The 266,562-nt window shown below is 44.8% G+C and overlaps 1 protein-coding gene across 2 annotated transcripts; it reads right to left on the minus strand.

The window, feature by feature from the left end:
- Positions 1 to 110,178: 110,178 nt before the first annotated feature.
- On the minus strand, positions 110,179 to 239,407 carry PARL (presenilin associated rhomboid like). 2 transcript variants are annotated; one of them, XM_078666444.1, is made up of 10 exons: positions 238,294 to 238,313; positions 188,536 to 188,722; positions 163,638 to 163,778; positions 149,313 to 149,361; positions 145,738 to 145,833; positions 144,263 to 144,412; positions 138,573 to 138,643; positions 131,297 to 131,398; positions 128,783 to 128,880; positions 110,179 to 110,440 (listed from the first exon to the last, which is right to left on the minus strand). In XM_078666444.1, coding segments are annotated over exons 1-10 (993 nt in total). In that variant the 5' UTR covers positions 238,296 to 238,313; the 3' UTR covers positions 110,179 to 110,343. The 2 variants fall into 2 exon arrangements, with proteins under 2 accessions (XP_078522570.1, XP_078522569.1); XM_078666443.1 differs by lacking the exon at positions 238,294 to 238,313 and adding an exon at positions 239,167 to 239,407 and having other exon boundaries at positions 110,211 to 110,440.
- Between the last annotated feature and the right edge of the window lie 27,155 nt (positions 239,408 to 266,562).

Raw genomic sequence — 266,562 nt, forward strand, 5'->3', positions numbered from 1 at the left:
GAGGCTTTGGGAGTGGTGAAGCTGATCAATGGGCCTTTGAAATCAAGGCTTGCAAAATTGTGTGCTTCTATGTCTTTGAAATGGCCTGTTGCTTTGCTGCCTCTGTTGATGAGTATCCGCAGCATACCTGATCGAAGGACAGGATTGTCCTCCATGAGATCATCATGGGCAGAGCAACAAGGTTGCCAGCCATGCCTGCAAGTGCACTTGTGACCATTACTGATGATCTCATACTTGATTACTGCAAAGGACTGGCTGATGTGGTGTATTATGTGTCCCATCAGGTTGAAGCTGACACAGCCCTGCCTCACCAGGAGCAGTGCCATGACATCAGCCCTGTTTACTGGATCCTGGTGAAAAAGCATGTACAATAGAGTTGTCTGCAGCCTCGTTGGCATGAGCTGTACCAGGTGATCCTAATGACCATGACTGCTGTGAAGTACGGAGGTCTCCCCACTGGATGAATGCTGCTCATACTCAGAGTTCAGTGTCCCCTGGATGATGTAACAGTACCTCCTTCAGAAGCACATGTGGTGGTTAAGCGACAACGGGACCAGGTTATTAACATCACTTGTTCAACCTGAGGGGGGTCCTGGAGAGTTTATTGTCAAAGCTGACAATGAAGGGGCTAGTCCTGTGGTTGTGACTGAGCCAGGCTCAAATCCCCAACGAAGGTCCTAGTGCTTTAGAACCACGAATGGCAGCAAGAGAATGTTGGCCAAAAAAGGAGAGGGGGAGACTGGTGCTGCATGGAGAAGGTCAACTTCCAGTCATTCCTGAGGATACTAAGTAGTCTGATCTGAGTGACGGAGAAGGAGAGGGGAACACATTCAGAAGGTAAAAGTGAGATGAAGTGCCTTGTCGAAGGTACTCTTGCCCTGAATGGACTTACTTCCTTTCAAGAGACACAGGGAATGAGTTATGGGAATTCTGGAATTATTGTGAAAATTCAACCGAAATTTCGGCAACTTGATCTCCAGTAATCTTAGTTTTGAACTTCCTCTGTAAGTGAAATTGAGTGCCTTGAAACATCTTATCCTGGATGTGGCCGAGTTTCCTTTCTTGGATGCAAATGAGTTCCCAGTGCTAGTTGATGAACTGAAACATTTTATTCTGGAAATGATTATTAGTGTATTTGAACCCTTTATTATTAGAGACATTATTTAGACTGTTGGGAAATAAAGAAGATTCACAAAGACTTTGTACATAATTTTGTTGCACATCATATGAACTTTGGTTTTGCAGCTTGCACAGGCAGAAATCGACAGAAAAGACTCTGTAGCTGCTACGTTCCACCCAACGGTTTGGATTCTAACAAAGAAATGGAAGCCAATTCTAATACTAGCAGGTCTAGATTAATTACAGCAGGCACACTAGTAGCTATAGTTTTTGCATTTTTCATCATTCTTGTAGGGTTATATCCAGCTACACACAAGTCAGTAGAAGTTAAGCCTAATATTGCTCATATTACACCATATCCTGCTGACAATAGTAAGCATGGGCGTAAAATCCGTTCCACTCGCGGATTTTGCAGATTTTCGGCAAATTCGCAATCCGCAAACTCTCGCGAATTTGCCGAAAATTCGCAAAATCTGCGCGAAGCGGATTTTTTGCTTGGTCGCACTTGCCAAATAGAATACTATACAATTTTGCTGCGCGCAACGTTCACTTACCGTCATTCAGCGTTTGAAGAGTTGTTTTTCTCCATGTTTGCGTGTGCTGCGCCATTTTGGATCTTGCTGCGGGATCCCGCGGGAGTTTGTTGACCGCTATTACGTCATCGCGGCTTGCCACCTTGCACAGCGAGAGTTTGGCAACGCGAGTACGTCCTAAAGGCCCGTGATCACGCATCGCGGGAGTAAACACTTGCAAACACGTAGATGCGGCGGGCAGCGACAATCTCGCAATTGCGAGATTGCAAAATTTGCAATTTCGCACAAGAAATCCACCAGCAGGCAGCATAAACCTTGAAAATTATGATTTTTATCAGAATAAATCCTCAGGTTGACATTTGCCTGCACTTTTTTTTTGCAAGGAGTCCATTTTGGGGGTGGGGAGGTGGGAGGAAGGAAGTGCCCCACAGTCTCCAACTTCCTGTTCCCGTCCAGCAGGCTCCTCCCAGTGCTTTCTTCATGTGCTGGTCACTTTGATTTGGATCTTGACCTGGAAGGATTACTTTTTGTGGATGCTGCTGGATATTTGGATTTGATGTCTTTTTTACTTTCTTTGGATCACTTTTGGATTAGAAATTTCACAAGTAAGTTTGTTTGGGGTTTTACAGTTGCTGCAACTACAATTTTGGACCTTTTACAGAACATTAAATAAAATATATTGTGGGTAGCCACAGTATCCAGTACGACCAGGGCTAGTTATGGGTGCATGATGCAACTGTTTTGTTGAATTTCAACATCATTTATGACATGGATGGCATTGGATTGTGGTGATTTTGGTGTGTTTTTCGATTTTTTGGGGTGTTGTTGGGGCCTTTTGCCCAGGGGTACTCACTCAGTGGTGCATGGGCCTAGTCTTTCTGTGTGGTGTCTTTAATGTAAACATCATGGAGGGCATGGATGGCATTGGATTGTGGTGATTTTTGTGTGTTTTTCGACTTTTTTGGCTGTTGTTGGGGCCTTTTGCCCAGGGGTACTCACTCAGTGGTGCATGGGCCTAGTCTTTATGTGGGGTGTCTTGAATGTAAAGATCATGGAGGGCATGGATGGCATTGGATTGTGGTGATTTTTGTGTGTTTTTCGATTTTTGGGGGTGTTGATGGGGCATGGCCATGTGGGTGGGGGCCATTTTGAGGCCGGGTCCAGGGCCATGTGGTGGGGGTGAAAGGGCCATTTTGAATCCAGGCAGTGTGCTTTGCGCCATAGGCCTGCATCCAGTGTGCTTTGCTTTCATCCGTTATGCCCAGGGGTACCCAGTGGTGCATGGGCCTAGTCTTTCTGTGGGGTGTCTTGAATGTAAAGATCATGGAGGGCATGGATGGCATTGGATTGTGGTGATTTTTGTGTGTTTTTCGATTTTTTGGGGTGTTGATGGGGCATGGCCATGTGGGTGGGGGCCATTTTGAGGCTTGGTCCAGGGCCATGTGGTGGGGGTGAAGGGGCCATTTTGAAACCAGGCAGTGTGCTTTGTGCCATAGGCCTGCATCCAATGTGCTTTGCTTTCATCCAGTATGCCCAGGGGTACCCAGTGGTGCATGGGCCTAGTCTTTCTGTGGGGTGTCTTGAATGTAAAGATCATGGAGGGCATGGATGGCATTGGATTGTGGTGATTTTTGTGTGTTTTTTCGATTTTGTGGGGTGTTGAGGGGGCATGGCCATGTGGGTGGGGGCCATTTTGAGGCCTGGTCGAGGGCCATGTGGTGGGGGTGAAGGGGCCATTTTGAATCCAGGCAGTGTGCTTTGTGCCATAGGCCTGCATCCAATGTGCCTTGCTTTCACCCATTATGCCCAGGGGTACCCAGTGGTGCATGGGCATGGTCTTTCTGTGGGGTCTCTTAAATGTAAACATCATGGAGGGCATGGATGGCATTGGATTGAGGTGATTTTTGTGTGTTTTTCGATTTTTGGGCTGTTGTTGGGGCCTTTTGCCTAGGGGTACTCAGTGGTGCATGGGCCTAGTCTTTCTGTGGGGTGTCTTGAATGTAAAGATCATGGAGGGCATGGATGGCATTGGATTGTGGTGATTTTTGTGTGTTTTTCGATTTTTTGGGGTGTTGATGGGGCATGGCCATGTGGGTGGGGGCAATTTTGAGGCCTGGTCCAGGGCCATGTGGTGGGGGTGAAGGGGCCATTTTGAATCCAGGCAGTGTGCTTTGTGCCATAGGCCTGCATCCAATGTGCTTTGCTTTCATCCAGTATGCCCAGGGGTACCCAGTGGTGCATGGGCCTAGTCTTTCTGTGGGGTGTCTTGAATGTAAAGATCATGGAGGGCATGGATGGCATTGGATTGTGGTGATTTTTGTGTGTTTTTCGATTTTTTGGGGTGTTGATGGGGCATGGCCATGTGGGTGGGGGCCATTTTGAGGCCTGGTCCAGGGCCATGTGGTGGGGGTGAAGGGGCCATTTTGAATCCAGGCAGTGTGCTTTGTTGTGTCATAGGCCTGCACCCAGTCTGCCATGCTTTCATCCATTATGCCCAGGGGTACTCTGTCAGTGGTGCATTTTATTCGTTTTTCCATTTGGGGGGGGGGGTATAATAAAAATGCTTACTTGCAAACTATTAATTGAAGCGCTACATATGCAACATTTATTTAACTGATGTTCCTCTGGCTTCGTTTGCTTTTAGGTGCAGAAAGACGAATCATCAGCCTCATCGTTCCTCATCAGTGCCAGGAAGAAGTCCTGCTGCGGTGTGTGCAGCACAACGTCACGTGTGGCCACAGACAACTCTGCAACTTGTGCAACTGCGGCCTGCTGTTCTGACATCTGAAGAAGATGGCCCCAAAAAAAGTTGCCCGTAGCTCCTCTATCAAGAAAGTTGCCAGTAAGGAGCAGAAGAAGCAAGTGGCGCCACTTACCAAGGAGACTGGTGTGCCGACCGCCGCATTTTTTGGGAAAAAAAAAGTACGCCTGCAGCAGCAGCGGGGTCTGCTGAGGACCAAGCTGGGAGCAGCACCTCCGCTCCATTGGGCTCAGTGCCACCACCACCACGCCAACTTAGGTCCAAGCCCTTGAGTGCTGCAGAGGCAGCCAGTATAGTTGTTCAATGACCATCGACCAGTGATGTTGGCTCATCGCAAGAAAGTAGCAGCATCCCTCAATCAACACAGGTTGTTGTAACTCATCTGACAAGTGTTCAACAACCACAGCCGCAACAACAACCACATGTGCAAGTACAAGCCCAAGTATATGTGGAAGAAGAGGCGGCGCAAGGAGAGGAGCAAGCAGAGGTGCATGGAGCGGCACAAATGCCCACAATAGTTGTTCCTCCCGAAGTAGGGGCACATCAGGAAATCGACATTCAAGCCGAGGTATCACATGAGGAAGCCACTCCTCCTGATTATTCATTGTCTTCCAGATCCCCAGCAAGGAAAAGATCAAGGATGGTGTCTACTTCTTCTTCAAGCCCCCTTCTTTCTGATGATATGGATGAAACTTGGGAACCACCACGGCCGTCTGAGAGTGAGGCACACCATGATCTGACAAAGGTAGCTAAGCGTAAAAGGAAGGTCCCCGAAAGTCTCAGAGTTATGGAGTGTGATGATGACGCTGAACAAGAAGTGGCGAATACTCCTGCTGATGAAGACTCTCACGACGACGACGCAGTCATCATACACGTCACTCCAGCCTCAGCAGGCAAGCAGCAAATAGACATTTTAACCCTAGCCCGAAATGCTGCTGAGGGTGATGATGATGATGGCGACGTGGGAATGGGACCACCACAAATGCAGTTAACTAGTACACCACCACCTACAGCTTCCATATTTTCTCGCCAGAAGGGACCTCCATCCACCTCGACCTCCATTTCCTCAATTAGTGGTACTGTAAGTGCACAACGTACTAAATTTCGGCAACACACATCCTCCAGTTCATCTGGCATTAGCAGCATTCCCAGTATCGCCTCCTCCGCCCCCCACAGACATTTGAAGTCCGCAGTTTGGGACTTCTTTAGTGTTAGCCCAACAAGGGAAAACATAGCCATTTGTACCATTTGTAAGGTTTGAGTTATTCGTGGTAAGCTTGGTACCAACTATGGTACCGGAGGCCAGAGAGGTCATCTTGAGAGACAGCACACTGTCAAATGGCATGAGCACCTAAGGGAGATCAAGGATGCCTGAATTGCAAGTCAACAAATTGTATCCGTTGAGGTTCCATCTGCTGATGACGAGGAGGAAGAAGCGTCAAACATTTCTTCAGTTACACCCAGTACCCCTGTCAGCAGCACACCCCCTGCAAGATATATGAGCCACACTAAGAGTGTGGGAGAGAGTGAGACACCAATGCAAAAAAGTTCATCATCACTGAGCGTAACTGGGTCGCAGAAGTCATCATCATCCCGTAAAATGGTCCAGCCCACCATTAGAAGCATGCTGTTTTCAGAAGCGCCATATGAACGCAACCACCCAATGGCGCGTCTGTATAACACTAAGCTGGCTAAAATGCTAGCGCTGGACCTTCTCCCTTTTTCTTTTGTGGAAGGGGTGGGTTTTCTTGAAATGGTGGCAACGCTCTGCCCTAAATGGAAGGTTCCTAGCCGGTTCTATTTTGCCAGAGTTGCGGTTCCAGGACTACATGAAGATGTGCTGGAGGTGATTGGGGCAGCTTTGCAGAAGAGTGCTGTTCACACTATACATCTGACAACAGACATGTGGACCAGTTGGGCAGCCACTGATTACATGAGCATCACTGCACACTGGGTCTCTTTATCAGGGGTTAAAGCAAAGATAAACACAGGTGTTGACTCGGACAAAGTTTATAAAGCTGCTCGGAAACATGCAACAATAGCCATGTTTGGCATGGAGAAAAGTCATACAGGAGAAAACATTTTGCATGAGTTTAACACAAAGGTGTTTGAATGGCTGTCCCCAAGAAAACGCATGATTGGTTATGTTTCCACGGATAATGGCGCCAATGTAGTTAAGGCCATGGATATGGGTAACTATTTCAGAGTGCCGTGTCTGGCGCACTGTATAAACCTGGTTGTTAAAAAATTCTTGAGTGAAGAAAGTCCAGTCTCCGAGTTACTGACCACCTGCCGAAGAATGTGCACACATTTCAACCATTCTTTTAAGGCCCGGAAGCAGCTGAGGTGCCTGCAACATGAACGTAAATTGCCAGTGAAAGCACTCAATCAGGAGGTGGCAACACGTTGGAACTCAACCTTCTACATGCTTGAGCGTCTGTATGAGCAGTATACGGTAGTCGATCAGTATTTCTCTAAACTGGGTACACCTATGATAGACATGAGGATACAGGTGGAGCAATGGGACCTAGTTAAAAGCCTGACAGACATGCTTTGTCCTTTTGAGGTCTTCATGCGTGCAGTCAGCAGGGAGGACTGTAATTTGGGAAAAGCTATCCCATTGTTGAGCATGCTAGAGCACCGACTGAAGGCGGTGTGTTCTAAGTTTGAAAAAGATGAAAAGGAAGAAGCATGTGAGTTGGCGGAGAAGTTATTACACCGCCTACTTGGCGATGATCGTCTTGAAATGATCAACACAGAACAGCATTACATTTGTGCTACTATTCTGGATCCACGGTACAAAAAGGCAGTGGCAGGCAGAGTATTCTTTCCTTTTGTTGACGCAGATGTTACAAAGTACAAACATTGGCTAGCTGTGGCAGCCACTTGGTTTGAAAGAGAACGGCAGGAAATTGAAGGAAAAGGCAGTACATCAGCATCAGCGGGCCAGCGCAGTAAAACAAATCCACTTCTGCATTTGTGGCTGTGGCAGAAGTGAGTGATTTTCCCTCTCAGCCGTTAACGACACCATTAACCGTATCATCTGCACCAGACACAACAGTAATATTGTATGAAGAAGAGGATTGGCTAACTCAGCTTGGGTTTGCTTCTGAAATGGTCCCAGAAAAAAGTAATCAAAGTGGAGGAACCCTGGAGAACCTTGAGTCGATGGTGCAGGCCAATCTGAATGACTCAACAGAGGTCCATCTTTCTCATGACCCATTGGCGTATTGGCATGGGAAAACAGATGTGTGGCCAGAGATCACCAAACTGGCTATAAATTACTTGTCTTGCCCACTCGCAAGTGTGTCTTCTGAACGTGTTTTTAGTGCTGCTGGTGGCATTGTAACTTCCAAAAGGACCCGCCTCTCGCCCAAAAATGTGGAGAGGTTAACAATGATCAAGATGAATCAGCACTTCATACCACCAGATTACAAAATACGAGAATGCACGCAGGATGAAGACAAGGAGGACACCAACTTAGATGAGGGAAGTTCTTCCCTGTTAACTGACCTACTCCCGTCTGAATTAGCAGAGTTTGAGGACGAGCTCTTCTTCCCTGACACCGAGCCCTGAAAATGAGTCAATGAATCACTAACTTTCTTTTTCGTCCTTATTCACTTTTATTCCTGTGTGTCTGTCTTTCTTTGTTTTGCAAAATCTATATAAAAAAAACTTTAATTACCTAATCGCAAAAACAAGCCCATCAGCAGAACTGTCTTCACTTATTTGCTTATTGATTTGAAGGTGCCGCAGTCTGCATTCCTCAGGTTCACAAGTTCACAAGAACATGCTCCTCTATCCTTCTCCTCCTCCTCCAGACTCCTATTTCCCTCAAAGCAGATGGCTGGATTACGCCCAATGAAGAAAGACTCTGCAATTGTGGGGGTGTTCTACTTCTTTGCGGGTGAGTTGATGGGTCTGGGGCATTGCTGTGAAAGTCTAATACCGGATAAAAGTGGTTTGGAGAAAATCGGACCAGAAAAAGATTTTGCGCTTTTGATCACTTGCCTGTCTTTGGGGTGCTGTTTAGCGGGTTTTTAGGTTGTTGTGGATGGGTTTTGGGGTCTGGGAGCACTGCTGGCACAGTCTAATGTTGATTGCATTTGTTTTTCAGGAAATCCATGGTGGAAAAGGGGAGTTAGGGCCTAGCTGCACAGCGTATTTGGACAGAATTGAAGGTAGTAGGCCCATTTTTGCTTTTTGCCTGTTTGGGGGTGTTCTGCTTTTTTGCGGGTGGCTGCAGGGGTCTGGGGCCATTGCTGGGAATGTCTAATACCGGATAAAAGTGGTTTGGACAAAATCGGAGGTGATAATTATTTTGCGTTTTTTCTGACTTGCTTGTCTTTGAGGTGCTGTTTGGGGGGGTTCCGGGTGTTTGTGGGTGGGTTTGGGGGTCTGGGAGCACTGCTGAGTATGAATAGTTTTGATTGCAAGAGGTTTGAAGCAAATCCATGGTGGCAAAGGGGAGTTAGGGCCTAGCTGCAGAGCGCATTTGGACTGAATTCCAGGTAGGCCCAAAGTTTATTAAGTGTGTTTTTTCCCGGGTTTTTCCTTTTGGCTTGTTGGGGGTGGGGGGGGGGTTTAAACTTGTTTTCGCCCAGGTTGACAGTTCTGGGGCCATTGCTGGAAAGGTCTAATACCCGAAAGAAAGTGTTTTGGAGACAATCCCTGGGGAAAAGGTTTTGCTTTTTCTGAGATTTCGCTCACTACCGTTTTCGGTGGGCTGTTTGTGGGGGTTCCTGGTGTTTGTGGGGGGGTTTGCGAGTCTTGGAGCAATGCTGGGTATGGATACTTTTGCTTGCTTGCAAGTGGTTTGAATACAATCCATGGTGGGTAAGGGGGGATTTGGGCCTACTTTACTTTCAAAGTACGTTTTGTCACCATTTTCTACTAGGCCTCGTTTTTGGAGATCTGATTGGGGGTCTTCTACATTTTTGTGACTGGGTTTAGTAAGGGTCGGGGAGCACTGCTGGGAAGGTCTAATTTTGTTCTAAAACACAGTTTACAGTACACCTAGCTTGAGGGGAAAGATACGCTAAATTAATTCGCCTGATGAAGCAAGATTTCGCACATTACGCGACTTGCTGAAATCAAGAACCTCGATTCATTTATAACTCTGTAATCCAAATTGTATGTCTTACTAATTTCCTTTACTATTGATATACATGTATCTTAGTGATGCTTGCCTATGTGTTTTACTAATACGAATAATCCTTGTCTTACAATGGCCGTCACTTGGGAATTTACTACTGCGCATGCGTTAGTCACACCCACGTGACGTGACGTAGCTGTAGTTCTGGTGGGAAAATGTGCGCATGCGTAGTTGCCTCTAATATGGCTGTCTGAATACTCACATGGTGAAGCTTGCGCAGATGCTTTCGTGTTATTGTCTGTTGCACTAATTCATAATGGCCTAGTATATTTTTATAGTAAGAAGTATAAAGTAACTACTCATGGTATATTGCGAAATCATTTATTTCTATGTTTTAATTTGTTTTCGCTTACTTTTCATGTACCGCGATAATTGGGGGGGTCTGGATGAGACGAGAACCATCTTGAAGGTCCCTTCTGCGCATGTCGCGCAGCCTGGGAGAAGGTAGCCTTGAGCAGTGGAACCCAGCCAGTTGGCAGCCACAAGTCAAGATGCTCCTGCGAAAGCCACCTCTGACCCAGCGAGAGGGATTCAAATGTACTGAAATTGTTACAATGAAATTTTTCCTATTGTATTCTGTTTATTCTCTCATGGGAACCCCAAATTCACTAGGCGGTTCCTTAAAATGCAAAACCAAGCTTGAAGAAGTCTGTTCTGATTTGTGTGTTAACCTATCCTATGTGGGGACCAATCGAAATTGGGGATTCTGACACTTTGCAACATTGGGGGGTGGTACACTGACCCGAAAACAGTATATCTAGACTAGGTTCAGCTAGAGAAATTGTCCGACTTGTCTGAATAGCTGACCTGTCACTGACCCAACGCACTCAATAGGTGACTGAATACAGAGCGCTGCGGAGCACTCTGTCCGAATTTGACCTTAGACTTTAAAGGTTTTACTAAACCTTAAGTGCTGGCGGAGTACTTTGCTGGGGAGTTCGCTAACCCAATCGGGGTTCTGACTGATAACTGCAGAGAGGGTGGAGCGCAGGCGTTGCTTCCAAACTGCGGGTGCTGGTCATGCCTTGGTGGTCCTGTCCTGATCCTAATCTGGTTTTCCTGTCCTGTCCTGGGGTGTCCAATCTGCTCCTGCTGTCCCATAGATGACTGTCCTTCCTCTGGGGTATTTCCTGTCCTTGACTGATCCGTGGCCAGGGTTGGTCTGCACACCTTTCTAGGTAAATATAGTGCGAAAACTCTTCACTGCACCTTCTATTTTTCTGTCTTTGCTTAAATAAAGACATTTCTTTGCATATGTTAATTTCCATGCTTTCCGCAACCTATTATAAAAGTCATTTAGTATATTTTCCTTAGCATGTTCCTATGTTCCCCTACCTTTTTAGAGCACATTCTCTCCATACTGTTTATGAAACATAACTGTGGTATATAAATTTCTCCTGAAATCTGATTTTGCGTAAAGATACTAGAACTATAGCGTGTTCCATTTTTCCCCTCCTATAGATGTATAGGATTTCCAGTCCATACCTTGCAGTATTGTTCCCAACAGTAAAGTCTAGTTCGTAATCCACGTTTCTAAAATCTACTAGTAGATCGCATTGTTATAACTTTCTTATAGACTCATAAATGGTTGCCCTGACACTGTCCCTCTATGGTTATATTCTTTTTGTTATCTTGATTATTGATTGCCTTCTAACTGTAAACTTGATTATTTCCGAATCTGATTTCTAGATAAACTTTTAAAACTTCCCTGTTGTCTGTGATCATTTAATGCGAAATAGAAATAAGTTGGGTTTTGTATTTTGCCTGCCTTTCTTTTACAGCTAGCTCCCAGATCCATTGTGGATCTTAGGTACCTGTAACGGTGGATTGGTAAGTCAGGTACACTAGAAATAAATAGGAAGGAACCAGGGTTACTGGTAGTAAAATTGGTAGGTCACCCGATTAATGTAGGTGATGAATTGGAAGAATATGGGCCTGGTACGTGTATGGTGAAAAATTATTGGCCGGGTGACCTGCGATCTCTATCAGTAGTTTTCTGGTAGCAGAGGTATGGTTAGGGACTAGTTAAAGTTAGGTAGGACTATTAAAGCTAGATAAGTTGGATACTGTTAGAAATTATTGCTGCTAGTCGAGAACATCATTGCTGCTAAAAAAGATAGACTTTTTCCGTGAACTGATCACTCACGTGAAATGTTTTGCTTTGAAAAATTATGAAATGTTTTAAATTGTTTTTCTTATTATTATACTGATATATGTATTAACCCACTCGTTAGTAAAGTGTTTATATGTTTGTTGGAAATCCCCGGGGAATTGAATCGCGAGTGGTGAAAAGAATCCACTTCGTGTTGAGGTCACTGGCCTAAGGAAGGTTAGTGCAGGTTAGGCAGAACTGGAAGCACTAACTAGGGTTTTCTGAATGTATGTTTGAATAAATGATAGCGACGAGATCACTGGCAAAACTTCTATTGTGAGAAAACCTAGTGAGGATCACACCGGAAGGAGTAGCAGGGGTATCGGAGCTTGAGTGATAGCAAAAGGGTTCGCTGGTGAAACTTTGGGCTTAGAATATATCCCGAAAAGAAGTGGATGAGTCAAAGAAGTAGTAGGTTCCCTAATGCTTGCGTGAAGGGTAGGCGGAAGAGATCTATCCGTAGTGAGTGAAAAGTAAATGGAAGTAGTTTACTTGCAGTAAAACAAATCTTTGCTGTCTAGACACTTGGGTACAGTGGCGAATGTGTATTCGTTGTTAAATAACCAAGCACAAGCACTTTAGAGAGAAATTAAGTTTCCGTTACCTTCTGAGGGAGGGAGTCAGTTGCGAAGCTGCTCTGACGTCACTCCGTGCCGCGCTGGGATTGGTAGACGCAGCGGTTGTGTAGCGGAGCTGGAATTGTAAAGGAGGGGTGAGTGCCGAAGCGTGAGAACCTGTCTCGCGAAAGGCCGCGCACCCATTGGTCGAGAATATTTGAACCAGTGCATTTCATTGGTCGCACGAAAAATAAAAGACACACTTGGATTGGAAGTGAATTTGTAAATAGAGTCACTAGCAGAAATTGTATGTGGCACTCGTATAGACCGCATACTAGACCTGATCCACGATATTTAGGGTTTGAGAACGATCAGTGGAAAGGGCATAAACCCGACATTATGTACGGAAATAAGAGAAAAATATCCCTTGTAAATAAGGTGAAGAATTATTTTAAAAAAGACAAGCCGATTAAAACCAGAGAAGGTGTTGTCATTCCGCCACCTAACACTCCCGCATCTTTCATGATGTTTGATAAAGGGTACCACTCGTGTGTATGGTTAGAAAACTGGGCGGAGTACACCAAGGATGACGGAATTTTGGCTTTTCCGTTAGAGGGTACATTTAATGGCAGAATTCTATTTAATTTGCGAACCCGAATGAATGACTTACATCCCAGACCTAGATTAACGCAGTACGAAGTTTTAGAGGAATGGGAGATCGACGCTTTTGAGAGAGACAAACCCCGAATGGATAAAGGGTTGACAAAATGTTATCCAAAGTTGAAACAAGAGACCCGTGATAAAAAAATGAAACAGTGGAGACAGAATATGATTGTAGAAGGGTTGTTTCCAATGATGTCTATGGGTTGTCCTCCCGCAGGAGAGAAGAGAACAGAAAAATGCAAACATTGGGTGCCCATGGGGGAGTCGGATGATGAATTATTAGATTACATGTTTTTGAGAAGTCCGCCTCCTTATAATGAAGGGCAACGACCCTCTAGTGAAGGGGATAATTCACGGAGACCTCCTCCCCAGGAAGAGGCCAGATCAGTAAGTGTAGGAGAGAGTCGTCAAATACCTCCATATAATGAGGGTTTGGGACCTCTAGGTGTTAGAGATAGCTGTCAAAGAGCACCATTTTGTGGGGAGTCAAGATATTCGAGAGAAAGAGACTTCTGCTCTAGACTTCCCTACGAGGGTGAGGCAAGGCCTTCCACATCAGGACTTCCGTTCTCAAGACCCCCGTCTGAGGAGGAACCAAGATCCCTAGGTACAGGAAGTCTGTTCCCAAAACCTAATTACGGTGAAGGACCAAGTGAGACACATCCCACTGCCCCGAGTTATGCCCCAACTTTGACCCCGCAGGTATTACATGACAATTCATTAGACAGGATACTGGAAGACAGGGAACGAGAGGCATTAGCTAAGCAGAGAGCCGAGATAATTCAGAAGATTTCCCAGTTAAACACAAGTCCTGAAGCATTGACAATCCCGGTAACTATTGGACCAGTGGTTCCGCTGTATGGGGATAGACAGGGAAGTCCGAAGACTCCAGTTATTACTCCAGTTTTAGCACAGCCAAGGCAGGAGCCCTTAATTGTGGATGACCAGACCAGTGAATGCGAGTCTGAGGTCTCGCTGATGGATCTGCCCATTAGGGGTGCAGGGAAAAGGTTACAGAAAAGACGCAATCCTTTTAACACGAGGGAGATTCAAATGGAATCGACTTCGGGTACCAAGAGTGTCACCCTGGTGACTCCTAAAGAAATTGAAAGGTGGAGTCGAGAATTGGAAAAACAAACTCCTCAGTCGAAACCTTTAGATATTTTCAAACTCAGAATAGAAATGGAAGAGCTAATGGCAGGGAATGTAGGTTTAGACAGATTAAATACCTATTCTGAAGAAGAGTTGCTGTTTATTGGCAAAAGTTTTACCCGAAACACCAGAGTGCTCCATGAAAAATTAACAGACACGGCAGCTAGTATGGGAATCGACATTTCAAAATCAAAGCCACTGCAGAAACCCTATAGAGCTGATTTTTCAGACAAAGATCTGGAAAATATGAATGTGTCAGGGAAAAAGGCACAGGTTAAAGAATTATTGACTGTGTTGCAAAAATGGGGAGACGTAGAAAATTGGAAAGCCAGGTGGGCAAAGAAGAAAGATGAGGCCAGATCTAAACAGACGTCTTCCGAGTTCGTTCTAAAAGAAGCTGACAAACCTGAGCAGTTATACCCTATGCGTGAAGTGCCAGGTGGAAAATATGTGCACGTTCCATGGTCCCGACAGGATATTGTGTCCTTTACAAATGATTTTCCAAAATTACGAGAAAAGCCTGTTGATTGGTACAGGCAGGTGGGAAGGTTTGTAAAGGTGCAAAAGTGCTTGTGGAAGGACCTGGATGGGTTTTTCGACATTGTGGTTCCTGTGGATTTATGGACCGAATGCAAGGTTGCCATTGATTGGCCCAACAAGGAGTATGATAGGGACCCTGTAACAGGTGCTCCCCTCTGATGAGGTGATGAGAAAATATGACCAGGTCATGTTACATCTGAAATTATAGGTGCCTGCGAAGGAAACTGATTGGACTAAAATAGATAGAACTACGCAGGAAAGGGATGAGTCTGTGCACTCCTTTTATGAAAGACTGTTACAGGTGTTCAAAACTTACAGTGGAATAGATAACATCGAGATGAAGGACATGACCCACTTCATTTACAGGTTTGTAAACGGTTTAAGACCCGAAATTTGCCAGTAGATCAAAGACAATAAGATTTGTTGGCAGTCTAAGAAAATGGATGAGGTCCTACGGTATGCAAAGTACTGTGGGGACGAGATGGCAGATAAGAAAAAGGCACTCAAGGAGAAGGTCATGTGGGCACAGGTGAAGTTAGCAGAACAACAGGAAAAGCAGTGGAATAAGATGAATAAGAATACCCAAAATCAAGGTTCTGGGGGTGGAGGGAAGCCCTAGGTAAAAATGAGCAGAGAAGAAGCTAAAAAGAAATTTCCCTGCCACCAGTGCGGAGAAATCGGGCACTGGAGAGACGAGTGTCCATATTTACAGCATGATAATACCCAAACCCCTGATTTAACTCCACAGACGCAGAATGAAAAACCAAGAAAGACTCAGCATCAGGTAAAGGCAAGTCAATTGCCCCAAGCGCCAAAACCAAATTATAAGGGAAAATCACCACAGGGTGATGACATAGAGATCTGGGGAGGCGATGAAAATAGAAATGCAGCAACTTCGCAGTTCTTGTTGAATGATACCTTTTTCTGTGATGACCAATACTGACGAGGCCTGAGAGGGGAGGACAAGGAGTGTGTTCTTGGCGCCTCCTTGCCGGTAGACCAGTCAGGGCCATACATTGAAGGAAAGGTTGATGGAAATGATGTCACCTTTCTATTGGACACTGGTGCTACCCGTTCTACTGTGAGAACAGCGGACGTTCCAAACCTACCCCTCTCGGGAGAAGCAATCCAAGTAGTGGGTGTATCTAATCAATTAATTAGTACCCCAGTTACCGAGCCCATGGAGATCACAATAGGGAATTTCAAAGAAATGCATAGATTTGTAGTGTGTGATACCAGTCCAGTAAACTTACTGGGACGTGATTTGTTGTGCAAAATGAACTGCACTATCTTTTGCACACCAAAAGGCGTCGAAATCCAAACCCCAGACGAGGATGGCATATATAAATTAATGTTAATCAGACCTGACTCAGAGATTAAACGAATGACTATACAAGACTTACCCGAAGAACTCCAAAAGACAGTGAAATCAGAAGTATGGGACTTTACTGGAAAAGATGTAGGACTAATGGCCAATGTAGACCCAATACAAATAGCCATGAAAGAAAATGCAGTTTACCCCAATACCAAGCCATACAAAATGAGTGCCGAAGTGAGAGCAGGAGTTGCGATTGAAATACAAAAGTTGCTAGAAGCAAACATCATACAAGAAGTGATGAGTAGTCCGTGTAACTCACCCATAATTGGAATCAAGAAACCTAGTGGCAAATACAGAGTAGTGCAGGACCTGAGAAAGGTAAACAAAATAGTGTTTCCTTGTTGTCCTATTGTTCCAAACCCAGCAGTGATCCTATATCAGATTCCCTGGGATGCTGAGTGGTTTACCGTGATAGACCTATGTCATGCATTCTTTTCGATCCCATTGCATCCAGATAGCAAATTTATTTTCTCATTTGCTTTCGACAGTCACGTGTATGTTTGGAATCGGGTCCCCCAGGGGTACACAGAAAGCCCCTCTATCTTTAATCAGATCCTGAAAAAGTGCCTTGAATCCTTAGTCTTACCTGGAAAGTCCGTTTTGGTGCAATATATAGACGACCTCTTGGTGGCGTCTAAAAGTCGTAGAGATTGTGTGATTGACACCATTGCCTTGCTGAATCACCTAGGTGAAAAGGGACATAAAGTGGCCCCTGAAAAATTGCAGTTCTGTTCAAAGTCAGTGAAATATCTGGGGCACCAGATAGAAAAAGGCATCAGAAAAGTCACTTCAGAGAGAGTCAGAATAATTCAAAAGATGCAGTTACCCCGTACTCCGAAAGAGATCAGAATGTTCCTTGGGGTTGTAGGTTACTGCAGGCAATGGATTGTGGGATTTGCAGTCCTGGCAAAGCCTTTGATAAAAATGACAAAGAAAGGAGCAAAGGACCCAGTTGAATGGGATTATGAAGGCTTAACAGCATTCACTAAATTACGAGACTGCCTGTGTACAGCCCCTGCTTTAGGGATGCCTGACTATTCTAAGGAGTTTGCACTGTTCTGTGACACACGTGACAATTGTGCATTGTCAGTCTTAACACAGGAACATGGTCTGACTAGACGTCCAGTGGCCTATTTTTCTGCCACTTTGGATCCAGTAGCTGCTGGATTACCCGGATGTCTGAAAGCAGTAGCTGCAACTTGCACAAGTTTAGAGCAGAGTGAATCCATTGTAATGGGACATCCTGTCACTGTGTATGTTCTTCATGCAGTTGTAATTTTACTAACCCGAACTAAGACCCAGCTACACTGACAGTGACACTTCCACTAACTACCCTCCCCTTGATTACTAAGGAGAGGCTGTCTATTCTCACAGGGCGGGTTAAGTCGGGTTCTAGTCTGGATCCGTGTCCACCTGAAGTGCTTAAACTAGCACTTCCTGGCATAGAGGAGGATGTGCTGAATCTCCTAAATCTGTCACTACAGGTAGGACAAGTACCCGCTCCCTTTAAGGAGGCTCGACTTATCCCCTTGTTAAAAAAGGCGGGGGCGGACGTGAAATGTCTGAAAAATGTCAGACCAATTTCTCAGCTTCCGTTCTTCGCGAAGGTTTTAGAGCAACATGTTCTGACCACTCTATCGGAACACCTGGAGTCCAATTCATGGCTAGAACCGAATCAGGCGGGCTTTCGTGCGAATCACAGCACGGAGCTGGTGATGCTGTCAATTGTGGATGAGTTAAGGAACAGAGCAGACAAGAAAACTCCAGGTGCCCTGGTGCTGTTGGACCTCTCCGCGGCATTCGATACCGTCTGTCATGAACAACTATTGTCGCGGATGAGGGAGTCCGGCATTCAGGGCACAGCACTTGCCTGGTTCGCATCCTTTCTTGAAGGGAGGAAGCAGAGAGTGCAATTAGGTGACCTGCTTTCCACCGCAACATCGATCACCTGCGGAGTACCGCAAGGGTCTGCTCTGTCACCTCTCATGTTCAATATATATCTACAGCCCCTGATTCGGATGCTCAACCAATTGGACTGCCAGGTGTACAACTACGCCGATGACACCCAACTCATCATCCAACTGGATGATAGCCAGGATGCCGCTGCAAGATTGCGTAACATCTTGAGAAGCACGGCTAATTGGATGTCCGAGAATTCCCTGAAAGTCAACCCGGACAAAACCGAGGTGTTGCCAATCACTTTAGTTGGCAACCCATGGAGTGATCAATTCTGGCCCAGGGAGTTGGGTACTCCCCCGGAACCGGCGACAGTGGTCAAAAGCCTGGGCATCCGGGTGGACGATAAACTGTCCATGAAAAAACAGGTCACAGCTGTGATCGGCACCTGCGTTGGCCTCCTCCGACAACTGAGGAAGGTTTCATCTGTGTTGTCCTTTTCTTCTCTGAGGAGTGCGGTCTCCGCTATGATTTTAGCCAGGCTGGACTATGGCAACTCGCTGTATATAGGACTACCACAAAAACTATTAAAAAGAATGCAGATTGTTATGAACGATGCTGCAAGACTCATATTCAAAAAACCAAGGCATACACACGCCTCCCCCCTTTTGCGTGAATTACATTGGCTACCGGTCAAGCAGAGGCTAATGTTCAAGGGGCTTTGCATCGTTCATAAGGCTCTGTATGGAAGGGCACCCAATTACGTGAAGGCACGTTTGTTTTCCTACAGACCAGCTAGGGAGCTTAGATCGGCTGAAGCAGCCCTCCTTGTCCAACCGCGTTGTAGGTTGGTTACGGTGGGAGGTCGTGCATTCTCACACACCCTACCAACGCTATGGAATAAACTGCCTCTGGATCTGCGAAAGGACACTAAGTTAATGTCCTTCAGAAAGAAATTCAGCAAGCATGGGGTTGTTCCTAAATGATTAAATCTGCTGTAGCCCCTGAGTTGCCTGTGGACCCTGTCAAAGCGCTTAGAGACCTCTGGGTTATAGTGCGCTATATAAATCAAATAAATAAATAAATAAATAAATAAATCTCACCCCTAGTCGGCTGACTAAATACGAGAGGATTCTCGTGGGTGCTGCAAATGTGGTTATTACTCGGTGTAATATCCTGAATCCAGCTACCCTACTCCCTGACTCAATGATTATGGAAGCAAAGGGAGAGGATGAACATGACTGCATAGATTTGACAGAATTTAGTACTAAACCACGCCCAGACATTAAAGAAGTACCTTTGCCTGTTAATGATGAGGAGCTGTTTGTGGATGGTTCATATATGAGACACGAGCTAGTAGGCCTAAGTGCTGCTTATGCTGTAGTCGCTTTAGACAGCATTAAAGAGGCATCCTGTTTATATGGAGTGAAGTCTGCACAAGTAGCCAAATTGATTGCATTGGTAAAAGCTTGCAAAATTGGGAAAAACAAAAGAATAACAGTATATACTGACAGTCAGTACTGTTATGGGGTTGTGCATGACTTTGGCCAATTGTGGCTACAGAGGGAGTTTCTGACTTCTCCAGGTACTCCCATCAGAAATGGGAAGGTTGTACAAGATTTACTGGAGGCAATCCAATTATCAAAAGAATTGGCAGTGGTCAAATGTGCTGCTCATAAAAAGGGCCTTGACCCTGTATCTTTGGGAAATAATGTTGCTGATGAGGTGGCCAGACATTGTGCCAAAAATCGCATGTCTGTAAATATTAAACTGGGGGGACTTGGAAACAGCTGCCAACTAATGGTGTTTGAAGAGGTGCCTACTTGGGAAGAGGTGAAAGATTGGTAGCATGCTGTACCATCGGAAGAGAAAGAAAAGTGGAGGAAACTTGGTTGTCGACCAAGAAGTGAGGATGGTGTCATTGTGGGCCCAAATGGTATGCCTGTGTTGCCTAGACATCTGCTTGCTTCTATGGCCAGACTGATACATGGAGATTCACACACTGGTAGGGATGCCATGGTTCTGGTTTTCCAACAAACATGGTACAATCCGAAGTTCAGGAAGGTAGCAGAGTCACTCTGCCAGGGGTGCTTGACATGTCAGCAGTTCAACGCTGGCAAAAGAACAGTAGTTGAACTGGGGAAAATTGGGAAATCAGGGGGTCCCTTTGTGAGAATACAGATTGACTTCATCACCATGCCTCGTTGTGAGGGAAAAAGATATGTCCTTGTCGTTGTCTGCCTGTTTTCAAAATGGGTGGAAGCCTACCCTACTAAACAGAGTGACGCCATAACAGTAGCCAAATTGTTACTACAAGAATTGATACCTAGGTTCGGGGTTCCAGTCACAATTGAATCAGATAGAGGCAAACATTTTCAGAATGAGATAATCGATCAGCTCTGTAAAGCATTCCAGATCACCCAAAAGCTGCACTGTGCATATCGTCCAGAGGCTTCTGGAGTAGTAGAGCAAATAAATGGCACTATAAAATCAAGATTAGCAAAAATGTGTGATTCTACTGGCATGAACTGGATTAATGCATTGCTTCTTGTTCTGATGGGACTCAGAAGTATTCCAGACCGAAAGACAGGCCTAAGCCCTCATGAAATCCTGATGGGAAGAGTGATGAGACAAGCATGGGTACCAGGATACAAATTGTTAAACATTTCTGATGATTTGGTACTTGAGTACTGCAAGCAACTAGGTGACCAAGTGCGTTCTATCTCTCGCCAGATTGGGGAAGACGCCGTCGCCAATCCAACAACCCCAGTCCACAAATTGGTTCCTGGCGACTGGGTTAGAATCAAGAAACATACTTGTTCGAGTTGCCTTGCACCGAGGTGGGGAGAAAAACGCCAAATAATACTGGTGACCACGACAGCGGTGAAGTGTGCCGGCGTTCCAAAGTGGATCCATGCCAGCCATACACAGAAGGTGATTCCAGACGAGAAAAAAGGCGCTGAAGGTTATCCAGCTGAGGGGTCTGCAGACGTTGGTCCTGAAGTAGCTGATGACGAACAACCGAGCACCAGTCAAGAGGATTGGATACCCATAATCGACCTAACCGAAGACCCAATCAGAACAAGGGAGCAAACCTACGAAGATAGAGAGTGGAATAGAGAGGAAGAGATAGGCACAGGCGAAGAGCCTCAGATTATTGAGATTCACGTCAAATCTGAGGAAGAAGAGGAAGGTCAGACAGGGACAGAGCAAGTGATCGATACACCTCCACAAACGCCTGAAATTGAAAAGGAACAGACAAGAAATAGTGAAAAAGTTCAAGCAGACGAAAATCAAGGGATCGAAGTGCTTGAACAGGATCAGATAGACATAGAAGAACGTGATCAGGACATAGAAACAGAGACACTCGAAAGTAAAACCCAGAATACACCTGAACAAGGCCAGCTTAGTACCCAGGCAGAAGAAATAGAGACAAGACCTGGAACTAGTCAGACAGGAAGGGAAGAATCAGAAGTGCCACACACAAACGAAAATAAAAGAACATTAGAAGAAAGCCAAAACACAGTGCCAACTAAAAGACTCAAGAAAAAGAAACATATCGAACCAAGATATATTAAGAGACTGAGACTGAGAATAAAAACAGTAGAGGAGAAACTTGCAGAAAGAAGGAAAAGTCCTCGTATTACAGAGCAAGTTGGAGAAAGTTCACAAAGGAGGAGTGAACGAATAAAAAGACTGAACGAAAAATACCAAGATCCGGAATGGACATATTTAGTGTTAGAAGAATTCGAAGATCTTGAAATTACTGACGAAAGTGACGAAGAACAGACAGCTGATTATTCTGCCGAGGAAGACGAACCAACCTGAAGTTGTGCAGGGTAAGCTACCTGTGCAGAGTTACAAAGAGGGGTTGAGAAATCTTCTTCTGAACGAAAATGTCTGATTCAAATGTGAATGGAAGGCCTAGACGCAGTTGTTGCAAAACATGCTGCAGAGTATGTATATGTAGCATAGCTATAGTATTGATAATTTGGATAGGACTAACAATTTTCATTCCTTATATGGTGAGCAAAAATACTAATATTGACCCTACTCAGACTGTGACCACTGACACTGAAGAACTGACAACACGAAGTGTAGAAAGACGTGAAAAAGCACTCAGACAAACAAAACGAGACTTAGAAGCATCAGATGAGGAAGGACTACTTTATCATGGAGTTAAAAACCAGACACAGTTAAATGTTTTCGCTAATCTTTTAGTGCACTATGTAGAAACAATGGAAATAGAAGATTGCTATGTCTGCATGAAGCTACCTACTTCTGTAGCTGAAGGCGTGACTTACCATCACCTACCTCTGACCTATGGAATTTCCTGTAGCATTTTAGCTAGTTTATTTTACAAAAGAGGACCGTTACAGTACTATTATTCTAACTCAGACGTGATATTTTCTGAACTTCCCATACGTGGAAATTTGAATCCTGTACATACAAAAAGTGACGTTACACGTTATATGGGAGAGTACTTTCTGACTATAGGTACTATAGATTTGAATGAAGCACACAGAGATAACTTGACCTGTTCATTACATGAACCAGAAAAAATGTTTTTAAACATGGCAGAGAAAAGAAGGGAGAGTTTCCAAAGAAAAGCAAATGATAAAAGACAGAAAACTCCTAAATGGGCTGAAAACATGGAAAGCACCTCCAATGGTGGGAGTGGTCCTGCTTTGTTGCTGGATTTCGAAAGGAAAGGGAAACTCTGTCTTCATCGCGAGAGGACTAGTTATTATAATAACATCTTCATTGGTTCCAGTCAATGTGAGCACAATTACAAGGTAATTGGAGGTTGGGGTTTCAAAAATGGGTCAGAACCTGTGTTTCCCGGAATTTATTATATATGTGGAAACAAGGCTTATTTCAAATTGCCGGATCACTGGTATGGAAGCTGCTACTTTGGCATTGTCTTCCCGAAAATATACCATGTGAAGGAAATTGCTGGAAGCAATGAAAACACTAATGGCTTAGTGCGTAGTAAAAGAGAAAGCGTAGGTGAAATAATGGGTAGTATTTTTAGAGCACTGATACCTGGAGTGGGAGTGGTTCTGAACACACACAGAATTTGCAAATTATCCACAATAGTGGATGTGCTGTCTACTGACACAGCTCATGGATTCTTGCTGGTCAATACCGAAATGATTGCGATCAGATCAATGGTTTTGCAGAACAGACTTGCGCTTGACACCTTATTAGCAAAAGAGGGCGGAGTCTGCCGGATGCTGAAGGCGCAACATTGTTGCACTTACATACCGGATAAAAGTGTACAGATCAAAAGATATGTGAAAAACATTACTAATTTGGAAAAGGAACTCAAACCACTGGAGGTTGACAGTGCCTGGAAAAGACTTGTCAATGGTCTCTCCAATATAGGTCATTGGTTTGTTAATCTAAGTAAAAGTTTATTGTTTAAGGTACTGATGCCAATTGGAATGATAGGTTTCATCATTTTCCTCATATTTGTCTGCTGCAAATGTCGCAAACACACAAAGAAATACGCTGTGAATAAGAGAGGTGTGAAACGGAGTGTGGATGAACTTGAATTGGAAGACTTGAATAATCAAATTTACAAAAGGGTGAAAAATTCTCACCCTAATAAAGATGTGAAAGAGAAATTGAATAGGATGTTGGAAGAAATAGAACTGCACAAAGTGTGAGAAAAAGTTGGCATCTGGTTCCATTAAGTTGTGATGATAGTAAATATCATCAAAGAGGGGATTGGGGAAGCAAGATTTCGCACATTACGCGACTTGCTGAAATCAAGAACCTCGATTCATTTATAACTCTGTAATCCAAATTGTATGTCTTACTAATTTCCTTTACTTTTGATATACATGTATCTTAGTGATGCTTGCCTATGTGTTTTACTAATAAGAATAATCCTTGTCTTAAAATGGCCGTCACTTGGGAATTTACTACTGCGCATGCGTTAGTCACACCCACGTGACGTGACGTAGCTGTAGTTCTGGTGGGAAAATGTGCGCATGCGTAGTTGCCTCTAATATGGCTGTCTGAATACTCACATGGTGAAGCTTGAGCAGATGCTTTCGTGTTATTGTCTGTTGCACTAATTCATAATGGCCTAGTATATTGTTATAGTAAGAAGTATAAAGTAACTACTCATGGTGTATTGCGAAATCATTTATTTCTATGTTTTAATTTGTTTTCGCTTACTTTTCATGTACCGCGATAATTGGGGGGGTCTGGATGAGACGAGAACCATCTTGAAGGTCCCTTCTGCGCATGTCGCGCAGCCTGGGAGAAGGTAGCCTTGAGCAGTGGAACCCAGCCAGTTGGCAGCCACAAGTCAAGATGCTCCTGCGAAAGCCACCTCTGACCCAGCGAGAGGGATTCGAATGTACTGAAATTGTTACAATGAAATTTTTCCTATTGTATTCTGTGTATTCTCTCATGGGAACCCCAAATTCACTAGGCGGTTCCTTAAAATGCAAAACCAAGCTTGAAGAAGTCTGTTCTGATTGGTGTGTTAACCTATCCTATGTGGGGACCAATCGAAATTGGGGATTCTGACACTTTGCAACATTGGGGGGTGGTACACTGACCCGAAAACAGTACATCTAGCCTAGGTTCAGCTAGAGAAATTGTCCGACTTGTCTGAATAGCTGACCTGTCACTGACCCAACGCACTCAATAGGTGACTGAATACAGAGCGCTGCGGAGCACTCTGTCCGAATTTGACCTTAGACTTTAAAGGTTTTACTAAACCTTAAGTGCTGGCGGAGTACTTTGCTGGGGAGTTCGCTAACCCAATCGGGGTTCTGACTGATAACTGCAGAGAGGGTGGAGCGCAGGCGTTGCTTCCAAACTGCGGGTGCTGGTCGTGCCTTGGTGGTCCTGTCCTGATCCTAATCTGGTTTTCCTGTGTTGTCCTGGGGTGTCCAATCTGCACCTGCTGTCCCATAGATGACTGTCCTTCCTCTGGGGTATTTCCTGTCCTTGACTGATCCGTGGCCAGGGTTGGTCTGCACACCTTTCTAGGTAAATATAGTGCGAAAACTCTTCACTGCACCTTCTATATTTCTGTCTTTGCTTAAATAAAGACATTTCTTTGCATATGTTAATTTCCATGCTTTCCGCAACCTATTATAAAAGTCATTTAGTATATTTTCCTTAGCATGTTCCTATGTTCCCCTACCTTTTTAGAACACATTCTCTCCATACTGTTTATGAAACATAACTGTGGTACATAAATTTCTCCTGAAATCTGATTTTGCGTAAAGATACTAGAACTATAGCGTGTTCCATTTTTCCCCTCCTATGGATGAATAGGATTTCCAGTCCATACCTTGCAGTATTGTTCCCAACAGTAAAGTCTAGTTCGTAATCCACGTTTCTAAAATCTACTAGTAGATCGCATTGTTATAACTTTCTTATAGACTCATGAATGGTTGCCCTGACACTGTTCCTCTATGGTTATATTTTTTTTGTTATCTTGATTATTGATTGCCTTCTAACTGTAAACTTGATTATTTCCGAATCTGATTTCTAGATAAACTTTTAAAACTTCCCTGTTGTTTGTGATCATTTAATGCGAAATAGAAATAAGTTGGGTTTTGTATTTTGCCTGCCTTTCTTTTACAGCTAGCTCCCTGATCCATTGTGGACCTTAGGTAACTGTAACAGTGGATTGGTAAGTCAGGTACACTAGAAATGAATAGGAAGGAACCAGGGTTACTGGTAGTAAAATTGGTAGGTCACCCGATTAATGTAGGTGATGAATTGGAAGAATATGGGCCTGGTACGTGTATGGTGAAAAACTATTGGCCGGGTGACCTGCGATCTCTATCACGCCCATACTTATTTATCCTTCAAAAGGAGACTCAGACAGAGTAGGCACTTTCATAAATATTGTACTTTGTACTGTCTATTAGGAAATCAAAGTGTGACTTTTTGCACTACACAGCGTACATACCTTATATTTATTTGTCAGTGGTGTTCTAATATCACTTCCTGTTTTTCCATCAATAATTACAGGCCGGGTTTCAGCCCGTGCAATGGGAATAAAAGGATGAAGTCAGGCTTCACATTAGCGAGCCGCAATTCAGCATCCGCCAGGCAGGCAGTGGGCAGGGTGTCTTCTGGTCACCAACATTGATGGACGGAGCATCAGATGGAATGGAGGAGTCCCGCTAATAAGAGGAATGGTTGGATGCATGCAACTTACCAAATTCAACAGGACAACTACAAAAACATACAGATACAGTATCTGTTCTTTTCTAATTATCTTTTAAGTAATGTTATTGCTGCGAACTTCTATGACTGTGACTCTGCATTTCTTTGTTCTCTGCTTCTAACTTCATCCCTACAGCCATTCTATAGGTTTTACTTCTGCTATTTTTTAAACCTAATTTAATGTAAGAAGTGTTTCTCTGAGTGCAGAGATAGGCAAGTGAAAACGCATAATTATTACTGCAGCCCTGTACTGTTGCATTCTTTCATTCACGGTTGTCGAAAGTACTACTTACTTTTCAGTAACCATGCATGCAGTAGTGCATGCACTTCCTTTAGGTCACTTACACGATTTATGGATAGCTTTGTACCCAAAGATTTGTTTATCTTCAATTATTGTTTGTCCATGCTGTGCTTTTTTTTTCTTCTCTCAACAAAACTTTCCCAAAAAACCCCATTCCCATCCATTTTCCAAACCCTAACCCTCTTCCCCCGGGCTGTGTGGTTTTGATTGATGTGTGACTAAATGACAGCAATAATTCCACACACTTGCTGGGGAGGATAAGGTCATAGCAACAGGCTGGTGAAGGAATCCGAGGATATATTCTTACTCAGCTTGACACTGAGTCACTACTGGCAAATGAAAGCAGATTTTCATGTGCGCCATCAGCTTGATTGGTCATCAAGAACATCCTCCTAGACGTGGAAAATTATTATGCTGCTGTGTCCTTCACCTTCAGTACTATTTCTTGTAGTAGTAGCCAATGTCAAAGAAATTCAACGCAAGTACTTTCAATACTTTACCATTTGTTCGGCTACATTGTGGCACTGTTCTAGTGTACTGTCGCCTGCTATATTCTCTATCGTACCGTTCTAATGCTACGGTAAGGACAAACAAGGTTTCATTTTCTTTTTTTTCAGATGCTGCAACTGCCTCTGTGTAACACCACAAGTACCACAGCAATGATGACATTTCATCCGCCCAGGATTGCCAACCTTAATCGCCATTTCCTGTGCAGCCAGCCCTGTGCCTAGCCCTATTTCCAAACACAAATTACAGGTAAGATAAGCGTTTGGGGGGAGGTAGTATAATGGAGTATTAGGAGAGAAGAGAGACTGACGGTCCTAGGACTATTGAATTCACTTACGCTGTGACAGGCACTTAGTTTTGAAAACATTTGGGAAATTACTAGTACTTACACAACTTGAATCAAGATGCCACCTAAGTTTCAGGAAAACAAACTTACTGTTAAACCCCCACCCACCAGCCTCAAAAGCAGTAAAAAACACGTATGCTAAGATAAAGTTTAAAATATATTTATATATCCCTAACATAAATAATCTCCCGCAAGACCCAACCCACCCCCTCTCCCAAACCCCAACGAATGTCCGTGAAAACTAAGTCCAAAAAAGTAGAAAACCCAACTCCCAATTCCCACGACCCAGAAGTCTTTAAAAAAGGGGCAAGGGACAGTCTCCTCCTACTGCTGGCTGCTGTTGACTTTTCAGGCCAGGTCGGCATGCTCCTTGCGGAGGGTCTCGAGCAGGGTTTTGGTGTTGAGGAGCTCCTGCTCGAGGTAGGACACCCTCAGTGAAAGGTGGTGCACGCGTGCCTTGTACCTGCTGTGGGGGGCAGCTGATTTCTTTGCTGCTCGGCGGTGGCGGGTGGCTGCGGTACCCCGGCTCCGTACCACTGGAGACCTGCTGCGCTGACTGGCTGACCCAGGGAGCGCGGAGGAGGATGCAAGTGTCGCCGTGGATGTTGTCAACGTACTCTGCGTGTCCTCCTCCTCCTGGACCACCAGCCGCCGATATTCGGCGACAGTGGCCTCCAGCCTCCGTTGCTGGGCCCTTTTAGCCAGCTCTTTCCGTGTTGGTTTGGAAGGAGCATCTATATGAAGAAAGAAAGACATAGTCTGTAACCAATGCTCTTTAAGATTAACACAAAATGATTCAGCAGAAAGTTGTGTCACAGTAGAACTAGCAACTTGCAAGCGCAGTACATAACTATTGTGGCCAGTATCTATCTAACCTCCCACTTCTTCATCCTTGCTCTAACATTAGTGGGAGTTTAAGGAATCAATTCTACGAGCACTAAGGACTCACTCCATTAGAGTTGACTATGACAGTACACCAGTCTTATTCTTCTTCTTCTCTCTTGTTTAGCAAAATTGGTACGTTAACTTCTGCAAGCCGGCATAATGCCATCGCAGTCAACTTGCACCCGAGAAAAACGCCCGCCATGATGAGTAAGACAGACTTGCGTTACTGTACCAGTCCAGTACATGCAGGTGGTGATGCTCTTACTTTTCTATTACGGGTGGCACTGAGAATACTCTGTTACAAGGGCTACTGCTTAATTAATGTAACTTTCCCCCTACAGTGCCAATGAATGCTAGAAAAGGAAAATGAAGAAGATAAATAATCTGATTATCTATCACTGCACATGGTATGTATTTGCTTACATATGGGATGACTTTAGGTGCTTTGCTTTTTATTGAGTGAACAGTGATACATCCACACATGAATGACCGAGTTCTACTAAACTTATTAACAGAGGTAGTGAGTGGCCATCGTAATAGCCGGATATATGCTATGCTTGCAATACAAACTACTGCTACTATTCATGGTAGTATTCGGACAAAATTACAACTTCTTTTCCTTGCCTTTCCTACACTGGGACGGACGTGCGGGTGCGGTGTTACATGCTCTTCAAAGTAACACTTAGTTCATCCAGTGACCGTCTACTCTCTCTAGATACACATATCCTATCTAAGAGTCAGATAGTACCATGATCCAGGCATCCATCCATTCAAACTATATGTCAATCATTCTTCTTCATGTCTCTCATCTGGACAAACCTTACGTTTTCTCACGGGAAAACAACCTTTTCATTTTATTTGGGAAACCGCAAGCCATACATCCGTGCTTGACTTGCATTTGAATTTCAACCAAAGCACATATTGCGCACACATACAGTTTCTGTTTCACCCACCCAGGCTGTTCTCCTTCCACCCATCCTTGCTTTATCCTTCACCCAGCAATGCATCATATTCCTTTACAGCCACCTCGGGCACCAATCAAACATGTATCATTCTTCTTTGTCAGTCATCATTACTTTTAAAAAATTGCTCGTCCTTCCACACTTACTTACATCCTTCTTTCGCTTTTCGTTCATCCCATCCATCAAGTTCATCTCAGATCAGATTTGGATTCTCGAAAAAAAAAATCACCGCTGAGTTGAAGTAAATTTAGAGGAGGCTACTACCTGGTTGATAAAAAACTTTGTTCTAAATTTGAAAGTCTGCTTAACAGTATAGTAACTTAACTGTAGAACATATATACTACACCCGTGCAGAGAGCACACTATGCAGTCTGCAATCTCAATAAGTAAGGAATATAAGAGCTTACCACTGCCCGCCACTACCGTGGCAACCCGCACAGCAGTTTCGTCCGGCACTTGCACTGCCTCCTCCCCAGAACTGTCCTCCTCCACCTCCACGCTGGGCCCAGCACCAGATGTTCCACCTACAAAGTACATTTAAGAATGTTAGATGTCATAGACATACACCACTCACTAGTATTTTGTCTAGGAATAAAGAAATGTGAATACAGAAACCAATCTAATAATAATAATAATAATAATAATAATAATAATACAGCGTTTTATAGAGCGCGAACAGCTACCTCACGAGGAGGTGTCCCGGCGCTATAGCAACAGTGTTGTGACCGTTTAGGTAGAGAGCTGAAGTCTATCGTGGTGTCTAGCGTGGTTGGGCGAACAGCCAGGTTTTCAGTAAACGCTTGAAACACGCTTCGGATGGGGCCTGTTGGAGAGCAGGGGGTAGCGAGTTCCATAATGACGCTACATTGGCCGAGAAGGTGCGTCCACCTAGCCTGGCTCTTTTTGCTCTAGGGGCTGCAATACGTACACTGTTGTTGGATCTAAGGGACCGGGCTTGGGTGTATCTTGGTAGTCTGGCTTTCAGGTAATTTGGGCAGTTGCCGAACAGAGATCTATAAGCCAAGGTGAGTGCTTTAAATTTTATTCTGCTTGCCACTGGTAACCAATGAAGGGAAAGGAGATGCGGAGAGATAGAGTGCTTGTAAGGAATCCTCATTAAAAGTCTCGCAGCCGCATTTTGGACCAATTGGAGTTGTTGTATAAGATACTTCGGTAAGCCCAGATACAAGCCGTTGGCGTAATCCAGCCTTGATGTAACTGTGGCATGGATTACAGTTTTCCGGCAGCTAGCTGGTAAAAGTCGAAGAATCTTACGAAGATTTCTCAGTTTGCTCATGCAGCAACCTGCCACTTGCTGGATATGTGAGACAAAGGACAGCTTGTCGTCCCACCGGACTCCAAGATTTCTTGCTGACTGGCTGGGCGAGGGGGCGTGACTGTCTACTCTAAAGTAAAAATGTCCCTTTATCCAGGGAAGGGTGTTGTCTTGCTACACCTTTTGGCACAACTGATGAATGCTTGCTTTTTAACACGCACCATTTTTCTCATATCAGACAGAAGCTTCACTTCTAAGTACAAATCATCATCACTAGGACGGAGTGACCAACGATTCAGCACCAAAAAGAAAAATTAAAGTTCAAACCAGGTGAGGGCTCGGCTCGCCCACAATAAATGTGTGAAATAAATCACTAAGCACTTTCCCATTTTTAATCAACCGTTTGTTTTATGAGAAGCTTGATTTTAATAAATATTTTTACTTTTAATAAAGCTTTAAAACTTAAATAGACTCTGTGGTTTTTGGTCAAGAGTGAATGAGCAAAAGGTTTTGCAATTTGCAAGCATGAGTCCGTGCCTCTGACACTTCTGGACTCTGACTCCGTACTCTTGTCCTGCGTTGGATAATCATCATTGGGGATCAATCATCGATGAATTCGGGAGCTAAATGACTCTGCCACACTATCTAGTCAGTAAGGAGATTGGGGGATCTTCAAAGTCTGATATCACAGAGGTATGTGGAAAGTCTACCTGCGCCTATTATAATTGATAAACAATGCACTATATAGTGTCCATAGTTCTGTTTGTGCAGATTTGTCCCTGCAACAATAGTAGTATGGATTGTCCTCCTATCCAAACCAAAAGTAAAGTAGTATCTTATTCTTTCTTGGTGGTCATTCACCTTTTTATTGTTGGTAATTGTCAAAGCATAAACATTTAGAAGACTTGAAAAGACATTATGGACAATCACAGAGGACTGCACTCAGTGCATAGAGCTATTGCTGACTAGAATGGGAGTTTCGCTTAACACCTTTTGCCAAATGTGCAATCTTAGTTAGCTACACAGACAGACTAATAAGAATAATCTAGTAATACCACAGGGAGTCATAGTAGAGGCAGGATAAGAATTTAGATACAGTCTACAAGAAGATCAAAGACGATTTAGAAAAAATCGAATGAGGAACGCTCGGAAAAAATAGGTACTCTATATCAAAATTAAAACTTACCGGGGCCAGCAAAGGAGCCCTCGCCTGACCGATCATGGCCTTGAACAGCAACAGCAGCCGATAACCCCTCCTCCTCTGTCCTCTTGCCCCTGGGGGGAGCTGATGTACAACATGAAAGAAAGAAAGACCCGAAAACATGGATGATTGTTGTCAACCAAATCAAACATTTCAAAAGAACAATAACAAAATATTTTGGCGAAATAGCAAATAGACAACTATTCCACGGGATATATTGACCTATCTCATGTGGTCTACTATGATATTAGTATTGCTTGATTTGCGGACCGTCGACTTGGAAAGTTATGTAACTCACTAAACAAAATAATAAAAAGGTTCGCCTAGGACTGGCAGGCAGCAGTCCGCAGCACGTGAAGTGACATACAAACTCCATCGTGATTGCAGATCAGCGACAACACCTTAAAGTTTCCTACTACATTAACCTGTCATTTAAATACTCAAACTATCAATCCACCACCACTATTTCTTCTTATTGCCAGGTGTACAAAGTAAGGACTGGACTTGAGGCTGTAGGGGCAGGGCTCCATTATTGCGTGACTTTTGTGACGCAGCGGCAGAACAAAAGAGGCGCCATGGTGCGGCGTATATTAACAACGTGACGCATATGGGAGATGCATCATGTTGTAAAGCCCTGCGCCATCAGGGGGCGTTCCGGCACAAGGGAGGGCGTTCCTGCGCAGGAACGCATCCTAAAAGTGGCTGAGGGAAATCTACAAGATTTCAATCAGTCACTTTTAGGACAATGATGCGTGACTCAAACCCTGCGCCTGCTTGAAGCAGACGTACGGCTTCACGCAACATTGGGGAGATAGGGCACCCCAGAGCATTGCTGGAGCTGTGCCATCATTGCGACGCAACTCCAGCAATGCGCCACCTTTACGGCACAGATGCGTAACGCTTCGGTGACGTTTTGGGCTCATGGTGCGCCGCATTGTAAATACGGTGCACCATGGGTGGTGGTGGCGTGGCGCACAATTACTGGCGCATCCCTGCTACTTTGCCGGGATGCGCCGGTAATTGAAAATCTGACCCTTAGTGTCTAGCATTACGCAGTTCTTTTTCTACACTCATACATAATTTCTCAGGCCAATGAAATGAACACAAAATCGAAAACAAATAAGCATAGTAGCAACGCTACTGAGAAGGAGAGCAGTGCACCTGAAATGCACAGAAGATTTTGAAATATAATTTACCTACAATGTAATCGGCAGCATTATTGCTCTTGGTAAAAAACAAAAAATTGCAATATAATAACACACAGAGCAGGAGAAAACAGAGTAGTGATGAAATATCTAGAAATAGCTACTACTACTCACCAAGCCCGGGGATCTCGATGCCGAGCACGTCCAGCAAGTCGCGTTCCCGGTCCAGGAGATCCGTCCAATGGTGGGTGGCCTGGTTGTAGGTGCGCCGGACCCGAGAGTGTTGAAACATGGCCCGGCAAACCTTCTCCCACCGCTTACGGAGCCTGTAGCCACTAGCGATCTTGCCGCCTGCCATGATGGTCCTGGGGAGGCGGCGCTGGACATAAAACACTAGTGCGGCCACCTCCTCCGCGCTAAAAATCTCCCGGGCTATGACTTGCTCCCCCCTCAAACGCCCGCACGGAAGCCGGGCACGGGGTGCGGGGCCCTTCCCCTTCTCAGGCTGCTTCCCGGCTCCCTTTACCATGGTCTGGGCAGAAAGGAAGGTAAATAATAAAGAAGAAATAGAATAGGGAAGAAGAAAAGAAAAGAGTTTAAAAAAGTAGTTTAAAATTAACCAAAAGTAGCAGAAAACACAAAAATATAGAGCTAGAAAAATAGAGGGATAGATAATAAGTAAAATAGATCAAAAAAAACTTCAAACAAGCAAAGGATGGCAGAGATTGACAGAGGATACAGAAAGCATGCCCAGAACCATAGCAATGAATGAAAAACAAGATGGCCGAGCCCGTTCAGGACCGTGTGGGTAAGTTCGCGCGAGATTTCCCCCGCGATCACACGCGAACATGTACTAGCGAGCCGCACACTTTGCGAGATTACACATAGCGCCCGGAAACGGAAATACGTCACGCAAACAAGATGGCCGCGCCTATGTACGACTGCTAGGGTAACTTCACAAACGTTGCGCTAATAGCGGCTTGCGAAAACGCAAAAAATCACGCGACAGAAGAGTTACCTTTGTGGGGACACACCAGTTGACAGACCAGGGATCGCAAAGGAGCCTCAAGCGGGAATGCAAGAAGCAGGCAAACGGAACACTCGTAGAGTGTAGGCCCACAATCTTTGGTGCATATGGTGCAAGGGGCTTGGACTACAAGTAGTCCAATGCACAACTTCAGGAAAGCTCGGGAAGTTGATGCACTTGCAAATGTGCACGGTGTCCAGGAGTTCCGGCTCCACGTCTCTTGTGAGGGCCGCGGGTCTCAGCTTTGCTGAGATCTCGTATCAGCCTCTGAGAAGTCTTGAAGTCCATGTCCTGAGTCACAAATCCTTCGGAATCTGGTGGGAGCCTTAGAAATACAGACTGGCAAGATGCTTCTTTTGTGCCTGTTTGAACAGGGGAGTCACTCCTTGACCCCAAGGGAGATTCTTCCATCCTCTAGTCGAAATAGAATGTCGAAGTTCCAGGATATATGTTGCAGAGTTTCATCCAGGTGTAATCTGAAGTCCTAGGGACAGGGTTCCTACACTTATACTAAGTTTAGAGGTTGGACTTACTCTGGAGACCCACCTATGGGGGGTCAGGGAAGAGGGGTGGTTAAACCCATTCTCTTTGTCCAGTTTCCTACCAGAGCAGGGGCTGAGTGTCCCTGCAACCAGTTTGAACTGGGATATGCACAGGGACAACAAGTGCGCCCCAGGCACTGTCTGAGAAGCATTTTATGAATGCACCCACCCAGCCCCAATACACTAAAGCCTGTCTGGGAGGTTGTTACACCTCCCTGTAACAGGAAACCTATTGTCTAGGCCTCCCCTGCCGGAGTTTCACCCAGCAGCAGGAGGACAGACTCATGTCTGTGGCTGCAGCATCCATTTTGAGATGCTGGGGCTATTAGCAGTTCGGTTAGTGTGTACATGTCTTCTCCCTATAGAAGGGTGGAATTGTACTCCCGCTGCCAGAACTGGCGGGGGGGTAGGATTCCAAAGTGTTTGACACCAAACACAACATGTTTCCATGCAGCCATTCCAAAGTTAGCATTTAGATCGAGGTTATAATGCACTTAAGAGTATATGCTCCGGCTGCATCCCAGAACAGCATCAGAGAATAGATTCCGAAAGCTGCAGAGGGCATGGGCACCGTCTCACACAAAACCAAGCACTCTGCCTTCAGGATTGATAAGGCCTGCCATAGGAGTGACTTATAGGTGTATATGTGTCAGTGATTAAAGGTAGATATAGGTAACCTATATCTTAGTAAGGGGTGCATGCACCACCTTACCCAGGCTGTAGTAGCGGACCTGTGGTGCCATTTTGGACGGCTTCCCAGGGGTGGCATAATACATGCTTCAGCTCCTGGTAGGCCTCTGGGGTACCTATGCCCTTAGTACCTAAGGTACCATATACTAGGGACTCACAGGGGTAACTCAGTAACCAATCTGGAGTGTACCTAAAGTACATGCAATCAATTTAGAGAGGAAACAGCTAGGCTGGGGTCCTGAATAGCATGGCCCCAGCTAGACTAAAGTCGAAAAACAGTGAAACACCAGCAAAAAGTTGGGGTAACCATAGTAAACAGATCCTACTCTCCTACAACAGTGAGTTGCATTTTTCGCATATATTTATACTTGTGTGGTTTGCATACCATTATATTTCTTATATGCTCATGTATTTCTTTTGAAAATACTCTCCATTGCTCTCCATATTTGATTGTGATATCAAAAACCTTGTAAGGTGATGTCACAAGGCCCTGGGTATGTGCAGAAGGGAGGCATACACTGCAGCAGAGAGAAAAGAGACTACTGTTCAGGAAGTATGTCGGGTGGCAATGGTTCTTCTTTTCAGGGTCATGGCTAGAACATATTAGTGACATACTAGCAGGATCTTGTTAAAAAATTAGGGGCATATTTACAAGGGGCTTCATTTTTTTTAATGAGGAAGCAGCGCTGTAATTGCTCCATATTTACAAGGTGACACATCTAGGCTGCTGCGTGACTTTTTGTCAGCCTGAGTCGTTTTTTTCCTTTGTTGGAATCGGCGGTGGCATGTTGGTTTTAATATATGCAAGGTAGGTGAGTCTGATAGAGATCGCAGGTCACCCGACCAATATTTTCACCACTTAGGTTTCGGGCCCATGTATTTCATTTCACCATATACATTGATCAGATGACCATACAATCTACTACCAATAATTGTGAGTCCCTTCCTGCTATTTCTAGTGTACCCGACTTACCATCCACCGATACGGGTACCTATGACCACGATGGGTCAAGGAGCTAGATGTAAAAGGAAAGGCAGCAAAATACAAAACCCAACATAAAAATGATTTCAATGTTTCATCAAATGACCACGGACAACTGGGAAGTTTTAAGATTCTTTATCTAAAATTCAGTTTTGGAAAATCATAACATTTACAGGGAAAACCCCAGTCAATAATCGGAATTTTTATCTATGGAAACAATTTTCATGAATATGAATGGGAAATTAGGAATCCTAACAGCTATAGTAAGGGTGTAATGTGAAACATGATATAACTCTAGTAAAGTACTTCAGTTAAATGTTAAGAGAAAATTATAGAACACATCAGGAAATTTCAACCTGCAATGTAGAAAATGATTTCTAAAAGGTAGGGTACATAGGAACACGCTATGAAAATAATTGCAAATAACTTTATGATATACAATGGTTGCGGAAAAGCATGGAAAATTATCATATGCAAAGGTATGTCTTTATTGAAGCAAAGACGGAAAAATAGAAAGGTGCAGTTTAGAGTTTTCGGCAAGATATTTACCTAGACTGGGGTGAAAACCAACCCTGGCCACGGGTCAGCTAAGGACAGGAAATACCCCAAGGAATAGCAGTCATCAATGGGACAGCAGGTGCAGTATGGACACCTCAGGACAGGACAGGAAACCCAGATTAGGATCAGGACAGGACCACCAGGATACGACCAGCACCCACAGTTCGGAAGCAACGCCTGCGCTCCACCCTCTCTGCAGCTATCAGTCAGAACCCCGATTGGGTTAGCGAACTCCCCAGCAAAGTGCTCCGCCAGCACTTAAGGTTTAGTAAAACCTTAGTCTATGGTCAAATTCGGACAGAGTGCTCCGCAGCGCTCTGTATATTCAGTCACCTATTGAGTGCGTTGGGTCAAGGACAGGTCAGCTATTCGGACAAGTCGGACAATTTCTCTAGCTAAACCTAGGCTAGATATACTCTTTTGGGTCAGTGTACCACCCCCCAATGTTGCAAAGTGTCAGAATCCCCAATTTCGATTGGTCCTAAGGTAGGATGGGTTAACACACCAATCAGAACAGACTATTGTAAGACTTATTTTGCATGTTAAGGTACCGCCTAGCAAGATTGGGGTTCCCATGAGAAGTTGCACGGAATACAATAGGAAAAATGTCATTGTATCAGTTTGAGGACAGTTACCTCCATCTTGCTGGGTCAGAGGTGGCGTTCACATGAGCATCTTGACTGTGGCGGCCAGCTGGCTGAGTTCCACCGTTCAAGGCTACGGCTGCCTGGGCTGCGCGGTCATGCGCAGAAAGGACCCTCAAGATGGCTCTCGACCCAGTTGGAGCCCCCGTTTACCATGATACATGAAAAGTAAACGAAAACAAATTAAAACATAGAAATAAATGAATAAACTACATAACATGAGTGTGTACTTGTGAATTATCATTATAAAATATACTATGCAATTATTTATTAGTGCAAAAGACAGAATCACAAAAGCAACGGTGCAAGCTTCACCTCGCTATTAGAAAGCGCGGCCATTTTATTGGCTGTTACGCATGCGCACCCTTTCCCTCCAAATGTGACTGCGTCGTGTCACGTGATTATGCCTAACGCATGCGCAGAATAAAATTTCGAGCAGCTTCCATGTTTTAAAGACAAGGGTTATTCGTATTAGTAAAACACATAGGCAAGCATCACTATGATACACACGCACATTCAAAATACATAAATTTAGTAAAACAAACAATTGAAATTACGGGATTATAACAAATTTTCGAGGTTCTTGACTCGAGCAAGTCGCGATGCGAAATCTTGCTCTATCAATCCCCTCTTTGATGATATTTACTATCATCACAAAATAATGGAACCAGATGCCAACTTTCTTTCACACCTTGTACATTTCTATCTCTTCCAACAGGCGATTCAGTTTCTCTTTCTCATTTTTGGTAGGGTGAGAATTTTTCACCTTTTTATAAATCTGATTATTCATTTCTTCTAATTCAAGCTCATCCGCACTCCGTTTCACTCCTCTCGCATTCACTTGGTATTTCTTTGTGTGTTTGCGACATTTGCAACAGACGAATATGAGAAATAGGATAAGACCTATCACTCCAATTGGCATCAGTACCTTAAACAATAAGCTTTTACCTAAGCTAGCAAACCAATGACCTACATTGGAAAGACCATCAACCAGTCTCTTCCAGGCACTGTCAACCTCGAGTGGTTTGAGTTCCTTTTCCAAATTAGTAATGTTTTTCACATACCTTTTGAGCTGTACACTTTTGTCCGGAATGTAAGTGCAACAATGTTGCGCCTTCAACATCCGGCAGACTCCGCCCTCTTTTGCTAATAAGGTGTCAAGAGCAAGTCTGTTCTGCAAAACCATTGATCTGATCGCAACCATTTCAGTATTGACCAGCAGAAATCCATGAGCCGTGTCAGTAGACAACACATCCACTATTGTGGATAATTTGCAAATTCTGTGAGTGTTTAGAACCACTCCCACTCCAGGTATCAGTGCACTAAAAATACTACCCATTATTTCACCTACACTTTCTCTTTTACTACGCGCTAAGCCATTAGTGTTTTCGTTGCTTCCAGCAATTTCATTCACGTGGTATATTTTCGGGAAAACAATGTCAAAATAGCAGCTTCCATACCAGTGATCCGGCAATTTGAAATAAGCCTTGTTTCCACATACATAATAAATTCCGGAAAACACAGGTTCTGACCCATTTTTGAAACCCTAACCTCCAATTACCTTGTAATTGTGTTCACATTGACTGGAACCAATGAAAATATTATTATAATAACTAGTCTTCTCGCGATGAAGACAGAGTTTCCCTCTCTTTTCGAAATCCAGCAACAAAGCAGGCCCTGCCCCGCCATTTGAGGTGCTTTCCATGTCCTCAGCTCATTTTGGAGTTTTCTGTCTTTTGTCATTTGCCTTTCTTTGGAAACTCTCCCTTCTCTTCTCTGCCATGTTCAAAAATATTTTTTCTTGTTCATGTAATGAAAAGGTCAAGTTGTCTCTGTGTGCTTCATTTAAATCTATGGTACCTATAGTCAGAAAGTATTCTCCCATATAACGTTTAACGTCACTTTTGGTATGTACAGGATTCAGATTTCCACGTATAGGAAGTTCTGAAAATATCACGTCTGAATTAGAATAGTAATACTGTAACGGTCCTCTTTTATAAAATAAGCTTGCTAAAATGCTACAGGAAATTCCATAGGTCAGAGGTAGGTGATGATATGTCACGCCTTCAGCTACAGAAGTAGGTAGCTTCATGCAGACATAGCAGTCTTCTATTTCCATAGTTTCTACATAGTGCACTAACAAGTTTGCGAAAACATTTAAGTGTGTCTGGTTTCTAACTCCGTGGTAATGTAGTCCTTCCTCATCTGATGCTTCTAAATCTCGTTTTGTCTGTCTGAGTGCTTTTTCACGTCTTTCTACACTTCGTGTTGTCAGTTCTTCAGGGTCGATAGTCTGAGTAGGGTCAATATTAGTATTTTTGCTTACCATAAAAGGAATGAAAACTGTTAGTCCTATCCAAACTAATATTACTATAACTATACTACATATAAATAACTTGCAGCATGTTTTGCAACAACTGCGGATAGGTCTACCACTCACGCTTGAATCAGACATTTTGGCTCAGAAGAAGTTTTCAACCCCTCTTTGTGTCCTTGCCCAGGTACCTTTATGCTGAGCAATTTCACGGCGGTTCGTCCTCTTCCTCTGCAGAGTAATCAGTAATCGGTTCCCCGTCGCTTTCGTCAGTAATATCAAGATCCTCTAAATTTTCCAGAATCAGATATGTCCATTCAGGATCCTGGTATTTCTCATTCAGTCTTTTTATTCGATCACTCCTTCTTTTGGAGCTTTCTCCAGCTTGCTCTGCTATTCGTATGCTTTTTCTTCTGTCAGCAAGTTTCTCTTCTACTGTTTTTATTCTCAATCTTAGTCTCTTAATGTATCTTGGTTCGATATTTTTCTTTTTCTTGAGTCTTTTAGTTGGCACTGTATTTCGGCTTTCTTCTAATGCTCTTTTATTTTCATTTGTTTGTGGCACTTCTGTCTCTGTCTCTTCCCTCCCTATCTGACTAATCCTAGGTCTTGTATCTATTTCTTCCGCCTGGTTACTAAGCTGGCCTTGTTCAGGTGAGTTTTGAATTTTGCTTTCGAATGTCTTTGTTTCTGTGTCCTGAACACGTTCTTCTAGCTCTGTCTGATCCTGTTCAAGCACTTCGATCTCTTGATTTTCTTCCGCTCGAACTTTTGAACTAGTTCTAGTCTGTCCCTTTTCAATATCAGGAGTCAGTGGAGGAGTATCGATCACTTGTTCTGTCCCTGTCTGACCTCCCTCTTCGTCCTCGGATTTGATGTGAATCTCAATGATCTGAGGGTCTTCGCCTGTGCCTGTCTCGACCTCTCTATTCCACTCTCTATCTTCGTAGATTCGCTCTCTTGTTCTGATTGGGTCTTCAATGAAATCGATTATAGGTATCCAATCATCTTGGCTGGTGCTCGGTTGCTCGTCATCAGCTACTCCCGGACCAACGTCTGCAGGACCCTCAGCTGGACTGGCGCTCGGCTGTTCGTCATCAGCTACTTCAGGACCGACATCCGCAGACCCCTCAGCTGGACAACCTTCAGCTCCAGGCTCCTTGTCTGGAATTACCTTTTGAGTATGGCTGGCATGGATCCACCTGGGAATGCCTGCACACTTCACTGCTGTCGTGGTCACCAGTATTACTTGGCGTTTTTCTCCCCACCTCGGTGCAAGGCAACTCAAACGAGTGTGCTTCTTTATTCTAACCCAGTCACCTGGAACCAATTTGTGAACTGGAGTTGTCGGGTTGGCGACGGCGTCTTCCCCAATCTGGCGAGAGATAGAACGCACTTGGTCACCCAGTTTCCTGCAGTACTCAAGTACCAAATCATCAGAAATGCTTAACAGTTTGTTTCCTGATACCCATGCTTGTCTCATCACTCTTCCCATCAAAATTTCATGGGGGCTCAGGCCTGTTCTCCGATCTGGAATACTTCGGAGTCCCATCAGAACAAGAGGCAAGGCAGTAATCCAATTCATTCCAGTTGAGTCACACATTTTGGCTAACCTCGATTTAATAGTGCCATTTATCTGCTCTACCACTCCAGAAGCTTCTGGACGATGTGCACAGTGCAACTTTTGTGTGATTCCAAACGCTTTACAGAGTTGGTCCATCACCTCATTCTGAAAATGTCCGCCTCTATCTGATTCAATAGTGACTGGCACCCCGAACCTAGGTATCAATTCTCGTAGTAACAATTTGGCTACTGTTAAGGCATTACTCTGTGGGACAGGGTAAGCTTCCACCCATTTTGAAAATAGGCAGACTACTACAAGGACATATCTTTTTCCCTCGCAGCGTGGCATGGTGATGAAGTCAATTTGTATTCTTACAAAGGGACCCCCTGACTTTCCAATTTTCCCCAGTTCAACTACTGTTCTCTTGCCAGCGTTGAACTGTTGACAAGTCATGCACCTCTGGCACAAGGATTCTGCTACCTTCCTGAATTTCGGGTTATACCAGGTCTGTTGAAATACCAGAACCATGGCATCCCTACCAATGTGTGATCCTTCATGTATCAGTCTGGCCATAGGGGCAAGCAGGTTCCTAGGTAACACAGGCATACCATCTGGGCCCACAATGACACCATCCTCACGTCTTGGTCGACAACCAAGTCCCTTCCACTTCTCTTTCTCTTCCCAGGGCACAGCATGCTGCCATTCTCTCACTTCATCCCAGTTAGGCACTTCTTCAAACACCATAAGTTGGCAGCTGTTTCCAGTCCCACCCAGTCTGATATTCATTGACATGCGATCCATAGCACATTGTTTTGCTACCCGATCAGCAAAATCATTACCCAATGACACGGGGTCAAGGCCCTTTTTATGAGCAACACATTTGACCACTGCCAATTCTTTTGGTAATTGGATTGCCTCTAGAAGGTCTTGGATAACTTTTCCATTTCGAATGGGAGTACCTGATGAAGTCAGGAATTCTCTTTGTAGCCATAATTGGCCAAAGTCATGCACAACCCCATAACAGTACTGGCTGTCAGTATATACTGTTATCCTTTTGTCTTTTCCCAATTTGCAGGCTCTTATCAAGGCAATTAGTTCGGCTACTTGTGCAGACTTTACTCCAAATAAACAGGATGCTTCTTTAACTTTGTCTAACGCAACCACAGCGTAGGCAGCACTTAGGCCTACAAGTTCGTGTCTCATGCATGAACCATCCACGAACCATCCACAAACCATTCTTCATCATGTACAGGCAAGGGTGTTTCTTTAATGTCTGGGCGGGGTTTAGTACTGAATTCTGTCAGGTCAATGCAGTCATGCTCGTTCTCTCCCTGGTCTTCTAAAACCATTGAGTCAGGGAGTAGTGTGGCGGGGTTCAGTATATTACACCGAGTGATGGCCACATTTGCAGCACCCACGAGAATCCTCTCGTATTTAGTCAGCCGACTAGGGGTGAGATACTGAGTCTTGGTTCTGGTTAGTAAAATCACAACTGCGTGTGGAACAAACACAGTTACAGGATGTCCCATGACAATAGATTCACTCTGTTCTAAACTTGTGCATGTTGCAGCCACTGCTTTCAAACATCCATGTAATCCAGCAGCCACTGGATCCAACGTGGCAGAGAACTATGCCACGGGGCGTCTAGTCAAGCCATGTTCCTGAGTTAGGACCGACAATGCACAATTGTCTCGTGTGTCACAGAATAAAGCAAACTCCTTGGAATAATCTGGCATTCCCAAAGCAGGGGCTGTACACAGACAATCCCGTAATTTAGTAAATGCTGTTAAGCTTTCATCATCCAATTTCTCCTTTCTTTGTCATTTTTATTAAAGGCTTGGCATGGACTGCGAATCCCACAATCCATTGCCTGCAGTAACCTACAACTCCAAGGAACATTCTGACTTATTTTTGCGTATGGGGTAACTGCATCTTCTGAATTATTCAGACTCTCTCTGAGGTCACTTTTCTGATTCCCTTTTCTATCTGGTGCCCCAGATATTTCACTGATTTTGAACAGAACTGCAATTTCTCAGGGGCCACTTTATGTCCCTTTCCACTTAGGTGATTCAGTAGGGCAATGGTGTCAATCACGCAATCCCTATGACTTTTGGATGCCACCAATAGGTCGTCAATGTATTGCACCAAAACAGATTTTCTAGGTAAGACTAAAGTTTCCAGACATTTTTTCAAGATCTGATTAAAGATAGAGGGGCTCTCTGTGTACCCCTGGGGGACCCTGTTCCAAACGTACACATGACTGTTGAAAGCAAATGAGAAAAGAAATTTGCTATCTGGGTGCAATGGGATCGAAAAGAATGCATGACATAGGTCAATCACAGTGAACCATTCAGCATCCCAGGTAATCTGATACAGAATCACAGCTGGGTTTGGGACAATAGGACAGCAAGGAACCACAATTTTGTTTACCTTTCTCAGGTCCTGCACTACTCTGTACTTGCCACTAGGTTTCTTGATTCCAATTATTGGGGAATTACACGGGCTACTCATCACTTCTTGTATGATGTTTGCTTCTAGCAATTTCTGTATCTCAATGGCAACTCCTGCTCTCACTTCGGCACTCATTCTGTAAGGCTTAGTATTGGGGTAGGCTGCATCTTCTTTTATGGCTATTTGTATTGGGTCTACATTGGCCATTAATCCTACATCCTTTCCTGTAAAGTCCCATACTTCTGGCTTTACTGTCTGTTGGAGGTCTTCAGGTAAGTCTTGTATAGTCATTCGCTTAATTTTTGAGTCAGGTCTGACTAGCATTAGCTTGTAAATACCATCTTCATCTGGGGTTTGAATCTCAACGCCCTTTGGTGTGCAAAAGATAGTGCAGTTCATTTTGCACAGCAAATCACGTCCCAGTAAGTTCACTGGACTGGTATCACAGACGACAAATCTGTGCATTTCTTTGAAGTTCCCTATTGATATCTCCATGGGCTCGGTAACGGGGGTACTAATCAATTGATTAGATACACCCACTACTTGGATTGCTTCTCCCGAGAGGGGTAGGTTTGGAACGTCTGCTGTTCTTACAGTAGAACGGGTAGCACCAGTGTCCAATAGAAAGGTGACATCATTTCCATCAACCTTTCCTTCAATGTATGGCCCGAACTGGTCTACCGGCAAGGAGGCGCCAAGTACACACTCCTTGTCCTCCCCTCTCAGGCCCCGTCAGTACTCGTCGTCACAGAAAAAAGTGTCATTCAATAAATATTGCGAAGTTGCTGCATTTCTGTTCTCAGTGCCCCCCCAGATCTCTATATCATCTCCCTGCGGTAATTTTCCCTTAAAAGTTGGCTTTGGCGCTCGGGGTATTTGAATCGTTTTTACCTGCCGCTGGGTCTTTCTTGGCTTTTCATTCTGCGTCTGTGGAGTTAAATCAGGGGTTTGGGTATTATCGAACTGTAAATACGGACACTCGTCTCTCCAATGTCCAATTTCCCCGCACTGGTGGCAGGGAAATTTCTTTTTGGCTTCCTCTCTGCTCATTTTTGCTCTGGGCTTTCCTCCTCCCCCACCCCCAGGGCCTTGGTTCTGTGTATTTTTGTTTAACTTATTCAATTGTTTTTCCTGCTGTTCTGCAAGCTTTACTTGAGCCCACATCACTTTCTCCTTCAGGGCCTTTTTCTTTTCTGCCATTTCGTCCTCACAGTACTTTGCGTACCGTAGGACCTCGTCCATTTTCTTGGACTGCCAACAGATTTTGTTATCTTTTATCCACTGACAAATTTCTGGTCTTAAACCGTTTACAAACCTGTAAATGAAATGCGTCATGTCCTTCATTTTGATGTTATCTATACCACTGTACGTTTTGAACACCTGCAACAGCCTTTCATAAAAGGAATGCACAGTCTCGTCCCTTTCCTGCGTGGTTCTATCTATCTTGGTCCAATCAGTTTCCTTTGCGGGCACTTTTAGCTTCAGATGCTGAATTACCTGATCATATTTTTTCATCACTTCCTTAGAGGGTTCTCCTGTTGCTGAGTCCCTCGGGTATTCCTCACTAGGCCAACCTATGGCGATTTTACACTCAGTCCACAGATCTACAGGGACCACTATGTCGAAGAACCCATCCAGGTCCTTCCACAAGCATTTTTGCACTTTTACAAATCTTTCTACCTGCCGGTACCAATCGACGGGCTTTTCTCGTAATTTCGGGAAGTCATTGGTAAAGGACACAATATCCTTTCTGGACCATGGAACATGTACATATTTTCCTCCTGGTACTTCGCGCATAGGGCATAACTGTTCTGGTTTGTCAACTTCCTTTAGAACGAATTCGGGAGTTACCTGCTTAGACCTGGCCTCATCTTTTTTCCTAGCCCATCTGGCTTTCCATCTTTCTACGTCTCCCCATTTCTGTAACACTGTCAATAGTTCCTTGACCTGTGCCTTTTTCCCTGATATATTCAGGTTTTCCAAATCTTTGTCTGAAAATTCTGCTCTGTATGGTTTCTGCAAGGGTTTCGATTTTGAACTATCTATTCCCATGCTAGCAGCAGTATCTGTCAATTTTTCATGAAGTACTCGGGCATTTCGGGTAAGACTTTTGCAAATAAACAACAGCTCTTCTTTAGAGTAGGTATTTAATCGGTCTAATCCTACATTTCCTGCCATAAGTTCTTCTATTTCTACTCTCAGTTTGTAGAGATCTAGAGGTTTCGACTGAAGAGTTTGTTTTTATAATTCTTGGCTCCATCTTTCGATTTCCTCAGGTGTAACTAAGGTGACACTTCTAGTACCCGAAGTCGATTCCATTTGAATCTCCCTCGCATTGAAAGGATTATGCCTTTTCTGCATTCTTTTCCCTGTATTTCTTTTGGGCAGATCCATTAGTGAGACTTCAGACTCGCCCTCGCTTGTCTGTTCATCTACTATTAAGGGTTCTGGTCTTGGCTGGGCTATGACTGGGGAAATGACTGGAGGTTTCGGACTTTCATGTCGGTCCCCATACAATGGAACCACTGGTCCGATAGTTACTGGGATTGTCAATGCTTCAGGACTGGTATTTAACTGGGAAATTTTCTGAATTATCTCAGCTCTCTGTTATGCTAGAATTTCTCGCTCCTTTTCTTCCAATAATCTCTCTACAGATTTGTCATGTAACACCTGTGGGGTCAGAGTGGGAGCATAACTCGGGGCAGTGGGATGAGTCTCACTAGGTCCTTCACCATAATTAGGTCTTGGGAACAAACTTCCTGTACCGAGGGACCTTGGTTCTCTTTCATACAAAGGCTGGAAAAACGGCATTCCTGAACCTGATGGTCTCGCCTCACCCTCGTAGGGAGGTCTCGGGGAAAAATCGCTTTCACAGGAGTATCTGGCATCCCCACCAGCTGGTATTCTTGGATAGATATCTCTTGTATCTACAGGACCTAAGCTCTCGGTATAAGGAGGTATGGGGCAACCCCCTCCTGCACTGGCTGATCGAGCCTCATCCTGGAGATGAAATCTTCGGGAATTATCCCCCTCACTGGAAGGTCTATTTCTTTCATTATAAGGAGGCGGACTTCTCGTAAACAGGTCATCTAATAATTCATCATCCGACTCTCCAATGGGTACCCAATGTTTGCACTTTTCTGTTTTCTTCTCCCCCCCAGGAGGACCACATGCCGGCATCATGGGAAACAATCCTTCTACAATCATATTCTGTCTCCACTGTTTCATCTTTTTGGCTCGGGCTTCCTGCTTCAATTTTGGATAAAATTTAGTTAACCCTTTATCCATTCGGGGCTTATCTCTCTCAAAAGCCTCAATCTCCCATTCCTCTAGTGCTTCATACTGTGTTAACCTAGGTCTGGGATGTAAGTCATTCATTCGGGTTCTCAGATTGAATAGAATCCTACTGTTAAAGGTACCCTCTAACGGAAAAGCCAATACTCCGTCATCTTTCGTGTATTCCACCCAGTTCTCCAACCATACACATGTGTTGTACCCTTTATCGAACATCATGAAAGACACGGGAGTGTTGGGTGGCGGTATGACAACACCTTCTCTAGTTTTAATCGGCTTGTCCTTTTTGAAGTAATTCTTCACCTTGTTTACAAGAGACAATTTTCTCTTATTTCCGTACATAATGTCGTTTTTAACACCTTTCCACTGATCGTTCTCAAATCCCATATGCCGTGGATCAGGTCTGGTATGCGGTCTATATGAATGCCACATACGATTTTTACGAGTGACTTTGTTTACAAAACCACTTCCAATCCAAGTGCGTCTATTAATTCCGTGCGGCCAATGAAATGCACGATTTCAAATAATTTCAACCAATGGGTGCGCGGCCTTTTCGTGAGACAGTTCTCACGCTCCGGCACTCGCCCCTCCTTTACAATTCCAGCTCTGCTACAAACCCGCTGTGACTACCAATCCCAGCGCGGCACAGAGTGACGTCAGAGCAGCTTCGCGCCTGACTCCCTCCTTCACAAGGTAACGGAAACTTTCTTTCTTTCTAAAGTGCTAGTGTTCGGTTATTTAACAACGAATACACATTCGCCACTGTGCTCAAGTGTCTAGACAGGAAAGTGTTTTGCTTCACTGCAAGTAAACTACTTCCATTTACTTTTCACACACTACGGGTAGATCTCTTCTGCCTACCCTTCACACTAGCATTGGAGCACCTGCTACTTCCCTAGACTCTTCCACCTTTCTGGGATATATCTAAGCCTAAAGTTTCACCAGCGAGCCCCTTTGCTTTCACCCAAGCTCCGATGAACCTGCTACTCTTCCGGTGTGACCCTCACTAGGTTATGCCACAATAGGAATTTTGCCAATGAACCTCGTTACTAACATTTATTCAATCATGCATTCAGAAAACCCTAGTTAGTGCTTCCAGTTCTGCCTAACCCGCACCAACTTTCCTTGAAAGCCAGTGACCTCAAAGCAAGTGGATTCTATTCACCACTCGCTATTCAATTCCCCGGGGATTTCCGACAACACATAAAACGTTTTACAAATGAATGGATTAATACATATAACAGTATAATAACAAGAATAACGATTTTATACATTTCATAATTTTTAAAGCAAACACTTCAAGTGAGTGATCAAATCACTCGAATTGTCTACTCTCATTAGCAGCATCCAACTTAGTTAATCTTAACTAGTCCTACCTAACCTTTAGCTATTCCCTAACCATCCTCGATGCTACCAGAAAATTACTGATAGAGATCGCAGGTCACCCGACCAATATTTTCACCACTTAGGTTTCGGGCCCATATATTTCATTTCACCATATACATTGATCAGATGACCATACAATCTACTACCAATAATTGTGAGTCCCTTCCTGCTATTTCTAGTGTACCCGACTTACCATCCACCGATACGGGTACCTATGACCACGATGGGTCAGGGAGCTAGCTGTAAAAGGAAAGGCAGCAAAATACAAAACCCAACATAAAAATGATTTCAATGTTTCATCAAATGACCACGGACAACTGGGAAGTTTTAAGATTCTTTATCTAAAATTCAGTTTTGGAAAATCATAACATTTACAGGGAAAACCCCAGTCAATAATCGGAATTTTTATCTATGGAAACAATTTTCATGAATATGAATGGGAAATTAGGAATCCTAACAGCTATAGTAAGGGTGTAATGTGAAACATGATATAACTCTAGTAAAGTACTTCAGTTAAATGTTAAGAGAAAATTATAGAACACATCAGGAAATTTCAACCTGCAATGTAGAAAATGATTTCTAAAAGGTAGGGTAACATAGGAACACGCTATGAAAATAATTGCGAATAACTTTATGATATGCAATGGTTGCGGAAAAGCATGGAAAATTATCATATGCAAAGGTATGTCTTTATTGAAGCAAAGACGGAAAAATAGAAAGGTGCAGTTTAGAGTTTTCGGCAAGATATTTACCTAGACTGGGGTGAAAACCAACCCTGGCCACGGGTCAGTTAAGGACAGGAAATACCCCAAGGAATAGCAGTCATCAATGGGACAGCAGGTGCAGTATGGACACCTCAGGACAGGACAGGAAACCCAGATTAGGATCAGGACAGGACCACCAGGATACGACCAGCACCCGCAGTTCGGAAGCAACGCCTGCGCTCCACCCTCTCTGCAGCTATCAGTCAGAACCCCCAGCAAAGTGCTCCGCCAGCACTTAAGGTTTAGTAAAACCTTAGTCTATGGTCAAATTCGGACAGAGTGCTCCTCAGCGCTCTGTATATTCAGTCACCTATTGAGTGCGTTGGGTCAGTGACAGGTCAGCTATTCGGACAAGTCGGACAATTTCTCTAGCTAACCCTAGGCTAGATATACTCTTTTGGGTCAGTGTACCACCCCCCAATGTTGCAAAGTGTCAGAATCCCCAATTTCGATTGGTCCTAAGGTAGGATGGGTTAACACACCAATCAGAACAGACTATTGTAAGACTTATTTTGCATGTTAAGGTACCGCCTAGCAAGATTGGGGTTCCCATGAGAAGTTGCACGGAATACAATAGGAAAAATGTCATTGTATCAGTTTGAGGACAGTTAACTCCATCTTGCTGGGTCAGAGGTGGCGTTCACATGAGCATCTTGACCGTGGCGGCCAGCTGGCTGAGTTCCACCGTTCAAGGCTACGGCTGCCTGGGCTGCGCGGTCATGCACAGAAAGGACCCTCAAGATGGCTCTCGACCCAGTTGGACCCCCCGTTTACCATGGTACATGAAAAGTAAACGAAAATAAATTAAAACATAGAAATAAATGAATAAACTACATAACATGAGTGTGTACTTGTGAATTATCCTTATAAAATATACTATGCAATTATTTATTAGTGCAACAGCCAGAATCACAAAAGCAACGGTGCAAGCTTCACCTCGCTATTAGAAAGCGCGGCCATTTTATTGGCTGTTACGCATGCGCACCCTTTCCCTCCAAATGTGACTGCGTCGTGTCACGTGATTATGCCTAACGCATGCGCAGAATAAAATTTCGAGCAGCTTCCATGTTTTAAAGACAAGGGTTATTCATATTAGTAAAACACATAGGCAAGCATCACTATGATACACACGCACATTCAAAATACATAAATTTAGTAAAACAAACAATTGAAATTACGGGATTATAACAAATTTTCGAGGTTCTTGACTCGAGCAAGTCGCGATGCGAAATCTTGCTCTATCAAGTCCACCTAAAATCCCCTGTAAAACTGACACAGTGGTATTTATGAGTTTTTCCCAAAGTGACGCTTCTTCTGGAGGTAGGCCACTGAGCCTGAGATGCATCGAAATTCTTATGCCTCTAAAACCCATGTGAAGAGATAATGCATTGGCTGTTTCAGAGGAATTTGACCAGATGAAGTGACTTGAAACAGTGTAATCTGCAATCAGGTCACATTCCCTCAACAGGTAAGTGAACACATAAGGTAGGTAACACAGTAACTCAGGCGTTACACACCATTAATGACTTATGTCACACATACATAGGCATAGAGGCACATATAAGTACACTATGCCCACTTGAATGCATGACATCCAGGACCTATGTAATAGAGTGCAATGTGAGTTTTTCATCTTTTGACACTCTAGTACATTGGCCCCATACAGTAGGCTACTTGCGTCAGTCAAAACTGACACATCGCCTCAGTTTTTAGACGCATTGCTGTTGTTGAGCCAGTTTTATGACCAACTATAGCAATGCGCCACTTTTGGGCCAGATATCTTGTTGCATCCTTCCCACAGATATGTCAGAATTTCTGACGCATCCTTGGGACCTTGCGCCATAGAGCCCTGAATTGTAAATACCATGCATCCATGGTGTCATGAGGATTTTTCACGCAGGCGCAAGAAATGTTGTTGCATCGCTGCCATTCGCTCCCCAAATCCTATTTATGCTTGCCCTACTCCTCTATTAACTTGATCCGCTGGCAGCACTTATTAGATTTTTTGGGTTTTCACTGGTTTCATATGGAGATAATACTCAGATAATAGTTTCTCTTTCCAATTCCAATCAAGGTATTGATAATTGTTTTTGCAACTGTATTTCTGCAGTTAGCGACTGGATGGGAAAAAAAATTGTCTTAAATTAAACTCATCTAAGACTGAGGCGAAGCTGTTCGGGCATAACACATCCTTTTGGACCCCATCATGCTGGCCTAAAGATATGTGGACCCTTTCCATCCCCAAGAATAAAGTCAGGAACCTCTTGGACAATAAATTAACATATAAAAACCAGGTTAATGCAGTCATCTCGTCTTCTTTTTTCGTTTTACAAACCAAGATGAAAATTAAAAATCTGATAACTCTTGATCTTTTGAAAACAGTGGTCATTGCTTTAGTACACTGATACTCCTAGTACGGCCCGCGAGCCGCCAGCGGCCCGACACACCTTCCCTGGCGGCCCGCGGACCTTGCCTTGCAGTTTCCAGGGCCGGCAATAAACACAGAACATGACCACCGGAGCATACGTAGTGAATACGTATTAAATAGGTATTCACTATGTATGCTCCTGCAGCCATCCTCTGTCTTTACTGCCAGCCTCTGTGAAATCAGGGCCCTTCAGAAAGCTTCCCAAAAGGCCCTTTAAAACTCAGCTGTAAGCCGTTTCCCAGCTGACTTTAAAGGGCGTTTTGCGGAGCTTCCTGTTTGGACAGAGAGGCAGATAGAGGCAGAGAGACTGATAGAGACAGAAAGACAGATAAAGACACAGAGACAGATAGAGACAGAGACAGACAGAGACAGATAGAGACAGGGACAGACAGGGACAGACAGAGACAGGGACAGACAGAGACAGGGACAGACAGAGACAGGGACAGACAGAGACAGGGACAGCTAGAGACAGAGCCAGATAGAGACAGGGACAGACAGAGACAGATGGAGGCAGAGACAGATAGAGGCAGACACAGATAGAGGCAGAGGCAGATAGAGGCAGAGGCAGATAAAGACAGAGAGAGATAGATAGAGGCAGATAGAGGCAGATACCGGGATAGAGACAGATAGAGACAGATAGAGATAGATAGAGACAGGGAGAGACAGATAGAGACAGGTAGAGGCAGAGACAGATAGAGGCAGAGACAGATAGAGGCAGAGACAGATAGAGGCAGGGACAGACAGAGATAGATAGAGGCAGAGACAGCTAGAGACAGAGATAGGTAGAGGCAGAGACAGATAGAGGCAGAGATTGATAGAGGCAAAGACAGGCAGAGACAGACAGAGATGGAGACAGAGACAGATAGACACGGACAAACAGAAAGAGACAGGGACAGACAGACAGAGACAGGGACAGAGATACAGGTAGAAGCAGGGGCAGAGACCGACTGAGACAGACAGAGATAGAGGCAGAGACAGATAGAGTCAGGGACAGATAGAGGCAGAGACAGATAGAGGCAGAGCCAGCCAGACAGCCACACAGACAGAGACAGATACAGACAGAGACAGGTAGTGTCAGGGACAGAGATAGAGACAGATAGAGGCATAGACAGCGACAAACAGACGGAGAGACAGACGAGAGGTAGAAAGATAGACAGACAAAGAGGGAGACAGAGAGGCAGACAGAGAAACAGACAGAGAGAGGGAGGGGGGGAGGGAGAGAGACAGAGGGAGGGAGACCGAGGGAGAAAGACAGAGGGAGGAGAAAGACAGAGGGAGGAGGGAGACAAAGGGAGGAGGGAGACAGAGGGAGGAGGGAGAGAGACAGAGAGAGACGGACGCAGGGAGACAGAGGGAGACGGACGCAGACAGACAGAGGGAGGGAGACAGACAGAGGGAGAGAGGGAGGGAGGGAGACAGAGAGGGAGGGAGACAGAGTGAGAGTGAGACAGACGGAGGGAGGGAGACATATGGAGGGAGACATATGGAGAGAGAGGGATATAGAGAGATGTGTGTATGCCAGGTCTGGTGGCTCAGTGGACGAAAGCATCCGCTGCAGGGGCCTGTGTTCAACCTAATAGCCACAATTTTATTTTGCTCTAGCCCCGCCCCCGCCCCCACCGGTGCAGCCCTCGGCCACAAACTAAACTGTAAATTTGGCCCCTGAGAGAAAGTTAGTGAGTACCCATGCTTTAGTGCTTTCACGTATTGACTATTGCAATTGCCTATACCTCAGCCGTCAAGTGAATATTATGTGGAAATTGGAAACTGTACAAAAGCCTGCAGCTAGAATGCTTAAAAAGTTACCTAAATTTCACTCCGTTACCCCGGCTCTGAATGATCTCCACTGTCTTCCAGTGAAAAAGCAAACCGTTTTAAAATCTCTATGAATTGCTTAAGGGCATTGAATGACATGGGTCCTGAACACCTGAAAAAGGAATTCTGCTGGTATATCCCCAATAGACCCCTTTGTTCTAGCCTGGCAAAACAATTGTCATGCCACGTCACAGAGTGGCTATCTGAGGTGGCAGAAGCTTTTTGAAAAACATCATGCTCTTCTAGAATGAACTTCCTCTTGACCCAAAAAAGGTTTCCCACCCTTCTTATTAGTAGGAAAAAGTTAAAAACCTGGCGCTACTGTAAATAATAGATCTTCACACTGCTGTTATTCTGCTGTTATTCTGGCATTCTTTCCTGTGCCAAGACACCTTAGGGCATATGAGCGCTCTATAAAACCCAAAAATCAAATAAAAAAATGACATGTCTCCATTGTGGCGTGCCCTCGGTATAAAAGGTGGGTAACCTGGGAGTTGCAACATTTGACATGAAGACACCAGATGGGGAGGGCCCCTGCTGTTGACTGCATGGACTCAGCAGGCTGATGATAGGAAGGGGGCAGGGGTGGTATCAAGGCAACCAAGGTGAGTGGACAAACCAAATGAAAACAGACTTGAAACCGACTTGAAATCCCCATTTACTTTAATCCTTAATTACTTTACCACACATTCTTCCACTCCCATTCTTTCAATCCACATCTCCTCCTAATGAACCCTTTACTCTTCCTACGTTATCCTTCACTTTTCTTTGAGACTCTTACCTTCCTTTGTCTCCCGTCCATTCTCATTTTCACACAACACCTTATAAAATCCTCCAGCTATCCTACCTCACCTTTTTCACTTCCCCTCTTACATTTGTTTCATTCCCCTTTCTGTTTTCTCTTACCTTTGCATGCACTCACCTCATTTGCAATCTTATCATTTGAAAGTCTTCATTTTACCCCCTCACATCCCCAGCCTTTCTCTCCCACTTTCTTTTTTCTTATTCTGTCCGCTTTTCCATCACAACCCCTTCCTCTTCTTCCCTGGCTCCCCATCTTTTCTCTACCACTTCCCTTCAATGTATTCTACTCCCATTCCTTCATCTCCCCTAATGCCTTCCCTACTCTGTTTTCTTTCCTGTTTCTTCTAAGCTGAACCCCGGTCATTTCCTTCATCTTTACACCCCCATTCCTTTGTTCCTTTACCTTCCGTTCCACTCTGAGTCCCTAATTTACCTACCCTCTGCAGGCACTGTTCTCTTTCACCTTCCCCATCATTTCCAGTCCCCTTACTACACTTCTCTACCCTTGCAGGGCCATTCTTTTATGCCATATACTTCCTTTCGCCCTTTCCATACCATACCCTTTGCTTACACCTCCTATTTCTTTCCTTCCATAAACACACCTTCTCTTCTCAACACCTCTCTTCACACCCTCTTCCCTTTCCTCTCTTCCATCTTTCACGTATATAGCATCTGCTTCACTTATTTCTCTCCTCTTTTATCTTCATTTCCTTTCCTGTCTCTTCCTTAACACAGTCATTCCATTTGACCCCTCCCCTTTCTGTCTTCCACACATTCAATTTTCATCCCTTTAATCCCATTCTCTTTCCTTCTCAAATTCCCTTCCCTTCCCTTCCCTTTTTTGCCCTTACCCCTTTAAATCCATTAACTTTTCTTCTCCAGTTCACGTCTCATAGCCTTCCCTCTTTTTGCCTTCCCTTCCCTCCCCCTTTCCTATTTTCTTTTTCTTTCCCCTTTCCCTTCCCTTCTCCAATTCTCTTCCTTTTTCCCCAATTCTCTTCCCCTTCTACCATTTTTCTTTCCCTTCCCCAATTCTCTTATTTCCACACCCCTTCACCTTCCCACTCCTTCCCTTTCAACTCCTTCCTTCCCTTACTTTCCCTATTTCTCTTTGCCTTACACAGTTCTCATCCTCTTCCTTTCCCTTCTCCTATTCTTTTTCCTTTCTTCAAGTTTCTTTCCCTTCCCTTTCCCAATTATGTTCCCTTTCCAACTTTCCCTTCCCATTCTTTCCCTCCCTTTCCTATTCCCTGCCCTTCCCTTCCATCCCCTACCACATCCCTTCACCTGCCCCCTTGCCTTCCCTCTTTCTTTTGCTTTCTCCACTTTACTCCTCTTTCCCTTGCTTTTTCCCATTCCATTTTCCTATCCCTTCCCCAATTATCTTCCCTTCCCCAATTCTCTTCCCTTCCTCAATTCTCTTCCTCCAATTGTCTTACCTCTCTCCTTAACTTTACCCTTACCTTTCTTCTTCCCTATATCTATCGGCCCCTTCCCTCCCCTCTCCTTCCCTATATCTTTCCTTCCCAGCCCCTTCCATTACCAACAAAGTCCCCCCTCTTCACTGCTCCTTTTCTCTTTTCTTCTCCTCTCTCTCCTCTCTCACCCTACCCGACCTACCCCTTCTTCCCTTCCCTTAAATTCCTTTCCCTTTGCTAGCCTAACATTCTGTACTATTCCTGTCCCCTGCCCAATCGTTTCTTTCCTTTCATGTCCCCTTCCCCACCCTTCCCATCTCCCATTATAATCCCCTTCATTGCAACTAATCCTTTCCCCTGGTCCCTTTGCTTTGCCCATCCTATGTGTATGCCTTCCCTTTCTTAATTGTACTCACCAGTTTATTTCCTGTCCTCTTGCTCACTTTCCATCTCATCTGTTCCCTTCCCAACCTCCTCCCTTCATTATATTTCTCTTTCTTTCCTATCCCTTCTGCAGTCTCTTCTCCTCTCCTCTCCTAGTCCTCCCCACCCCTTCTATCCTTTTCCCTCTGCCTCCTTTAACTTCTTGCCCATTTCTATCCCTTTCCTTCCCTTCCATTTGCTTCTCCACACCTGTGTCTTTATGGCACTTAATTTCACTTCTTCTCTCCTTCCCTCTTCTTCCCCACCCTACGTTACCCTACTTTAACCCTCCCTTTTCTTCCTACCCAACCCTTCCATTGAATTATTTTCACTTTCCCCAGTCTACCCTTTCCATCTCTTCCATGCCAGTTCCTAATTATCTTCTTTTTGTTTCTATTCATGTCCCTTCTCTTCCCTGTACTTCCCTACCTTTCCTTCATGTGTCTTCGATTCCCATCTGTTTCCCTTCTATTCCACCCACTCCTGTCTACATCCCTTCCCTTCTCCATCCACCTCTCTTCCCTTTCTCAATTTTATTCTAGTGTACTTTGGTTTCCTACCTCCCTTTCCCCTTTCCCTCTCCAGCCCCTTCCCTTGTATTTCATTCCCAACCCCTTTCCCCATCTTCCCCTCCTTTCTGTCTCCTTACCATTTTATCCATTCCTGTCCCTTCCCTTCCTCACTCTACTTGCCTGTTTTCAGTTTCTGTCTTCTTTCCATTCCATTTCCATCCAATCCATACTCAAACATCTTCTGTTCATTATACTTCACTTACCTTGTTTTTTCCATCCTTTACTTTCTGCAGTCTTGTCTCATTTCTTCTAGTTTCTCCTCTCATTCTCTTTCTGTTTCCTTCACTATCCCGTTCCCATGTCCACTATCCCTGTTGCTTTTTTTCCTGTCCCTTCCACAAACCTCCTCTCTTCTTTTAATTTCATCTCATGTCCCCTTCCTCTCCTTTTACCAGGTCTTAAATTCTCAACCCCCTTCCCTTCCACTCTGCTTCCCTGCATTTACTTCTTCTCTAGTCCTGTTCTTTTCTGTTCCCAGTTCTACACTCCTTGGTCTTTGTCCACTACCCTTCCCATTCCCCTGCATTTCCTTCCCAGCCCACATGCCATTTCCTTCCCCTCTCCAATTCTCTTTTCATTCCCTCTCTTATCCCTTTCCTTGTCTTTCATTCCAAATCCCCTTCCATCCCATCCTGTCTGTGTTCCTCCCCTTTTTGTTCATTTCTGTCTACTTTCCCCAGTCTACATTTTTCAGTTCCTCTTCATTACACTCAATTTTCCTTTCTTTCTTTTCATTTACCTACACCAGCCTTTTCTATAAGTCATTTCCCTTCCCTCTCCTCTTTCATTTCTTTTTCTTCCATTGAATTCCCTTCTCTTCCCTTTCCTTATCCCGTCTACCTTTCTCATCCCATCCCTTCCCATCTCTTCCCCAATTCTCTTCTCCTCTTTTAATTTCCTTCCATGTCTCCTTCCCTTCCTGTGTCTTCCCCTCCCAATCCATTTCCTTTCCATTCCTTTGCCTCTGCTTACCCCTTTTCATTCAACTCCATTCCGGTCTATTCACTTCCCAAGTTCTAGTCTCCTTGCTTTTCATTTGCTGTTCTTTCCTTCCCTTCCTATCACAACACCCACCTTTCATTACACTACATCTCCTCTCCTCTTCTCTTCACCAGTCTTTCCTTCCCAACCCACAACCCTTAATTACACTTCCACTTCACCGCCCCTCCACCGCCCCTCCCCTCTACCATCTTTTCTTCCCAACTCCCTTCTATTCCCTTCCATCCCCATATCTCTACCATTCACTTAGATTCACTTGCCTTCCATTTGCAACGCCCTTCCCTTCCCGCCCACACCCTTTTTTAGTTTTTTATCCTCTCCATCCTTTCCAAGCCCATTCCCTTCTCAACAGTCCACTTCCCTTGCTTTCCTTTTCCTCCTTTTTTTCTCTGTCTTCTGTATCTTCTCTTTTTTCTCTCTTCTCGTTGCTCTCCAATCTCCACCCTTCCACTGTCTTTCCTTCCCAAACCCCTTTCCTTGAAATCCATCCCCATGTCTACCATTCCTTTCCATTTCTCTATCTTTCCTTCCCAAACCCCTTTCTCTTCCAGGCCCTTCATCCTTGTTCATTACCGTCCCTTCTCTTCCCCAATTCTATTATCCTATTTTTGTTTCCTCTCTTCTCCTTCTCTTCCTTGTATAACCCACTTCCCTTCATTACATTTCACGTCTTCCTCCTCCTCCTTCTCTTCCTCCTCCCCTCCCTATCCCTCCCATTCCTCTTCCCCTCCATGTGTCGTCTATTTCCAACCCCCTTCCCCTCCAACCCTTCCTCTCTGCTTCCCTTCATCTTCATTCCTGTTTCTTTCCTTCCCTCGTTCTACATTCTTTGCTCTTGGTCTCGTGTTCTTCTATCCCCACCCCCACCCCTGCCCCTTCCACCCCCAACATTTCCCCTTCCCTTTATTACACTTCAATTCCCCTTTCTCTTTCCCTCCCCTCTTCCTTTTCCATTCCCTTCCCTCTTCCTTTTCCATTCCCTTCCATCCCCATATCTCTACCATTCACTTAGATTCATTTGCCTTCCATTTGCAACGCCCTTCCCTTCCCGCCCACACCCATTTTTAGTTTTCTATCCTCTCGATCCCTTCCAAGCCCATTCCCTTCTCAACAGTCCACTTACCTTGCTTTCCTTTTCCTCTTCCTTTTTTTTCTCTGTCTTCTGTATGTTCTCTTTTTTCTCTCTTCTCGTTGCTCTCCAATCTCCACCCTTCCACTGTCTTTCCTTCCCAAACCCCATTCCTTGAAATCCATCCCCATGTCTACCATTCCTTTCCATTTCTCTATCTTTCCTTCTCAATCCCCTTCTCTTCCAGGCCCTTCATCCTTGTTCATTACCGTACCTTCTCTTCCCCAATTCTACTATCCTCTTTTTGTTTACTCTCTTCTCCTTCAGTTCCTTGTATAACCCACTTCCCTTCATTACATTTCACATCTTCCTCCTCCTTCTCTTCCTCCTCCCCTCCCTATCCCTCCCATTCCTCTTCCCCTCCATGTGTCTTCTATCCCCAACCCCCTTCCCCTCCAGCCCTACCTCTCTGCTTCTCTTCATCTTCATTCCCGTTTCTTTCCTTCTCTCGTTCTACATTCTTTGCTCTTTCTCTCGTGTTCTTCTATCCCCACCCCTGCCCCTTCCACTCCCCAAAATTTCCCCTTCCCTTCATTACACTTCAATTCTCCCTTCTCTTTTCCTTTTCCATTCCCTTCCCTCTTCCTTTACCATTCCCTTCCCTCTTTTTTCCATTCCCTTCCAGTTTCCTAATTTCAATCTTCTCTTATCCTATCCTTTCCCCTGCCTTCCATTCCAAATCCCCTTCCCTTCCATCCCCTCCAGTTAAAATCCCTCCCCTTTGTGTCCATGTCTGCCTCTTTTTCCCCTACTCTACTCTCCTCTTTTTCCAGTTGCTGTCCTCTTCTTCCCTTCATTACACTTCAGTTTCCTTTCCTGGCTTTCCTTTCTTTCCTATACCTTCTCCGGCCTCTTCTCTTCCCTTCTCTCCTAACCTTCCTTTCACTACCCTAGCCATCCCTTCTTTCCTTCCCAACACCCCACATTCCTTTACCTTCAACTGAATTCCCTTCCTGTGTCTGCCCTACTCATCCCTTCTCTTCCTGGCTCTTCCCCAATTCTCCTCTCTACTTTTTATTTCCTCTGATCTCCCCTTCCTGTGTCCTCCATCCCCAACCAACTTCTCTTCCATTTCTTCCCATCTGCTTCCCTCCTTTTCCTTCAACTCCATTCTTGTCTCTTCATTTCCTGAGTTCTACTCTCTTCGCTTTTAATTTCCTGTCCTTTGCTTCCCTCCCATTTGTAATCCGACCACCTGCCTTTCATTATAGTACATCTCCGCTCCTCTTTCCTTCTATCTTTCCTTCCCAAACCACATCCCTTCATTACGCTTCACTTCCCTTTCTTTCTTCTCCTTTACTCCAGTCCCATATCCCAGCAAAGCCTATTTCCTCATCTTCCCAATACATTTCCATACCATTCAATTGCTCTGCCTTCCCTTGCCTTCATTCCCCTCCATTGCCCTTCCCTTTGCCTATTCAATCTCCTTTCCTTTCCTATCCTCTATCATTAAAGCACTTTAACCTTCTTGCTTTCTCTATCTTGTCCTTTGCAACTCTTACCATCCCCAAATCAACTCTCTTTCCATTCCTTTCTCTTCCTTAATTCTATCCTCTCCTTTCCCTTTCCTCTCATTTTCTTCCCTTCTTGTCTCTCGCCACCCATTACCTTCCCAAACCCCTTCCATTTCCTCAACAGGCAACTTCTCTTTAACTCACTCTCATCCTATTTCCTAATATAGTCTATAATATCCCCTTCCCTGAACCCTTTCCATCGCGATCTCCTTCCCTTCTATTCACTTGCCATCCATCAAAGCTTCTCTTTTCTTTTCCTGTCCAAATCCCTTTTAGGTAGTGAGAGGAGTAGGAATAGAAAGGGGGTTAGGTTGTACAGGAGGAGAAGAAGGGTTAGAGTATGGACGAAGAAGGTTAGGTTATGACGAGGAGGAAGAGGAGGATTAGGGTGCGGGGAAAGAAGAGAGGACGAGAAGGAGGGTTAGGGTATTGAGGAGGAGGAGGCTAAGGGACTGGAGGAGGAAGACGGTTTGGGTTTGCAGGTGTAGAAAAAAGAAGAGGGGAGTTAATGTATGGATGAGGAGGGGAGTTAGGGTGTGAGGAAGAGGGGAGGTTAAGGTGTGAAAGAAGGAGGGTTAAGGTGAGGAGGAAGAGTATATGGAGGAGGAGACAGAGTGTTAGAGGGGGAAGGCAGGATGTAGAGGAGGAGGTGAAGGGGAGGTAAAGGGGAGCAGAGGAGAAGGAGGGTAAGAGGAGGAGAAAGGTATGGAGGAGGAAGAGGAGGAGAAGAAGGGTTAGGGGAGGATAAGGATTAGGGGAAGGAAGAGGAACAAGCGGAATGGGAGGAAAAGAAGGGTATTAGGATATGCAGGAGTACAATATGGGTTGGGGAGGGGGAGGAAGAGGAGGTGGATGAGGATGAGGAAAATGAGAAGGTGGGTTAAGTATGGAAGAGAAGAATGAGAGGGTTAGGGTATGGAGGAGGGTTAAGGGATGAGGTGATGAGTAGAAGGAAGGCTAGGGTCTGTAGAAGAAGAACAGGAGGAAGAGGAGAAAGAGAAAGAAGAGGAAGAGGCGAACAAGAAGGAAGAGGAAGAAGAGAAAGAGAAGGAGGATGAAGAGGTGGTTTATGATATGGCAGTGAAAAAGAAGGAGAGAGGAAGAGTGTTGGACTTGGCCTTTTTTGCAGGGTCATCCCTGAGCTTTTTGCCTTCCTCCTGTATTTTTGTCTGACCTGTTTTTATGACTCTGGGCAATTTACCACTGCTGATCAGTGCTAAAGTGCATATGCTCTCCCTATTGTAAATTGATGTATGGATTAGTGATTCCATGATTGGCTCGTTTGGTTTACTTGTCAGACCCTAGTACAGTGCACTGGGTGTACCCAGGGCTTGTAAACCAAATGCTGCTAGTGGGCTTGCAGCACTGGTTGTGCCACCCACAGAAGCATCCTGTAAAAGTGTATCTAAGGCCTGCCATTGCAGAGCCTGTGTGCAATCTGGTACTGCCATGCTGACTGGGCAAGTGCACCCACTTGCCAGTCCCTAAACCTTCCATTTTCTTCATGTTAGACACCCATATGGTAGGGCCAAGGGCAGGGTGCATTGTAAGTATAAGGTAGGACATGCCCTGGTGTGTGTGGCATGTCCTAATAGTGAATTACAGCCATTTTCGTTTTTCACTATTGCAAGGCTAACTGTTCTCCATAGGCTAGGATGGGCAGTAAGATTATTACATTTTATAATTCAAACTGACTCAGGGAACATGGTAGAAATTAGAGTTTAGTGTGCCTGAACTCAGAATGATAAAATACATCTTTTAGTGACGTTGGTTTTAGCATTCTGTGTTTGAAAATACCACTCTTAGGAAGTAGGTATTTTCTTTTCTAACTATCCAAGCCTGCCTCTGCTGGGTCGTGTATTCCTTGTCTGGAGTTTGAGTGACAGGGCTGGGGGATTCCAGGAGACAGTTTGAGTCAGCCCAGTGGTGAACAGAGATATCTGCATCAAGATGGGTGGGAGGAGTTGCACCTGGGACATGAATAGGGCTGCGCCTGTCTTCCACAATGCCGGCTCCACCCCTTGTGGTGTGTCTGATGTCTCTGCCCTGCACTGTGAAAGGAGAAAAGGAATCATGTCAACAAAGTGCTCCAGGGCTGTGCCTTCCCTCCGCAATGCTGGCTATACCTCCTGTGGTGCATCTGATGTCTCTGCCCTGCACTGTAAAAGGAGAGAAGGAGCCATGCCAACAGAGTGCTTCAGGTCTGTGCCTTTCCTCCACAATGCTGGCTCCACCTCCTGTGGGGCTTCTAATGTTTCTGCCCTGCACTGTGAAAGGAAAGAAGGTGTCATGTAAACAGAGTGTTCCAGAACTGGTTTGGACTAGGCAAAGGCCCCTCTGCCCTCAGAGGACAAAGGATTTTGGGGTATAAGTATTGGGACCCCGATCCCAAGAATTTCGATCACTTTTGGACTACAAGAAGAAACCTTTGCAGAGGACAGGAACCTGAAGAAACTGAGGAGAGACTATCCTTAAGCTGAAGTGCCTCTTGGGGGAGTGGCCTGCAGTGGTTGCCTGACTGCCCAAGAAAGGAGAAAGGACTTTGTTTGCACTTTATTCAACTTGTGAAGGATCTCCAAGGGCTTGAGAAAAGAGCTTGCCTCCTGCTGAAGTCTCAGGGACATCAGACTTCAACCCCCAGCTCCCTAAGAGTTCTTTGGAAGAGCCTACTGCTGTTTTGGGCCTTCTGAGGGACTGCGTGTCGCAAGGAGCTGGAAGTGCGACTCAAGAGGAAGAAGCGTGTCGCCATTGCAGCCGCTGCCGTCGCATCTCTGAACAAGGGTGTCGCCGCTGTAGCCGACGCATTGCTCCGCATTGAGAGAAGCGCCTCGCACCGAAGAAGCATGTCGCCGTCACAGCCGCTGCCGTCGCATCTCTGAACAAGGGTGTCGCCGCTGTAGCTGACGCATTGCACCGAATCAGAGAAGCGTCTCGCACTGAAAAAAAAGCGTGTGGCCATCGCAGCTGCTGCCGTCGCATCTCTGAACAAGTATGTTGCCGCTGTGGCTGACGCATTGCACTGCATCGAGAATAGCGCCTCGCATCCACAGAGCAGCATGTCACCGTCGGAGCTACTGCTGTCGCATCTCTGAACAAGGGTGTCGCCGCACCAGCTATCGCATCGAGCGGAAGCATCTTCCTTCGAGGGAGAAGAGTGTCGCCGCCAAAGCCGCTGTTGTCGCATCTCTGAACAAGGGTGTCGCCGCTGCAGCTGACACATCTAGCCAAGACTTCTCGCAACATCGGAGAAGCGTGCCACATCAGGAAGAACTTGACATCTTTATTTCTTTGCACCGGATATTGCCGCATTTTCATCGTTGCAACACTTTCGTTGCCCTGCGTGTCGCATCTTAAGGTACATTGATTAAAAGTGTTGCATTTTAAGAACTAAAGAGAACTAAGCTAAACCTACCATTTTAAGTACAGTATTGTGGATTTTTGTCGTTTGTGGTCTTGTGTTAAGTCTATATAAAGAATACTTATTTTTAATATACAATTTGCGTGGTGTCCATCTGTAGTGTTGTCACTTGATTACTGTATGTGTTCACAAATGCTTTACACACTGCCTCTGAGATAAGCATGTCTGCTCATGCCAAGCTACCAAGGGGGTGAGCAGGGGTTATTTTAGGAGCATACCCCCTTACCCTGACTAGAGGCAAGGGACCCTATTTAGTCACAAGTACCTACCTGTGCCAACTAGAGACCCCCAATCTAACAAAGAGGTTGAGTGTTACAGAATGGCAGAAGAAGGAGGAGGGGAGATAGGGTTGGGGGTGGGTTAGTGTGTAGAGCAAGAAAAGGAAGGTTAGAGTATGGAGGAAGAGGAGGAGGAGGAAAATAAAGTTTAGGTTATGTAGTAAACATGAGAAGTATTGTTAAGGGGAGGAGGAGGTTTAAGGTGTGGAGGAGAAGGAGGTTTAGGGTTTGAAGGAGTAGGAGGAAAAGTAGGTTCAGGTTATGGGGAAGAGGTTTGGGGCATGAAGGCGGAGGGTTACGATATGAAGAGGAGAATGAGGCTTGGGTATGGAAGAGGAGGCTTAGAGTATGGAAGAGAGGGATGCTTAGGGGATTGAAGAAGAAGAGGAGGAGGACAAGGAGAAGTAGCGTTAGGGGAGGAATAGGGTTAGAATATGGAGGAGGAAAAGGAAGATTGGGGTAAGGAGGACAAGAGTTAGGGTTTGGAGGAGGAGAAAGAGCGATAGGGTACAGAGGTGGAAAAGGAGAAGGAAGGTTAGGGAGAAGGAAGGTTAGAATATTGAGGAGAAAGAGTGTTGGGGTTTGGAGAGGCGTCACAAGTAGGGTTATAGGGAGGAGGAGCAAGATTACGGTATGAAGGAGGAAGAAGAGCAGAAGGGTTGGAGTATGCAGGAGGACGAGAAGGAGTGTTAAGGTGAGGAGGAGGTTTAGGGTGAGAAGGAGGAAGAAGAAGAGGGCAAGAAGGGATGCGGAAGAGTAGAAGAAAGGTTAGAGTGAGGAAGAGAAGGAAGGTTAGGGTGTGGAGGAGGAGGTGGATTAAGGTGTGAAAAAGGAGAAGAAGAGTTAGGAAGAGGAGGAAGGTTATATAAAGATGAGGGGGAGGGTTTGTGTTTGGAAGAGGAACAGGGTTATGGTGAGATGGAGAAGCCGCGGGTAGTTTTGGGTGTGGAGGAGGAGGAGATGGCGGGTTAGGGGAGGAGGAAGTGGGTTTGGGTATCAAGGAAGAAGAGGAGCAGAATATGTAGAAGGAGTTTAAGGGTATGGAGGAGGAAACAGTGGTTAAGGAGAGGAGGAGGGTTAGGGGAGGAGGAAGAGTAGAAGAAGAAGGAACGGGATGGAAGGAGGAGAAAAGTATGCAGGAAGAGGAAAAGGAGGATTAGGAGAAGGTGAGGCTTTGCGTGTGGAAGAGGAGAAGGAGGGTTAGGGTATAAAGGATGGTTAGGTTATGGAGGATTAGAAGGAGGATTGGAGTGTGGAGGAGAAGGAGAAGGATGGCTGGGGAAGAGAAGGGCTAGGGTGTGGAGGAGAAGATGGGTTCGGTATGGAGAAGGACGTGGAGGTGAAAGAGGGTTAGTGTATAAAAGAAGAGGATGAGGAGTTGAAGGAGGGTTAGGAAGAGGATGACAAGGGTGGTAAAGGGAAGGAGGAAGGTTAGGGTTAGGGTGAAGATGAGGGTTAGGGTGTGGAAAAGGAGGAGGTTTAAGAGAAGAGTTAGGGGGTGAAAGAAGAGGGTTTGACCATGCAGGAGGAAGAAGAGGAAGATGAAAAGGGTTGTGGTAAGGAGAAGAGTAGGAAAAGGAACGTTAAGGGGAGGAGGAGGATTAAGGTGTGGAGAAGGAGGATTAGAATGAGGAGGGTTAGGTGGAGGGTTAGGGTGTGAAGACAGACAAATCGGAGGAGGAAGAGGGTTAAGATAAGGAAAAAGAAGAGGATTGGGCAGTGTAGAAGAAGAAATGTTAGGGTATGGAGGAAGATGAGAAGGAGGCTTAAGGGGAGGAGTGGGGTTAATGTGTGAAGGAAGAGAAAAAGTCGGTGATGTGGGGTAGGAGGGAGAAGAGAGAAGACGTTTTGGGTGGGGAGGAGGAGTGGGAGATGGAGGATTAGGGGGAGGAGGAAGGTTAGAGGATTGAGGAGAAGGGTTACGGTATGGAGGAGGATGAGAAGAAGGAAGGAGGAATAGGGTATGGAATTATAAGGATTATGGTATAGGGAAGAGGAGGAGTGCTAGTGTATAGAGGAGAACGAAATTTGGAGAAGGAGGAGATGGGTTAGGGGAGGAGCAGAAGGGAATGGAGGAGGAGGAAGTAAAGGAGGGTTGGGGAGGATGAGAGTTAGGGTGTGGATGAGGAGGATGAAGAGCAGGATGAGGGAAAGTGGGGGAAGATGAATAGGAGGAGGAGGCATTGGGTATTGGGAGAAGAACCATTAGGGTGAGGATGAGGAGCAGAAGGAGTGTTAGGTTAGGAGGAGGGGGTTAGGATATGGAGAAGGAAAAAGGATGATAGGGGGAACAAGAGGAAGAAAGGGGAAACAGGAGGAAGAGGAGGAGGAAGAGGAAGGTTAGGGGGAGGAGGGGCTAGGGTGTAGATGAGGAGGTAGAAAATCAGGAGGAGAGGGCAGTGGGGGAGAAGAGGAGGAGGAGGAAATTTAGGGAATGGGGAGGAGAAGGACAGTTAGGGGAGGAGTGTTTGGGTCTGGAGCAGGGTCAGGGAGAGGAGAAATAGGATTTGGAGTAGGAAGAGGGGTGGAGGAGGAGGGTTAGGGTGTGGAGGAGGGGAAGGGTTAGGGTGAGCAAGAGGAATAGAATGAGTGTTAGGTATGGAGGAGGAGGGTTAGGGTATGGAGAAGAAGAAGGACGGCTTGGAGGAGAAGGAGAGTTAGGGGAGAATGAGAGTTAGGGGAGGAGAAGGCTAAGGAGAAAGGGGACGTGAAGGGTTGGAGAGGATGAGGGTTAGGATGGAGATGAGGAGAAAGAACAGCAGGAGGAGGGAAAGTGGGGGACGATGGATAGGAGGAGGCAGCTTAGGATATGGGGAGGAGGAGGGTTAGAGTGAGGAGACGTAGAAGAAGAAGTGTTAGAGTATGGAGGAGGGTTAGGATATGGAGGAGGAGAAGGGAGGTTATAAGGAAAAGGAGGAGGACAAGGAAAGTTGGGGAGGAGGAGGCGTACGGGGAGGAGGAAGAACAGCAGGAAGAGAGGGAAGTCAGAGAATAGGAGGAAAAGGAGGGTTAGAGAGAGGATGACGGTTAGGGTGTGGAGGATAAGGAAGAAGAGAATGATATATGGTATAGAGGCGCAGTTAGGGGAGGAGGAGTGTTAGGGTGTGGAGATAAAGCAGGGTCAGGGAAAGGAGGAGGAGGAAGAGGGAAGGAGGAATGTTAGGGTGAGGAAGAGGAAGAGTGGAAGGAATATTATGGTATGGAAGAGGAGAGTTAGGGTATGGAAGAGGAGAAGGAAGGTTCAGAGAAGGAGGAGGTGACGGATAATTAGGGGAGGAGGAGCAGGCTATGGAGGAGGTGGAGGAGGAGGGTTGGGGAGGAGGAGGGTTAGGGTGTAGATGAGGAGGAAGAGAAGCAGGATGAGTGGGAAGTGGGGGGAAGAAGATCCAACCACAGCCCCAAGAACGCCATGATTGCAGCAATTGATGACATTAGACAGCTCCTCGACCAAGTTGAGACCACAGCCCTGATCGTCCTCGACCTCTCGGCAGCCTTTGACAACCATCTCCCACTACACTCTCATCACCAGACTCCACCCTATTGACATTGGGGCATTGCCCTTAAGTGGATCTCCTGTTCCTCACTGGACAAACACAAAGGATCTGACCAAAACCGTTCACCTCCTAACCCAAAAGCATCATCCTAGGCATGCCCTAGAGCTAATCCCTCAGCCCCAGCATTTTCAACACCTACATGATGCTGCTAGCCGACATCATCTGAACCCACAGACACAACATCATCTCATACACCGATGACACTCAGCTCATCTCCCTCACGGAAGACCCTGTCACCACAAGGTCCAACTTCTGGAACACCATGTCCAATGTCTCCAATCGCATGAGGTCAAACTGCTTGAGGCTTAACACGGACAAAACTGAGGTGCTCATCTTTGGAAACAACACCTCACCCTGGGATGACACCTGGTGGCCCGCACGCTCGGCCTGACAGCTACCCCCTCTCACACACATGCAACCTTGTCATCGTCCTGGAAAGCCAACGGACCATGAAGAAACAGGTCAATAACATATCCTCTTCCTACTTCCACATGCTCCACAAGATTTTGCAATGGATCCCCCTCTCCACCAGAAAAACTGTCACCCAAGCCCTTGTCTCCAGTCTTCTTGACTATGGCAACACACTCTAAGCCAGAACCACCAAACAGCTCCTCAAACACATCTTTACCATTCAGAACACTGCTGTCAGACTCATCCTCAGCCTCCCTAGAAGAAGCAGCAACACCACACACCTCATAACCCTCCACTGGCTTCTCGCCCACTAGAGATGCTGCTTCAAGCTTCTGACTCATGCCTACAAAGCCCTCCACAACATTGGACCCACCTACATCAACCACTGCTTGAAGTTTCAACTGACTCACCAGGGAGTTTCGCTCCACCACTCTCACCCTGGTACACATTCCCCGCATCCAGCAGAGATCATTCCTTTTCCTACCTCGCTGCCAAGTCCTGGAATGACTGCCACCTGTGAACCTCACCTTTGCTCTATAACTTCAAGGAGGGGCACAAGACATGACTCTTCGACTAAGGCATTCAGAACCCCAGCGCCTATAGACCTCCGGGGTGACAAGCTGCGTTTTTACAAATACCCCCTGATTGAATAGGAGGAGGAGAATGAGGAGAATGGTTAGGATATGGAGGAAGACAGTGAGGAGTAGAAGGGCTAGAGAGAGGGTGAGAGGTAGAGTGTGGAAGAGGAGGAGAGTTAGGGTATGGAAGAGGAGGATGGCAGTTAGGAAGAGGAGTGTTAAGAGTGTGGAGGAGACGCAGGGTTAGGGGAGGAGGAGAAGGAGAAGGAGGAGGGGAGGAGGAAGAGGAAGAGAAGAAGGGTTAAAGTAGAGAGGAGAGTTAGCAGGAGGAGGAGGGCTAAGGTGTGGAGGAGGGTTAGGATAAGGAGGAGGAAGAGAAAGAGGAGGTTTAGGAAATTGAGGAGGAAGCATGGGAAAGAGGAAGAGAAGGAGGTTAGTTTATGGAGGAGCAAAAGGAGGAGGAAGGTATGGAGGATTAGAAATACTGTTAGGATGCAGAGGAAGAAAAGGATGGTTAGGGTATGGAGGAGGAGGGGATGGAAGGTATGTAGGAAGAGGATGAGAAGGATTATTAAGGGGAAGAGGAGGTTTAGGTTGTGGAGGAAAAGAGGAGAAGGAGTAGAAGGAGTGTTAGGGCATGGAGAAGGATGAACAGGAAGGTTCGGAGGAGGACAAGGAGGGTTAGAGGGAGGAAGAGGAGTAGAGTATGGCAGAGGAGGAAAAGAACGAGGATTCGTGAGGAGGAGGGTGTGGATGAGAAGGAAGAATAGCAGGAGGAGGTGGAAGAAGTATGTGAGGGGAGGAGGGGAAGGAGGGTTAGATTATGGAGGAGAAAGAAGTGGGTTAGGGCATTGAGGAAGAGGAGGGAGAGGTGAAGGAGAGTAAGTGTTAGGGTGTGGAGGAGAAGTAGGGTTAGGGGTAGGAGGAGTAGGTGGAGGAAGAGAAGAAGTTGTGTTAGGGTATAGAGGAGAAGGAAATGGAGGGTTGAGAAGAGGAAGGTTAGGATGTGAAGGAAGAGGGTTAAGGTGAAGAGGAGAAGGAGGAGGTTAAAGAGATAGATAAGAGGAGGCGTAGGGCTAGGAAGAGAAGGAGAGTTGGGGTATGGAGGAACAGAAGGAGGAAGAGGGTTAGGGACAAGAGGATTAGGGTTTAGAGGAGGCAAAGGAGGATTAGGGTTTGGAGGAGGAAGAGGGGGAGGGTTAGAGTTATGGTATGGAGAAGGAAGATGAGAAGAGGAGGAGGAGGAGAAGGATTTGGGTACGGAGGAAGAAGGAGGAGATGATGAGGTGGAGGAGGAAAGGAAGCACTAAAGTATGGAAAAGGGGGAGAAAGCAGGTTAGGATAAGGAGGGGGAATGGGATTGAGGTATGAAGGAGGAGTATTAGAAGGAGGTTTAGTGGAAGATAAAGGTTGGGATGTGGAGGAGAGAAGGGTTAGGGTATGGAATAAGAGGAGTAGGAGAGTTAGAGTGAATACAAGGGTTAGGATATGGAAGCGGGTTTGTGTATGGAAGATGAGAAGAACATTTATGGTATGGAGGAGGGGAGGAGGATTTAGGGTATGGAAGGGGAGGAGGATTAGGGTATGGAGGGTGAGTAGGAGGGATAGGGGATGAGGAGGGTTCAGTGTGGAGAAGGAGGGCTAGTGTATATAGAGGAGGGGGAGGAAGAAGAGCAGAAGGTTTGGGAGAGGAGGAGGATATGGAGGAGGATTGTTAGATTTAGTTGGAGGAAGAGGGGAGGTGAGTGGGAGGAGGAAGATTAGGGGGAGGAGGGTTAGGTGGGTTTTGGGGGTCAGGCTATGAAGGAAAAGGAGGGTTAGGTGTTGGGGAGAAAGAGGAGGAGGGGTGTGGAAGAGGAGGAAGAGCAGGAGGTGGAGGGTTAGGTTATAGAAAGGAAGGAGCAGGAGGGTTAGGGGAGTGTTAGAGTGTGGAGGAGAAGCATTGTTAGTGCAAAGAGGAGGAAGGGAGGTGAGGCGAAGGAGAAAGAGAAAAAGGAAGAGGAGGAGAAGAAGGAGGGTCAGGGTATGGTGTAGGAAGAGGAGACTGAGAGTTAAGTGGAGTAAGAGGGTTAGGGTATGGAGGAGGAGAAAGAGGAGGGTTAGGAGGGTATGACAGAACAGGAGGAGGAGGATTAGGGTGGGAGAGGAGAGGAGAGGAGAGGTTATGGAGGAGGGGGAGGTTGAGGGCATGAAGGAAGATGGGGAGAAGGAGGAGGTTAGAGCATGGAGAAGAGAGAGGAGAAAGGTTTGGGAAGAAGAGGAGGGTTAGGGGAGGAGAGTTAGGTTACGGAGGGGGGTTAGGGTATGAAGGAGGATAGGGAGGAGGAGGAATATGCATTCAAGATGGCCGCAAGGAGGGAGTGAATTGGACGAGCTCCGGATCAAGGGATCACTTTCTGTGCATTCCCCGACCGGAGCGACCCCACTGCAACCCTCCCTTCCTTCACACTGAAGACGGCTCCCCCGGGATCCTGAATAACCATGGGAAGGACAGCGTGACCGACCAGACGGACCCCATCTCACTCGAGTCTGATCCACGCCTGGTCCCTGCGCCTGAGCTCAGCCCCGCACCCCCTGCAGATGGGACGCCCTCGCAAACAGTGAGTGCCCCTCACCTACCGGGTCTGAGGTAGCGGAGAGCCATCCAATGGCGGCTCCACCGGTCCTATGATCCAGGGTCAGCAGGAGTGATTTCCACCGAAGTCCGGAGGTGCCAGCTGGCAAGGGCTCCAAAGGGACGCTTCCTCCTCTCCCAATCCCTGCAGAACGGCATCATCGAGAGGCGGAAGGTAACAGACCTCTCACCGGTACCGACGCTCCTCACCGGCAGGGTCGCCTGCCCCCAAGATGGCCGACCGCCCACAACTACTGCTTCAATAAAGCTCCAGGTGAGCCCAAACTGGAAAGTAAGGGCCCCCGCACCTCCAGTCCACCACCACAACCAGTGAGCTCTAGCTTCTTTCCCAGGGCCCCCCCTCGCAAATGCCTGCTCACTTTCTCTAGCTCTCGAGGGTGCCTGACCCAACATGGCCGCCACCCGGGACACTCTACTAGCAAAATAATCGGACTTGTTTCAGGTGAGCACAATTTTGGACACTAAGGGCCCCGCACCTCCAGTCCGCCGCCACAGCCAGTGAACCCTAGCTTCTTTCCCAGGGCCCCCCCACGCAAATGCCTGCTCACTTTCTCTAGCTCTCGAGGGTGCCTGACCTAACATGGCCGTCACCCGGGACACTCTACCAGCAAAAATAATCGGACCTGTTTCAGGTGAGCACAATTTTGGACACTAAGGGCCCCGCACCTCCAGTCCGCCGCCACAGCCAGTGAACCCTAGCTTCTTTCACAGGGGCCCCTCCACGCAAGTGCCTGCTTACTTTCTGTCTCCCGAGGGTTGCCTGACCTAACATGGCCGCCACCCGGGACATTCTACAAGCAAAGTAATCGAACTCTTTCCAGGTGAGCACAATTTGGAAACTAAAGGCCCCGCACCTCCAGACAGCCACCTCAACCAGTGAACCCTGCCATCATCCCCAGGGGCCCCTCCACGCAAGTGCCTCCTCACTTTCTCTCTCCCTCGAGGGCTGCCTGACCTAACATGGCCGCCACCCGGGACACTCTACAAGCAAAGTAATCAGACTTTTTTCCGGGTGAGCACAAATTGGAAACTAAGGGCCCCCGCACCTCCAGACCGCCACCACAGCCAGTGAACCCTACCATCATTCCCAGGAGCCCCTCCACGCAAGTGCCTGCTCACCTGCTCTCTCTTGGGTCGCCTGACCCTAACTTGGCCGCCACCCGGGACATCCTCCAAACGAAATACTCAGACTTGTTTTCCCCGTTTTTAGCCTACTACTGACTCGTCCTAAATACTCGAACAGGTCACTGCCCGTCTTGGACTCCAAGTCACACTCCTGATCTATTTTTCCTTTGAATTCTAAACTGCTCCCTTCCTTTAGCCTGGAGCTCCACCTTGTGGCTTAATCCTGAACTTCGTCCCCCTTTACCTATTTTATCCTACATGTCCTGTTAATTTTTCTATCTGCCCCTCATATGCTTTTATGGTTTTACTTTTGATGCTTTTAACAAGCGCCAGTCACAATATGTCTTATATGTTTTGTGGTTTTTCCTCCCCCCTATAGTTATCTTACACTACCAATCTTGTAGTGATTTTTGTGTCAACCTCGATACAACCTCCTATTCAATTGCCTTCCTAGCCCCCTTTTTTTTCTAATCTATGGCCCATGACCTCCCTTTGTGTATTTGTGCTAGGATTATTTGACTCGCTGGACTGTTTTTAACAATGCACCCAACTTGAGAATATGTACAGTTTGAGGACCCGATAATTTTGTTCCTGAGCCCAGCGATCCTCACCCTGTGTAGCTTTGCGGGGATTCATTGTTTGCTTTGCTGGGGATATTTCAACATTGCTTTAATTTTGCTCCCCCCTTATGTAGCGATGATGTGATTTGTTTGTTTTGATGCACTTTATTCTTTTGTTTACCTCTAAGGCGGAAAGCCGGAGGACTGTATTTTGCTCTGTGTTTTAAAACGTACTTGTCACTTGCACTGCTTTTAAAAACCTACTCACCTGTTTCAGACGCGCTTGCCTAACGCGCCGAGCAGCCCTCCTGACACCCCCTGACACAGCGGAACGTAGCGCTGATACAGGGAAACCCCTCAAACCGCCATCGCGGCTCGAAGGCGTAGACACGCCCACAACGAGGCCACACCCACATCCCACGCCTCAAATGTGTCGGCCATACCAGCGCAGCGGACGTGCGCAGCGGGAGCGCCGTTTGCGCGCCGAAGGCGCGCCTAGGGCAAGCCCGTCTGCGCCCGCCCGCGCACGGCAGGGCTCAGGGCCAGAACCCATGCCGGACCTAGCTTCCCCTAGGGTAAGCTTCTCGCGTCGGGACCTCCTCAGTCTCAGACCCAGCAATGATAGCTCATGTAACTATGTCCATGATCTTGACGGACCATTTACCAGCTGCACACTCTGCTGCCCAGTTCAGCTACAACTCCACAGTCGACCCGCCATTCCTTCGGCTCTTAAACTGGCCACTCTGAACTGTCGCTCACTCCCTATGCACGCGCTGTTCATTAATCACCTAATAGAAGACAACGAGATCGACATTTTGTTCCTCTCTGAAACATGGCTTACCGACCACTCGGACTCAGACGTTGTTCGAGCCCTCCCTCCGGGCTTCCTTATCCAATCCCAACCTCGTCCTTCAGGCAGAGGAGGAGGACTGGCCATCATCTACCGGGACTACCTCTCTTGCAGAACCAACGACGCTCATATCCTGGACTCCGAAAGCCTCTATTTTTCCATCCAGTTAGCGCCGACTAGCTCACTGTCCGGCCTCCTAGTTTATCGTCCCCCTGGCCACTCTGGTCCTTTTGCCAGCGCTCTCTTAGAAGCCATAGCGTCTCAGGCCCACTCCACATCTAACTTCGCGATACTAGGAGACCTCAACATCCACTTCGATGACCCCCTAGATACAGGGGCAGTCGACTTGATTGCAGAACTGGCTGCCTACGGTCTCCACCTCATCAACTCTGGAGCCACACACACTAAAGGTCATTTACTCGATCCAGTGTTTACCAACATCCCCACCCTCCAAGCCAAAGAGTCCCTACCCCTCCCGTGGACGGACCACTTCATGGTCTCTCTCCGCCTACCAGGAGCCTTCAAGAAACTCCACAAACCCACCACCTATACCAGGAACAGGGCATGGGCCAGACTCTCCGCACAGGAATGGGCCAGAACCCTGAACTCTACCACCCCTACCCCTTCGGAAGATCCGGTCACCGCAGATAGCAAATTCAGGGAGTGGATCTCCATGTCACTCGACTCCATCCTCCCCTTAAAAACCCGTGAGGATAAAAACGGGAAATTAGGATCTGCCCCATGGTACACCCCGGAACTCCGGACTCTCCGCAAAGACTGCAAAAAAGCAGAGCGACTATGCAGGAAAGACTGGCTGCACGCCAGCAAGGAAGCCTATCAGAGGTCGGTGAGAATCTACAAATCAACCCTGAAGCTCACTAAAGCCTCACACTACGACACTAGAATAAAAAACTCCACCAACTCGGCAAGAGAATCCTTTCTCATCGCCAAAGAGCTATTGAAAATACCAGCTCCCCCCTCATCCATCACTCCCCCGGCGGACAGAAGTGACAAATTGGCTACCTACTTCAACTCCAAAATCGCACGTATTCTAGTCTCCCTCCCCCATCCCTGCCTGCTGAACCACATGGACAATGATGCATCTTCCAACCTCTCAGGAAACATCATGCATCCTCAGCTGACCGCTTTCAGAGCAGTAACACTGGACGAAGTAAGCACAACCATGGCCAAAATGAAAAGCGGCTCCCCCCTAGATCCTGCCCCCATTAGATTCCTGAAAACAGTAGCCCCTGTCATCGTGCCTACGATCACGGAGATGATAAACATCTCGCTATCTCAAGGCTCTGTCCCCCCAAGCTGGAAGAGTGCAGTAGTCAAGGCACTCCTAAAAAAACCTCATTTGGACCCCGCCGACATGGCGAACTACCGGCCAATCTCACTCCTCCCATGAGTCAGCAAAATGACCGAGAAACTGGTCAATGGGCAACTGTCACAGTTCCTTGAATCAAACAACCTTCTGCGGCAGTCACAAACTGGATTCCGCCCGGGCCACGGCACAGATACCGCCCTTCTCGCTGTCATCGAGGAGGCAAGGTGCATCCTGGATTCAGGAGGGTCAGTGGCAGTGATCCTCCTGGACCTCAGCGCAGCCTTCGACACGGTGAACCACCGTGTCCTACTCCATCGGCTGGCCGTGGCAGGGCTCGCAGGTTCGGCGCTCACATGGATAGAATCCTTCCTTTCAGGGCGCTCGTTCCAGGTATGGGATGGCAACTCCCACTCTGCCTCCCTCCCCCTTGCGAGCGGAGTCCCCCAGGGGTCATCCCTAAGCCCCACTTTATTCAACGCCTACATGGCCCCCCTCGAGGATGTCGTCGCCCCCTTCGGGATTAAGATAGTGAGCTATGCGGACGACACGCAATTGGTCGTCTCACTCTCACATCTGGACAATCACCCAGACAATCTGCCGAACTGCCTCCAACAAATTCACCACTGGATGTGCGAGTCATCGCTCAAGCTAAACGGATCAAAGACAGAAGTCATGCTTTTGGGCAAGCAATGGACCACCATCCCCTCTTCGGTCTGGCCAGACGTCTTCGGGGAAGTACCCACCCCGAAACAAGTAATTAAGACCCTAGGAGTCTGGCTGGAACCCGAGCTCTCTCTGAAAACCCAAGCAACCAAAACAGCAGGCACCTGTTTTGGTCTCATGCGCTCCATCCGCAGGATCCTCCCACTACTTCCGCCCCTATCTAGGAAACTCTTAGTCCAAGGCCTGATCCTTGCGCGGCTAGACTACAGTAACACGGTCTATCTAGGATCTCCTGAAGCCACTATGGCTAGACTTCAGCGTACGCAAAACGCAGCTGCCCGGCTCCTTATGAATCTCCCTTCCAGAGTCTCAGCCAGACCAGCGATCAAGGCCCTCCACTGGCTTCCAATACGACAAAGGGTAGAATTCAAGGCCCTGTGCACCGCACACAAACTTATCAACGGTCTCGGCCCTGCTATCCTGAGAGACCTGGTTACCCCCTACAAGGCCCCCAGATCCCTACGCTCGAACAATGAGCGTCTGGCCAACGTCCCCAGATACAGGAAGGCACGCACCGGCGGTAGACGCTTTTCTGTAAAAGCATCCTCAGGATGGAACTCACTTCCTTGCCCCCTGAGGCAGGAACCCAGCCATCTCCTTTTCCGGAAAAAATTGAAAACGCTGCTGTTCCCAAAATAAAGTCCCCTCTCCCCTCTGGCCTCCACAAATGCTACAGCGCGGGGATGCCTCCGGGTCACCAGGCGCTCTATAAATCGCTAAATAATAATAATAATAATAAGTTAGGGCATGGAGGAGGGAGAGGAGAAAGAGGTAGAGGAGGAAGAAGAGAAGGAGCCTTGGGGAGGAGAGTTAGGGTGTGGAGAGGAGGAGCAGGGTTAGGATTTAGAGGAGGAGAAGGAGGGTTAGGTTTTGGAAGAGACGTAGGGTATAGATTATAGAGCAGGGGTGGGAGGGTAGGGTTAGGAGGAAGGTTAGGGTGGGGTGGGGAGGAGGAGAAGGGTTAGGCTGTGGAGGAAAAGGAGAAGATAGATTAGGTAGACTAGGAGGGGGAGGAAGAGAAGGAGGTATGGATGGGCAAAAGGCGGGTTAGGGGAGGAGCGGAGGAGGGTAAGAGGAGGGTTAGGGTTTGGAGTAGGAGAAGGAAGGTAGGGGTGGAGGAGTAGGAGAATGAGGGTGTGGATGTGGATGTGGAGGAGAAGAAAGGTTAGGTGGAGGAGTGATGGGGTGTGGAGTTGGAGAAGGAAGGTTGGGGAAGTTGGACGAGTAGAAAGAGAAGGATGAAAGAGGTGTTTAAGAAAAGGAATTGATAGGGGTTAGCAGAAGGGAACAGAAAAGTGTTTGGAAAGGAAGGGAAGTGGAACACTGTGAAGGAAAGAAAATTATGGGATAGAAATGGTGTTGTTATGGGAAGGGAATGTGTGAGGGTTGGGAAGGGAAGGTAAAAGAGGGAAACAAAGGTGTTCGGAAAATACGGAGGGGAGGGAAGAAGAGAGGTGAGGAGAGGTGGGGTGGTGGGTTAGGGTATAGAATGGAAGGAACATCGAGGAAATTTAATGAGAAGGGAAGGAATTGAAAATGGGAAGGGTTTTCGGAATGAAAGGCAGTGAAGGGAAGAGAACCAAAAGGGAAGAAAAGGAAAAGAAAGGAAGGGGGAGTGGCGTTGATTAAAGAGTAGGTTAATGGGAAAGGAGAGATGAGTGGTGAGAGAGAGAGGGGAGTTGGGGACATCAGAGAAGTGCAATGTGATGGAATGGGGAAGGAAGGGAAAGGGAAGAGATGGATAGAATAGGTTGAGAGGAGAGGATGGGTTGGGTTGGGATGGGGAGAAGAGGAGGGAGAGGAAGGAGGAGAGGACAGGAAAGGACATTGATGAGCGGAGGTGGCGGTGGTTTAAGATGTAGACGAGAACAGACACCGAGGTGATATAAAGTGAAAAGGGAACATAAGAGAATAGAAGGACTCTGGCAAGGAGACTGAAGGGTGTTGGAAGGGATGATAAGGGAACGGAAGGGAAGGTGAGGGTTAAGATAAGGGAAGTGAAGTGGAGTAAAAATGAATGGAGAACGGTATGCAAGAGAATGGACTGTTGTGGAAGGCACTGGTCAGAACGGAGCTTGGAAGGGGTGGAGAGAAAAATGTAAAGGTAGTGTTTATAGTAGAAAGAGTGAAGGAGATGGCAGAAGGAGTAGAGAGAACAGAAGATGGAATGGGAAATGGAGTAAAGTAGGAAGGAAAGACAAGAAAGGGTAGAGGAGTGAAGGAATAGGAAAGGGAAGGTAAAAGGCATGGAAGTAAATTAGTAGATTCGGTAATAGATGCGTTGGGAATGCAAGTGAAGTAAAAGAGATTGAAACAGACGGCTTGGTTATCAATTGGTTAGATTAGGAAATGGGAGTACTGTAGACGGAAAGGGTAGGGGGTAGTGGTAAGGGAATCGAATCAAATGAGAGGAGGGAAGTTGTAGGAAGGGAACTGGATATTTGTGAGGAGGAAGATGTATTGAACCAAGGGAACGGGGAGATAAAGAATTAGTGTAGGGGACTGAAGACAAGAAAGGGGAAAAGAATATGGATTGGAGAAGCAATGGACAACGTTGGAGGGGCTTGAAGTTGGAGGAATGGATGGAAGAAGGGGTTGCGAAGAAATTAAGGGTTAAGTTAAAGGGGGATATCAAGTCAGTTTTCAGTTTGATTTCGAGTTCATTTGGTTTGATTGCTCACCTTGTCTCCTTGCGCCCACCCCTGCCCACCTTCCGTTCTGTTGCCTGCTCGGTCCCTGCAGTTTAGGCCTCTCCATCCCCCCGGCCGGTGTCCTAGTGTCCAATGCTGGCGCTCCCTAGTTACCAGCCTTTTATACCGAGAACACGTCACAATAGAGACCTTTTCAACATGTCATCATACATCACGACTTTATGGGTGATACCATTTGGTCCAAGTTCTAAGGGGAGCAGGCGAAATATGGGTACGATCCCATTTATTAACGAGTTCCACTTATTAAGGCACTAATATTATCAACCTACAGCCCTTTGAAGAAGTCTCCCATCCTACCCGGCTCCCGACATACTCCCCCAACAGTCGTCTTTCCTTTTCTCTCTGCTGCAGTGGAGGCCTCCCCTTTCCAGTTACCTGGGACCTCGTGATATCACATTGCAGGGTATGTGACGTCATTAGGGTTTCCATTTAGTGTTCTGCTGGCGCCGCTGTGATAGAATGTTTGTATTTTTTTATATGGGTTTAAGTTTCTAAATCGTTATTAAATAAATTATATTTTCAACAAACTGTTTATCTTTACAACCAACCTGCACAGATCATTCGATTTATATATTAAAGGATTCTCACTAGGCCACGGCCAGATATGTGTATCTCCCTTGTAGTAATGTCCATTATCCTACCTCACTGCATCTCCTTTGGCACCAGCGTGCACGCCCCAGCAGCTGTTTTATATCCGGGATCCATAGTGCGAATGTCCAGGGTAGGGGTGGACCCAGTGGGAGGGAGTGATGAAGCACGGTTCGCAGCAGCCTGGCCCTGATCTTTTCTGCCCCTGAAATATTACGAGCAGGGCCTTAACTTTCATTAGTGCAGTGTCACCGATGTCCAGATCTGCAACGGGCCAACATTGCACCCCAGTAATTTCTGGTGTGTGACATATTAAAATTGACAACAATCATTAGCGGTTTCTTCAGGAAAGGAACGGAGAATCTATGTGCGCACGCTAAGTGACAGAATGTCCAGTTTTAACCGCACGAGACACAATCGTCATTTGTTAACTTTCATTCACAAACTCTCTTCTTTGTTTACCGCGATACGGTAGCTCTAACTCAGAATGTGGTCTGACTCGCAGATTGTTGTCAAAGGGTTTTTCCACTAGATGGCAATCTAACTTCATAAATGTTCTTTGGTTCATAGATTCACAACCCAGTATCCTGTTACTCGAGTGCTATTAAATACAGGTTCAAAATAAAACATGTCAAACACTTTACATTTTTAAGACTAAAATGAAACAGGTGGCTGGCTGCGAGACAGCGAGTGCATAGAATCTAGCTTTCTGCACCATAGAAGAAATAATTTCACGATACCATAGAAGAAATAATTTCACGATATTTTGTTTCAGATTCTTTAACAATTCTTTCCAATTTTTCGTGATAATTGTAACATTATAAAACCGAGCCCTGTAGGTAGGATAGTTTTTAAATGCAGGTGTCGCAGTACAGTAGGTAAATCAAGACTAGCACATAATACTTGTTACATAATCAGGTCTCGCATGCGCTACATAGGCAAAAAGACCTTTAGCCATCGCTAGGCTTTTGCAGGCAAAAACGTGCACGCACGCGTTCCATTGCTTCCAATGGCAACAAATGCACATTTGGCGATTCCCTCGCGGGAGCTTGCAGTGGCGTCATATGGTAGCAATTATGCGCTTTTCTGCTCGCTCCCGTGAAGGAATCGCGCAGGCTCCCTCCCCTCCCCCTGCTCCCACGTGCGCGCTTGTTTTTATCTGGCGCTCAGAGCCTCGGGTGTGCACCAGCATTGCTTCCCTCATCTCTGTGTCATACCGCAGGCAAGCCAATGATACGAAAGAGACCCGGGGTCTGCTGAACATATTTGGCAATGGAAGTGTGAATTGATATTTTTATACTAGCTAGTGCCAGTAGTGTTGTTGGTGGGCGCACACTTCAAGGTTCCTTTGGCCTTGCTGCTTAGAGCAACCAATTGAATCGCGTAAGGGAGATGAAGGGTGGGGTAGTACATCTGTGCATGGTAATTTCACCCCTATTTAATATATCATAAATGCATGTATTAATGTAGGTCATACTGCGTTATATGCCGGGCGTGACGTGGGTGCCCGCACCTTAAGTTCCAAGTTTCCTGGATAGGCCAGAGGCCTGCTCTTATATTTGGGCATGTTGCTCTCACAATCCTTGTCCCTTTAATGGTTCATTTATCTGTGTGGCTTTCTTTAATATATAGCGCTCTAAGAAACAATCCTCGAGACAGGGCACTCGCCAGTCAAGCTTCATAAGGCAGTCTATGCAATCGTATGAGTGAGACTCAGGCTGCTCATATATATGGGCGCTACATGCATTGGGTGCTATATCCATCGGGCGCTCATGCAACCAAGCTGCTTGTCCATCGGTCTATTAGGTGGAATAAGAAAGACACCTGGCCTCCTACTCCTGGGCACGTTAAACCTGCTGTTTGATTGTTGAGGTTTTAGTTGCATGGTGCTGTGCACAAGTTTCTGGGCGCTAGGCAGACGCCCCTCATTCCATTAAGGTTCCCTTGAGCCTGTTGGTCTCGCCATGGCACACACTACCTCTGTCACGTTTGATGCGCCAGGGGTCGTCTCCCTGCACCCCCACCAGCATCTCTCAGCCGAGCCGCATTCACCACGGCTCCTCCGTGGAAATCGACTAATATTTACCTTTCCCGGTGTTTTTTCCGGTTCCATCGGCCGCTGATTTATGAACTCCTAAATTGAAGTGTATATTTAGCTTCTTTCTGTGGTTGTATTAAAACAGTAGGATTGGGGGCCCTGAGGACACCGTTCCCATCACCAGCCTCTTGGAGTGTTTGCAAAGGGCACACACTCTGGAGTGGGGGCTGCAGGGCTCTGCTGGATAGTGTGTGCGGTGTGACCTCCTCCCCTTAAAAAGAGGTGCAGGCTCCCTCGCTCGTCCCCTCAAAGAACGGGGAGATGCAACCGGTCTACTCTGATGTAATAAAAAACCAAGCATTGGAATAGCCAATAGGTCTCGCTTTTGGGACGTTCTAAGTATTTAGTTATGCAGCACAATATCCTTGGTGCAACAAAATCACTGTTGCATGGCTAAACACTTATAAGGTCGCAAAGGCAAGACCTATTGGCTATGCCAATGCTTGTTATTTTCTGTTCTTGGGGGAAACTGGGCTAGTGCCAGGAGGGTCAAGGGTGAGTGACAGGGATGTGAGGAGTGAATGCCAGGAGGGACAAGGGTGACTGTCAGGCTATGGGGGGTGAAGGGTGAGTGCCAGAGAGGTGAGGAGTGAGTGCCAGGGAGTTGAGACGTAAGAGTCAGGAGGGTCAAGGGTGAGTGCCAGGGAGGGGAAGGGTGAGTGTCGAGAAGGGGAAGTATGAGTGCCAGGGGTGAGGGGTAGCTGCCAGGCCAGGGGGGTGAAGGGCTAGTGCCACGGAGGTGAAGGTTGAGTGCCAGGTCAGGGGGATGAAGGGTGAGTGCCAGGAAGATGAAGGTTGAGTACCATGGAGGTGCGACGTAGGAGTCAGGAGGGTCAAGGGTGAGTGCCAGGGAGGGGAGTGCAAGGGGTGAAGGGTAGCTGCCAGGCCAGGGGGATGAAGGGCTAGTGCCATGGAGGTGAAGGGTGAGTGCCAAGGGGGCGAGTAGTGAATGCCAGGAAGGACATGCGTGAGTGTCAGGGAGGTGAAGGATATGTGCCAGGGATGGAAGTGTGAGTACCAGGAGGGTTGAGGGCGAGTGTCAGGGAGGTGACAGTTGAGTGTCACAGAGAGTCCATGCTGATTGCCAGAAAGGGAGAAGGGTGGGTGCCAGGTGCGAGCAGTGACTGCCAGGCTTGAGGTGTGAAGGGTGAGTGCCAGGGAGGTGAGGGGTGAGTGACAGACTGCAAACAGTAGTGAGCTGGGGACTAGAAGGAGGTATGGAGATCATCACCCGGTGTGTGCCAGGCCAGACTGGGTGGATGCAAGAATCTCTGAAAGGCGGGTGCCAGGTCACTCGTAACCTTAGTACAGGAGTGGGTTGCGCAGGAGAGAGTAACATGTTCAAATAAGAAACTATTCAAAATCCTGAAAACTTCACTTTATGGTCTTGCAACCTTATGTGAAAAACAATAAGCAAATGAATGGGCTTCCATAATGGACTTGCAGCCTGTTACAGCAACTTATTGAGATAAAGTTTCCATTGCAAATAAGCCAAAGCTAACACAATTTGAATTAGTAACGGTAAGATTCGCAATGAACTAGAGACAAGTTAAAAAAGCACCCCAGTATTGAACCGAGGATACAGAATAATAAAAATGGGGGCAACATAGGTCTCCTTTTCACAGCTGACAACCAAAAAACAGGGTGTGTGGAGGACTCTGATTCTGGTGGAATCAGAATTTTTAAAAGAGTCAATTTTTCATAAAACTGTATTTTTTAAACAACTCTTTTGGACACACTAGCGTATAGTGCCATGCGAGTGCCACTGCCCATCTCCTAAGACACAACCTCTGTGAAACAAACCAATTAGAATAACTGTTTGCTGTTTAAAACTAAGCACAAATGCAGTTTAGCAATCTGGTTATTGCTTGAAGGAAGGATAAGAAACCTGGTTACCTTTGTTTGTACCACTGATATCTATGTGTATCAGAGAAAATGCATGGAGTGGTATGGTTGACAGGAGACGTGCAGGCTGTCTAAATATTGTAGAGATTGGATTGTCAAGCACTAGGAAACAAGAGTGAATGCTGAATAAAACTAGAAACACCAACACTTTCACAGCGAACGCGGCCATAATAGTGAAACTGATTGTGTGTGTGTGTGTGATTGTGTGTGTGGTTTTGTGTGTGTGGTTGTGTGTGGGAGTGTGTGTGTGGGAGTGGTTGTGCTTGTGGTTGTGTGGGTGGGGTTGTGTGTGTGGTTGGTTCTGTGTGGTGTGGGTGTGGTTGTAGTTGTGGTTGTGTGTGTGGTTGTGGGTGTGTGTGTGGTTGAGTGTGTGGTTGTGTTTTTTGGTGTGTGTGTGGTTGTTTGGTTGTGTGTGTGTGGTTGTGTGGGCGTGTTGTGGTTGTGTGAGTGTGGTTGTGTGTGTGGTTGTGGCTGTTAGTGTGGTTCGGTGTGGTTGTGTGTGGTTCGATGGGTGTGTGTGGTTGCATGTGTGTGTGGTTGCATGTGTGTGTGTGGTTGCATGTGTGTGGTTGTGTGGGTGTTTGGTTGTGCATGTGGTTGTGCATGGGTGTGTGGTTGTGTGTGTGGTTGTGTGTGTGTGTGTGTGATTGTGTGTGTGTGTGTGATTGTGTGTGTGTGTGTGGTAGTGTGTGCGTGGTAGTGTGTGCGTGGTAGTGTGGGTGTGGTTGTGGGTGTGCGTGACTGGTTGTGTGTGTAATTGCGGTTGTGAGTGGTTGTGTGTGGGTGTGTGGTTGTGCATGTGTGTGTGGTTGTGTGTGTGTGGTTTGTGGGTGTGTGGTTGGTTCTGTGTGGTTGTGGGTGTGTGGTTGTGTGTGGGTGTGGTTGTGGTTCTGTGTGTGTGTGGTTGTGTGTGTGGTTGTGTGGATGTGGCTGTTGGTGTGGTTCGGTGTGGTTGCATGTGTGTGTGGTTGTGTGTGGTTGCATGTGTGTGTGTGGTTGCATGTGTGTGTGGTTGCATGTGTGTGTGTGGTTGTGCATGTGTGTGTGGTTGTGGGTGTATGGTTGGTTGTGTGTGTGTGGTAGTGTGTGTGTGTGGTTGTGTGGTAGTGTGGGTGTGTGTGAGTGGTTGTGTGTGTGTGGGTGTGTGGGTGTATGGTTGGTTGTGTGTGTGTGGTAGTGTGTGTGTGTGGCTGTGTGTGTGTGGATGTGTGTGTGGTTGTGTGTGCGCGGTTGTGTGTGCGTGGTTGAGCATGAGTGGTTGTGCTTGTGTGTGTGGTTGTGGTTGTGGTTGTGTGGGTGTGGTTGTGTGGGTGTGGTTCAGTGTGGTTGTGTGGTTCAGTGTGGTTGTGCGTGTGGGTGGGTGGTTGTGCGTGTGTGTGGTTGTGTGTGTGTGGTTGTGTGTGTGTGGTTGTGTCAGTGTGTGTCTGGGGGTGTGGTTGTGTGTGTAATTGTGGTTGTGTGTGTGGTTGTGTGTGTGTGTGTGGTTGTGTGTGTGTGTGGTTGTGTGCGGTGGTGTATGGTGGTGTGTTGTGTGTGTGGGTGTGTGTGTGGTTGTGGGTGGGTGGTTGTGTGTGTGTTTGTGTGTGTGGTTGTGGGTGTGTGGTTGTGTGTGTGTTTGTGTGTGTGGGTGTGTGTGGTGGTATGTGTGGTGGTGTGTGTGTGGTGGTGTGTGTGTGTGGTGGTGTGTGTGGTGGTGTGTGTGGGTGTGTGTGTGTGTGGGTGTGTGTGTGTGTGGTTGTGTCGGTGTGTGTCTGGGGGTGTGGTTGTGTGTTTGGTGTTGTGTGTGTGGTTGTGTGTGTGGGTGTGTGTGTGGTTGTGTGCGTCTGGTTGTGTGTGTGGATGTGGTTGTATGTGTGTGGTTGTGTGTGTTTTTGTGTGTGGTTGTGTGTGTTTTTGTGTGTGTTTTTGTGTGTGTGGTGTGTGTATGCGTGGTGGTTGTGTGTGTGTTTGTGTGTGTGTGGTTGTGTGTGTGGTTATGGTTGTGTGAGTGTGTGGTTGTGTGGGTGTGTGTGTTTGGGTGTGGTTGTGGGTGTGTGGTTATGTGTATGGCTGTGGTTGTGGGTGTGGTTGTGTGTGGGTGTTTGTGTGTGTGTTGAGGTGTGGTTGTGTGTGGGGATTGTGTGGTTGTGTGTGTGTGGTTGTGTGTGTGTGGTTGTGTATGTGGTTGCATGTGTAGTGTGGTTGTGTGTGTGGTTGGTTCTGTGTGGGTGTCGTTGTGGTTGTAGGTGTGTGTGTATGGTGTGTGTGGTTGTGTGTAGTTGTGTGTGTGGTTGTGTGTGTGGTTGTGGTTCTGTGTGTGTGGTAGAGTGCATGTGGTTGTGTTTGTGTGGTTGTGTGGGTGGTGTGTGTAGTTGTGTGTGCGTGTTGTGTGTGTGTGGTTGGGTGTGTGGTTGCATGTGTGTGTGGTTGTGTGCGTGTGTGTGTGGTTGTGTGTGTGTGGGCGTGGTTGTGGTTGTGTGTGTGGTTGTGTATGTGTGATTGTGTATGTGTGTTGTGTGTGTGGTTGTGTGTGGTTGTGCGTCTGGTTGTGTGTCTGGTTGCATGTGTGTGGTTGTGTGTGTGTGTGGTTGTGTGTGTAGTTGTGGGTGTTGTATGTTTATGCGTTGGTCGTGAGGAAAGGCTAGGCAAGGAAGGGGTTGCTACAGAGGAGGGCTGCGTGGGAGGGGGTAGTGGCTACATAATAACAGTGCATACAGTGTGTAGACTGTAAACATACGGCGATATCTGCAGGGTGTTGCGAAGCAGGCGCAGACATGCTGAAGGGCCTCACAACATTGGAATGCAGCCACGGGGAAACCCATACAGAGAGGTGACAGCCTGGCCATGCTTTAAGGGCTTCAAGGGCTGGATGTTTACACCGCGCGGCTCACTGAGAACATCTAAGGGGTACAGCGAAATAGATCGCGGCTGCATAATGAGCATTACGAGGTTTGCCATATGGCGCCTCTGCTCCTAAGCGCGCGCCCGCGCACATGCACTGTAGCTCTAGGCTGGCCATGGTAGCATTTTTTGAGCCCCCACTAAAAGTCTCCCCAAATCAGCGCATGCGCTGGGTCAGGCGAGACCTAATAAAACAGTGTCGCCCCCTTGTGTCAAGACAAGGCCTGGAAACAGGCAGACTTATCCGTGCAGCTCAGTGTTATGTAACAGCAATAAGATAGCTGAGTGGGTTAACACACACCTTCTCTAGAGATCAGTGCACCGTCCACATAGCACAGCTGTGGTTTTCACTATAACATGTTGCATAATTCACCTGCAATGCTTTGTGGTAGATGTAGTTTAATTTGTTCTTAACCTAATTGTTTACCCATGCTTCATTTTCTCCAGTAGTTCAGTAATCAGCCAGTCAGCACTGATGGTCTCCTGGCAGGTGCTGTTTATTCCTTCCCTACGGGGTGCCTCCATGCAATCACGGTTGGGTTTGGTGTGCTGTAAGAATGGCTTCGCTTGGCTGTGCGCCTGCTCTCATTCTGACCCACAGCTAGAGCCTAGGAGTAGGCCAAATCCCACGACACAGCCTAAGCTCTCTCGTGGAGGCCATTCAAAGAGTCGAGGCAGTGGAAGCAAGCCAGCCTCAAACAGTGCTTAATTTGTGAAAGTGGTGCAGGTGCTAGGCACTGGCGTTCATTTGTGAGCACCAGGACTTTTTCTTTAAAATCTTAGTGGGGATAAGTGACACTAAGGCAGAACAGGGGGACAATAGGGTGAAGAGAAATATGGGAAAACAATGATAAAGGGAGAAAGCAGGAGTGAAAAAGAACTCCCACAAGTGAAATAAAGAGTCGAAAAGTGTAGGGCAGTGGAAGAAAGAGGAGTGAGGTGAAATGAAGTCTAGGCAGCCTCGGTATCTGACAGACAACCTCAGGGTTCAGTAGTGTCAGTGGCGGGCTCCTAAACCCTCTGAGACTCAGTGAGTTGTAAGCAGGCCTCACCTGATGAGACTGCTTCTACAGTAAAGGCTGCCCCATTTCACCAGGGACGGACGGTGGTTTGGGAGGAGCAGCAAGGTAGGCCCAACTGTCCTGGTTAAGTTGGAATTAAATTTAAGGCCCCTTCTCTCCTAATTGATGGCAGATACGGTTGCTGCCTTTCCCAGAACCGGTCATCTGTTCACATTTTAAGATTCTGCAAAGGCCAAGACCTGATTCTTGAGTAGAACTTTGTATGAAGTCTTGGGTACAGTGTTAGCAGTTGAGGTGTGATTTTTTCTGGTTCAAGGTTCTTGCCTTTCAGTCCTGGTCCTTGCTGGTTGCAGCGAGCATCAGGGTAAAAAAAAAGGTAGGAAGAGGAAAGGGAGGCCCTATGGTGGTCATATTTACAGATACCTCCCAATAATTATGGGGTTAATTGGTCATATCTGGTCCTGTATTCAAGTTGCCTCACTGTGGCAGAGGGGACACAGCGGTGAGTCTGCCACTTATGTTGATGGAGGAGGCAGTGGAAAGGGTAATGGAGCCTTTGGGTGTAACAGAGAGTGAAGAGCTAGTTATTATTTTCAATGGGGGGGATGTTGAGCCCCTTATTAAAGAGGCTGTGGATTTGGCATTAGCTGAGCCTCAAGATAAACAACAAAAGCTGAACCCTGATGAGGACACAGATGATGGCCCTAAAGGGACATATATTCAAGGGCGTCAGTTGCTGGAGGTAGTACCACATATAAGGGATATTTTGAAACTTCAAGAGAAACCTCAACAGGATGAGGGGGTTTCTTTATTCAATATCATCCTCCACAGTCAGATAATCTTCCTTTTCATGAGGTGGTGAAGTCTATAGTTCTAAATGAATCAAAGGACTTTGAGCAGTCTTCATTTCCCAGATTTCTTACAAAGAGATATCCTTTGGAGAATTTTGAGGTTGATTTCCCTTAGGTGCCAAAGGTTAATACAATTTGGCAAGTATGGCTTCCAAATCATTTTTGGGCGCAAGAGGAGTCTTCTCTTCCAGAGTCTGTGTGTTGTAGAATTGAGAGTTCATCACACTTTACCTTAAGAGCTAACAGCCAGTGCTTAATTTGTAGAATAATAAGTGCCAGGGCCCTGGCCAGGAGGCCTCTGCAACTTGCACTCTCCATTGGCACTGTCATCGCAGCCAATGACGATACCAAAACAACTCTCTTGCCTGTTCAGATTATTTGAGGTTCCCGTTGCTAAATGAATGGCTGGTGAGGTAGGTACTGTGGTATGAGGGGAGGCCATGGTGACATCATGCCCATCGATTTCATGACAGTCGTCACTGTTAAAGAAGAGTCTGATCTGCAATTGCTTCCTCTCTTGGGGGCTTTTTATGCCTGCACAGTTCTTGAATCTAGGGTGGCTCACAGGAGCCCTTTCACCTATTCCAGTTGTGCGGAAGAAATCTGTGGGTTATGGGTAACCTGATTCTTTGTAATATTGCAATTACTGTTATGTGTTGGCAGCATTTCTGTTTCAACCTTTCTTTAACTAGCCAGTCGGCTAAGTATAGACATGGATGCCTTGTTTTCTCAGGTGCGCTGCCACTGCTGTTAGATATTTTGTAAATACTCTTGGTGCAGATTTTATGCCGGATGGTAGCACTCTGAATTGGTAGTGTACCCTGTACAGGAAGAATCTGGGATACTTCTTGTGTCTCTGGTTTATTGGTACATGCAAGTAGGTGTCCTTTTGGATCAAAGGATGCTATGTAATCCTTTTTCCTTAAGAGTGATATTACCTCTTGTAGCGCTCTTATTTTGGAGTGTTGAATTTGAATGAACTGGTGTAGATACTTGAGGTCCTGGACTTGTCTCAGTGTTCAGTCTTGCTTTGGTACTAAGAAATACAGTGAGTAGATGCCATTGCCTGCCTCCCTTGGGAGAACCTTCTATATGGCTCGTTTTTTATGAGCTCTATGACTTCTCTTCACAGTTGTGCGAGTTCCTGTACCCCTGAGGTATTTACTCTTGAATTACATGTGGCAGTGGTTTGGTGAGTTCTATGCAGTATCCATGTTTTATTATGTTTAAAATACAGTTGTCTGATGTGATTAACATCGATTCTTGAAAGAACCCTCCTATTTTGCCCCCATTGGTGCTTTGTGGGGGGGTTGTGTGGCGAATGATTCACTTGTTTGTAGATTCTCCCCCTTTTGGAAGTTGGCCTCTTCCTCTTGGCCTTCCGTGAAAGAGTTTCTTGTTGGGTGTTGCCACTGATGGTGTGTTAGTTGTGTTAGTAAAATACTTGGGTTATCTTCTAGGAAATGGTTGCATTGAGCCACAGTCAGAGAAAGTAAAAGCTATAGTAGAAGACCCCTTTCCATCCACAAAAAAAGAAGTGAGGGCGTTCTTGGGGCTTCTTGGCTACTATAGACGCTTCATACCCCAATATTCTGATTTGGCTACACCTCTAACAGACTTACTACAGAAACATGTGACAAATAAGGATCTCCAACAACCTAACCCCAGGGCAAGACAAGCTTTTGCAGATCTCAAAAGAGCAATAACCTCAGCACCAGTTCTCCGCTTCCTGACTTTTCCAAGCCCTTTTTGTTACATACAGACGCATCAGAAAACGGGTTGGGCGCTGTTCTGTCTCAATCTTCCCCAGAGGGCATAGAACATCCTGTGATCTTTATAAGTCGCAAACTGTTTCCTCGGGAACAACGCTACCCTATCATAGAGAAAGAGTGTCTTGCAATCAAGTGGGCAGTGAAGAAACTGAAATACTACTTGGAAGGTGCTCATTTCAGACTGTTCACTGATCATGCACCCCTTCTCTGGATGAGTCGCAACAAGGGGAACAATCCCAGAGTCCTTAGGTGGTTCCTTTCCCTTCAGCCTTATTCATTCACAGTCCATCATCGGAAGGGTGAGGACAATGGGAATGCCGATTTTCTGTCTCGCCTTCCTTTGTTCCCCGATCGTGAACAATCTGGTGTGGGGGTTTGTGAGGAAGTACATTCAATGGACGATGTTTCGGGACAGTTCCCACCCTTTCTATCCCCGTCTCCCCTTCTGTATTCACAGACCGGGCATGGAGAGGACTGGCCCTTTAAGGAGTTCACATCGGCATACCAGGTGACAGAGTCACTTGGTACGTAGAGCAGCTACTTCACGGAAGAGGCGAGGAGTTTCCGGCGATCTTTGGGACCACACCACAACGCGAGCGAGGAGGAGACACCGGTGAAAACCTTCCTGATACCGCCGTGGGAGAGCACCAAGACGGACTTCGAGGAACTGAAGGGCTCGACGCCGACGGAGGAAGCCGAAGACGCTGGAGGACCGTGTGGTAAATAAAATATTACCCTGGCAGAATTTCTAGGCATTAACCAAATATCATGCATCAAATGAGAGACAGGATCCGTGGTGTCCAAGTTAAAATGGGCTTTATTCCAATAACTCGAGTCAAAGGGAGAATATGTTCCATCACCACTGAGGTTCAGGAAGAGTAATCTAACATTCAATAACAATGAACAGCATATATACAATTTTCTCCTTGTACATAGGGAGGAGCGCTCCAGGCCGAGCAAGAAAGAAAGAGATAAGAGCATGTGGGCGTACACTTGATGAGTCATAGGTAGATGATAGGTAGATGTCATAGGTGGGTGGGTACTTAGGGGAGGAGTTTGCATGACCAGCTGGAACTCTGCCCTAATTGTGCAACTTTGAGCATGGCGTGCAACTGACGTGTAACTGGGAAGAGAGCTGACTTTCGGCCTAGCAGAGTCATCTCTTGTGTCAGGGCGAAAAGCACATCTTGTACAATCTGATATGATAGGGGATGTATTGTCTGAAGCAAAAGGTTGTTCACCACTAAGAATCAGAAAAGCATATATTTCTCCGTTCATTGCATGGGGGCTGAGACAGAGAGCTAGGCCTTATCTGTCGCGAACGGGTTCTGTTTACATTTCCTCACCGGGCAGGGATGCCACTCTGTACAGCAAAACAGATAACTGTTATTCATAACACTGTCTTGGCAGAAGTTCAGAAAGTGGTTCAACCACAATAAAATAAAGGGCTCAGTACGATATTTATTTAAAATGCACAATGCAGAATGCAAAATACATGGGCCTTTATTTTAGCTTACCGTTTGGGAGACTTTGATGACTTGACTTGCCGGACATGTTTGCAGAGGCCTAGTGATTCAGGCCACTACGAGAAATATGCATGGGTGCCATGCACATGAATGTAACATAGGGTGTATGTAGTGGACATTTTTTTTGGCCAGGCAAAATATCATTTTCCTCATTCCCTCCTTGTCAACTACATAACCCTTCAGGATACATCTATATTCATGAGACCGTATAGCTGATCATACAGAATCATTTCGCCAGGCCACACTGCAGACAGTGATAGTATCATGGCAAACTGCTCCTGGATCAAGTCGCCAGGGCAGATGCAGTCACATTCACTACTGCTTCAAGGGTTCTTGTTAATTTGCGTAGCAGTTTACTATTTTGGACGGGGCCAACAAAGAAAAAGAAACCTTTGTTGAAATCTGTATATTGCTCCCACGCTGTTTCTGTCTGCTATATAACAAGTTCCACCCTAGTCTAAGGGCAGATGTACATAAGCTGTCTGACCGCAAATGAAATAGGTATGGCGTGACGTTTTGAAAGAAGAAAGTCCTTCTGAGACTGAAGTTCCCTGTAAATAGCTCCTTGAAAATATGGTTTATGAAGAGCATGTCATTATTATAACTTGCTGAGTTTCTTGTAAATATGGCTTGTGAATAGCGCCATGTGGTCATGGTTTGTGCAGAGTATGTTGTCATTACGTTAGGCAGGAGAGAGCTGGATCTCTTACAAGTGCTTGGAGGTAACGTTTTGAAGATGTTTTGTTTTAACATGCTGCTTAACAAGGTGTTGAGGGATTTTGGCGTTGTTTGGCGTTTTCGGGGGGGCGTGTTTTTGAGCGGAAATTCGTACCCGTTCCAGTGGAGGGATTCGGCTGCTTTTTGGTGAGGATGTAGGGCATCGCTTGGACTACTGTGATGCCAAATTTGAAAAGGATCTGAGCTGTGGAAGTGGAGGAAAAAGCATGTCTTGTGCGGAGGTGCGATTTGCCATGTTATCCAACGGGCATGTTTTCCTAAGAATCTTTTTTTGTTTTTTTTAGAATCTATTTCGGCAGAACTCCCTTTGTTTTCTGATAAGGGGGTAGTTGGCCACATACCAAGCACTCAGTTGCATTGCTGGTCACGTATGCATACTGGATGAATGTATATGTGAGGAAATGAAAAAGAAAACATGTAGCAATAAACTAACACCGATTATAACAATGCACAGAATCAAATAATAATCAAGGTAACAATCCATCTGCTGCGTAATGTCTTGCAGTATCTGCAGTGTCTTGCAATCTCTCATCTTGCTATTCTCATATGTGATCTTATACATGTCAGAAACTGGTCTAACCGATTCACCACCGGGTGGGCTTAAACAATTAAACTACGTCTGACTTACTAGATCTAAGCTTGGACCTATACTCTTGCTGAGGGGTCTTTTCAAGCAAAGGCGGCACAAAGTCTGTTGTGTCATTAAAGTCAATGTTCTTTTCGAATGTTCCACATTGTCCAAAATAGCGCTTAACGTGATGGGCATGGATCCAGCCCTTGCGTCCCTCCACTTTCAGTGCGGTCCTCGTGGTAAGAAGCACCAACTTCGGGGTCTTCCAGCGCGGCTCAAGGGGGCTTGATCGGTCAAAATTCCGGATGCACACAAAGTCCCCTGGGACTATGGCGTGTTCCTTGACCTGTGTGTTGTCAGGGAAGGCGGCAGCAACCTGTGAACGACAAGAGAGTAGTGCAGACATCAAGGAAGCCAGGTAATCTGTCAGCATGTTACTGTCAACATCAGTTATCTTTCTGGGCATAGGCGTACCCCACATATTTGGCGGTCTACCGAAAACCACTTCATACGGAGATAGGCCTGTTCTGGAATGTGCTACCATACGCATGTAAAAGAGGGCAACCGGCAGGGCTACCATCCAATCCACGCCTTTCTCTGCACAGACCTTTGCTAATTTTGTCTTGAGGGTTTGATTATGTCTCTCTACAAGGCCTGCTGCTTCCGGGTGTCTGACACAATGGAACTTCCATGTGTAACCTAACAGAAGGGACACTTGTTTCATTAATTCAGAGGAGAATGGCTGGCCATTGTCTGAATAGATCACCCGAGGTAATCCATACCTGGGGAAATACTCGCGCACTAACTGTCTGGCTGTTGTTACAGCAGTATAATCTGGAACTGGATAAGCTTCTGTCCATCTAGATAGTGCACACACTACCACCAAGACGTATTTGTAACCTCTACATCTGTCCATTTGGATATAATCCATCCGGAGAACCTCAAAAGGGTGGTCAGGAGGATGAAATCCGCCTTGTTCCACCGGGATGCCTTTACCTGGATTGAACTGACAACAGATCATACATGTTCGTACATTCTGCTTCGCTGCGGCACGCATGTGCTTGTTAAACCAGATGTTCTGTAAGCTGTATAACATTGCTTTTTCTCCTAAGTGTGCTTGACTATGGGCTGTGTTAATGATTATTTGTACCATGGAATCTGGGAGAAACCATGTGCCTTTTCCCTTAGTCATCCAACCTTGGTCAGTCTGGACCCCTCCTTGTTCAGTCCATTTCTTTATCTCATCTGCAGTGGCATGTGTCTGTATGTCGAGTACGTCTTGAGTGGGATCCCTGACTGTCATACATGTTGTCAGTAATGGTACCTCTGTCCTTGTCGTGTCTGTTGGTGTCTGGGCTGTAAGTTTGGCTGTTCGATCTGCCAGGTCATTACCCTGGGAAATGGTGTCTGTAACTTTGGTGTGAGCTTTGCACTTCAGGATAGCAATGGCTGTAGGTAAATGTATGGCTTCTAACAGGGTTTGAATAAGCTGGCCATGCTGAATCTTGGTCCCATGGGAGGTCAGGAAACCTCTCTCCCTCCATAGTACCCCGAAATCATGAACAACGCCAAAGGCATATTGCGAATCAGTATAAATGTTTACTTTCAAGTGCTTAGCTCTTATGCAGGCTTGTGTCAGAGCGATGAGCTCTGCTGCTTGTGCTGACAATGTGTCTATTTTCTGTGTCTCTATGACTTCTTTATCAGTGGTCACAGCATAGGCCGCTACTAACTCTCCTGCACTCGTTCTCATGCATGATCCATCTACATAGAGCGTTAAGTCTGGGCCTGAAAGTGCAATATCTGTCAGGTCTTGTCTTGGCTTTGTCACTATATTCATTAGTTCCACACAGTCATGTGATGGTGCATTTACTGTACTTGAGGGCAAAAGTGTTGCAGGATTCAGAATATTACAACGTCTGATCTCTATGTGTGGTTGAAATAATGTCAGTTCATATCCTGTCAGTCTTGCTACAGTCAAGTGTTGTGTTTGTGTTCTGTTTAAGAGTACCTCCACTGCATGTGGGACCTGTACTGTCAGAGGGTGACCCAGCACTATGGAGTCACTTTGTCTTATGGCTAGGGCTGTTGCTGCAACTGATTTCAGGCATGCAGGCAGAGCCTGGGCCACTGGGTCTAGTGTGCTAGAAAAATAAGCACAAGGCTTGTGTTTTCCTGCTTGATCTTGTGTGAGAACAGATAACGCTGTTCCTTCTCTTTCAGTTACAAAAAGCATGAAAGGTTTGCTGTAACATGGAGTCGCTAACACTGGCGCTTGACATAAAGCTCTTTTTAATTCCTCAAATGCCAAGGTGTGTTCTTGTGTCCAAGGGAGGACAGTCCCCCCTGCCTCCTGTGTAGTTAACTGTATGAGTGGTTTGGCTAGAAAGGCATACTGGGGAATCCATTGCCTACAGTATGAAGTGAGGCCAATAAAGGCACGTACTTCCTTTTGTGTCTTGGGCTGTGAAAGGTTAGCAATGAGCTGTATACGTGCTTGTGTTAGCTGTCTCCCCTCCTTGGAAAGCAAGTGTCCTAGGTACACTACTTGCTTTTCAGAGAATTGCAACTTCGAAGGGGACACCTTGTGCCCCTTGTCAGCCAGAAAATGTAAGACTGTCAGTGATGCATTTTCACATTCTTTTTCTGAACGTGCCGTAATCAGGATATCGTCCACATACTGTAGTAACGCAGTGTTGGAAGGCATGTGAATGCTGTCTAGCTGTCTTTTTAGTGCCTGACTGTAAATACTAGGGCTTTCTGTAAAACCTTGAGGAGCTCGTGTAAAGACAAAGCTACGACCTCTTAATGAAAATCCAAACAGGTACTGGCTGTCTGGGTGAATGGGAACACTAAAGAAAGCGTTCTTCAAGTCGATAACAGTAAAGTAAGTAGCCTCTGAATCAATAGCAGTCAATAATGAAGAAATGTCTGGCACCACTGGATATTGTGGTACTACACATTTGTTCAATTCTCGCAGGTCAATAATCAATCGGTACACTGGCAATACACTAGGATCAGATCTTTTAAGGATAGGAATGACAGGCGAGTTACATACATTTGAGACTGTCTCTACCACTACCCCCCGTGCAATAAATTCGTCAACTATTTTCAGTAATGCTGTTTCGGCGTCAGGTGGTAACTTGTATTGTCTAATACGTGGAAGTACTACTCCTGCTTTGAGTGTGACATGGTGAGGCGTAATGTCCATGTAACCTACATCAGTCGGTCCTTGTGCCCACAGGATCTGTGGTACGTTCTTGAGTCTGTGGTCAAAATCAGTCAGTACATAATGTCCCTTAAAATCACGTAAGAACAGGCGTACTCCCTCTGGAGAACAGCAGATAACTGCTCCTAGATCTTTTAATGTCTTCATACCAAGTAAGTTTTCTGGACATGACTTAGTAAGTAGCAAGTCAGTGGTACGTGACAGTGGACCAACCCCTAGGGAGACTGGTTTTGATACTTCATTAACAATAGGCTTTCCTGAAAATCCCAGGGAAACATTCTGTGAGCCTGAGAGAGGTGCCCCTGGAACCTCGTCATGACTGATGGTAGTTCTGATCGCCCCTGTGTCATCAGAAACTTTCGATCCTGACCTAGAACACGACTATGTACATACGGACCCTCTTGATCTACAGGAACCTCAATAAGGGGCAAGCCTACTTCCCTCTCGAGGCGGTTTCATGAGAACTGTTGATATTCTGGATAGTCAGACTGTGTGTGCTGATACATTTGTGGTGTGGCATGAACAGGCGGTGGTGGAGGATAATTCGCTACTGTCTGTTGCGTGTTCTGTTGCGTGTTATTCTGTCTAGGAGTGTACTGTCGCTCTTTTGTCTTGCCTGTAGCTATATTGTGTTTCAGAGCAGTGCAGTCCTTTACAAAGTGACCTGGTTGTTTGCAATAATTACAGTTCCCTTTGACAGGTGTCGTGTTATGTTTGTTTGAAGTCGCCGGTACCGTCTGGGCAACGAGCACCTTCATTTTTGTCTCTTTCATGCGTCTCTTTTCATGATCCTGCTCTTCTCTAATCCTATTCTGATGATACTGTAGCATCTGTAACATTTGTGAAGGGCTGTTTGCTTGCCAAGTACTCTCAACCTTCAGTACTCTATTCTTGATCTGGGGTAAGGAATTCTCTACTAATTTGCTCACAAAAAGATGTGGAAATGACTCGCTACCAGGCTTAAGGCCACTATTAATAGTAAAACATTTCTCAAATCTAGAATAGAAATCACTAGTGTCCTCGTCTTGCTTTTGTTTACATGCTGAAATAGCATCCCAATCTTCCTTTTTAGTAATCAATAATCTTGGCAAAACTTGTATCAGAAATTCAGGTAGTTCTCTAGCTCTTTCTCCAAGACCAACTCCTGGGGCCCTGCCCTTCTCTTCTGTTTCCAACGCATCCCAACTTAACTTTTTCTCACCCACTTCCCAGTCTTTTTCCTTAAGTTTTTCATAAATCCCTGCAGGTAACAGTACTTTTAATAGCTTCAGAATGTCAGCGTATGTATAATCTCCTATGCGGAGGATGTCTTTTAATTCACGGTGAAATCCCCCTGGGTCTTTATCATGACAAGGCAACATCTTTTTCATTTCAAGAATCTCTAATTTCGTTAAGGGGGTGTAAACATACACTCGTTGTAACTCATTGGCCGCATTCTTAACGGGATGAACCTCTCGTAGGGGGTTCTGTCTGTCTATGTGTACGTTATGTCTGTCATGGTGTAAGACTGGAGGCATGTATGTAGTCAGAGAATCTATGTACTTATGTCGTTGATCCAGGATTACATTAATTAATTCAGTACCTAAACCTGTCCATCTATCTAGTAAAATGTCGTCAAGTATTTTATGCAAGTGCCAGGATCAGAATGCTGACTTTTATACAACGTTATCAAGTGTTGAACCATGTAAATACCAGCCAAACGCTGTTCGTTCGGTGGAAGGCTTAAGAAAGTCTGAGCCACTATATCACTGCTATATATATTGGCATTGGACACCCACTGGGTGGCTGACCGGGCCAACTCTATTTCGTGTTGGGTGGGAGGTCTCTCACTCCCTATCCATTGTTTCAGTGCTTTTTCAGTAGCCTGGAATAATGCTTCAAGGGAATACCTTTCTTTTATAGCTGGCCCCTGTTTACGGTAATCAAGGCACTTGGGTCTGTCAAACTGTCGCGCTTTTCCTACATAATTAATCTTGTCTTTTGGTTCATCTACTTCTTCTGTTGATAACTCACCATTTTCCTCAGACTCTTTTCTGTGCCTTTCTATTATTTCCTTTCGTATTTTCTTGTACATGGCATCTATCTGTCCCTGTTTCTCATGTCTACCGGCATCTATGTGATCACTCCATTCTATCAATCCTGCTTTTACATCTCAGTCCCCTTCGTCCTGTTCCCTGATCAGGCAGTTAATAATAAAACGTAAGACATGGTTCTTAACCCCTACTTTTCTCTGCCCCATGGCTTGTGCTATACTATCTGGTCCCTCCCCCGTTCTAATAAAACGATACATGCTATCTAGGTGATCTTTCATGTCTGGTAATGTCTCTAGATATGCAACAGCTTGTCTTAGTCTACGTGAAATCACGACCATTGAACCCTTTCCTGGTTCTGTATCATATACACAAAATGGAATGGCTGCATCTACAGTAGGCACCCCTCCCACTGCCCCTGGACCTACGTCATCTTTTGCTAGCTGCTGCTGAAGTTGCTGGAGCTGATCTGCTGCTGGGGGTGGAGGAAAACCTGCATTAACGTAGTCTGGAAGGGACTCGTCTAGATACGAGGAAATGAATGCTTCAGATGCTGTCGGCTTTATTCTATGTACTCTATATGGTACAGGTGGTGGCGTTCGAGACCTACTGGATCTTTCTGAGGTGGTCACTTTAGCTAGTTCTTCTGACAGAACGGGATAAATACCATTAACAACGGCGTTTCTTTCCCTATCAGTCTGTTCTGTTTTGACACGTTCCCCCTCCTCCCGCAGTTCCTTTTCTCTGGCTTTTTCCCCAGCTTGTCTAGTTCTATCTGCTTTATTCAATTCTTTCTCTGTTCTCCTATGTGACTCTTTGCGCCACAATTCGATGGCATCTTTCTGAGAGGGTCTTGACTTCTTTTTCCATAGTGCTTCCTCCACCCTCATAATACATTCAGGATCCCATGTACCCGAGATTGGCCATCTATACTTTTCCTCCAGGTCCTTGGTGTAGTCTACCCATAAATCTAAAAACAAAATGGCGTCTAGCCCATGCTTATTATACATATAATGACCAGGTGTGTCTCTAGGCGGGATGTTAACTGGTTCTTCTAGTATACCTTTTCTGGTCCCTATCTGACGTAACTTTGAAAACAGTGGCATGTTTGAAACCAATATTCACAAAAATAGACTGAAACAATCAACAATCATTCACACACAAACAAATATTAAACACTAAAACAGTTACAACCTAAACTGATACAGAGAGCTAAACATGTACTTGAAAAACTTTATGCACTGAAATACAGTACAACCATACCGGTCTCAGAAATGAGACACGTCTTGACCGCGCCCACGTTTACCATGGGCACGTCTTTAATCTTGATGCATTCCCCATAGTGATACTCACCGGGAAGCAGAATCTTGAAACTTGAAGGCCTCGGACTTCTACGCATGCGCCTTGGAACAGGTGGACCTCTGGAGACCTCGGACCTTGCTCTCTCATGGGCTGGGCTCTGGGTTGAGACGATCCGCTTTCCTCACCGCCTCACATGGATGCCTGGTCGCAGTCCGTCCTCCTCCTGGGCCTGAGGGAGTAGCGGGTAATCCCAATGGCGTGTACACTTTAAAGTCCGTCACGGCTGTGGAAGGGGGCAAAGACTAGACCTACAAACTCCGCCGAGTGGGGAAAAGGACATGTCCCTGTTCGGGCGCCAATTAATGTGGTAAATAAAATATTACCCTGGCAGAATTTCTAGGCATTAACCAAATATCATGCATCAAATGAGAGACAGGATCCGTGGTGTCCAAGTTAAAATGGGCTTTATTCCAATAACTCGAGTCAAAGGGAGAATATGTTCCATCACCACTGAGGTTCAGGAAGAGTAATCTAACATTCAATAACAATGAACAGCATATATACAATTTTCTCCTTGTACATAGGGAGGAGCGCTCCAGGCCGAGCAAGAAAGAAAGAGATAAGAGCATGTGGGCGTACACTTGATGAGTCATAGGTAGATGATAGGTAGATGTCATAGGTGGGTGGGTACTTAGGGGAGGAGTTTGCATGACCAGCTGGAACTCTGCCCTAATTGTGCAACTTTGAGCATGGCGTGCAACTGACGTGTAACTGGGAAGAGAGCTGACTTTCGGCCTAGCAGAGACATCTCTTGTGTCAGGGCGAAAAGCACATCTTGTACAATCTGATATGATAGGGGATGTATTGTCTGAAGCAAAAGGTTGTTCACCACTAAGAATCAGAAAAGCATATATTTCTCCGTTCATTGCATGGGGGCTGAGACAGAGAGCTAGGCCTTATCTGTCGCGAACGGGTTCTGTTTACATTTCCTCACCGGGCAGGGATGCCACTCTGTACAGCAAAACAGATAACTGTTATTCATAACACTGTCTTGGCAGAAGTTCAGAAAGTGGTTCAACCACAATAAAATAAAGGGCTCAGTACGATATTTATTTAAAATGCACAATGCAGAATGCAAAATACATGGGCCTTTATTTTAGCTTACCGTTTGGGAGACTTTGATGACTTGACTTGCAGGACATGTTTGCAGAGGCCTAGTGATTCAGGCCACTACGAGAAATATGCATGGGTGCCATGCACATGAATGTAACATAGGGTGTATGTAGTGGACATTTTTTTTGGTCAGGCAAAATATCATTTTCCTCAACCGGCACAGCCGGGCAGCCAGACCCCACCTGGCAACGCGAGCACGCCAACCACGGCCACAGGGGGTCGTGGCTGCACAAGGTACGGGGTTGCTTGCACCTTCCTTGGGGTCGCGGGTCGGAGGAGGGCAAAGGACGGGGTGACGAGGGAGGAACCCAGTAGGTTGTGGCATAACGGCCCGCAGAAGGTCGTTTAGCAGAAACCGCACGCTCACTGGTGAAGGTTCGGTGTTACCTGATCTCCCCCCCTCACTTCCCTGGCTTCCTGCGTCATAACCCGTATCAGACCCCCACCTGACGCTTGTTCTTGTTTTCTTTCCCCTTCCCGATCTCTGCACAAGCCGAACAGTGCTCAAGTCCAGAAGACCATACTGTGTGGAGCCCCATGAGAGAAGAAGAGAAATAGAGAGGGACAAACTACATCAACCAGAATCCCTTGCTTGTGTTTTTTTTTAACTCGTGTCCCTACATCGCACTGAGCCATTGACTTCTTTTGTTTTGTTTGTGACTGTCAAATCAAATCAAAGTAAGCTTTATTCGATTTTGAATTAAAATCATAAAAGCATTCATATGACATTTATACATACAATAATAAAAATGACATGTACATAGTCAATGCAAGTGAGAAAAGCTTACTAAATGCTTAAAAACATTTTTCATAAAAAATTCATAAGAACAATAATTAAAAAACAAGCATTTCATTTAAGGGCCTGGGTGGGCTGCAGCAAGAGGGACAGTTAATACATTGAGTTTCTAAATGTTATACCGGATTTTAGAAAACAAGAGACAGCATAAACAACATGATTTTCTTCTAGCTGTAACATTTTCGTGTATGCTGATCTACATTTTCTAACCCCCCAACGTTTGAGGAAGGGCAACAGGAATTGTTTCCTGGGACACGTATATAGCTTGCAGAAAAACATAATGTGAATATTGGACTGTGACGAAGTACTGTCACAGGGACATATTAGTTTCGGGGAGGACCATTCATTAAGGTTAGGCAAAGTGACCAGGCGGAAGAAGGTGCCAAGACGTAACCGGGTCAACAGCATTCGAGGATAGGGATTTTGTACCAGGACGAGGTAAGATTGTAATCCCTCAGTTGGTGTTATTGTCTGGTAGCTTAGCACTGTGTTTTTAGCTTTTTCAATATTCCATCTAACAGTTTCTAGGTGGATGGTTATCATTTTTTTCAGTGCCAGCCTAGTTATCCCTTCTAGAGTTGTTGGATTATCAAAAAATTCTGGATGTCCTAGTTCGGAAAACATAGATCTCACATGAGATAACCACTTAATATTGGTTACACCGTCTAAAGCCAAACAGTCTTTAATGAGATCTCTATTAAAAACACATTCCTGTGTAGACCAAACCTTGTGCCAAAGCAGGATGGGGGACATCTTGTTGGTATCGCTAAGATAATTGACTCCTACCTCAATGTGTGACATAAATGTGGAGGAGTTTTTTGCCACGCCCAGTAGGTAACAGATAAATTGATTTTCACAACTTTGTAGGGAGTGAACTTTCTCGATGCCCCTGATGCCTGCACCATAGGTAGCCGTAGCTACGCACTTTGCTCGGTAGATCTGGATTAATTCTTTAATCGGTTTACCACCAATTTTACCGGCAAAGGCGCGCAGCGCACCTATGGTTCGACTGTAGGTCAGCTTCCTGGCAGCTATAGCCGCCTTCCACCGGCCCCATCTATCAAACAAGATTCCAAGATAACAGAATTTATCTGTTATAGCTATTTTGTGATTATCTAGGAATATGGTACAGGGGGTTCTAATAGTCTTCTGGGTACAGGACATCGTGAAAGTTTTAGAGATGTTTACTCTCAGTTTCTGTCCCTCATGTAACTTGTGAACCTGTTAACTGCGCGCTGTAGACCAATTTTGGTCCTAGACATGATAGCCGCATCGTCGGCATATAATAAGATGGGCACCGGGGAGCCATTAACAGTGGGATAGTCATAAGGCAGGGTTGAGAGAGTCTGGCCAATAGAATTAATATAAAAAGTAAAAAGCAACGGTGCTAAAATACAGCCTTATCTCACCCCTCTTCTAATGTCAAATTTCTCCGAGCATTCCCCTTGTTTACCATACCTAACTCTGGCCCCTGCATCTTTATAAAGATCCCTGATAAACATAATAATACAATCATCGATCCCTATTTCGCCTAGCGATGACCACAGAAAAGCGTGGTCAACACAATCAAACGCAGAGCTAAGATCGATGAAGGTTACAAAAAGGCCTCCGCGTTTGGCATGTGAGTACTTAGAAATAAGTAGGGACAGGTTTAGGCATTGTTCTATGGTCCCTAAACCCTTTCTGAACCCGTATTGAAATTTGGAGATTACATTATGCTCTTCCTCCCAGAGTTGAATTCTTTTTAAAATTATTCTTCCTGCCACCTTCATAAGACCATCCAAAAGAGATATTGGCCGGTAGCAGGTGGGGTCATCTCGGTTACCTTTTTTAAAAATAGGAACCACAATGGCATCCGACCAGGTGGCAATAAACCCGCATTGATTTCCCATATTAAGTACATTTGTGAGTAGGGGGGCCCAGAAGTCTGGCTCTGCTTTATAGACGTCCACCGGGGTGCAATCCGGTCCAGGAGCTTTACCTGGAGCACTTTCCCTGATCGCATCGTGGACTTCCTGGACGGTGAAGGACAAGTCAATAGGATATGGGTTGACAGACGCATGCTCTAAAGGTCTATCTGTAGATCTAATTTGGGCTGAATTTTCTGTCGGTAGGCCCACCCCGTCTGATGATAGGGTTTCCCCAGGGGTAAGATGATTGTACAGTTTACTAAAATGACTTGCCCACAGTTTGCCAGTAATGGCTACATCCAAGGTGTTATCATGATCCCCTGACTGGTACAAAGGTCTTACCACCCTCCAGAAAGCAGAGCTATTCCTTTGGCTTGAAGCCTCCAACAGCGACTCCCAAGCCTCCCTTTTCAAAATCGGTTTCCTTTCTTTGATATTAAGTTTATATAGTCTCCTAGTCTGGCGTATTAGTTCTAAGTTTTTTGGGCTTGAGCGTAAAGCTCTTTTTAGTTCTTTGAGCGCAGTGGTACATTTGTTATCGAACCACCCATGTAGTTTTTTAATGTTCCCTTTAGGTATTCTAACCAGCGCATTTTTAATGGAATGCTGTATATTTGAAAAGGCAGCCATTATGGTAATAGGATCATTATTTTCATCTAGGCATGCCGAGATATCGGCGATGCACGAAGAAAAAAGATTTTTAAGAAAGATTGCTGGTATAATCTTTTCCCATTTAACAACATATCCATTGGTTAAATTAACCTCGTGAGGATAGGTGCATATGCCTGCCCTCCTTGGCCTATGCCCTATCAAATTTACACCGAAAATCAATGGATAGTGGTCACTCAGTGGCCCCTTCCCTATTTCCCAATGGGTTATAAACCCAGATGTAGTTGGTGTGATTAGGGCAAAATCTATCGTCGAATTACAACCCCTGCCATTAAAAGTCGGTGCAAAGGGAACTGGTGGTGAGCATACATGATTGACAAATGAAAAATCAAAATGAAATACAATGTCGTTGAAAAGAGACCCCATCTTGGTGTGGGCGAAATGTATGGGACCCTCCTCCCCGTAATCTGACAGGCCACACAAACCTAGTTCATTTGACGGGCAAACAGTGCAATTGAAGTCCCCCACCCATACGATCAAATTTTCCCCTGTAGCTTCTTCTCCCAGTGAATTAATACAGCTCAAAATTTCTGCCATGGTAGGTTCCATTTCGTTGGTTAGCATATTATTATAAAAGTTCTCCAAAAGAATACTGTGTGAAGTGCCCCACTTAAAAGAAAGTATTTGGAAAAACTGACTGGAATGAAGATTGCGGACTTTCACATCCCCCGTAGTCGAGACATAGATACAGAGACCCCCCTGTTACGGCCCTGAGTTGAAGGAAAGGCAGGTGAATGAAAGGTCTGATAGCCTAGTATATGAATTTCCTCCAAGAGCCAGGTCTCTTGAAAGCATAGTATGGCATGATTTTGTATAGTCTCTAGCCAGGGTTTATGGGTGATTTTATTTCCTAGGCCAGCTACATTCCATGAAAGTAAGGTATGAGGGCTGTTACTAGGTCCCTGACGGTTAGATTCAGGGTTCCCAGTTAGGTCTAGGATATGCGGGGAGTCAGTATGCAATATATCCATAATCACGGGTGAAAGTTGATTATGTGCTTTTAGGGATAATTGTTGGTGACTCCTTTCAGGGTATTTTGACGCTGGGAGTACTCCTGTTTGTGGAGATGGCAAAAACCCTCCCCAGGTGTTTAAGGCTATTTCAGATGCCCTTGAGCTCACTAGGTCATTGGGTGTAGGCTCTTCTTCTGACCGGTTGTGGATGGATATTGATGTTTTATGTAGAAAGGAATTCTCATCATGCTCAGGGAGCGTTGCTTGTCAGTCCAGATCTTCAAGACCTGACAAAGCATCATATCTATTAGCCAGCGAAATATGCCAATGGGACACATATGCAGGCCGCGAGACAAAGTTACCGTGCCCCCCCCAGGCACTAGGATTTCTTCTGCGTGGTCTTGGCCTCGGGATGTGCCAATGGGGTCTCCTTGGTTCGATGTTTATATCTAGTAAGGGCGGAACAAAGGGGGGCCGAGAGGAGTTATCAAAAGAGTATCCATCGTGCTGGGGTGCTACTAAGTGCTGGGGATAGAAATAACTCAGGTCCCTTGTGGAGATACCATTAGCTCCACGCATGTCAAACCAATCGGTGATGTGAGTTACCACCCTAAAATCTTTAAAGTTGATGGCAATCACATCGCCTGGGATGTCCTTTGGCCTTTGTCCTACCCACCACAAGCGCCTCACGTTCACTATCACCCCATCCAGGTGGGGGGGTAATGGTCTGTTATTTCTAAGCCAGTGCATGACCTTGTTTTTTAAATCATAATATCCTTCCCGTGTGCCGTCAGTGAGCTCAGGTACACCTGCAAGTAGAATTACAAAAGGGGCAGAATCGGGAGGTAAGTCTATATGATTGCGGGTGTTGATGTTTCTCTGGGGGGTCGTTCTCTAATTGGTTCTCTAGTTGTTTTAGCTCTATAAGATGGTGTAATCTTATGAACAGAGTTAGGTGGGCCCTCAACCTGATCCTGATTTCCGGAAGGTTTAAGACCCGTAGCCCCTGGATGATTGACGGATGTGGGATCTTTATCTGGTTTTAACTGGTCTAGCCTCGGTTGCTTTGGTGGGACAGGGTCTTTGGCCTTCTCGATAGTTAAATTTTCCTTCGCCTTATGGTGTAATGCGGGATTTACCCTAGTTGCGTTAATTGGAGGAGTCGTTTTGTCAGGTCGCTCGCCTTCTTTAAGTAGGGGGTCCTTTAAGCTATCAGCTTTCATTTTGAGTGTTAGTTCTTTCAAAAGAGTAGTATTTTCACTCAAAAGTTTGGTGTTTTCACTCAGTAGCTTGGTGTTTTCAGTAGATACCACAGATAGGTTAGCCAGGTCAGAACCCAATATTTTAACCCTTTCTACCAATGAGAGAACTAATGTTTTCATTAAATGCTCTATATTTTCCAGAGTGCACGGAAATGTCCCATCCAGCTGTACCGGTGCATGTTGAGCATTTATGTTCTCGAGATGTTGTTGAACTTTACTCTTATTAATACGTGGAAGTTTCCCTGTGATGGATTTTTTCGAAATTCTAGGGACTTTCGCTATTCTCCCCTTCAGGGACGGGCCCCTTTTTCTTTTCAAATTTTCCTTTACAGGTTGTTTAGCAAGTTGTTGCTTTTCAGGTGACCTCTTGGGGGTTGGTGCAGGTAGTAATAGTAGTGAAGGTTCAATTGAGGAAAGGTCTGAGGACAGTTCCAAAGGTGCTTCACTAAAGTGAGGGCTGGTGATTGAAATGTGTGAAGGCCAATGCAACCTGAAAAATGAGCGGGACATCTAATTCTGGTGATTTACCTATCTGTGTGTGTGAAGGTGAAAACCTTGTACTATCCTCTGGAAGAGAAGGTGTGATTGGCTGTGGGCCAAAGGACAAACGTCTCTCTACCAGGGCAATCTCCTGATCTATAGCAGCCACCCTCTTCGTTATATAGGCGTCTAATGGTCCTTTGACGGTTGCCCTCCCCTGCGAAGTTAAGAAGTTGGGAGTAGCCTTAGCCGACATGACAAAGGACAATAGACGTTATGCCGTACTTAGTCTTTGAGTGTTCTCTTTCTGCAACAGAGATTGGATAGTTCAAACGAATCAGGTATTGACCCCTGACCGGAAATAAATCTCACAGAGCCACGATATTTAACGGTGTAGTTAAAGTACAACGTGAGTTACAAACTTAATGTTCAGGGTCCTTACTATTTTCGAAGCAGTTGTTAGAGGGGTGGGCCGGTCCGGTCCTGGGTGGTCTTGGACGGGCTTAGACGGGCCCGCCCTTGGTCCGGGCTTCGTCCGGGTGTCCCGCTCGCGTCCCGCGTTGCGGGCGAGCCCCGCCTTTGTAGCGCCTCCGGGCGCAAGATGGTGACGCGCTTTCAGGAGCGCCAGTGCAAAGGCCCCTGGGATACCGAGTCCCTCCAAACTGCGGCCGCAGGTGGTAGCGATGCGGCGGCGGGAGGACTCAGCAAGGGGGAGCAAACAGGCAGCTGGGCTCAACGTAGATGAAGGTGAGTCTTTCCAGAAACGTTGAAGGTTTGCACAGCCCTCGGTCAGGATTTTGTGAAAAGTGATGCACTCCTGGTCGGGCGAGCCCCACCTTTGTAGCGCCTCCGGGCGCAAGATGGTGACGCGCTTTCAAGAGCGCCAGTACAAAGGCCCCTGGGATACCGAGTCCCTCCCAACTGCGGCCGCAGGTGGTAGCGATGCGGCGGCGGGAGGACTCAGCAAGGGGGAGCAAACAGGCAGCTGGGCTCAACGTAGATGAAGGTGAGTCTTTCCAGAAACGTTGAAGTTCGCACAGCCCTCGGTCAGGATTTTGTGAAAAGTGATGCACTCCTGGTCGGGCGAGCCCCGCCTTTGTAGCGCCTCCAGGCGCAAGATGGTGACGCGCTTTCAGGAGCGCCAGTGCAAAGGCCCCTGGGATACCGAGTCCCTCCCAACTGCGGCCGCAGGTGGTAGCGATGCGGCGGCGGGAGGACTCAGCAAGGGGGAGCAAACAGGCAGCTGGGCTCAACGTAGATGAAGGTGAGTCTTTCCAGAAACGTTGAAGGTTCGCACAGCCCTCGGTCAGGATTTTGTGAAAAGTGACTGTCAATAAACCCTAACGAGTGCAAACAACCCCAATAGTCCTGGTCTGCTTCTCCACCGCGCCACAGTTGCCTGATGAGTGACGCTTTGGTGTGTTTCTGTCGTTGTTGGTCAGTTAAAAAGCCCACCATGCCTGTCAGTCTTCTGGTAGTTGTTCTTCTCGCAAAGATCTTTTTAACTGCAGTGCCCCATGGCCTTTGTAGTGTCATTGTACTTTTTTATTCGTTGTGGCACCTCATCTACTGCTTGATCAAACAGGGCTTCACCTTTGAAAGGCATATTGATGACTGAAGCCTGGCTCTCTGGGTTGAACCCTGAGCGTTTGAGCCAGGCGTTCCTCCTGAGTGTGGTGCAGGTGCACATCTGTCTGCTGGCCATGTCTGCTACATTCAGGCATATTTGAGGCAAGAGTTGGCGATTGTTTTACCCTCCTGGAATGAGGCCTTGGCTCTCTTGCCGAACTCCCCTGGAAGGTGTTGTATCAGCCCTTCGATCTCGTCCCACTGTTGGTGCCCATAGCAGTTAAGGAGCGTGTGGGAGTTGGCTACCCTCCATTTTGTGGAGGCATCTCTCCATCTTTCTGCCCACCAGGTCCAGTCTTTTGCTCTCCTTCTCTGGTGGTGGCCCAATTGATGTGGGGGCATGGTTTCTCTTCCCTGAGGCCATCACAATGATGGAAAACGCAGGGATGTTCCCAATGATGCATTTTGGCTTGATGTCAAGGTCGTGCCAATGTATCCTCGGACTGGCTAGGGACAGAAGTAGGAAAATCGTATTTACCGATTCATAAATACCGAATTTGACCGATTCGGTATTTATGAATCGGTAAATATGAATGAGGGAGATTTAGGAAGAATTGGTAATTGAATTACCGATTCTTTAAAATTCGGTATTTACCGATTCGGTAAATACCGAATCGGTATTTCCTATTGATTCCTATGGGCTGTGAAGCCCATAGGAATCAATGGGAAATACCGATTCGGTAATTACCGAATCGGTAAATACCGATTCCTGCAAGGGTGCAGGGGGTGTCACTTTGACACCCTCTAGCACCCCAAATACAGGCATGTGTGCCATGTCACATGGCATAGGTGTGCATGCACAAATGTGCATGCACACCTGGATTCGGTATTTTACCACCCAATTGGATTGGGTGGTGAAATACTGAATCTGTAAGGCCTTTGGGACTCAGAAGAGTCCCACCTACATCGGGAAGTTACTGATTCGGTAAAAATACCGAATCGGTATTTTACCGATTCGGTAAATTTACCGATTCGGTAATTTTACCGATTCGGTAAAATAGGGCCCCTACATGCCAATTCTTAAATACCGGTCGGTAACGGCCGAAATCGCCCGTTACCGACCGGTATTTAGGCTCCTACATCTGGCCCCTAGGTTTCTTGGATGTTGCTGCCTCTTCAACCTCGAGTTAGTAGAACTCCTCATGTTCTTCCTCATGTGGCTTCCACTGTGGCTCCCAGATTTCCGGCACCTCCATGCCTGGCTGCTCATCTGCCGCCTCTGTGAATTCAGACTGCCTTATTGGGATGAGAAACTCTCAGGGATTTGTTGAAATTCTTACCACGGAGAAGGTCCATATTTTCGGCACTAAGTCATTGGTTTTTCCACTCTACCTTGAGTGCTCCTTGTTTGGCATTGAAAGTAGGCAGCGCCTACCTTTTTGGTATTGGTGGTTCCCCTGGGATGTACCTTTGCATTTCTCCTTTGTTCCCTCTTGAGAACTCGTTTGCATCAAGAATTTTGTCGAACATTTACCCTCATTGGAGTCCTTTGGTCAGGACTCCTGCGGCTCCTTATGTTTGTGATGTCCTTCAGCCGCCAGGTGTTTCGACGCTGAGGCTGCTTCCAAGGACTTCGCATCCACACCTTTTGGCAGTTTCGTTACCTTCTGCAGTTTTCTTTCAGCGTCTTTTGCTGCCTTGCTCATCGCTGCTATCCTTTCGGTGTCGGCTGCGGTGTCTTCGATGTCGGACTCCCCTCCCTGCACTGGTATGGACTCTAGACATTCTCCTTCTCTTCGCTGGATAGGCCAAGGTCTTTCATGGATTCCTGCATCCTGTGTGTGCTATCCATGGCGTGGTGTGCTAGTCTCTGTCAGCATCGTACCTTGAGAGTTTTCCACACAAACTCAGTGCATGCTTCGCAATCTTCGTCCTTGTTTTTTTTTTGGTAGGCACAAACTGCAGACCTTGTGTGGGTCCCTCTGCGAGAGCTTATGGTTGCAGTTGGAGCAGAATTCAAAAACGGTATTTTCCATGACCCTCTGCTGACTCTGCTATTCATTCTCTGGCCATGTGGGTTTCACCGGCAGGGTCCACTGTCGGGGTTGAGAAGGCTCCCCTTCTCTGTTCGCACATTATTCCCGTGGCTTTTGTTGTTCTTCTGTGTTTTTCTTTTTTTTTTCCTGTTATTCCCTGGGATTCTTCAGAGGTCTTCCATGTTAATTGCAGAGCCAATGGCAGAAAAAAGAATCTGAAGATGGCGTCCATGCACAGGAACTTCCGGGGTGCTGTCCATTGTCACACAACGGATGGGCTAACCACCAAATGGTGGTCGCCAATGCCCATAACGGAAAAAAGGATGCATGCTGCAAAACCTCTATTATTTATGTCCCAAGTTTGTGAAATGTGTCAAATATGTGACAATACAATTATTATATCACGCACTTCAATCTATTCACCATAATGTTTAGACATTTTCTTTTTTACATCTACGACTTTCCTAAATGGCGAAAATAAAAACAGTACACAGAAACTGAAGGAGTTATTATGTAATCCATTTTTTTCAACTCTTTTGCATAATACTTACCTTCTACCTATTTACTTTGCAGAGATCAAATGCGTGCAATACTGTGTCCGTTTTCCAAGTTTAATAAAATGTGGTTTTCCAAGAGTTTATTAAATTAATTTACACATACATAAAAGCAGGAAGTCCAATTTGTTCTGTACAGCAGATAAACCCCCTCAAAATACAAGAAAGATGTGTCAAATTACAATGGCAACGCTAAGAGTCTCATTTTCCTGGGGTTTTAGTCCTCCATTCATGCCACATTTTCACAAGTGGTTCTCGGTTCTTCCATATCAGTTCATGTCCATAGGTCACGTACCATCTGCACACAATAAATACAATATATGATTATTCACAGTAAAATACTGAATAAGAATGTTCACTTCACTATTTGATGCTATTTTAATGTCCATCACAATTGTGATCGTACAAGCATGACAGGCAAATAATCTACTCTAAGATGCCAATATGATAGATCAAAAACTCCACCAATACATGAGGTTGCCCTTGTACAAGAAATGACTTTCACAGAATTAAGCTTGCTGGTACAGTGCTTGGCGATTATGGGATTCCTGAACTCATCATCAATCATCTGACACCATGACATTTTTTCTGACCACCTTAAGTCTGTGCAGAGCATACATTTTACAACGAGGAACTGAATTTCATAAATTTAGCAGAGTAGGATTTATGGGTGGATGTAGATTATTTTTATTATATCACCATCATAAAAAATATAGCATCTTTACAGTCTTCCCAATAATTTCTAATATCGGCCTACATCTGTGAATCAACTTTATTCATGGATCTGTGTTCCTTCATCATACCCTTGTCAACAATACCAACTGCCAGAGACAGCAAGTATAGTAACTCCCTTCCTCGAACTCATGAAAATATGTACCAAGTAATGAATTTAAGACCAAAAGACCTAAGTATTTACTCAATAGTAGCATTAGCGGGGCTGTTTTAAAGGGAAAGAGAATTTACACCAGCTTACCACACGGTTAGACTAATGCTTCCTTCAACACAGACACCATTTCTTTGGGGGGAATGTCACTGTGAGCTCAGAGATGGATGCGCTTCGTCACTGCATCCTGCTATTCATAACATTTCAGTTTTTTCACCAAAGGAGCTCATTCCACATACCTGAATTCTGGTTTATGGAAGCATGTTAGCGAGAGCCCCAAGCAGCAGAAACCTCAGCTTGGGCCATTGCTATGGATACAGATTTGGCTCATATGGCAACAGAGGCTTGGCAGTGGGATTGCATTGGGACCTTCTCAGTGTCTACATATCTTGTAGTGCTGCACTCTCAGGAGATAACTGCTCAGTGCTGAACCCATTGCTCCAGTGCACTCTAGTTGATGGAAAAGGCTGCCTAACACATCAGAGAGGGACAAGGAGGAGATTCAACAGGGCTATTTGACAGCTGCAAACCAAAGTGGGAACCACACAAAGACCAGAAAGTTGTCATATTGCCATAAACAGAGCAATAGACCTCTAAAGAGGACAGATACCTGAAGTGTCCCTCAGCGTCCCCATTCTGCTAGGAGCACGAGCTTCACCAAGCCACAGAATGTTTGAGTTTTGGAAGAAAAACGTAACTACAGAAATTGTCTAGGCAGCACACTGCGACTCCTTCCCCCATCAAAGAACAATACTTAGCATTATTTCACTGCCCATGCCCCCATGAAGTATTGAAAGGCGTGTCTGTGCAGGGCTGCCAGGCAGTCTTTCATTCCTAAACAACACTGGTGCCTGGAGTAATTTGTCATTTGGTAAATGCACAAAGTACATGAGGAATCCCTAGTGAAATAAAACCTACGATGACCACAAAAACGGTTCGTTTTATTGGTAAAACTACTTTAGAAATTGGAAACTCCGGCCATATCGATCCTGATCCTAAGCAGTCTGGTTCTCTGCGGTGAATGCGTTTACATTCCCTCAGGCTGTGGCAAAAGGGGCAAGATGTGCAAATCAGGGATGTAAAACCAGGGGCGTGGCTTAGCGCCCGGCGAGGACGGCGGCTCTTATGTGAGCGCTCCGGGTCCGCAGGGGTTTTCGCCTTGCCTTCCGACTTCTTTTCACCTGCTAAGCGGCTCAGCCTGCATCGGAGCCTTCAGGCACCAGCGGGATTCTGAAGACGGCTTTCCCGACCGCCGCAATGCTTCCTTTCGCTACTTTGTAGCGGACGCGGCTGACTGGAAGTCGCGTCCGCCATCTTGTCTCCGGATATCGCGCACTGCGGCGCCTGTGACCCTGGCCTGACGAAAGCACCATGGAGCTCCTCAGTTACAGCGCCCCACCTGGTGAGATGATTTTCGTATCCCAGCACTAGGATACCGAATTTTTTTTTTCTCTTTTCATCATTTCTTTGTGGCCTCAGCTCCTACCAAGCTTCCCTCACATCTCTTCAACCCAGGCGGCCATCTTAGAGAACTGGTGCTTCTTTCCTTCATTTGACCTGCAAGCACATATCTGCGCAGCCTCCTCTATGTCAAGAGCGTTTTTCTTTTCATGGATGGGTGCTACTCTGAGCTTTTAGGCTCATTTTCTCTGTACCTTTTTCCACCGTGCTCTTTGTCCTATATGAGGCTCCTCTCCTGAAGGACTTTTTCAAATCTAAAATGTGCCGCACTTCATTACTTACAGGCTGAGGTGATTTTCTTCCTCCTTCATTGCTGTGCTACTTTTTACCAGTGACTTGCTTCTGGTCCCATTTTGTTGCTTCATTCCTGGTCATTCCTGGTTTACGCATGAACAGCTTTTTTCCCTTCTGAACCTACCTTCCATCTTTTGGTCAGCAGCTCCAACGTGTTTTTCCGCCCGTATATTGGCGCACAGTGACTGTTCTTGCCCTTACTTTCTCCTTCCCAATACCTCCTTTTTATGGAAGGAAAGGCAAGTACTCGCACTCCCAAAACTACGCGACACGTCTTCATCAAAAACTCCAAAGTTTTCTCAGCCCTGGCGCGCCTCGAAACTTCTCAGGTGCTCGACGAGATGTCGCAGTCTAGCATGGAGCGACCCGCTCAATCTTCAGGGAAAGCTGCGGTGAAGCGCCTCAAAAACACGCCTCCGTCACCACCTGGATCAGCCTCTTCTGTCTCCATGGAACTCCTGTTGGAGGAAATCCGTGCCCTTAAACCCTTTATGGAAGACACTAACTCAAAATTGCAGGTTCTTACCGATAGTTGGTCTCAGATGGATGCCAGGATGACCACGGTGGAACATTCTCTGACTTCTCTCCAGGAATCTTCTTCCAAAGTCTCTCATATGCAGTCTCAAATTTCTTCTCTTCAGAAGCAAGTTGAAGAGTTGGAGAACCGAAACAGACGCAACAATCTCCGTCTTTACGGCCTAGCAGAAAATTGCGAAGGGACCGATCCCATCGCTTTCTTCAAGTCATTTTTGCCCAAACTTCTTCACCTGCCTGAGGGTACCATGCTCAACATCCAGCGAGCACATCGCCTAGGCCGTCTCCCCTCCAACCCTTCTCCTTCTTCCCGGCCGAGGGGCGTCATCATGTACTTCCTCGAATACACTGATCTTCTTAAAGTCATCTCAGCGGCCCGTGCTCTACCTCGACTCCAATGGTCAGGATCCAACCTCTTCTTTGCACAGGATTATGCCAAAGCCACAGCCGGTCGTCGCAAAGCCTTTTTAGATATGCGTCCAGAGCTGCGTGCGATTGGTGCCAGATACGGCCTTTTTCATCCTTGCCTGTTCAGAGTCACCCACAACAACAAGACCACGACCTATGAGGATCCTGTTCGTCTTAGAAGTTTTTTGAATGCTGCACAGTCGTTTGACATGGATCTCTCTGGCACCTCATCTGCTTTTCCTCCGTGAACCCTGTTAATATGACTTCATTGTCTTACTCACTCCGCATGTTTTATGGTTGATGTTTGCTGTTTCGTAGTTTGCCTTTTCTAGGCACTTTGCTGTCTTCCATCTCCGTGTTTCCCTCTAACTCTTTTTTTCCCTCTCATGCATCCTTATTAGATGGTACGGTACCCTTCCCTACTGTTTTGCTATGATGTCTTATTTTGCACCGCTGTTTTATCTCATTTCTCTCTTCTTCCTGTTCTTCCTTTACTCCTTTTTACCTTCTAACGCTGTGCTGTTTTCTTCTTTCTCCAGTAGTTTCCCTCATTTACGTTTTTCCTTCCTCTTTCTCGCAGGTTTATCATATATATGGCGTCTTCCCCTCGACTTGTTGGTTCGCTTGCATTGGACGCTTGCTTCCTCTGCCTGGCGCTCCCCTCCCACTCCTTCTTCTCGTCTCCTTTCCCCGGTGATCATTCCTTCCCGTCTCTACCCTCCGTAAGTATGTTTTCCCCTTTCTCCCGAATGTTCACTTTCCTTATTTTGACTTTTTCTCCTTCCAGTTCAATAATTTCCTTTCTTCCACAGGTGTCTCTCTCTCTTCTTTCTCGACAACTCTTCTTTTATTATCTCCTCATTGTCATTCTCGCTACTTTATGGTCTACCTTCCCATGTTTCTCTTTTCAACTGCTTTTTTCTCTCCTTCTTCTGCTCTCTTGTATTCTCCATCACCCTTTTTTCTATCCTCCCACTGTTTTGCCTTTCAATGACCCTCTCCTTTTTTCTGGTTTTTTTCTTTTCCGGGGTTCTTATTGCATCTTCTTTCCTTCTCATGACTTTTCTTTCCTTCCTTATTTGCTATGTCTCTGAAAGTTATTACATGGAATGTAAGGGGCGTTAATTCCCCCATCAAACGGCAGAGAATTTTATCTCACCTTGCTCGTCTGAATGTGGATATCGCTTTTTTGCAAGAAACGCACTTATCTGCTGAAGAATCTGTTAAATTGAAAAGAAGTTGGGTGGGCGATGTTTATTATTCTCCTGGGGATGGCAAACGTAATGGTGTTGCTATTTTATGTCACAAGGCTCTTTCTCACTCCTTGCTTGCTCAGGAGTCAGATGCTGAAGGCAGATGGATTTATACTAAACTCTCTGTCAAGAATGTTCCAACTTCTCTCCTTAATGTTTATGCCCCTACCACAGGTGATCCCACTTTTTGGCAATCGTTCTCCCAGTACATCACCAGATTCATTGATAACTTCATATTAGCGGGAGATTGTAATCAGCCCATAGACCCATTTCTAGATAGGAACTCCAAAACGCATTTCATCCCTAACAAATCTCATAAATCCTTTTCTCAAGCTATTTCCCAACACAAACTCACGGATGCTTGGCGCCTTTGCAATCCTGACCTTCAGGAATTTACTTTCTATTCTCCGTGCCACCATTCACAATCCCGAATTGATTATGTTTTTGTTACCCACAACATTGCCCAAACTCTCACTCAAGCGGAAATTGGTCCGATTTTACTCTCTGACCATGCCCCCACATTAGTTCACTTGGACATTTTACCTAAATCAACAGGTCCCAAACGCTGGCGTTTCAACAACTCCCTCCTCTTGGACCCTAAGTTCACTTCCTCCTTCACCTCCTTTTCCAACGAGTTTTTCTCCATTAATGACACCTCCCCTGTCCCCAAACATACCATTTGGGATGCCTATAAAGCGGCAGCAAGAGATTTTATTATCCGCTTTGTCTCTAAGAAGCGTAGGGCTGCTCGCGATTTTACCAAGGCTATCCTTTTGGATATTAAGAAATTGGAACATTCTTATTTTACTTCCCGTTCACAGCAAACTTTAACCGCCCTGGTTAATGCTAAGATGAAATTTAACAAACAATCTACGGAAGATGCATCTTTGTACTTACTAAAATCTAGTGCCAAGTTCTATGGCGGCAAAAATAAGGCAGGCAAGATCTTAGCTAACTATCTCAAGGTGAAACACAATAAATTGAATATTGAATCTATCTACGATGCCAATTTGAATCTTAAACACACGGATGCCGACATCCTTACTGAATTCTCTACCTTCTACCAGACACTGTATTCTTCTGAAACTCATCCCTCCTCCCACTCTCTAGACACGTTTTTTTCCTCCATTCAAAAACCCTCTCACTTTCCACTTGACCTTTCTCACTTAGAACTTGATGTCTCCCAACACGAACTTCTTAAAGCACTTCAAACCCTCCAGAAAGACAAGGCCCCTGGGCCGGACGGCTTCACAGTAGAATTTTTTCTTCATTTTTCCAGCCTCCTTATCCCTAGACTCCATTCCCTTATTGGCACGTTCCTCTCCCTGGGTTCCTCCTCAGGTTCTTTCTCAGATGCCCACATCTGCCTCATACCCAAGGAGGGGAAGGATCCTCAACACTGCAAGAATTATAGGCCAATCTCTCTGGTCAATATTGATTATAAAATTTTTGCAAAGTCTCTTGCAGCACGTCTCGACCTTCTTCTTCCAGATCTCTTGGGCGAGGAACAGTCGGGATTTGTCAAGGGTCGTTACATCACTGACAACACCAGACTCCTCTTCAACGTTCTTTCTCAATCTCGCCTTCTGCCCCATTCCCTAGCGGCCATTGCCCTGGATGCCGAAAAGGCGTTTGACAGGGTCGAATGGACCTATCTCTTTCACACCCTACGCTGGTTTGGTTTTGGTCCTATTTTTATCTCCTTAATTTCGCTACTTTATTCTCATCCGCGAGCAGCGGTTTGTGCTAATGGCCAAATATCCTCCTTTTTTGATTTAAACAGAGGCGTCCGCCAAGGTTGTCCCCTATCTCCCTTTCTCTTTAACCTGGCCTTAGAACCCTTCCTCTCCAAGCTCCGTCAACATCCCTCCATCCACGGTTTCCAACTGTCAGATTCCCACATCAAGTTAGCTGCTTATGCAGATGATATTTTGCTCTTTGTTTCCAACCCTTCCGTTTCCATTCCTGCATTTCTCAGTGAAGTCCGTGCTTATTCACAAATATCTGGCTATAAACTTAACCATGACAAATGCGAGATCCTTCCCTTGACTAAATTCACTTTTAAACCCGATTTTGCTACCTCTAATTTTGCGTGGAAACCTTCTAATATTAAGTACTTGGGAATGCATATCACCCCCGCCATCTCAGACACTGTTTCTCTGTGCATGTCTAAATGCATTCAGAAATTAACAGATCTCACTTCTAAGTGGCATCCCCTTTACCTATCTTGGTGGGGCCGCCTTGACACTATAAAAATGATGTTGTCTCCCATTGTTCTCTACACCCTATCCAACATCCCGGTCCCTATCCCCTCCAAATTTTTCAAAAAGATCAATTCTATTCTAGTGTCCTTTCTCTGGGGTAAAAAGAAACCAAGAATGTCTCTAGTACGTCTGATTCGCCCTAAAACTGAAGGTGGGGTTAATTTTCCTGACTTCCCAGCCTACCACAAGGCGTTCCAATTGAGGCAAGCCTCTTTGTGGCTACAAGATCCTGCGTCCTCGTGCCCTCTATGGACTAAATTTGAACGCCTCCTTCTTTCTCCCTTCTCCTTTGCTGAATTCCTTTCCTTCTCCCGTAAACCTACTTCTATCTCCACTCCGATTCATCGATTTACCACTAAACTACTCCTTTCTTCCACGCACTTACCTCCTCCTACCATTGCTGCTTTCCTCTCCTCCCCCATATGGCATAATACGTCTTTACTCATACGTGCCAGGCCCTTTTTTTGGAAATCTTGGCACTCTCGAGGTCTTCGGTGGATCTCCCAACTTTTTTCTCACTCCTCTTTCTTGTCTTTCGACACCCTCCGCTCCCTCTATGACCTACCCACTTCCTTTGCACGCAAATACCAATTGCTTAAAGATGCTGTCCTCATGAAATATACTGCCCTCTCCCGGCCTTGCCCTCCTCCTCCTTCTTCCACTCCCTTTTCCACTCTCCATTCCTTTTTACGTACTTCACCAAGAGCTGCTGCTATTTACAGATACCTTCACGCTGGTGAGATTCCGAGACCTAAATCTAAGGTGGAGGAGTCCTGGGAGCATGATTTATCCGTCTCTTGGTCGGTTTCCTTCTGGGACAAACTCTGGACCAAACTTCGCAAATCCTCCAGAGCAGCAACACTCATTCAGACTCTATTTTTTATTTACAATAGACTCCTCCTCACACCCTATGACCTTCACAAACGTTTTTCCAGCACTCCCCACACATGCTGGTCTTGTTTGTCACCACAAGCTGACTTATTTCACATGTTATTTTCATGCACCCATGTTCGTACTTTTTGGCTACAAGTTTGGGCTCAAATTAACCTGATTTTCCACACTACTATCCCTTTCTCCCACACACATGTTTTTATGGGAAGCCTTTCCCCTTGTTGGGGTGATGTTAATTTACAGCCTCAGATTGTTGATCTGTTACTTGCCGTTGCCTTCCAACAAATTACAGTTAATTGGAAAGACTTCTCCAAGATTTCCTTCAAGGCGTGGTGGTTTAATGTCTGCCACAACCACCGCCTCGATACTGCTTATGTTTACCCGGCTTGTATGGCAACTAAACGTATGATCTTATGGACTCCCGTTACGCTTTATTTGGACTCATGTAGTGCACGCTTGTTTCACCCTCTGCCTTCCCAGCAGGAAGTTTCTAAACCACCTTAGCTCCGATACATTCCACTTATTTTCCATTGTATCATTTTGTTCGATTCATTATCTTGTTTTCATGCTTGTCATATTTCATGTTCATGTGTTATTTCAATGCCTTTTTCCCTCTTCCATTTTGAACTCCGATTACTTTATTATACTGCTTGTTTTTGTCTGATCGCTTTATTTTGCTCAGAGTTTTTATATTAACATCATATTGTACTCTGTTTTGACACCTGGTTTTCTCTTTTATTATCATCAATAAAATTTTCTTGAACTTAAAGGGATGTAAAACCAAATTTCAAGCACTGATCGTAACTTTGATTTTGTTCTCTTTTGGAAAAAAAGATAAAAGTACTTACCCTAAACACGGGACTTAAAGTTTTTTTTTTTACACATATCACACTGTACCATACTGGAACCAGAGAAGTTTTCCAGCAATGCTGCCCTGCACGAGTAGGTGGCGCTGTGTGGCTCCATGGAGATTCTATACGGCCCTGTAAGTGACAGAGCGGTGCTATATAGAAGAGCCACCCTGGCACACTGCTATCAGCTTCTTTATTCTTTCTCCTTCCGCGCCCCCAAACACAAGATAGGTCAACAAATTATTAATGACAGTTTCCTTATCTTTTACAAGGGGCCTTTTTAGATGCCGCTCCACCGAAAGGGTGGAAAGAGTGCAGAGAGAAATCTGCTATTAGACAGGGTATCCAGCTGAAACAGCAATACCAAAAGTAAGCAACTTTATGTTTTAATGGATATGTCTAACTACAGAATCCTCATATTTAAAAAAGGTGCCAGAACGTACCCCCCAAAACTGTAGTGGGTCTTGGGAGTGGCCTAACTGGGCGGAGGTTCAAAATGGCCTTCTTGTCAGAACTGACTGTCAAGGCAATAGTACTTTGTGAATGTGTGCACAGATCCCCGTGCTGTAGGCAGGCAGGAGTCTAAAACCAATATCCCTCAGGCCAATGCAGTCGTGGTGGCGTTGGCTCTGGCCGAATGGGGGTGCATACCTCCAGGAGTTTGTTTCTTGGCAACTGCATAACAGAATTCCATTAACAGGACTATAAACCTTGAAAGGGTCCTATTCCGCACCACTGTTCAATCCTTTCCTCCAGAAAACCTCACAAACAGATGGTCATCCACACAATGGTTCTTTATGCAGTTAATATAAAAGCTCAGCACCATTTTAGGGTAAAGCTCTTTCAAGGGTTGGGCTGGAGCAGAACATTTTGGCAGAGTAATTGATTGAACAACATGAAACGGAGTCACAACCTTTGGTAAAAAGGCCAAGTCAGTGCCAATTTGTCTGGAAAAAAGGTCACGTAGGGTGGTTACAAAGAATGTACCTGGACTTCACTCACGTGACCTGCAGATATGACACCAATGAAGACGACAGCTTTCAGCATCAATATTCATAAAGAGCAGCTGGCCATTGGCTAAAAGGGGGTGCACCTGAGAAATGCTAAAAGTAAATTCATATCCCATGGCGTCTTAGCAAATGGCTTCGGAAAAAATGTTAATTAAATCTTTTTTAAAACACATCGCGAACAGAGATAGTTGCCCAGGCAAACACAAAAAAGGCAAAATAAATTACAAATAGCTGTTTATTGTGCCCACCTGACAGCCTAGCTGGGGTAATAAAAATCAAATAACAAAACATCTGAAAGTGTGGTTTGCAGAGGGTTGTTGTGTCGGACACCCCACCAGTCAATACATTTCTCCAAGTGTAGATGGATTTTGAGGAAACTCGGTCAGCAAGTCAAAAACATTTAGTTACCAAGGCCCAATCTCCACACATGGAGGTGTAGTTTGTGGCAATTCGGGTGCATGTCCCTGTTCTGCCCTGTTTGCTTAGACAGGAGGTTCTCTCAAAGTGGTAGCCAGATCGGGTGCCAAATGCTCAGGAGCTCTGGCTAAAATACTCTCCTTGCCCAGTGGGGTGAGTAAAAGAACTTCGCCCGTCAGTCAAAGCAGGCTAGATAGCAGTGGAAGCTTGAGCACTTCTAACACATCTTGTTTCCCAGCAGAATGTGACCAGGCTGTGCCAGGGCCAAGAGTGGGCCTGTTTGCGCCCATCAGAGCTGAAAAGTGGCTGGGCCACCCCTCTTTGTTTTGCTGCCAGACTTGAAGCACTGCTTTGAGCCTATACTTGCACAGTAGTGAAGAGGAAATCTGCAACCATCACCAGTAAGGAGCATCTTTTAACTGGCTCTATTGCTAACTCCTTAACTATTGCAACGTGAGAGCAATTAACCAAGAGATTGATTCTGTAGAAGAAAGACTGGGCATTACCAAGAGAGCAGAGTCTGAGGTCTCTGGTAACAACGTCAATCTCAACCCTGCTACTACATCCACTTTGCTTTAAGCCCCTGGATGTCCCTCAATTAGTGGGGAAAGGGCCAGTCCCCTTGTTTTAAAGGCACCACTATCCATGGCTATAGCAGAAGTCGCTGGAGCAAAATCGAGTTCTGACTCACCCTGTTCACCACCACCAGCTAAAAAGGGGATGGGGAAACCTGCATCTAAACTTACTACGAATGGAATTGCAGTATTTGCTAACGCAGAAAGGATGGTGAATGGTGGACAGCCTGCTCTAGGTTCTATCCATGAGAACTAACAGTTTGGAGGGATTGATAATGAGTCTTTGGATCGGTTATTGGTTGCTTGAGCGAGATTGACAAATGTATTCTGAATTCGAATGCATGCATACACCCTAATAAGGGGCCTCTGCTTTGTATTTAAAAGGACTGTGCAAGTTTTACTCCGTCCACTACATCTATAGCTACACTAGAAAGAAATGTATAGCAACCCATCTTCTGAGAACTCCGGTATTGCTCCACGTATATGCCCACCACCCCCACCTCCCCTTCACCCTACCTGACCCGCCCCAGCCTCCTCACCCCCACCGCATTTACAATTGTTTACATTTTATTGCAGATCTAAGGAATTTGTATTAATTCATTTTTACAACAAATTTGACCCAAACAATATTGATATTAGTAATTCCTTGGGAAGAGGGGGAGCTGGAGAAACTCCCTAATTTTTGTGCATGCTCACCCTCAGTAGTCTGGATGGGCTATTTTAATATTCATCATTGTATTTTTCCAAATGGTAGCTCATCTGGTGTTTTAGATATTATTGGCGAGCCTGTTGATCATTTCTAACACACTCCTATAGGTGAAACCCTAAATTTGATATTGACCGCTTTCTGGTTGCAGTTTGCTTTTGATTCTTATTCTAGTTTCCCGGTTCGAAAACCAAGTTTTACAGGGAGAGATAACCCCCAGCATTATTGATTTGAGACTTTTTTCACATGAACTACAACACATTTTTGGGGGAATTATGCTGGCCCTGGTAATCTGTTTAGTGGCCATAATCTCTTAACGATCTCCTAATGGATGTTTTAAAGGATACAGAGCCTTGTGTTAATCCACCCACCTGATGGTAGAGGGAAACAAGGGGCTTCAGTTGCGATGGAAATGTGTTGATAAGACCAATGTGCTTGTTGCACTGGTGTCAAGGAACCCGAACCTGCTTCTCGATTGCCTGGACGAAGAACTGGAGTCTGAGGCAGTTGTTAGATAGCCAGAGAGAAAATCTTTATTCAGCGATTAATTAAATTCATTTTGGGACATCTAAAAAGATTCATTCTGGGTTAATAAATAACTTACGTTTTTAGTAAAACCATAAATACTGTTTAAAAGTTTAAAAAAAGGGCTATTCCTGTAGAAAAAACCAGAAGCCCATAGTCCTCAAACAAGCTTGCGCTGTCCGAATGTTGCTGGTGAAGAGCTGCAAATCTACAAGACCTGCATTTACTAAAGGGCAGTTTGTCAGGTGCCCAAGGTGGAAAGTTTCCATTTAACAGGGAGAGCCATTCCTAGAGGCCAGTAAAGTGCAAGGTATTTACCAGCACGTCAAGCAACAGTATTATCTGGCCTCCAACACAGATTGTGTCATCTGAAAAACACGCTTTTCTTTTTGAGGAGCCTCACAAATCAAGCAGCTGGCTGGGTGATTTGCCTTGCAGGCTTCTAGTAGACGATCCATTACGGAGGGCCGGATGATGTGCATGATACTTGGCATACCAGTCAGAACAGACCATCTGTAGCAGTGATGATATCTGTCTTCCAGCGGAGGTCGAGGTTGTATGGCATCATGGCAAGTCCTGATGTTTATTGTCCGCAATATTGGACATAGTCAGAACTTTCTTAGCGGGAGAAAAAGTCACCACTGTCAGAAGGAATCTGACAGACGAAAATACGACGGTAGGCAACGATTCACAGATGCAGAGAATGTGAGACAAGAATGTGTCTGCCCACGCACAAAATCTGCATTGCCTATTGTCATAGACAACGTTTCCCCGGCCACGCCAGTAGGCGTTTAAGGGGATTTCCTTGGCAAGAGGTAGCGAGAGATAGCTTGGGAGAACCCATGGCTCATACAGTATTACGGCCTGGTTGCTGTGGGCTTTTCTTTCAATGCCCACATATCCTGCTTCCTTGAGATTACGTTTTTAGTTTCGATGTTAGGGGTGCCAGAAGATCATTTGCCTAGATCTCTCATGCGGCCAGGGTGTTCATTATAGTATTCAAGTATCTGTACCATCCTGTTTAAGGGGTCTTTATTACTTCCCAAATTGGTTTGTTTTAATGTGTCATTCTTTGCCTGTTTAGATTTGAGTAAATAAGCTAAAAACGTTGCCTTCAATATCAGATGTTGCCAAGACAAAGAGCATTTTAGACAAATGTGGGCATTTGAAGTACAGTCTGGTAGTGAGAAAATTCTTCTGTAACAGGTTGATTGTGCCCTGTCAGACTAATTTGCCAACTTATCTCTGAATGTCGTCGCTCCGTACGAAATTGCTGAGAGGAGCTTGGTGGCCATCACCTTCAGGAGGGGCCGCATGTCGGGGTTCACCTCTGAATTTTGTAGATTATGGAATGCCCACGTTAATGAATTTCCTTCTGCCTGTTAGGCAAGAATATGCGGAGCTGAGCGTTCCCTGCTATCCAACCGTACCCCAAGGTATTTGTAGGCATCCACTACTTGGATCGCACTCACCTGGATAAACCACAACCCTCTTTTTATAGTAGCAATCAGTCGATAGTTTCCCTGACCCTTTCTTGTGTAAAGGTACCAGGAGCGAACCTCTCATGGATCTGGTATTGATGTCCCTAGCATGCATGCTTGAAATATTGGGGTCATTACAGAGATCAATCTTTTGGGTGATCATTTAAATACTGCAGCTGGGATGCCGCTTGGACCTGGGGTGCCATTTGTACGCATTGCGTTAATTTCTTTTTCCATTTGATCCTGGGTTGTAAGTGTTGGACTCCTGTGTTTGCCGGGCAGGGGCTCAATGACCTGGGAACCGGCTGCAGACGGATCCGTGTATAAAATTCCAATGTAGCTCTCCCATTCAGTGGGGGAACATTAGATGCTTGCTGCTCATGTTTTGGGGCTGAGACACTGTTTATCTATATCCAAAATTTCCTTCTATATTTTGACTTCATTATCTTGTGTGATTAGTCCCATCTGAAGGATTCCTCCTCCTTTTTCTGGTGTATAGAGCTTTCCTATATCTTGTACATATAATTGCAACTTTGCTCCGCAGTCATAGGTTTCCTTTCTTGTCACGAATCAGGGCATTGAGCGCTTTATTTAAGTCTGTTTTTAGGACAGCTATTTGCCCCTTGAGGATGCTTCTGTTGGTCATGAACTTGTGCTGTCCTGAATCATCACTGTTGGTCAGAAAGTAGTCCAGCGATCCCCCATAGGCCTAGATTTATTTTTTGGCCAGTATTCCTTCTCGGCAGCTCTTCTAGGAATCACTCCACTTGGGCACCCAATCCTGCTTGGACATCTGTATTCTACTTTATTCTTTTAATGAGTTCCAAATTCCCTTGCCTCCCAATGTACCTCATTTTAGGGTGTCGAGTTCTTAGGGCCAAGATGTCACATTTTAGCATTACGTAGTCACTTGCCAGGCTTGGAACTACTTTAAAATTCCCTATGTGATGAAAGTGGGCTACATACACCCAGATGTAATCCAAAGTGGCCATCCTAAAGCACGAGATGTGGGTGTAAGCAGCTGGTGTAGCTGTTGCAAAGCCTGCCACTTAATATACGAAGGCTCAGTTGATTAAATGTATCACCTAGTACTTTATCCTGCTTTTCGCGCCTTTAGAATGGTTTATGAATGGGTGGTATTGCTCATATTTCATCACTAAGATCCTGGAGTGTGTCATTTCACCCTGCGCTCATTAGGTTGGCGTTAAAATATCCCATAATTACCCACACTGCTTCTGGATGGGATAGTTTTAGTCTTCTTAATGCTGGGAGTAGAGACGCTAGTGTTAACCCCCTTTTGCCCTTGGTTGGGTGCAGGTAGATACTCCCTATTGTGAGTGGTGGTGTCATATTCGGGTGTGCTTTGTTGACTTGGGTTACCAAAATAATAATAATAATGTCTCTATTTCCCTTACGGAGTACTGTTGTGGTTACTGCCAGTTAATTTTTTACATAAACAAATTCCCTAAGGCATGCCCCCCTCCCTTTGATTCACTAGCCGGGATACGTAAACTGTGAAATCATTCCAGGGGGTTGAGTGAAAGGCGCATGGTTCTTGTAGTGAAAATATGTCTGTATCCCTCAGTTGCATTATTGCTTCCTTCTTCACTTTGGAATCCGATACACCTCTTATGTTCCTATGCTAGACTGTAAAGATCCATTAGGGAGAATCCAATTGACCCTTCCCTGGGTGCTGGGGGGAAAGTTGAACAGATAGTTTGAATCACGTTGTTCCAAGGCATATAATGAAAGCTTAGGGAATTAAAACCAGTATCTAGGAGTACTGATGATGTGAGCCAATACAGGATTATATATAAAAAGGAGCTTGAACGCAGAAAAAAAGGCTACTAGAATGGAACGTTCAAATCTCTATTGACAGCCAGCTTGTGCAGAGACAACTGTGCCTTTTTTAAGGCTGTCAATCGCCCTCTTTTCAGGGATCCCAGAATTGGTTATCAACACCCTGCTTCCCTCTAGTAAATGGGTGATCCATTTCTCCAACTTATATTTTGTCTCCTCCATCAGTACAGATCTTTCTGACGTCAAGGGGGAGGATATGGATAGGGACCACGGAAGTATGGTTACTGTTTACTAGATGCGATTGTGGCTCTAAACAGGTGCCCTGGTGGTAAGGCACCAGGCGCAGATGGGGTGCTGGTGGATCTATTTAAGGGTGACATTGATCAATGGGCCCCTTTGCTGACCAATGTATTCAAGACAATTTCTAAGCAAGGCCCTCCACGATATTGGTATACGCTACGATTGTATTCATTTTTAAGAAGGGGGATACATCTGACTCTAAATGTTACTGGTCATATCTTTAATTGATAGTACAGCTAAAATTATGACCAGGGTTGTCTTAGATCACCTTGAAACATGGGCCTAGGTTAATCATGATCTTTCATGCATATTGAATGTTTTTTGTTCGGGCATCTGTACTATCAAACAATGTCTTAACCTATTCTCACTGATTAGCAAGTATACCATATCCAAGCTGGGCAATTTGTAACTTTTTTTGTGCAATTTTATATATAGTGCAAACTCGACCCGAAGGTATTGGAGCGGTTTACATGAGCACCAGTTACATTACACAAGGACAAGTTCATGTTTTTGTAGGTAAGGGGGAGATTAAGTGATTTGCTCAAAATCACAGGATGCTGAGCCGAGACTCTAACCTGATTCCCCAGTTCCAATGTCGACAGCTCTAGTTGTTACGTACGCCACATCCTCTCCTTTTGTGTTTATGGATTTGAATTTCGACTTGCCTCGAGTAGGCTCCTGCCCTTTCCTAGTATTACTCTAGGCCGGCGATGTGGTGCTCATTGCCAGAACCCGAGTAGGGTTTTAAAAGCTACTTGATCGTTTATGCGAGATCTAGGTCTCTCCATTGGCCATGACTAGGTTGAAAAACAAGGGTTACTATTTGAACAATTCTAAGATTGGATCAGTACCTACTTTTCTTTATTTATTTTTTTAATTTAAGTGAAGTTTGTAAATGGAAAGCACTAGGATTGATTAGGAGCTAGGAGTTTGCAAGGAGCACCAAGGGACTTTTCGGTATTGCCTTCAAGTTGGGGATCAAACCGCTAAATGAGCTGAAGGCAGTATAGAAAGCTTAAATGTCTACACATTCATTGCAACTTTTATAGTGCAGGTTTTTTGGGTGTGTAGGAATATCCCGACTTGTAGATATTGGAAAATGGATTGTTGAGGAGGTTACTTGATTACTTCGACTTATGTTTGCCATGCTGAACTAGGATTCGGTTATATGACTGATTATATTAAATTGTGCCCATTGCTTCTGTGGTTGTCCATTTGGACTAAGCATGAAACTGGTCTTGATAGGCTGGTTCTGCAGGAATGCCCTAAACTAAAAAAAATTCTGAAAATTCCTTGACTGGAATACACAAAGGACATATGCCACAGATGGTACATGCCCAAGTTGTTCAGTCAGCAACACAAAATACATTTCCCTTGCAAGAGCAGTGTTAAGGTTCATCTTTATAATTTTTGCAATAATGCTAGACCCAACTGTGAATGTCAGAAGCAAACTCTTACAAATTACCAATTAATTCAACCTTTATTTGGAACAGTTTCATACCTTACTTGGGTAACATACTTACAACACAGATATCTTTTGATACGAATCAGGCTTCAGTCTTTACACTACCTGGATTAGTTTCCGACACCAGGTCAATATTTTGATAAGCACATAGTATGCTTGTTCACCGCGTTGCCCAATTAATTTCAAGCTATTTTGAAAATTCTATACAGTTCTAAGAGAGCGACTGTTTCCCATTCTAAAGCATGCTGGTCTTTAGCAGTGCAGATCTGCATATTTTTTTTCAATTAAGTTGAGGATCTCTGACTTGGTCTGTAGGGTTATGTTGTGTACCTTTAGTCACTGCACTGTCCTTTATCACAATAAGATTGCACCTTATAATTATATTCTTTTAAATATTCTTAAAATGAGATATTTAGTATGCTGAGCAACTGATTTGTAGGGTCATTCTAAATTGATATCTGTTTTTCACTAATGTATCCGTTTGCTGGGGCCTTATCAAATGTACTGCATTATGTTTCATTATATTGTTTCTTGTATGGTTACATTTTCAACCAAATAAAGATTTTAATTGATGGATTGGATAGCGCCGGAGGGTTTAGATGTATAGCTTGACACTCTTGGGTCTTCTTACCAGTCTTCGAGTGGCAGGATGGCACTGAGTCCCGCTTAGCTTTTTTTCCACCTGTGGCGCATCTTTGATTTGGACTTATGGAAGACTTCGTCCTTGAGCAAGGCTTTTCACAGGAATAGTCTTGTGACAGAGACAGCAAGCAGGCCTGTGACTCGGAGTAGAATTTGTGCATCAACCACTACCTCTTTTTATGTCTAGAGGAGTACAGCTTTACCTTCAGTTCCTGGATTACTTTTGAGTGCATCAGGGCACACTTATCACACAACAAACTTGTGACAGGAGCCCAAGCACCACAAAAAAGTGTTGCACTGCTGTACATCAGACATCTGCCTCCTGCAGCCTTGGCACGGTTTGAATCCTGCATTTTTAGACTGGACATTTTCCCTTGCACACCGTCATTGAGAGATTCTGAAATCATTGGAAGACTGTCAACTTGTTAGTGGAGCTCTGAATATGTGCTTAAGGGCACGCACACAAAGAAACTGATGTTACTTTTCAGCTTATACGCAACTCTGCTCAGTCACTTGTAAGGCGGTACAGAGTCACTGTGGAGCCTCAAGGCGCCATGTACTGGCATAACTGGAAAACGTCACCACATCAAGTCTGGCTCCTTAGAGTATTCTAAAGGTGAGGAATCTGCAGTTAAAACTATTCATTAGCACTTGGTGGGGTTAGTATGCTGCATTCTTAGATTCATTGTGACAAAGGACCCACACATTTTATGGGCACATGCATATTTTTAAGATTGTGGATTATTATCACTAGTATTTAAATTCATAATTTCCAAGCAAATAACAAGTCAAACAGAAAATACTAATGCTCATGATGTAAATAAGATTTATAGAACAGTGCCTATTTACTATATTTCTAACAAAATAAAATCGCACTTACATTCCAAAAATAGCTCCACCAAGATGTGCTGCATGATCAAATAACCTCCAACCAAGAATTAAACCTGCGGTATCCAGTGCCATGATAGCCTTCAACGCCTGAAATGAAACAGAATACCAAAATCAGCCCCAACACACTAAGATTTTGATGAGATATTCCATAATAGTTTACATTTCTTTTCGGATAGGGCCAGAAACAAAAAGATTACAATTGTAAATTGTGTTTGACCGATGCAGTCTTTTGTTACACCTGAAATACTAAATCTGCAGAATGCACACTAGTTATTCAGATAGTGATACAAGTGTTGTTTCGGAATGGTACTTCAGTTTTTCAAAATTGGTAGTAATTATTCAGCAACTTGAATCTGATTTGAATCAGATAAACTATACACTTCATGTAAGAATTTACAATTCATCCCCAGTTAGTTTGCTGCAAGTTCGGTCGAGGTCGATTCATTTTTAGAGTCGGGAGGACAGTTGGTTCTTCCCAAAGGGGCTGTGGCTTCAGTAGTGGTGTCAACACATGGGGACCAGCAAAGATCTCAGCGCTGCATAGCCCTGGAGTCGGACGGACCCTGTAGCAGGGTTAAGAGGCTCAGGAGGCATCTCGGAAGATCTGCTGGTAGTAATCTGACTGGAGGCCTCCTCTGTCCCATGGGGGCCTGAGGCGTGTCAGACAGAACAGGTAGGGTGACTAAATAATGCAATATGCCCTCTTTAAAAGCTTCGACCTTCTGCAGTATTGTCAAAGGCCCTACAATTAAGGCAGAGTAGCAACCAGTTGAGGAAGTTGCTCTGCTGTAGGGGATGACGACCAAGATCAGGTGGCACTCTGGCATCCATGCAACTTCTCTTGACGAGAGTGGCGTGAGGAAGGCGAGTCATGTTTTTACTTCTTGTGCTTCTTCTTGGACTTTGACTTGCCTGATGACTTGGAATGGGAAGAGGATGTCTCTCAAGAACAACCCAGTGAGCACAAATGCATCTGCATCCTCGACTTTGAATGATATTGGCCCTTAAGCACCTTCCAGCAGTGTTCTGCTACATTACAGCTTCGCCTTGCAGTTGCAGGTGGCCATCACGTTCATCCTGACGCAGTTGTCGCATTCACTTCGGGTTGTGTGAGGAAACCAGAGAGTAGATACAAACTTGCTGAAGATCTGTCACAATGACCTGTATGTGACAGTCCTTGCAGGATTTGAATTCAAAAGTTTTAGGAGACATATCCCTTGCTCACTATGAAAAGATTTAGAGCAATGTTCCTCTCAGTGACAGAAAGCAAGGGAGCAAGCTCCCGATGCGCGTTGGGGGCGCGGAAAGAAAGGAACCGACATCAGCATGCAAGGGTGTCAGTTATATGTGGCCTCAATGTCGCTTCAGGGGCAGGATGAAGATGTGGAGCTCCACAATGCCACATATCAGCACACAAAGGAATTACTGAGAAAATTCTCTGGATCCAGTCTGGAGCCTGGTGGTATTCACAAGGTGAGGATTCTGCTGTTAGAAGTATCCATTACACTATACTCTTTTGACATCTGAAAACATTAGAGTACAGGTATACAAAGATCCCCCCCATGCAAATTAATATCTGGAGAGAATACATTATATTTTCTTTCCAGTGCTTTAACATTACACAACACAGGACTCTTACGGATACCTGTGATGCTCTGGTAAAAAAACACAATGATTAAGCGCTTAGGAAATCTTAGTTTCCAAAGAAGTAAAAACCTCCATCCAGGATCAACATAATAATTATAGCTGATCACAGACAGGACTGTGAGAAAGACTGGGGGTTGTGGTGTCGACCTAGGGGGCATTATACCCAGCACCTGGGGGTTTTCTTAGCCCTATGCTCATGCTGCAAAATGTCTTTATAGTCTTTGAAGCAAGACTGCCTTTTTTTAGTACTGACAAGGCAACTAGCAGAGCAAGATAGCACCCCCCCCCCCCAGATGTCAGAGCGACAGTGTTTTCTTTTTCCTTGGGGGCAAGACAGAGAGAGAGGAAGAAGGAGAGAATATATATGTGTATGCAAACACACACACAATGTTGTACCTGGGCTTGTATGAAATTTCCAAACATGTCTGATCAAAGTCAATGGAAAAACCCTACAGAAGGATTATAAAATGGCTTCATGAAGAATAGTTCAGAGATGCTTTTTTGCAGCACAGATTAAGATGCGTATGACAATCAATGCTAATTTTGTCATACGGCAAAGTTCTCAGTAGAGCATAGAAATAAGCAAACAATAAACTAAAAGGATTTACTCTTTTTACCTCCTAGCTGGATGGTGTACATAGCGCGGTAAGCAGACCCTAAACATTTTTGAACAGACAAAAGGCATAATTTTGTATAAACTTAAAGAAAAAACTGGAGACGTAATTTCTAAATAGGCTAAGTACAGACACCAGGACTAACTGCTGTCTGTCCTCAGTAGATTAGTCTGTCATGTTCATTTAAGACATATTTGTTGCATTTCGAAACATTAAACAGAGTAATCCAATCGAGAACTCACACTTCCAGCTGTAAACGTGAACATAGGAAGAAGAATTATTGCTAGTTTCGCTTCTGGCATCTTTGTACATACTGCTGCAAGGACAGTCATAATGGCCCCTGACTGAAAAAGAGAAAGCATATTAACAATCATATGTATATATTCATATATATTTATCTGTTTTACCGCATGTTGGTTTCATCATAGTGACAGTGTTCATACAGTAATCAAAGCATTTAAAAAGGTATCTCCAAGTCCTCTGACTCCCTATCACATTCCCAGTGGACCACATCCAGGAGAAAAATCTACAAAGCACAAAAGGTCTAACATTTAACTATCTATTGATATAATTCTGTTCAATTGGCGAAAGCAGTTAGTAAAACAGTGCGCAGAACTAAAGGAATGGGATTGGTCAGTCCTATACATAGGCATTAAAAGTAGTTTGTCACTCTGCTGTCCCAGCTGAATCAATAAATATCTTTTCCTGAACAGTCACTGTTCATGGGGTGACACTGAAATCAATATGTGGTGACTGATGGTTGCGTCAGGCAAACTTTAACAGAAAGTGCATTGAACAAACACTGTCAAGCTCAACAGGTCAGACATGTATATGAAAACACATGAAACTGGCATTTCTCTATACCTCCCTTTACGTGTATTAGCACGTTAACGGCAGACACATTGGCTTAACAATTGCTGGTTACCCACTGGCATGAGTAGAACATTTTGTATGTTTGGCCAGTATGCTGTAGTTTTGCCGGAGACAAAGTGATTTCAATAGCCGCATTACAATGGGTTGTAAAGAACACCACACAAAGACTGCCACACCTTAGTGTCAAGGAGGCTGGTAGAAATAGGGAAGCAGTTAAGAATTTAACAAACGGTAACAAGTGACTACTAGGTTGTGCTGGTACCGAGTCATCCACATGACATAGATTTCCTACTAGGTGGCGTTGGATAGAGCAGTCAGTCACATGTCAAATAGCTTCCTGTTTTGCCAAAGGCCAGTGTACCACTAAGGCGTGGGTAATGACTCAACAGGAAAGAGACATTTACCAACAAGTAGCAGGAGCCTTTTAGCAACCTTGGGGCCTTTGATGGGTCAGTCACTTGTTAGAAAGTCCCAATTTCCCAAGAGGTCTCACTTTGGAAGGGCAGCTGAGCAGGGGCTAGGTGAACCATGTTAATGGCCCATATCAACCCAACCCAACCCAACATAACATAACATAACATTTGCCTAAACCTACTGGCCGTCTGGTAAACTAGACGTATTCTCTACTACCCCTGCCACCACTGGTCAGGGCCATATGGAGCATGGGCCAGCTGATCAGAAAATGAAGACTGTTAGTATAGGAATTAAAACAGGGACACTCTCTCGGCAGCAGCCGGAAGTCATGAATGCGACTAAAATAAATATCTGTACACCGTTGAGTCAGTGAGGGTGACAGATTAGAAAGCACACGGCTGGAAACTCGAAATTCACTTCTAAATAAATCATACAGGCACGTGCAGGATAGCATATCAGGATGGGTGCTTACTTATGGACAGCACCGACCTCTGCCATCCCTGCCCAAGGAAGAGAAGCGGGGCAGAGGACAGGAAGAATAATGAAACCTCCTATTCTATATCTGCAGAAGGCCAACACAAAGAGAATGAGTGCAGAGGGATGAGAAGAAAAGAAAAGGAGTGGCCAGAATATAGAAGTCAACTGCAGGAAAAGATGCATATAAAGAGCTGTAATAGGATGGCCTGTAGCCAACGTTCGACAACTGAAACCACACACATCTGCATGGCAGGTGGATCCAGACCAAGAGGAGTCTTAGAAGCAATCATGTCCCAGGAATCTCTCTCTTCTTCTTGGTCCCAGAACCAAACTTCCTATGAGACTTCTGGGAACATGTGTAGCCCATGAGTTATTGCAGACAGGTTTTTAGTGTCAGCGGAGCAATGGGCGCACTGCCAATAATAGATGCATAAAAGAACAATTGGGTGGTACAACAAGGTGAGTGGAAAAACCCAATAACCACTCGATAGGTTAAACCAGCAAGCTGGTAAAACACATGGATTCAAGGAAAAGCAAACCCTATGCACACACATATGGTATCCATATAACTGTCGGTATTTAGACATGCAACAAGAGATAAAGGTGAAGCTGCAGAAAAACAGTTGTATCCAAAATACAATAAGTAGTCTTCCATTCTTTAATTTTCATGTACTTAGCAGCCAGCCGACACGTGTTTCATCGCTTACGCGAATCTTCAGGGCTCAAAATGACTGCGTATACGCCGAAGGTCGCTCTGCCGGTGATACTTCCGACCCGGTGGGGCCCTTGACCAGTTCAAGTGAAAATATAGAAGTAAAGACGAACACTGCCGTAGATGTGTAATCTGACAGAGATCCCAGGAGCTTTTTCAAATAACCAGTAGTAGAGCGGATAACCCCAATCTACCATCCAAGTCGGTAAATTGAAACGGAGGGAAGGGTAGAGAGATGTTCGCTATCAATCCCTTTTTATAATTCTTGCGATCAGAACAGCGATGTGCGCGCCGATGCTGTAGCTCCCGGGTCACCGTGTTCGGTGACCCGGGAGCTACACCATCGGCGCGCACATCGCTGTTCTGATACGACTGTTTTTCTGCAGCTTCACCTTTATCTCTTGTGGCATGTCTAAATACCGGCAGTTATATGGATACCATATGTGTGTGCATATACATGTGTAGCACAATCAGTCTTAGCAGTCGGACTGCCATGTACATCGTGATTGCACATTTGTTTACTACTGTACATGGAGGCAGATGGTAGGTAGTGGCGTGACTGCATGATCGCTTCATCCCAAGAGTTATCTGCTACCAATTCCTATAATATGTGATGGATCTGCCATCTTGTACTAATTTTATTGTCACAAAGCTGGGGAATCTAATCAAGAGTTCTCTCTACTTGGGTCATTCTAAATGTTTAGGTGACATTGTTTCGGTCTAGGCGTTGCAAAAAGTAGTGCTTTGGACAAAAGTGGTTTCACCTTGTAGCTCTCTAGTTAGTCTCTGCTTTCCTCTATTATTTTATCTGGCCAATCCTAATCTGTGGAAGGGGAGAAACAACTGTTTCATTGATCACAAGGGGTCATGGCCAAGCACCTTCAAGCACACAAAGGCTCTGCAGATACAGGTTACTTGTTTCTCTAACCAGCACCCTTAAGTGGCAGAAAGTCGACTGAAGCAAAAGCCGATTCGCAAAACGAAAAACAGGGCTGTGAATATAATGTCAAAAGAAAATACTATTTAAACTGCCACATGAATACTGACCTTACCAAATGATTTATGCATTAAAGACTGTACACTGCACAGTAATTCCTTCTCCACTGACCTCAGTCTAAAATAATGGCACCTAAATCTTCATACTAGTGCCTTATTGCCAGGCCGAGCGATAACTGCTCCTACAAAACAACTTACTTGATGAAAGCATAGCTGTACGAAAGTGGGTTATTATTTGGAGTGCACAAGTGTCCACCTCAAAGAATATGGCTACCACCCACTAGTTATCACACAAATTACATAAAATACACCTGTGTTCAATTCCTGGTGATGAGACACAAAGCAGTCAAGCTGAATAGAAAGGTACAATGTAAAGTATTTAAGCAGTGCATACATGTTAGAAAAACTTACTAAAACAGCACAACAAATTTAAAAGTAAAGAGATAACCTTTGGGGTAGAATAAGACCAACATGTCCAAATTCCAATATGGGGAACAATAGATATGAATTATCAATTTCTAAGGTGAAAAAGTCCCAAGAAATCTAAAAAATGCCCGCAGATTTAAAAACAAATGTTTATTCTTCAATTTGCATGAAAAACGCTATAGGTGAATAAATGCTATTTCCAGTCCCAATGAAACCTGAGCCTACCACATACAAATATTCATCAATTTACACCAAGTACTCAACTCAGTACACAGACTAAATGGAAACATACGCCTACACGAAAAAGCACTAAATGGGAAAAAAAACGATTAAACTACTTTATATATAAATTATGCATTCTTATATTAGAACAAGGATCAGGAAACTTGCTATCATGTTTCCTCATCTTTGAAATTTAGATCAACTAATACCCATGGCAAATAATGTATGCCAGTTGAATGGAAAGGGTTCAGAGAGGACCAGGGATATAAATAGACAATTCTGGCATAGAAAGCTCTTACGACACAGACCCAATGCAAAGCCTTTCTTGGTCTGACTGGGTATTACAGAAAATGTGTCAAAGTTTATGGTAAAATAGTGTTACTTTTGACAGATCTAACCTCTCCCTCCCATCCCTCCCAAACCGGTTTCCGACCACGCCAAAGTACCAAAACGGCTCTACTGGCAGTGGTAGAGGAGAGCAGGAAAATCCTGGACTCGGGAGGTCCGGCGGCCATTCTACTCCTTGACCTGAGCGCCGCTTTCGATACGGTGAATCACTCAATTCTGACCGGGCGACTCAGGAACATAGGAGTGGATGGCACGGCGCTCCGATGGCTATCCTCTTTTCTAGAGGGAAGAACCTATCAGGTTTTGATGAAAATACCATCTCCAAACCTACAAACCTCCGGTGCGGGGTGCCTCAGGGCTCCTCGCTCAGCCCAACCCTTTTCAATGTTTACATGTCCCCGCTAGCAGCCAGAATAGATCCACATGGTATTCGTATAGTCACCTACGCTGATGATACTCAGCTAGTGGTCGGGCTCAATCAACCCGAACAGGAAATTCATACCCTCTACTCCTGTCTAAATGACATCTCAAACTTGATGGACGACTCCCAGCTCAAACTCAATGGAGGAAAAACAGAGATTATGATTTTGGGTAACACTATCAGTTTTAATCCCAGTCTGATGTGGCCCTCTAGCATGGGTCCAGCCTCTACCCCAAAATCAGAAATTAAGAGCCTCGGGGTATGGCTGGACCAGGATCTCAGTCTCAGGACCCAAGCCAGGAAAACAGCAGCCCTCTGCTACGGCCTACTTAGAATGGCACGAAAGGTCCTGCCCCTCCTTTCCCCGGCGGCGAAGAAAGTACTGGTCCAATCACTAATACTCTCCAGATTGGACTATGGGAACGCACTGTACCTAGGTGCTCCCATCTCTGCAGTCAGGAAACTGCAAACCATTCAAAACAGCGCAGCAAGACTGCTGACGGGAACCTCCAACAGGCTGTCGGCCAGACCGGCCCTTCACACCCTCCACTGGCTCCCGGTTCAGGAGTGGATCAGGTTTAAGGCTCTGTGCCTGGTACACAAAGCATGGCAAGGACTCAGCCCACCCACGATCTCCACTTTGATTCGTCCCTACAAAACCAGTCGGAACCTTGGATCAGATGATCTACATCTGGCAGAGATCCCTAAGATCAAGAGATCCAGGAGTGGTGGCAGACTTTTCTCATATAATGCCTTCAAACTCTGAAATTCCCTACCTCTCCACCTCCGTGTAATTTCGGACCACATGGCTTTCCGGAAGCAACTAAAGACCTTGCTCTTTCCCTAGTCCCTATGGCCCCCTGTGTCCGTGACATAGCGCTGGGAGGCCTCCGGGTAGCCATGCCCTCTATAAATGCTCTTCCATTAAATTCCTTCCGTTCCATTCCATTCCACTCTAAGAAACAGCCCAGGAAATCATTTGGACTGACACCAAAAGGTCGTAGACACCCTAAAGGAAGCTTTGTGCCCAGCATCTGTCGTACAGGCACCTGATTTTAACAAATAGTTTGTTGTCCAATCTGATGCTTCAGAACATGCGATTGGGGTAGTGTTGTCACAGCTGAATGACTAGGGTCAGGATCAACCAGTTGCCTTTATCAGGAGGCAACTCCTTCCTAGAGAGCAACGTTGGAGTGTCTTGTTGTGGTTTATTCCCTGAAGTAGCAGAGACCCTACTTTTTTAGGACTCAGTTCAGACTAACCAAAGACCTCTCAGGTGGCTGATGCAGATTAGAGGAGAGAACCCCAAACTACGGTCCATTTCCCTACCCGGTATGGATTTCAGAGTGGAACACAGACCTGCAACTGACCATGCCAATGCAGATAGCTTTCCACATTCTTCCACTTAGATGATGAGAACTACCAGGAAAAGAGTTAGTTGCCCATCACCTTTCGTCTGGAGGTGGGCAATATAAGGAAATGCCTTTTTTGTATGATCGCCCCAATGTTTTGAACAAATGCTGCTGTTTTTTCGACTCAGATGACATGGAGGCCTGTGAACCAGACCTCAGTTCCAGTGTTCTAACCCATTACGAAATGTTGAACTGGCTACCCTCAAATTGCATAAGCTGCCTTACTTATAAGTCCTTAGTATATGGTACCAAGGGTACCCAGGGCATGCAAGTTGAAATGTCCATCCAGGGTTGGAGCATGGATTGTGCCACCCTGTGTGTGACAAAGTCCAAAATGGCTCCCAGCCTGTCACTGCAGCCTGGAAAGGCAGTTTTCAAACTACTAGTTTGACTTTGCCATTAAAACCAATGCCAACAAATATGATCCTATTTTCATTAACAAAAGGAAAAGCACTGGACTGAATAATCCACCATCTGCTTATTGATATACAAGATAGCAATGATACTGTCTTTCAACATTCTCAAATAGACCAATGCAGCTCCTCCTAGTATTAGTTGTGCATAATTAAAATACCTGGTTCCCGTGAGTAGGTGCCAAGGAAACTCCACAAGTAAGTAGAGAGTCAGGAGGAGTTCTGACTACAAAAGGGCGTCAAGATGACCAGAAGAAAAAAGTTTGAGATAGCAAACTCTGCAACAGATATGCAATAGATCTTCTGGACTAAAATAGCACTAGATCTGAGGTATACCTGCCGGTGACTGTCTTGTTGGAATGCATTGGTGAGGACAGATATGTACAGTGCTTCTCATTTGAACATGCTTCATGTTGAGTAAAGAAAACTGCTTGTCTCTTTGTCTGTATGTACACTCTCTGAGACTGGAAGACCTTTGCTGTAACCTCCTATTTAGGCACAATGAAATGTGCACAGATATGGGATATGGTCATTGTGCTTGAATACTGAATGATAAGGCATTGTGCCACCATGTCCAATTTCATCAACAAGCCCTCCCTTCCAATTTGCTCTCAAAATAATCCGACTAAAGAAATGAATGCAATGCAGATTTACAGTGTTTGTGTAGTCTTCAGCGTATTAAATAAATTATAATTTAATATACAGGACACATATCCGCTTATTCATCCAAAATCTATATTTAAGTGTGTTAATATGACACCAAGAATAAATAGTCAAATAAAACAAACAGAATGAAATACTTACCGCACCAAGTGATGGACCAAATCGTCCTGTGGCCGTTTTAGCAACGTAGCTGGCAAAACTTGAGATAACACCTACAATAAAAGAAGATCTACATTATAAAATTAAAACATTAATTTCTTCACTGATTGTATATTTTTAGCTACAGATGCGGCTAATCGATATACCCATGTTTATATCAATAAAAACTGCACATGCTGCACATCAACATTTTTTTTTTAAGTAGCAAAGAACGACTGGTCACAAAAAATGGAAGGACACCAGTACGCCATTTAGGTCTCAAACAGGGATGTATTAGTAATATTTACAAAAATAGTTTAATTTAAACTTGGCTTAGGTTTTTATCTCCTACAATCATTGCAAATTCATACACAATCAAGTCACAATTAGTTAGCACAGCTGAAAACTTGCGATTTATAATGATTTATCATCATGGCAGGCCTGTTCTCCAGACCCTGGGCATGTCATGGGTAGCAATACAATCCTTGCTGGAAGTATTGCCACTGTTGCCAGAAATGCAGTAAGTAAACACTAATGCAAGCTCACTAAAATGACAGGGGGCTTCCTCTTAAGCTTTTTACTTTCCACGAGGAAGTAAGGTCGGATATACTAAGCTTATTCTTGGAGGCCAGTGTCGGATAAGAACGTCTAGATCAGACAGTGCAAGTATCAGTCACAATAAATAGACTGACCAAACTTTTATTTATATATAAAAAGGACATAGCGGTTATGGTTTTAAGCAAACAAGCACAGTAACATGCGGTTCAACAGCATCAACATATTTGAGGTTCTCACAGTACCTACAGTTCTACCACCTTCTACATTAAGCATAGGGGATGGAAAGATATGCACTGGAAAACGGGATGACGATTATACAAGTTTTACCAGGAACACGGTCTGCAGTCTCTAAACAAACAGTAGATATCATCAATAAGCATAATACGTTACAGGAGTCAAGAGCTACCAGGAGTTTGGGGCAGTTCAAAGACTCTGTGGCCATCAATGCCCAACAGCTATATAGAGATGGGGAAAGCGCACACAGTGGCTCAGCAGCAGAGGGCAGGCCGGGCAGTGTCAGTCGATGTGCAGCAGTGCCAGCGTTCATGCTCTTAACGAAAAGGGAGTGAAGGCAGGTCACAGTTGCAGCTAAAGACAGAATCACTCTGGCCTCCGTGATTGTTGGTGAAGTGCAGGGGAGAAACCATCTCTGTGCTGCCAAGGGTCATCATTTTGGAAACACCAACTTACATGATCACCTTCTGGTTTGGTAGCAAGGGACTCCAGGGGTTTATGGGCTACCACACAGGATGCCACATGAAGTGTCAAACATGGCTGCACGACTGGAGGAGTGCAGGTACTCACAAAGGTTTTAGGCAACCACACATGCTGGCTTTCACAGGGATGCACTGTGTAAATGCACACTCTAGACACAAGCTGACGGATGCCGGGACTGACAGAGGTGTGGTGGGGAGGCGGCACCTGCAAAAGGTGCCTCACTCAGAGCCACCGACTGGCCTCACACCTGCAGTGCTTCAACGAGTGGGCTTCTTGAAACTGGAACATCGGTTGGGCTGGGCCATCTCCTGTCTTGGTCATCAACTAAGCAACTTACTGCAGCAGGGTCACATAGCATCAGAAGTTCTAGACACTAAAGGAAGGTTCTAAACACACATAGCTTATCATTCTATCACCTTTTCAGCATGGCTCTGCAGCTTGAATCTTTTCCACAGTCCTATTGATGTGGCCATAACTCCTGAAAGGAAGACCATCTTGTATTCGGTTTCTGGCCTCTCTCCTTTCTACTCATAGATGTGCAGACCTTCAGTGAGGCAAACGGTGAATAATGGGTAGCCAAAATGAGCTCATGTATGCAGTCTTGGTGACAACAATAACGCCCAAACCTTTAGGAGGATGCAATCCATACAGAGTGCATTTATCTATCATGAAGCAACATCACAATGTGACCATTTGGGAGAGAAACTTACACCTTAACACTTCCACATAGTCCGTTTCTGCTGTGGGCTTTCTATGATGTATGTGTCACTTGGCCAAACTATCCGGGTAAAGTCTGTCACATTGTTGCACTCAGCCTCAGATCATACGGATACCTGCTGGAACTGGTATGTACTGGTCTGTACTTTACTCCGGAACACAAAAGATCCTTCCAAGAAATGTTGGTTGCAAGCCAGTCGCATGTATCCACATACACACAGCACATACTCGGGTGGAGTTAGGGGGACAAGTTATGACTCCCTTCATGGATTTAAAATGGAGAACCAGTAGGCAAACCCCACAGTGGGACTCAAGAGAAAAAAAGCCCCAAATCTCACTCATATAATCATCCCCCACCAACCATTAATAGGGTCATAGACTGGACATGTTAATGTTGGAGACTCATTTAATGAGGAGCACCATCATGCGGCGAATGCAGATCCTTCTGCAGTTTCCTATTGGGATCAGACTTATCTCTTTTCAAAGTTCTACAAGTTATTTTCTGCGCCAAACGTTTTGTTACAAACACAGATATTACGGTCTATTATTATCCAAAGTGTTTTATAAACTTAAAAACAATGGTTTCACATTTAACTGTATTCAAAAGCAAGGGAGAGGGTCATAATAAAAACTACAGTGGTAAAAGGGAAAGGAATACATTACATGTAAGTTAAGAAAGACACTATTTTAACCTTAGTTAAGCAAAAAAAGAGGAAGGAAAAAGAAAATGCGAAGTGTGGATACTTCTTGTGTTTATGGGATGTGAAAATGTACATCCTTCAGGTCTATTGTGGACATATATTTTGCCAATGCTATGGTGTTGAATAATTTTTGTAATATGATAATGCACCACAGACATCATTGATCAAGTGTGCTACCACAATGCAGAACAACCGGCCCAAGCCACGCTGAACTACCAGGAAAAAGAAGAGTGGGAGACAGTCAGGGCAAACACTATCATGACTTGCCACATTTCTCAATTTACTCTGCTTGAATGCTCATGGATGCTGGTTCTGTGATCAGTGACTGGTGTACCCATTGTAAGAGAGACAGAGGGAGTAAGGTACCATGTGGCTCTAATCAAATTATAGGCGTCTCAGCTTTCACTCTTGAGTTAGTTGGATGATAAAACCTATTTAAAATCAAAGACAAATTAAAGTTCTGTTTCTGGTGTGTGCTCTGCAAGTTATTTTTTTTAAACACATTTTTTTTTTATCATGGATGCATGATGTGCTATCCAATTAATACCGATCAGTATTTAAATATGACCACTGAATTCGCCAAAAACAAGATCTCACAAAAGGAACCACACCAACAAGGACAGGAGAGGACAAACAACTTGCAAGATTTGTCATTCCTACTTAGGCTCTGCATACCACTGATGAGTTGCCAGCTATATAATCCCATGAAACTCGCCTGTAAAACCTCTGGAAAAGGGAATACAATGCATAAGACCACAGCGAAACTCACTGTTCACAAAGATATCCCCAATTTTGAGAAGTTTGCCTCGTAATTGCACCAAAGTAGCAGACAGCTACAGCGCAGTAACAGTATTTAAGCGTGTAGAGTTTGTGCCCCACCAGTAATATCAAACTTTTAATCACGGGCCAAAAATATGCTTAAACCTAACCTCTGCATCCTGTTCAACTTGCTGCAAACCCGTGGTCCTCAATTGTACTTGTTTTAAGAACCTTATTTAGATATAAGCTGATGGTGCTGCAAAATTACAAAGCTTGGTGCCTCCATTACAGAGACTCATTTCTTCCCTATAAGCTGCTGGATGTCTCTCAAGACTCTTGTCAAAATAACTTCTAGATGCCATTTTGCGACATGTTTTGGTTACAGAGAAATCATTTTCAACAAAGTATACAAACAATGTTTCATGGTAGTTAGTCAACAGTTACTGTGGCTGATACTTACCTTTTGCTTATGTTATTCTCCCTTTAGTGAGGTGTATGTTGCTTCACCTTAGTTTTAGCTTCTGCTGTCCTGTTTATGAATTAACTATTTCGTGCTTATCCTTCAGATGCCCACCCTCTCCAGCTTTCAGGTTCTATCCAGTCCCTATCCAAACTAATCTGGTTTCAGCTTTAGACCACTCTTCCAGGCAGAAGGTGCAGGTATATGTGTCATTCACTTCAGACAAATTCCCTTGCACCTGCAGCGATCAAGCTCTCCATTAGCTACTTCAACAATACGGAAAAGAAAACGCAACAGAAAAAACCTGATGTTTTCCGGAGTATAATAAAGGAAAGAAATCAAAGTAAGAGGACAGACAAATAGTAACAGCACACGTTTTAAAGTAAGTCTCCCAAAATAAGATCGGGATGCCATCTGGACTCTAAGACAGCCACAGACTCACCACTTTTGAAGATCTGCAATCTAGTTTCTTGTTCCCCAAGCACAACTCTTTTCAAATATCTTCATCTGGTGTCCTTCATTAGGAGGAATCAGGATCACTTGCTGATGGAGAATACAACAGTTATGCTTCTTTGCCCTTTGTAATGCATCTCCGTATGCTGATGAAATCTGATTCGGTTTTAAGAAGATCACTTGAAACTACTCCGTGAGAGGTGGTCAGAGGAACCCAGGGAGCCAGCAACTTCAAACACCATTTCTTTATCTCTGCAATCTGTGTCAGCACTTGAAACCGGCTAACATCCAGCTACAGAATATATGCATTTCCTGAGAGAATGGTCAAATATTGTACTTTGGAACAGAACAGCTGGCTTGCCCTGAATGTAAGCAAGCGGGCAACTATTCTCCATATGCAGGTTACCTGTAATTTACTGAATACTTTCTGGAAGTAGGTTTTTCAGACAACTATCAACATTCATAAGGAACGCTTGGCCTAAATTAAGAGCTATAATATTTTGGGGTGGGATTTCAAGATTTCTATAAATCTCCAACCTTTTGATCCTGTCATTTAGCAATGGCTAGACTAACTATGGAAAAAGTGTAAACTGATCAGCTTGGCACATCTATCTACCCCTGGAATCAGGATTTATGCGCATTACAATTACTTTAAAAAATATTATCCATTTGTTGTCATAACAGGCGTAGAGGCAATACTGAATGGAAAGCATAGCAAGCCTCTTCAAATCTATGAGGCTGCATGGCTGTTTCAAATTGGATTTGCATTTTTTTAATTCCCACATACATTTAGTTATCATTGTTGTTATCACAAACGTATTTTATTCACTTGTATATATTGTGGTCCTGCTTCTCTCAATTTCTCTAACTTTATATTGCTCTGAAAAGGTATGACAATAAAAAAATTAAAAAAATCTCTAAAGAAGGTTCAAACTTCCTAAAGAGAAAGTAATAAATGTTTTCGAAACTAATCCTGGTCTACGTTTTACCACAGTAAAGCAGAAGTCAATGGATGTTCTGCAGTAGATGACATTCTCTTGCCGGGGAATGAATGCAAAACAAACGTTCATGTTAATCAGTATGAAAATGTAATGCGAAGAAAACTATTTAGAAATAAATAAGTATGATGCCTTAAACAGAAATAGATTACTTAATATCTTCAAGTTCTGGTAAGAGTCATGAAGCGCTTTGTCAACATTACCAATTTTAAAACCCAATGAGAACAATACTGTGCCACACATACACACATTTAATATGATACAATGACATTACAAATGTATATTATGCACGCTACATGCATAGAAAAAAAAATTTAAAAGCTTTTTTACCTGCTGACAAATAAACCGCCATGAACTGCTCACTTCCCAATATGGATACTATACTTGAAGAAAAACTCCACAAAACATACATATTCGCTCCCATGTGAAACAGGGAGAAATGACTGAATGTTGACAGAATCATTGGTAGGCAAAGAGTTTCTACAAGACAGAAAACAAAAAATTAACTTACATGATATTGTAAGGCCTTAGCCAGAATAGGAGGTAATCAAAGTTAGCATGTAAATTAATCTAGAATTTGAACTCCCAGAATGAACTGAAGAAGCAACGTGTATGACATGTTTAATCTCCAAAACATCCCTTGTTTAACAATTTTGGAGGACATGGTGAGTAGTGTGTTGAGTGGAGTCATCTGGATTGGACATGGTTATCAATCTCAACAAGTACTGAATTTGGTTCCATAGGAGGTACCCCAAAAGCAGAAGCCATCTCTCCCACACCCAGGAAAATTAGTGTCCCTGCATCTATTCCTATTTACAATAAACAACTGCTAGTCTGTTGAAGCTAGGAAATAACTGTATTGAGGTGACCGATTCCACTACTAGAAGTAGTAGAAACCACTTTAACTACCAAAGGGAAAACAATATTCTATAGAAATCCAGCTACTTAATGCCAATATGGGATGTCATGTTAGTAATGACTGGCCTCTGCAGTCAGGCCAGGAACGCCCAAAAAAGGACTAAGTCAGCCATCACCTTGCCTTCTTCTCTAGGTACTACATCCCACAGAACCCTCAACTTCTGCAATGAAATATCTTTAGAGGCATAATCAGCCTTTTAAAACATTTAGAACACAAGGCACAAAGAGGAAAGACCCTATAAGCAATTACCTTTTCTACTACTCACAAAAATGCAACCTTCGCTTTCTCAAACCAGTGCCAGCCACATGACACCAAAATATGATACTGAAGTCATGGTGAAAGTAGACAATACATGACTAAGACAATACTTTAGTAGCAGCACCGTTGCAAAACTAAGCACCTTCAGATCAACTGATCCCAGATACAACTGATATTCTTTGCATGGGAAATACTTTGTAGCGGGTGTAACTTTATCCCAATACCTGGATTCTGTTACCATCACCTTCTACAATGCTGCAGACTCTGCCACCAGACACATGCCCTACTCAGGTTACGTTCTTTGGGGGTGCTCTACACCTATGTTACATACAAATTCCATCTAGCGTTGGCAAGGCAGGGTGCCGTAAGGATCTATTCAACAGAGCTAGCTGAGTCTGGCCTACATTCAGAGAGTCAAAACAATTAGACCTAGCCACAGACAGTCCCTTGAGCAGTCACTGTACATTTAAGGAGCTGGTACATGTTGAAAGTTGTTAGTGGTGATCTTTCCATGTCAGTCTGTTGCACCAGAGCACACCAAATTATTTTACTTTTGCAGAAACTCTGACAATCTATGCACCAAAACAGATTCAGTATGAACGTACAAACCCAGTATGCAATTACTTACTGGAGGCCGGGTTAGAAGTGAAGTATTTAATCATTGTGCGCTGCATGGACGGCACTTTCCAGAGACAGAATACTAAGACATTTACTGCTATGATGCCTGTAAAAGAAAATCAAATTAATTAACTTCTGCATGGTTAATGGATAATTTTACTAAGCAGTCTAAAGAAACAAGCATTGGCATGGCCAATAGGTCTCGCCTTTCGGACCTTATAAGTGTTTAGTCATGCAACAGTTGATGTTGTTTCACCAAGAATATTGTGCTGCATAACTTAACACTTATAAGGTCTGAAAGGCGAGACCTATTCGCTATGCCAATGCTTGTTTTTAATGTTATGGCGGATTCGAGTAAACAGCAGCCCAGTACTGCTGTTGACCAGGGGGCCGCATCTAAAGGTTAGGAGGGTCGCAGGCGGCTCCCGGGCTGTACTTTGAGTATAACTGCGGAGTCTACAACATAGCTTAAAATAGCTCTGGGTTAACAATTATAAGGTCCCAAAAGCGAGACCTTCTGGCCATGCCAATGCTGGTTTCACAAGTTGGCAGACCTGATCATGTCAGCATCTTGTTAGGGGCACTTTAAAGCATGACACTGATACCCACCACCCCTCCCAACCCACCCTGTCTATGCCCTTCCGAATCCCAAACATTAACCATATAGATGCAAGTGATAGCATTAACAAAAGAGGGTCATTTTGTCTTACTCCTGGAGCATAGCTGTGAGGTTAAGATGCATGATAAGAGTTAAACATCCAATGAAACTCACAAGACTGTATTGTATAAGACTGAATCCAAGTTTGCACAGTTACATGAGGCCATGGAGTGGCATCTATGTCAAAAGGAGTACTGTTATGGATTGTACTCCCATCACCCATCTGGGTTTAGCACTCTATTCCTGAGCAACATACAAAATAATGTAGAGCCCTTGTTAGGAGCCTTAGCCACAGGCAAACATGCTGGATGCAATAATGATATATTGGAAAAACGTATTGCACATGGTCATAGTGCCAAAAAACTTTGTCCTCTTTGCGCTCCCAGAACTACACCGCCAGATAGCGGAGTAGGTGGAACCATGGTCCTAATACACTTCTGTAGAAAGAGCATGACAGTAGCACTGACTATCATTTTCAACCACTTTCTCTTTAAGAAGAGAAAATGATCTTAAGGCAAAAACTTGCTGTCAATTCTAGTAGGTAATAACCTTTCCGTCCTTCTCCAACCAGAGCATGGGAACTGCCATGAGCTGCTCGATAGCAGAGGAGTTCGTTGTTATTAAGGAAATCTGATGAGATGGACCAGGGAATGGTTATTTCATTCTCAGCTTTGATCTGAGAACTACACTCAAGCATGAAGCCTATCATTTTAGGTTTCCCTAGAACCAGAGCTCCTCTAGCTTCATGTCAATGGGGCTACGGTATTATTTAAAGCAAATACTCTCTTGAGATAAGGAAAATACATTCCCATGAAGGTAACCTAACAGGTATTTATTCCAGTTGAATTTTCAATTGAATCTGAAATAGCTGGACCTTTGGATGAAAATTATATTTTCGACAAGGATAAAATCTAGGGAAATCATGTATAAAACAGAAGGCACATTTGGATCAAAACCCTGGTATGTGGGAAAAGGAACAAATAAAATACAATCTAAAACTCGGTACCATCTCTTTGCCAGGGCTGGGGTGAGTGGTCTTGCAAGTGGAGGCTCTGGGGTCAAGCTCGGAACAATGCCAAGTGACTTTTCTAGGTTTCTTCCACTTTGCTTAATAGGTTAATTTGAGCTCAGAGTGCATGGTTGAATTTCAGATTGCAAAAAGGTCAATAGTACAACAAAGAATCAGAAAGGATACAGCTGAGGGAATTGTAAGTCTTATGTCTCAAGGCATTCCTATAGCAAATCCTTGTTGATCAGAAACCATTTCCAGAAAGGGATATTACAGAAGTATGATACTGTTCAGCAACTAGGACTGTACTTGGAACAATATGTTTTAAGCTCTGGTACAGTAAGGACAAATAAACAGTAAAACACACCACAGGACCTCTGAGTGTAGTCATTGAAAGACATCTGTTGAACAACACCGATCATTAGAAGATAGATTTGTGAATGGGACCCTTTAACTTTCAACTCCAACTCTCTAGACAGTAAAAGTGACATTTATGAAAAGTCCTTAGTGCTAGGCAGGTAAATGTTATTAGAAAGTTGAGGTGTGGTGCTGCTAAATAGGTCTCTTGCTTGAGCCCTTCTCTTGTTTTCACTGGGCCCGAACCAAGCTTGAGCCTCCACAAGCCTTCTTCCCATCCGTTTGAGGATGAAGACAGGAGGGCATTATTTTCTGATCATAATCAGAATGCTTGATGAGACTGCATGACTGCATGAGTAAGACTTTGGGACATTAATTTAAGGTCAAGTTTATTAATTTCAAGAACATTTGAGCAGGCACAGCTTCTTAAAATGTTTATTACGTTGGTTGCAATAAAATAGATCAGTGCATGCACTTTCACTAAATAACTTATGAAAATGTCATATGAACAAGAGCGATATTCATTTCACAGGTACTGAGAATGGTTCAAATGAGCCAAGAATGAATGAAGTGGGGATCTGAATAAACTCTCTACCAATAAACTGTTGCCTCTATATGTGTACAATAGACATCTATTCACTCCTCTCCCGGAGCAATCAGATACATATTTGAAGAGAGTATAAAAAGCGAACTCTGCTGTGAAAGTCTTTAGACTCTGGTACCATGAGCGTCCTCCCTTTTTCGGAAAACATTCATATTTTAAATATCTACAAATGGCACAGTTTGTCTTCTACAGGAAGGTTTACAGGACATCTGAACCAATGTACAGGGAGAAACATTGAGTGCTACTGTGGAATTTGAGTTGCATCTAGCCAATAGTCTTCTGTGTTTGCTCAGAAAAGGGGGTACGGGTGGCGTCTACAGAGTTCAAAGTGGCAGACAGCCTTTGGAAACACAAAACTAGAATTAGAACTGTTGTACTTAATACTTTGTGTTGCTAGCTACTTTGTAGCTTCACAAAGCCAACCATTACAAATTAAGAAGATGCATGTATGTCTACTTACTGAGGACTTAACAAGGGTAATGTCACTATAATAGAAGAGTAGTCAAACTCTGGATAAAAATAACACAAATATATTTGAACCTGATTGGGTGCAATTAGCCAAAGTAAACCAGGTACTTTTTAAAATATGGCATGAAATCAATGTGATCACTGCGTTCAGGAGAATTAGTATTTGGTGTATATACCAGGTTTGCAATATCATTATCAGAAATTGGCTTCTCCTGATCTATCCTAGACATAAAAGTTGTAGTAGTACACTTATTTGCAACAAAACCATATAAACAATATTTCACACAAAACCATGACTTGTGGGAAATGTTCAAATTGTTGGAAGAGTTTGTGAAGACAGGTATAGCTATATGCGAATTCCCTGCAGCTACAAGTTTACCCTAATCCTAAATGTAGAACCAAAGCCCCAATCATAAATGTAGAACCAGAGGCTAAACCTGTTGTTACTTGTTAGGAGCCAATCCTTCAACACAGTAAGTTTAAACAAACCTGCCACTGTCTGTTGCCCTTCAGTAAGGCTGTTCCACCACTTGTTCACCTACAAATGAACAACAATTATTCATTAATAGATTCATGAAAAATGATAGATTTTCAAAATGCATTTTGTAGTTGTTTCTAGTGGAGTGAAATAAATACAGCAAACTATTTTACACACTCAGTATACGAATCCCGCAACCAGCAAAGTAGTGAGTGCTCAAAAAATACCTAGTGGGGTATGGAAAAGTGCGGTTGAACAACAGACCATTTGATAGAACAGTTGTGGAAAAGTCCTTGCTCCAAAGTTGTGCATATTGTCAAGTAGTGCTCATGCTAATTAATTCCGATTGGCTATTAATTTAACTTGTCTCTGGGGACTGAAAGTGAACTCAATGATTTCTAACAAGCGGATATGAGCTGCAGCAGCACGTTGTCCATGAATGATTCTTTTTTCGATCTGGCTTGCCGTCTTATGCACCCAGTGCATGTCATATGGGCTGTTGCATTTCGAGGCATCAACAAGTCAAACAAGAAGGCAGCAGATGAAATCTTAAGAGGCATTCGAAATCGTGCATCCTGTTTACAGTTCATAAACATTAACAAGATTACTTTTGTAAAAGCAGACATCATTGGGGGAAGCATCATGTCGCTGTATGCTTATCATTTACCTTACATTGACCCTAATAAGAAAAACCCCAGTCTCTCTTTTTGTTGGTCATTTCGAGTAAATCATTTTATAATACCATCCCTTTGAGCTTCACATTTTATCTCTGATGAATAGGAATGTGTTTAATATGTTAAATTGATTGAGATTTAATTAAAATATATAATGCCCATTATCCGACTGTACACATATCACTAGGGACATTGTTTTACAAATCTGTAGATCTGGAGGAGAAACACATATTACACACACACACACACATTTAACTGGGTACCTACCATAAACTTTCTTGAAGTGCTCATGGATCTGAGCCATACCACTATTTGTGAAATTGGGCGGATAAGCCCACAACTAATATAATATAGTGGGTCTATCAGGTCGCACTAGGACTTTAGTGTACAAAAGACAACTAAAACAGAAGGAGAATGATAATTATGAGTTCAGCTGTAACAGTGCTGTAACAGGTTTCGGTTCAAGGGCCGGTTCTGTGGAATTCCCTCCCCCAGTTCATCCGGAAAGAAGAAAGCTACACTAAATTCAGGAAATCTGTTAAAACTTGGCTTTTCCAGAAACAACTGTGCTAAAATTCCACACAGCACCTCCCTTCGTTCAATCCAAAGTCACAGGCGCCGGGAAACCCTTGTTGGGTAGCTGAGCGCCATACAAATGCAAAAAAAAAAAAAAAAAAAAAAAAAGTGCCACATAAATGGTGGCACTGACCCTAACGCATCAAAGAAAATATCCTGTGGTGTAGTGGGTTCCTCACGCCTGGGTATACTGTCGTGTATTTCTATAGGTTCTGAATCGATCCCCCTATTCCTGACCCTATTCTGGTTAAACTAACTATCAAGTTAACTAGCAGTCAGCCCATGAGGCAAGAACAGCCCCCATGATGCAGATACCGTTATCTGACGCAGTCACACTACGGCACAGGAACGTGTTATCTGATTAGGTCATAACGCTTGAGATCTAATTAGACAAGCGACATTCCTCCAGCCCCTGATAAGGCATACGACGTTCTCATAACAAATCAAACCTATGACAACCTGGATAATCCGTGCGGCCATTGTTTTGATTTCACAGAGAACTTTTGCAAAAGAATGTGCTAACGAGCAAGTCGTATGACATCTTTATTGACGTACCTATGTCCATCCTTACGTCAATCCCGGCACCTTTAAGGTATAAATATTGCCGACCTTGCCCTATGCAAACACACGCGTGGTGACAAGACGGAGCAGCCACCCTTGCCGAAGCCGAGAGCAGAAGCAGACCCCGCTGGCAGCAGCCCCGCCTTCCTGACGCGCTGAGAGACGCGTTGCTATCTCAAGCCGAGAGACCCAGCACCGGCGCTCCTGGGCAGCCCTCGCAGGCAGCCTGGAATATCGAGAGCAGAGAAAGAGATACCATTCCTCATTCATCCTAACTTCCAGGTACAGAACTGAATAACCCCTCACAGAGAATTCTTTAGTTATTCACTTGGCAAAAACAAACTTAACTTAAACTGTAACTTTCTATTCCCGCCCACGCATTAGACTTAGGTCAGGTACACGGGGTAGGCGTATTTAGAAACACCAGTTGAGTACGTTTAGTCAAATGTATATGTGTATGTAAATATATTTTAATCATTTAAAACATCATATGGCTCAGAAACCATATCAATGTTTTTACAGTATTATTTTATACTATTGCTTTTAATGTATGCACTTTACTTAACTATAAGTATTGCAATAATATCGATCCATTTCTCATGTATGAGAAAAGAGACTGATCAATAAATAACACCTTTTTATTGAACACGCCCGTCTCTTCCTTTTCTCTACATTCTGATGAGACTAAGAATGCACGTACTGACTGAGTAAAATAATTGCCTTGTGCTCACACGACTCTTGAGATTGACTCTTGATTAGGGGAGAGCAAAGTTGTCATGTTCTATGGTTGTCAGAAACTAAATCCCTTCTTGTCTAATCAGGGGAGGTAATCCTTCCTTGAACATTCGAGAAAGTTTCTAGCGAACTCTGAGCTTAGCTGGCAAACCCAAAAATTAAGTCTAGTATCGACAGTAGTAGACCTAGTTAACGTCTGGCCTAGGCCTTTACTGCCGTAGGTACTATTCCAATGCGCAGAGCCTATTGGGAAAATAGGAGCTACACTACATGGCGCCCAACGTGTTTGGAAAGGGCGATAAAACTAACATAAGACATTTAGAGTAACTCAGTCGTGCTTTCTCACTCAGACCCCTTTTCCCAAATACTCCAAAGACGTCTGGAGTGGGTGAAAGGTTATATCCTCCAAAACCTCGCAGGAGGGAACTCCTATGTATGGTTTTTGGTCAAGTCAACGTTGAAGGATAAACAGTGTTCCAAAATATTGTGCATCTAATCTCTGTTTCCATAAAGAAACCTGATCTGCAAATAAACATAATACCATCCTGTCAGTAAAATGGGAGACAGTGATGAAGAAAGAGAAGCAGTTAGATTAGCAGCTGAAATAGCAGCAGCTGATACTACAGCACTCGAAGCAGACCCGGATATAATACTCATCCAGGTCGCCAAAAGGAGATCTATAACCTTAAAACTTATAGAAAATGGACTGACACCTAGAGGTGGCACAGTCATATTCGTAATCGAGGCACACGAATATCGGCAGACAGAGGTATACTATTCATGGATACATTTTCCAGCAGCTAATGCTGTAACAAAGTACTTCCACTATTACAAAGTAGAGGAACCTCCTAATGAGTACACTCCTTTCGAGGAGGTGGAAGTACCACTCAAATTCCAAGAGCATTTGCTCTTATTTGATGGCGCCCTAAAACATAACAATCACATTACAAGGCTCGGTCCTTTAGGAAGACCAGGAGCAACGTGGCCGGTCCTAGCCGGATACACACCACATCCAGACATCGATAGGATGCCTGCAGCTGAACTATTAACACAGCTGAAACAATTACTAAAAATTCATAGACAATTAGTTCAGTATGTAATGCGGACTTCAACAATTCAGCCAGCGAATAAAATACCACAGCTGACCCCTCACCAGGGGAACACAAATAAAATTACACCACAGAACATCCAATCCTGCCTAGGTAAAGTTCCAGCTAAACGGGAACAAATACCATTCTGGTTGGCACAGAAAATCACCCAAATAGAGGCGGTGTTTCCTGACACCACCCCATTAGAAAAACACAGGATTCTGACTATATGTCTCCCAATGGGAATCGCACCACACATTGAGGACTGTGACACTTGGGGTACAGTCTTTGCTTCCATCTATACAAAAACGCACGGTGCTCCATCCATTTCGGTGATACCAGATGTGCTAAAACAAATTCAAGATGAATACGGTCCAGAACCTGCTTTAACTCTTGGTATGAAATTACTGAAAGACTTCAAGCAGGTCTCGGCTATATTACTAGCCAACATAAAAGGTGAAGCAGCAAACGTGGCGATCCGCCAGAGGTTAAAAGAGACAGATATAGCAGACCAACCAGCTGAAATTGCCAGAATCATAGAAAAATCCTATGAAGAACTAGGCAGAGATAGTCTAGGTGGAATACCAGTAAAACCGCAACTGACTACTAGTCCAGAAAAAATATTTTTTAATAATAATTCACCAAAAAAGAACTGGGATGGAAACAAACAATCCAATCCCAAAGAAAAGAAATTCCAGTCCAGAGGAAGGTCTCCTAGGCGAAGAGAGAAATCTCCAAACCAAAGACAGAGGTCACCGCAGAGTGACCCCTCTGGGAATAGATATAACCTTAGAAATAGGGATAATATTAAAAAACCTGATAGATATCAAGACATTGATACACGTCCCTCTCAATCTTTTCAGAATTCCTCGCAGAAATCGGAAAGAAGAGGACGATCAGAAGAGCACGCCAAGTCCAAAGACAAGGAACCTGCTCAACTGAAAAAGAAATTACAATTTCCAAAAAAGAAGGTAGCCAGTATCAAGGTAGTTAACAATGCCGAGAATACTGAGGACACAACTGAAAAACGGAGAGTGGGCTCAGACAATGCTAGACAGCGCAGCAGAGGTGAGCATAGCTCGCAAAGTCCTTATGAATCATCTGGAGACAGTGGACACGAATGAATACCTTCAAGTGGAAACTGCAGACACCAGAGTTAGCAAGCCCCACAAGATATACGAGATAACATTACGTATAGAGGGAGATAAGACTAGGAAAATAAGGGGACTATTTTGGGATAACCTCTCCAAGGGCTATGACATCCTTCTAGCTGAGAAAGACTGGCCACCAGAGTTTGTCAGGGAGTGCCCTCATGGCGAAGAAGTAATTATGCCTGCCTTCTCGAATCAAATCCCGATTCATAAAAAATATACACTTGCTAGAAAGTGGGCAGTGGCCTTAGCACCTGCTTTATATAAAAATCATGTAGGATGGGATGAGGATTCTCCTCCTCACAAAATCCAGTTAAAATCACAACCAACTGCACAAAGGCAGTACCCAATTAAGCAAGAAGCTAAAAAACAGGTAAATGAAATACTAGATCAGCTAGAATACCAGGGGGTGATTGAAACTTGCACCTCACAAATGAACAATCCTTTGTTTCCGGTCTCCAAACCAGACAATTCATATCGTCTAGTTTTGGATTACCGACACCTTAACACATGTTGCAAAACTTTTGCAGTGCAAAACTCACACAGTGCTGCACTAATGAATAACATAGTGCGCAAAAAATACAAAACAACCTTGGACATCTCCAATGGATTCTTTTGTCAAAACATAGCACCAGAGAGCAGATATTTAACTGCATTCTCAGTAAATGGCACTCAAAAACAATTCTGTCGGTTAGCCCAGGGGTACAAGAACAGCCCGGGGGTATTCTCAGCGAGAGTAACAGAATTACTACAACTATATGATGATGAAGCATTATCTTATGTTGATGACATTTACTTAACAGATGATGACTTGGAGACTCACTTGAAAAGAGTGAACACCATAATACTTGGTTTCGCTGCAGAGGGTTACAAATTCAACTTCAAAAAATCCAGGATTGCCCATCTGACAGTCCTATTCTTAGGATATGAGTTATCAAGTGAAGGCAAAAGCCTGGCAGACAATTTCCCAGAGAAATGTGCTGTAATCCAAGCTCCTAAAACACTAAAAAACCTACAGTCAATTCTAGGCTTCCTAAATTTCGGAAGAACTTACATTGCAAATTACGCAGAAAGGGTCAAACCCCTTTATGATCTAATTAAACCAGACTTTAAAAGATCCAGTTGGACTCAAATACACACAGAAATGTTGAGATCCTTACAAACAGACATGCTAATTAAAACAAAATTAGAAACACGTGATAATACACGCAACCTTGTGATCCGAGTCATCCCAGGGAGATGCGGATTCACATACCTAACTTCTAATGAGGGAGATAAGGTACCAATTGCATTCAAATCACACATGTACACAGAAGCTGAACAGAAATTCAGTAATACAGAAAAAATCATTCGTGCAGTTCAAACCGCAATAGCTAGAGAAAAAGACATAGCTGACGGTAGACATATCACAGTCAGAACAGCAGAATCAGCCTTTGAGGCACTAACAACACCGTGTAATTTACCAACAACAACATTGAATCCGGAATGGATACAATGGGTGAATTCAATCACAACGGACAAAGTAGACTACTACTTTGATCCAGAACTAAAAGAATTGAAAAATCTAAAATATGAAAGGACGTATCCTCTGCCAATCGACATTCTGCCTCTACGACATTACGCCTGTGTAATCTACACAGACGGACATGCTCAACCCTCCGTTTGGGGAGAACAAGCATACAACCCCACATGTGAGATTACAAAAGAAGTGTGGCGCGGAGGTATATTAAAACCTCTATTAACAAAATCACACTCAGTAGAAACTAATTCAGAAAAACAAACTGAAATAATCGCATTGAAAATGGCGCTAGATAATGCGGATCGCGAATTCCCGACACTTATAGTGTCAGATTCATATTACTGCGTCAAATCATATAACAGCGATTTGCAGACATGGATTCAGAACGGTTACAAAGATGACACAGATGCACCAATAAAGCAGAGACTGCTCTGGGAACAAATAGCTCTTTTACAAAAAGAACTACCAAAGACTCACGTGACTCACTCACTGAGTCATCAACGTGATGGCGTTCACGTTGTAGGGAATTCATTGGCTGAAACAGCCGCAGCGGCAGCCACTAAATCGGCTCCCGTAGTTCGAAAAAAGCGTACATTAAAATACATTGACGGTGAAACATTGCTGGCGGTGAAAACGTCATCAAAAGGCGACTGCTCAGCGTTACCGATCAACTATCCACTCAATTATACATACATAATCGATGCAAACTCCGTCCCTTTTGCTCGAATCCCTGGAGTGGGGGATAGAGTGATTCCAAACATGGACAGGAGAAGCTTGTTAATCGCAGACGCACATATGGGTGAGGGTCTTGGACACCTCAAACTAAAAGATTCTCTGGAAGATTTACAATCACGGTACTGGTGGCCAGGCATGAGCCTACATCATACCATGTTTGTAAAAAACTGCCCAAACTGCAACAGAAATCGCAGTGGGGAGAGAAAAAATAAAATACGGTGGAATCTGACTGCAGATAACATCACCAGTAAAAAGAATGGCTTGCGATTAACATATACAGGCTAGTTTCCACTTATAATGTAGATCCTCAGCACTCGGCTGACGTCCGGACTGTTATACAAAGATTTGCGAGTCTAAATGGCATATACGCTAAGAGCATGCTACGTTCGACCATTGTTTTCACTCAGGCACACCAGCCTGGGGGGAAACATGGCCAAATGAGCACAGCCCAGCGAGAATCTTCTCACTTCCTTCCTGAGGGTATGGGATGGTGTAAAGAAAAAACCAAGGCAGAAAGCAATCTATAATGGAAAGGATATTAGGTTCGGGAGCTGGGTGGGTCAAACATCTAATAAGTGTCCAACGTAGTCTAAATAACTTGCCAAGAAATTCTCTGAAGGGATTCAGTCCGTACGAATTATTATTCGGAACTAGGATGTTGATCTCTGACCTTGATAGTCAGACTTCAGTGGTAATAGAAAAAACCTTTGATGTCAAAGACCGTTTGGCTATTTTGCAGGACTTAAACAAAACAAGAAAAGACCTGAGCAACATACAGTTGAAACAACAGCCAACAACCACTGAAGAATCACCACCTGTCCCAGCAAGACCTGTCTGGATTCCAAAAGTCGGGGATCTAGTCAGGGAGAAGATCGCGGTAAAGAAGGAATTTGGGCCTTCTTACAGAAAAGCAGTTCCTGTCTTGTCTGTCAACGGGACAAGATCAGTTGTACTACCGCCACTTGCTGGAAGAAAAAAGGAGAACCGAGTTGTATCCATCGACCTGGTAAAACCACAACATGTGGCCGATAACAAACAGTAGGCCAAGTGGACTCCCAATAAGTAGCAGAACACCAAGGTTTGCTACCAGTACAGAGGTCCTAACAAAGAGGCTCATCACATTCGAAACGCCTACAGAAGAACAACAAGGACTATGCAACAATGCAATAGAACTAAGACCTCTGAAAACCCAAATAAAAACATTTAGCAGAGACACACCAATCTATACTGAAGTACCAAGTGAAAATGCAAGAAACAAAAATCCTGAAGCAATTGGAACAATTGACAGAACTGCATCTGGTTACTTCATCAACTTCGATGATTCCTCTGAAGGTTTCAGTGAACCAAAGACACAGCCATCATCAAAATCCTTTAAAGACAAAGCTAAGGAACTTTTGAAACAACTGAAAGAAACATATCTGGTTTCTCCATGGATTGAATTTTGGGTGGGTTTTGGTGCATTTATCCTCATACTTTGGCTCATCATGGTATTTACTTTGGGACGCTTCATTGAGGGAAAATATGCTAAAATGGACACAGCAAGTCAGAACATCAACTTGGTCCTCAAACCACACACATCTTCGCACGTCGAGAAAAGAGAACTTTCTTCAGAACTTTCTTCAGCCAACTTCACAGCAATTCCAATACCTGGTGGGGTAGCCTGGGACAACACTGACTATGAAATTTATGGTCCGGTCGAGATCCTGAAATATCCACACCAAATCAAGATCTCCTTGAGTGACTTTGCAAAACCAAACTCATTTGCTGATGATTGGGCCTTCGAGAGTATTAACAACATGATGTCTGATTTAGTAATGTCTGCTAAATTTACAAAACATGATTATTTACAAGGTTCTACAAATTATGATAGTATGTATTGCTATAACCATTATGGTAACCATTTTTTACATAAATCTGCACAACCTAGAAATGTTTTAAATTATAATCAATGGGAACATTGTGCAACACCTCCAAAAGGGAGTTCAAGAACCGTTTATGACAAATATTCATACTTTCAAGGTTTTAACACAAGTAATGCTGAAACATTTTATTACAAATTGTCAAACAAGACAGGGATGAAAACCATGATAACCAACACAAAATTGATATATTCAGATTCATTCTTTGAAAAAATGAATACTTTTGGATTTGATTATTGGGACAAAAATGTTGATTTGAAAAGTGTTTGGGGTACAAAAGAATGGCAAGTACAGGGTTTAGAAGCTTTGTTTAGAGCCTGCATGATCCCAGAACAAATGATATTTTTAAATGACACTGTTCAACAAACCACCTGTCTTGGCTTAGCCAAAATCAAAGATTTAAATAACCCGTCTATTCCAAAGCCAACAATGTTTAGCAATAACTCTGATACAGATGAAGAAATAGACGTAAACCATATACTTAACCAAAACAGAACACATCCTGATTGGAAACAATGGTTGATCTGGCCCACAGATACAAATCACTGTCAAGACAGATTCCTGAATAAAACACAGGGTTTCAAAATGACCAGGCCAGACCCTAGATATCCCCAAAGACATCACCCAGGGATTATAACAACCTACAGTGTGGGCAAATTATGCCTTCAATGGCTACAGACTTCCACACTGCCTGAAATTAAGCAACACCTAACTTTACTTACTGATGGTGCTGACTTGCGTGATTTCATAATGGGACCACGCAAACAGCGTCAAAAGCGTTTCATAGCAGCCTCTGTATATGCAGCATACAATGAGGCCTGGAAGGTTACTCAAATTGAAACAGCAGAGAGAATACGTGAAATTGATCGTATTAATTTGGAAAAATCACTTTCTGTAGTGGACAATGGGTTAATGACTCTGTCCTCCAGAATATTTTCATTGGACAGCATTGTGTCTTCAGCAATCGATATATTATCGCAAGACTTACTGTTATTACAACATGGACAGTCACAATTGCGTTCTATTGTACAGCTTGGCTGGACGTTACAAAATCTGCGTTCAGGCTATGTGCCTTGGCGTTTAATCAACACAACGTCACTATTCCAAATCTTTAACCTTACTGATAGACAAATCGGTATGGCGCAAAAGGGTGCTGATTATACAATCTTGAGCATTGAAAAACTAGAAAGATTACCAATGACAATGTCAGAACGACCTGTCAGTGAATGGATAATCCACGGAATCTTAAATATTCCAATCTCAACCTTCAGGTTTCAATACTGCCAAAAATATATACAGGCTGGCATGTACGAGAAATTGGGAAAGGGGTACCTTAAAACAACTTGGAACCTACCCTATTCAAATGCATGTGTCAGTAATAAAGGACAGAAAGTGTTTCTTAGTGGCAACAATTGTGCTATGTCACTAAGTGGCACGCTTCTGTGTAACGGTATTAGTTTGCACGGAGCCTGTGAAGGGAATTCATACAACCTTTCATGTCACCAGCAAGGCGCACCTGCAACTGAAATAGAACCATTCTTTCAAAGACTCTATAATGGGAGTTACATTCTTATTGTAGACCGCAGATGTTGTAGTCTTATGCCCGGGACTCCTTATCTAGTAACTACAACGGCGAAGGTCAAGTGCTGTGGACGTTCTTTGTTCCCCAGCTCCTTTCCAGACAGGGAGGCAAGGGCATGGCCCAGTTTGAAAATTACTTCTATTCGAATAGACACTTTAAGCAGAATGAAAACAGTGCTTCTTCAGACGCCTACAAGGCTCACGTCATCAAAAGAAACGTATGATCTACAAGTCGCAAGGACGACTGCAGAGATACATACATTATTATCAACTAATTCCCCCGTACATTTCGCGGAAATCCTGAGCGAAATCTTAAATATTTCTGATACCACTGGGGTCTCAAAGGTATTTAAGACAGTATTTTCGATGGCATTAACACCATTCAAAGCCATACTGGGTATTTTTCCAGATTTCGTCCATTCGATTTTTGGCGGACTTCCCCTGATCCTGGGACTAATTGCAGGAATCATATTCCTAGTCCTTATTTTTCGTTATGGCAACCCATGTCACAGATCAAACTCTCGCGACAATGGAAGATACGATCCTAGCCATTGGATACCGGGACCGGATATCAAAAATCCTGGGACTCTCCCGGCTTAGAGACCTAAATATGACTTGGTTTCTATCATTTCGACCAATGTGGCAAAGGTGTGTTTTACCTGTACTAAGGTGTCTGCTATGCGGAGAAGAATGCGTGTTAGACACCTGTCTGACGCTACAATCGGATGCGCCAGTGGATGCAGATACACTGTTGGTTCCTACCAAGGTTCACGCTTTGTGCTGCCCTCAAAGGCTGCCAATCCTGATGACGGCATTCCTGGAATCTTCACCACTACGATTGAAGAGTAGTGAAGTTCAAGATGAAAGCAGCATCGAACAGGTACGACCTTCTGTCAGTGATGCAAATCAGAATGTCAATGGAGACAATCATGCGCACGAATGCATGGTTACCCCTATATCCGACTTAGTGGAACTTTCCCATGAAGCTGTTGACAGTTTTTTCGAAAGCCTGAATGATATGATGTTCTCTCCGGAACAGAAATAGAGACTTTTGAGTAAACTCGCACACGGCGTTCCCTGAATTCGGCCTTCAACTTTAAAAATAAAGTCACATGAACAATTACAATCCAGTTCACGGACAGCGATTTTTTCAGCAAGCCCCTAAAATATTTTTCTATATATTTTTTTTTCCGGGACACTGATCTTCTGCTTAAAGTAAGAAACTATTCCTAGAGAACTAAGATTTCTATTTTTAGATACTTTATATAGACTTTAGCTGCCCGCTGGTATGTTCACAAATATTTTATTATGTGATGAAATGGTCTCGAACTTCCTTTCTGTATAGCCATATTAAGAGCCATTTCATGTGTATTTCTCATATACCAAAAAGCAATAATGCATAACAATGCGTGTTTACTTTTGCATTTAATTCATAGCTTAAGTGCATACAATATATATGACTGCAATTTTTCAGTATATTTGAAAATTTCGAAATGCATTTATGTATTTTGGGGTGGTAAGGTATACACTATACTCTATAGTATGTTGTACTATGTTATACTATGCATAGATTAGTAGATATGACCATAGTTAGCGTGGAGTGGGTGTCGTGTATTTCTATAGGTTCTGAATCGATCCCCCTATTCCTGACCCTATTCTGGTTAAACTAACTATCAAGTTAACTAGCAGTCAGCCCATGAGGCAAGAACAGCCCCCATGATGCAGATACCGTTATCTGACGCAGTCACACTACGGCACAGGAACGTGTTATCTGATTAGGTCATAACGCTTGAGATCTAATTAGACAAGCGACATTCCTCCAGCCCCTGATAAGGCATACGACGTTCTCATAACAAATCAAACCTATGACAACCTGGATAATCCGTGCGGCCATTGTTTTGATTTCACAGAGAACTTTTGCAAAAGAATGTGCTAACGAGCAAGTCGTATGACATCTTTATTGACGTACCTATGTCCATCCTTACGTCAATCCCGGCACCTTTAAGGTATAAATATTGCCGACCTTGCCCTATGCAAACACACGCGTGGTGACAATACGGAGCAGCCACCCTTGCCGAAGCCGAGAGCAGAAGCAGACCCCGCTGGCAGCAGCCCCGCCTTCCTGACGCGCTGAGAGACGCGCTGCTATCTCAAGCCGAGAGACCCAGCACCGGCGCTCCTGGGCAGCCCTCGCAGGCAGCCTGGAATATCGAGAGCAGAGAAAGAGATACCATTCCTCATTCATCCTAACTTCCAGGTACAGAACTGAATAACTCCTCACAGAGAATTCTTTAGTTATTCACTTGGCAAAAACAAACTTAACTTAAACTGTAACTTTCTATTCCCGCCCACGCATTAGACTTAGGTCAGGTACACGGGGTAGGCGTATTTAGAAACACCAGTTGAGTACGTTTAGTCAAATGTATATGTGTATGTAAATATATTTTAATCATTTAAAACATCATATGGCTCAGAAACCATATCAATGTTTTTACAGTATTATTTTATACTATTGCTTTTAATGTATGCACTTTACTTAACTATAAGTATTGCAATAATATCGATCCATTTCTCATGTATGAGAAAAGAGACTGATCAATAAATAACACCTTTTTATTGAACACGCCCGTCTCTTCCTTTTCTCTACATTCTGATGAGACTAAGAATGCACGTACTGACTGAGTAAAATAATTGCCTTGTGCTCACACGACTCTTGAGATTGACTCTTGATTAGGGGAGAGCAAAGTTGTCATGTTCTATGGTTGTCAGAAACTAAATCCCTTCTTGTCTAATCAGGGGAGGTAATCCTTCCTTGAACATTCGAGAAAGTTTCTAGCGAACTCTGAGCTTAGCTGGCAAACCCAAAAATTAAGTCTAGTATCGACAGTAGTAGACCTAGTTAACGTCTGGCCTAGGCCTTTACTGCCGTAGGTACTATTCCAATGCGCAGAGCCTATTGGGAAAATAGGAGCTACACTACAATACCGGTGCAAATGCACATTCAAGAACTACTGATAGCTACAACCCTATGCATGAATATATTTAATTTAATTTTAAAAAAAAGCTCTGTACAAATAGTCACAAATTTGAAAAATTAGCTTCCAGGTATCATTAATGCAGTGTGTTTGAAGTGATATGGCTTCGTTAGTTGTACAGGTTTAGCGTATGTTAAAGAAACACAAACTTGTTTGCTAACAATATGAGCCGTGTTATAGTTAGCGCAATGTTCCTTTACCACACTGGTTCAAAGACAATTATCGTCAAATTGTATTCTTTTTTAATTAATTTACATCTGATGCAATTAGTCAAGCAGCTTAACCACTTTTTCACACCAATGCAGCTGTGTAAATCGAAATTCAACGTCAACGTAAAAATATTGTGCGCTCAAGCAAAATTCAAAATTTCTGTCAGATTGTATGCTATTATTCACTGGACACCAGCACAGTCATGACTACCGCTTTAAAGACAGCACTGCAATATCTTCAGAAGGATATCTGAATTGTGCACAAGCCCCCAAATTGCTCTGATTTCCAGTAAAGCATTTTTCTACGCCGTGCGCAGCTCTGCTGTGATCTCTATTCTTTAAAGAATATGCTCAATATTATACATGCCTAATTATAGAAGATAAAATTGCAAACAATTCGTTTGACCAACATTTTTTATAAAGATGCATTCCCTGCATGGTTGGTTAATGATTGAAAGGAACAGAAAACTATAGATTAACATTCTTAGAATGCTTAAAAATGATGAATATAAATATCCATAGCGTTACCCAAATTCGTTTGTAATTTCATTACCTGTTTTCTGAAATCCAGTTCTTTGTTTGGCCTCCTGCTATCCAGCCAATCTGCCTGTACCTCATCAAAGTAGCTCTGGACTCTGAATTTCAGAGCTTCATACTGCCAAATAGAAGCAGAAGCAAATGCACAACCTGTAAACTAGATGAAAAAGAAACAATAAAAAACAATAAAAAAAGTTTCATATGAGAACACAAAAAACACAAAGGGTGTGTCAATCAGCCAGACGACGAAAGAAAGACTCGTGCAAAGAAAAAGGACAGCAATAAAAATAAACTACACTGCAAGATCCTCAGCACCTGTGAGATAACCGCTACATCCTAGAATAACCTTCAATGACTTACCTCTGTGGGATACAATGTGGATATGTTGACAATAAGGTTCCTGGCTGGTCAGAAATTCCTACACCCAGGTTAAAGGTCACTTCAGCCTGAAATGTTAACCCTTAAATTGAGATGAAGGTTGATTGTGGCTTGGAGTGACAGACATCAGCTAGCATTGCCCTCACGAATGGTCTCTCCAAGCTGGCAGGACTAGTGGTGGCAGCCAATTTGGGCTGCCAACAATCCCAGTTCCTTGCCAGTATGGCTGGGCTTGAAATGTAGGGCCAGGGAGGGAATCCAAAGGATTCTAGGGGACAGGTAACAACCACGTGCCCTCTGTACAACCTGTGCGGGAATCCCTGATTTTCGCCTTTCACCACGGGTACATTACTAACATGTATTCTTCAGGACTGCTGGGTTGCTGTATGGTGCAGAGGTGATGAAAAGTAGGTCACTTTCGTCAGGAAAAATGGTATGTCCCCCTCTGCCTGCTAATTGTTAAATCTTGATATGGAGTCTAGTTCCAAGGTTCACTTGCACTACCTGACGAAAATCCTTAACATGAAGACATACCACAAACAAGAAAAAACTGTCTGCCACGACCATGAATATGCACTTGTCTTATTCAAATGGCCTGCTCCTTTACAGACCTCACTAACAAATAGTTTCATGCAAGTTTTGGGCAACGGGCAGTTGATTTCTTCTTTTGTGCCCACTTTCCATTCCCTTGCAAAAACAAGGTGAAACCACTGTATAATCTTAGAGTGTGCAGACGTTTCCTTTTCCCATCGCACAAACTTGCTGTATTTCCTCCACTACAGTCAACAAGATTCAGGGTTATTTCTACTTGAGCATAGTCTATAAATAAGGAATACTATTAGGATGCCTAAAAACAGGAACATTTTTTTCTGCATGTTTTAGGTATTAAAACAACGCTAGTTTAGTTGTTAATGGTAGTGAAGTGGGAGAAAGGAATGTGATTATGGTCCTGTAAGCATCCGTTCTGGTATGTAGTTATGTAGATTCACATGCTCTGCATACTCCTGCCATCTAGTGTTGGGTCTGGACTTGAGCAAGTTGCTTTTCTTCGAAGAAGTTTTTTGAATAACGAAGCAGACTGACTCCTCTTCTCTGTGGTAATTCGCATTTACTCCATTGTTACATTGTTTTCCCGCAGGCGGCTGAGAAAGGAGTGTAAAGTATGTGTAAGTAATGTAATGACCATGCTAAATTCATAAATAGTGACAACTAATAAATGCAATGACCTGCAATGGCCAACGGTGTCCGGGGAGGAGAGTGGGCACATGTGAATCTACAGTACTACATGCCACAAACAGATGCTTACGGGGTAAGTAACATATTCCTTTCGAGGTCATGTGTAGCTGTCGATAAACATACTCTGCAAAGACTGTAAAGTAGTCCCTTCCTATAAGCGGTTGCAAACCTGTGGGTGTTGCAATTATTTGGAAACGGGTACATAGCACTGCCTGTCCTACGTTGGCTTGTTGGCATGCTAAGACATCCACACAATAATGTTTGGTGAAAGTGTGTGGTGCAGATCATGTAGCTGCTTACATATGTCAGCCATGGGAATATATCCTAAAAGGGCTATGGTTGCTCCCTTTTGTTTTCAGTAGAGTGTGCTCTGGAGGAACAGGTAAAGGTCTTTTGGCCTTAGCATAGCGAGCCTGAATGCATTTTACTATACATCTGGCAATACCCAATTTTGATATAGGGTTGCCTTTGCGTGGTGGTGAAAAGGCGATAAAAAGTGGTTTAGAGTTTCTGAAAGTTATAGTTCTACCAGTGTAGAACATAAGCAGACTTTTGACAACTAATGTACGAAGAGCTCTTTCCACAACAAAATCAGGTCTGACTGTGTTGTTGGCACTGATAGAGTGCTGACTTTGATGAGTCAAGGGAATACGTGGACATTTTGTCTGCGTATATGATCTGTGACTACTGCTAGGCATTTGGTGAACACTCGAGGTGCGGTGGTTACCCCGAATGGCAGAACTTTGAACTGGTCATGTTTGCATGCTATGACAAACCTTAAGTATTTGCAATGAGCTGGGTGTATTGGTATGCGGAAGTAGGCGTCCTTTAGGACTAGCATAACCATAACATTGCCCTGTTGAAGAGGCCGAATAGCATACTGTGAGGTAACCATTTGGAAGCGTTCTGATAGGATGTATTTGTTTAAGGGCCTGAGATCTAAGATTGGCCTTAAAGACCCGTCCTTTTTGGGGATTAGGAAGTACAGAGAGTATAAAACCTGAACCCTGATCTTGAAGAGGGATGGGCTCTAAGGCATGTTTCGATGAGAAGAGCTTGAACTACTTGTTTGAGTAATGTTTGATGCTCATGTGATAGCCTGTGAATGAGAGGTGGAATGTTGGTTGGTGGGGTAATGAGCTCCACACAATAGCCATGCTGGATAATGGCTAATACCCACCTGTCTGATGGGATGGGATTGCCATGTGGGTAGGAAATGGTTAGTTCTGTCCCAGACAGGTATTATGTGATCGGAGGGAAAGAGAGGGTAGTCACTGCTTGGTGAAGGATGCTGCTCCACAGGAGAAGGTGGCGGGGAGGCATCCATTTCTCTAAGTCTGCCGTGGTCACCTCTATAGGAGCCTTGATAGTAGCCCTTCGAGGAGGATCCCTGACCTTCCTGTTTTTATCGGGAGGTGGAGGACTTAGAAGAAGGTGGCTTTTGAGGCTCCTCTGTAACCTGCGCAATGAAAAACCCCCACAAGTAGCAGGTGTTTGGAGGGCTCCCATAGCTTTGGCCGTCTCAGTATCATCTATTTTTACTAATGTGGAGTCCACCTGAGGACCAAAAAGATGTTCCTTATCAAAGGGCTTATTTAACACGGCTTGTTGAACCTCAGGTTTAAACCCAGAGGTTCTAAGTCAGGCGTGATGACGAAGTAAAATATTTGTGTTAACTCCTCGGACTTAAGTGTCAGCAGCATCTAATGTCAGGGAGGTGTTAGTAATAATTTTCCCCTTAGAAACGAAGTGTTGGCCGCGTTTTTTATGTTCCTCCAGGAGATAATGGAGTAGATCTTTCATTTCACCCCAGTGGGCACAATGATAGCGTGCTAGGAGCCCGAGCTGCCACTCCCCCCGTCCCCCCCCCCCCCCACCCCCCAAGCATCTCGGCAGGGTGTCTCCAGTGGCATGAGAGTTGGCACGCTTGCGTGCTGTGGTGGTAACTAGGGTGTCAGGTGGTAACTGTCCTTTATTGTAAGGAATTACAACCCTAGACCTAAGAGGGTCTTTAAATATGTCATCAGTGTGCTTAAGCATGCCTTTTAATAAGGGCAGGTATTGGGTATCCCAATGCGTGATGGAAACCGTGTAGAAGAGGAAGTCATCCTCTAAAGTCTCTTTATAGAGTTTCACATTACAAAATGCAGCAGCCCTTGCTATAACCTCCTGCTAAGAAGCAGCATCTTGATGTGGAAAAGGGTGCGCAGGATAAAGATCAGGATGCATGTCAGCAGGGGGATCGGTCATAGATTTCATCTCCCTGTGGCCCCACCAGTATCTGACTGTGGAGACCCTTGTAGTGGTTCATCTAGTGGCTCTTCTGTAGAAGATGGTGGTGCAGGAGAGTGTGGTAGTGCAGGAGAGTGTGGTAGTGCGGGAGGTGGTGGTGGTGGTGGTGGAGGAGGAGGTGGAAGGGGTGGAGGGCTGGTAGCCTTGTCCTTAGTCTTCCTCTTAGGAGGGAATGGCATGTCTAAAGCCTCTTCAAAGGCAAGCTTCCCTTTAGTTTGGTGGAGGAGAGGAAGCTGTGGCAATGATTCATCCAGTATCCACCTGGATCTGGTGAGTGTCCAATTTTTCCTGTAACCTATGCAGGATTGGTCCCACCTGTTGTATGGTGTTGGGCCTGGAGCTCGGCTTCGATGTCTTCCACAAGAAAGCTTTCGGCTTCATGGTGGAATGGGTGCTCATTGTCGAAATAGATGATGCGGACTGCTGGCTCGGCACAGAATATCAACCCATTGCTGGTCTCGGTCTGAGGAAGCCGAAGTAGATGGTTACGGCTTTGCAAGTGCTTTTGGAGCGGAGTCCGAAGGCGAGGCACCCATAGCTGTTTTTCAGTGCAGACCATGGCTAGTGGTGGCTTGGGTACCTGGGATTCTGAGACCAGAAGTGCCGAATGTATTTTGGCAGGATTGGGCTGGTCGCCATGTGCAGGGGGAACTGCCCTTAAAGGTTGTTGAGCTGGCTTAATGTCCTCTATTTCAAAGTCACCCTTGAGGTTGGAGCCGGAACTTTCAACAAAGGAGAAGGCCCCATTGTCATCGACCGATGGCTGCTCCTCCAATATGTCAGGGGTGTCGTCGGTGGCTCTGTCAGACATCTTGAGGTGGCAAGCTCCACGATCCGAAGGGTCTTTCTGTAGCGGAATGACTTGGTGCAGAGTACTTCATTGTGCTCAGGGGACAAGCACAAGTTGTGCACCAAGTGTAGATCTGTGAGCGGATACTCAGTGTTGCAACACGGGTAGAACCGAAAGGGCGTACGTTACACTACCAGTGGAGCAGTTTCGGGAAGACTGGTAACAATGTGTAAGGTAGGCAAGGAAGGGCGCTTCCCTAAGAGGCTCATTCTAACGGAGTCGAACCAGTGGAGTTTTTCTGTAATAGACACAGATGGAGAAGTGAAAAAGGTAACAATACTGATGAAGATATAGAAAAGAACCAGATAATCGGACCAGAGTCTAAATAAGCAGCAAAGGCACACACATCCAAACCTGAAAGCGGAGAAAAATCTATCTAACAATGGTGTCATTGCCCATGCGCATTACCACCAAGAGGAGTCACTCGACCTTGTGACTCGAAAGACTTCTTCGAAGAAAAAAAAAACTTGCACAACTCCGGAACACTAGATGGCAGGAGTATGCAGAGTATGTTTGTCTACAGTCATCAAAGTAGTTTGCCATATTCACCAATGTTTGGTTAGATGTGTCAACCAGGATAAGAAACCGTGTTACCACAGTCTGCAACTCAGTCACACAACTACATACTCCTGTCAGAGTGATGACTTGGGAGACTATACCTTAATTTCTTGCCTTATAATTCTTGCCTTTTCATTGACCTTCAGAGGTCAATACTTCACATTCATTTTGAGACCACCCTTTTTCTCAGTGCCCTCTTGATGAATGAAACTAACCATGTCTCTAGATGGGGCAATAGACCTATTGGACACATTTTCAGATTTAGAAGGGCAAGTGTATCACTAAGGTATCATTGGTAGCGAGATCTTGGGTTATACGGAGTACGAGGAACTCCAAATTGTTGAAAACATCTTCCTAAAACTATTATGTTTACCGCAGAGCATCACCTCCTTCGTAGCCCACGCAGAATTGAGGATGGATTTTCTTTCTGATTTGCTGTCTAACCGCCCCCTAAAACTGTGGATGAAAATGTGGCTGAGAAAGGAAATTGCCATAAGCAAGGACATTTTAAGTGATTGCCTCTCTCAGGACCACAGTTATCGTATCCCCTGGCTTAAGTATGTCAGGGAATGCTTTATGAGCTTGGGAAGGGAAAACCTATTTACCAACCCTGGGAAAATGTGTAGGCCCATCCCAAGCTCCTGTTGGGTGAAGAACTCTTTTAAAAAGCAATGGTTGGTTAGGGAACAAGTGGAGCTGGGGAAGCCCAGCGTCTGTATGCATTCTTTATTGAAAAACGTGCCATCCACTTAGCTTTACCTTTTATGGTTTAAAAGCAGCCATGATCGTTTTTATTAATGATTTTACTTGTTTGTGTCATAGTCCATATAATTATTCTGTAATCCAGGGGGCTGTGTTTGACAAACTGTACCGTTATAAGTCCTTTATATGATGTACATTGAGTAGTTTTTAACTTAGTTTATTCCTGTCTTGACTCATATCAATAAAAGCACACTAAAGTTATGCTTTTGTTCTGTATGTGATGTACATCTGTTTAGCGTCTGGGTTGCAGAAGTGAACAAAATTTCTTACAGGAGCAAAAATGTTAAGACACTTAATTTTTCACCCCCTTACGTTTTTCCAGAAGTGAACGGATTACCATGCTGAAGCTTAACTGAGTAAGCTGGTAAACTGCCACATTTCAATCACATCGGTCTAAAGGGGGAAAAGTTATAGGCAAATCAAAAAATCCCTGTTTAATGAAAAATGCAGTTAAACCACAATAGTTACCAGCACTGATATATATTATGCACCCCCCCAAAAAAATCACTAAATTTGCCTGCAATGTTGCATTGGGATAGTTTATCCTAAGTAGTGACTCTGCATGTACATAATGTGTTGTAATGACCTGCGTTCTAGTGTCCTGGACGGTAGTGGTATATCACACTCTTATGACATATCCGGATTTGAAGGGAGTTTGTTTGGAAGGCTTCAGGCAGATAAGATGTATTAGCAGGAAGCGGGGTTAACATATCCAGTTTGAGGCTAATTCATGAGAGCAGCAATGGTAGCTAATGATTTGCTGGTTGGGGAAGAGTGGAGGACATAATGAGGTTGGAGGATTGGTTGATGGAATAAAACCTGGAAGAAGTTTTACTTTAAACCGATGATTGATGTAGCCTCTTTGTATCTGAAAAAGCTTCAAACTAGCATAATTCAAAAAAGAGTGCTTACATAGAAGACAAATTAATCTTTCATCCTAAAAGGTACGAAAGCTTAAGGACACAGATGCGTGAATAAGATCACGCAACAGCAAAGGCGGGGTTCGACTTCCCACCTGGGTGTTTGAGATGATTTTTTTGTTGGGCGCAACCAAGAAATAAAATTATTATTTTGGCACACATTTGATATGCATTGCTCTTTATAGTTGCAATGGTTACAGCGATCAACAATCATTGAGGTAATGCTTATGGTGTAGATCTTGTAGGCCCTATAGAGTATGTAAAGGCTTTTGTATACCCATTTGTTATTTCGCATGGAAGAGGAGCACAAATGATGGAAGGAGGAACAATGACGTTATCTGCTTCTTGGCTGGATGGCACTCAGATTCTACACAAAGATAAAGTAGAAGTGTGAATTCTCATAGGCTTAAGATTTGCTCTGGACTTAACTGGGTAAAGACAGACAAAGTTTTTGCCTACATTTCCGTTCTTCTCTGAGAAATGTAGTTTGATGAATTTTATTGTTGGCTGCTGAGTAGAATAAAGAAAGAAAATGTATAATTATTCTCCTTACTAGAATCTTAGTTTTCCATGTTGAAAACAAGGACATTTTACACTGCCCTTTTGTACACCACTCACTTCTACTAACCTAATCATGTTCCCTTTTTCGTTCAGGTCATTTTTTTATCTCCCCCAAATATGTATTTTGTTAAGTCCCATAAAGTTAAATCTAAACATCTATTTAAATATTCTCACCTCTTCCCTTTCTTTACACATCCAACATATTATAATACATTATATTTCCTTTCTTCCCTATCACAAGCTATCTCACTCCTTTGCTCTAGACCACAAACTGCTATGCCTCTGCACGACAAAAACCTAGCACTGCTGCAATAGTCCTCCTGCAGACATGGACAAATCTGACTTCCACTTCTGGAGGGTTGACTCGAGACCACTAGTTACGCTAGACATACTCTGCCTTTTCTACACGACCTTTCTGAAAATGTGGCGATTGATCTTTTTGCTCCCATGATTCATTCAAAGTCTTTCTGGAACCAACAAGTGATCATGTAAATCATTTGGTCGCCAATCGTTTTCCGGGGACAAAAAATCTAGCAATTTTTTTCTCCTCCGTCAATAAATATTTACTCATTATACTACAAATATAATCTTAGTATGAGAGAAAAAGGGTTGGTAATGAGGATTGTTAGTCCCAGAAAAAACATCTGTACTCAATCGTTATGCATAGATGGCCTCAAGAAAATAAACATTTTTTGAAAGGAGATAAAGAAATCTAGGGCCATGTTCACAATACTTAGCAAATCCTATTCAAAGAACTAGTACTTGCAGTTATTTTATAACTTCAAGAAGTGGAAAATATGACAGGGTAAAAGTTTTTTCAGCGGTTTTAGGTCTACTAAAGATGAGAGAAAATTGGCCATCATTGGGATTGGCAAGAGAGGAAGCACTCCGAATGTGTGGAACACCCACAAAATGGTAACTTCGGGCCAGCCACACACTTTCCAAGCCTCGTTATAACTGCACATGTATTTATACACCAAAAAAAGGTTGGGTTAAAGGTTCATGAAATTATGAAAGAGCCTCCTACAGACCAAATCTTTGTTGGACTGTCTGTAACCAATGAGAATCTGCTTTGCCTTAAGTAAGGTTTATTCTGTGTTATTAATTCTTCTGTCACAAAGCTCTTCTAATGACACGCCGTGTCCTGGGTTGAATATAAACAATGGCTTTGGTTTAATCAGGTTATGACGGTTTTGGCAATTCATGTTTAATATATACTTAGAGATTAAATATACATGAGCATGTACTGCTAATTATTTCACTGAGCAATGACCTGTATGGTGCTAAGCTTTGTCAAGTTGACGCGTTATTTTATCATTACCTTGCACATGTATACTTCACAAGCTATAATTCCAACCATAAACCTGAAAATGGGAAAAAGTTGTGTCGCAGATTTAAAAAAAACAAGAAACTGTGAAATATATAAGCCCCATATTAAAGCAGCAGTAAAACAACTTCATCTGATGCAGAGGGATGGTAGGACGACTGATGAACATTCAGCACACTTGTGTTGCGCTCTTCCTAGCTATCCTGCGGAAAAATATGGGGACTGACATGCATGTCAAGAAATCAGCAGAGAATAGAATATGGGAGGGGGTGGGTTACTATCCCTTACTTCAAATATTTGGGAGATATTTCTTGTTCACATTCCTAATAATTGCCAGTGCAAATGCTTTACTTCTTATTACCACAACTGCTTGTAATTTTCTGATCTCTAGTTGAATGTGTAGTGTGGTAAAGAGATGTAACAATATTGTTGTGCTGTTTCTTGCCTTCCAGCACCCAAAGTGGGGCTACACATAAACAAATAACCCTGCATGAGTTTCTGGTTTTCATGGAACAGTCTTGATAGTGACTCAGTCTATGTCATTTAATGTACAGAGGGTCAGCGAGACCCCTGTCTGCTTTCCCAGCTCTTCTGGCCCGCAGATTAGCTAAAAGAGTTTAAGGGCCACAGGAAATCCAACCAGCAGGCCACGAAGCCTCAAGGCTCACATTACTCAGTCAACCTCAAGATTTGACGACTCGCCAGCAGTTCTCCAGAAGCTGTGCTTCAGTCACCATGACTTACACATTGAAGTCACAGCCTTTATCATACTCCACTACACTCACTACACTTCTGAACGCCTATTTCGCTCCTCGGTTGCTAATTGTTTTGCTGTGCCCATAGTAAGGCACATGTGTGGTAGGAGCAGGGCACCCTCGAACCTGGCAGACAATGCTTGGATTTCTCTCCCTAAAGACTTCAGGCCTTCATTCTAAAGAGGTTGGGAATACCAATGCAATGTTCCAACACCCAGTATTACCGACATAAGGCTATCAGTAATTTCAGTAAACACAAATACCATGGCATTATGACACTGTACGTGAGAGGTCTCTTTTGAGAATAAAAATTGTAGTCCAATTCATTGCAGCAGATTTCTATAGTCATTCCCATTTTCTGACAGTTTCTTTTTTAGAAATGTCACTAGCTTTTAGCTTGAGAGTTGTTCAGAGTGGTAGGAGGGTAGTGGGAATGTAGCACGGGGAGGTTTCTCTCGTGGAATATCGCAGGGCTGTGTACTAGATTGCTGTCACAAAATTGGATAGATTTTGTCAACGGGTTTGAAATGTGTCTATTCCAGGAGACATGGGCTTGCGACCCAATTTTCCTCCCAGGTTATTTAAATTTTTGTATACCAGCGAGTAGAGGCCCAAGGGGCAGACCTATGGGAGGTTTAACAGTTTGGATCAAGCAAACTTTACAAGTTAAAATAAAAGTGCTTGACCTGGGTTGCAAGGATATACAATTGCTCAGAATATCACCAGACAAGGGGGGTGTGATAGACATATACATATACAATATCTATGCTAGGGGTATGAGTGCTGGGAATTCCTCCACCCTAGAGGCTCTATCCTCCTTTCTAGAATCGCAGTCCCTGGGAAATAGAGTGGTTATGGCTGGCGACTTTAATAGGACCTTCGAGCCGTTGGAAAATACTGAACATCCATTAGGGCAGGAGGAAGATGTCCAATGGGGTGTCCCAAACCTGAATCTTGTACCAGTCAAGCGGTGGACAAAAGATATATTGCTACTGAACGCGTTATGTTTGGAATATGGCTTGAGGGCCCTCAATGGAAGGACAAAGAGCGACCAGGAAGGCAACTGTACATTTGACAATGGTCATAGTAAAAGTAGAATAGACTATGTCATTTGTAGCCTTAATTTATGGTGTGGGGTAGGTGATATGGAAATTAAGGGTAGACTAGAAAGTGATCATAATCCCCTTTGCGTCACCCATTCCTGGTGGAGGGTCACGCCTGACAATCCAGAGTCGCGTAGTGAAGTTGTACCGGTTATGGCCAATGATACACGAAGAGTTAAATGGCCAAATGTGTTGGCAAATGTGGCTTCCATGGACTACATAGACTCGGAGGTGGATAAAGCAATTGCAGCCATGGAGATAATAAATCCCGTAACACCTGGTTCCTCTTTAATAACAGCCATACATGATACGTTCTTTTCTCTTATAAAACCACATTTTACTAGATTAAATAAGGTAAATAGAAAAGCCCCAGTTAAAATGGCGAGGTGGTTTAATGAACAGTGCAGGTTAACCAGATTGGAACTAGGTAGGGCACTTAAAAGCAGAGACAAGGGTTTGATTAGTATAGCTAGGAAACACTACAATGTTAGTATCCGCAAGGCCAAGAAAAAGTGGGATGAGGAATATTGGGAAGAGTTACTTGAAGCTTCTGGGTCAAGAGATTCTAGACTTTTTTGGCAAATTGTGAAGTGGGGCCGAGGTGGTACCCCTAATAGTCCAAATAATAATGTTAATGCGGCATTATGGGTTGAGTATTTTAAACCCCAGTATGCAGAAAGCAGGGATATTGTGGCCATAGAACCTATTCCTGTGGTATTTTGCAAGGGAAACCTGTTTTCAAATAAAGAAGCAGAATTGGTAATTTCAACCCTACAAGGGGGGAAAGCACCAGGCTTAGATGGGATTCCCTCAGACATTTTTAAGCACGACAAGGTACGGTGGGCTAGGTATGTGACCTCACTGGGAAATGCTCTAGCTAAAGGGGCTGAAATCCCAGAAATATGGAAGGGGGCAATAATTATACCGATCTACAAGAAGGGTGATCGGTCACTGCCGGCCAATTACAGACCGATAAGTTTGATTGCCACTATCCAAAAAGTGGTGGGGAAGATGGTGGTCAATAAACTTATGGACTGGGTAGACGAGAATAATGCCCTCTCCCCTTATCAGGCAGGCTTTAGGCGGGCAACCAGCACGGTTGATCAAATATTTCGATTTACCATGTTGCGGTGGGGGACTGTACTACTTGGCGAGGGCAGCCTTTATGTCGCATTTGTAGACTTGAGGGCTGCCTTCGACCTGGTGCCAAGGAGTAAGCTTTGGGCAGTCCTGAAAAAGATAGGGGTCCCACTCGAGTTGCTCACTCTAATAATGCGTCTTCACGAAAGCAACTTCGCCAAAGTCCAGTGGGGGAGTAATGGGGAATCTACCGTTAATTTTCGTGTTGGACGGGGTGTACGGCAGGGATGTGCAATGGCACCCCTGCTCTTCTCCCTGTTCATCAATGGTATCGTGGATAGGATGTTGGATGCAAGTGTGGATGCACCATCGCTAGCGGGCATCAGGGTTCCTATCCTGATGTTCGCTGACGATACCCTTATTGTATCCAAAACCCCTGCAGGACTTCAGCGCGCCCTGAATATATTTGATACGTTTTGCGGGGAACATGGTCTCGAAGTTAATGCTAGCAAAACAAAGCTGATGGCTTTTGGTCAAAGGCGCCGATCCCAACCAAGGGTATCTCTGAATAATATCGAGCTTGAGGTAGTAAATGTTTTTACTTACTTAGGGGTAGAGATATCAAGCAAGCCAGGTTGGTCAAGACATATTGAGAAGGCGGTACTGAGACACCAGCAGATTTATGGGGCGCTCCGGGCGGAACAAGTGAAATCAAAAACTAGACCTGTAAAACCGGTCCTCATGGTTTACGATGCTAAAGCCCTGGGTGCAGCCCTGTATGGGGCAGAAGTATGGGGTTTTGAGAGGCTCCCCACCCTACAAATATCAGAGAATAGGTTCTTGAGGGGAATAACGAGTCTCCCCCAGAGCACACCATTAATACCACTTGGCTTGGATCTAGGGAGGAGACTGGTTAGTGACCGCGCCCGATTAAGGCCTATCCTTTATTGGAGACGACTGTGGACGACCCCAGAGATCCGACACTATGCTGATGGGTTTCTAGCCCTAGTTAAGTCAGACATATTCCACAAAATATCATGGTTGAAGACGCTCAGGGTTGTTCTTGCTGAGCTCGGTCTCTCTAACCTTTGGGAAAATCCGTTTGGGGAAGTATTCCCAAGTAAAAACATCATTAAGGCCATATATTGGGATTATATAGAACATAAGCTCTGGAGGAGTACACATGCAGAAACAATGGGGGGTAGATTCATGGAAATAAAAACGAGACCTGTACTAGAACAGTATTGGGACAGTATACCTGTCCCGATAGATAGGAAGTTATTTTTCCAGTTAAGGTCAGGTTCTCTCCCATTGAGGTCATTGACGGGCAGGTGGAGGAGTACTAATAGCTCGTGTTGCCCGGTATGTGGTGCCCTAAATGAAAGCATTACACACTTCTTATTTCTGTGTGAGGCCTATGCAAACCCAAGGAGAGTATGGCTAGCCCCAGTCTGCAGAAACCTTGGGGTATCAAGTGGTGTTGAGGGGTTGAGAATTATTTGTACCTCCACCGAAATGCCTATAGTGCTGGGAACAGCAAAATACTTGGGGTGGGCATGGTCAATTAGGAGGAGGGCTCTATCTTTCAATATGTACTAAATTTTACATTAATCTTAAAAATTCTTTTTGTCAAAGCTTGCACAATTGTTTAAAATGTATTTCATGTGTATGAAATATGAATTTTAATTATAATGTATTTTAAAAATGTATGAATTTTAAAATGTATGTTAGTGCTTTTATGAGTGTATAACTCGAATAAAGCTTTTTCAATCAATCGAATGTAGCATTTGCATTGGACTTTAAATCCCTGAACGGGAATTCCTTCGAATAATAAACTTAGTAGCTTAGAGAGCCATACACACTACAGAAAACAAACAACAGTGCTTCTTTTTTCTTCGGCAGTCTCCAGGGTTAAAACTGTTCCATGGATAATATTATCTTAGTACCAGGACAACCAGTATCTGGGCAACAGTGCACTTTATAAAAGTCCTAACAACGTAATAGCGAGGATACAAATTATCTGCTAAAATAAGCAGGCACAATGGTTGGGCACCGCACCGAAAAGAAGTAGGATCACAATTCCAAACTTAAAGTAGTGCATTGCCTTATTCCTCGAGTAGATGGGAGAAAGGTGATTGAGATATGGTGCAGATAGAACAGCAGCTATCAGTATTCTCATACAATAGATCATCAAGAATGAAAATTTGCCTAGCTTAGGTGAAGGCAAGTTTCAATTCTATTAAGGACACGGAGGCAAAGATTATGCTTTTCCTTCTTCGCTTTAATCCAATTAACATAACACATCAGCCATTAATGCAAAGCAAAATACTTTTCCCAGGAACAGAAGGGAAAAAACTACAAGATTTCAACAGTTCTTCTTCAATGCCCATCACCAGGTCTCAACAAAGTCCTCTGTCACTGCCTGCTCTCTCTCTTCCTTCGCGTGAATCACGCCAATCGTTTTCTTCATGCGACCTGCTTAGAACCATCATTCTCAGTAAAGACATATTGAGTCAGTGACACTTCTGCTATGAACCCTTGCACAAAAATATTAACAGGTCTTGTAACACTACGATCAGATAACCAATACGGTAATAACAATCCAACGTCACAACATAACATTTCATTGTTAATCTTCAAAGGAAAACAGACTACTTACTTCATTACGGGTGGGTTTACGTCTGGCTTCACCACCGGGTGGGATAATCCTCACCTCTGTGTCCTTAATAGAATTGAAACTTCACTTAATCTAGGCAAAGTTTCATTCTATGTCATAACCAGAGGCAAGGATTATGCTAGTTCAAAGCTTACTTACCACCAATTGGGCTGCATCCACCCCAGGTGTAAAATAGAATCTCTTAAAGGTAGACTCTGAAGACCAGTCCGCTGCACACATGAGATCCTCTAAGCGTGCACCCAGACAAAAAGCTTTCAAGGCCATTTCTCCTCTTGTCGAATGCACCCCAGAGACCTTAGTGTCAATGTCAGCTTCTTTCATCACCCAACGAACCCAATGGGCTGTAGCAGGTGAGGATACAGCTCTGTACGGCTTTCATAGTGCAATGAGAAGTTGTCTCTCACCCGGCGAGCAAATTTCCTTAGTCATCTCCTCGTGTGCCTTGAGGCATTTTTCCACGTATACCTTCGGAGATCCTGCAAAAGCTGCATCAGAAATCGTGCGCGTACTGCACTTGGTGCGTCTTCTTACTGTTAAAACTAACCCCTCAGGGGAAAACACCCTGGCCATTACATCCAAGGCTCATATGTCTGAAAGCCTCCTGCACAAGATAATACACAGTAACATTGCCAACTTGGCTGAAAGCTCCTTCTGAGACAAAAACCAGTTCAGCAGCCAAGACAAGAAAAGGTTCAGCACCAGATTTAATTCCAAAGCACCTCATAACTCAATTCTGGTGGAAGAGAGAGACCAATCTTACTGAGCAATATGCGAACAACAGGGTGTTCACCAACTGGAGCTCCATTTATGGGAGCATGCCCTGCTGAGATCACTGAGCGAAAAGAATTAATGGAGCGATACGCTAATCCATCCTCCGCTAGACTTGAAAGGAAATTAAGGACTTGGACTACATTAGAGCCCACGGGATCCACACCCCATCGAAGACACCACCACACCCATCTCGTCCAAGATGAACGGTAGCATTTATTTGTGCTGTACGCCCAGGCTCTAGACAGGTGGAACTCAGCGCGGCTCGAAAGGCCTGGGAGCTTCCAGAGTTGCCTGTAATCTGCCACGCCAAGACCTGTAAAGAGCATTCTGCTACGAGCTGTAAAGAGCCCTCTACCACTAGCTGGTGCAGCTCACCATCCGAACTCCGCATAATCTGATGAAAGTGGGGGAGTCGGATTGGAGAAGCCTAAAAAATTTCCCGAAGAACCAGAAACTACACTTGTGACTTTCATTTGGATACTATCAGGACACTCTCCGCCTTTTGCCTGAGAAAGTAAGCTGACACTTGCGTGATAATCGAGAAGGGGGGAAATCTCCTGACCAGAGTCTTGGAGAGAAATGCACCTGTAGCCTCCGCCAGAGGAGCAAGTCTCCAGCTGAAGAAACGTGGCAACTGGTGATCGTGGCAAGAGGCAACAGGTTGATGGAAAACTTACTCCATTTGTCGTCTAAACCCTGGAATACGTGCGGATCCAGTTTCCAAATATTTGAGTCCCGAAGGTAACTCGAGAGCCAGTCTGCTAGCTGGTTCTCCTGGCCTGGGAAGTACCCAGCCGTGACTGAGACCGGATTTTCCAGGATGAAGTTCCAAAACTCTTTTGCCATGTTGCTTGGGCTTGTGATCTGGTGGCCCTAGAGTGACAGATATATCTCACTGCTGAGACATTGTCCATCTTTAACAGGACCAAGGAATGAATGTGATCTTTTGTCCGACACTGAACTGCGAAGGAACCTACTAGGAGCTCCAGACAATTTATATTGAAAATGTTGTTCAAGCGGAGAGCACAAATGGCCCCCCAGCCGGATCTGCTGGCATCAGATTCTATCACCAGGTCAGGAGTGGGGCCAAAGACTGCCGTTCTGTTCTAGGCCTCTATAGGAGTGAGCCACCACACTATCTCCTCCCTGGCTTCTTCTGTCAGCTGGACCGACTGACAATATGTGAGGCCCTTCCTGAGATGATGTTCTCTCAGCCGGTGCAAGGCTCAATAACGAAAAGGGCCTGGAAAAATAAATCGTTTGGATCGCGGAAGAGAGGAGCCCTACCAGAGGACCGATTTGCCAGAGAGACGTGCAGAGTCTGGCGAAGCTCTTTGCCTGATCTTTGCGACCTTCTGAAATGGCAGACTCAGGGATGAGGTGGTATCTATGATGATCCCCAGGAAGGGCACTCGCTTTTCACTGATGGCAAACCCCAGCTCTTGAAACAGATTTATCACTGTTTGGGGGTGTGCGATCAGTTTCTTGGTGCATTGATCTACAATGAGCATGTTGTCTAGGTAAATGATAAGCCGGATTCCCTGCACCCGAAGGAACTCTACTGCTGGCTTGAGGACCTTTGTGAAGTACCAGGGAGCAGACGACAGGCAAAATGTAAAAGTGAGGAACTCGAAGGTTTGGGAGCGCCATACAAACTGCAGAAAAAGCGGATGAGGGAGAAAAACTGAAACCGAGAGGTTTCATCTTTCAGGTCTCTGAGCACCATCAAATTGGATGGGAGAAGCACATCCCTGAGATGAATGCCTTCCATGTTGAAGTGGCTGTATAAGAGCCACTCATTGAAGTCCCTGAGGTGGATCACAAGCCTTTGGCCCCCATCGGACTTGTCGACTAAAAAAGGTTGCTCAGAAACCTTTTGGAATGTTCCACGGACTGACAGGCGGCTCCTTTCTTAAGAAGGGTAAGACCTCCTCGTCTGTGAGCATTGCATCTTGAAGTGAGACAGCAGATGGGGCGAGGTTGGGTCTATTGATGAGGGGAACCGTAAAATTCTATTTGGAACCCTTGCACCGTCTGCAGGATCTATGCATCTCATGGCATGGAAGCCCAGGCTGGTAGGAATAAAGCCAGCTACCCGCCACCTTTATCTGAGCTGAAGGGAGGATACTTATCATTCCAAGCATTGTTGTTGGTATGTCCTTTGTAGCCCCCACAGTCGCAGAAGCGATGTCCCTGGGTTGGATAGAAAGTGTTGAATGCTTGCTAGCCTGGTATTGACCGCACCTGGAGCCTTATCACCTGTAATAGGAAGAATAGGAGAAACGGCCAGTCGAGGACCAGCTCCCTAGAAAAACCGGGGTGTTAAGACATGCTTGATATTAGCTTATGCCTTATCAAGCGTCGTAAAGGTCGCCACAAACCTTTCCAGTTCCTTCACAAACAGCTTTCTAAATAAGCTCCCTGGTGCAACTGCACTAGTTTCTCAAGAGGCCAGGTCCCCCAACTTGGGGTCCACCTTAATTAAAAGGGAGCAGCCGCGCTCCGTGGATAGGGCGTAGTTAGCATTGCCCATGAAACAAATACCATGCTGCGCCCAGCTGGAGGGAAAGTCTGGGGCAATGAGGGAGCCTGATGCCTTGGCCTCTTCTGCTATGTCTAGTATCTTGGTCAAAGGACCTATGGCATTTAAGAGTTTATCTTGGCAAGAAAACCATGATATGGGGAGTGTCATGACGGGTCAACTCCGTGAAGGGCTCCAAAGGGCCCTCTTAGGGGATGAATTAGCCAAAAAAGCCTGCTTAAGGTGTGCAAACAAGTCTGTGTCAACCCTACACACGGCCCGTGAGCTCATTAACTGCCCTATATACAGTTATCCACTTGCTCATAATAATCTTCATCCTATGGGAGTGAATATTATATATATATACACACATATACTAAACGGCTGGATGGTGAAGCTTATGCCTGTGTCGGAGTCCGAATTTTTTTCTTAAATCGGGATTGGTTGCTACATATACATATATATCCTCCAAAAACCCACTCCTGGTGAAATGAAGAAGGCGGACCACGAGGAACAAGGCAGAAAGGTATTTATTAATATATATATATATATCGAGTGAACAAGCGTCGTGAGCCGCGAAACGCGTCTTTGACTTTGGGCGATTAAAACATCTTAAGGAAGGAATCTGGGTCCGTGTCCTGTTTTGCTGGCGAATGCGCGAGTAAGGCGTACATGCTAGACTATTTTCAGGATCTCTGAATCTGAATATATATATATTTTTTTTTTTCACTGAAAAAACCATAGGTTTCACACCAGTTATAGTTAGGTGGAAATTTAACTCGCATAAAACCATTGAAATTCCCACGTTATAGTTAGTTGGACTCACTATAACTTGCGCGTGCAATGCACTGATGATGACGTCACATATTACATCACTCATGACATGACGGGCTATAGTTGGGCTACATCTGGCTGATATTTGGCCTACATTTGGGCTCTTTTGTCTCTGGTGGCCATCTTGGGAACTGCATATCAGAATTTTTTTAATGAAATATAAGAGGATTTGAGAGGTCACTCAAAATGTGCCCTAATTTTTCTTTCTTCAGCACTAATCATAACTTCTATGGCAAAATGAACCCCCTCATTTTGTTCCTTTGCAAATTAAATGTTTTAAGTGTTAACACTTTATTCCAATCAAGATGACTTAGGTGTGCCATACTTTTGTCATAAGTAAGACTGTTAGCGCTCTAGTTGTTCTTTAGAACACTCTGGGACATTCTGTCATTGGGCTATAGTTGGGCTACATTTGGCTGACATTTGGGCTACATTTTTTTTTGTCTCTGGTGGCCATCTTTGGGCTACATTGGGCTACATTTGGGCTCCAACATATATATAGCCCAATGTAGCCCAATATATATTTTTCAAAGTTAATTTTCGTAAAAACCTCTGGAGCATATATCTTGAGACATAGCAAAGGCACATCGGGGTACCAGTCCCTACAATTTTGCCAAGTTTGGTGGAAATCCATTCAGCCGTTCGGGCTAAAAGTGAGTCCAACCGCCCTATGGAAATTAACATGGGGAAAACACGTTTTGGGACCCCCCTTTTATCTCGGCCCCCGCTTGATGGATCCCCCGAAACTTTCAGGGAAGGAGCGGAGCGCAGCGAGGCAAAGTTAAGGAAAATTACAGCCAGATCCCTCATTCGGCTCCAAAGTTATTTCCAATAAAATGTTGCGGATTTCCTATGGATTTCCTATGGAAAACGATCCTAACTATAACTACCTACTGGCGACCGCCAGTAGGAGATAGATATATATAGATATATAGATATATATATATCTATCACTTGCACACTTTCCAAAGAAAAGATGAGAGGCCACAAGGGGAGTAGGGAATAGGCAGCCGTTTATTTCAGAGGTCCAGGAAATGGCGAATGCATTTCGGCTTAAGAGCCTTCTTCAGCGCCTTCCTCCTTAACGAATCATTCCCCAATGAACTCCTCCTGTGAATAAATGTCTGTAGGGACTGAGTTCCCTCCCCCTAATGCGTTCTGCACAGCAATGACAGTCCGTGTTGAATGTTGCGGACTCCAAGTCCCAGCATGCACCGTCTCGGCATCGCCAGGTAGCTGGTGTGGGGGGGTGGAAAAAATGTAGTTTTGTGCCCACGCAGGAGGGCGGGGTGGTCGATGAACGACGAACATCACGGTGCCAGTCCTGTGTCCACTCTGACTGCAGCGCCCTTTCTCCCAGGTCAGATGTGAAACAGGGGCGGTGAAATGCGAGACAGTTTACCCCGTCGAGATCAATTATCTCAGTCTGTTTCCTCCGTTCTGAGAGTCTTGGCAGACTCCCGGGGTTATCGATCCCTCGATTAACTTGAAGCTGCGAGTAGCATGGTGCCAGTGAATCCCGGAGTCACTTGTAGCTGCAGGGCCATCTCAACTGCGCGTCTGGCTGCGCAGTATACAACACTTGCACACTTTCCAAAAAATGTATATGAATATATATATATATATATATATGAAGAAAGGCAGTGGTGGTGATAATGATGCCATGTAACCTCTGAAGAAAGTCGGTGAACCGACTGAAACGCGTCAGGTCTGAAACTAAATAAAAAATGATTCCAAACCTTACTGCTGGTGTGAGGCTCGTTTCTCTTCGTGAAGGAGAGAGTGGAAGCTATATTTACGGGCTTGGTTCCGCCCGGAGGTTCGCACCGCCAGCAAGTGCGCCGCATTCGTCCTGAAACTGAACCATCTGGAAGCCTGCGAAAGCAATTAAGGACAGCAGGCGCTACCAGGGATTGTTCTGGTTTGGTTTCCTATGAGGAGCAACAGTAAGGAACCAACTATTTGGAAATAAATTAACTTTAAAAAAACGGCATTGCCCACTGGAGGGTTCGCGACAGCACCACAAATCCCAGGATGCACTACACATCCACTAATTTCTGAACGCCCACTGGAGGGCTACAAAAATGGGGAAGAAAGGCAGTGGTGGTGATAATGATGCCATGCAGTAACCTCTGAAGAAAGTCGGTGAACCGACTGAAACGCGTCAGGTCTGAAACTAAATAAAAAATGATTCCAAACCTTACTGCCGGTGTGCGGCTCGTTTCTCTTCGTGAAGGAGAGAGTGGAAGCTATATATCTCTCGTGTGTGTGTGTGTGTGTGTGTGTGTGTGTGTGTGTGTGTGTGTGTATGTATATATGTATGTTTAATTACTCTAGATATAGAGTCATTATATACATCTATAGATCACACTAAGGGCTTAGAGGCTGTCAAACATTACTTGGACCTACGAACCTGTGAATACTATGCCCACAACAAAATGTTGTGTGAATTGATACATTGGTGTTTGCATAATAACTATTTTATGTTTGCTAAGAATATATGGAGACAAGTCCGTGGTGTGGCGATGGGATCATGCTTCTCCCCCAGCTACGCGTGTCTTCACGTGGGCTGGTGGGAGGAGCGTGGTCTAGTGGCCACACCAGGTTTTAGGCATGTGAGACACTGGAAACGGTTTATAGATGATGTCTTTTGTATATGGGAGGGTGATGAGGTGAGTGCGCAGATATTTGTTGATGCACTTAATACCAACAGTGAGAATCTTTTCTTCACCTCTCAAATCAGTAAAGTACATGCGGACTTTCTTGATGTACATATAAATATTGAAGACAACAGTATAAACACATCGCTTTTTCGTAAACCGACTGCCGGTAACAGCATACTCCATGCCGGTAGCAGCCATCCACAGCATGTCATCAATAATGTTCCATATGGAGAACTGGTACGGGTGAAACGAATAAGTAGTACCCCTGAACTATTTGAACAAGAGGCTAAGAAAACAATTGGCAGACTTAAAGCCCGAGGGTACAACGATAAGATTCTGAACAGTGCACTGAGACGCTGCCGTGAAAAACCCAGGGAGTCACTGTTCAGGTCTGATACATCGTTAGTGACTTCAGAGAATAATACTCCCCGCCTGATCCTGACTTATAGTAAACAGGAAAAGCAGATCAGGTCGATTGTAAGAAGACATTGGCCTGTTTTGATGACAGATGGCTTCTACAGTGAGATATTGCAGGGTTCTCCTACTATTACATACAAGAAATCGTTCAGCATGCATAACAGTCTGGTCAAAACTAGTCCTGAGTCAAGTAGTGGCAGTACTTGGCTCAAATATAAAGGATTCTATAAGTGCTCCTCATGTAGGGCGTGCAAGTTTGGTGTAAACACCACTCATTACAGCACACCCTTTTGCCCCACCAGAAAGATTATCCGTGGCAATTACAACTGCCACAGTGAGTTTGCAATATATGTTCTGACCTGTACCTGCGGGTTGAGGTATGTTGGCAGCACTAAGTTGCAGGTGCATGTCAGAATACTGCAACACTTACGGGCAATAGTTAACAATGACAACACCTACCCGGTAGCACGCCACTTTAAATCAACCCACAACAATGATTTATCTCAGTTGACGCATTTTGTCATAGATGTGGTGGCTCCTTCAGTACGGGGAGGTGACAGAGAGGGACGTCTCAGAAAAAGAGAAACTGAGTTTATAGTAGAACTGGACAGTAAATATCCAAACGGATTGAACACGACTGAAGATTTACACCATATGTTATAACAATTTTTCACATTAGTTCATTAAGGGCAGAAGCTCATGTAATATCTTGAGTTAACAGGAATTATATCTTTATGTGAATCTGTGTATTTCATTTATGTCTCAGTCTCTTAGGGCTCTCAGAAAATATATACATCATGTATGATAACTATGAATACTATTTGTGCATCAAATGGCACCGTGGGGGGACTGGGTGTGACATCACATCGACTATGAGAATGAATCTGATAACGAGCTAAGTGATTGTCGAAACTCTCTCCCAAAAATCATGTAAAACAAAAAATTACTGTATATAGTATATTCACTTTTTTAGTTATTTGCAATCACAAAGGGTGCCTAGTGGTACTTTGTTGGTTTATTTAATTATTTTAACATCACTTAGTAGTTTGTTGTCACTAAGGGTATGAAGATGGGCATTGGGGGATATGTTATTGTAAGGAAACCTTGAACCTTTGATCTTATGTGTATACATTTTCATGACTTGCCCTATTTACGGTTGTGAACAGTTAGGCATTCATGTCAGGGATGGTGGACTGTCCAAATTATAATGATATTGTATATAATTGTACAGTGATGTAATTATGTGAATATAGAAGAACACGTATATATTTTTATATAGATATATATATATTTTTGTTATGTGTATATACATTGTTTGAGTAAGCACTATTATGATTAATTTTGAGTTTTGGTTATAATAGGACATCCTTAAATTTCGGCATATATTAGCTTTAGTGAGGAATGCTTCAAAAGATCAAGGGGGGTTTTTGCATTCATGCAGATATATTATTTTCCCAGCCTTTTGTAAATTAAGTGCAGTGATGGTGGGTGCCGAATTAAATAGCATAGAGAAATGTGTTTTCCATGTCTATGCACCATGTGATTCACTCAGGGGGTGGAGCACTGCAAAGTAAAAAAACGTATTTAAATGAATGCTGACCAGGTGCATGGTGTGTGATCAAGAGCACGAGTTGCTCGAAACGCGTCGCCTGAGAGGTGAATAAAATCTCCCTTACTGCAGCCTGGGGTCCGTGTCTTCTTTATGCAAAGGATTGAAGATTTGGTGTTTATATATATATATATATATATACATACATACACACACACACACACACACACACACACACACACACACACACACGATGCTTAATAGCAGACAGCTGATATTTTGTATACACAGCAGCATGACCAATTCTGAGGCCGGGAGGTGGCTCAGGCAATAATGGGTGGGCAGAGGCACACAATCTAATGGCTGTAAGCCCAGGGGATACAAGATCCCTGTTTTTCTTAGGGTGGGTTTTGACACTGCTTGTGGACTGTGTCCCTTCCTGGGCCTTTGAGGCAATTACAGACCATTAAGGGTGTTCAGCGTACAGAGCACCATAAAGACCCCAGAGGGGCGTCAAACAAACAAAATTCGGGGAATACAGACCCAGCAGAATCACAAGACTTCAGTCCAAGCAGGAGGGGATAAGGCTCGAACAATCCAGTTTCCGCACGTAGCACACCAGAGCATCTCGCCTACCCACGGCGCCCTCTACGGACGGGGGACTGCATTGCTATCTAAGAACTCAATCAAGGCGCTGGGGGGGGGGGGGTGGGGGGGGCGGGTGGCAGCTCTGTTTCAGCCGAAGAGCCAGGTCTGGAGGCTCTTCTTGAAGGTGTGCACAGTAGAAGTAGAAGAACTGGACTTAATCACATAAGAGGCACAGGGAGCGGTCCTGTGACCTCTGGATTCTAGGGGGGAAAACGTGCTGCAGCGCGCTGTTAAACGTGCAAACAGAGTCAATACATAAGAAATATACATTCCCACATTGCTGTTGAAAGACTCGAAGCACTTAACTGGCTGCTGAGCAGCGATGAAAGAGGCAGTGCAGGAGGTGAGAGTGGACTTTGTTGAGACCTGGTCATGGGCACTGAAGGAGGACTGTTGAACTTATTTTTTCCTGATTTTCTTGGGAAAAGTAGTTTGCTTTGCTTTAACCCCTTCGCTGCGGCGGCAATTCCGCCGCAGCGCTAGGGGGGCGGGGGGGGGCAAGCAGCGCTTGCATGCTCGTGACGGAGCGGCTCCGTCACGAGCCGCGGTTGAGCTGTGCTCATGACGGAGCGGTTCCGTCATGGCCCGCCCCGCTCAATGGAACGTCCAGCGCAGGCGCGGAATTCGCGCCGCGCAGGCGTGCCGAGCGGGCCATGACGGAACCGCTCCGTCATGAGCACAGCTCAGCCGATGCTCATGACGGAGCGGCTCAGTCATGAGCATGGGAGGGGTTAAAGGCTGCTGTGCTATGTTAATCAAATTACAGCGAAGAAGGAAAAGCATAACCCTCGCGTCCTGTCCCGACATAGAATTGCATTTCTGCCAAAGAAAGGCCTGAAAGGAGTGTCCTCAAAACTCTTTTGTTATAATAAGATTTTAAAAAATGGGGAGCTTAGCAGCTCCAACAAATTTGGTTTGGTTTAGTACTATTAGAGTGCCACAAAGTCAGATACACGTTTAGTACTGTATAATAGACACATATTAAATAGTTGAAAACACTGTAAAGTCTTACCCCAACAGTAAAAACAAAAGGTTTAAATAGGTGCTTCACTGAATTGGAGGTGGTCTGAAAGACAGTCTCCTGCAATGGTGGAGTAATTTTACTTCTAACAACCTCAGCTGGCTTCTCAGGTTTTCGAGCTTCAACATTTTTGGGTGCTTTCCGAAATCCATGTCTTTGCTGTGTGAATAATGTAAACCTGAGAAAGAAATACGAAGTTAAAAATATTTTGAAATATAAAACTTGTTCACGTTTAACAATGACACTGAAAGTGTGTATAACAATCCCATTTTAACAGTTTTATTTGACCGAGGTACCCCCAACAGGTACTCTTTAAGTTAGCCGTCATAGGTATGAAAAGTGAAAGTTAAATGGTAAGGCTTTTCGTGTTTCTCAAATTCTCCAGCGGTACCCTTGAGATAGTAAATCCACCAAAAATTGGAAAATCTATTCTCAATGCTGCAGTGGATTTGTGACTTTCCAAATTCCGATTTATTATTTGGGCCATTTATGCTTTTAGTTTACAGATTAGATTCTTTGAAGCTATATCGCCTGAATTGGGCTAACCTGCTGAAGTCATTCACAACGGTATTTAATTTTGTTTTTGATTTGGCCACTGAAAAGGGACCACAGTTGCTTCTTTGCAAAGGTTTGTAAGCTGCACAGTAACTCGGAGCTTGTAAAACGTGTTACAAGTAATCGGAGTATAAACATAATTTGTGAAAGCTAAATGATAAAAACTCTGAATATAAAGTTTGATAAAAATCAGTATTACACGTATAATAGTGTAAACAAAACGCATGTCATCCTTGCCCTGTCTCTACCCAATTTAGGGATCTCTGCATTGGTCCCTGCTCCCATTAACGCACTCTTTCCTGCATTACCAAGATTTAAGCAGTACATGGAAGTTGTAGAGTTGTGGTCTGTGTGGATGACTTTGACAGAGGTGTTAGCAGAGCTCAGAGATACGTTGTAAAACGTGCAAGGTTTACTCTAATACCTTTACATGAATTACAAAACTCAGCGATTTCCAGGACTATTGGTAGTACCATGACAGATAGGGTTTCAGGGGTGTGGTGTCAGAAGACCTTGCAGCCACACCTGAACTCCTACTCTTGAATACGCATCAGAGCATGGAGAGACCTCGGGAACTGGACACAACGCGTCCTCCAACTTGTGGAGGGTCCCTTCATCATTCAAGGCAAGACTACTTGTGAGCAATGCACCCCAGGCCCACCTAAATGCGCTACCTTGCTCGCCTCCCACCTAGCCCTAACTTTAGACTCCAAAACTGCGGCCAAACTGGACTTCCATTCCTGAATCTCCTTAAGGAGGACCTCATTTGGCTCCACTAAGTGATGTTGATCCCACGGTTTCCTTTCTAGGAAAGCAATCTCCTGCACTAACTTCACAACCATTTTCTTAAATTCTCTATTCCCTCTATTCTTTTGGACAGATATACTGATCAGGATGCTCCTTACTGGCCAATAAATTGAGTAAGGTAATAGGAGGGGTGATTGCGATAACCAAAATGCCTTCATAAAAGGAAGGTTTATGCACGATTTGACCCATGAACTAATGAGGGCAATAGACCTGGCCCTGGTGAAAAAGGCCCCACTTGCTATCATAACGCTTGACACCACCAAAGCTTTGGATAGGGTGAACTGGCAATATTTGAACACTATCTTGGGACATTACAACTTGGGGGACAAGTTCTGTAGGGCAATATGGTAGCTCTATAAAGCACTCTCGGCTAGAATTATGTTGAATGGCAACTTAAAGGCGAGCATCAATATAACAAGAGGGATTAGGCAGGACTGTCTGCTCTACCCATTCCTATTCAAACTGTATATCGAGCTCTTAGCCTGTAGGATCAGAGAGGAGATTGATATAAAGCTCTTCAAAAGTGACCTTTAGGAAAAGAAAATCTCCTTATAAGCAGATGATTTACCCTGCAGATCTATCCACCCACATTAGCTAGTTTGGATCGCCTGATTTCTGACTTTGAGAAAGTATCCAGGTAAGAGGCAAATTCGTAAACAACATAATTATGGTGTGGAATGTGGAAAAGAAAAATTGGCTAGTAAAAAGAGAACTAAAATATCTAGGCATTCGCATCAGTTATTCTCTGTACAAAATAGCAGAGCTACATTTTAATAGGGCACTAGTGAAAAAAATGGGTGATTATGGAGTTGCAACATCTACCATTAACACTATATGGGAGAGAAAACTTAGTAAAGATGCCCAACGTTTCTTTTTAATGCCATTCCCCTACATTATAAAAGAGCCTGGTTGGAAAAACTAGACGGGGAAAATACATTCCTTTATAGGGGGCTCCAAAGGTTCAAGAATCTCAAGGAAAAGGTTGGTGAGGAAATACAACAAGGGAGGCATTGGTTGCGAGACTTTCAACTCTATGCCTGGGCCATTCAGCTTAAAAACTTCAGGACCTTTCTGGCTGATTTGAGTGGCTCTGGGGGTAACTACTGGATTAAAGAAATGTTAAATGAGGTGATGGGGGGAAGAGTCTAAGTTAATGTACAAGTTTGGCAATATTAGATATTTCAAAAAGGTGAGGTTAAATGTTTTACAGGCGGCTGCTCCACTGAGGGCACAGATCGGGCAAGCAACAATTCTGCCATACTACAGCAGGCATGCCCCAGTCTGGGATTCCCCAGGACCCTAAAGTGTTTGGACGCTAAGATGGCAATTGGGCTTAGAGAAGTCAGAATTTTGGACTGGGGGACAGCTGCTCCAGGCTGGGAAACTCTATTGTTGGTAGAAGTTTCGGGCAATGGCCAAGGGATCCCTCAGTTAAATAGCTGGGCCTGGGCTCTAGGAGAGGAGAATAGTGGTACAAATGAGCTGCTGGGAAATTTGATCAATGGCCCTCAGCGAAAGAAGGAGGTGTTGGTGTGGTATTGGTTAATTCTGGAAATTATGGGCAGAGACTTCGCCTGCCTGTGACGTTGTGGGAAGAGAACTTGCCGAAGCCACAAATAATGCAGTTATGGCAAGTATCTATGCGTACTTTGTATAGCACAGCAAAACCTAGCTTTCTGAGAAGAAACCATTTATTCTCCCTCCAAAGACCATTTTGGTCACCTAGGAGAATAGCTGCGTTGCAAGGGTCAGGGGAGGCCCTTTGCTAAAAGTGCGGGCTGCGTGACGCCGATGACTTTCTTATGTTTGTGGCTTGTCCCAGTATGCAGCAGTTCTGGGGGGAGGTTGGTAGTCTTGAGTGGCATTTTCCAGAGCTACACTACATGGCGCCCAACGTTTGGTAAGGCGATAATTTAACGCTAGATACTAGAGTAACTCAGTCGTGCTTTTCACACAGACCCCTTTTTTCTAGTATAAATACTCCAATAGACGTCTGGAGTGGGTTAAAGGATAAAATATCCGCTTTAAACTAAGTAGGACGGAAAAATCCTATGTATTAGTTTTTAGTTTGTTCAACGTTGAAAGACACAGTGTTTCAAAAATATTGTGCACCTAATCTTTGTTTCCTTGAAACTTGCTCTGCAAACTTTCGGTCAACACAATGAGTGACGACGAAAAGTTTTAGACGACACAAATGTCCAACAAAATGACGCGTCCCGGCAAATATAAGTAAAACAATCACTATAAAACTTATAGAAAATGGAGTATCATGCAGCGGTGGTAAAGTAATATTGGTTATAGAGGCACATGAATATCGGCAGACAGAGGTATTCTATTCATGGATTCTGTTTCCTGCAGCAAATGCAGTAACACACGAGTTCCACTACTATAAATTAGAGGAACCACCAGCGGAATACGTTCCTTTCGAGGACGATGAAATTCCACCAACTTACCAAGAGCATCAGCTCTGGTTTAATGGCGCCCTACAACATCAAAATCACATTACCAGGCTTGGTCCACTAGGTAGACCAGGAGCCACATGGCCGGTACTAGCCAGCTATACACCACATCCTAACATTGAAAGAATGACAGCTCCTGAAATGTTAGCTCAGCTAAAACAGCTGATTAAAATACACAGGCAGTTGGTTCAATATGTCATGCAGACTTTAACAGTCCAACCACCTGTAAGAATTCCACAGCAGATCCCACACCAAGGGAACACAAATAAAATCACAACACAGACTATACAGTCAGTCATTGGGAAATTGCCCGCAAAACAAGAACAAATTCCGTTCTGGTTAGCACAATAAATTACTCAAATAGAGGCAGTATTCCCTGATAGTACACCTCATGAGAAACACAGGATTCTGACAATCTGTTTACCAATGGGGATTGCCCTACACGTAGAGGACTGCGACACTTGGGGTACAGTCTTTGCTTCAATCTACACTAAAACACATGGTGTCCCGACTATGGCAGTAATACCAGATGTTCTGAGACAGATTCAAAATGAATGCGGCCCAGAACCGGCCTTAAATCTGGGTATGAAATTACTGAAAGATTTCAAACAGGTCTCAGCTATACTATTAGCCAACATTAAAGGTGAAGAAGCATCCGTGGCGATCCGCCAAAAACTAAAAGAAACAGATATTACTGAGCAACCGTATGAGCTTGACAGAATTATTGAAAAATCTTATGAAGAACTAGGTAGAGATAGTTTGGGTGGGAAACCAGTAAAACCCCAACTAACTGAAAATCCTGAAAAAGTTTTTATTAAAAATAATCTCACTACTCCTAAAAAAGAAGTGGGAAAACACCAAACAGACACTACCTAGACAGAAGCGTCACAGTCCAGAGGAAGGTCTCCTCAACAGGAGCCCTCTGAAAAAAGATACAACCTTAGAAATAGGGATAATTTGAGAAAACCTGATAGATATCAAGATAATGATACATGTTCCTCTCGTACCTTTCAGACTTCCTCGCAGAAGTCCGAAAGAAGAGGACGATCAGAACAAAAGAAGAACGAGGGAAGTCCAAAGACGAACAACACGTTCCAAAAAATAAGAAAACTCAATTCACCAAAAAGAAGGTAGCAAGTCTAAAGATCAGACATGCCGAGGATCTTGAGGACACAACTCAAAAATGGGGAGTGGGCCCAGACAATGTTAGACAGCGCAGCAGAGGTAACCATAGCTCGCAAGATCCTGAAGGAGACAGCGGACTTGAATGAAAGCAACCAAGTTGAAACTGCAGATACCAGGGTTATTGTACCACATAAGTTATATGAAGTAACACTCCGGATGGAGGGGGACAAACCAAGAAAAATTAGAGCACTCTTTTGGGAGGAGCTCTCTAAGGGTTATGACATCCTACTAGCTGAACAAGACTGGCCACCTGCTCCAACCTCCAAAAACGCTGAAAAACTTACAGTCAATTCTAGGTTTCATGAATTTTGGAAGAACTTATGTTCTAAACTACGCAAAAAGGGTTAAACCCCTCTACGAACTAATCAAACCTTATTTCAAAACTACTAATTGGACACAAAAACACACAGAAATGTTGCGTTCAGTGCAAACAGACATGTTAGCAAAAACACAGTTACAAACACGCGACAACGTGCGCAACCTAGTGATCCGAATCATCCCAGGGAGATGCAGATTCACATACCTAACCTTTAACGAAGGTGAGACGGTACCAATAGCATACAGGTCACACTTGTACACACAAGCTGAAATGAAATTCACTTCAACAGAAAAGATACTGACAGCGGTTCAGACTGCTGTAGCAAAAGAAAGAGCCCTCGCACAGGGTAAATGCATTAAAATTGTTACACCTGTACCTGCCTTAGAGGCAGTGACAAAGGCAAGCATTCCAAATGCTAAAGCTTTACATCTGAGATGGATACAATGGGTTAATTCTCTTGCTGCAACGGATGTTGAATATGTTTTTGACCTGTATTTAAAAACACAAGAATTCTTACAATACGAATTAGAATGTCCTCTGCTGACTGAAATTCTGCCACTCGAACATTACAGCTGTATAATATATACAGACGGCTCAGCACAGCCCGCAATTGGGGGTAAACAAGCTTACAGCGCTGCGTGGCGTGAAGGTAAATTTAGACCAATGGTCACTAAAACTCAATCACTCGGAGACTGTACAGCTCAGCGAGCTGAACTACAGGCTTTCAAGATGGCGCTTGAAAATACCGATCGCGAATTCTCCACACTCATAGTGTGCGATTCGTATTACTGCGTCCAATCTTACAATGAATATTTGTAGAACTGGGTTCAAAACGGTTTCAAAGACGCTAAAGGTGGCACAATTAAGCATAAACTGCTATGGGAACAAATAGCTCAAAAAGAACTACAAAAGACTCACGTGATTCATACACTGAGTCATCAGCGTGATGGCGTTCACGCTGAAGGGAATTCATTGGCTGATGAGGCCGCGAAGGCAGCTGTGCAAACAGCTTCCGTAGCTGCAATCAGTCGTTCAAAAACGAAAATAGACGGTGAAACAATGCTAGCAGTAAATGCCTCAATGAAAGGCAGCTATGCAGCGTTACCTCCAAATTATCCACTTGGATATACATACATCATTGATGCAAACTCCGTTCCTTTTGCTCGAATTCCTGGAGTGGGGGATAGAGTAATTCCAACCAAGAACCAGAGAGGTGCTTTGGTTTACGAAGCACATAATGGGAGAGGGTCTGACACATCAAGGGATCTTAAAATCTCTAATAGAATTAGAAGAGATGTACTGGTGGCCGGGAATGAACGTAGAAGTTTACAAATTCAGAATTAATTGTGATACCGGTTACAGAGATCATAGCTTTGAAAGCCACCAGGTACCTGACTGCAGTGTAGCCAGCCCAGTACAGACACCACTGTTAGACAGCATTGGATATCTACATGCAGACGTCAGTATAGACTAATGCGGTCCCACAAATATTAAGACACGATTCATTTGGATGTGGCCCCATCGCTCGGCTGACGCCAGAACTGTTATAAAAGATTTCCGAGTCTTTATCGGCACATATGCAATCGGCACGCTACATTCTGACCAGGGTCCTGTGTTTAGCTCCAAAGCTTACAAAGAGGCCATGGCCAGTTTGGGCGTTGCATTGCGGTTTTCGAGTCCCTTCCATCCTGAGGGAAATGCGGTAGTGGAAAGAAAAAAACGTGGAATAAAGCAATCTATAACAGCTAGGGTATTAGGTTCGGGTGACTGGTGGGTCAAACATCTAAATTGTGTCTAACGTAGTCTTAATAATCTGCCAAGAAATTCTCTGGGGGGAATCATTCCATATGAATTATTATTTTGTACTAGAATGCTAATTCAGGATCTTGATTGTCAAACTTCATTGGTGGAACAGAAACCCTTTGATATCAAAGACCGTTTGGCTGTTTTACAGGACTTAAATGAAACAAGATGAAGTCTGAGTAACAACACAAAGCCCAACGACCACTGAAGAAAAACCACCTGTCCAAGCAAGACCTGCCTGGATTTCAAAGATTGGGGATCTAGTCAGGGAAAAGATTGCGGTAAAGAAGGAATTTGGGCCTTCTTATAGAAAAGCAGTACCTGTCTTACAAATCTTGGAACAAGATCAGTGTTACTACCGCTGCTTGCTGGAAAAAGGAGAACAGAACAGTATAAACTGACCTGAGAAAACCACATCATGTGGCCGATAATAAGTAGTAGGCCCAGTGGACTCCCAAGAAGTAGCAGACGACCAAATCTGGCTACTATTCAAGAGGTTCAAACTGAAAGACTTATCACCTTTGATAAACCTGCAGTAAGAAAAGAAGGACTTTGCAACACAGCCATGGAACTCGTCCCTCTTGACACCCAAATATCAGTTCGCCAAGAAACTCCTGGCTACAATGATGTAGCATCTGACTATACAAACATGTCAAAGGAGGAAGTAACTCCAGTGATCTCAGAAAATCCGGATGTAATACCAACTATTGACAGAACTGCCTCTGGCTATTTTATCAACTTCGATAACTTTTCTGATGATCACAGTGAACCAGAAATAAAGCCAGCAAAAACACTTTTTAAAGAAAAAATAACAGAACTCCTTCTTCAACTTGAGAGAACATATCTGGTTTCGCCATGGGTTGAATTTTGGATTGGATTAGGTGTACTTTTTCTCCTACTATGGCTCATTCTGGTTTTGAGTTTGGGTCAAATGATAGATGGAAAATACAGTACAATGGACACAGCAAGTAGAAACATCAACTTGCTCCTGCAACCTTACAAGTCATCTCATCGTGAGCGAAGAGACCGGTCATCAGTGAACATCACAGCCGTTCCTATACCTGGTAGTATAGCATGGGACACAACTGAATATGACATTTATGGCCCGGTGGAATTGTTGAAAATTCCACACCAGTTTACGGTTTCTTTGAGTGATTTTGTTTCATCGAGCACCTTTCCTGATGATTGGGGCTTTGAAACTGTTAATAATATGATGTCAGACTTAGAAATGTCAGCTAAATTCACTAAACATGAATACTTAGAAGGTTCATCAGATTATGAACAAATGTATTGTTTTAATCATTATGGTCACCATTACTTGTACAAATCTGCAAACCCTAGAAATGTTTTTACTTATAATCAATGGGAACATTGTACAACGCCGCAAAAGGGCAGCTCAAAAACATTTTATGAAAAGTTTCCATACTTCTCAGGTTTTAATGTCACAAACCCAGAAACGTTTTATTTCAAAAATATGAATAAGACAGGAATGAAAAACATGCTGACCAATACTAAACAAATGTATTCTGCTCAGCTGTCTACATTAGGTTTTAACTTTTGGAAAGACAACATTGAGACAAAAACTGTCTGGGGCACAAAAGACTGGCAGGTGAAGGTTTAGAAGCCTTATTCAGAGCCTGCATTATCCCAGAACAAATAATGTTTTTAAATGACACTATTCAACAAACATCTTGTCTTGGCCTGGCAAAGATAAAAGATTTAAACAAACCGTCCATACCTAAGCCCATGCCTGACAGTAATAACACTTCGGATGAGGAGGTAGACGTAAAACAGATTTTAAAACACAACAGACCCAATCCTGATTGGAAACAATGGTTAATCTGGCCCATAGACACGAACAACTGTCAAGATAGATTTATGAACAGAACACAAGAGTTCAAAATGAATAGGCCAGATCCAAGATATTGCCAGAGACAATATCCAGGGATAATCACCACATACAGTGCAGGAAAACTATGCCTTGATTGGCTACAAAAATCCACACTTCCGGAAATTCAACAACACTTGACTTTACTTAAAGAAGGCGTTGATTTACGAGACTTCTTACTTGGTCCTCATAAACCACGTCAAAAACGTTTCATATACGCCGGTATATATTCTGCTTACAATGAAGCTTGGAAAATAACGCAAATGGAAACTGCAGAAAAAATACGAGAAATTGATCGTATTAATTTAGAGAAAGCACTCTCTGTAGTGGGCAATGGGTTAACGACTCTGTCCTCCAGAATTTATTTTTTGGACAGCATTGTATCATCTGCCATTGACATAATAGAGCAGGACTTGCTAATGTTACAACATGGCCAGTCTCAAATTCGTTCTATAATGCTGCTAGGCTGGACGTTACAAAATCTCCGTTCAGGCTACATGCCATGGCGTCTAATCAATACTACGTTATTGTTTACTGTCTTTAACCTTACAGATAAACAAATCTCTCTGGTACAAAGAGGAGCAGACTATACGGTCCTGAGCATTGAAAAACTGGAAAGATTACCATTAACTGTTTCTGAGAAACCTGTCGTTGAATGGATAATACATGGCAACATCACAATACCAGTGATGATTTTCCAACTTCAGTAAAATTTAACTAAGCGGTACACTTTTATGTGAAGGTATTAATTTACATGGAGCCTGCGAAGGTTCTCTAAATAACCTTTCTTGCCACATGCACGGTACTCCAGAGGCGTTGATAGGCCCGATTTTCAGGGTGCTTTCCAATGGGAGCTACGTTATGCTCAATGATCACAGCTGCTGTGGCATGTTGCCAGGAAAAGCCTATCTGGTTAGTGTGTCTGCCAGGGTCACTTGTTGTATGCAAGTATTGTATCCAAAAAGTAATACAGACAGGGAGACTGCGTTATAGCCTTCACTGAATATCTCTTCTATACGAATTGATACTTTAAGCAGAATGAAAGCCATTCTTTTGCAAAAAGCTGTGCCACTGACCTCGTCTAGAGAAACGTATGATCTGCAAGGACTTCTGCAGAGATACATGCATTATTATCAACAAACTGCCCAGTACATTTCGCAGAAATGTTAGGTCAAATCTTAAACATGTCTGATACCAGTGGCATCGCACATGTATTTAAGACGATCTTTTCGGGACTGCTAACCCCATTCGAAGCAGTCCTCGGCATATTTACAAATTTCGTGCCCTCTGTGTTTGGCGGCCTGCCTCTCATTTTGGGACTCGTAGCAGGAATTCTATTTTTGTTTCTCCTGCTCAGATATGGCAAGTCCAGTCACCAACGATACCCAGACAATGGAACGGGCTCTCCTGGTCATGCGGTATCGTGACAGAATTACACAGATTCTTGGCTTGGCTCGTTTAAGAGATCTGAATACCACTTGGTTCCTTTCATTCAGACCAATCTGGCAAGATTGCATCTTACCTGTTCTAGGATGCCTGCTTTGCGGAAAAGAGTGCGTGTTAGACATCTGTCTTCCACTTCCATCAGCGCTCCCAACGGATGTTGACACTTTGCTGGGTCCTGTAACGACTCATACATCGTGTTGCCCCAAACGGCTGCCAATCCTGATGACGGCATTCATTGAGATCTCAACAGCGAATCCAGCTATTGGTGAGGTACGTGGAACAACAGGCACACAGGTTACATCTACATCGAACATTGCTAATGCGAATGACGCTGACGGCGACGCTTCACACCTATACACATTTGATCTACTTGATGAAGTAGTTCCACTTTCGCCAACTGTGGTAGACGGTTTCTTTGCCAGCTTAGATGATTTGATGTTTTCTCCCGACACCGAGAATAACTTTTGAAAGAGCACACAGCGTTCCATGAACTCTGAATTCGGTCTTCGGTTTTTCAAAACAAACCCTCTAACTTGGGAACTCTATGTTTCTACAATCTACATTTGAAAAATGTTTTCTCTCCATCCCAGAATAGGAACTTTTTTCACTTGGCACAAAGTAATCTGCTTGAAGTAGAACTATTCTTAGAGAACAAGAAATTCATTTGATATTTCCTATAGAAAATATTTGGCATTTTATATATCATGCTATGGAATGTTCTCGACTTTTTCTTCTGTAAATTAAGAGCCATTTCATAAATGTCATTTCATAAATAGTTTAGATAGCATTCTTTAATGACAACTATTGCTTATAAAATACGTGCGAGACGAATACTCATGTATGTATATGTGTATGAACCATGTTTAATGCATTTTCATGTATTTTGGGTGGGATTATGAACACATGCTCTTGTTCTGTTTTATGCTTCTAGATTTAGTAATATTAGACATAATATGTGGAGTGGGTGTTGTATAGCGTTTTAGGACCCTAGTGTAATTTTCCTGATTCATGCCCTTATATAGGTATAAAATATCGTATCCTTATATAGGCATAGAAATCATAACCATATTAAGACATAGCTCAAGTAGTCCTAATACGGCTTGGCTACTTCCACTAGTTCCGAAAATCTACAATGATTTCTTGGAAAAACCCGCCTTCATCAGTCAGGGACTTCCCCCTGCATGAATATTAATTTATCCAAGAACTCATGGAGTTTTCAGAGAACTAGGTCTCTAATGACATTATTATGTCCAATCTTAAACTCGGCACCTTCAAGGTATAAATCTGCCCACACTTGTCCAAACAAACACACAGTGGTTTGGAGCAGTTCGACTATCTACCTACACGACATAGCTCGCCCAAGCAAGTGCCGAAGGAAGCCGACCCTCCAGCTGACACACTGAGATACGCTGTACTTTCTCCGCTGACAAATCCAGCTCCGGTGTTTCCAGGCTACCCTTGTGGGTTGCTGGGAAATCGAGTCCTGAGAGAGAGATACCAGACCTCCTACATTCTAAAACCAAGGTACGGAGCTGATTAGACTCTAAGAGAATTCTTGGATTAGATTCTTGGCAAAGAATACTAAAACCAGGCTACACCTTACTTACTTCTTTCCTTGTACTAGACCTAGGTTAGGTACACCGGGGTAGGCGTATTTTAGAAGAACCAGTTGAGTACTTTTAGACATTATTTATCACTGTATGTATTTTATGCATTTTAGGTATTTTATGGCTTTGAAACCATATCATGCTTTTACAATATTATTTTATAATACTCTTTGTACCGTACGCTTTGTACTTTACCGCAAGTACTACGATTGCAGCAGTTCATTTCTTCTGCTTGCTCAATAAATACCTTTTATTGAAAACGCCCGTCTCTCTATTTCTCTGCACTTCTGGTGAAACTAAGCATGCACGATTGACTGAGTGAAATAGCTATCTATTGTTTCCGCGACTCTAGAGATATATTTTTTATTCTTGGGAAACAAAGTGGTCATGTTTTAAGCGGTTGTCAGAAACTAATCCCTTCTTGTTCATTCGAGAACGTTTCTAGTGACCTCTTGGGAATATAGGAACTACACTACACTTGGAGAGCCCATCTGTGCCCGTCCATGGCCGGACAAGGTTTGGCCACCCCTCTGACATGGCCTTTTTGACCCTTTGTTCCTTATTGGTGAGTTATTTCACATTTCTCCTATTTCTGTAGTATGGGTAAGCGCAAAGCAACTGGAGTTCCTGTCCTGCAATAAAAGCGCACTAGAATTGATACCATGATTGAGCAAGTAATCAGGGTGGTGTCCAACATAATTCACCTGACAGAACGTAGGCTGTCAATGGGACAGGCAAATAGCACTGAGCTATTTGCAGATTGCCTAGACAAAATAAACAATTGTGGTCCAACAAAGAAGGCTGCCCAAAGGAAAAGCAGAGTAATAATAGATTTAGGTGGTCTGTTGTTCCGGCAAGGCAACACTCCATCCACAGATAATATAGGCCCTTCTTCGGTATCCTTGAGACCCAAATGCCCTGCATCCCCTCCTGAACCTGTAAGGGCTAAAGTCACAGTTGGAGAGAACAGGCCCTGGAAAGGAGTTAATCCTTTTGACTATGAGAAATTTTGATACAGAAGAAATGTTTACGCAACTTGCAGAAATCAGACGCCCAACTCAGCCCTATCCAAGCATGCTTGGGCCTACCAGATTTACCCTTTGTGTCTTTTACAAAGCCCATCATCATCCATCCAATGAGGAGTTAATTAACTGTGATACTCTGAACCGGTCCGATACTGGGGTAAGGCACTCTAATAATACTAATTGTGTATGGGTTAATCTTGGAGAAACACACGTTTTGTTACAGACTTCAGCAATTAAGACACAGCCTACCCATGAAGACAGGACTCCCTTTAGGCCCCAATCGGGGAAGAGAAAGGGATGGGCATACGCTAACCACTCCCACTCAGTCACATTCTAGCATGGCCTTCTCTCTTCCCACTGAACAAAGTAAATAAGGGACTGTGATCCCCACTAAACAAGATCGTACGCATACACGTGACCCTGCTCAAAGTCTCCACTGTCCTCCTGAATCAACCCCTTTTGTGGCTATCCTGTCCAATGTCCCCCCTTATCCCCCGGAGCGACAGATTGCACCAACAACCTAATTTGCAAAGCCATACTTTGGTGATTCTTCAACAGGGGAGTTAGTGGTCATTACTGTGATGATTTAATCATGGCCAGACAAGTGGGCTGGCTAGGTCTTGGCAAAAAGTAATTGGAGGGGGATCGTACTGTGTGAAACTTTAGGTGATCCAAAGCAGTAAAACGGCTGATCCAGCACATTCTCCCCAAAGGGGCTCACGGCCCAGGTATCCAGGAGCTTCCACTAAACATTTTTTAACCACTCAGTTTTTGTGCAAGGGAAAGGGGATTGAAGGTATAGGTCTCATCAAAATATGTGTAGGATAGCTCCCCTTATAAGAGGCCCGTTTTCACCAGTGGAGTTGAGGAATAGCTATCAACCTTTGGGGGGCTTGGATTGTAATGACTGATTTATTCCAGCAAACAGGAGACACCCTCAGAGCAAGGTTAGTCCCACTTCCGTAAGCAAGATTTCCGTGGGCAAGGACTATGAGAATCTACCAGCACCCATAAAAATGTGTAGTTGTAACATCGCTGGGCTCGCTAGAAACAACTAGAAAATATCAGATTGTGGTTCCACAAGAGACATTCATAACTCTTATAACCTAGACGGGTACACTTCTTTCTTTTTACCAGCAAACCCTTCACCTGCAAGATGAGCAAGGAGTGGCTTGCTCACACTGATAGATTTGTGTATAAGGTGTATGCCCACCCAGCAATCTACTCACTGTCCAATTATGATTTTGAGGGCCTACAGAGCATTCTATTGCTAACTTTTTATAATTCCTTTAATTGAGCTATCCCTACAAAATATTTATGTGCTCCAAGGTCCGTGTGAACGTTTGAGAGAAAGTACAAACTGCCTTATTTTGTTATTTTCATGGGTGTACATTTATGCCCCTTGGACTACTAGATAATCATTAGCTCCCTCAAAACAGATCCCTATTGGGGTGACCACTTTAAACATTCTACAGAAGCGAAAGAAGTTTGCTTGATGATGTCCTGCCAGAATTTTATCTGGTTTCCTTTAGAGAAGGCGTGAAAGTGGATGTTACTTCGACCTTTAAGGGAAGAGGGGCTAACACAGGTATTAATTACCTGTTTGTATCGGCCTACTTAGCCCAGTTTGTCCCTAATTTTAAAGTTCAGTGGTCCGAGTTAACCGACCACAACCCCTTAATTTTAGATCTGCAATGGGGGAGACTGAAGGTCTTAATTAACTATCAATCAAATAATCAATCAGGGGCTTATAGAGCGCAAGCTACTAACCTGGAACATGTCTCAAGGCGGTGGAGGAAGGGGGACAGGGGGGGATCCGCAGATCCTGGAGGTTCACTGAGTTCCATTGAAGTGCCAGGTCTTGAGGTCCTTTAGGAACTTAGGGAAACTTAGGGAGCGAGGCAGTCAGTTGGAGGTGTAGAGGGAGGGTTTTCCATGTCTTGTCCGCGAGGAGGGAGAAGGAGCGCCCTCCTGCTCTGTTTTTCTTGATCCTAGGTACTGCTGTGAGGGAGAGCTGGGCCGAGCGGAGTGAACCCTGGAAAGCATGGAAAGCAGGGCGCTGGTTCAGGTTGGCGGGTCTGGTGTTATAGAGGGCCTTGTGTGCGTGGGTGAGAAGACAATTCCTTTCTCGACAGAAAGCCAGTGTAGGGTCCATAGGTGTTCGCTGATATGGTTGTAGCACGGTAGGTTGAGGACTAGTCTTGCGGCGGCGTCCTGGAGTTTACAGGTGAGGTTCTTGGTGATCCCGGAGTAGAGGGCATTGCCGTAGTCCAGTCTGCTGCTGATGTGGGCATGTGTTTGACAGTGTCTGTATTCGGGGGGGATCCACTTGAAGGTCTTACGGAGGAGGGAGAGGGTGTGGTGGCAGGAGGAGGTGATGGCGTTGATCTGGCGGTCCATTTTGAGTTCGGAGTCCAGGATGATTCTGAGGTTGCGTGCGTGGTCCGTGGGGTCAGGGGTGTCTCCGAGGATGGGGGCCACCAGGTGTCGTGTCAGGCGTCGGGGTGTGGGACCATGAAGAGTACCTCAGTTTTGTCTGTGTTTAGGTGAAGGCAGCTGTTCTTCATCCATCTGGCGAAGGCTTTCATACCGTCTTGAAAGTTGCGTGTGGTGATGTTGGGTTCGTTGGATAGGGAGAGGATGAATTGGGTGTCGTCTGCGTACAATGTGATGTGGAGTCTGTGTGCTCTGACAGTGGATGCGAGCGGGCCATGTAGATGATGAACAGGGTTGGGCTGATGGAGGATCCTTGTGGAACTCCGCAGGTGGTTGGAGTCAGTTCTGAGTGCAATGAAGAGAGTCTGACTTGTTTGATTCTGCCAGAGAGGAAAGAGAGGATCCAGTCGAGGGCCTTGTTCCAGATTCCAGCGTCGTGGAGTCTGCGGGCAAGGGAGCGGTGAGAGACAGTGTCGAAGGCCGCAGAGAGGTCTAGGAGGATGAGGACACAGTCTTCTCTGTCAAGAAGGGCGCGGAGGTCATCTGATGCAGCGAGAAGTGTGATTTTGGTGCTGTGGTTGTTGTTTTCTTCAAAGAAGGCCGCAAGTTGGCTTTTTCCATGACTTTGGCTGGATAAGGGAGTAGGGAGATCGGTCTGAAATTCTTGAGGTCGGTGGGGTCCGCTGAAGGTTTTTTCAGGAGAGGGTTAATCCCTGTCTGTTTCCAGTCGTTGAGGAAAGAGGCGGTCTCGGAGGAGAGGTTGATGATACATTGAAGCTCGGGCAATGATGTCTGTGGCTTTGCTGTGAATGTGTTGGGTGCAGGGTCCGTGGGGGCCCCGGAGTGGGTGGTCCTCATTATCCTCACAGTGTATTTAATGCAGAGGGTGGTCCAGCTGTATAGTGTCAGCTGCGTGCTGCTGGGACCAGTGGGAGGGGTTCCTCGTGGGGGTTGTTGTCATTAAAGTTGTCATAGATGGTCTTGATTTTGTCATGGAAAAAAGCGCGGAGTCTGTCGCAGAGGTCCTGGGAGAGAGTGATGTCCGTGGACTTGCTGTTGGGGGAACTCTTTGATGATGCTGAAGAGTTCCTTGCTGTTGTGTGCTTTGGTGGAGATTCTGTCCTCAAGTGCTTTCTTCCTGGAGAGTCTGATGAGCTTGTGGTGGGCAGGGGTGGCTGTTTTGAAGTTGTCGAGATCTGTCTGGGTTTTGGAGTTCCTCCACAGTTTTTCAAGTTGTCTGCAGGTGCGCCTGGAGTCTCGGAGTTCGGTGGAAAACCAGCTGGCTTTCTTGGCGTGTGGCTCAGATGCTTTCTTGAGGGTGGCGATGGTGTTGGCGCAGTCGGTGATCCAGTTGCAGGTGTGCAGAGTGTGGGGGGAGGTGGTGGGGTCATCTGTGGTGGTGGGAGCGGTGCTGCAGAGGGTGGCGGAAAGCTGGTCATCGGAGATCTTCTTCCAATTCTTGAGCTTGAGCTGATGCAGGCATCGGCGGGGGATGTCGGATTTGAAGGTTAGGTGAACACAGCGGTGGTCCGTCCATGGGAGTTCGGAGGTGTGGATGAAGGTGATGGAGTTCCCTGGTGTGAAAACGGGATTGAGTATGTGCCCAGCTAAGTGTGTTGGTTCTGGTACGATCTGCTTGAGTTCTATGGTGTGGAGGTTGTCCATGAGGGAGGCAGAGTTGGGGTCCTGGAGGTTGTTGAGTTGGAAATTGAGGTTTCCTAGCAGCGGAAAATCAGTGGAGGTGATGGCATGCGGCATGATGATGTCTGTAATGGAGTCAGAGAAGGGAACGCAGATTCAGGGGAGATCTGTAGATGGGGGTGCATCTGAGGGTGGAGGACAGGTTGGTCTGGATTTTGAAATGGAGGTTCTCCATCAGGCCTGTGGGCCCGTCAGAATAGGTGCTTAGCCGGAGATTGGCCTTGTGGGCGATGGGCCATTAGGGCGATTCTTCTGGGGGAACTTGTATTCTTTGGAGATGGCGTTCACGATATCTGGTCCGGAGGCGGCGTTCGTCCAGGTTTCAGTGAGGGAGGCGATGTCCGGGGCGATGCTGGCAAAGAAGTCCCAGATTTTTGTGTCCCATGAGGCACAGGGTCAAGGCTGATTTGCATATGGCCAAGTCTGAACTGGGGTGGTGTGGAGTGCAAAAAATGGATACATTGATCAATGAGTTTGTTTGATTCCATACCAGTTACTAACACTATTGTCTGTAATACCACAAGGTACAACCATGTCATGGTCTTGATTTATTTGATAAATTCATTGATCAATGTATAAGGTTTTGAGTACAAACAATCGTTCCTCTTTGTTTGACCACATGAAATTGACACGAAATTTATATGAATTTGTTTTACATTTCAGTACCCCTGAAGAAGAGATCAAAAGATCTCGAAATGCATTGGGATTGACAACTGCAAATTGTAAAGCATTTTATGATTACAATATTTTGTGATTATCTTAATTGTGACGAATTAATTTACATTTATAAAAATATGCTTTAAAACATTTCTTTGTTAATAAATCATGAAACAATAATGATTAAGTACAAACGGTCGATTAAGATTCATTATTATCAGTGATGATTGTACATAAGAGAAGTAAAAGCAATAGCGAACCGTAAGGTTAGCACACGCAGTGCAGGAAGGGCCAGTGATCAACATATCACTTACTTTCTTATTCTTTACACACAGGAGATGGTAAAGAAACATAAGGAGAACAAACATGCCATGTAATCCCGAAAGAAAATGATTAAGCAGGTAGCTTGGGAGAGCCTTTTGCAACTTCACACGGAGTAACTCAGAGTCTTTTTGGGCAATTATAACTCGCCCCTTCTTTTCTGGAGAAGTGAATAGACTATACAATCTCTGCATATGCATGGGTAACGCATTTGTCAGAGATTTGGAGTAGACCAGAGGAGATAGCACCCACACCCAACTCCAGGGTTTACTGAGGGTGGATTAAACCCTATGTTTCACAGAGGAGGAAGTAGGGATCGCCATAACAGCCATGACCCTGGGCCAGATGAGGTCCCCTCCGGTTTGGTCAAAAATCTTAATAAAAGTATTTAATACGGCATGGAGGAGAGGGTCCTCCCACTCATGGCAATGCTTGGTAATAATCCCTGTGTTTAAAAAGGGAGACAGGTCAGATTCTAGGTGCTACAGACCAATCGCTCATTGATTCATCAGTCAAAGTCCTCGGTAGGGTGATTCTTGGTAGACTGTCAAGTTGTCTGGAACAAAGAAATGTGGTTTCTTGCCTGCAGTATGAGTTTAGGCAGGGGAAAGGAGTGCGTGAACAGGGCCTTACCCTTCACTTGATTGACAAATACACAGTGGGTAAAAGAGGGCGAATCCACGTAGCCTTTATTGATTTCTCATTGCCATTTGACCGTGTTGATAGAGCCAAACTACGGGCGCTGTGGATTGATTTGATGTTCAACCATTCGTTTTTTATATGACCTTCACTAGGATCTTACAGCAGCACTTACACACTATCAAAACTGATCATTTACACCATCAATTAAATTCCACAAAGGGGTGAGTCAAGGTTGTATTTTAGCCCTGTTATTATTTAGCCTGTGCATGAATAACTTAAGCCCAACCTTGTGTATAGCCACCAAGGACATTCCCCGGGTGGGGTCGCAGTTAATCTCAGCACCTATATATGCCGATGATGGTGTCCTGTTACCTAGAACAGCGATGGGCCTACAGCAACTTCTTAATTACTTTACAGAGTTCATGGCCTCCCTTAATATGGACACAAATTATTCCAAATCTCACAGTATGGCTTTGGGCTACAAGAATAAAGCTCATAGGAAAATTATTGGAGCAATCAGGAAGTGACCAGTCTCCACGTTCCCAGACTTGGGGGAAATATTTGATGAGAGAGGATCCTGGGCCCTGCAAAGAAGGGTTAAGAGAAACCTCTTAGCTAGAACAGTAGCCACAGTATTTGATTTTGCAAAAAGACAAGGGGCTGGGCCTATACAGGCATTGGTTAAAGTTTATCAAGCTAAATGTCTTTCTATTGCTAGCTACGGGAGCGATTTATGGGGTTACAAGGACGGTGGGGAGATGCAAAGAGTAGAAAACATGTTCATAAGAAGATTGTTCAATTACTCAGTCGGTGGCTACGCTCATAGCCCAATTGAAACTGGGGCTGGAATATATCTGGGAAAGAATGTCCCTTTCACCTCTAGTCAGATGGCTCGAAATTTTAAACAAGCACTGAATTAGAGCTGAATCAGACTATTATAAGAAACGGTCTATCCTTGGAAAGGTCACACCATACCATGGTTGCAGCATATTAAAATCTCATTTGAGAAACTTGGGAATCCAGCCCGATATGGGATGTCGGACAGGATTAACAACATAGACATACCTGGGATTAAAATGTCATTAATGACGATAGCTAAAGCTGATAGCAGAGGATAGAGAACTCCTAAAACCCACAGTGGGGGAACACATGGTTTAAAAACAGATACATCTATAGAACCATATCGGAGTGTAGTGGCGTTACCCCATTGCCGCTTCCTTTTAACATGTTTTAGGCTGAGCCTTTGGTCCTGCCTTTTAGCAGAGCCCCAGAGTCAACATTACGAGGAAGAATAGGGTCCATGCACATGTGAGAACTTCCTGACACAAGACACAATGCACTTTTGTGTGACCGCTATAATACCTTGAGACGGTGATCCATTTTATCCTTGCTCAAAGGGAAGGGATTTCAGCACGTAAAACCTGCCTTGATCGATCATCAAATGCTGCAGCTCCCACAAGTTTGTTTTAATGTGGCTAGTTTCTTGTCAGGTGCCATTAGAAGAAGGAAAAAATGCTTGAGCTCTTGAAAGTATGTTGTCCATTCTTTTAAACTTTTTATTGTATCTTAATCATTGAGACTGTGTATTTATAGTAGACATGAGTTTTAATGTATTGTATGTTTACCTTCTCCTTGTATGTAATGTGCTTTTATGTTTTTTATTAACCAAATAAAGTATTTTGTCTTACTGATGTGCTAATATGCCATGGATGATTAGACTTTTTGAGATCATGTAACATAGACAAATATTATTATCTTGATTACATTCACGCCGTCCAGCAGTAGTGCAGATCATAGTTAAGATACCTAAAGCTGAACTACAAGCCCTTGTTCCTGGGCAGGCAGCAAATGATAGGCGACAACAAAAACAATTTTCCACTGACTAGAAAATGCTGTGTGGCTGAGTCAACAGATGATTGCCTTCAGCGGCAAAAGGGGAAACACCTGCTGGTCAACAGTTGCCAAAGTGAGTTCCCTGCTCCAAATGAGCCTCCCAACCAGCCATTGTGACTACACAAGCCATCATCAGCATGTCCAGGAATTGACGCACAAGGTACTATTGTGAATCCCAAAATAACAGTGACACTGTATAACTGCGAATTGTGAACAGAGAGGGGTTGGTAGATGCCATGCGCTCATCCATCTGACCTTTTGCGCCTTGACAAGATTCCTCTTGTCTCCTATACTGTATTGCACTCTGCTCCATGCACAACCCAGACCCATCGGTAAGATGGGATAGCAAGGTGGGTAACTCCATCTACTTTACTATAGGTAGGGTTTATTCTACAACATCCATCACTGGGTTGTATTCCACACAGTCACTCCCTTTGACTTAGAATAGGGCATCACATGATGGAGTAAAGTGCAATGACAACAAACTGTTGGTGTTAGAGCTTCGTAAGAAAGTTGGAATTCTAGCACAGCAGTGGGGGTTGTTTTGATGGTTTTCTTTTGAGCTGGTTTCATACTGTTAATGTTTTTCTTCTCCTCTGCCCAATGTTTCCCCTCTTCCTGGATGGGCAAGTTACATCTCTCTGTTTATCTACTTTGAAGGAATGATCCTGTTTTGGTGATGCGCGAGTACCCATGGGAGGCCTATCTTAATTGATACCAGCATACACTGTAAGATACTTGATCTGTCAAAAAGTGCAACATACAAGAAATGTTTTGTCGACATTAAAGGAATCAACCACTGGCTGTTCGATAGACATGAATTACCATGATGTCAATTAACAACTACCGATTTTTGGCAAGGAACGTGACAGACATGGTTGATGGCCATCTGAAGTGCAATAGAGTCCTGACATACCTGAAGCGCTGCTATGCTTATTTTGCCCCGCTGTAAGAAATACACTTATCTGGGGAGGAAGGCAATAGACTCTGAAGGAGATGGAAACAGCAGTACTGCAACTCTAACTCCTCTGAAGCTAAAGGAGCACTGACATGGACAAATATGTGCATTGACAAAGAGGGAAGGTATAGAAGGGTAACTCATTTCCTGAAGAGTAATCCTTTGCCTCTCAAAGTGAAAGCACCTAAAGTACTCCCTGCTCAGTTTCTATATAAACTGGACAAGTTCAGTGAAGGGCCCAGTATTTGGCCACGCTGTGGGAGGTTGACTTCAACTTATCCCTAGACAGATCCAGCTCCTTTACAAGACTCACAAACAGTACCAGAATCATGCTCTGCCCCTAAAGGCTGGGCTGCAAGCTTTGCAATGTACGCCATATAGCAAGAAATACTGCCACACAACAGGACAGTCCCCGTTATAGTCCTACACATATGCTGCATACAAGACTGGTCATTTTTACAAGGCTTAAGCTGCAGCCATTGAGTGGGAAACGTATAGTAACTAGGGAACCCTTTATCTGACCATAACCTGTGGTTGATAACACTATCTAGGTTACACCAGTGACATGCATCACTACGTTGCGCCTTTAGCAAGCTATGGTCTCTAATGCTGCTTTTGGGAAAACCCTAGGTGACACCATACAACATTACTGCACCAAAAATCAGGGCTCTACGCATGATGTGTGGACTGGTAGCTACGCTTCTAGGTGTCAGCATAAGGTTCATGTATTGAGATTGTTTGAGACCACATTGAGAGGTAGCTCTGACCACTCTCAAAAGCATAATCTGTGGTCTGGAGGTAAAACTTAAACAAATCCCACATTAGACACTGAACACTTACCAGAGAGGAACTAACGTGGATGCAGTGGAAAGGTTTGTGGTGTTTGTCTATCATTCGTACACTGCCAGATTAGGTGACAAAATGCAGAGAATATTATTATAACCACTATGAAGCCAAGTCGCCAGAGTGAGTCGACAGCTCTTGGAGCTGAGGAGGACTCCCAGGCCCAGTCAAAGGAAAAGACCAAACAGATCTTTAGTGGCTCCTATGAAGTACTACATGCAAATGCCCCGCCTCACTAAGACAATCTTGGAGCAGTAAGGCTGACATGTATATTCTGCGAAGGACAATTGAGAGGGACATGTTTGAAGCAACTTTCACAGTCTGAGAGGTCAATACAACCAAGGGCAGACCAGCACCTCTGCCTTTTTGCTACCAAACTTTCAAAGGCACTAACTTGTTAGGAACATTTCCTTCCATCTGCTTTCATAATTAGAACTTTATGTATAATAAAAGCATTAAATAAAGTATTCTCCTTAAAATTGTGAGGTTTCCTAGAAGCTAAAGGATTTTGGAGCTGTAGTACGTTTAAGTAGGAGGGATCTAGGGCTGGAGTGGCAGGAAAATGCCTCCTCAGTCAATTTACACTCCACCTCTGGCCTTAGACGGTCATTTACAGGGTGACACCCCAACAGGAAATGGCACAGGATGCGGACAAGGGCGACAACATTGGAGTAGATCAAAAAGAGTGAAGTCACAAGTACCGGCCAGGAATGCACGTCTCCTTAAAACAAGCATTTGTAATGCAATAGGTCTCGCATTAGGAAAGTTTGAGCTATTGGTATTGTAAATCACAAATCTTTTTTTATGTTTTTGGTTTTGAAAATAGCTAAATTAATAGCTTTGTCATTTACAATGCCAATAGTTTTAACTTTCGCAACTGTGACACCTATAGCATTTGTAATGCAATATGTGTTGTATTTACGTGACTTAGATGTATTGATATTACAAATAACAATGGCTTAATAATTCATACTTAAATGAAAGTTATTGTAATTTATAATGGCAATAGCTTAAACTTTTGTAAATAACTTTCCAAAAACCTGGTGAAAGCAAAAAATCAGGGTGGATTAAAAGGATGGAACCCATTTGCATTATGACGTAGTAACAGTTGTTCCTTAGTTTTGTCCTATATACTGTCTAGGTGGTGGTGAAGTTAGCACATCAACATGAATTTGACACTGATTCGACATTGACTGCACTAAACCTCAAGAACTACGGCTTTTAAAAAGTTGTAAGAGTAGGATAGCAAAAAGGAGTGATAAAGTTGTGAGACCTTATCCAGGGCAGTGAATAAGTGTGCACTTGAAATACCAAGGACCCACTGAATTCAGAAAAGAAATGGTGGTGGTGGTGGGTGTGGTGGATGTGGCGGTGGATGTGGCGGTGGATGTGGGGGTGGATGTGGCGGTGATGGTGGATGTGGTGGTGATGGTGGATGTGGTGGTGATGGTGGATGTGGTGGTGATGGTGGATGTGGTGGTGATGGTGGATGTGGTGGATATGGTGGTGGATGTTGTGGTGGATGTGGTGGTGGATGTTGTGGTGGATGTGGTGGTGGATGTGGTGGTGGATGTGGTGGTGGATGTGGTGGTGGATGTGGTGGTGGATGCGGTGGATGCGGTGGATGTGTTGGTGGTGGATGCGGTGGTGGATGCGGTGGTGGATGTGGTGGTGGATGCTGTGGTGGATGCTGTGGTGGTGGAAGTGGTAGTGGATGTGGTGGTGGATGTGGTGGTGGATGCGGTGGATGCGGTGGATGCGGTGGTGGTGCATGTGGTGGATGTGGTGGTGGGTGTGGTGGATGTGGCGGTGGATGTGGCGGTGGATGGGGCGGTGGATGTGGCGGTGGATGTGGCGGTGGATGTGGTGGTGATGGTGGATGTGGTGGTGGATGTGATGGTGGTGGATGTGGTGGTGGATGTGGTGGTGGATGTGGTGGTGGATGTGGTGGTGGTGGATGTGATGGTGGTGGATGTGGAGGTGGATGTCATGGTGGATGTGGAGGTGATGGAGGTGATGGTGGATGTGGTGGTGATGGTGGATGTGGTGGTGGATGCGGTGGTGGATGCGGTGATGGATGCGGTGGATGTCGTGGTGGTGGATGCGGTGGATGTGGTGATGGTGGATGCGGTGGATGTGGTGATGGTGGATGCGGTGGTGGTGGTGGATGGGGTGGTGGTGGATGTAGTGGTGGTGGGTGTGGTGGATGTGGTGGTGGTGGGTGTGGCGGTGGATGTGGCGGTGGATGTGGCGGTGGATGTGGCGGTGGATGTGGCGGTGATGGTGGATGTGGTGGATGTGGTGGTGGAAGTGGTGGTGGATGTGGTGGTGGATGTGGTGGTGGATGTGGTGGTGGATGTGGTGGTGGATGTGGTGGTGGATGTGGTGGTGGATGTGGTGGTGGATGTGGTGGTGGATGTGGTGGTGGATGCGGTGCACTAGTGACTCACAGCTGCCAAGGTTTCCGATTGCCATTGTCACATATTCCTAATTTCAGTGTAATTATGTGTGATATTCCAATGACTACAAGTAACAATTTTTTGTGTGCAAAATCAAGCAATGAAGACGAGGAAAGCATCAGAAATATTAGCAATGACACCTGTGCTCGGAGCGAGTAGTTGTTTTCAAACAGGTCCGACCAACACCGTAGTAGCTCACCTGTCACCCCAGGACACAAAAGGGGGTTAGTGCGTCTGAACAACGCAGAAAACAACGCAGTACAGTGAGAAGAGACTGCAGTGTGGCAGTCTGTTTAGAATAAATGTCATCATGAACGTGCGGTACGCTAAGTAGCGTAAAAATATATTTTTATTAGGCAGCATTATCAACTTTTAGATTATACCTCACTCTAGGATAGGAAGCGGGAGCAGCAACTCCGTAGCCTGCCTCCGCTTACGGTCGACTTTGGCTTCCGGCTCGACTTTCCAACTGGTGTAGTTTCAGGTGCGAATCGTGGCGTGAGTTAATTATTTTGTATGCTATCAAAGATGCGAGATACTAAAATATCTCTCAAGGGAATATAGTACACTTCAATATTATTGTACACATTATGTAACATGTAGGCACGCGCAGCAACATTATTTAGTATGCGGAAAAAAAAACAAAGCGCCCGGCATTGTTGCTAATTAGGAGCAGGTCACTGGGTGAAAGGAGAAGCCCCACAGCCCCGATGAATAAATGGTAGCTTCTTCACGGGCCGTGTGAAAGCCAGAGCGGGTCACTGGGTGAAAGGAGGAGCCCCACAGCCCCCGGCGATTTAATAGTAGCTCCTTCACGTTGGGAACGCGCGGCAACATTATTAAAGGCGATCTTTAAAGGCACACACCACTGTGCTTTAAGTAAAGATTTGTACGTGTAATCCCCACGTTGGCGCCAGTGGTAACCTACAAAATAAAACAAGCATTACCCGGCTGCCGTTGTGCTCGTGGTGCCTTGGCGGGGCTGCGCTGTTCCGGAGCGAGAGGGGAGAGGCAGCTGCCTGGAGTGAGCGGTGAAAGAGGACTGTACTCTCTATGCAGGAAAACAAACCAGTGAAAACGAAACCTAAGAGCAACGCGCTCGAGCTTCTACCGTAGACAGCTCACGTCGCGCGGCTCTTAGGTTTCGTTTTCCTAAGCGCATGGCAGAGTCGCGCTCGCACACATGCGCGCTCACGAGGTCAAATCCGACATCCGAGACTGAAAGCGCGTGCACCTCCCTGTCCCAGCGCGTGCACCCCCCCCATTTACAAATACTAAAAGTATACTAAAGTATACACGAGGTCCGTTCGCTACGCTCGACCTAAAAAGCGTAAGCCAAAATTCAAATATTAAGGCGACAACATGCCAGCCTGGTCAATGTGCACTAACTACAATTCACCCCTGATAGCCTTCACGTGCAGGTTTCCCCAATCTTAGTTATTGACACAGTGTTTATTCAATCCGAACATCCCCAACGTACGCACAATAATGTTCTTCGGGACAGACTGCTCGTAAAAGTTAGCCCCAGAGGCAAAAGAACAGTAAAAATAACTGCTCTGTGAACAAGTAGCCTGTAGGCTGGCACATATAGCTATTTGTCAACTAAATAACTTGGTAGAGACGTCAAAAGCAAACGTTTCAATGATTTAAATGTTAACTGCGATCCAAGCATTTAACTATTTCTGTTAGTGTGGAAAGGGTTGGTGAAAGATCACACTACGACCTCCCCAGCGATCAGATGGACACCTTACCATCTGCGAGATCAGCCATTAAAATTGTTTATACTGTCTGTTATTTAGCTATTACCAGGCACTCACAAACTAAAAATTAAATCGGGGGATTAAAATGTGTTCAGTTGTTTAACAGGTAAAGAAATCATGTGGCATTTAAAAAGGTAAAACGTTTTCATGAATTAAAAGAAACTTAATGGATCTTACTGCTGCAACTCACGGGCGTTCGATATTTCCCCTGTGGACAGTACTCATTTAGCAAGCCTAGAATGAAACAGTCATAGGTGGCATACGAAAACCTCAAAGGGGTGGGAGGGTGTTGGTCTTGTAGAGTCGCATTCTAGAGCTCCAGCGCCACGTCACCACGTAGCGCGAGTGGCGGCCATTTTGGATCGCGCGATTCAGTGCCGGAGCTCGGAGTGAGAGGCAGCACGCCCGGCGCTCTCTCATTTGCAGTATATTTAAATAAAACCCTTGCCTGCACAACACCTCAGTGTCCTGTCCTCCTTGATTAGAAACCACCAACATTACAGTGGCGACGAGGCTGGGACCTAGAAAACTATCGGTTTGGGGAACAAAGGAAAGGAAGACCTAACACCAGGAGCAGAACAGGCAGAAACACAGAGGAAGCAGGAGCACTGCAAGAGAGCGTGGCAGAGGCACAGGAAGACGCACCGGAGCAGGGTGCATGCTGGCACAACCAGGCGCGAGGGCACCCAGTCCCAAGGAATAGGAGAGGGAACAGGCCCCCTAGTACCCCCACGAAGGGCAAAGAAAGGGACGCGGGAGAAGCTGAAAGGACAGGCACCTGCAGCAAATCCAGTAAAGAAGTGGGGAAAATACAAAAAGTGAAAGTAGCCCAAGAGGGAAGCCACGAACCTGACAGAGGCCCTGGCGGAGTCAGGGAGAAGTGAAGCAAGGGGCGCAGAGAGCCCCCAATTCCGACCAGAGCAGGGGGAGGAGACAAGTGCACCAGGCAGTCCCAAAAGCCAGGAAACAGCACCAGAGAAGCGCGAGTAATGTGTGCCCAAGCGTCATCAATGACGCCAATCCCATTCCTACCAAAACCAGGAGAGCCCCTGATGAAATGGGAAGACTGGAGAGAGTACATCCTCAACTACATAGAAGCTCTGGAAGATGAGAACGAAGAAGCGTTCACGAGCAAAAGGAAAAAAAGAATATTACTACACAACTTAGGCCCTGAAGGGATTAGGGTATTCCAAAACTTGGTGCCCAAGCCCCGACAAGCAGCAGATGACGACGTGTTCGCGCACGCAATAGAGGAACTCAATGAGCATTACAGGCCAGCAGTATGCACGTCTATAGACCGGTACAATTTTCAGCAGAGGAAGCAGGAGATGGGAGTGTCAATTGACGAGTATGTGGCAGCGTTGAATAAGTTAGCGACGACGTGCAAATTTGGCGTGCTGCACGGCGAATTCATAAAGGACCAGATAGTTATGCAAACCACTAACAAAACAGTGCAAGGCAAATTGTGGGCGAGTGGCGAAGCCACACTGAAGGAGGTGATTGCCATTGTAAAGAAGGCCGAGTTGACGAAAAGATTTGCGGATGCAGCAAAGAGGGAACCTGTCGCGAGGCCCATGGTGAACAAGGTAGACGAAGAAATGTAAATGTAAATGTATTGCGACTTATATAGCGCACGTATCACCCGAAGGTATCAAGGCGCTTGCTTAGGGAACCCGTCCTGGTATTCCCCTGTGAGATACCCCGGCAGGGTATCCACAAGGTGAAAGCCAGGCATCCCGCCGCGAGGGGCCGTAGTGGAGATTAAGCAAGCTATTGCCCAGAGTCGCAGAGTGTGACCCCGTGAGTCGAGTAGGCACCGGAGCGAGAATTGTCGAGTCCGTGCAATTTTTGAGCCCGAGACCCGCCGAGGCGGGGAATCGAACCCTGGTCCACGGACGATCTCAGCTTCCGGGTCTGCCGCCTCTAACCGCTGAGCCACGCAGCGCCACGTCACCACGTAGCGCGAGTGGCGGCCATTTTGGATCGCGCGATTCAGTGCCGGAGCTCGGAGTGAGAGGCAGCACGCCCGGCGCTCTCTCATTTGCAGTATATTTAAATAAAACCCTTGCCTGCACAACACCTCAGTGTCCTGTCCTACTTGATTAGAAACCACCAACATTACAGTGGCGACGAGGCTGGGACCTAGAAAACTATCGGTTTGGGGAACAAAGGAAAGGAAGACCTAACACCAGGAGCAGGACAGGCAGAAACACAGAGGAAGCAGGAGCACTGCAAGAGAGCGTGGCAGAGGCACAGGAAGACGCACCGGAGCAGGGTGCATGCTGGCACAACCAGGCGCGAGGGCACCCAGTCCCAAGGAATAGGAGAGGGAACAGGCCCCCTAGTACCCCCACGAAGGGCAAAGAAAGGGACGCGGGAGAAGCTGAAAGGACAGGCACCTGCAGCAAATCCAGTAAAGAAGTGGGGAAAATACAAAAAGTGAAAGTAGCCCAAGAGGGAAGCCACGAACCTGACAGAGGCCCTGGCGGAGTCAGGGAGAAGTGAAGCAAGGGGCGCAGAGAGCCCCCAATTCCGACCAGAGCAGGGGGAGGAGACAAGTGCACCAGGCAGTCCCAAAAGCCAGGAAACAGCACCAGAGAAGCGCGAGTAATGTGTGCCCAAGCGTCATCAATGACGCCAATCCCATTCCTACCAAAACCAGGAGAGCCCCTGATGAAATGGGAAGACTGGAGAGAGTACATCCTCAACTACATAGAAGCTCTGGAAGATGAGAACGAAGAAGCGTTCACGAGCAAAAGGAAAAAAAGAATATTACTACACAACTTAGGCCCTGAAGGGATTAGGGTATTCCAAAACTTGGTGCCCAAGCCCCGACAAGCAGCAGATGACGACGTGTTCGCGCACGCAATAGAGGAACCCACGGGAAGAAACAAGGGCGCAGCGACGATCAGCAGAGGACCCAACAGATGGCCAGGGAAACCGGCGCAACAAGGAAAGCAAATTAGAGGAGCTAGAAACACGTGGTATTGTTGTGGCTGCCAAGCCCATGAGGCCTACGCCAAGAGATGCCCGGCGTTCCGAGCGAAGTGCATGTTCTGCGGCATAATTGGGCACTATGAAAAGGTATGTCGCCGGAAGGCAGGCCGCAACACAGTGAAATATGTGGAGCACGATCCGGAAGAAGCAGAGGAGAGAGGACATGAAGAAGAGGACAGTACTGTGCATAGAAGATCAAGTGCTGGGTGTGGAAGTCCGAAGATCGCGCAAACCGCAGTGTGACATGCTGATAGGAGGGGTACAGATCAGCATTGTAGCGGATTCGGGATCACCGTACACCATCGTCCAAAGAGCAGTGTGGAATGATAAGTTTAAGCCCCACTTTGGACCATGGTTGGAACCTCCGGATATAAGACCGGTCTCGTACACGGGAGAACGAATCCCCATGGTAGGATGCAGAACATTAAAGTTCGAATTCAATAGACGGAGTGCAAACTGTACGTAGCGGAAAGGGGCCCGTCGGTCCTAGGCTGGATGGATCAAGGAGACCTTGGCATAAAACTAGACCCAGGAGGTGACATACAAATGCTGATGACACCACTCGAACAATGGCCAGACTTAGAAAAAATGAAGAGGAACTTCCCCAAGGTGTTCGGAGGGAAAGTCGGGAAGTTGGAGAAGTTCACGCATCGGATAGAACTCAAAGGTAACTCCAAACCAGTATTGCATAAGGTACGGAATGTACCCATTGCAGTGAGAGAGGCAGTGCAACAGGAATTACGAGGATTAGAGGATAATTGAGCCCATAAACTGTGCTGAGTGGCTGGTGCCCCTAGTGGTAGTGATGAAACCTAACGGCAAGGTCCGGCTGTGTGTGGACCTGAGAGAATTGAACAAGTGCATTGTGGTGGAAAAGTTTCCCTTACCCCGAATCGAGGAAAAGTTGGCTAGGACCAAAGGAATAAAATGGTACTCCACCATCGATCTCACGTCTGCATATTACCAAATAGCCCTACACCCGGAAAGCAGGAAGCTAACATCATTCATAACACCCTTCGGGTGTTAACAATTCCACAGAATGCCATTTGGACTTGCCTCGGCAGCGGCCGTCTTCCAGAAACTCATGCACCGTCTCTTCAAAGACATGGAGGGGTGCAATACTTCCAGGACGATATATTGGTGATGGGAAAGACCGAAGAGATCACGACATGAAATTAGACAAGGTGCTAAATGTTCTAGAAGAGAAAGGCCTGACAGCGGAGTGGGAGAAGGGCCGTCTAGGAATGGCGTCAGTCACCTACCTAGGACACGAAATAGGAGAGCAAGGCATTACACCAAAAAGGGAAAATGTAAAAGCCATTTGCTACGCCCCGCCTCCCTCCAGCAAGGAGGAAGTAAGATCCTTCCTAGGGATGGCTGAATACTACAGCAAATTCGTACAACATTTCGCCACCAAGACGCATCACCTGAGGCAACTTAAAAGGGATAAAAACATGTTCACATGGACAGAAGAGACACAAAGGGAATTCGAGGGCATCAAGAATGATGTCAGCCGAGCCATACCCCTGCAAAGATACGACCCACAAGGACAAACAGTATTGCAACAGACTCCAGTGACAAAGGACTGGGAGCAGTCCTTATGCAAGAAAGGAGAAATGGGGCAACTGCAACGCTAAGTTTTGCCTCCAGAGCCCTATCAGATACAGAAAAGAAATTCAGCGTCATAGAGAAGTAGATCCTGGCAGTGGTATGGGCCATGGGCAGATTCCGCCAGTTCCTATGGGGCACGAGGTTCCAACTGAAGACTGACCACAAACCACTTGTAAAAGTGCTCACGTCCAGTGGACATGCAAGCGCCACCCCCAGGATAGCCAAGATGACTCTGAAATTATTAGAGTACCGATATGACGTGGAGTACATCCCGGGAAGAAAGAACAAGGTAGCAGACTATCTTAGTAGAGCTGCCGCGATGGAAAGCGCAATAGAAGGAACGGAAGGGAGCGAAGAGATGGTGGCCTTGATGGAAGATCCGGAGAAGGTGATTAGCAATCAAGAGGGGACGGAGGCATATAGGGAAGACCTGGACATCCAAGAAGTGAAGGAATACGTAGTTGGAGGGTGGCCAGAAAAAAGGCACCTACGGACGACCCTCAAGAAATGTTACGAGGTGCGAGAAGAATTGTCCCTGGACGACAAAGGCTCCTTTCTGTACAGAGGAGACAAAGTGGTACCCCTTGCGTTGTTAATACCAAGATTGTTGGCTATATTGTACGAAGGTCATCTGGGGATCGTGAAAACCAAGCTGAGGGTCAAACAGGGATATTGGTGGCCACGGATGGACATACAGACCGAGAGACATGTGAGAGAGTGTGACCAATGCCAACGAGCGGATAAGACGATGACGCCTTTGAGGCCAGCTCTAGGAAAATTCAACAATCCGAAGAACCCTTGAGAGGAGTTATCCATAGATATATTGGGACCAATACTAGATGACCAAGGGACCCCAAAATACCTCTGCGCCATAGTGGACAGATACTCGAAATGGCCTGAGGTGCACATTCAAGAAGAAATGGACACAGAAACGATACTCTGGTTCCTCACTGCGACCTCTCTCAGGGAAGGTATTCCCAAGTCAGTATTGAGTGACAATGGCCCCCTGTTTACCTCAGAGAAATGGCACAAATATATGGAAAGAAATGGCATCGCATCCAAACACACTTCCATATACCATCCTGCCGGAAATGGACAAGTGGAACGCTTCAACAGAGTATTAATGGGGTCCATCCAGGCAGCCATCATGATGGGCAAGGACTGGGAAAAGGAGGTCTTAAATATGATCTGGGCCTACCGCATCACCCCGACGAGCACAGGGTACAGCCCCTTCCAAATTCTAAGGGGTAGGGATCCCTTCACGAAAGATAACCTGGCATGGAAGGAGAAGACCGTAACCAGCAAATGGTCCCCTGCATTGGTGCAGCACAATCTAGAAAAAGCCCAAACGATATATACTGAACATTACAGCAGAAGGAAGAGCGCAAAGGAAACATCCTTGGAAAAGGGAGAATGGGTCAGGGTCAAATTGGCGGTACTACAAAAAAAGGTGACAGCAAATACAGTCGACCCTTACAAGTAAAGAAGGTGTATGACAGGGCTGCATTGCTTAGCGATGGGAACGTGTGGTCCCAAGATTGCATGTCCCGGTGTAACAAGATCCTACAATGGCACCCTAAAGACAGAGAGCAATTAACAACGGACCGGAGATCTCAGGAGAATGACATGGTGAGCCAGGAAGGAGAAGGGAGCATGGTAACGGAAGGACAGGAAGAACAGCAAAGGGGCAGTGAAAGTCCAGGAGCAGAGGTATGCCCCCGAGAAGAGAGAGAGACTCCCTGCAGAGAAAGACCGAGTACACAGGAAGGTAGAGAGATGAATCCTACAGCGAACAGTCCTAGGGAAGTGGCTTCCACCCCGGTAAGACGGACAAGGGGGGGTAGAGTGATCGTGAGGCCCACTAGATATCGGGACTTTGAGCTGGGAGGAGAAAAATAATCACACATGAAGAGACTGCCGTTCCATTGTTTGTATTAAAAGGGGGAGATAAGTAGAGTCGCGTTCTGGTGCTCCAGCACTACGTCACCACGTAGCGCGAGCGGCGGTCATTTTGGATCGCTCTGGAAACGCGCGATTCAGTGCCGGAGCTCGGAGTGAGAGGCAGCATGCCCGGCGCTCTCTTATTTGCAGTATATTTAAATAAAACCCTTGCCTGCACAACACCTCAGTGTCCTGTCCTCCTTGATTAGAAACCACCAACATTACAGGTCTGTGCTAACTTGGAAAACAGTCTTAGTATCGCATGGAAGGGGTAGAGAAGAAATACTAAGCCATATTGCAGTTTCCGCCAGTCACGTCTTCACAGTTGGATCGGTATCTATTACGGTCTGCGTTCCCAGCAGAACTGTATCACAGGGCTGCGAGACATAACGTGTTGCTCAGCCTCAGATAAGGGATGCAGTTAAATCGCGTTTCACAGCATCGATGCATTTTTAATCAGAAAGCGTACCAGACCCGTTCCAATAAATTGAAAGCTAAATCACAACATCCTTGTTAGATAGAGCACTTAAAAACACATAAAAAACAGAACAGGGGTCTGGCACAAACCTGTAACGGTTTCAGATCTCTGATCGCTGCTTCATTTGTGACGAGAATGATCAGAACAAGATTTACTAAAATGGTGAGGAGTGGATTGATATAGTTCTTGGTCCCTGCTATCAGGGAGGGCTAAACACAGGAAGAAGCCTGACGCAAGCATGCCTTGGACAAATGGGGAGAAAGAATATGAGAGCAACGATGAAGCCAGCAAATGGGAAGTGTATGGATGGGCTGAAGCCACAAATAATATACAACATATTTAATCGAGACAGAGCATCTTTTCTTTCTTAAATGCATCCCATTTTTCTTTAAGGCTTGGAGCCCGCCCTTTGCCTATCATTTGTTGACTTGCATGGCACTTGTCAAGGCAGGCCAAACATAATTTCCGTTCCTCTCTGTGGAGGAGGGCCCAAGCACTGAAGGATTCAACTTAATCAGTGCCCGTACGCTGCTCCAGATGTCATTGTGGCACTATTTTGTTTGGTTTAACTTTTAGTGCCCCGCAAACAAAATTCTATTCTTCCCCACTTCAATCCACCCCTTCCATTCATCAATCCACTCCAATCCACCCATTACATTATTCCCCACTTCAATCCGCTCCATTCTTCCCCACTTCAATCTGCTCCATTCTTCCCCACTTCAATCCGCTCGAATTCGCCCCACCCCAATCCGCCCCACCCTAATTCGCACCAATCGCCCCACTCCCATCCAAAACAATACGCCACACTCCCATCCAAAACAATACGCCACACTCTCATCAGCCACACTTCAATCCCAAAAAAATCTACCCCACTCCGATACAATCCACTTGCTCCAATCCACCCCACACCAGTCTAATCCATCCCATCCCCATCCAATCTACCCCAATCCAGCCAAATACAATCTACCCCACTCCAATCCATCCCACACTACCACGATTCAATCCACCCCACACTACCCCGATCCAATACACCTCAATCCAATGCACCACTCTTGTCCAATCCACCACACTCCTGTCCAATCAATCCACCACACGCCAATCCAATCCACCATATGCCAATCCAATCCACCACATGCCAATCCACCCCACCACACGCCAGTACAATCGAGTCCACCCCATTTCGATCCACCTCACACCATTTCAATCCACCTCACACCATTTCAATCCACCTCGCACCATTTCAATCCACCTCGCACCATTTCAATCCACCTCGCACCATTTCAATCCACCTCGCACCATTTCAATCCACCTCGCACCATTTCAATCCAACCCACACCACCCCACGCCGTTTCAATCCAACCTACGCCGTTTCAATCCAACCCACACCGCTTCACTCCACCCCACACCGTTTCACTCCACCCCACACCGTTTCACTCCACCCCACACCGTTTCACTCCACCCCACACCGTTTCACTCCACCCCGCACCGTTTCACTCCACCCCGCACCGTTTCACTCCACCCCGCACCGTTTCACTCCACCCCACACCGTTTCACTCCACCCCACACCGTTTCACTCCACCCCACACCGTTTCACTCCACCCCACACCGTTTCACTCCACCCCACACCGTTTCAATACACCCCACACCGTTTCAATACACCCCACACCGTTTCAATACACCCCACACCGTTTCAATACACCCCACACTGTTTCAATACACCCCACTCTGAGCCACTCCACCGCAGTCCAACCTACACAATTCAATCCATCCAGCCCACCAAACTCCAATCCACCACACTCCAGTCCAATCCAATCCACCACACTCCAGTCCAATCCAATCAACCCAATCCAAACCACCCCCTCCAAGCTAGTCCAATCCGCTCCTCCACTCTAATTCAACCCACTCCAAACCACCCTACTTCAATCCAATCCAATCCACCCCTATCCAATCCGCCCCACCCAAACCAATCTAATCCATCCCACACCAATCTGATCCACCTAATCCCAAACCAATCTAATCCACCCCAAACCACCCACTCCATTTCGATCCACCCCACTCAATCCACCCATCCAGTCCACCCACTTCAATCCACTCCACTCAATCCAACCCACTCCACTCTACTCTACTCCAATTCTCTGCATCTACTTCAACCCAATCCGCCCGGTACCTCAATCCACTCCAACCCACTCCACCCTTCTATGCCACCCCATGCCGCGCCACTCAACAACACCCTCTCCCACTGAACTCTACTCCACTCTACTCTACTCTACTCCAACAAATCCGGCCTAGGACAATCTAAACCCCCTCCCATTCCACTTTAGGACACTCCATGTTATTACCTTTGAGCCATGACAAAAACACATTGCCAAAGCCAATAGCTCTTGTATAGGTGAAACCTATTGGCTTTGCCAATGCTTTGGGCTTTTTTGCAGTTTTATGTAGTGCCACCTTAACCCAAAGGTATTGGAGTGCTTTACGTGGGCACCAGTTACATTGCACAAGAACACGTTCATTTTTTTGTAGACTTCGGGAGATTAAGTGATTTGTCCAGAATCAGGATGTTAAACCAACTTAAGAGACTCAAACCTGGTTCCCCCAAATCAAAAGTCGGCAGCTCTGGCCGTTACGTGTGCTTGTCAGCTCACCATCATTTGGTCAGTGTCACACTCATTTCAATAATATAGACCCTACTAAAAAGCAGCATGTCTCCATACTTTTACATTAGTTCCTGCTCTTTGTAAACCTCCATCACTATCCCCCCAATCACTTTAATGGGATCACCCTGCTTCAAGGGGCGTTTTCCTCATAATGAATTCACCAGGACTGTGAGGCTGTACAGTTTGTTATTTGTAGGCACATGCTCCCACGCTTTGATATTGCTCAGTTATCAGGCTGTTCAAAATTCTAGAAAAAGTCCTGGAAAGAATACGCACACGATTTGATGAATCAATCTCATATTTCCAGAGGCAGGCTTGATGCTGCTTGTGGTGGAAGCTAGATGGGGGTCAGTGAAGGAAGAGGAGGAGCAAGCAGGGCAGCTGGGCAACCATAAGACTGCAACCTAGGCAACTCAGGCTCGGCAACTGCAAGGGACACAAATACCTTGCTGGTGGCCTGCCACATGGGTTCCACCACTCCTACACTGTGAGCATCATAGGTTGGGAACGTGAATACACATTAGACCCCAAGTGAGTAGAACCAAGCGCCGAATGCTGAACTGACCACAAGGCAGGACACACTGGAGCCAGAAGTTGGAAAGCCAAACCAGCTGAGCGTGGGAAGCCTCGCTCTCCACCCCACCATGTGTCTAGTTGCCCTGTCCTTGGAGGCAGAGGCAGATATGCAGCCGGCAAAGGGGAAAGGAGGGGTGAGAGGGGTGCAGCAGTTGTAGCAGGATAGGTCCAACTGCATTGGTCAAGCCCCGGTCCGTGGAAGAAGCCCACCCGAGGTAAGGAGCGGCTTGACGCCTGGGTGTGCCCAGTGTCTTTCCACGTACCTCCCCCCTGCAATTCATCACCCTGCATCTCTAGCCCCCTACACCGCCTAGTCAGCAACTCAGCCCCTTGCAGACTCAGCACTCAAGGGACAGCTTTCCCTCAAGTTCAAGCTCCAACCTGCATTAGACACCACAAGACCACGAAGACAAAAAGAGCTTCCCGACTAATCCACAGGCTCTCTCTGCCCCAATTTGTACGCAAAAGCTTTCCACTGGTAGATAACCAAAGGCAGAACCACTGGAGCCCCTGGCCTGAATGGAGTCCCGCAGGCCATTTATAAGACTGATCCGGTGAAATGATCAGGGCACATGGGTCTCTTATTCAATCACGTGGTAGAAGGAGCAACAATACCAGCTTCCTGGAAAGGGTCCACCATTGCACCCATTTTCAAAGGAGACGACAAACTAAAAGCAGAGAACTATAGCCTGTTTGCTCTTATTGACAACAAAGCAAAATAATATGTTGGCAATCTGCTGTAGCAGCTCCTTGATTGGGCTAACAAAAACTCAATCATCTTGATCAACCAGGCAGAGTTCACCCAAAAAAAAAAACACAATGGGATCTCTGCAAACATCATGGCACTATCACTATTGCTCAACTCCCCCAGAACTGCCAAGCTGCCTCTCTACCTCTGCTACATTAACTAAAAAAGCCACCGTCTATTAGTTCAACCAAAATAGGATTTGAAGCAAACTAAAAAATTAGTCAGCACCACGGTGCTCTTTAGAGCAATTGAAAACCTACACTTCAACACCTGGATCAAAATTAAGCTGGGCAACAGAGCCAATTTATCCAGGGCTATTCCAAAATCCTGGGGACTCAAGCAGGGGTGTGTATTGGCCCCCATCCTTTTTTTATCTATTCTTGCAGACCTTCCTCCTGTCCTGTCTTCCGTCAAATCTCATGCCCCGAAGCTTGGCCTCATACTCCTCTCGAATCTCCTGTACGCCGAGAATGTGGTGCTGATTAGCCAGACAAAGGTCAATCAAGAATACTCTACATAAAATAGTTATACAATCAACACCAAAAAACCAAAATCATGAAATGTTCCAGAAAAACAAATGGGAAAGACAGCTGTTTCCTACACTCCACCAAGGTCGACAAATTCAGCGAATACAAATATCTTGGCATCATATTCGATAACAAGGGGACCTTCAAGCCCCAAAAAGAGGAGTTCAAAAAGGAAAGGGTTTGCACTGGTAGCAGGGCTAAGAGCTCGATTTAGAAATCTGAATGGGCTGTCGTACAGCCCCACGCTAGAAATAGCCAGATCAAAAGTGGTGCGCACTCTGGCATATGAAAGCTAAGCCCTTTGGGGCATGGACTCAAAAATCCAACATAAACACTGAATGAATCTATAGCAATATTTTCCAACACCCCAGTTACACCTCACCCACCCAAATTAGGCTTGAATTCGGTCTAGTCAAACAGTCAGTCGTCAGGCGAGCCGCATTTACCAACATTTGCTACAGGCTTAAATCCACCAAAAAGAACACGATAAACCACAACTTCTGGGTGGAAATAATCAACAAGCGGCAAGAGACTACCTTAAAAGATCCACTGACCTGTTTGAAGTAGCGCAATGCTGGTCTGCATGACCCAGTCTCGAAATATTCAAAACAGACATTATTAAAACATCAAAACTAACATCATCTCTAGAAGACAAACAAACCTTGAGAAACCTGCCCATGCCTGGATGGTGTTATACAGCTACACCTCCTTAAAGCCGCAGCAATATCTGGGTGAGGCCATTAGCAGCAGGATTTGAGGTAATTTCTTGAAACACTTAGGTGTCCTCCCGTCTAATACACATGCCACTCCATGGCTTAGGGCAAAAGGAGGGGAGGCCTGTAGGGTGGCGGTCACCTAAAGGAGAACAGAGTTCACAGCATCTGCCTCTGCAGGTCCACTCTGAGCCTTCGCCGCCACTGGCTGTGGCCATTTTGAAATCAGGCAGTGGTGCATTCCTGCAGACAAGTTGTACTAGCATGTCTAAGGAGACTCGCAATAATCTCCCGAACAGCAAAGTGCCTCCAGCTGCACTCAGCAACCTGCTCCGAGACCTCAACATGATTCAAGCGTGCACAGTTCCAACTCACATTAGAAGCGCCACACTTGAACTCATCATTGCTAAAACGGGATCAATAAACATGATAGAGACATCAACCCAACAGACTGGTGAGACCACCATCAATCCCTTTTCCAAATATCCACACAAGAAACAAAAATCATGGGTCAAAAGAGAAGGGAAAACATGGGTGAGGGAATTCAGTAGCATTAAGTGGTGGATATGTTCCAAACTTCTCTGGCAACCCATACCGACCAAACATCAGTTTAAGATCTAACACACTTCTACAACAGCAGCTTGTTCAACATAGTTCGGCAGGTCGCCAAATTTCGACAAAAAAGGCAAAAGAGTAAACCATCAGTACCATGGTTCAACCAAAACCTAGACAATGAATGAAGTCAACTTAGATAACAGGATTGACTATGGAGGAAGGCTCGGCTAACACAGCAATTTGTTCACTCAGTGGGCCGCAACGTAGGCAAGCTACAGACCTAGAGGCCATCATCGAGGGGTGATTGGGGCACAGATTGAAGACCTACAACAGCTACGGCACAGTCCTGGGCATATGTGAATACCAGACAGTGGAGACTCTGGGGGCAGGTGGTGTGTTGAGGGGGCACCAGTTGGATCTGTGGTTCAGCCTACAGCGAAGGAAGGGACAAAAGGAAGGCAATCTACCCTAAAGGGTTAACAGAGAGTGCCTATAGAGGCTTCATGTCAGTCCAACGACCAGTGAAGACTGTATGGAGACCGGCAGTGGGAAGGAGTAATAGATGTGCACACACCTTCCTGCGAGAAGTGAGATCCGGAGGGCTGGCTCCTAATCTGCAGGCAGTAGAGGACGCAGCGCACTGCAGGACATGGGCACTTAAAGAGACCCCTGTCAGACCTGTGGAGGCAGGGGTGAATAAGATCCAATAGACACCTCGTGGGGTGCGTGAGTTATACAGACTTTATCCTTTGTGGTTGTCTTGGTGTCGGCGTGCTTCCCCGAATGGAGCCCAAGGGACACGCAGGGGCGCAAACTAATAAAATGGACAAATATGCAGTACTGCTCCCGGCGACAATGACCCAGACTGATCTACCTGAGGAGCAGACGGAACTCTCACAAAGTGCCATCAGTGGCTGCAAATGCGGACCTCAAGGGTACAATAGATCTTAAAATTGACGCTATCACCCTAAACGTGAACCTCCTGCGTGCAGACTTCTGGAATATGTCTGACAAAGTGGCGGCCACTGAAGGTCAAGTAACGCAGCTGGAAACTAGAACTAAGAGTTTGGAGGAGAGGGTCCAGGCCCTTACGAAACAGCAGGACCTTATGGCGGCCAAGCTGGAGGACCAGGAAGGAAGGGCAAGAAGAAATATTATCTGTGTGGTGGAAGTGCCGGAGGAAATGGAGGGGCCTAATATGGACCTCTTCCTGGAAGACTTGATCCTGAAACACCTCAAACCCAAGCGTCTCTCCGTTCATTTCACCATTGAGCGTGCACACAGAGCTCCCATCCCTAAACCCAAACCAGAAGCTTTGCCGCAAACAATTATCGCCTGGATTCTTAATTATCGCGATAGGGACGCCATCTTGCAAACAGCGCGTAAGCATGGTGACCTGTTACATGACAATGCTGTCATCAGATTTTTCACGGACTTCACACTCAATGTGCAGCACCAGAGGCGCGCTTTTGATGCTGTGAAAAAGGAATTGCGGACCAAGGATATCAAGTATTCCATGATGTACCCAGCCAAACTGAGGGTCGAAGCTGACTGAAAGGCGTGGTTCTTCGGAACCCCAGAAGCTGCCATGGACTGGCTGGAAGGATGGCGAACTGTTGGCCCCAACTCGCAAAGAGGGAAGTGGCGAGAAAGATGCAGGATGGCAGGAGAGGAATCGGACTGATCGTCGCACTGGAGTCGGGATGTATGGAGGGTCTGGAACCGGCAGAAGCTGCCTCAAGATGAACCACGAACTGTAAAGTTGAGGTCATATAGGGGTGAACATTGCTTGGTGGTGGTTGGAGTGTGTATATATATGGGGCCACATAGCCAGTGTGGTCTGCTGCTCTCAAAATTGTCATTGCTGCCACTAAGAGACTGAAACACTTGGTTCCTATTGTATAGGGGATGGGGATCTGGGGCAGGAGCCTTAGGAGCTCTGCACCGACCAACCTCACTGTTGATGGTTATGTTCAGGGCGACAGGCAGTCTGCGAGTTGGGGTGGTGGGAGTTGTTGTACCCGCCAGCAGGGTAGCAGGGAGGGGGGTGGGGAGAGGTGGTGTACTGTTAAGTGATATAGGGATTTTTTGTTGTAAGGTCAGCTATTTTATCAGGTGCGAACATGTTCACAGAGTGGTACAATTTGAGAGGATTACAGGAATGTTACGTTTTATGAGAATTGCTTGATCAAAGTCAGTTTCACTACACTACACACTCAAGAAGATGAGAAGATACACTACGCTAGGGATAGAGGGTTCATAACTACACAAATGGGGACACCCACAAGAGGACCAAGACAGGAAAAGAATCAGGCTTCTATAGGAAATTCTGGGGGGGCCAGCAGGGACATAACTGCCTCAAACTTCTGTCATGGAACGTTAATGGTCTGGGGAGGCGTATTAAACTAAGCATAGTTCTACAATACCTGCACAGACACTCCCCGGGAGTTGTACTTATACAGGAAACACACCTCAAGGGCCACAGATATCGTGCACCGGACAGGAATGGCTATAAAATGATTGCACATGCAGGTTACACGACTGGTTCACGCGGTTTTGGGATAGTAATAAAAACGGGTCTCCCTTTCGTAGTGGGGAAAGTTTGGCACGACCCCCTGGGTAGATACGTGGCGATCACAGGGACATGGGAAGGCCAAATGATTAACGGGGTCTCGTGCTAATATCGCCAGCGATGCGATCTGAGGCATTGGATACCCTGGGGCATGGTTCGTTGACCATCCGCGGGGACTCTTAATAATGGGAGGTGATATCAACTCTACTACCACCCCGGGGATTTATCGGGAAGCCATGCCGACCAGAGGTGAGGGGGGACCATTGGGTGCATTTGTCGATGCGATGGGTCTGACAGACCTTTGGAGATTACACAACCCTCACACCCGCCAATACACTTTTTACTCAGCCGCACATGGAAGTTACTCCAGACTTGATTACATACTAACACACAGAGAAGAGGAGGCTTGGTTCTCACACGCTCATATTGGCCCACAGGATATTTCTTGCTTTTTTTTTTTAAATAAGGACAATTCCCAAAAGGTTCGGGACCAGGCACAGCGCTACTTTCAGGAAAATGAAGGGGCAGTGGTGGAGGTATGTACTCTGAGGGAGGCCTTCAAGCCAGTTATGAGGGGCTATGTTCAAGCATGTATAGGGGCACTAATAAGAAGAAGAGGTTGCAGTGGGATAACCTAGAAGTGACAACAGTGTTCGAACTGGAGGCAACATACCAGGAGGGGTGGGGGGGGGGGAGAACAGATAAGGAATTAGCACATCGGATATCGCTTGGGAATCAAGAACTACAGGTTATGGCTCCCAATGCGGCTAGAGCGGCTACTATCACAACTCAGAAACGTATTTATGACCTAGGGGATAAAGCCAACAAAATGATCACCTGGCTCGAAAAGAGGGACAGGGACAGGAGCTGGGTGGTGGAAATACGCGACAGCCAGGGACGTATACATAATACTGGGGAGGAGATGTCGCGGGCATTACTATAAGGAACTATATGAGTCCCACCCCACCAGGACAACCATTGATTGTAGAGAATTATTGGAAGAAATGCGACTACCGAAACTAACTGTGGAAGAAAGAGATGAATTAGATAGGGAAATAACTACTGAAGAAATAGCAGGAGCTATACAGGATTTACAAGCTGGCAAGGCACCGGGTCCAAATGGTCTGCCCATCAAGCTCTTTAAATGTACAGCAAGTATGGTGGCCCCATGTCCATTAGACATGTTCAATGAGGCGCGGAAACGGGGACGATTACCGGTTGACCAGCGAACGGCTACCATATTGGTAATTCCCAAACCCGGCGGACCAGTGCAATTCTTACAGACCAATAACCCTGTTGAATGCGGAAATTAAAATTTTGGTCAAGGTCCTAGTTAATCGTTTACTGGTCCCCATTACGACCCTGATACACCCTGACCAACCAGGCTTTATGCCCCGCAGAAGCACCAGACTCAATCTTAGACACCTTTACGGGGTGATGTACCTAGTGAAGACAAACCCAAGGATGGAGGCAACACTCCTTTCACTTGACGCCTGTATGGCGTTTGATAGTATAGAATGGCATTACTTGTTTGAGGTCCTAGGGCGGTTTGGTCCACACTGCCAGTCATGGGTAAAGTTATTATACTCACATCCTCTAGCCAGAGTTCGGGTAAATGGTACGGTCTTGGGTGCCTTTGTGCTCCACAAGAGCACACGGCAGGGATGCCCTCTGTCACCGATTGTATTCGCGAGAGGTGACCCGGTGATCGCTGGTATTCCGGAGGGGGGTGGGGGGGGGAGGGAGGGAGCTGTGGGAGGAACGAATATCACTCTACGCCACGGGTACTCATAGTACGGCCCAGCAAGGCTTCCCTGGCAGCCTGCGGACCTTGCAGACATCGTACCCGTGTTATTTACATTTTATTTAAAGTGTGTCAGCAGACACTGCAGGTTGCAGCAGCCCATCCTGACTCTGAGAGACTCTGCTCTGTGGGGGCCTAGCGATTCTAGTGATTGTCAGGGTGGAGCTGCAGGGGCGCTGAGTAGAGGTGAAATACAACAACGCTTTATTAACATGTAAATTGTATTTTAAAGACCTGTGAAGTACTCAGGTGTGGCTGTGTGTGTGCACGCCGGGGAAACTGTCTCCGCCCTGGCTGCCACACATGCGGGGTGAGGTGACAGAGGGTGAGAGAGAGAAGGAGGAAGAGGGAGAGGGAGGGAGGGGGGGAGACCGAGGTTGACAGAGGGAGGGAGACAGAGAGAGGGAGACAGAGAGAGGGAGACAGAGGGAGACAGAGAGAGGGAGACAGAGGGAGGCAGTCAGGGGGAGACAGAGGGAGGGAGACAGGGAGATTGAGCGAGACAGAGGGAGGGAGGGAGGGAGACAGAGGGAGGGTGGGAGGGAGACAGAGGGAGGGAGGGAGGGAGACAGAGGGAGGGAGGGAGGGAGACAGAGGGAGGGAGGGAGGGAGACAGAGGGAGGGAGGGAGGGAGACGGAGGGAGAGAAACACAGAGCGAGGGAGATGGAGAGAGAGAGGAAGGGAGAGGGAGGGAGGGAGAGGGAGACAGAGGTAGGGAGACGGGGAGGGAGGGAGACAGAGGGAAGGAGACGGAGGGTGACAGAGGGAGGGAGAGGAAGGGAGACAGAAAGAGAGAGACGGAGACAGAGACAGAGACATGAAGGTAGAGGGAGGAAGGGGGAGGGAAGGAGAGGGAAAGAGGGAGAGGGCGACAGGGGGAGAGGGAGACAGAGAGAGAGAGACAGGGAGACAGAGAGAGAGACAGAGAGAGGGAGACAGCGAGAGAGGGAGGGAGACAGAGGCAGGGGGACAGAGGGTGAGAGACAGGGAGGGGGACAGAGGGTGAGAGACAGGGACACAGAGGGCGACAAACAGAGGGAGACAGAGAGAAAGGGGGAGACAAAGAGAGAGGGGGAGACAAAGAGAGAGGGGGAGACAAAGAGAGAGAGGGAGACAAAGAGAGAGAGGGAGACAAAGAGAGAGAGGGAGACAAAGAGAGAGAGGGAGACAAAGAGAGAGAGGGAGACAAAGAGAGAGAGGGAGACAAAGAGAGAGAGGGAGACAAAGAGAGAGAGGGAGACAGAGAGAGAGGGAGACAGAGAGAGAGGGAGACAAAGAGAGAGAGGGAGACAAAGAGAGAGAGACAGACAACGCGAAAGAGGGAGACAACACGAGAGGGGGAGACAAAGCGAGAGGGGGAGACAAAGCGAGAGGGGGAGACAAAGCGAGAGGGGGAGACAAAGCGAGAGGGGGAGACAAAGCGAGAGGGGGAGACAAAGAGAGAGGGGGAGACAAAGAGAGAGGGGGAGACAAAGAGAGAGGGGGAGACAAAGAGAGAGGGGGAGACAAAGAGAGAGGGGGAGACAAAGAGAGAGGGGGAGACAAAGAGAGAGGGGGAGACAAAGAGAGAGGGGGTGACAAAGAGAGAGAGGGAGACAAAGAGAGAGAGGGAGACAAAGAGAGAGAGGGAGACAAAGAGAGAGAGGGAGACAAAGAGAGAGAGGGAGACAAAGCAAGAGAGGGAGACAAAGCAAGAGAGGGAGACAAAGCGAGAGAGGGAGACAAAGCGAGAGAGGGAGACAAAGCGAGAGAGGGAGACAAAGCGAGAGAGGGAGACAAAGCGAGAGAGGGAGACAAAGCGAGAGAGGGAGACAAAGCGAGAGAGGGAGACAAAGCGAGAGAGGGAGACAAAGCGAGAGAGGGTGGCAGAGAGAGAGGGTGGCAGAGAGAGAGGGTGGCAGAGAGAGAGGGTGGCAGAGAGAGAGAGGGTGGCAGAGAGGGAGAGAGATAGAGAGAGGGTGACAGAGAGGGAGAGAGATAGAGAGAGGGTGACAGAGAGGGAGGGAGATAGAGAGAGGGTGACAGAGAGGGAGGGAGATAGAGAGAGGGTGACAGAGAGGGAGGGAGATAGAGAGTGAGAGGGAGGAAGGGAGATAGAGAGAGTGAGAGGGAGGGAGGGAGATAGAGAGAGTGAGAGGGAGGGAGAGAGATAGAGAGAGGGTGACAGAGAGGGAGGGAGATAGAGGGAGGGTGACAAGAGAGGGAGGGAGAGGGGGAGGGAGGGAGATGGAGGGAGATAGAGAGAGGCAGGGAGAGGGAGAGAGGGAGAGAGGGTGACAGAGGGGGTAGAGAGAGGGTGGGAGATAGAGAGAGTGAGGGAGATAGAGAGAGGGTGACACAGTGAGGGAGATAGATAGAGGGTGACAGAGAGTGAGGGAGATAGAGAGAGGGTGACACAATGAGGGAGATAGATAGAGGGTGACAGAGAGTGAGGGAGATAGAGAGAGGGTGACAGAGAGGGAAGGAAATAGAGAGAGGGTGACAGAGGGTGGGAGGGAGGGGGAGAGGGGAGAGGGAGGGGGAGAGAGAGGGGGAGAGAGAGGGGGAGAGAGAGGGGGAGAGAGAGGGGGAGAGAGAGAGGGGGAGAGAGAGAGGGGGAGAGAGAGAGGGGGAGAGAGAGAGGGGGAGAGAGAGAGGGGGAGAGAGAGAGGGGGAGAGAGAGAGGGGGAGAGAGAGAGGGGGAGAGAGAGAGGGGGAGAGAGAGGGGGAGAGAGAGAGGGGGAGAGAGAGAGGGGGAGAGAGAGAGGGGGAGAGAGAGGGGGGGAGAGAGAGGGGGGGAGAGAGAGGGGGGGAGAGAGAGGAGGGAGAGGGCGAGGGAGAGAGCGAGGGAGAGAGCGAGGGAGAGAGCGAGGGAGAGAGCGAGGGAGAGAGCGAGGGAGAGAGCGAGGGAGAGAGCGAGGGAGAGAGCGAGGGAGAGAGCGAGGGAGAGAGCGAGGGAGAGAGCGAGGGAGAGAGCGGGGGAGAGAGCGGGGGAGAGAGCGGGGGAGAGAGCGGGGGAGAGAGCGGGGGAGAGAGCGGGGGAGAGAGCGGGGGAGAGAGCGGGGGAGAGAGCGGGGGAGAGAGCGAGGGAGAGAGCGAGGGAGAGAGCGAGGGAGAGAGCGGGGGAGAGAGCGGGGGAGAGAGAGGGGGAGAGAGCGGGGGAGAGAGAGGGGGAGAGAGAGGGGGGGAGAGAGGGGGGGAGAGAGGGGGGGAGAGAGAGAGGGGAGAGAGAGAGGGGAGAGAGAGAGGGGAGAGAGGGAGGGGAGAGAGGGAGGGGGGAGAGGGGGAGATGGAGAGGGGGAGATGGAGAGGGGGGGAGAGAGAGAGAGAGGGAAAGGGAAAGGGAAGGGGAAAGGGAAAGGGAAAGGGAAAGGGAAAGATGTGTATGCCGGGTCTGGTGGGTCAGTGGACAAAGGCGTCTGCTGCAGGGACCTGTGTTCAGCCTCATGGTCACTGTTTTTTTCTTCTTTAGCCCCGCCCCTCCCCCTCTGAACCCGCCCCCACCGGTGCGACCCTCGGCCACAAACCACACTGTAAATTTGGCCCCCGATAGAAAGTTTGTGAGTACCCATGCTCTACGCTGACGATGTCCTTAAGTATTTGGGTATACGAATAACAAAAACTGACGCAGCCTTCCTGACTGAAAACCTACAACCACAGCTGGAGCGCCTCAGGAGGGACATTACTCATTGGAGAAAGCTGCTGCTGTCCCTGATGGGGAAGGCGGTGCTATATAAGATTATATCATTACCCTGTTGGCTCCATGTAGTACAAAACACCCCGTGCCCAATTCCTGACAAATTGTTTGGAGAAGTGGACAGCGAACTTAAGACGCTGCTGTGGGATGGTGGGGGTACGAGAATCGTGCTAGACAAACTACAGAAGGGTGTCTAGGAGGGTGGGCTAGCTATTGCTGTGGAATGGTGGGGGTACGAGAATCGTGCTAGCCAAACTACAGAAGGGTGTCTAGGAGGGTGGGCTGGCTATTCCGGACTTGCTGAAATATTATTGGGCCTCACATCTAATGGTAATTAACGACTGGGTGTTCACAAATAGAAACGACCCAGCGTATGGGGTGGACCACTGGGCAAATGGGAGCACTATATAATCGGACAAAATCGGGTGGCAGGCCACCACATACTCATATAGTCGTTGAAATATGGGCAAAGGCCAACCAGTTTCTCGCTTTGGCTGATAAACTAACGTAACAGACCCCTCTCGGGGACAGTGACACGCTCCAGGAAGTAGGTAACTTACTCGGCGTTGGAAAATGGAAATTGATCGACATAATAAGACTGGGAGATGTGTGGCGAGGCAACATATGCTTACAGTCTCTGAATTACAGACTGATTACCAGTTAGCGGACACAAAACGTTACAGGTATCTACAGTTGAGACATGCTTTGAACAAATATTTAAAGAAGGGAGAACAGATACCCAAATATAGCCCACTTGAAGATAGATTGCTATTGGACCCAATACTGGAAAAAGCACTGCCATGCACCTATAGAAAGATAATCAATAATGCCCCTGATCTCCTGATAAAGTTAAGAGAGTCCTTGGAAACTGATGTAGGCCTACTAGAAGATGACGACTGGGTGGTGGCGATTCAAGCAAGATTCAGGCTGGTTCAACTAAGAATAATTCACAGATCCTATTCCACTAGTATACTCATGTACAATCTGGGGTGCATTTCTACAGAACAATGTCAGAGGGGATGCAATCAAAGAGGTACCTTCTGTCATATGGTGTGGGAATGCCCGGTCATCCAGTGTTACTGGCGGAAGGTGATACACAATGTCAGAGGTGGTGAGTCGGGAGGTTCCTCTTGAAGCTCGGTGGCATGTACTATGTGTACCAGGGGAACAGGCATGGCCTAAATACCAAAAACGATGGCTATTAGTGGCCGCAATGCCAAATGGAACATTGCGAGAGCTTGGGGGGCCACGAAAACACCAACAGCGACACAATGGAAGCGAGACATGGACTGGTGCTGTACCGCAGAAAAGACTATATACAAAAGCAGGGGTTGTCCCAAGAAATGGGAAAAAGTATGGCAACAGGGGAATCTTATAGGGGCTACTGGGAGATTTCAGGAAGCTATATGAGGGACAGAGTAGAAGAAGAGGTTTAAGTTAGATTGAGATTCTGATTGTAAAGTGTTCATTGTCATATAGGAATATTTATTGCCGATTGTGCACTAGTGTACTGAGGATGCATAGAATATGAGACTCATGATAATGCTATTTATGATGCTGACGTACGTTTAATAAAAAGGATTTATAAAAAAAATAATTGGACTATGGGAATCCTACACTTATTGGACTACTGAAAGTCAGCCTAGCCTCAATGAAAGCAACAATAAGTGCTGCAGCAAGACTTTTAACAGGCTCTTGTCGTTACGATCATATGTCCCCATCACTCAGAGCCTTTAACTGACTCCATGTTGAAGCAATGATTTTCATAACACACAAAGCTCTACACAACTCCGGACCAAAAATAAATGGTGAACAGGAACAAGCTATCAGGAGGCAGAAGAGACTCCATAAGTGCTAAATCCCTCATACTAGACCCAGACAGATTAAAAAGAAAACTCAAGGCCACATTTTCGCCACAAGTGCTCTGTAATTTTGGAACTCCCTTCAATTACCTCATTCAGGTTGTTTAAGAAGGAAGCAAAAGCCTTACTACTAGAAAAACATGTGTCATAGGAGAACTGTCATCCACCCTACTAGATATTGTATGCAAATGTTTTTATACCTTGCTCTTTGAACTCTATGTATTGAGTATCTTAAGTGAAACATGTCTTTACTGTACTGTAACTCACATCAGCTCGCTGTGTACAGCTCTCCGATACCTTGATGGTCATGTTCACGCTTTATAAAATACTATAAATAAAAATAAATACATAAAAACATCCAGTGTCACCATTTAAACAACTCATATTGGCAATCTGGGGTAGACAGGATCTAAACTCCCCATACGAAACCATGCCCGCCTTGGGACTAGTCCCCACCATAGCACTGCAGTACAGCCAACCACTTTTAAATGCTGCTTTAAAATAGTCCTTTACCCAAGTTCTCTTTTTTGCACAAGCACTTTTCTCTTGAACTATCCCAGCTTCAAGTAGGGACATGTTTATAAGTTTTGACGACAATGACCCTGTCCCCACTTGGGTCAGACAGAGAAATGCAAATGCCCTTTAGACAAATCATACTGTATGATTGGACTGACAATGATACTTCACTTTATACGCTGCTCATTTGCAAACTCTACAGAAGGATGTTAACATTTCTGATCTCAAAATGATTTCACTGAACGGCATATTTTATAGCATGTTTTCGACTCATATGATTCATATTGTAATGACTTTCATTAATCGAACAATAAAGGCTACTTACTTACATTAGTTCACATTCTTTGTAAACCTCCATCACCATCCATAAAAATGTTTTTTATTTTTTAATTCCTGCAATTACTTTATTGGAATTACCTTGCTTCTAGGGGCAACATTCTTATTATGGTTTCACCATGACAGGGAAGGCTGTACAGTTTGTTACTTGTAGGGACACCACTATCTAGTGAGCGGCTTGTGACCATGCATCCTAGACTAAGTAAATGCCCTACCTGGGGCGAGGCTCAGCTTTTGCAGCCCAGGGTGGTCAGGGGGAGGGCTCTTCCTCACTGGCATCGCCGTTACCTGTGTTCGCAGTTCCGTGTCTGTGTCAGGCTGTCCTGAATCCAGCCTCGTGCTCTGCAGCTCCTCAGTACCCAAGTCCCACAGGCCATTCCGCAGCCCTACTCTCACATTGACTTCTGTTTTAATTCACAGGACTCCTTCACAGTTGCACTGCAGACTGGAGCACGTCCCAATTTTCTGTGCAGTTTCTCACAATTTTCTTTGCAGTTTACTCTCTAGCCACAAGAAATGGAAGACGGACGCGGTTCGTTTCTACTTGTCCTCCGTGTAAAACAATCCCTGCCTCCATTTCCAAATGAATAGATCTCAATAAGTTGTGTGAGGAACGCTGCCAAGAACACATTTCCCTAAAACCTATTAAATGCTTAAATGAAAAAGATTGTATACAATTTGGAATAAGTCAAACAAAAAATACAGATATAACTCTATATGTATATTTTTAGTGGTTCAACTCGTTTTAAAAATGTGCTTTTATATATCAAGTTGCGCGAGACACTCTGGAGAAACTTTAAAAACGTAGTACAGTTGAGCATTAAAAAATGGGCGATTCGCAAACATGTACAACTGAGCGAGCCTACACCTACTTGTCCTTTAGTTATTTCCCCGACTCATCCACGCCACAAGCTCTCTCGAAGCCCATGGGATGAGTGTTGTCCTGTATAGCGGCCATATTAGAGTCAGGCGGAACTTCCAAAATGTAAAAACAAGCGTTGGCATAGCCAATAGTTCTCGTGGTTGGGACTTTCAAAGTGTTTAGCCATGTGTAATGTTGCTCCTTTGCCCCCACACTACACACTGAGACTCTGTAAATGATAACTTCTTTATTTGCATTAGTTATCAAGCAAATCAAGCATTAGGGCGCCGAGCGTCTAACCAACAATCGCTCCGGTCGCCAACTGCCGTTTTCTCCCTTTCGCGCCTTCACCCAACTCGCTTCTGCGCCTGCGCGCGCCTCACGCTCTCGTCTATAGCGTGACGCGTCATCGCGTTCACGCTCATAGACTAGAGCGCATACTACATATCTCCCCTTTTCAACAATAAACAAAATAACCTTTTTCCCAACTCTCCTGAGTGTCCATGGTCCCCATAGTCTCTGGAGGGCACTCATGTCTGGATGTCTATGACTAGTGTCCACTCATTTCAAAGTCTCTATATCGAGAGGGCACAGTGACCGCCCTGCCACTACGGGTGTGTCTTACCGGCATGTTCTCTTCCACTTCTCTTTCTCCTCCTGATCTCGCACCGTCTCTCTGATCTCCGCTCAGTGTTACCTCGGTCAGTGCACCATCTCTGGCTGTAAACCCTGTGATTGGGTTTTCCGTCTCACTGTCCTCTCCTGTTCCATCGGGCAGGACTTCATCACTTTGCTCTGGTCGAGGCCTGGTTTCACGGGAATCCACTTGTGTCTCTATCTCCTCCATTTTGGGCCACACAACTATCTTGTTTACTCTGGCCATGCGGTCTTGGGACCACCCCCTGCCGTCGCTGAGGAGTGCTGCCCTGCCTCGCACCTCCTTGACCTGTAACGGCTGGCTATACTTGCTTTCACCTTTCTTTTGTAGGGTAGGGAGTTTAACCCTGACCCACTCTCCTTCTTCCAGCTCTGCCTCTTTCACATTGCGACGTCTGTCATAGTTTGCAGCATAGATCTTTTGGGCCTTTTCCAAGTTGTGCTGAACCACCGCTGGGGACCATTTGCTAGTGATGGTCTTCTCCCTCCACACTACATTGTCCCGGGTGAACGGATGCCGTCCTCTCAGCACTTGAAATGGACTGTACCCCACAGCCGTGGGGGTGATCCTGTAGGCCCACAGCATACTCATTACTTCGGTCTCCCAGTCCTTTCCCTGCGTGATGGCCGCCTGTATGGAGCCCATTAGCACGCGGTTGAACCGCTCCACTTGACCATTGCATGCTGGATGATATACTGCTGTGTGTTTAGACTCAATCCCATTCCTCTTCATGAACCTGATCCATTTGTCCGAGACAAACTGCGGGCCATTGTCACTGAGGATGTTTTTGGGAATACCTTCTCTCAAGAACACCGTCGTCAGGAATTTCAGAATCGTGTCCGTATCCATGGATTCTTGAATGTCCACTTCAGGCCATTTAGAATACTTGTCTATTACCACACATAAATACTTGTTCACACCTTTGCTGTCCAGTACAGGTCCTAATATGTCGATGGCCACGTTCTCCCAGGGGCCCTGTGGCGTGTCAAACTTCCCTAAGGCGGGTCGGAGTGGTCTCAGTACTTTGTCCGCTCCTTGGCACTGGCCGCATTCTCTTACTTGCCTTTCTATGTGGACATCCATGCCTGGCCACCAATACATTTGCTTGACACGTGCCTTGGTCTTCACGATACCCAGGTGCCCCTCGTGAAGTAGAGTTAATAATCTGGGTATTAGTGAATCTGGAGGCACAACCCTCTCACCTCTGTAGATGAACACTCCCGAGTCACTCAGGGACAGCTCCTCTCTCATTTCATAGAACCTCCGTACTCCATCGGTGAGCCTCCTTTTGTCAGGCCAGCCCGACGTCAGATGTCTCTTTATCTCTACCTTTTCCACGTCCTGATCATAGGCTGCCGCCCATTCCTGGATACTTATCGACTTCTCATGGTCCTCCATGCTGGCCACCATCTCTTCCTTATCCAGGGCATCCACCGGCGCCACTTCCATCGCCGCAGCTCTGCTGAGATAATCCGCGACCCTGTTCTGCGTTCCTGGTAGGTACTCCACATCATAGGTGTAATCGAGCAGCTTCAGAGTCATCTTTGCTATTCTCGGGGTCGCTGTCTCATGACCCGAGGACGTCAAGACTTTGATCAAGGGTTTATGATCGGTTTGAAGCTTGAATCTTGTGCCCCAAACAAACTGCCGGAACTTGCCTAAGGCCCAGGTGACTGCCAGCATCTCTTTTTCAATGACGCTGTACCTTTGCTCCGTCGGGGACAACGCTCGTGAAGCAAAGCTGATTGTTTCCGTAGCTCCATCCTCTCTCACTTGCGCCAACACCGCTCCTAAGCCCTTATCACTGGCATCTGTAGTCACCACGGTCTTGCCCATGGGGACATACCCTTGCAGTGGAACAGCATGGCTGATGCAGTCTTTTATCGTATCAAATTCCAATTGCGCTTCTGAGTCCCACTCAAACTTTGTCTTGTCTCTGATGAGTTGCCTCATTCTATATGTCCTGGTGGCGAAGTGCCTCACAAACTTGCTATAATACTCGGCCATTCCAAGGAATGACCGCACTTCCTCCTTGGTGCTGGGAGCCTTGGCATCTCTTATGGCCTTCACATTCTGTTCCTTGGGTGAAATTCCAAGCGTGCCAATCTCATGACCCAAGTATGTCACTGTGTGTGTCCCAATCTTGCATTTGCTCCATTCTGCTGTTAGCCCCCTGTTTTGCAGTACTCCCAGGACTCTATGCAGCTTGCTGTCATGATCTCCTTTAGAAGAGCCCATCACCAGGATGTCATCCTGAAAGTACTGTACCCCCGAGATGTCCTTGAACAGCCGATGCATCAGCTTCTGGAATACAGCCGCTGCGGATGCCAGGCCAAAGGGCATCCTCCGGAACTGGTAGCACCCAAAGGGTGTAATGAAGGCTGTGTACTTCCTACTCGACGGATGCAGCTCAATCTGATAGTATGCAGATGTGAGATCTATGGTGGAGAAGTGGGTTACACCTTTCGTCTTGGCGAGCATCTCCTCGATCCTGGGCAGGGGAAATCTCTCTACTATGAGATTTTTGTTGAGCTCGCGGAGGTCAACGCAGAGACGAACCTGTCCATTAGGTTTCTTGACCACCACCAAGGGGGATAGCCACTCCGCACTGTCCACCGGTTCTATGATGCCTTGCTCTTCCAGCCTCCGAAGTTCTTGTTGTACCGCTCCGCTAGTGGATATGGGTATGTTTCTGACTTTGTGCACCACTGGTACTGCACCCTCCTTGAGGACCATTCTGTGGACGAACTTGTCCAGTTTTCCGACTGAGCCATCGAAAACTTTGGGGTATGCAGATTTCCAGTCTTCATCTCTCGTGAGGGGCCACTCGTCCGTCAAGAGAATCTGCTCTTTTCCACCTGGGTTGAGTATGATTCCTAGATCTCCTGCGTCTCTCCACCCCAGCACTGAAGGACCTCTCTCTGCCACATACAGGGTGCACATGGCTGACCTCCCTCTGAATTCAAATGCAAAGTCTCGGCACCCCACTAGTGGAATGGCATTCTCGGTATACGAGATTGGTTTGATGTCCGGCGGCCATAGGTCTGGCCCCACTACTGGCACGAAGTCTTCTTCCCAAATGGATCTTTGCACGATAGTCCAAGGGGATCCTGAACCGACGGCCACATGTACCTTCACTCCCCCTATCAGCATGTCCGTGCGAGGCTTATCTCTTCGCTTCCCCGCCACTTCTAGCACCTGGTCCTCGATGCATAGCACCAAATCTCCATCTTCCAGGTCGTCCTCCTCGCTGACGTCTGCTGTGGCCGCATCGACGCACTTGACCGTGGACTTCTTCCCCTTCTTGCGGCATACCTTTTCAAAGTGGCCGACCAGGCCACAAAACGAGCATCTGGCGCGGAACGCGGGACAGCGTTTATCCTGTGCCGAATGTGCCGTGCTGCCACATCTGTAACACGCAAACTTGTTGTCTGAGCCGGGGCGGATCGGCTGTTTCCCTGTCCATCTCGAATCCTTCCTCTGGTCTCCATACACCCCTCTAGGTTTGCTGGGCTGGGGCGCCTCGTCTATCTTGTTAATCATCTGTCTCGGTGCGCCCTCTCGTTTGGCTGCATCAGCGCCGCGTTTTGACATTTCAGCCTTTTTGACCATAGCAACAACTTCTTTAAGTGATGTCTCGCTCTGCGCCCAAAGTTTGTCCTGGACAGCCCTGCAGGTGGTATGCATGACAATCTGGTCTTTGATATACTCCTCTTGAAGAGCACCGTACTGGCACGTGATGGCCAGGCGCCGGAGTGCTGCCACATAATCATCAATCGATTCACCAGTCTCCTGCCTCCTCTGTTGGAAATTATACCTGTCTATGGAGACACAAACTGCTGGACGGTAATGGCTGTCCAAGTCATCTAGTGCGTTTTTAAAAACATCTGTTTCAGTCGCTCCCCTCTCCTTGGGCACCAGGTTCTTGAATACTCTCACCCCTTCCGGGCCCAGGTTGTGGAGTAACAGTCTCTTCTTCCTTTCCGGGGTGAATGCCCCCTCATTTTCATCTTCAAGTGCCTCAATGTAATTTTGAAAGTATTCCTTCCAATCTTCCCATTTTAACTGTGGTTCTCCCGGTCTAGGCAGGAATGGGACGGGGGCCATCAGGGCCGACGCTTGATTCGCCATCCTGGCCTCGCCTCTGGGGTCTACCACCTGGGCACCTTGTTGAATGGGTACACCGGATGCTCCTGCACTCCCTGCCGTGTCACCTTGCCCTCTGGGACTACCTGGAGTGTTGTCCCTTATGGCCTGCGTGGGGTTGTCCGTTTGTGCCCCCTCCTCTGTCTTGGGGGTAATGCCTTTGGCTGCCAGGGTGCTAGCTGTACTCTTCGTTCCTTATCCCAGCACTGACCTGGTTGTTGGAGCTGTATTGTAACTTATATTAGTGCTGTTTCGCTACTGCCATGCCCTCTGCTCGTCCTTGTTGCTATTTGTCCCTCTGGTTGGTGTGGGGCTGTTGTAGAGTCCCTGCTCCTGACCACTGTGCTCCCTGGTGTTCGTGGTCCCAGCCTCGTCGCCACTGTAATGTTGCTCCTTTGCCCCCACACTACACACTGAGACTCTGTAAATGATAACTTCTTTATTTGCATTAGTTATCAAGCAAATCAAGCATTAGGGCGCCGAGCGTCTAACCAACAATCGCTCCGGTCGCCAACTGCCGTTTTCTCCCTTTCGCGCCTTCACCCAACTCGCTTCTGCGCCTGCGCGCGCCTCACGCTCTCGTCTATAGCGTGACGCGTCATCGCGTTCACGCTCATAGACTAGAGCGCATACTACACCATGCAGCACAATTTTTATGGGAGCGGGGCCATCAGCGATTGACGAGCTATACAATTACTACACACTGGGTAGCACAGTCTGATCCAGGAATACATGCTTGCTTAAGGAAACATCATAGCTGCCAAGGTTTCAGATAGCTATGTGTGACATTTTCATAATTTCAGTGTAATTATAAGTGACATTTCAACGACTAGGAGTGACACTTTCTCAAGCAAAATCAAGCAATGAAAATGAGGAAAACATATTAATATCATAAGTTACACCGATTTGAACAACACGACTCTAATATCTTAAAACTGCTAAAAAGCACCAGAAATGGAAGGGCAGTAACCGGAGACACACGGCGTGAGCATACATGCCAATAGACCCGATTCAGGCGGGAGTCTACCGATTTTTCAAGGCAAAAATGGCTTTATTTGAGCTGTCTCCCACCTGAAATTACATTATCTATAATAGAAGTCAATGGGAAATTTTCATTCTCCCGATTTTTTATTGTAAATCTCCCACGTCCCTGTCCTAAAATGTTGGCATGTATGCGTGAGTATCCTCTGTAACAAAGTAAGCCATGCACAGCAGCTGCTTAGTTATAGACAAAGAAAAAGGGTTTGCATTGCTGGACAGGAAGATGTGGCGCTCTTGCGTGTATGATGAGTGAGTAACTAGCAAATGCAATAATATCATACGGTGCAAAACAGGTCAGGGGAAAACAAACCCAAAGTTTAAACAACCCCTGCACTGGTATAGGAGATCTATACCAAACTATGAGAAAAAGTCCTGTGCACACATTATGTTGTCATTAGGTTCTGGTGTCAGAACCCCACTGTAAGGGCAAAGTTCATGTGAATGAATAATAGTCAAACTCTGGATTTTGCTTGTGATAAAGATTTATCATACAATCTTGATCAGTACAATTACAGATCGCCAGCCGACACGTGTTTCGTCACACTGTGTACTTGATGTGACTCATCAGGGCTGAGTGACTCTTGGTAGCTACCTGGAGCCGGCGTTCGGTCACATCTCTGCACACATCCGTGTGGCCATCGTTTCAAATCCACAGGTCCCTGCCTCTGATCCAGGACGTATCCGTCCTTCACTACTTTTCCTACCTCGAGCAGGGAATGGCCATCGCCATTCTTCTACTTACGCACGCAGCCAGTTAAGATCCTTTTCCACACCGTTGCGTTACCCCGCAATTTCAAGAGTCACTCAGCCCTGATGAGTCACATCAAGTACACGGTGTGACGAAACACATTATCCACAAAATACTCATTGCGTATTGCACAGTATGCTCAGTTACACAATCGAGCCGTGTATTGGCGCTGATCTCTACTTAAATTGCAAGTAGAGAACACCCCTCCAACATCACTGCTTAGATAGTTCAAATATATATGCAGTAATAAAAAGCCCAACACAGTGTATAGTGTACGTCAGTAGTACACCCATGGCTATATTGTTGTCGGATTATGCCCGGTCAACAAATAGGGGGGGAGGGGGAATGGTAATTCATTACACCGTGTATCGGCAATAGCCCCTTTTCAAACGCATGGCAGTGTGAAAACAGAGTACAACAGCATATTGTAACACCTCAGTAATTCATAAACATATTCGCTTAGAGTTACATATTACCTTATCCAAAGTTGTGCATCCTACACATTAACAAAAAATGATCAAAAATGATTTACCTGACATTTACTGTAATATATTATATACATCTAAAGTTACCAATTCATCAGAGCACTTTACATAGAAAAGACTGGCAATCTGGAAAATTTCGTGGGAAGGATCCTATCAACACTATTTGTACCAGAAGTCAAAAGTTAAATTCGCAACATGTGCAGTGCATTTAATAAACAGCCTGAAGCTTCCGATGTCAGTGTGTGCCACCCACACAATCCTGTGTGGAGCTGGGCGTAGATGCTGTATGTATTGCTAACTGCACTCGACTTACTGAAATTAAATAATGGTCACCTAGTTATCAACCTCTATTTGCCTAAATGTACTGTGAGTTCTTCACCACAATTCAGCCCCCTTGGGGATTTAGACATGAGGTCAATAATATACCACGATTCTAGGCGACGTAATTTTCGTAACCTATCACCCCCTCTGATGTTATTAGGGACGAAGTCCAGTCTGAAATACTGCAATTTGCTCCTGTCTTTTTGATGACATTCAGCAAAGTGTCTTGCGACAGGGTATGCAGGGTCAGCCTTGTCTATAGCTCTGAGATGCTCCAGAATCCTAATCTTGAGCTGATGTACAGTGCTACCCACATATCGTAGCCCACATGGGCAGACCAAACAGTAAACGGCATATTGAGTGCTACATGTGAGGAATTTCTTGATAGTCTGTATCTTTTCTGTGTCTAACAGACGTCTACTACCTGCGCAGGCTTTGCATCTGCTACAGGGAAATAAGCCCTTCATTTCTTTCAGAGTACCTGTTCTGGATGTAACTTTATCTAGGTGACTTCTGACTAGCATGTTTCGAAGAGATCGGGCCTTTCTAAATGTAACAAGTGGGAATTCTGGTATGTCATCCCCAATAATGCCATCAGTTTTTAAGATGTGCCAGTTCTTCCGTAACGTTTTATTCAATTGATTGGCTTCTGCCGAGTAAGGCGTGATCATGCGAAACTTGCCTCCTAGCTCTTTCGATTTATTGGGCTTCTCCTTTAGGAGCTCAGTTCTAGGGATCTGTCTTACTTTGGAAAGACTTATCTCCAAAGAGTCTTGTCTATATCCTCTTCTCCTGAACCTGCCAATACACTCAGAAGCAGCTGCTTTTAAATCGTGGTCTCTAGAGCTATTTCTGCGGAGCCTTAAGAGCTCCCCATAAGGTATGCTATGTACTAGCTTCGGAGGGTGATTACTGCCGGCAAATAGGATGGAATTCCCGGCAGTAGGTTTACGGGAAAGTGCCGTATGCACCTTCCCTTCATCTACAAATACCCTCAGGTCCAAATAGTCCACTGCCACTGGACTAATGGTGCCTGAGAAGTGCAGATGATACTCATTGTCATTCCAGACATCGATATACCGACGAGCCATATCCACCGTACCCTGCCACACGATCAAAAGGTCGTCGATGTACAGATGCCTATGAATCACCATTCCACCGTTGATGCCCGAGCCCTGCATTGGCACCCGCTCCTCCCACCAGCCAACGAACAAGTTCGCGTAGCTGGAGGCAAAGCAGGTGCCCATCGCAGTCCCAGATGTATGCCTGTAAAATTGCTCCTCAAATAGGAAAATATTATTTCCCAGGCAAAACTCGACAAACTCTAGTATCATTTCGTTATGTTGTGCAAAACGAAGCTGACGTTGCTCTAGATAATACCCGATAGCAATCAGCCCGTGTTCATGTTTGATACTAGTGTACAAGCTAGTAATGTCTAATACCATCAGTACATAGCTTGGGTCCCAGGAAATTGCAGTGATCTTATTCAAAAAATCTTTCGTATCTTGGATGTACGATTTTAATTGGGTCACAAAGGCAAAAAGGTAATTATCTACGAACATTGACATATGTTCAGTGAGGCCATTGACGGAAGACACAATAGGCCTGCCCGGTGGTTCTTTATTGTTCTTGTGTAGCTTGGGCAGGTGGTAAAATGTGGGGATGGTCGAATTATTGCTACGCAGGAGGAAATGCTCATCAGTCCCCAACATGCCCATGTCATACCATTTCCTCACAAGAACATCATATAGTTTTACACTATGCTTGTATGCTTCAGCTGTAGTAGGTTGGTAGTAATCAGTATCAGACAGCTGTCGGATTGCTTCTTGTCAATAGTAATCCCTTGTAAGAAGGACCACATTGCCACCCTTGTCCGATGGCATAATTATGATTGTTTCATCACTCATGAGGTTGTGTAGTGCTTCTTTTTCATTCATCGTGATGTTGCTGGCTTGCCCAGTTTTACTTTGCTTCACACGAAACTTCAAGAGATCTCTAATCATTGCCTCAGAGTGTAGTGTAGTTCCTATATTCCCAATAGGCTCTGCGCATTGGAATACTATAAACAGCAGTGTAGACGTAGGACTGAGGTCGACTAGGTCTCTACTGACTATATTAGACTTAATTAGTTTTGCCAGCTAGCTCAGAGGTCACTAGAAACTTTCTCGAGTGAACAGGAAGGGGTTAACTTTCCTGAATAGACAAGAAGGGATTAGTTTCTGACAACCGCATAAAAATGACAACTTTGCTCCCTCAGAATAAAGAGTGTATCTCTAGAGTCGTGTGAAAACAATAGACAGCTATTTCACTCAGTCAATCGTGCGTACTTAGTTTCACCAGAGTGCAGAGAAATAGAGAGACGGGCGTTTTCAATAAAAGGTGTTATTTATTGAGCAGTCTTCTTTCTCATGCAAGAGAAATGAATTGCCACAATTGCAATACTTATCATGAAGTAAAGTACGTACAGTGAAAGTAGGATTATGAAATAATACTGTAAAAGCATTGCTATGGTTTCTTAGCCATATGATACTTTAAAATGGATAAAATATATACATAAATAAAAACTTTGACTAACGTACTCAACTGGTGCTTCTAAGATACGCCTACCCCGGTATACCTGACCTAAGCCTAATACGTGGGAAGGAGTAAGTAAGTTTCAGTTTAAGTTAAGTTGGTTTTTTGCCAAGGAATCTGAATCAAGAATTCTCTTAAGGATTCAGTCAGCTCCGTACCTTGGTAATAGAATGTAGGAGGTCTTGTATCTCTCTCTCTCAGGACTCGATCTCCCAGCAACCTGCAAGGGTGACTGGAAACACCGGAGCTGGAATTTTCTCGGCTGGAGAAAAAGACAGCGTCTTTCTCAGTGCGTCAAAAGGGAGGGGCGGCTTCCTTCGGCTCTTGCATCAGCTGGGCTTCGGGCAAGTAGATAGCCGCTCTGCTCCAAACCACTGTGTGTTTGCTTAAGGTAACGTTGGTATATTTATACCTGAAAGGTGCCGGGTTTCACGTAAGGTTGGACATAAGACGTCACTAAGAACTAACAGTTCTTTCTGGACTCCAGGAGTTCTTGTGCAAATCAAAACAAGAGCAGGGGGATTTCCCGGGCTGCTGGAGGCTTGGTTTGTTTAAAGAACGCGTTGTACTTTCTAGGAGTCTAGGGGAGTAGCCTTGCCGTATTTGGACTGCATTGGCTATTACTAAATATGGATATGATTCTTATGCCTTTATAAGGATATTATTTATTATAACCATATAAGGGCATAAATCGGGAATATCGAATTAGGGTCCTAGATAGCAACACAACACCCACTCCATGTATTAATGTCCATCATTACTAAAAACTAAGCAATATTAAACATTTAACGATGCATGTGTGTTTTCCAACCCACCCCAAAATACATAATTTGCATTTTAAATGGTATATGGTAAATACACGAAAATGAGTATTGGTACTGTACGCTTTTCAAGCAGTGTTATCATTCAGTTAAATGCATATATATATCAGCTGAATGAATTGCGAAAATTACACATGAAAGGGCTCTGAATACAGAAAAGAAGGTCGAGACCATTTCATCACATATTTATACAAATGCTGTACATGTGTTAGAGGCTGAGGTAAAATATTGCCTCTAGTTATCCTAAAAATAGAAGCTCTGTTCTCTAAGAATATTTCTACTTTAAGCAGAGTACCATGTGCCAGAAAAAAGGTAAATATTTTGGAAGTGAAAAAAAATAATTTTGCTTTCAGGGGAAAAAATAGTTCCAAATGTTTTCAGTAGCTGTGTTTATCAAAAACTGAAGGCCGAATTCATAGTTCAGGGAACGCTGTGTGCTCGTTGTTTTATGAAGTCTATCCGAGGCCGTCAGATGGGCATTGCCGTGCAAGCTGCCACGCAACATATCCTCTCACTCTGGGGGTCCAAGTCTGAACCTACTCACACAGGGTGGCTACACAAACTCTGGTTCACTTTGGGCATGGAACGTATCCAAGCCACTCTCACCCAAACTACAGTCACGTTTCAAAAGGTCTGGCAACTGTTCATCTCGCTGCTGTCCAAAGAATTTAATGAAATTACATGTCCAAAATACTTACGGCTGCTACGCCTCACAGACCCGGCACCTGGCACCTAATCATCTCAAAAGTTTATGGGCGTGGCTCCTTCTGATCCAAAGACTATGGACCTTTGCCGTATGGCACACTGGTTGGGGAGGGGGGAGAGGGGTTGGTGGGGGGGGTGAAGGGGGTTTTGTGGGATTGGTTAGTTCTAAAATGTTGGCCAACATTGCCTGTCATGTGCCCCATCTGCATTGCCCAGCTCTCCTTGACTGCTTGCTTTCAATGCCAATTTTTATCTAGCGGTACCTGGACATATATTTACAATCCGCAACTGTCTTACCTGTTCCATACACTTTGTACTGCGATGTTTTGCTGTGCTTTCTTTTGGCTCAATAAAAACCATTTAAAACTAAAAAAGTTATTCTCGTTGTTCAGGGGAGAACATCATATCAGACAGGCTTGCAAAAAATTGGTCTACAACATCAGGTGAAAGTTCGACCAAGTTCGAAAAGGCTGAAATTGTGCATATGTGAGAATGATTGCTATCATCGATGGTTGGATCAGCAATGCTCACAGAAGGTTGTACCTGTTTGGTGCTGCTTTCCTCTCGTACTTCACTGCCACCTACTCGTAGTGGTGAAGTCTCAACGAATGCCGTCACCAGAATTGGTAGCCGCTGGGGACAACACGATGCATGAGTCGTTACCGGACCTAGCAAGGTATCTATATCCATTGGTACTGCTGATGGTAGTGTAAGACAGACGTCCAACACGCATTCTTCTCCGCATAGCAGACATCGAAGCACAGGTAAGATGAAATTTTGCCGGATTGGTCTGAATGAAAGAAACCAAGTTGTACTTAGATCTCTTAGCCGGGCTAATCCGAGGACTTTGGTGATTCGGTCTCGGTAGCGTATAGCTAGGATCGTTTCTCCCATCGTTGCTGGAGTGTTGTCTGTGGCTTGGCTTGCCATATCGGAGCAGAAGGATCAAAAATAAAATTCCTGCTACTAGTCCCAAAATAAGAGGCAGGCCGCCAAATAACGAATGGACAAAATTCAGGAAAATGCCCAGAACTGTTTCAAAGGGTGCTAACAGTCCCGAAAATACTGTCTTAAATACATGTGCGATGCCACTGGTATCAGACATGTTTAAAATTTGACTGATAATAGGGAATGTATCTCTGCCGCTGTCCTTGCAACTTGCAGATCATACGTCTCTTTGGACGAGGTTAAAGGCACAGTTGTCTGTAAAAGAATTCTGCTTAAAGTATCAATTCGAATAGAAGAGATATTCAAAGAAGGCCATAACACAGCCTCCATGTCTGGATTGCTGTGTGGATACAATACTTGCATACAGCAAATTACCCTGCAAGTGACGGTTACGAGATAGGCTTTTCCTGGCACCATGCCACAACAGCTGTGGTCACTTATTAGAACATAACTGCCGTTGGAAAGCTGTCTGAAAAATGGCCCTATCTGTTTTGCAGGAGTGCCATGCAGGTGACATGAAAGGTTATTTGAAGACCCTTCGCAGGCTCCATGCAAGCTAATACCTTCACACAGAAGTGTACCGCTTAGTGATTTTTTACAATTGTTACCACTAAGGAATACTTCCTTTTTTCCTTCACTATAACATTTGTGTGTGTAAGGTAAATCCCAGGTTGATTTGATGTGTCGTTTACCCAACCTTTCATACTGGCCTGCTGGTATATACTCCTGGCAATATTTAAACTGGAAAGTTGTTATCGGAATTGTAATTGTTCCGTGTATCATCCATTCAATGACAGGTCTTTCTGACATTGTCAATGGTAATCTCTCAAGTTTTTCAATGCTCAGAATCGTATAGTCTGCTCCTTTTTGTGCCAAACTGATTTGTTTATCAGTAAGGTTAAAGATAGAGAATAATGACGTTATGTTGATTAGACGCCATGGCACGTAGCCTGAACGCAGGTTTTGCAACGTCCAGCCAAGCTGTACAATAGAACGCAATTGGGACTGACCATGCTGTAACATTAGTAAGTCCTGCTCTATTATATCAATAGCAGATGATACAATGCTGTCCAGTGAATGTATTCTGGAGGACAGAGTCATTAACCCATTGTCCACTACAGAAAGTGATTTTTCCAAATTAATAAGGTCAATTTCTCGTATTATTTCTGTTGTTTCAATTTGTGTTACTTTCCAAGCTTCGTTGTATGCAGCGTATATACCGGCCGCTATGAAACGTTTTTTACGCTGTTTGCGAGGTCCCAATATGAAACCTCGCAAGTCAGCACCGTCTTTAAGTAAAGTCAAGTGTTGCTTAATTTCAGCCAGTGTGGATTTCTGTAGCCATTCAAGGCATAGTTTCCCTACACTGTCTGTTGTAACTATCCCTGAATGTTGTCTCTGGGAGTATCTTGGGTCTGGCCTGGTCTGTTTGAACCCCTGTGTTTTGTTCAGGAATCTATCTTGACAGTTATTTGTGTCTGTGGGCCAGATCAACCATTTTTTCCAATCAGGATTTGTTCTGTTTTGGTATAAAATATGGGATACGTCTATCTCAACATCTGTAGTGCTATTACTATCAGGTATTGGCTTCGGAATAGACGGTTTATTTAAGTATTTTATCTTGGCTAAACCAAGACAGGTTGTTTGCTGAATTGTGACATTCAGGAATATTATCTGTTCTGGGATCATGCAGGCTCTAAATAATGCTTCTACCTTGTACCTGCCAGTCTTTTGAACCCCCAGATGGTTTTTGTTTCAATGTTCTTTTTCCAAAATTCAAAACCAAATGTAGACATTTTGTCATAAAACTTTTCAGAATAAATCAATTTAGTATTTGTCAACATTGTTTTCATTCCTGTCTTATTTGACATTTTGAAATAAAACATTTCTGGATCACTGTCATTAAACCCTGAGAAGTATTGGAATTTCTCATAAAATGTTTTCGAGCTGCCTTTTAGCGGAGTTGGACAATGTTCCCATTGGTTATAAGTTAAAACATTTCTAGGCTGAGCAGATTTATGCAAAGAGTGATCACCAAAATGATTATAACAATATAACTCTTCATAATTTGATGAACCCTGCAAATAATAATGTTCTGTGAATTTAGCTGACATTACTAAATCTGACATCATATTATTAATGTTTTCAAAGTCCCAATCATCAGAGAAAGTACTTGGTGTCACAAAGTCACTTCAGGAAACCTTAAACTGGTGTGGATATTTCAAGAGCTCAATCGGGCCATAGATTTCATAATCCGTTTTGTCCCATGCTACCCCACCGGGTATTGGATTGGCTGTGATGTTCACTGATGACAGTTCTCTTTTCTCAATGTGAGAGGATCTGTGAGGCTTTTAGGACCAAGTTGATGTTCTGACTTGCTGTGTCCATTGTACTATATTTTCCATCAATAAATCTACCCAAACATAAAACCATGCTGAGCCAAAGCAGGAGGAAAATTACATCTAACACAATCCAAAATTCAATCCATGGTGAAATCAGATATGTTTCTTTTAGTTGGTGAAAAAGTTCAGTCATTTTTTCTTTGAAAGTTTAAGTTGCTGGCGTTTCTTCATGCTCGCTTGGATCTTCAGAAAAAGTCATCGAAATTGATGAAGTAGCCAGATGCAGTTCTGTCAATTGTTGGAATTGCTTCCTGATTTTCATTTGCCTTTGGATCTTTCTTTGTTTCATTAGCATAGTCTGAGGCTACATCATTGTAGATTGGTGTTTCTTGACGAACTGTTGCAATTTGGGTTTCAAGAGGCACATGTTCCATGGCTTTGTTGCATAGTCCTTTTTTATTCACTGCTGGTTTATCAAATGTGATTAGACTTTCAGTTTGAACTTCTTGGATTGTAGCAAAATTTTGTCTTCTGCTATTTCTTGGGAGTCCACTGGGCCTACTACTTATTATTGGCCACATGATTGTGGTTTTACCAGGTCGATGGATACAACTCTGTTCTCCTTTTTACCAGCAAGGGGCGGTAGTACTACTGATCTTGTTCCACTGACAGCTAAGACAGGTACTGCTTTTCTGTAAGAAGGCCCAAATTCCTTCTTCACCGCGATCTTTTCTCTGACCAGATCCCCAATCTTTGGAATCCAGACAGGTCTTGCTGGGACAGGTGTTTTTTCTTCAGTGGCTGTTGGCTTTAACTTTATGTTACTTAGATTTCTTCTTGTTTCGTTCAAGTCCTGTAAGACAGCCAAACGGTCTTTGATATCAAAGGCTTTTTCTTCTACCACTGAAGTGTGACTATCTAAGTCCTGAATGTGCATTCTAGTACCGAACAATAGTTCGTAGGGAGTGAGACCTTTTAGAGAATTTCTTGGCAGATTGTTAAGACTACGTTGGACACTTGTTAAATGACCCACCCATCACCCGAACCTAATACCCCCGCCGTTATAGATTGCTTTATGTCACGTTTTTTTCTTTCCACTACCGCATTTCCCTCAGGATGGAAGGGAGAAGAGTACCGCAATGCAATGCCCATGCTGGCCATGGCCTCCTTGTAAGCCCGAGAGCTAAACGCAGGACCCTGGTCAGAATGTAGCATGCCAATTGCGTATGTGCCGATAAAGACTCGCAAATCTTTTATAACAGTTCTGGCGTCAGCCGAGCGCTGGGGTCTACATTTTAAGTGAATCTAGTCTTAATATTCATGGGAACGCATTTCTACGGCTGGATTTCTGCGTATAGATAGCCTTATGCTTTCTAATAAAGGAGTCCTGGCAGTAGTCTGGTCCGGTTCACAACTGCGATCTCTGTTGCAGTCTGGACAATCCTTTGCAAATTTGTAATTTTGCAGGCTCATCCCCGGCCACAAGTATTCTGATTGTAATTCTTTTAGAGATTTCACGATCTCTTGGTGCCTTAGGCCCAATCCCATGTGTGCGTCTTCTATCAAGAAGACTTTCCGGTTCGTGTTTGGAATTACTCTATCCCCCACTCCAGGGATTTGAGCAAAAGGAACGGAGTTTGCATCAATTATGTATGTATTATTGAGTGGATAGTCGAGAGGTAATGCTGCATAGTCGCCTTTTAATGAGGCTTTTACCACTAGCATGGTTTCTCCGTCTATGTGTTTTTTAGAACGCTTTTTTGTGGCTACGGAAGCCGGTTGAACCGCTGCCGCTGTGGCTCTGTTAGCCAATGTATTCCCTGCAACGTGAACGCCATCACGTCGATGACTCAGTGTATGTATCACGTGAGTCTTTCGTAGTTCTTTCTGTAAAAGAACTGCTTGTTCCCATAGCTTTTTATCCTTTATTGTGGCACCTGTGTCATCTTTGTAATCGTTTTTGATCCATGTCTGCATGTCATTATTGTAAGACTTGACGCAGAAATGCGAATCGTACACTATCAGTGTGGGGAATTTGCGAACCGCATTTTCAAGCGCCATCTTTAAAGATCTTATTTCAGCTCGCTGAGCTGAACAGTTTCTGAGCGATTCAGTTTTGGTGATTATACCTGAATTTACCAAAGCGCCAGCGACCTTTAACAATCGCGCACGCTGCATTGTAGGACTTTTTATCCACATCGTAATGTTGTGCAAATCTGTCCTTGTAGATTACACAGGGATATTGTTCTAGAGGCAGAATTTCGATTGGCAGAGGATATTCTTCTTCATATTCTAGATCTTCTAGTTTTTTCATTTTCGGGTCAAAATAGTGCTTCACGTCTTCTGCAGCAAGAGAATTTTCCCATTGTATCCATTTTGGATCTAGTGCCACAGCATTCAGATTGCGTGGGCTTGTTAATGCCTCAAGGGCTGGTTCTGCTGTTAAAACAGATATCCTCCTGCCTTGGGATAGGGCTCTTTCTTTTGCTACAGCAGTTTGAACCGCTATTAGAATCTTTTCAGTAGAACTGAATTTCATTTCAGCTTGTGTGTACAAGTGTGATTTGTAAGCTATTGGTACCGTTTCTCCCTCATTAGAGGTCAGGTACTTGAATCCGCATCTTCCTGGGATGACTCGGATTACAAGGTTGCGTACGTTTTCGCGTGTTTGCAATTTTGTTTTAGCTAACATGTCTGTTTGCAATGATCTTAAAATTTCTGTGTGTTTCTGAGTCAAATTAATTGGTTTGAAATCAGGTTTTATTAATTCATAGAGAGGTTTAACCCCCTCTGCATAATTTAGAATGTATGCTCTTCCGAAATTCAGGAAACCTAGTATTGATTGTAAGTTCTTCAGCGTTTTTGGAGCTTGGAGTACAGCACACTTCTCTAAGAAGTTGTCTGCTAGGCTTTTGCCTTCACTTGATAATTCATATCCTAAAAACAGGACAGTTAGATGGGCAATTCGTGACTTTTTAAAGTTGAATTTGTACCCTTCAGCTGCGAACCCAAGTATTATGGTGTTCACTCTTTTTAAGTGAGTCTCCAGGTCATCAATTGTGAGATAGATGTCATCGACATAAGATAATGCCTCATCATCATATATTTGTAGTAACTCTGTTACCCTTGCTGAGAATAACCCTGGGCTGTTCTTGAATCCCTGTGGGAGTCGACAGAAGTGTTACTGTGACCCCATTATTGAGAAAGCGGTCAAATACCTGCTTTCAGGTGCAATGTTTTGACAAAAGAATCCATTAGAGATATCTAATGTCGTTTTATATTTTTTGCGCACGATGTTATTCATTAGTGCTGCACTGTGTGAGTTTGTACTGCAAATGTTTTGCAACAGGAGTTTGGGTGTCTGTAGTCCAAAACTAGATGATATGAATCGTCTGGCTTGGAAACAGGAAACAAAGGATTGTTCATTTGTGAGGTGCATGTTTCAATCACCCCCGGATATTCAAGTTGATCTAAGATCTCGCTGACTTGTTTTTTTGCTTCTTGCTTAACAGGGTAATGCCTTTGTGCAGTGGGTTGATTTTTTAACTGGATTTTGTGGTGAGGAGAATCCTCATCCCAACCTACATGATTTTTATATAATGCAGGAGCTTGGGCAAATGCCCATTTTCTTGCAAATATGTATTTTTTATGAATTGGAATGTGATTTGAGAAGGCAGGCATAATCATTTCTTCGCCATGTGGGCACTCCCTGACAAACTCTGGTGGCCAGTCTTTTTCTGCTAGAAGGATATCATAACCCTTCGAAAGGTTATCCCAAAAGAGACCCCTTACTTTCCTAGTCTTGTCCCCCTCTAAACACAATGTTATTTCGTATAATTCATGGGGTTTGCTAACTCTGGTGTCTGCAGTTTCCACTTGAATGTATTCATTTGTGTCCACTGTCTCCAGAAGATTCATCAGGATCTTGTGAGCTATGGTTACATCTGCTGCGCTGTCTAGCATTGTTTGGGCCCACTCTCCGTTTTTCAGTTGTGTCCTCAGTATCCTCGGCATGTTTTATTTTAATACTAGCTACCTTCTTCTTTGGATATTGTAATTTATTATTTTGATGAGCAGGTTCCTTGTCTTTGGACTTGACGTGCTCTTCTTTGTGTTCTGACCGTCCTCTTCTTTCCGATTTCTGTGAGGAAGTCTGAAAAGATCGAGAGGGATGTGTATCAATATCTTGATATCTGTCAGGTTTTCTCAAATTGTCCTTATTTCTAAGGTTGTATCTTTTCTCAGAGGGCTCCCTCTGGGGAGACTTGCCTCCTCATTCTGGAGATCTATCTCTCCATTGAGGAGACCTTCCTCTGGATTGGAATCATTTTTCTCTGGGAGTGGATTGTTTATTACCCTCCCAACTCTTTTTTGGAGTGTTGAGATTATTTTTAATTAAGGTTTTTTCAGGATTTTCAGTTAGTTGGGGTTTTAGTGGTTTCCCACCCAAACTATCTCTACCTAGTTCTTCATAGGATTTTTCTATGATTCTGGCAAGTACAAAAGGTTGTTCTGCTATATCTGTTTCTTTCAATTTCTGGCGGATCGCCAGAGATGCTGCTTCTCCTTTTATGTTGGCTAGTAATATAGCCGAGACCTGCTTAAAGTCTTTCAGTAATTTCATACCTAGAGTTAAAGCAGGTTCTGGACCGTATTCATTTTGAATCTGTCTTAGTACGTCTGGTATAACCTCCATGGACGGAACACCATGTGTTTTTGTGTATATCGAAGCAAAGACTGTGCCCCAAGTGTCACAGTCCTCCACATGTGGTGCGATCCCCATTGGAAGACAGATAGTCAGAATTCTGTGTTTCTCATGAGGTGTAGTATCAGGAAATACTGCCTCTATTTGAGTGACTTTTTTTAGCTAACCAGAATGGAATTTGTTCCCGTTTTGCGGGTATTTTGCCAATGGCTGATTGTATATTTTGTGGTGTGATTTCATTTGCGTTCCCCTGATGAGGGGTGTGCTGTGGAATTTTTATTGCTGGTTGGACTATTGAAGTCCGCATGACATATTGGACCAATTGTCTATGTATTTTAATTAGTTGTTTTAGCTGAGCTAAAAGTTCTCGGTCTGACATTTTTTCAATGTCTGGATGTGGTGTGTAGCCGGCTAGGACTGGCCACGTGGCTCCTGGTCTACCTAGTGGACCAAGCCTGGTGATGTGATTTTGATGTTTTAGGGCGCCATTAAACCAGAGCAGGTGCTCTTGGTATGTTAGTGGAATTTCAACGTCCTCGAAAGGAGCGTATTCATGCGGAGGTTCCTCTATTTTGTAATAGTGGAAATCTTGTGTCACAGTGTTTGCTGCTGGAAAATGTATCCATGAATAGAATACCTCTGTCTGCCAATATTCATGGGCCTCTACCACGAATATGACTGTACCACCTCTTGGTGATGGTCCATTTTCTATAAGTTTAAGAGTTATAGTTCTTCTTACATTTACCGGAATGATTATAGCATTCGGGTCTTCATCTCGGAGACTTGTGTCATCCGCTAGGAGTCGAGCTGCTATTCTAGCTCTCTCCCTTTCATCGTCACTTTCCGTCATTTTTACTGACTGAAAGGTTTTTTGCTTTGCAGAGCAAGCTTCAAGGAAACAAAGATTAGGTGCACAATATTTTGGAACACTGTGTCCTTCAACGTTGACTAAACCTAAAACTAATACATAGGAATCTCTTCCTACTAAGTTCCGGCGGATATTAACCTTTTACCCACTCCAGACGTCTTTTGGAGTTTTTACAGAAAAAGGGGTCTGTGTGAAAAGCACGACTGAGTTACTCTAGAATCTTGCGTTAGATTATCGCCTTACCAAACGTTGGGCGCCATGTAGTGTAGTTCCTATATTCCCAATAGGCTCTGTGCATTAGAATAACATAAACGATAGTTTAGACGTATGACTGAGGTCATCTAGGTCTCTACTGAATATGTTAGACTTAATTAGGTTTGCCACTAAGCTCAGAGGTCACTAGAAACTTTCTCGAATGTTCAGGAAGGAGTTAACTTTCCTGATTAGACAAGAAGGGATTAGTTTCTGACAACGGCATAAACATGACAACTTTGCTCCCCCCAGAATAAGGAGTATATCTCCAGAGTCGTGTGAAAACAATAGATAGCTATGTCACTCAGTCAATCGTGCATGCTTAGTTTCACCAGAGTATAGAGAAATAGAGAGATGGGCGTTTTCAATAAAAGTTGTTATTTATTGAGCAGTCTTCTTTCTCATGCAAGAGAAATGAGTTGCCACAATTGCAATACTTATCATGAAGTAAAGTGCGTACAGTAAAAGTAGTATTATGAAATAATACTGTAAAAGCATTGATATGGTTTCTTAGCCATATGATACTTTAAAACGGATAAAATATATACATACATAAAAACATTGACCAACGTACTCAACTGGTGCTTCTAAGATACGCCTACCCCGGTGTACCTGACCTAATCCTAATACGTGGGAAGGAGTAAGTAAGTTGCAGTTTAAGTTAAGTTGGTTTTTGCCAAGAATCTGAGTCAAGAATTCTCGAAAGATCTAATCAGCTCCGTACCTTGGGTTTTAGAATGAAGGAGGTCTTGTATCTCTCTCTCAGGACTCGATCTCCCAGCAACCCGCAAGGGTGACTGGAAACACTGGAGCTGGAATTTCTAGGCAGGAGAAAAGACAGCGTCTCTCTCGGTGCGTCAAATGGGAGGGTCGGCTTCCTTCAGCACTCGCATCAGCTGGGCGCGGGCAAGTAGATAGCCGCTCTGCTCCAAACCACCGTCTGTTTGCTTAAGGCAACGTTGGTATATTTATACCTGAAAGGTGCCGAGTTTGACGTAAGGTTGGACATAAGACGTCACTAAGAACTAACAGTTCTTTCTGGACTCCAGGAGTTCTTGTGCAAATCAAAACAAAAGCAGGGGGAATTCCCGGGCTGCTGGAGGCTTGGTTTGTTTAAAGAACGCATTGTACTTTCTAGGAGTCTATGGGAGTAGCCTTGCCGTATTTGGACTGCATGGGCTATGACTAAATATGGACATGATTCTTATGCCTTTATAAGGATATCATTTGTTATAACCACATATGGGCATGAATCATCGGGAATATTTAATTAGGGTCCTAGATACATGCACAACATTATAGTTAGAAGTTAGCATTTAAAAAACCCTTGAAATTCACTGAAAAAAACATGGGTTTCAGGGACGTTATAGTTAGAAATGAGCATTTAAAAAACCTTTGTAATTCACTGAAAAAAACATAGGTTTTAGGCACATTATAGTTATAAATTAGCATTTAAAAAACCCTAGAAATTCACTGCAAAAACCCATAGCTTTCAGGTATGTTACCGTTAGTTGGACATTTTACTGTACAAAACCAGAGAAGTTCTGCCTTTATCGTTAGTTCAGCTAACTATAACTCGCGTCCCAGCAATGCACTGCTGATGACGTCACATATTACATCATTCACGACATTGTCAGTGACATCACTGATGACATTTCAAATTACATCACTGATGACAACATCCACGTGAAAATCTGATGCACAGCCTCACACCCTGAAACAGCATTTGATACACCCACTCTAAAGAGCAGACTACCATTTAAGAAACCATAGACACACCAATACCAGTTACTACATTACGCACTTACTGATTCCTAGGTCTACACACACATCCACTCATTCACCCATACAGACACTCATACATGCAGTCACTCATCAATACAACACTATCATATGCACTCATGCACCTATACAGACACTCACTCACTGCCATTCATCCAGAGTTACTCACACACCCAGTTAGTCATACAAAGAGTCAATCACACTTCAATTTACTCACGTATACAGTTATACACACACCACCTCATTTATTCATACAGATACTAATGCATACTTAATCTCTTAAACAATCACTGATACAAGTACACACTCATCCATACAGCCACTCTCACAATCACTGACTACATGTATAGTCATTTATATACTCCAACTCTCACATACACTGCCTTTTACATGGATCACTGACAGAATATCGAGGAGCAAAATATCGACCTGCCAAAATATTGAGGAAAAAATATAGAATGCTTGAAAATCGAATTCCTATCTACAAACAGGTAAGTACAAAAATATTGAATCCAAAATATTGTTGTAAATAATATAAGTTGTTAAAATATAATTTTTTTTAAATGTCTTAAAAGTAATGTAAAATTAATGAAATAATAAATATATTTAACTAAAACATACTTAAAATACTTAAATAACCTTAAAATTAATAAATAATTAATGTAAGTTAAAAAAACATGCACTTTTATATTGTAATACATATATATATTAACTTAATATTAATTAAAAATATTCAATATTTTTAGCATAGGATAGCGGGAGGGTAAAGTTTACTATTCCCACTCCAGTGACTGCAACAGTATGGAAAGTGTTGGATAGCGGGAGGGTAAAAATTACTATTCCCACTCCAGTGAGTGCAACAGTAGGGAAAGCGTTGATAGCGGGAGGGTAAAAATTACTAATCCCACTCCAGTGAGTGCAACAGTAGGGAAAGCATTGGATAGCGTAAGAGTAAAAATTACTATTCCTACTCCAGTGAGTGCAACAGTAGGGAAAGCGTTGGATAGCGGGAGGGTAAAAATTACTATTCCCACTCCAGTGGGTGCAACAGTAGGGAAAGCGTTGGATAGCGGAAGGGTAAACATTACTATTCCCACTCCAGTGAGTGCAACAGTAGGGAATGTGTTGGATAGCAGGAGGGTAAAAATTACTATTCCAACTCCAGTGAGTGCAACAGTAGGGAAAGCGTTGGATAGCGTAGGGGTAAAATTGACTTTTCCCACTCCACAGAGTGCAATAGTAGGGAAAGTGTTGGATAGCGTAGGGGTTAAAATTACTATTCCCAATCCAGTGAGTGCAATAGTAGGGAAAGTGTTGGATAGCGTAGGGGTGAAAATTACTATTCCCACTCCAGTGAGTGCAACAGTAGGGAAAGTGTTGGATAGCGTAGGGGTAAAAATGACTATTCCCACTCCCGTGAGTGCAACAGTAGGGAAAGTATTGGATAGCAGGAAGGTAAAAATTACTATTCTCACTCCAGTGAGTGCAACAGTAGGGAAAGTTTTGGATAGCGTAGGGGTAACACTTTCTATTCCCACTCCAGTGATTTCAACAATAGGGAAAGTAATGATTTAATATTTAAATAGAAATTAATTAATTATCAATACCAATAAAATATTAATTAAAATGAATTACCAATTACAAAATATGTAATAATTAATTACAAATACAAATAAATATTATTTCTTAGAAATGAATTACCTATTAATAATTAATTAACAACCACTTCATTTTCAATACCAAACATTAATGAGTAATACGTTTTTTACCAATTAATAATTAATTACCAGTAAATTAATTATCAATACACAAACATTATTTCAATATTTACTTAGTTACAATTAAATTACTTCCCACCTTATTCCCCTATAAACCCACAACCCGCTCTGATTAATAAATTAATACAATTAATATAATTATCAATTGATCAATCAATAAAAATGTATTACCAATTCATAAAAAATAATAACAAATTAATAAAAATTAGCTACCAATGAATAATTAATTAACAATAAATTAATTATCAATACTAATAAATAAAAATAAATAATTACTTAATAACAATTAAATTACTCCCCACCCTATTCCCCTATAAACTCACAACCCGCTGCAGAACTAAAACGCAAAATTAAATTAAAAGTAATTAATAATTCCTAAAAATGAATATTTAATTTACTATAATTTTATTACTTTCCACCCTATTCCCCTATAAACCCACAACCCACTACAGAATTAAGTACTCAAAAATTAAATAACATAAAATTCATTACTTTAAAGAAAATGCAAACATACATTACCAATATAATACATACTTTTAACACATATACTAACACTTAAACCACTCTAAAAAAATGATATTTTTAACAACTATATTATGACTGTCGATATTACTAACTTGGATATTATGAAAATCGATATTTCTTACCTGAATTTCGATATTCTGCACCACTATATTTTTGCAATTCGATATTCTGTCCATTCTATATAAAAAACTCAATATTCTGTCCAGTCGATATTTTTTTTCTCGATATTGTGACTAGTTACCCTTTTACATATGTAGTTACTTGGACATGTACCACTGAGACATCCATTCACTCACCAACACACCCATACACACACTTACCCACCTATACAGCTGTTTCCACATGCACTCTTGAACCCATACACCCAGTGAATCAACCACTCACACATCTATGCACAGAGTCACACACCTCCCACCCACCCACACACACACACACACTCAGGCACCTATACAAATACTCAGGCAACCAATCAAAAACCCATATAGACACTCGTGTAGATACTCACCAACCCATGCAACAGCTTACACAACAGCAGACAGACTGATACAGACATTCACACAGTTTGCTCACTAACCCATGCATTCAGTAAGACACATTTAATCACTCACTTATAGAGTCAGTCACACACCTAATAGATGCTCCATTCAGGCACTTACACACCCACTCATTCTTAAATACACCTTGGCATATATATATAAAACATATTTAAACTTTATAGAAACACACAGTCACTGGATGATGTCATCAGTGATGTCATTTGAGATATCATCATTGATGTCATCAGTGATATCACTGACCATGTCATGAATGATGTAATATGTGACGTCATCAGCAGTGCATTGCGGTGGCAAGAGTTATAGTTAGCTGAACTAAATATAACTGTGGAATTTCTCTGGTTTTCTACGAGTGAAATGTCCAACTAACTGTAACGTACCTGAAACTTATGGTTTGTCAGTGAATTTCTAGGGTTTTTTAAATGCTAATTTCTAACTATAACATGTCTGAAACCTATGCTTTTTTTCAGTGCATATATATATATATATATATATATGTATATATATATATATATATATATATATATGCCAAAGCCGTCACACACTCCAACCGGGACAGCAATCACGGACACAAGATCCGCTGCAATAAACTTCCGTTTTATTTCACTCGGGTCTAATGGCAAGTAGCACTCAACGCGTTTCAGGAACACTCCCTTGTTCACGAGTGCCTGTCTTCGCGTTGCTTTCTTTTTTAGAACCACGTGATTACAATGTAACAAAATGAAGAGAGACTAACGCTGACAATGATTCTCAAAGTATACATACACTCTGCATCTAATTTACTTTTCTAAAACACTGTTTTTAAATCGCGCAATAGTATTTTGCCGCTGCTCCTTCTCGCAAAATAATGTAATCAACAATTATGTGACTGATAACATTTAAAGATACAGTCTCATGCATCATACTCCCTTATAAGACAGATATCGTGCTGAAATACACAATTGAAGGTATCGCTCCCAAGTGGGTAATTAATAATAACCTTCGTAATTCATGAGCTGCAATTCAAAATTGGGAAATAAAACGCACATGAAAATTATTGTTTTTCAACGTATTCTGCTTTTGTGACGCCCCAGTGGGCTAGAGCATATAAAAGCTTGGCAATAGAATGTTCTAGCTAGAAATGTTTCCGTCTTCAGCTTAGTCAAATCTCATCTAGAAAAAAATAAAAAAATATGTGTCACCTCAAAGAAAACAACTACGTACAGTAATAAAACACAACATTTAAAAACACACAATTAGCTCGCGGCTTAAAGACTTTAGCGCACAAAATTAGGAAATGCATTATTAAAGAATTCAACTATCAGACAGTCTTCAATATAATCATCCCAGGTGTACGGCTAATTCCTCATCAAGATTATGGCCTAATGGGGTCATTGTCTTATATTGGATGATAAGCTTAGATTCAAGTCTACGCAGTTCTTTAAGTCTATCACCACCTCTCACATCCGCTTTTACAAAGTCAAGTACCGCAAAGCTGAGTAAGTTCGTATTTTGTTCATGGTGGCTTTGGAAATGACGCGCCATTGGATAAGCCTTGTCCAAGTTTTTTATAGCACATAAATGTTCTAA

Source organism: Lissotriton helveticus, chromosome 11, assembly GCF_964261635.1.
Source record: "Lissotriton helveticus chromosome 11, aLisHel1.1, whole genome shotgun sequence".
NCBI classification, from domain to species: Eukaryota; Metazoa; Chordata; class Amphibia; order Caudata; family Salamandridae; genus Lissotriton; species Lissotriton helveticus.

Excerpts from the sequence above, each read along its gene's own strand:
- PARL (XM_078666443.1), bottom strand. The coding sequence starts at position 239,255 with ATGGCCTGTGGGACTTGGGTACTGAGGAGCTGCAGAGCACGAGGCTGG. Across the intron at positions 163,779-188,535 it reads CTTTTGTTTTTACTGTTGGG|TTTACAGGTTGTGCATTTGC; the intron begins GTAAGACTTTAC and ends TTTTTCATCTAG. Across the intron at positions 144,413-145,737 it reads CACTTCTAACCCGGCCTCCA|AAACTCTTTGCCTACCAATG; the intron begins GTAAGTAATTGC and ends TCTGTCTTGTAG.